This window comes from Leptonotus elevatus, chromosome 1 (assembly GCF_054856555.1).
Source record: "Leptonotus elevatus isolate MCC_2025b chromosome 1, RoL_Lele_1.0, whole genome shotgun sequence".
Classification (NCBI taxonomy): domain Eukaryota; kingdom Metazoa; phylum Chordata; class Actinopteri; order Syngnathiformes; family Syngnathidae; genus Leptonotus; species Leptonotus elevatus.
The window spans coordinates 29,673,796-29,948,795 of record NC_141239.1 but is presented as its reverse complement, the minus strand read 5'-3'; the positions used below and the strand labels follow the sequence as shown (position 1 = coordinate 29,948,795).

General features: G+C 41.7%; 18 protein-coding genes, 1 long non-coding RNA gene and 1 pseudogene across 33 annotated transcripts in view; 12 read left to right on the top strand and 8 right to left on the bottom strand.

Annotated features, from left to right (window-relative positions):
- LOC147181614 (splicing factor U2AF 50 kDa subunit-like) overlaps window positions 1–5,906 on the bottom strand; it is an 8,301-nt gene extending 2,395 nt beyond the window's left edge. Inside the window, exons 1-10 of one of the 3 annotated variants that reach the window (XM_086075720.1) lie at window positions 5,718–5,906; window positions 4,641–4,803; window positions 3,895–4,001; window positions 3,578–3,741; window positions 3,386–3,502; window positions 2,108–2,246; window positions 1,962–2,041; window positions 481–606; window positions 327–413; window positions 1–228 (exon numbers count right to left, since the gene is read on the bottom strand). The exon at window positions 1–228 is cut by the window's left edge and continues 18 nt beyond it. In XM_086075720.1, the coding sequence (XP_085931846.1) occupies window positions 1–228; window positions 327–413; window positions 481–606; window positions 1,962–2,041; window positions 2,108–2,246; window positions 3,386–3,502; window positions 3,578–3,741; window positions 3,895–4,001; window positions 4,641–4,803; window positions 5,718–5,766 (1,260 nt within the window). In that variant the 5' untranslated portion in view covers window positions 5,767–5,906. Of the gene's footprint in view, window positions 229–326; window positions 414–480; window positions 607–1,961; window positions 2,247–3,385; window positions 3,503–3,577; window positions 3,742–3,894; window positions 4,002–4,640; window positions 4,804–5,717 lie in introns of all 3 variants that reach the window. The other 2 variants (XM_086075726.1, XM_086075717.1) reach the window with 2 other exon arrangements.
- Window positions 5,907–8,423: 2,517 nt separating this feature from the next.
- LOC147181613 (dehydrogenase/reductase SDR family member 7C-B-like) lies at window positions 8,424–13,974 on the top strand. 2 transcript variants are annotated; one of them, XM_086079989.1, is made up of 8 exons: window positions 8,424–8,497; window positions 8,939–9,012; window positions 9,597–9,774; window positions 10,828–10,940; window positions 11,345–11,555; window positions 11,634–11,726; window positions 13,220–13,375; window positions 13,458–13,974. In XM_086079989.1, exons 2-8 carry the CDS (start codon window positions 8,977–8,979, stop codon window positions 13,658–13,660), a joined length of 990 nt encoding a protein of 329 aa, XP_085936115.1. In that variant the 5' UTR covers window positions 8,424–8,497; window positions 8,939–8,976; the 3' UTR covers window positions 13,661–13,974. The 2 variants fall into 2 exon arrangements, with proteins under 2 accessions (XP_085936115.1, XP_085936123.1); XM_086079997.1 differs by having other exon boundaries at window positions 11,634–11,746; window positions 13,458–13,636.
- Window positions 13,975–14,086: 112 nt separating this feature from the next.
- Window positions 14,087–15,484, top strand: LOC147181612 (protein NATD1-like). Its single transcript, XM_086074973.1, has 3 exons — window positions 14,087–14,273; window positions 14,922–15,040; window positions 15,150–15,484. The coding sequence occupies exons 1-3, from the start codon at window positions 14,120–14,122 to the stop codon at window positions 15,264–15,266; spliced, it is 390 nt and encodes a 129-aa protein (XP_085931099.1). The 5' UTR covers window positions 14,087–14,119; the 3' UTR covers window positions 15,267–15,484.
- A 532-nt stretch (window positions 15,485–16,016) lies between these two features.
- Window positions 16,017–24,502, bottom strand: LOC147181611 (germ cell-specific gene 1-like protein). The gene is made up of 5 exons (XM_086074972.1): window positions 23,986–24,502; window positions 21,711–21,758; window positions 21,209–21,361; window positions 19,476–19,587; window positions 16,017–18,931 (listed from the first exon to the last, which is right to left on the bottom strand). The coding sequence occupies exons 1-5, from the start codon at window positions 24,287–24,289 to the stop codon at window positions 18,643–18,645; spliced, it is 906 nt and encodes a 301-aa protein (XP_085931098.1). The 5' UTR covers window positions 24,290–24,502; the 3' UTR covers window positions 16,017–18,642.
- A 2,251-nt stretch (window positions 24,503–26,753) lies between these two features.
- On the top strand, window positions 26,754–29,480 carry rcvrna (recoverin a). Of its 2 annotated transcripts, none has more exons than XM_086090464.1 (3): window positions 26,754–27,220; window positions 27,853–27,933; window positions 28,029–29,480. In XM_086090464.1, the coding sequence occupies exons 1-3, from the start codon at window positions 26,840–26,842 to the stop codon at window positions 28,062–28,064; spliced, it is 498 nt and encodes a 165-aa protein (XP_085946590.1). In that variant the 5' UTR covers window positions 26,754–26,839; the 3' UTR covers window positions 28,065–29,480. The 2 variants fall into 2 exon arrangements, with proteins under 2 accessions (XP_085946590.1, XP_085946582.1); XM_086090456.1 differs by having other exon boundaries at window positions 26,759–27,220; window positions 27,853–27,964.
- A 1,654-nt stretch (window positions 29,481–31,134) lies between these two features.
- On the bottom strand, window positions 31,135–46,544 carry gas7a (growth arrest-specific 7a). The gene is made up of 10 exons (XM_086090442.1): window positions 46,069–46,544; window positions 41,862–41,951; window positions 41,504–41,619; window positions 35,486–35,560; window positions 34,941–35,019; window positions 34,137–34,268; window positions 33,928–34,051; window positions 33,634–33,713; window positions 33,389–33,487; window positions 31,135–32,433 (listed from the first exon to the last, which is right to left on the bottom strand). Exons 1-10 carry the CDS (start codon window positions 46,189–46,191, stop codon window positions 32,320–32,322), a joined length of 1,032 nt encoding a protein of 343 aa, XP_085946568.1. The 5' UTR covers window positions 46,192–46,544; the 3' UTR covers window positions 31,135–32,319.
- A 7,154-nt stretch (window positions 46,545–53,698) lies between these two features.
- Window positions 53,699–68,849, top strand: LOC147181608 (myosin-1-like). Its single transcript, XM_086090403.1, has 39 exons — window positions 53,699–53,926; window positions 54,542–54,685; window positions 54,848–55,004; window positions 55,081–55,108; window positions 55,234–55,342; window positions 55,404–55,496; window positions 55,580–55,643; window positions 55,723–55,821; window positions 55,895–55,998; window positions 56,070–56,208; window positions 56,551–56,669; window positions 57,580–57,729; window positions 58,177–58,347; window positions 58,417–58,723; window positions 58,800–58,876; window positions 59,333–59,420; window positions 59,514–59,631; window positions 59,718–59,841; window positions 60,135–60,271; window positions 60,353–60,608; window positions 60,824–61,066; window positions 61,134–61,310; window positions 61,379–61,524; window positions 61,704–61,794; window positions 61,884–62,273; window positions 62,349–62,475; window positions 62,999–63,117; window positions 63,193–63,389; window positions 63,667–63,850; window positions 63,931–64,096; window positions 64,664–64,788; window positions 64,862–65,170; window positions 65,247–65,450; window positions 65,508–65,633; window positions 65,711–65,881; window positions 66,141–66,245; window positions 66,866–66,961; window positions 67,037–67,168; window positions 67,800–68,849. The coding sequence occupies exons 1-39, from the start codon at window positions 53,723–53,725 to the stop codon at window positions 67,818–67,820; spliced, it is 5,817 nt and encodes a 1,938-aa protein (XP_085946529.1). The 5' UTR covers window positions 53,699–53,722; the 3' UTR covers window positions 67,821–68,849.
- A 149-nt stretch (window positions 68,850–68,998) lies between these two features.
- LOC147181607 (myosin heavy chain, skeletal muscle, adult-like) lies at window positions 68,999–83,876 on the bottom strand. The gene is made up of 40 exons (XM_086090347.1): window positions 83,829–83,876; window positions 82,407–82,618; window positions 81,988–82,131; window positions 81,749–81,905; window positions 81,631–81,658; window positions 81,431–81,545; window positions 81,273–81,365; window positions 80,980–81,043; window positions 80,808–80,906; window positions 80,621–80,724; window positions 80,406–80,544; window positions 80,207–80,325; window positions 79,826–79,975; window positions 79,580–79,750; window positions 79,198–79,507; window positions 79,037–79,116; window positions 78,860–78,947; window positions 78,659–78,776; window positions 78,462–78,585; window positions 78,256–78,392; window positions 77,920–78,175; window positions 77,612–77,854; window positions 77,350–77,526; window positions 77,131–77,276; window positions 76,972–77,062; window positions 76,504–76,893; window positions 76,302–76,428; window positions 76,110–76,228; window positions 75,514–75,710; window positions 75,265–75,448; window positions 75,012–75,177; window positions 74,822–74,946; window positions 74,434–74,742; window positions 74,148–74,351; window positions 73,944–74,069; window positions 72,242–72,412; window positions 72,054–72,158; window positions 71,880–71,975; window positions 71,607–71,741; window positions 68,999–70,604 (listed from the first exon to the last, which is right to left on the bottom strand). The coding sequence occupies exons 2-40, from the start codon at window positions 82,608–82,610 to the stop codon at window positions 70,581–70,583; spliced, it is 5,835 nt and encodes a 1,944-aa protein (XP_085946473.1). The 5' UTR covers window positions 82,611–82,618; window positions 83,829–83,876; the 3' UTR covers window positions 68,999–70,580.
- On the top strand, window positions 70,216–129,370 carry LOC147181605 (homeodomain-interacting protein kinase 2-like). Of its 5 annotated transcripts, XM_086090370.1 has the most exons (5): window positions 70,216–70,334; window positions 72,284–72,361; window positions 118,679–118,771; window positions 119,432–119,670; window positions 119,752–121,807. In XM_086090370.1, exons 3-5 carry the CDS (start codon window positions 118,741–118,743, stop codon window positions 121,192–121,194), a joined length of 1,713 nt encoding a protein of 570 aa, XP_085946496.1. In that variant the 5' UTR covers window positions 70,216–70,334; window positions 72,284–72,361; window positions 118,679–118,740; the 3' UTR covers window positions 121,195–121,807. The 5 variants fall into 5 exon arrangements, 3 of the variants coding, with proteins under 3 accessions (XP_085946496.1, XP_085946480.1, XP_085946488.1); XM_086090354.1 differs by having other exon boundaries at window positions 119,432–121,807; XR_015096612.1 differs by lacking the exons at window positions 118,679–118,771; window positions 119,432–119,670; window positions 119,752–121,807 and adding an exon at window positions 126,528–129,370.
- On the bottom strand, window positions 89,792–112,483 carry LOC147181606 (myosin-8-like; annotated as a pseudogene). The gene is made up of 39 exons (XR_015096858.1): window positions 112,332–112,483; window positions 110,809–111,026; window positions 110,473–110,616; window positions 110,135–110,291; window positions 108,944–108,971; window positions 108,736–108,850; window positions 108,567–108,659; window positions 107,267–107,330; window positions 106,727–106,825; window positions 106,547–106,650; window positions 106,313–106,451; window positions 106,109–106,227; window positions 105,884–106,033; window positions 104,163–104,333; window positions 103,544–103,850; window positions 103,394–103,461; window positions 102,654–102,741; window positions 102,477–102,594; window positions 101,878–102,001; window positions 101,677–101,813; window positions 101,199–101,454; window positions 100,540–100,782; window positions 100,280–100,456; window positions 100,066–100,211; window positions 99,688–99,778; window positions 99,035–99,424; window positions 98,839–98,965; window positions 98,440–98,558; window positions 97,997–98,193; window positions 97,259–97,442; window positions 96,402–96,567; window positions 96,200–96,324; window positions 95,787–96,095; window positions 92,378–92,581; window positions 91,676–91,801; window positions 91,437–91,607; window positions 91,155–91,259; window positions 90,994–91,089; window positions 89,792–90,001 (listed from the first exon to the last, which is right to left on the bottom strand). The product of XR_015096858.1 is annotated as a myosin-8-like (transcript).
- sco1 (synthesis of cytochrome C oxidase 1) lies at window positions 122,729–129,674 on the bottom strand. Its single transcript, XM_086090391.1, has 7 exons — window positions 129,446–129,674; window positions 128,978–129,094; window positions 127,488–127,578; window positions 127,142–127,339; window positions 126,554–126,646; window positions 124,983–125,098; window positions 122,729–123,426 (listed from the first exon to the last, which is right to left on the bottom strand). The coding sequence occupies exons 1-7, from the start codon at window positions 129,599–129,601 to the stop codon at window positions 123,292–123,294; spliced, it is 906 nt and encodes a 301-aa protein (XP_085946517.1). The 5' UTR covers window positions 129,602–129,674; the 3' UTR covers window positions 122,729–123,291.
- A 255-nt stretch (window positions 129,675–129,929) lies between these two features.
- Window positions 129,930–133,770, bottom strand: tmem220 (transmembrane protein 220). 2 transcript variants are annotated; one of them, XM_086090341.1, is made up of 6 exons: window positions 133,249–133,770; window positions 133,132–133,161; window positions 132,970–133,030; window positions 132,580–132,703; window positions 130,514–130,573; window positions 129,934–130,445 (listed from the first exon to the last, which is right to left on the bottom strand). In XM_086090341.1, the coding sequence occupies exons 1-6, from the start codon at window positions 133,477–133,479 to the stop codon at window positions 130,313–130,315; spliced, it is 639 nt and encodes a 212-aa protein (XP_085946467.1). In that variant the 5' UTR covers window positions 133,480–133,770; the 3' UTR covers window positions 129,934–130,312. The 2 variants fall into 2 exon arrangements, with proteins under 2 accessions (XP_085946468.1, XP_085946467.1); XM_086090342.1 differs by lacking the exon at window positions 130,514–130,573 and having other exon boundaries at window positions 129,930–130,445.
- A 515-nt stretch (window positions 133,771–134,285) lies between these two features.
- map2k4a (mitogen-activated protein kinase kinase 4a) lies at window positions 134,286–149,738 on the top strand. 3 transcript variants are annotated; one of them, XM_086090338.1, is made up of 13 exons: window positions 134,286–134,760; window positions 136,370–136,405; window positions 137,593–137,625; window positions 140,691–140,793; window positions 141,105–141,279; window positions 141,361–141,480; window positions 144,635–144,754; window positions 144,842–144,893; window positions 145,117–145,244; window positions 147,759–147,836; window positions 147,913–148,061; window positions 149,072–149,117; window positions 149,199–149,738. In XM_086090338.1, exons 1-13 carry the CDS (start codon window positions 134,625–134,627, stop codon window positions 149,310–149,312), a joined length of 1,290 nt encoding a protein of 429 aa, XP_085946464.1. In that variant the 5' UTR covers window positions 134,286–134,624; the 3' UTR covers window positions 149,313–149,738. The 3 variants fall into 3 exon arrangements, with proteins under 3 accessions (XP_085946464.1, XP_085946466.1, XP_085946465.1); XM_086090340.1 differs by lacking the exon at window positions 137,593–137,625 and having other exon boundaries at window positions 134,288–134,760; window positions 140,703–140,793; XM_086090339.1 differs by lacking the exon at window positions 137,593–137,625 and having other exon boundaries at window positions 134,289–134,760.
- A 951-nt stretch (window positions 149,739–150,689) lies between these two features.
- Window positions 150,690–163,911, top strand: elac2 (elaC ribonuclease Z 2). Of its 2 annotated transcripts, XM_086095482.1 has the most exons (24): window positions 150,690–150,769; window positions 150,892–151,165; window positions 151,234–151,284; window positions 151,428–151,563; window positions 151,770–151,827; window positions 151,908–151,976; window positions 152,159–152,254; window positions 152,334–152,380; window positions 152,458–152,516; window positions 152,964–153,036; window positions 153,294–153,406; window positions 156,361–156,459; window positions 156,574–156,712; window positions 156,796–156,881; window positions 157,349–157,461; window positions 158,206–158,293; window positions 158,502–158,640; window positions 158,720–158,758; window positions 158,898–159,007; window positions 159,204–159,300; window positions 159,954–160,074; window positions 160,214–160,292; window positions 162,332–162,476; window positions 162,634–163,911. In XM_086095482.1, the coding sequence occupies exons 2-24, from the start codon at window positions 150,960–150,962 to the stop codon at window positions 162,823–162,825; spliced, it is 2,355 nt and encodes a 784-aa protein (XP_085951608.1). In that variant the 5' UTR covers window positions 150,690–150,769; window positions 150,892–150,959; the 3' UTR covers window positions 162,826–163,911. The 2 variants fall into 2 exon arrangements, with proteins under 2 accessions (XP_085951608.1, XP_085951599.1); XM_086095473.1 differs by having other exon boundaries at window positions 150,696–151,165.
- A 14,023-nt stretch (window positions 163,912–177,934) lies between these two features.
- Window positions 177,935–184,678, bottom strand: LOC147181600 (uncharacterized). Its single transcript, XR_015097329.1, has 3 exons — window positions 184,617–184,678; window positions 181,054–181,208; window positions 177,935–178,046 (listed from the first exon to the last, which is right to left on the bottom strand). It is a non-coding gene; the product is annotated as an uncharacterized LOC147181600 (long non-coding RNA).
- A 31,563-nt stretch (window positions 184,679–216,241) lies between these two features.
- On the top strand, window positions 216,242–249,057 carry shisa6a (shisa family member 6a). Of its 2 annotated transcripts, XM_086059376.1 has the most exons (9): window positions 216,242–216,327; window positions 217,345–218,072; window positions 226,000–226,160; window positions 227,874–227,963; window positions 229,304–229,372; window positions 245,158–245,226; window positions 245,538–245,558; window positions 246,482–246,610; window positions 246,776–249,057. In XM_086059376.1, the coding sequence occupies exons 2-9, from the start codon at window positions 217,516–217,518 to the stop codon at window positions 247,438–247,440; spliced, it is 1,761 nt and encodes a 586-aa protein (XP_085915502.1). In that variant the 5' UTR covers window positions 216,242–216,327; window positions 217,345–217,515; the 3' UTR covers window positions 247,441–249,057. The 2 variants fall into 2 exon arrangements, with proteins under 2 accessions (XP_085915502.1, XP_085915512.1); XM_086059386.1 differs by lacking the exon at window positions 245,538–245,558.
- A 2,778-nt stretch (window positions 249,058–251,835) lies between these two features.
- Window positions 251,836–254,983, top strand: pirt (phosphoinositide interacting regulator of transient receptor potential channels). The gene is made up of 2 exons (XM_086066993.1): window positions 251,836–251,986; window positions 253,655–254,983. Exon 2 carries the CDS (start codon window positions 253,658–253,660, stop codon window positions 254,063–254,065), a length of 408 nt encoding a protein of 135 aa, XP_085923119.1. The 5' UTR covers window positions 251,836–251,986; window positions 253,655–253,657; the 3' UTR covers window positions 254,066–254,983.
- A 39-nt stretch (window positions 254,984–255,022) lies between these two features.
- LOC147181597 (uncharacterized) lies at window positions 255,023–257,094 on the top strand. The gene has a single exon (XM_086066981.1). The coding sequence runs from the start codon at window positions 255,144–255,146 to the stop codon at window positions 255,825–255,827; it is 684 nt and encodes a 227-aa protein (XP_085923107.1). The 5' UTR covers window positions 255,023–255,143; the 3' UTR covers window positions 255,828–257,094.
- Window positions 257,095–257,811: 717 nt separating this feature from the next.
- On the top strand, window positions 257,812–259,403 carry LOC147181596 (transmembrane protein 238-like). The gene has a single exon (XM_086080701.1). It carries the CDS (start codon window positions 257,926–257,928, stop codon window positions 258,157–258,159), a length of 234 nt encoding a protein of 77 aa, XP_085936827.1. The 5' UTR covers window positions 257,812–257,925; the 3' UTR covers window positions 258,160–259,403.
- A 3,310-nt stretch (window positions 259,404–262,713) lies between these two features.
- Window positions 262,714–275,000, top strand: part of foxk2b (forkhead box K2b) — a 13,934-nt gene continuing 1,647 nt past the window's right edge. The window contains exons 1-9 of the mRNA XM_086090333.1: window positions 262,714–263,183; window positions 268,765–268,959; window positions 269,106–269,259; window positions 269,562–269,708; window positions 269,776–269,969; window positions 271,886–272,094; window positions 272,190–272,435; window positions 272,543–272,719; window positions 272,809–275,000. The exon at window positions 272,809–275,000 is cut by the window's right edge and continues 1,647 nt beyond it. Coding sequence (XP_085946459.1) covers window positions 262,888–263,183; window positions 268,765–268,959; window positions 269,106–269,259; window positions 269,562–269,708; window positions 269,776–269,969; window positions 271,886–272,094; window positions 272,190–272,435; window positions 272,543–272,719; window positions 272,809–272,984 — 1,794 coding nt within the window. The 5' untranslated portion in view covers window positions 262,714–262,887 and the 3' untranslated portion in view covers window positions 272,985–275,000. The remainder of the gene's footprint in view (window positions 263,184–268,764; window positions 268,960–269,105; window positions 269,260–269,561; window positions 269,709–269,775; window positions 269,970–271,885; window positions 272,095–272,189; window positions 272,436–272,542; window positions 272,720–272,808) is intronic.

The window sequence follows — 275,000 nt, the reverse complement described above, 5'->3', positions numbered from 1 at the left end:
ATCAGCGTTGTGAAGGGGCCGGGGTATCTGGATGGAGCGGACGCTGCCGTATTTGCAGCACTCCTCGCGGATGTCGTCCAGGATTTTCTGGTAGTCGTCGTCGTCCGTCAGCTCATCGGGCACGACCATGTTGAGCAGACACAGAACCTGGGTGGCCACCCCACCGCAACTCTGCACGCGCTGCAGACCTGGCACTTGGAGCATCACCGGCTCCTCGGTGATGGAGGGCTGCCGGGGACGCAAGGACAGAAACCACATGCTGGAGCTCGCATGAGGAGAATGCATGAATGTAAAGTGAGACAATGGACGGAATCAAAATCACTTACCAGGTTGGCGTTTTTGGCTCCCACGCTGGCTCTTTGCACGATGAGCTTCTTGTCTCCCAGCTGCATGCCGTTGAGTCCGGACACCGCCTGGCGAGGAGAACACGAGTGGCATCGTGCACAGTCGAGTCGAGTCGAGTCGGCTTTCTATGCTTACCTGGTCCGTGGCGCCCACGTCCACATACTCGCAGAAGGCATAACCTTTGGACAGCGAGGTGGCGCTGTCCTTCACCAGGTTGAAGGCCTTAAGCGGACCGAACGACGTCAGCAGCTCCTTCACCTGCTGACAACAAATGCTGCGTCATCATTACTTCTAAATATATATATATATATATATATATATATATATATATATATATATCAAACTGTGAGGTGTGGTTGCTTTCAGTGACAGTTCGAAAACAGCATATGGCCTTAAATCAATAGCCTACATGCTTTTTAATTACACAAGGATATTTGCTATTTGTAGGCTGCCCAGGTCCCTATCACCCGCAAGTAGCAGGGGCACAATCTATAGAATATATATTGTGGTGATATTTATTTTTTATTTTGTCTTCATGAGCATACTCAATATTGGAGTAATGCAAAAGTAATCCAGTTACATCACTTTAATATTATGGTACTTAATTACGTTACCAACTACATTTTTTAGCAGGTAACTTGTAACTGTAACGGATTACATTTTAAAAGTAACCCTCCCAACTCTGTATGTGTATATATATATATATATATATATAGTCTCATTAATAGGGCACAATTCAACACTTCACTTCTCATTTAGTGTCTGAGGAGCCCCAAAAATAAGATGGCGAGGAGCTACAAACAACTGGAGCTTACTTTGATGATGATGAGTATGAGGATGATGATGCGGATGAGGATGAGGATGATAGTCAACAAAATATAACTGCTGACTTAAAGATGTTACGGGAGTCTCGCTGGGGGATCAAACAGAAACAAGAATGAGTTCGTTTGGATGCAGTTAAACACACAACAACATGGGCACTAAGAAGCTTCACAGTACAAACTACACTTTGCATTTCCAAACTTTTTTACAATTGTGAAGCTCAAAACTACAAACAAAATACTGTTAAAAAAAAAAGAAAGAAAGAAAGAAAAAGTACTGTATTGACTATATTGAATAAATAAAATATTTGTCAATAAGCTAGCAGTGCAATGCCCAGCTTCTTTGATGCACATTGTATCTTTATTTCTTATAGTGCATTGTATATTTTATAGAAAATCTGTGTTCTTGGTCTTACAAGCTTACGATTTCCAGTAGCGGGCAGCATATTCATCTGTTATGCAGTGAAGTAACAACATATTTATAGTGGGATATTTTTAAACGCAAACATGAGCATTTAACAAGTCATTTTAATTAAGTTAAAACAAAAAGTCCTCCAAATTATGAATTGTGCGGCAAGAAAACTCTGAAGTTGGGTCACTCTATAATTGTCAAGGCACCATCGTAATTGACTTAGATTAAACATTTGTTATTTTACTTTTGTACAAAAATAATTACACAGTCTATGCATTTTTTTACTTTTACTTGAGTACAGGAGTTGAGTATGTATATCTACATTTACCAGAGTCTTCGTATCTGCACTTGTAGAGAGTTTGAGAACTTTTTGCCACCTGTACCTGGTCGTCATTCAGGTAGTTGGGCAGACCTCCGATGAAGAGCTTGTGAGGAGAATCGGGAACCACTGTGGACACGACGCCTAAACCCAACACAACAACAAAGTCAACAAACCTCATAATCACGTGTGTCGTCCAGCGCGACCCACCTGGCATGTGGAAGGCAGGCTGCTCCGAGAGGCCAGGTAGCGGACGGTAGTCATGAGGCCGGCGAATCTTCAAGGACTGACCTTGAAAAATAATCCCGTCGAACGCCATGGCCTGCGTGGTCTCATCCACCGAGCGGAACTGCAACACAAAGCAAAAAGGTTTGCATCTGCCGTACGTTAAGCTATGCTAACATAACAGTCATGTTATAAATGTAAACTCCTCATTCAGAAGCCAGTCGAACATAATTTATTCTATGCTGATGGTTGATGTTTTTCCCCTAAAATATAAATTTGGAGTGTCAAAATTAGTGTGTTAATTTTGAGTTAATTTAAAGTTCCTTTAACGCCACTAATTGTTTTCAATGCGTGATTAATGACCGCCCCTTACTTGGAAAGCCTGTCCTGGGGGAATTCCAGTCGCAATGCAGCAGACACGTCCATGCCAAAATGTTGCAGTAATAAATGTTGTTCAATTTATTGACCTTTACATGCCACACCTCAAGGGGGCAGTGCTACTTATTTTATGCCAAGTGGGCTCTTGGGGGAGAGCGAGTGTTGGACTGTGGGGGTAACGGTGGTGGGAGCGAAGTGCAGCGGAATAAAGTGGTCTGAGTTCTTATTCCATCTATCAATAAACTTAAGAATAATGCATATATATGTAGAGATTGGGGCAAAGTTGTATTTTACAATTTAAAAAATTTGCTGAATTTCACAAGTTACTTCATGTTAAAGATTAGATAGTTCTTAATATGAAAAGAAAAATGCACTTAGCTGTCACCAATGTCTTACAAATGCAATTATGTCATCTAGTGGCAGAAAAATGACCTCAACACAAATCAATATCACGCTTGTTCTTTACAGTACAGTACATCTTTTTAATTGTAACTAAATTTTATGAATTACTATGAAATTACTGTATCAATGACTAAAAGATGCAGCCATATTTGTATTAGTTTAACTTTTTTTCCCCTCACTTTTATGTTAACAATAGTATGAAAACCTAGAGGAAAAATTTTTTTTTTGTAAATTTTATTGTACATTTAGAACTGATACAAAATGTGTGATTAATCGTGAGTTAACTATTGCTGGTAACTATTGCTGGTAACTATTGCATGCGATTAAAAAAATTTATAGCCTGACACCCCTAATATAAACACATTTCATTTGTTCTAATATGTGGATGTAGTTGACACTTTAACAAGTAAAATATTCATGTCACAAACTCAGGTCATATTCACATCACGCACTCACCCACGCATAACCAGAGTACACATGTACCTCTAGGAAGGCAAAGTTCTTGTCCTGGTTGATCTGCACGACAAGGACAGGATTGGTGGGGGTCTGTGAGAGGCCAGCGAGTCTCATCTGAGAATTGAAGAAGTTGGCCATGGACTCCTGCTCGGCAACAAAAGCCACAATCAAGACGAGGGTCAATGAAATGATTCGTCTGAACGGGAAGAGCGCAGTGACCTCGGTGACCCCGAAGGGAATGTTCCCCACGTAGAGGCGGCGGGCTTGTCTGGTCATCTGGTTTCCTACCGCGGCCACCGGAAGCGGCGCAGCGGTCACGCCAGGCACTGCGGCGGCGGCATGGGTAGTTGCCAGCAGGGCTGTGTTTGAGATGTGACCGGCAGCTGCAAAACAAGAAAAATGCAAGGATGTTAACTAATCACCGCCAAACTTTGGCGCTCGAGGGCAGCCGTATTTCACCCACAACTAATTTGCATATTTCCACAGCCATTTATGAATATGCATGCATGTGATGTCATCAGCAAGATGGCACCTGCCTTGCATGGCTTTGTACTGCAGAGGAGTGACATGCTGAAAGCCCGGAGGAGCCACGTCCCAGTACTTGCGCGGCTTTTTCTTCCTGGTCTTCCTTGGAGAAGAATGACTGCCCAAAGGACCATCCGTGTCAGAGTCTTTTCCACTTTTTTTAAGCTTTTGATTGTCTCAAAGGGTCTTTCAGTGCATAAGGACTAATAGGCTCAAATTAGTGCTAAGCAATTCATCTAGGGGTTTTTTTTCATTTATTTGTGACTATTTGTTTGGATAATTATTCGACATATTATAAGCTTCTCCTGTCATCAAAAAATGCAGCCACACTTAATGTGCACTGCTTAAACAAACAACACGGCTGTGGATAAAGACGTGCTAGTGAACTTGGCCATTTTAGCCACTTTTCCAAGCACTCTCGCCACTATTTTTCAAAAATTAAAACTCCTGCCTTGAATGGGCTCTTTGCACAAATCCACTACTTCCTGAATTCAGTACCTCTCCTTCATTTCCTGTCTTTCATGATTGGACAAATTGATTAATCCAGGTGTGTCTGGCCATTGTCGTCGTGGTTACTGATACTGAGGTCAGGCACACCTGGATTAATCAGTACTGAGTTCAGGAAGTAGTGGATTTGTGCAAAGAGCCCATTCCTGCTAAGAAACAGACAAGATGAGATTAATGATTTTCACATTGTTTTGTGATAAGAACGGAGTCCGGTGGAAAGCAATCACACTAAACATGTCCAAGTTGAAACCTGCGCTTCTTGTGGTCTCGCGAGGAGCTGCGCCGGTCCCGACTCTTTCGGTCTGGGCTGTGACTCAGTTTGTCCCGCCGGTCTTTGCTCCAGCCGCCATGTTTGTCGCCGCGACCAGTCGAGCCGCTACGACTCCTCTTTTTGTGTCTTTCTCGTTCCCTCTCTGGAAAAACAAAATATTGCTTGCATTATGTGATCAGACTTGTGCATCTCAAATTGCCATACAAATCATAACTGAACTGTTGACATTTGAAAGTTTAAAGTAGCTAGTTTTTCTATAGATTGGCACCTTGTTTTTGTAGCATACAAGTCGTATACTCTCAATTTAATTATATTGTTAAAATCAATTTGAAGACAAGGCAATCCAAAATTATGTTGTGTTTTGTGTCAAAATAGCAGCTGTCACAGAGCAGGGAATTTTTTTTTAAACAGAGCTCTCTTTTTTCTGAGATTGATGTCTCATTTAGTAGCAAGTGAATGCTTGGTGACCGCTGTGTATTCTGAATTGTAATTCATTATTGGTACTAAATGAAGTTAGAACTCAAGGCAGTTTACATTTTTAATCGGTTTTGTCTCGATGTCACCAGACACGACGATATGAGTTGACAATGTTTAACAGCTGCTTTTCTAAGTGCTTGGTAGTTAGAATGAATGTTCAAAGTCACCTCTGAATTGTACTACATTGAGCCGAAATGAAGATGGGCCCCTACGCAGTCTGAAACAATGTTAGGTTTTGACTAAACATCAGCCGTCACTGTGAGAAGAGGAGAACATTTTAAAAAGAGCACGTTTTATCTACGTAGCTTGGCGACTCGCGCAGGTGAGTCGAGGGGCTGCGACGCGTTGCTTTCAAGTGCAGAGATCACTTGACGGCATTGGCGGATTGACACGTCTAAAAGGAGTCAAAAATGTCGCCAACAAAGCTGACTGACAACTCACCCTGTCTAATTCCGGCCAACCCACCATGTGAACTAATGAAATAAAGCAGTTGGCGGAAAGCGTTGCTACCTTATTGACCCCACAAAAAAATGAAACAGCAAGCGGCAGACACACGCCTGTGACATTCTTTTTCTTTACCTTGACGGTTCTCGCTTAGCTGCTTCTCAAATTCTTCAAAATCCGACATTTTCCCAGGACATCAGGTACTTGACTTGCAGGGCTCGTCGGAGGAGGGCTAACATTAATGACAGCCGGAACCGTAAAATAAAGATAAATCCATCAACTCTTTCCTCCAGGTAACCACTACCAGGCAGCACGTATAGGCAGTTTGGGCACATAACTTCCGGTCGTATACTTCAAAATAAAAATAGACCAACGCAAACCAAAGACAGATTTGTTCATCATGCAATCATACACAATTACAGTACTTCTATGACACAGAACGTTGCACATTTTATTCAGAAAATACTCATGTTAGGGCTTTAATGAACTTTATTTCCTTTTTCTTTTTGTTTTGTTCAAACGTTTCAGACATTTATAGTGGGGGGGAGGGGGAATATTTAATTGTGTGAAAGTGATTTTAATGTCTGTTTTATATCGGGAGAGCCTTTCCCCCAAAGCCAAAGCTAAGCAGAGCTGCAATGTTGGGATATACAGTATTTTTTTTAAACCATTTATTGAACAGAAAAAAAGAATACAGAGATCAGTCAATCCAATTTGCATGAATCACATAAAAAAATTAAATAAACTAAAAAGAAAGAAAAAGAAAAACATTTAAATATCTCCAAGAGGCATTTAAAAAATACATATATTTCTGCAAGGATATTATTTATCAAATGACATTTCTTATTTGTTACCAATTTAAGATCAACAGACGCTTCTTTTTATTTATTTATTTATTTTTCTATTTATTTATTTTATTGAAACTCTGCTTCTAACAACCACAGCATTGGGACATCAGACATCAATTCAAAACTTCCATCTTTGCTTATTAACATTCACAATTATTGAAAAAAAAAATCAAACAACAATTCGATATATGACAAACAAACAACAATTCGACATAAAAGACAAACCCCAAAACTAAACAATAAAGATAAGGAGGAATAACCTAAGGCACAAAAAAATATATAAAAAATTTCAATTGAGGTCAGCTAAAGATAGATAATCTATTGAGAATTTTCATGGGATGTACAAGTTTCTTTTTTTTTTGGGTGCACTCACACACACATATATATGGTCTCACTGGCGGGAAGTGAACTCACGCCAACCTGCACCAAAAGCAAGTGACAGTAACCACTCTGCCACCCAGAACCCTGGGATATATAGTATGGACTCTATGCACAAATAGCCGTGACGTATTTCCGGGAAAATCTCATCACGCACCGCCATTTCCGGTAATGCCATCAATGTTTGTTTTCTTTCAGAGAACCTCGACCAGTTTTGGAGTATTTTTTTCGTCATTTTTTAAATGAGTGTGGTTGCGTGCATTTGTCAAGGCATCAAAGAAGAGGAGAGATGACAGTACGCCGAGTGATCATTGCTGTGGCCCACATAGACAGGTTATAACTCTACCTTGTTTTTTTTATCTCTTATGCTGACCACCGCAGACAGTTTGTTGTAACTTGTTAACATTCGCACGGATAACTGTAGTTGTCGACCACACAGGGGCGCCGTTTGTTAACAACAGAGCTGTATTTTGAAGCTTAAACTTTGATGTGTTTTTACTCTGTTTACACAATTATCTAATGTTTCTGCATTTCTGGCGTTTTAACATGTGTGTATATTATTCATATGCTGCCATTTTATTGTATTAAAAAACATGAAAATATGTATATGAGTCATTCTTGCACCGCTGACAACGCTTAAGTATTTCCAAAGCAACCACTTTTTAGCAAGACATTAAGAGTACTAATAACTACTAATTAGTAGTTTTTAAATTCTGATAGACATAGTGTTAAAGCAAGGAGTGACTCCTGTTCTTTTTCAATGGGTTAAATATTTAGGCTTAGAGTTTTACATCACATCAACAGTGTGTTCCGCTGAAGTCTCAACGCACCGGAAGGTTGGGTGCACTCATACGTCGAATGCGGAAGTGATTTGTGCATATAGCTCATTTGCATTACCTAACAGTGTCATCCACATTAGCTTCTGGTAATAAAGCTTGAATGTTTTACTTGTGAAGGTCCAGGGTGCTTATATTTGTCTTTGTAACATACATTAATCAAATAGTACCGTCCGTGCTTCTCTTAATATATATATATATATATATATATATACTAAGTTACAGCTCGAAAAAAATATTAAACTCTCCATCCTCTCATCCTCCAAATTAATAACAACGCAATGGAATCACTGTGGGCGCTCACTTTTTTTTTTTAATGAGATAACAGCATTAGCACTTGATTGTTTGGTGGTGAGGTCTAACCAACCAATCAGAGCATGGGGAAAAAATGTAATTGTTGTGCGTGATATGTGAGGGGAATTTAAAATCTGATTGGTTAAACTTTCAAGAACTCCCCCATTGTTCATATAAGTAAATGTCCATGGGCCAGCACTTCTGATTACAAGGGGCCGATTGACATGGTAACGCACAGAAGCTGAACTCTTATTGGACAAAACAATCTTTACATGTACCAAATAAATAGAATTTCATGGGACAAATATTATAATTATTATTTATTTTTTTCGAGTGCAAGCGACGGACATAATATCTGTTAACTGTGCGTTGAGAATTATTGAGCATGGAGGGCATAGCCAGTGGGGAGACTCTGACTGGTCCTTCTAAACATAACAAGTTGACAACACGTGCGGAAATAAAGTGTCAGCTGTGCTGCTATTAAAAGAGTGAGGCAGCAACAGCAGCAGGAGGTTAGCAGCAGGCAAGCAGATCACTGAAGCGTCGCGGAAGAGCTGAGGTGAGTGCATCGGGATTCCACGCACACACACACACACACACACACACACACAGACACACGACGAGTGTGAGTAATCAGTTTGTTCTCTTTGGTTGAAAGTCGCGTTGATGTGCTTCCGGTTTCAGCTTCCAAACAACTGCTCTGCTTCTTCTACTATGTGTCACTTTGTTGACTTTGTTTCAAGGACACTTGATGTTTACAAGGTCATCTCAACGAAGATGGACCAAAAAAAAGCACTTTTAATGAAAAGAAAACAAGAGTTATAATTTGTCTATGGCTTGTTTTTAACCATAAATCAGTTAATCAGGTTTATTTAAAACGTGGGCCAGTCAAAGAGTGAGTATACACAATTTGTATAGGGGCTTAGAATGACATTTGAATATTATTTTTTTTCGTGGAAAACAAAACCCCTGTTGGAATGTTTTTGTGTTTGTTTTCCAGCCGAGGTTGGAATATAAATTGTTCGGGGGGAAAAAACAATGGATGCCAATGTAACAGAGGTGGACAACGGTTGGGTAGGAAAGCTTTGGAGTCCTTCATTGTCCTTACCCAATCTGCACACTCAACCAAATCTGCTTTTCTAAGACAATTCATTTGTGACAGTCAACATTGTCCATTGCTTGTCTCCATGTATTTTGTTTTACCATGAATAGCTTGACATGCACTTTGGGTAACGTCAGCCATCCCATCTCCACGTTCATGAACGTGACATCCCTGTGGAAAGGATGTGGAGTCATGCTTTCACGTTTCATATCATGACGAACTTCTCGGCTCAGAAGCAGCTTGATCGCTAGCCGGTAGAAGCTAACATTTAGCGTATAGCCTCCATGTCAGTGATTCCCAACCACCTTTTATCTATGCCAGTGATGGATAGCGAGAGGAAGAACTTGCATGTTCAGCTGTTGCAATTCATACGACGGGATAACAGCAAAGCAAAATAGCCTGGTTATGAGACGAATTGAACTTATAAGTCAAGAGAACTTTTTTTTTCGTGGGGTGCCATATTAGGTTAATAAAGGTTGGGAAGCACTGCTCCATGTCATCCATTCATTCCAAGTCACTCATCATTTCACACAATCAAAACAGCACATTTGTTTAGACGTTCCTGAAGGTGATGGATACCGGATGGAGCACCACGATTTTGTTGGTTCCGTGTGCGGTGGTGCTGGCAGCCGGATTGTTGCACGTGTACTCTCTGGTGTCAGGCCTGCTGTCCAAAAGCTGTGTGCGCAACAAGGTGCTGCTGGTCAGCGACGCTTTGTCCGCGCTTGGGAAAGGTAATAACAACTCAGTCATGACTTGAATTGCTTGATTATTTTTCCACAGGTTATTATAGTTGATGTAAACCCCCCCCCCCCCCCCAAAAATGGTAACTAAATAAAATGAAAAAACTTTTTAAAAAACCCACTTACGTTCACGCTTTATTAATTTTCATCTTTGACAATTAACATCATACAGAGTTAATTTTAAGTCTTATTATTTCGGTATTGCATGAAAGAGTTGTTGCTGGCTCGCCACTTGGCCTACCCCTTTCTTAAACGCTACAATATGTTCTCCCATATATTCATGGACAGTGCAGGTAGCAGCCGAAAAGGACGATGTCATGAACGCGGGGCGGTAGCCACACAGGGAGAGGCGGGGTTTGAGTGAACTGGGCGTCTTACTTCGTTAGAAAGGTAGCTACCAAAATCACTCGTATTTCATAAGAAATTACATCGCAAGTGGGCCAAAGGTAAGTTGGAATCATATATATGCCTCGAGTTAACTGTGGAAGGGCTTAAAATACCGTGATATAGGTCCTTTAATTTAATCTTGCACACGACAAACCATATATTAAAAAATGAATACTAAATTAAGCATTTTTTCGTGAGAAAATAATAAAACTAATAAAAACTAGCAACCTTGCTTTAAAAACGAATTAAAAGTAGATGAATGTGAAAAACAGAAATAAAAATGAAAAGACAAAACTATTATAACCCTGCGCATGACCTGCACATATGTAACTTTTCATTTGTGTTTTTGGTTGCGTCTAATGCAGTGCGTCTCAATAATTTTTTGTTACACCCCCATGAAGAAGAAAATATTTTGCATCCCCCACCCCAAATTCTCCTCAACAACTATAAATAGCATAATTTGTCTATAAAATTGCTGTAAGGAGCTAATACTTTGCACACACTCTAACGCCACTGCCACCTATTGTAGTGGATGTGCAATTACACTTTATTCTAGTATGGCAAAACAAAAAAAAGGTCACACGCGACCGCCTTTATTTTAGGAGGGACTTTTCTAATGTGACATCTGTGCTCATGTCCACTTTTGTCGGTCCAAAGAATGCGCCAGCATCTTCCACAAGGGCGGCGCCAGGTTGATCCTGTGCGGCAAAAGCTGGGAGAAACTCCGGGAGCTCTCGGATGACTTACTCGACGCCTCCGACCCGAGCTTGGTGAGGAGTGGACGACAGTATGGAAAGACATTTCAGCATTTAATCCAGATCTTTGAAGAACGACTGACTTACTAGTCATGGTTTTTCCACTACTCGTGCAAATTTTGGCCTTAGTAGGTTTATGACATATCTCAAGGCAATTTGAGCCTTTATTCCATGTCATTGATATTCAGAATAATGTCCATGTACTAGGACACGGTTTGTCCTTCCTGTCCTTGTAAAGTAAAGAATATTGAATAAAAGCCCAAACCAGTTCACTGCCTTGCTAATTGCTGTTTGAGCATTTATTTGATATCCAGCTTAGGTCCATGCACGAGTGCGTTCTTCGTTGGCTGTCCCGTGTCTCCTTTTTTTCATCTTCTCTGGTGGTCACGTCACACAGTTGAACCCCTGTTCATCGGCAGACGTTCCCTCCTAAACTGGTGCTTCTTGATTTCGGGGACATGGAGTCCCTTCCCGAGGCAATATCGGAGATCATGGAGTGTTACGGCTGCCTGGACGTGCTCATCCTCAACAGCAGCATGAAGCTCAAAGCTCCCGCGCACACTTTGTCTCTGGAAATGGACAAGCTACTCATGGACAACAATTATTTCGGCCCAGTCACGCTGGCTAAAGGTAACTATATGAAAACACGTCACACAAACATTTAAAAAAAGAGTGTGCATTATTTTGACTGAGGTTTGTGCGTTCCAGGTGTGCTGCCCTCCATGATGTCCCGGCGCTCCGGTCACCTCCTGGTGGTCAACAGCATTCAGGGAAAACTGGCTGTGCCCTTTCGCACTTCCTGTGAGCTGACATCTGTTCTGGTTGAGCAATTATTCCGTGTTCTTGACAAGCAGCTAACACCATGTTGACGTTGGCAAATAAACAAATTTGGAGTTTGGCCTAACAGTTTCAAGCAATGCTAAGACTAACCACTAACCAGAAACATTCAACTCATTCACTGCCATTGACGGCTATAGACGTCAAAAATTCATTTGAACTATTTCTATTAGTTTAACTTTTTTCCCCCACACTTTTGTTATGTATGAAAACCTAGAATTTTTTTGGGGTACATTTAGAACAGATATAAAATTTGTGATCAATCGTGAGTTAACTAGTGAAGTCATGCAATAAATTATGACAATTTTTAATCGCCCGACGCCCCTAATTTTTAATTCTAATTCTCTTCGTCTTAAAAAAAAGAAGAAAGAAAAAGATTATTGAAAATTAGGGGCGTCAGGCAATTAAATGTTTTAATCATAATTATTCGCATGACTTCACAAGTTAACTCACGACTAATCAAAAATGTTATATCTATTTTGAATGTACAATAAAAAAAAATCTAGGTTTTCATACTCTTGTTAACAAAAATGGGAACAAATGTTAAACTAATAGAAATAGTTCAAATACATTTTTTACGTCTTTAGCCGTCAATGGCAGTGAATGAGTTGCACACTAAAAAACATCTCACACTTACCAGATAAACTCTCACATTCAACAACAAAAAACCTTGTACAATCCCTAAATAACTCTTTTAATCAGCAAAAAACAACTCATACTCAACCAATAAACCGCTCTCAAACGGCAAATAACTTCTTACACTCACTAAAAAAAAGCCTCACACTCACCGACTATCCTCTCACACACTCAAAGAAAAAAATTCTACCCTTTTGTAGAAAAATAATCTCTCACACTATCAAAAAAAGGAAAAACCTCAACCCCAAAAAAAACATTTTACAGTCGCCAATAAACTTCTCACAAACCCCCCAAAAACGCTTGCAACCACCCAAAAAAAAAACCCATGCACTCTTACAACAAACCTCTCACATTCACCCAAAAAACACTTACACCCCCCCCCCCCCAAAAAAAACAACAACTCACAAACTAAAAACTTTCAACACCCAAGAAAAATGTCTCACACTTACCAAAAATGTCTCAAATAACATGAATAACTCGCGCTCCTAAAAAAAAAGAAGCTCTCCAACTAAAAAAATTCCCCAAAAATTGCACACACCTAAAAATTGTCACAGGAAACTAAACGCATACAAAAACAGTTTTTCTTATGAAAATACTAAATAATATTGTATTTTTTAATATTTTTTTGTCAATTAGAATCTAAAATGTTGCATGTTTCTCAAAAGTGTAAACATAAGGTGTGTGTATGTGTGAGAGAGAAGGTTTTTTGGTAAGTGTGAGAGTTTTTATGGGGGAGGGGATTATGAAGGAGGGTTTTGTGTGTGTGAAGGAACATTTTTATTTTTGGCCTAATCTGCACCTCATCCAATCACGCCTGGCAGACGCTGCCTCCAAGCACGCGGTCCAGGCCTTCTTTGACTGCCTTCGTTCTGAGGTGGAAGAGTCGGGCGTCTCCGTCAGCACCATCAACGTCACCTTCATCAGCTCACACGCGTCTGGGAAGCAGAAAGACACGGCGACCAAGTCATTCTGGTCATGTGAGTCTTGAAAAAGAACACAGTATTATAGCAGTTCATTGGTCAAAAACGTGACTATTCTACAATTTCAATAATTGCACAGATTTGTACACAAAGAAGCCACTAGGCGTTTCTCCACGCGAGGCAGCCAGTGAGGTGGCCAAAACTTTGAGCAACAAGAGGAAGGAGGTTCTGATGGCCCCCTCGCTTCCGAAGGTGGCGCTTTACGCACGCTCCTTCTTCCCCAACTTCTTTTTCGCTGTCATGGCAGCAGGCGTGAAGGATGCCACCAACACAAAAATGTAGCCCTGTTTTATTTTGTATAATGTTTCCAATTGTAGGCTGAGTTTTAAATGTTAAACCTTAAAACGGTTTTGTTATTATTACGTGTGTTCGTAGTGTGTTTAACTTAAATTGAAGTTACCCATTTACTTTTAGTAGGCAATGGTTCTCATTGCATGTTGTCCCTGTGCTCAAGTGTGTTTTTCCTCCCATATTCCAAAAACATGTTGGCTTTCTTGAAGACTCTAAATTGTCCATTAGTGTGAATGGTTGTTTGTCTAATAGTGCCCTGATATTGACTGGTGACCGGTCCATTGTTTGTCTGGATGGACTTACATTTAAATATACAGTAAATAAAGTATTTGTGGAAGAAAAGCACTAGTCTTTTTTTTGCTGTTTATTGTATGTGTGCTAGCTGGCTTTTGGCGTCCTCTAGTGGTGACTCGAGAACTACACGTCCGGTGGCCAGTATCTCCGACAATAATGTCGCTTAAAATATTATCCAGGCTCACAGAAGTAATACCTGTGAGGGTGACTTTAAATCAGACGGCCTGCTGGCTGAGTTCTAACGGCGGGCTGACGGTGGAACACGACCGGCAGAACCGGCGCTTCACCGTTTCCACGTGCAGCGGGACCGGTAAGTGCTGATGCCGTGTTCGAAGCTTCGTTGTGCGGTTGGGTCAAGTACGCGAGCCCGGCGTCGGGTTGCGAGGTCTCCCGTGAGATCACGAGCAAGCTTTCATTTGGAATACAGTCATTTAATGAGCCTTGCGATAATCAAATACGGACGAGTCTCATATGAATACGTTTTAGAAAACATAATTGTGTCGCATTATTTAATATTTCGGCTTGGGCTTTATTCATCAAAGTTCAAGATTTTCATACATATTTGCCCAAATAAGCTCATATCTGATGGCAGGAGATACGGAAATGTTTGGATGGAAACCAGCACTTTTCTTAAAGAGCTTTGGTTTGGTCTTTTTGTGGTTTCGGCTCAAAACACAGCTGTTTTGACAGACGTCCACAAGATTGTACGAAAACAGTCATTTCAAGTGACATTGAGTAAATATATATGATATGAATTATCTTTGGTTAATTTGGAGACATTTATAAGTTTGGCAAATTATTAATTATGCAGATTTTCACATTTATTTGTCTAAATAAGCACGTAAAATCTGCTCATGAACATGTTACTTGAGAAACTTTATTTGTTCAAACTAGTTATTGAACTTTTAATGCATTTATTCATGGTCTTTTGTTGTCTTGATGTGCACTTTGACCTCAGGAGTCAGCGAGAATGCGATACTCATCTACAGATTCACGGCGGCCGACGAGGTGGATCTCGTGTCCACCTTTGTCCCGGAGGCTTGTAGGGGTCAAGGAGTGGCTGCGCTGCTGTCAAAGGTCACGCAGCCTCACTCAGTAGTCACTAACAGAAGTTTCCATTTTAATTGACGGAGAAACACGAAGGAATCATGAAAGTATAAGAAAGAACTTCTATTTTTGTTGACAGGCCGCCATTGACTTTGTGCTGGAGGAGAAGCTGAAGGCTCGCGTGTCCTGTTGGTACATCAAAAAGTACATGGAGGAACACCCTTGTCACGATTATAAAGAGATTCTAATCAGATGACACTCCGGTCTAATTGTCATGAGACACAGAGGAAGAAAATTCAAGTTTTATTTGAATGGATGAATATGTGAGTAAATGTACAGAACATAATTGTTTATATGTAATTAGATTTATTGATTGTCTTTCTACAATGTATTTTTCATGTGTATACATTTTCACAAAATCCCAGAACAGTGTTGTGTAATGCATTATTTTAATAAATGTTGATGTTCATCGTTTCATAGTTATTTTATTGATATTATCTATCTACTTTTCAATGTATTTCCCTGTTGTTAAGCTCCTTCCGGTGCAGGTTTGTGCTTTCATCCAATCAGATTCCAGCTCATTGCTGTCAGGTCAAATGAAATCTGCCATTGTGTCAAGGCCACCTTGAGGTCAATTCATGTCCACGGGTTGCAGGACGGTGACCATTATGTTGTTAGTAACGATCACAACTTATTTACTAAATATAGTTTTTAGAAGACCACATTTTGTTTGAACTGAAAGATGCAGGAGTTTGTTATATTTGAGACTATAATCAGACTTACCAGTGAGTAACAAGCAGAACCTGCTGCTACTACTTTGCAAACTCAACGGAAGTACTTCATATACATTTCTGTTGTTTGAGATGTTTGTACTTCTATGTTATTAATATTGAAAACACATTTCAAATAAATGTACCCTTCATGGAACTATGAATGGCTGGCGACCAGTCAGCGGATGAACTGAAGCAACAGACTACTAAACTGTGGAAAATGCATGGCTGGTTTATTGTATGTGTTGCCATCTTGATCATTAGTGACAAAGTGTGCACAATCAACCTGTGACTTACATACATCAAATTCTAGATCAGGGATGAGCCAAGTATGGCCAAATTGCATTTATAATATCGAAAATGCACTATTTTTTGTTTTTGCAAAATGTTATCATTAAAATGTATTTGTTCATTTTTACTTACTATTCATGTCATGTAAGTAATGGATTTATTGTAAATCGGAAAGTTGAGAGAATAGTAGTGTTGTTCCGATACCGATACTGGTATCGGCAGAGGCCCAGATACTGCATTACAACAGTGGTATCGGTGAGTACTAACAAGTACGATTAATTCTGACGCTAATATAGGATTTTGGATGCAGCCTCTTGTGTCTTGCTCATGCACAACATTCACTGATGTGTGACATGTTCCCCGCAAGCCGAGCTAAAATATACTATCGGCCCTTGAATGCTTTGAACCGATACCAGGACGGCCGATACTACAAAGCTGGGTATTGGAATCGGTATCGGGGGCCAAAAAACGGTATCGGAACAACACGAAAAAATTGTAAATATTTTTTCTTCCTTTTTACAAATATAAATTAAATGTGAATTTATTATTATAAATATAATTAATATTAGCAAAATAATTTTAAATATGCATGCTATATTTTTTTTTAATTAGATAAGAGGCTTGATAATTTGTCATGGGCTTTAAAATAAAAATAAAATGTAAAATAAACTTTGAAATAAAACATTTTTCAGTGAATTATAATAGCCCACTTTAAATAAGCATGAATTAATTCATTGGTAAAAAAAATCTATTTTACATTTGTTGGCCTCAGACCAAAACATTGTACCTCCAAAATATCCAATCTCTTTTCAGGGGATCCCAAAAGGTATGTTTGTTAATTCCATAATTCCATTAACATTACATCATCAGAGGCAGCAAGCCATTTTCAACGCTTAAGATGGGTCAATAATATGTAACAAAGAACACCCACACATGTAGACTGAGCATAAGTTTTTAAAAAAAAATATTAATTAATTAATATTAAAACACCTGAGGCATCTGAATCTTTAAAAAACAAACAAATGTGGCGTCTGTCTCAAAAGTTTGCCCATCCCTGTTCTAGAAAGTGAACGCTCTGCATAATACAAGAACAAAAATAGAAATTATGAGCAGCAATCATATTTCTTGTATTATGCACATGATGTCACATTGTCCTTCATGTGTTATCTTTGACATTTTAGCTGCAGAATGAACTGGAAAATCATCTTCAGTGTAAGAGGCAGCATGTTGTCGTTCCCTTAAAACGTTATTCAGTCTCAACGTCCATCATCATCATCATCATCATCATCATCATCATCATCATCATCATCATCATCATCATCATCATCAACATCATCATCATCATCATCATCATCATCATCATCATCGCTGTCTAGCACATGTGGATGTAGCCGCATAGTCTTGTGCAGCAAGCGAGGTGAAAGAAGCAGCATGCTGGAGCTGAGCATGAAGACACCGCTGGCCTTTCCTCCTCCCGCCTCTTACGCGATCACATGATCACATGGGCAAGATTTGATGAGATGCATGTTGCCTCAAAGCCGAGCGGGTTACATTATTCTCACAAGGATATACACACATACACACACACACTCAAATATTTCCCTGTATTGGATTTTTAAATCCAACAGTCAACTGGGGTCGAGGAAAGCCGCCCATCAAAAAGTGTTCCAGTGGGCCACCGGGTCAGCTACAGGTGGGAGGAAGTCATCACTGTGTCGAAGTCATAAATCAAGTCCAAACCTTCAACTTGTCCCAGAAATAGCAGTTTTTTTTTTAATGAATCCAAAACAGGCTCAGATTTGGTTGTTTATCTTGCATGTTGCCATTCTCCTTTTCACGATTTGAAGGGAAAGTAATCGCTGAATTCAAATGTAATCATCTTCAACGCTCCCTCCATGTTTCATGATTTGGCCTCTGCACTCAGTGTCATAGCATACAAGTGGCTTTTTATCCTTTCATGAAGGTGACAAAGCACTACTTTAGTCTAAATGTAACTACTGAACTCACTTCAGAAAAGCTTATTGGCACCAAGATACCACAAGACGGCAGTAAAGAGCTACTTTTGACTAAAGGAAACTTCTAAAAATGCTTCATCATAATTTCTTGACACCAAGATGTCACCAAATCGACACCAAAGCACTACTTTTATATTAGACAGGGTTTTGGCCCAGGCACAAAACAACACATAAGCTAATTATTCTCTATATTGCACCATTACATAACAAATATTTTAAGTTTCAGCGGAATTATTTGATATTCAGGACGATTCAAATTCACGAGCTGTGGCGTGAAAATATCTTTAATATAATTACAAAAACAACACATCACAACACGGATGGATGCAAAGTGCTTCGTTAGGATTCAATTTGTAAAATGCACTAATTTTAAAACAATTTCATGTTATTATAATGGTCTATTTGTCCATATTTATTGCAGAAGGTCCACCAGCTGATGTTGATCCAATACGCTGTAATCATGCAAAGCAATGACGTAAAAATTGGCGCTCGAGTAGTGTTCCTAAAGCAAGTCCTAAAGTTGTCGACTTAAGTCTGAGTCCTCCCACCTCTGTTTCTAGCAGTAGGCTTCACTTTGCGTCTCAACAACGTGGTCCACTTCCAGGGCGTATGTGGCCCCCGTGGGCGGCTTGTGGCCGTTTAGCGGCAGTTCTAGCGGCGCCTCTGCGTCGGCCGTCAAGTACCACATGTGATCGGGGAGGTCCAGCTCCAGCAGCTTCTGCTTGACAAGCAGACTCTTCTCGATGTTCCTTCGCTTGAACTTGAACTCGATGATGGTCTTAGTGTATCGGTTGAGCGCCGTCACCGCCGAACCCATGCAGGTGCCGAACGACCCCCACGCTAGGCTGAAAGGAGGGCAAAGGACAGGTTAGCGATATTGAGGCTAGCTCTGAATTCTTGGGTTGTAATTGCCTATTGATGATACAAGATGAGGGTGATGCACTTAAAATGGAGAGGATCTTGAGGGTTGTACGATTTCCGTGTTAAAATGGTTGGATTGATTTAGTTTCTGTGGTCTGTAACAATACAAAGAATAATCATCAAAGTATCAGCACAATCAATCTAGCATGTATACAATCATGAATGCTTAAGCTACTGTATTTAGTAGTTAAACTATTCAACATAAGCCACCTTCGCATGAGGCTATTAGCATTAGCTATCATTCTAACCCAAATAACTCTCAAATTAGGATACTAAAACAATTTAATATCATTTCAACACTTGCCTTAAAACTAAATGGCTTCGAGATCTTTTTATTTTGAAAAAGGTGACTATGGGTGGGGGTTCGCTGTACAGTAGACGTTAGCAATCATATATGCAGCTGATGCTACCATTAAGGTAAGCTACACAAGAACACAACGCCACACAAAAGAACTTGAGTTGTCTTACACATAAGACCAGCTGTAGTCCCACGACTTGGGCCTCCAATCTTCTGGACCCATGGCCACAGCCAGCTGGAAAATGGTGGTGAACATCATATGGGCCACCATCCCACAAAGGCCTGAAACAAGAGAGGAAGTGACTACAACAAAAGATTTTCTCAGGGATTTGAGTATCCCCGGTAATGTTGGACGTAGCAAGCTAATCGGCGAATTTGAATGAAAGCTACGTCCATACCAGAGACATTTGAAACGACACTGACTGGTAAGCAGTAAAATGTTTGTCTACATGGGCCCTGACGCTGACTGGAGGCCAGCCCACTGTATGTCTACGGGTACATTGACTGGCGACCAATATGTTGTTTGCCTACGTGTGTCCTGTCACTGACTGGTCACTGGTCTGTTGTTTGTCTATCTGTCCCCAGACAGTGACTGGCAATCAGTCACTAATCCGAACCCTGCTTCTCGCCCATAGAAAACTGGGATAGACACTCTTGTATAGAAATGGATGGGTGGTTGTAACTCAAATAAGGCAATTACATAATATTTAGTTTCAAAGTGAACACACCAGAGAATAAAATCATTTTCGTAATTTTGTCTGTTTTGGAGTGAGCACCGCTGAACCTCAGAGTGGTCTGGCGGTCTCGGCCTCCCAGTGGAACTCAGCTGGCCTTTCCTCTCATATGGAGGTCTGCCTCACAGCAGCTTTACTGGAGGATTAACAACAGTGCAGCAGGGAGGGGCGGGGGGCAGCGTGGGGGTGTCTCTCCTCTGGGCAGGTCTTGGTCACGGCCCAAAAAGAGCTGCCCGCCTCCAATCGGATTATCGCACAAACCGGCAAGCAAATCCTCAGCAAGTCAGCCGGTGTCTTCATCTAGTATCTAGTCCAAAAGTCATACTCAAGTAACGAATCCGAAAGTTATACTCGAGTAACGAGTCTGAGAGCCACAATCGAGTAACGAGTCAGAAAGTCAGTCAATAACTACCACGAAAGTCATAGCCTTGTATCTAGGCTGAAAGTCAGTCAATAACTAGTCCTGAAGTCATACGCCAGTGACTAGTCCTGAAGTCATAGTTTAGAAAATAGTCACAAAGCCACAGTCTCATAAAGTAGCTACAAAACATAGCCTTGTACCTAGTCGTGAAGTCATGGACTAGTGAAGAGTCTAGTGAAGAGTCTGAAAGTCATACTTGAGTAATAAGTTTCATAGTCTAGTAACCAGTCCTAAAGCTAGACTCTATCTAGTCTTTAAGTCATTGATTTGCAAGTACTGTACTTCTAAAGTCATTGTCCAATAACTAGTCCTAAAGTTATAGTCTTGTAACTAGTCCTGAAGTCATAGTCTAGTAAGCCTTAAAGTCATTGGCAAGTAATTAGTCTAAAGTCAAACTTGCGAAACAACTCAAAAAGTCATAGTGTAGTAACAAGTCTTATAGTCACAAGCTAGTAACTTGACCTAAAGTCATACTCTTGTCACTAGTCTTAAAGTCATAGTTTTTTGCCCATTAACTAATCTTGTAGTCTTGCAACTAGTCCACTCCTGAAGTCGTAGTCTATAGTAACAAGTATGAAAGTCATTGGCTCGTAAGTAGTCCTAAAGTTCTACTTTTGCAACTAGTCCTAAAGTCAAAAGTATGGTTAGCTTGTCCCAAACTCAAAGTCTCATTACTAGTCTGAAATATAAATAGTCTCGTAATGTCGCTACTTTTCATTACCTCCCCCAAGGAGCTTCCATTCCTCACCTGACAGTGCGGTGCACAAGGCAGCGAAGGCACTCAGCTTGAGTTTGTTCATGACACTGAAGCAAGCACACTGCTCCAAGGTCATCAGGGCGCCGCCCGCAAACAGCAGCGTTAAGTACAAGGTCTCGGCCACGATGCACAGCCACAGCACCCCTGTGCACACACAGCATGAAATCATCATGAGACAAAAAAATAAGAAGGAGCTCCCACAATTCAGAAAAATATCAGATAAGCAACCATGCTGATGATGGTTAAAGACACAAAGTCACTCCAAACAGTCCTTTTTAAGTGGTACTTGATTATGTACCTTTTGCCATCTAGTGGAACAGCATTGAATTGCTCTGCCTGTCACTATACATCATTAACATAGATAGATGAACAAAGATACATTATTTGTAGTAAATAAATGATAATTGTTGGACCAGTAAAGTTTTTTGGACAATTTTTCATCAATTGTTGTAAAAAAATAAAAAATAAAAAATAAAAATAAAAGTGTACCGACCTCTTTCGTGTTCCGGTGCGATCTCCCAGAAGTCCCGACATTCAAAGCCTGCAATTGAATTACAACAATTACAACTTTTTATGCACAACATTTTTAGTGAGACAACAAAATAAAGTGTAGTTGTCTATGGGTACGTGGGTTCGTGTTTTACAACAAAGATCCGTAATCCATATTTGTGGTCAAGTGAGAATTCAACGTGGTCTATATCACTAACCTACGATAATGCGGTCAAAAAGTCATAATTATAGATATTTGTATGAAAGTAAATATAAAATAATTAAAAGCAAAAAGTAGGTACAGCTAACTGAATGTGTCTTCTGGCACCACGTGGCAACGTATTGTTCCGTTGGCCGGCAAACAAGTTCATTACACACATTTGCAACCTTGAAGCGCATACATCAAAAAACGTGGTTCTCCAAGGGCCTCCTTTGCCTTAAATGTTATGTAAGCACTAGCTCAGGTTGAGGGTGACTTCATGGGGTGGGAACCTCTGGGTACCTCACCATACGATACGACATGCGATTTAAGGCTCACAATAACGATTATCTCACGATTTGACTATACTGCGATTAGCGATATATTGGTCAGGTAATAAATCCACGATAATCTACGATAAAACTACTCAAGACATAAATTGATGTTTTTTCAATGAGAAAATAGTTTATTTTTGTACCATAACTGAAACAAAATATTAAAACTGGTGTCTTTATTTATTTATTTTTATAAATACAAATGTCTTAACAGAGACAAATTTGTGTCTTTCTTAAACACTATTATCATGTCAGTCATTTACATAGTGAATTGTTTCATTTTATAAACGGTGACGATTTCTTTGTGTAACATTGCAAAAGTAAATAAATAAAATTACTTAAATATTAAATCCAATTAAATCAATATTAATATTCCTCAGAAATTGTGTGCTTCAAAAAGTCAAACCATAAAATATGTTTTAAAATGTTAAGTATGCAAAACTGAGTCAGTAGCTGTACAGATAATAAATGTCTTACACAAGTAAAAGTAAGCTCATGAGTCTTCTTCGCCTGAAGACTTCCATACATTTCCCCGCCACTCTTATGAGGCGCTCCCCCTAGCGGGCTGCTAAGTAATTGCTCAATAAGTAATGAACATTGGAGCCGTTATAGTGGCTGTATATTAACTACAAATATTGCGATACTTGCGTAGGCGTATCGATAATCTATCGGGAGACAAAGTATCACGATTTATCACGATATCGATATATCGTCACACTCCTACTCAAAACCCTTGAGAAGAAAAATAACCTGCTACTGTATTCGCTCCTAGTCTTAATTTCAGAGTCTAGTAATTAATAATAATGCATCAGATTTACATAGCGCTTTTCTTGACACTCAAAGACGCTTTACTGTGGAATGGGTACATTATTCATGCACTCAAACATTCACACTGGGGAAGGCTGACGAAAGCGTGGCTGTCAGTGTGCGCCTACGGCCCCTCCGACCACCTCCAAAGATTCGCACCTTCCATACACCAGTGTGAGTAGCACTGGAGGCAATGTGTGTGAAGTGCCTTGCCCAAGGACACAACGACACATGACTTGGGGAGAGCGGGGATGGAACAGCCGACCTTCTGGTTACTGAACGACCGTCCCTACACCCTGAGCCACGGTGAAGTCACAGTGTAGTAACAAGTCCTTAAATCATAGTCTAGTAACTCATCCTAAAGTCATAATCTTGTGACTAGTCCTAAAGTAACTCAAATACCTCATCCTAGTCATAGTCCAGTAACTAGACTTAAATTCATAGTGTAGTAACTCATGTTAAAGTCATAGTCTAGTGACTAGTCCTAAAGTTGTAGTCCAGTAACTAGTCCTAATGTTATTGTGTAATAATTAGTTAAAAAAATACATAGCCTAGTAAGAAGTCCCAAAGACAGTCTAATAACTAGTTCTATATCACAATATAATTGCTTGTCCTTAAGTTACACTCCAGTGACTCGTCCAAAAGTCAGTCCAGTAACTAGTTCTACACTCACAACCTAGCAGTAACTAGTCCTATAGTTATATTCAAGTATCACGTCCTGGCATCATACTAACAGTGTTTGAAAACCAGACTGGAGACCTCCACACCTACAACATAGTTGAAATACCAGACGGGATGACAAAAAAGTGCTAGATGAGACAAAAGCTCAGGATCACAACCAGTTCCTCGTCTACTCTCTCTCTCTAATGACTTCTGTCTTGTTTCAGGTGTGGCAATTCCCCTGGGTCCGCAGGTTCCCCTGAATCCCGCCTTCTTACCGTTCATGTCGGCGGCCTGTTCGCAGGAGAAAAAGATCCCGGTATGGAACTTTTTGAGCAAGAACTTTTCTTCTCCGGTCTCAAAGATGTACTGCACCAGGCGGCTGTCGTTGATGTTGGTGCTGTTGAAGCGGATGCAGAAGAACTGCTTGACCTTGACTGGCGGCCCGGTGCAGAAGGGCTTGGCCACCTTCCGGGTGCCCTCACACCAGTAGCTGGTGGTGATGGCAGACAGGGCGAAGACGAACGCCACGAAGTTGAGGGTCAACGCAAGAGAAGCCCGCCGTCCCCGCTCCAGCCTCATGGTCCAGGCCGGAAACCGACAAGGGGGACTAATCCCGTTTTTTGACGCACGGCCACTGTCTTTCGCCTCCCGGCAGATGCGTCAAATCTTCATAATCTCGTCAGCGTGGAGGCTCCGCGGCCGTCAAGAAATGCGAGCCGCCACTGTTTCCGAGCTTCCTTTAGGGATTCATCCCGTCGTCCTGCCCTTGCCGCCTCGACGTCGCTCCTCCCCTTGCCCGCCGTATCGTCCGTCACAAATGGCAAATTATTTGATAGTCTTCCTTTCAGCATATTCATAAAGGACAGATTACAGCCATCTGACATTATAATCCACAGCAAGGTTCTTACACGCTGCCTGCCAGCAGCCACAAGATCAACCAATCGCTTTAGACCTAAACATGGAAACCCCCCACATCAACCATCCATTTTTTTTACGCAGATTGATCATTTGTTCAACCCTACTAGCTGGCGACCAGTCCATTGTTTGTCTTTATGTACCCTGCTATTGACTGGTGACCAGTCCAGGGTGACTCTAAACTGGGAAATGTATGGCAAGATGTTTGAGTGTTTATTCAGGCTTCCCCAATCCTTAATTCTGCCATTCAACACGCCTGATTCTCAAGATCAGGATCATTATCAGGCTTCAGATCTTGCTGATGAGCTGATGATATGGACTCTGGCCCTTGACGATCAAATTCTACTAGTTAACATTGAGCACTCCACTATTAGTAGCTTCACTAGCATCATTTTGCCTCATTTTGACTTGATGTGGATCCATTGTCAAGGTGTCTTTGACCCAGGCTAACTTGGACTCTACTTATATTTCTATGACAACATTGCCAGCGAATGTTCGTGCTTTGACTGAAGGAAGGCGAAATGAGTTCAGGTGGTTAAACTTAATGTCCGTTTACGTCAGAGTATATTCGACAAGCAGCGTCCACCTGTCACTGGACTCTCATTTTCTGACAAAAGAATCGGAGCGTAATGTGATTACGTAAAAAGTACATGATGGCATTTGGACGTCTAAAGATTAAATTAATCTGGTTTGGTGAAAGTAGGCAGGATGAACAAGTAGGATTACACTGCACAAAAAACAATTTCAAAGATGGAGGTTGTTTTTTTGTTTTTTATCATCCATCCACTCCGACAACCGTCTTATTATCATTTCAACAAAGAAACAAAGATTTATCTGGACTGGCAGACAAAAGCATTTTTTTGCTGCATTCCTATGTTTATTAAGAGTTAATTAATTAAGTACTAATGATAAAACAGTTAATTAGTTGTTGTCAGTATAATCAACTCATTCCCTAATTAACTTGACACCAGCAGATGGTCTGCTAATCTAGTTTGAGACTTACTTCTCCACATAATCTCTTCTCTTTGTGTTCGCGTTAAGGAACAAACCACCGATTGTAGGGGGAAGTTCATGTGCCGTCAGAGAGGAGGCCAACACACATAGACTAAACTCTAAACAATTTTAATAGTCTATGTTTTGTGTGAAATCACAGGTGCTTCCTAAAAAAAAAAATTGGATTTACTACAGCTCTTGATCACCATCTACCAGAAACTCTGTCAGGCTTCCCCAATCCTGGTCCCCGGGGGCCGTATAATCAGATCATCAGCAAGCTCTGCAGAAGCCTGATAACAATCCTAATTTTTAGAATCAGGTGTGTTGGAGGACAGAAACATCTAAAACCTGCGGCCCTCGAGGAGCAGGACTGGGGAAGCCTGCTCTGTGTGAAAGAGGTTGTAGATGAAAGAAAAAGGACCAGGAGCACTTGAGGGCAGGGTCCTGGTGACCATTCATCAGTATCGAGGCGGCCACAACAGGGCACTAGCACTTCTATTTACTTTTGAGGAGAGCGAGAACCTCGAGGAGGTTCAAATGAGATGGGCAAGCTCAGGTTTAATGTCATATGTGGACCTGCTGGCTGGAGAGAACGACTAGAACTGAGTCAAACCCATGGTGCAGAAGCTTTCATTTGTGAAACAGACTGGACCATGAACTTCCAAATAATCCATCCATCTATTAATTTTGGTTCTTATCCTCATTTAGGTTAGATGTGACCAGAGCTGGTCATCAGCTAAGTGGAAGGAATACCAACAATCATTTCACATTATCATTCAGGAGCACTTAGAGTCTTCAGTTACGCGATTTACCCAGAAAAAACCCACTCGAGATCGCGGAGGCTGGAGCTCCAATTCAAATGACAAAGATCAGAACTGTGAGACAGAGGTGCTAGCATTTACCCCACTGTGCTGACCTCCAACACCCCTTAAATCCACAAAGGAAGTGTGAAGTCTAGAGTACAGTATTTTCTGGTTCTTTAGTTCTGCAGTGGTTTGTTGTTTCTCCAATGAGTCTCCAAAGCCTAGCAGGTGTTTAGCACCTGCTGTGTTTTAATCCTCCACTAACACCCCGGTATCTTTACGAAGGTGTCATAGCGCAGTGACGTGTCCACCTTCTAAATCTGACACGGAGCTGTCTGGATTTAGGCTACCATGACCATAATCTGCTCTGCTACCTTGAAAGCAGGCCAGTGTGAACACGAGCCAAGAATACGCAGCAATGGGGAACACCAAGAGCAGCACGCTGTCCAAGGAACTCCTGGACGAGCTGAAATCCAACACCAAGTACTCAGAGGCTGAGCTGTGCACTTGGTATCAGTCCTTCCTGCAAGAATGTCCCGGCGGGAAAATTAGCAAGGAGCAGTTTGAAGGCATTTATGCCAGTTTCTTCCCGGATGCCGACCCGACCGCCTACGCCCGCCATGTCTTCCGGAGCTTTGACACCAATGCCGACGGCACCCTGGATTTTAAGGAGTACATCGTGGCACTTCACCTGACCTCAGGTGGGAAGACCCGCCAGAAGCTGGAGTGGGCCTTTGCACTCTATGACGTGGATGGCAACGGCACCATCAGCAAGAACGAGATCCTGGAGATCGTCAGGGTACGAACAACTTCAATGCCACCTGACATCTTGTTAGCAGAATGACTAAAGAAAGTCCGAAGAATCTTCAAAGGTTCAACTACACCTACTTAGTCATTAATAGACTTGTGGACATAAATACTAAATGGTCATTAAGTGGCATCTGTGCCTTATGTACCTTGTGAGTGCAACTTGGTAAATCACACCCGCAACTTACAGTACATATTTTTGGTCACATCTGCGCATTTCGCATCTCGTGAGTGTATCTTCATAAGTCACACTTGTGTCTTACGAACCTCTTGAGGACAATTCAGTAAGTTCTATATTGTACCCCACGAGCGCCACAGAACAAAATCCTGATGTAGATCCTTCAATGGTTCTGCTATTACTACTTGTTGATCGAGGTCAGGCGTAGACAACCCTCTTCCTCAAGAGCCGCAGTCATGCGTGTTTTAGATGTCTCCCTCCTCCAACGCTGGTGGTTCAAATGATCAACTCATCAGCAAACTCTGGGGAAGCCTGATAACGATCACCACCTGTGTTGGAGGAGGGAGACATCTAAAACACGCAGGAATGCGGCCCTCGAGGATCAAGGTTGCCTACCCCTGATCTAAGTGTTCAAAAAAAGCAAGTGACATGTTACTTCCATGCAGTCCATCTTCAACATGATCCCAGCAGAGGTCCAGGAGAACCTTTCCGAAGACGAGAATACGCCAGAGAAGAGAGCGGAGAAGGTCTGGTGCTTCTTCGGGAAAAAGGAGAATGGTAATTCACCACCAACAAGACATATTGGTTTTTAGATTTATATACTGTTTCTTTTTTTTGTCAGAGAAAATCTCGGAGGGTGAGTTCATCCAGGGCGTGATGGACAATAAGGACATCTTGCGCCTCATCCAATATGACGAACCTCAGAAGATTAAAGACAAACTGAAGGAGAAGAAACAGTAGTGTCAGTGAGCAGACTCTTTTTTTTCCTTTTTCTTTTTTGCCATGGCGACCACACAGGAAGTGTCTTTCAACAACTCATTTTGGACAAACACTAATCAAGAATGTCATCAATATGTGGTTTGGCATTCAAGAAGCAACCTATCCTCAATTACTCATTTTAGCTCCGTCTGGTGGCATCTTGGGCTCAAGGAACTATGTTGAAGGGAGTTGAAGACTTTCATTCAGACAAAACAGCATTTGACTGATACAGTAAGTCAAGTAGATATAAAAAAAAAAAACACCTTGATGCTGATTAGGGAATGAGTGAATGATTCCGAACGCAGCAACTTTGTTTGGAATCGTTCACTCATTTCACACACTAATTTTATATGGACTTTTAGTCTTCATTATGTAGAAATCACTATATAAAATTGATGTAAGCTATAGGCTACTGATGACGAGCGAGTAAGAAATGAGTGAATGATTGTAAAAAAAGAAAAAAAGCGTAAATGAATTGAGCTCAAGGCATGCTGTTAGCTCATGCTAAGGAAGTTAGCGTCGCCTTGGGTTCTCGCTTCTGTGCTGCCCCGGCAGGTCTGGAGTGCAGCAATAATAAGAATAATTAGCAGCACGCTAACGCTAAGCTGTTTGAATGTGTTTACACACACTGTTGATTAAGTGCAGGAGGAACCTGGGATGTAGGGGGGTTGGTAGAGGCTCAGGTTAAGCGTGTTAACCACGAGCTGAAGGTCGATGCCAACTGACCCAATTAACAATCCAATCACGTTAACTGCGCCTTTAACCCAAGCACATTGAGTTGCATTTTGGGACAATCTTTGTCAGCAAACAACATTAATACAGGTCAAATAGTTTACAGCGAACCCTCGTTTTTCACTGACCATGACAAAGAAAGACCATATAAAGAATAATTTGGAAAATAGTTTTACCACACGTTGTATTTATGGCTTTGAAAAAAGTAAAATTGAAAAGCTTTGTTTTATTCTTTAAAACTACTGACAATATAAAACTTACACATCAAAATATTTTCTTTTTAGAGCATGTGCTTGCACAAAATGAAAAATAATAAAAATACCAAAAACTGTGCAGTGTTTTGTTTTGTGTATGGTTTTGTCCAGATCGTATGAGTAGTATGGAATTCAGTTCAACATAGTTCCTTGGCTGCAAAACGGCAAAAAACAACAACAACAACAACAACAACAACAAGTATACGACGTTCCTCATTTTGTAAAAAGAAGACATGTATTGATGATGCTCTTTCTTAAAATGAGAAGACTCAATCTGTCGATGTTTAGTTTTGAATGCTATTAAATGTTTCTGTTTACACTAAAGTCAAGCAGGTTTTTTTCTTTTGCATTTTGTGACATTACTGTATCAAATTTGAAACTGAACTGTCGACTTAAAACTAACGTACATAGCCAAACTGTGATTTTTGGCCTCCTGTTGCACCCTTAGCCCCGTGGGCAAGTATACCTATTGTTAGTGGCAAAAATTTCAGAGGCCAACGATTTGGTTTCTGAGTCACTGTTGTAGGTTTATTATAGCAGAAGAAATTATTTAAGAGTAATTCCAAATACAACCTAAAGGAGGGGATTCAATTCAGTGGTTCTCAAATTGTGCTACACGTGCCCCCTCTAGTCCAGGGGTCAGCAACTGTCAAAAGAGCCATTTTGGGCAAAAATAAATAACAAAAAAAATCTGTCTGGAGCCGCAAAACATTTTAATATTGTGATGAACGAAACTGTGTGCTAGTGTTAATAAGTCTAATGAGAACCCACGAGCTAATTAAAGCTGCACGTTAACAGAAAAATATGCAATATACAATTCATAGAGATTCAATTTCTTTTTTGTCTTTTTGTATTTTATTTTCAGGTGATTTTTCATCTTTCATTTTCATACATTTATAGACTTTTCTGACATTTTTGGCACTTTTATGGACATAAATTTTCTTCCTCTCTTCTTTTTTGGACATTTTCTGGCTTTACTTGTACTTTTTTCTGCCTTTTTCGCTATCAATTTTCTGACATTTTTGGCAATTTTGTGGATATTTTATGGTAGTTTTCAGAAATTCTTCTTTTGTTTATGGACATTTTATAGTGACTTCTTGGATGTTTTCTCTCTTTTTTTAAAATAGATTTTTGAACATTTCCTTTTTTATTATTCAATTCTGACATTTTCGGCAATTTCATGGACATTTTATTGTAATTTTTTGCTTTTCTTCTTCCTTTTTGGACATTTTATTATCACTTGTTGGACATTTTAAGCTAACTTTTAAAACTTTTTCATTTACCTTTCGTCTCTTTTTCTGACAATGTTCAAATTTAGACTCTAACATTTTAAAACAATTTAATTATTCCTTTTTTAAATTTAATCATCAATTAATTAAAAGAATATTTAATCTAAAAAAATAATAATAAAAAAAAAGGATTAATTTCTACTAATGTTTGAGAGATCCACAGGTTGCAGACCCCTGCTCGAGTCATACTCGGCGTGTGATATGTGGTAAAGATCGCTCAATAATTGTATGGAACAATCACATATGCACCACTTTAGAACCAACACAGCACCCCATATCCTTCAAAACTGTTAAGTTTACATTTAGGTAGGCTACAATTGTTATTTCCCTTTTGTGTGGAATACATTTTAATAGAATCATTTACAGTTTTTTTTGTTCAAGTTTAAAACACAATTTATTCTGCATGCCTGCCTTGCCTTGTTGTTTACCACTGGAATTGTAAATTTCCCTTGTGCATGAATAAAGTAACTACAAACTGAAAATCAGATTATCCATCACAATGTCAAATTTAACCTCAGTTATCCTCTTTGAGGATTTTTTATGCTTCATAAATACTTATCTGTTTTTTTGTGTTATATGAAGCTGTACCTGCATCACTGTCCTTGCCAGCATGCTCTCTGGACAAAAAAGGTCAGATTTCCCCAGAAGGTTGTTCCTCTCTCATGTTGCGCTTACATAACCAAGAGTACAAGTGGACTTTTCCAAGAGGAGCTTTATTCTTCTTTTGATAATTATTTATGATTAATCTGACAGACAGGATGCATTCCACATTTTGCTCGCCAAAAACATTCCCAAAAAAGATGAGACGGACAGCACACGAGGGCAGCAAACTTGGAACATCGAATACAACAAACGACAACAAAACACGAGTGATCAGAAAAGACCACAAAATTGAATTGAAATGAAACATACAAACAAAATGTACACACTCACACACACGTACAAAAACATACTGCACATGCAGTAAGGGGGCGCCATCTGTGTACACATAGCAAAAATAAGACAATGGAACTGTTAGCGAACAAGGAACCCGGAAGAGACAACATGAACATGTTCTTTAAAAAACAAAACAAAAAAACACACACCCAATAATAAAATATTTGTTTATATTTATAACTAACTCATATGTAAGTCATTTGTGGAATTTGGCTCTTACCTATTTCATGAGCACAGCTCAGTAAGTCGCACCTGCACTTTATGCATCTGCCGTGTGTAAATTACTAAATCACGTGTGCTCTAAATGAGTGGTCCCCAACCAACGGTCCGCGGGCCATTTGGTACCAGGCCACAATGATAGACTGAACAAAAAAAAAAGTTGTAGTAGAGTATATATGTCCTGATCAGGAATATACATCAGCACCCTCGGCCCTCGGACCAATCACGTTGCGCTTTATAAATCTCGTGCAAATTAGTAAGTGCGTTATGTACCCTATGTATCAACTTTCTCAGTTGCACCCTCACCTTGCATACTTGCTTATGTATCTGGCGAGTGCACGGAACAAGTATGACACGACATGAAGAGTAAAATGTGGCCATGTGGTCTCCGGGGTTCCTTACAAACACTTGAGGCACAAGAAGGTTTTCTGCTGTGACACCGTCCAACTTTTTCCCGCCTACCATCTAGGTTTTCGTATGCGGAGAAGAAGCATGCGTGTCCAGCAGCCATCTTTGAAAATAGGAAAATATTCCAACACGAGTTTCTCTTGATATCCAAAAATAAATGAGAATCATATCAAGACTTTTTTTTTCTTTTTTTTTAAACGAGACACCAAAACGTTGAAGAAAACTTGAGTGACGTAACTACAGCAGAAGAAGAAGAAGCGAGCAGGGTTCACATGTACTAGGAACATGCTGGTTGTGGTTCTGGCTGCCCCTAACTTCAAATGTCCAAGTCCACGGGCCTGACGTGGCCTGTCTTGTTGTCTTGGACCCAAAGCTCTCGGTCTTTGCCTGGGTCCACCTTCTGCAGCAGCTGGTCCACCGGCTCCACCGTCTGGACACAAGAAGGTATTGCAGCCTTATTATTTCTCACCTGTTTGTTTTGTTAATATGTTTTATATGATGTCTGCACTTCATCCATACACAGATTTGTTCATGCATTATTATTAGTGCTGTCAAAGTTAAAGCGTTAATTAATTAATTAATCAAAAAAATTATCGCATTAATCATGTATTAAACAGATGATCCTTAGGCTTGACAACAGATGGCTACGTTAAAGGTAGCACAGGTTGTGTTTGAGCAATAAACGTAACTACATGCATTAAAGTAAATTATATTATTATATAAATATTCATTCATGTCAAAAATATTGGGGTCATTCCCCCCCCATTTTTAATTATGCAAGTAATTAACTGATTAGAGAAAGTGTGCAGTGGATGAAAAAATGTTGAAGTCATAACATTAAATGTCGAAATAATTAACGCATAACAGGTCCTCTTAATATTTGGCAAGCAAAAAATGTTGATTAAAAAAGCCTTTTTAATTAAGCGATTAATCGTGATTAATCAAAAATCTAAGATGTGATTAATCTGCTTAAAAATTGTAATCATTTGACAGCTCTAATTTTTATTGTTATTTTGTAGATTCAAGCACATTTCTTTTTTGATGTGTATGTTAATGTATATGTTTTTTGTTTCAACAGTATAGACAAGTTTAGTCTAAAAACAAACATTCTGGTTGACATTCCCCCTTTAATTTTTTTTCTTCCCAGGAAATCAGATGTCATTGATATTTGCACTATTAATATTTATACACACTGCCTAATTTATCAAATGAAGGACAATTAATTTTCTGTGGTGTGTTGCTTTAAATAATAATAATAATAATAATAATAATAATACATTTTATTTGTAACACATAAAATATTGTGTCCCATATAAATTGATTAGTCCCCCTCGGACCCCATAACTCCGAGTCTGTATTGTGACCAAATGTTGGTTTCGACTCACGCCTTGGTTGAACATGTCGGTCTCGTGCCTCAGCGTCGTGTACTGACGCAGATGTTGCTGGATCCACTCGATGCGATCCACCTCCAGCTTCTCCAGCTCCTGATTGGGCGCCAGACAACATCGTGTGTCATAAACAACAGCATACAGAAAATCATTGATCCTTTTTATCTATGTTATAGTTGAACCTTCTTCTAATGAAAGAAGCATTTTTTCCCCATTAAAAGGAGTCATTGTTCTTAATTTACCATGCTGGTGGTCACCATCTCCTCAAACCACTTGGACTGAGCCTGGTTGTAAAGGTCCACACAGCGCATCAGGTCGTCTCCTGAAGAATGCACACACACAAACGCGGACATAAAATTATATATACAAAAAAAAATTGCTTTTTTCCAATAGCCACCAGATGACAATCAAGAGTGAGTTCATGAAAAATGACATCCCTTAATTCTCTGATGAAACATACATCCATGGACACGGCTAGACAAAGAATGGACTGGCCACTAGGAACACGATGTTCTAATTTTGTTGCGTGGCGTAACCTGCTTGTGTGGATTTCCTCCGAGCCTTCTTGATATCTTCTTCCGTCTTGTTGCTAAGTTTGATTTCTAGCTGCTGCGTCTTGACTTCAAGATCTTTCTGACGCTCGGCCAGGGCTTTACGGGCCTGAAAAAAAAGCATGTTGCAGAAGATGTCCTGAAGGGGGCGCCACTGTGCAAAAGGCGGTATGAAGAATAAATATGACGGGTACCTTCTCGACACCGGCATATCGGCTGGCGAGCTGTTTCCTGAGGTCTGCGATGTGATGGTCGTACTTCTTCAGGTCCTTCTTGAAGTTGTCGGCTCGGAATGTCAGCAGAGGCTTCTCAACCTCGGAGTGAAGCTAAACACAACAATGTCATCCTACCAGGATGGAATGCATTATGTTTTCAAAATAAAAGCCATAGCAGAGTCAAGCTTTCATGTTGAAGACAAGACGCAGATGAATGTGTGTCTCGATTTAATTAAACAAACTATATAAACGAGTGTTTGTGTCACTAATCAACAAATCATGCTACTAAGTAGCGGACCTACCAGCCAATTAACTCATTCACTGCCATTGCCGGCTATAGACGTCAAAAATTATTTTTAACTATTTCTATTAGTTTGATACTTTTGTTAATAAGAGTATGAACCCCCCACCCCAATTTTGTTATTGTACATTTTGAACAGATATAAAATTTGTGATTAACCGTAAGTTAATTACTGAAGTCATGTGATTAATTATAATTTAAAAAAATTAATCGCCTTGCGATTTAAAAAGGAAAAGGAAGATTATTAAAAATTAGGGGCGTCAGGCGATTAAAATTTTCAATTGTAATTAATCGCATGACTTCACTAGCTAACTCACGATTAATTTTATATCTGTTCTAAATGTACAATAAAAAAAAAGGTTTTCACACTCTTGTTAACAAAAGAGGGAACATTTTTTAAACTAATAGAAAGAGTTCAAATGAATTTTTGACGTCTATAGCCGTCAATGGCAGTGAATGAGTTAAACTAATGAAAACGTTACCTTGTTGGAGAACTTGAGGTGGACTTCGGCTTCGTCATGTAGACTTTTCTTCAGCTGAGTCCAAGCTTCTCCCAGGGTCCTGAACACAAACAACAAACACTTCATTAAGTACACCAGCTCATCAAGTCATTTAATCAAGTACACTAGTCACTCAATTACTTTGTAATGGCAACATGTTTATTGTGTGTGCGACACTGCATGAGAATTAACTTTCATTTGAATGACATCATGTAAATGCTGTACAACTTGAAAAGACAGTAAACTTCCTTTGACATTTGATTTACTTGTTTTCTCCTAGGTTGTTATTTTATGTTGAAAGGTCAGTCAGGCTAATCCGAAACTGATTCAAATTGATCTGAATCTGCTATTAACCCAATTTGAATGTTATTTGGACCTAATGTTAACCTAATTTGAACCTGATCTGAGCCTGATTTGAATTTGATCTGAACCTGATGTGAGCCTGATATGAACCTAATTAGAATTTTGAGCCTGACCTGCAACTGATTTGAACCAAACCAAAAATCCAAAAGCTGCCACCCTCTCACCCTTCTTCCTGTGCTGCCAGAGTGCTGAGAGAAAGTTTGGACAAGTTCTTGGCATATTCCTCTTCAATCTTGATCCTGGAACACAAACAAAATCAGGCATGAAAACGGGTCAGGGGTGTAAAAGGTGAAAAGGGCTAGGACCAAAATTTTGGCCAGTAATATCAAACCGGGGTGGTGGTGGGGAGTCTTGGCGGTGGGTGTCAGGGATGGGAGTTTTAATGTTAAAGATTTTATGGCGTCAAGAAACACAGTTTGCGAAAATGCGAACGTCTTTGCTCCATGTATCGGACCGTGGATGGATGTTGAAAAAACAGCATTTGCTGCATTCAAGTAGGGATAGGTACCTTTCACATTTGAACCGATTTGGTTCCAATTGTCGGTGCTGGGGTATCAATACCGGCACTGAACAATACCAATATTCGGTACTTTTGTTCTGTTGCTTGTGGTAATGAATGTTAATTTATTTTACAATAAAAAACTTTTTTTTTAATAACATTCACTTTAACAGTCATTTTTCATCAAATAAAATCAAAGTCAGATTCATGATTTTTTACTATATGTCAGATTTTCTGACAAGTAATAAAACATAATGAATTTAAAACACATTAGCCAGAGAGGATGGAGTAATAAAAAAAAATCAATATATAACACTAATAAAGTATAAATAATAGCATAAATTAATATGACAAATAACAAAGTGAGAAGCAAATTACTTTACAATGAACAACATAAAGAACAAAATTAAGCAGTAATATAACAACAGACGATAAGTAATTGTATTAGTGTTATTTTGGTTCCTTGTGCAGTTGTTTTTCAAGAACGTGCATGCGCACGTAGCACGATGAATTCGAGCCCAACTTGGAGTGAAAGCTCGTAAAAAATGACAGTTGGAAGAGGACATGAACGACAATGAAGAGAATAATTGGGACTCGGGAGCAAACTCAATGTAGAGTGAATCCAACGCGGTACGTAATGTTTGCTAGTGCTACAGGTTGGCCACAAGATTTTGCAGTTCTATTTGGTCCCTCCGGACCGCCAGGTGGCGGTTCTGAGACAGCACGGAAATCCCCCATGCGCATGCGTCACTCGAGAAAGAATTAAGAATTTCCAGGGTTCCGGCTGACGTGATCCTCATGTATAAAAGTGGATCATAACCGAAACCCAGCCTCTTTGACCTACTCGCATGGTCAATCACGGCGTTTACTGCCGTTCTTCGTCGCCGTCGCTGGTGGCCAGTGATCTTGTGGATTGGGGTAGCGAGGTTCCCTGCCCCCCTTGGCTGCGACGGTTCGGTGTATTTTTTTTACTTTTGAAATATATGAACGGACGTTGGAGTTCCCCTTCCATTTTTCCATGATCTCCGCGCCTCATCGCTGAGTGCGGCTTCAAGTTCATGAGTACATATTATGTATGTCAGCAACTGTTGCCGTCTTGCCTACTGTTGCTTTGACTTGTTTTGAATACAACTAGCTACTAGTGGTGGTACGGTTATTTTGTATCCTTTCCTAGCTTGTATTGCCTCGCATCTTATGCAGCTCCGTCTGTGGGTCGCTAGCTGCCTGTTTGATGGCTTTGATATTGTCTGTCATGACTTCTGCTAGTTTATGACGACACTAACGACCGCTTACTGTTGCTGTGAGCACTTGGTGAAGAGGCCGGTTTTCGCTTCCGAAGATAGCAGCCTGTTGACTTGCGCACACTCATTGTGCGTCGATTGGTGGCTGCTATGGATGACGCCGCTCGCTGTAAGCACTGTGGCTGTTCCTTCTTGCCCAAAGAGGGACGCACTGACTGCTGTCTTGACTGTCGCGCAGTAGCGACCGCTGCAGCGGCGGTCCACGCTCTGGTGAACACAACTGATGTTGCGCCTTACCAGGACGCAGCTGCTACCCAGGGGCGGTCATCGGCGGCGGTGGCAATGCCCCCCCCTTGGGCAAAATGCAGGTCTGCTTCTCCTACTGCCCCTGACCATCGGAGTAAGAAGAGTCGGACTGACTCTCAGATTGCCTTGCAGTTGAGCCGTTTGGAGGCAAGTGTGATGGCTATACAGGCTCAGTTGGGTAATCAAAACCCACTGATTGTCAGGCCTCTGCAGTGGTGTTGCCCTATGCAGAGGTGGACATGCCAGATTCAACACTCCAATTGCCCTCCCAAGCAAACAAAGTAGCAGAGGATGCCGTCTCCATCCGGAATTCTGAGGCATATTCAGGAATGGACTCTGTTTCCACTGCCCCGTCTTCTCCTCCTTCTGAACGTTTTTCAGCTGAAGTGGAATTGGTGCGCATGGTTATGCTTAGCACTTTCCAACGTTTAAACTTGGACACGTCTGGCTTTTCTCAGCCTCCTACTGAGTATGGCCTCTCTCCGATGGACTACTCAACTGGGGTCCTTTTGGATCCCGGAATCTCCGGGGGGTTTTTGACAGCCCTTCATTAATGCTGGTACAATTCTAGTGTTTATCCTCAGCTCCTAGCAGACGGCCGTGCCCTAGCAAACATGCAGTTTCTTAATCCTATTGGTTTGGACCGTAAGCCTAATGTAGAGTTTTCTGTGGCTTTATATCCCTTAGAGAGGCTGTGAGATGCCCAAGCCCTCAGTGGTGCTTGATGGACGAGCTGGTCACTAAGTCGTACAACGAGGCGACGGTGGTAGCACGCCTGGCCATCTCCTACTTGCTTTCTCCGCAGCTTTTGAGGTACAACAAAGTAGATGAGGCTACATCTTTCTCTAACATGGCACGGAGGGACTTATCCCTCCTTTCGAGGGAGCATGGCCGTAGTATGTCTTTTCTCATCCAGGCGCGTCGTCAGGTCTGGTTGGCTCAATCTCCCTTGCAAAAGCCCTGGTTCTGGGTTAAGTTTTCGGTTCCGCCCCTCTGTCACGTACTGTGCACTCCTTTCGGTCTACAGGGGCATAAGGACCTCGCCGCCCCTCACGGGGACATGTCACGGACTCCCCTGAGGTTCGTCGATCTGGCCGAGGGCCCCATAGTCAGCCCCGAGCTTCACACACCACGTAAGATTTAGGGGGGCAGGGATTGAGCCCGAGGGACCGGCAGTCTTTTCCTGTCGCCAGCTCACTTACTGGGCTGCCCTCGCTTCGGACCCATGAGTGCTTTCAACCTTGTCTCATGGGTACAGGATTCAGTTCCGGCGCCAGCCTCCTCTCTCCAACCAGGTCAGCGTGACTGTCATCAGCGATTCGGAAAAGGCACTAGCTCAAGAGGTAGCGACCCTCCTCGCCAAGTCCACTATCAAAGCAGTGGATCCCTTGGCTCCTCCAGGGGGATTCTACCCCCCCCCCCCCCCCCTATTTCCTCATTGCAAAGAAGACAGGTGGATTACGCCCTATCTTGGATCTGTGAGGTCTCAATCGTTACCTCAGGGTGTTGCCTTTGCGCATGCTGACTGCGTCGGCCGTGTTGAGGACGATCGCCCAAGGGGAATGCTTACTTCCACGTCCCTATTGCTCCTCAGCACAGGAGGTTTCTCCGCGTTGCCTACAGGGGTTGCCACTGGCAATTCAGAGTACTCCCATTCGGGCTGTCACTCCCTCCCAGAGTGTTCACACGTGTAGTGAAGGCGGCCCTTGCACCCCTGCAGTCAAGGGGCATGAAGGTGCTCCCTTACTTGGAGGACTGGCTGACATGCGCACCATCCAGGGATCAGGCAGAGTCACATCTACGCTTCTACAGCATGTGTCACGACTTGGTCTCAAGGTCAACCTGGAGAAGTCCTCTTTTGTTCCCTCTAAGCAGACTCATTCATCAGAATGTCATTGGACGCCACCTCCATGACTGCTCGACCATCCCCACAGAGGGCAGATGATATGCTACGCCTCATCTCTCTCTTCCGTGCCAAAGGGATGTCCAGTCGGTTCATGGGTGCTCTCGCACCTTGGGGTCGCCGGTCTGTTCTATAAGCGGGTGTCCCGTTGGGGGTGGTACCCACTCGTCACGAACTTGTCACCAACAATGCCAGCCTGAGAGGATGGGGTGCAGTTTGGCAACAGGACTACTCAAGGTCGGTGGTCTGCAGGGGACAGGTCGCTGCACATCAATGTGCTTTAGCTGCGGGCTGTGCATCTGGCCCTAATGTATTTTCTGCCCTTTGTGGCAGGGTGCCATGTCCTGGTACGATCGGACAAAACCTCCACTGTGTATCACATCAATCATCAGGGCGGGACTAGATCTGCCCAGTTGCTACGGGCCTCATGGAGGCTTCTCGGATGTCTTGGCATGGCAGCCTGCGGGCTATGTTTCTCCCGGGCATTGTCCACCAGTCAGCGGATTCCTTCTCCCGCTATCGTCCAAATCCAGGGGGATTGGCAAGCAAGTTTCCAAGCAACGCCTCTCCTATTGGATCGGGGAGATGATTTGGCAGTCGTACCGGGTCTCTTGTCATCCCTCTCCTCCTGGGGTGCAAGGTCACTCCACCAGGAGTGTGTCTACGTCATAGGCAGTTCTGAAAGGACTGTCCTTGGAGGACTTCTGTGCGGCTGCTTCCTGGTCATCGCCTTGCACGTTCTCCAGATTCTATGGTTTGAATGTCACCTCTCCTCATCCACTGGATGTGGTTCGCGGTCCTGCGGAGGCCAATCTGTGAGGTACAATTTCTCGGGTCTTTGTGACATTGCTGGTATTCGGCGTTCCGTGTTGTTTCAGCACCGCCACCTGGCGGTCGGGAGGGACGAAATAGAACGACAGTTACGTATGTAACTACGGTTCTATGAGTCCCGAACGACCGCCAGCATTGCTTGTCACTCAGAGCCCTGGTGTTGATTTGCGCTAGAAGGTTCTGAGAGGCTGGATTCCGGTTACGATCCGCTTTTATACATGAGGATCACGTCAGCCGGAACCCGGGAAAGGTCCTTTTATGAATTCTTTCTCGAGTGACGCATGCTCGTGGGGGATTTTCGTGCTGTTTCAGCTCCGCCACATGGCGGTCGTTCGGGACTCATAGACCTGTAGTTACATACGTAACTCTCGTTTTATCGTTACCCATAAAATTATAAATATGGTACAAGTAATATATTATAACGATGGTAAAGCCACACACCTTATAACATGATTAAAATCGGTGGGTGAAGACGGACATCTACTATGTCCACGTTGTGGTCCGTGTCGAGGAGAGGCAGGCGTTGCGGCGGTGCTACCCGCGAAGCGTCACTCTTGTTTGGCTTGCTGGCGGTCATATCTCGCTTGCTTATTAACTCAAATCCCAAACCCGGAAATGCATTTTAGCGTAGAGTGAATGAAATCTAGCATGAGTGGGTGACGTCAGTACGCTGGTTGTGCGTACACTGGTGCGTTCAAGTGCGCCATAGAAAATTACCAACACATCCCGGACAGTCACAACTTAAGACGCGCTTCAGATGCCACCGTTTGATTTAACGTGAATCGGTGGCGTCTTCCGTACCCATACCACCCGGAGTTCATTGATGCACTGACTCTCTGGTTATTCCCCCCCTTCCTCCCTTGAAATATTTTCTCATCGGATTATTTTCTCATCGGATATGCACGATTCACGTAACGTGACCTATTTTGGATTCAAAACGGCAAATTTTGCCTGCAGAATGAAGACAATGAGCTGTGGTGGGAATCCATTCGGGCATTTTGTGGTTTTGTTGGAATGTGTAGTGACAGTAGGTTGTCTTTTGCTTTTCCAAAACTAGCAGATCTTTTTTATTAAGATTGATTAATTTCAATGTATTTATTCATTTTATAACTTTACTTTGCACTGATTTATCACATTATTTTATTCATTGTTTGAGTTAAAATAAAAATAATTTTATGAGAAACAATGAACATTTTATCAAATCATTGTTGGTTAACTATAATTATGACATTAATTGTGGCTAATACAATTTTAAATGTGTTTATTTATTAGAGTTTATTATTAGAATGAAATTTAATATTTTCTATATATTAAATTCACATTTTCAATTCTCTATTAAAGAATGAGCTTGTCCCATTTGTCCTCTTGAAAAAAAAATACTTTTGTGAGATGGCATTTGTACCTCTCATGGACAAACTCGGCCATCTCCTTCTGCATCTGTTTGCCCTTCAGTTGCTTCTGCAGCAGAACCTCAAAGCCGCCCACCGACGTGGCCCCCTGGGGGTCTTTCTTGTCCGTCTGCAAGACAGGAAGTCCAGCTTATACACAGGAAGTCCACTTTTCAAATTTGGTTGAACATTTTGGTGTTTAAATGTTTAAATAAACAATGTTGAATTCTATTTTGTTTTATTTGTCAATTTACAGTAAACTTCAACTTAGTGTCAAATGAAACCATAAAAAAAAAAAAAATCACATTTGGCGAGTGGGTGTTTACTGTACGTGCATTTGAGGCTTCAGAGTGACATTTTTGTAGAACTGACCCAGAAGTAATCGCAGTAGCTCCATTCGTTGGGTTTGAGCAGTTGCTGCTCAGGCCCTTCTCCGGGAAGAGGAAATGTCACGCCATTGATCTGCACACAGTCGGAACCAAAGTCCAAACAAACACAGGAGGTCAGAGCAGGTACATACAGGAAGTCACATCAGGAGCACATCAGACAGGAAGTCAGAGTAGGAAGAAGGAAAGTGTAGAAAACATTTATGATGTAAAGCAGCGGTGTCATTGTGGAAGAGGAAAAAGGTCAAGCAGCCAATATAAAAGCTCAGTTGCCACGACGACATGGAAGCCTTCAGGGAGGATGGGGGAGGAAAAGGCTAACATGGTCAGTGTGGTCCGTGTCAAGACTCCAGCGTACGTCTCTAATTAGTCTCACGGTTAAAATTACGTAACACACACACACCATCTGTATCATCACCACACACACACACACACGCACGCACGCACGCACACACACACACACACACACACACACACACACACACACACACACACACACACACACACACACACACACACACACACACACACACACACACACACACACACACACACACACACACACACACACACACACACACACACACACACACACACACACACACACAGTGGTGATTCCCTCTGTGTTGGATCAACTGTCATCACTCGACCAGAGCGCACACGCATAAAAATCAGGGCAGGTACAGATCAGCTGACATACTGTATTACGCAGCAAGCCGCAATTGGCAATGGTTGAGTGGTTAGTACGTCTGCTTCACAGTTATGAGGTTCAGGGTTCAAATCTGCCATTCCTATGTGAAGTTTTCATGTACTCTGACATTGTCTAGCAACAATTCCATTGTTTGTGAATAGGAAGGCCCGACCATTCTGTTAACCGTCCATATGTACCCTGCCACTGACTGGCGACCAGTCTAGGGTGTAACACGCCTCTAGCCCAATGTTAGCTAGGATAGGCTCCAGCTCACCCCAGCTCGGGACCAATGAAAAGTACAGATTTGGTTGCCATGACAACCGGGGGTGGAGCTAGGAATTGGCACTAGGCAAAATGGCTTAAAAACAAAAATTTTGCATTTTTTTGGGGTGGCTGGAATAGATTAACAGCATTTTAATTGGGGAACATTTAGTTGATATGAGTAAATTGAGTTAAGAGCTTGGTCACGGAACAAATTACACTCATGAATCAAGGTGCAACTGTCCTGTGGTGGGAGTATTTTGTCTGCGATGAATGCGAGCCTTTGTATGAAGCAATGTGACAATGTGAGGCTTAATCAGCACTGTTTCACTCTGACCAACATCAAGCCTCCATCCCATAATGTCCCAGTGGACCACAGGCAGATGACTAACACAACCGGCTTACATAATTACGCGCATGTACGTGCACACGCGCGCACACACAATTGGCTTCGGGACACGTCGCGAAAAAGTGGCCAATTTAGCGAGCGTCACTTTGTTAATTTTCCGGCTGTTAGATCAAAGTGACAGTTGCCTTGACAACGGTTGCCATGCAGACGCCCGCCGTCCGACACGTTTATCACACCGCGGCACTGGTAAGGGCCTGGTCGATCATGATACGGCAATGTAAGATGATATGATCTGCTGGCATGCTCGATTCGGCTGTTGCTAGGCAACACATGACTTGCCCTCTCAACACATTTTCCACCCCGAAAAAAACAATCTGTTGCCTCCGCTTACATTTTTCATCGCCAGATCCGCACAAAATGTTTTCCACAACCAGGGTCTAAATGACCCACCTCCCTCAAACAAGTCACAGTGACGGTGAACCCAAGGTTATGGCTCCATCTTCAAGCTGAGGGTCAACCATGCGTGTGTGTGTGTGTCTCCATGACAACGGTGTGTGCCCGAGTGTAATGTGAGCCGCACAAAAACACCTGACGTCACATTGACGAATGAATTTGTGTGTGTGAAAAGCCGTTTGAGCAGTCCATATCCAGCTTAAGATCTATGTACTAGTACACTTTTGTCCTCACTAGTAAGACAATTCAGTGCACTAGGAAAATGACTGTATTACTACAAATGTTTTTTCCACTACTAGTGAGACTTTTTGGGATACTAGTATGGCTTTAAAACCAGTCATTCATTATCTTCCGCTTATCTGAGGCTATCCAACTTTAGTTCTACGTATGAGTATGCTCCATTTCCCCACTACACAGTAAATTCTGCAGAGTAAATTTGACTCTATTTAGAGTAAATCTTACTCTATTTAGAGTGGGATCGAATAGACTTACACTTGGAAGGGAGTAAAATAAAGAATTGGGGAAAAAAAGTCCCTCAAGGGTTCAGGAACGAACTCACGACCTTCAACTTGGGGGACTGCCACACTACCACCTGAGCTATGCCACTCCTACTGTTTGCTTATATCCAAGAGAAGACCAAAAACATCAAGCGATATAGGAGTTGCGTGGCTCAGAGAGTAGACCGACTGTCTCCCAAGCTGAAGGTTCCTCAACCCCTGAGTGACTTTTATTTTATTTTTTCAGTTCTTTATTTTACTCTCTTCCAAGTGTTAATATTACTCTAAAACGGAGCTTATTTGGTCCCACACTGAATAGGGTCAAATTTACACTGCAGAATTTACTGTGTAGTCTTGAACAACTTAAAGTATGTTACTAGTAACAAAAAACTGTGCACTTGTTGACCAATGTGTGTTACTAGTACTACTAGTAAAGCACTAGATGTTAACTAGTAGAATTTCATAATATCACTAGTAGCAAATACCGTAGCTCAGTTTGGCGTAAAACTAACAAGGCACTACTACATTGAATTGTCTTAATAGTGAGGCCAAAGGATGTACTAGTAGTGCCTACTAGTAGCACCATAGGCTGCATATCAAAGATTTCGAACAAAAACACTAACGGCTTAGTAGCAGGCAAAGTAGTCCACCACAGAAGTTTTCGTTTAAGGTTTATTTGTGTACTGCTAATAGGCCAGAGCTGGCAATACTAGTGCTACACTAGTTGTGGAAAAATGTTACTATAGTGTATCTGTGACTCCTGTCACTCTAGTGTTAGTGTGCAAAATGATCTCACTAGTGAGGGCAAAGTGCATACTAGTGAACATTCTAATTGAACCAATCACTCCAACTAAGAACAGCCATGCACAAAACACACAAAACAGAACCACTTGCTTTAATTAAACACTCAATTATTTTTTTTTTTGAATAACTGCTTTGGCCCCATGGCATTCTCTAAGAGCATGTAGGGACTGGGACAGACAGTGGCTCACACAGTGGTGGACCATTTGGTCAATCCCGGGGTCCCTCTATGAGCTTTTTAGATACACTATTGGAGCTGTATGTACTGCGTCTGCTTGCTCTATAATGGTGTGGATTAATTCCGATTATGGGAGCTCAGAGTTCTGCTGTGTTCTTTTTCGTTACGAGATCTCGGGTCGTGCCTTTTTATGCCTTTCTTGGTTGTGGAAGGCATTTCTCAAGGCTCGTTTTCCAGAATTATGTCCACCTGCTGTCCTTTATTATTGGCTGATTCTTCTCTGTATGTGGAGGCTCAAAACCTAATACAGGTTTCAGGTTGCAGTTTTCCATTGTATTGTGTTGGTACCAACCATCATTTTTTCACAATAGTCCATTTCAGTGATAAATGCTAAATGTTCAGTTGTTTACCCCATAGTGTTGTTTGCCTGATTGAGTTGCCAGAATAAAAGCAGTTTTTTGCATCTTTTTCTAACATTATTTCAGCATTGATGTCAGCCTTCTGTAGCCATGGTAACTGGACCTGCTGCATCTCAGCCGCGGGTCACAAAACCTGCGCTTCAGCCTCCCATGTCTCCACGCATCATTAACAGACAAAGTAAAAACAGCTACGAACGTAGTGACTTAAACGAACAGCACGAGAAGATGAGGACCAAGAAGAAGGAATTCAGCATCTTCTTTATTTATTTATTTATTTAATGAGTGGTTGTATGTGTGGGTTTTCTCCGGGTATTCCGGCTTCTCCCTACATTCCAAAAACATGCATGTTAGGTGCATGAGAGTTATTTTTTAAATATCTGACAAGACATTGACTGGCGACCAATCCGTTGTTTGTCGGTCAGGTGGGAGACTCCTGCTCACCCTAACCCTAATGCAGATCAGCGCCATAGAAAATGGATGGATTGTTTACAGATGGGAATCCAAACACACAGTCAGGCTGAAGATGGATAAAGAAGTCACTTACCGTGGTTTTGGTTTCCTTAACCTCATGGACTCGCCTCCTTGCGGGTGACACAGATCCGGGCGGCTGCGGGGCGAGACACGACGGGTCATCAAAACTCTCCTCGGTGTCAAAGCTGCCCTCCATGCTGCTCCCACGCGCCTACTCCTACTCCTTCTTCTTCCCTTGCCTGAGCCTTCAGTCGCCAGGCTGGGATGTGAGTGTAGAGGAAGGGGGTGGGGGGTTCGGGCAGGTTGAATGTCGTTGGATGTAAGAGGGAGGGGGTGCGGGGGTGGGGGGTGGGTGACAGCAAGTGTAATCTCAGGTTATTCAGCCGCCCTGTGAGGGTGAAGGCGGCGAGGAGAGGAAGGGGGGCGCAGACTGTAAGAATCAGCAACGTGCCGCCTCACCTCGCCTCACGACGACGTGTGAAGGGAAGGGAAAACGAGCAGCAGGAGGAGGAGGGATGGACGGTGGGAACAAGGGAGGGAGGAGGAGCGCTTATTTACACCCCCTTCCCGAGAGAGAGGCGGTGGGGGCTCTGATGCATGATGGTCTTTAAAAGCCTCATTACAACAACAGGCGGGAGGGAACGGTGAGTGAGAGGAGGCAGCCAATGAGAGACAGCCTCCGCTTGGAAAGGTGACGAAGATGAACTGAGACCAAGCAAGCAAAATTTGGGCTCGTCACTACCAATCTACTATATAGTGCCCTATATAATTAGATATTTTGCAGTGTCGTAACTATAGGGTTTCCTCTATATAGTGCCGTCAATGCAGAGGTGGGTAGAGTTAGTAGCCAAAACTCGTACTCAAGATAGAATACTATTGCTTTAGAATAACATGACTCACGTGAAAGTAAAAAGCAGTCCTCCAAATAATTACCGGTACTTGAGTAATTGAGCAAGTGGGGGCTGCAGATGGGGTGATCCAGTTGCAGAGGTGGGCATCGAGGGCCGGAGTCCTGCAGGTTTTGCATGTTGTCCTTCTCCAACACAGCTGATATATGATCAGCAAGCTCTGCATAAGCCTGATAACGATCCTGTTGATTGGAATCAGCTTGCGTTGGAAGTGAGAAACCTGCAAAACCTGCAGGACTGCGTCCCTCCAGGACCGAGATTGCCCACCTCTGAGTTAGAGAGTGAATATTTTTCTTCCTTTCAATCACCAGATTTGACTGTTTCCAATATTGCATATCCTGTGTAATGCAGAAATAAAGTAAGTAAGTAAGTAAGTAAGTAAGTAAGTAAGTAAGTAAGTAAGTAAGTAAGTAAGTAAGTAAGTAAGTAAGTAAGTAAGTAAGTAAGTAAGTAAGTAAATTTGATTAGTTACAAATTTGTAGTAAATCTACTTCATTACTCCCCACCTCTGCATCAATACATGAAAAGCAGTGAACAGCAATATTGATTTGTATCCTTAACAAATAACTCTGTAGCTTCAGTGACAGCGGCAATTTGTTGTTATTTCCTTGACAATCGCACCATGTCATTTGTGGTTCAATAAAATTCCCGATAAGAACAACATAGCTCATTGCTTTTCCATTGCTGCGATTGGTAGGTGTGTGAGGCTGAGGCTGCAATTTGAGATTGTCCAGTTCAATCTAGTTCAGCCACATCGCTTTAAAAGACATCTGGAAGGAGGATATTGCGACCTAAGTGAAAACACAGTCAAATTGCCGTAGAAGAATGCCTACTGACAGCAATTAGGCCCCGAAAACTGTCTTTGCGCGCGAAGGAAACGAGGATGTCCGCCCACTCTCGATTGGTTAATGTTGTCTCTCATAACACATGCTCGCCCGCCCTCACACCTTCCTCCCAGCATACGCCTGCACATCCCGACACAGGTCACGCATAAACTCACCTTGGCGGCACACAACATGGCGTCCGAGACATAAGGGGTCGTGTCAAACCTGGACGGTCCATATGTGCCAACATGGGCGGCTGTCGTCTGACTCATTTGGTTCACGTGGTTTGGCACGGCAGCCACCGTATTGGCACCAGTTAGCGGATGCCGGCAGTGCGGCCGTGCTGCTGCTGGGCGGAGCCTTAATGTATTTTGGTCTGTCGTACACTTCAGCTTGTTTTGTTTGGACTTTGGACCCTTGGCTAACCAAGGGAAAAGTTTTACAGGCGCCAGAGGAATCTTAGCAGAAGTCTCCATTGGACCAAAGCATTAATGCTGCATTCAGGGAAGGTGGGAAGTCGGGCATTTCCGACTTAATACGAGGGCCTATGCACGGGAACGAACTTTTAAACTCGGAAATCCGAGTTGCGAAGTAAAAAAAAAGCAAAGGACCCTGAATTCAGCGAGCAGTTTAAATCTGACGTCACTCGACAATGGCAAACCCCGTAGAGACAAAGACCATGAATGGCAAAAAAAATGTTTCATACAAGATATATAAACATATTTATCTATTTATTTATTACAACATTAATTTTAGTTATTCAAAAAAAGTAACTTGACGTAACCCAACAGGATTTGACTGAATGTTAACCAGAACAACAAACAATTAATCAAAATCAGCCATCTTTGTTGTTTACATTGGCTTTGAACGCTTTGAGTTTGGAACTGGGACATTCCAAGTGGGATATGTCCAACTTCCCATCTTCCTCGAATGCAGCATAAGAACAGCAGCATCGTCACAGAAAGTGAATCAATAAAGTGAATTAACAATCAATCACTTCCTTTGAAAGAGTGGAAAATGTCCTTCTTGGGGACAGTTTCAAATCAATAGACATTGTGATACAAACAAAATGTGAAGTAATCAGCAACCAACCTGATTATTGACGCCTGTTTTCCTCATCAGGACCTTGGTGGAGTCTGTCAATATTGGCATCCGTCATCAAATTACATGGTAGCTGAGAAGATTTACAGCTACAATCAGACACCATTCAGACTTCATTTGAGGTTCTGACATCTCATTTTCTTTGGTCTGGAGGGTAACAATTGAGAACAAGGTATGGGTACCATAGCGATCAAGGTGGGGTTACCACGGTGATCAAGCTGTGAGTCCAAGTACAGCTGCACTTCCTACATTCGACAATGTTCCGAGTCTGCTTTGGAGCTTAAAATGTTGTAATTAGTCACACATGCTATAAGTGGAAAGTGACTACTACTACTACTACCACAGCCAGAACATAACTCAATGAATAACAGGAAAGCCATTGAATGTCAAATGTCACTGTTACGGAATCGTTTTCAAGTATTCACTGTGCGTGGAGCGCAACCCTGACTCGACTGGAGCGACATCATCAGTCTGGCTGAGCGGTTCCGTCTGCCCTTCTTTCTGGCTGTTCTTCTTCCTCACCGCCGTTGAATTATGAGCTGTCCGCTCACTGCAAATCACATCAGCACGTCTGCTGCCAACCACGAGAATTATACAAGAAAATATTTGAAGCCGGAGCACAGTGAACCAACCCCAAGGCTCCCAACGCTGTACAAGCACGGCTGGAAAAACACCAAATACGGCAAATTGCTTGCAGCCGGAAAAATCACAACCTCTGACCTGCTGTTAAAACATTGCTTATCGAGTTTTGTAGTTCCAATCAATAAAGAAATGTATACACTGTATTAATACATATAGCATCTAAATAACTTTTAACATGCTAGCTATTATCTATGTTACAAGATTAAGCTAGATTTAATTATGCTACTCTTAGCATTTGGAGTTTGTAATTCCAGAAACTGACAAATTAATTTATTCCCTTTGTCCCATTGTCAGCCAAGAAAAACGCTACAAAATGAAGAGAACAGACTGTTGTGAATATTAATACATTTCTTGAAGCAAAGGTTGTAAATGTAGGTCAGTGCTACAGATTGTGTTTAAAACAGCAGAGAATATTTTGTGTCCCAATACTTGCCATGAAAATTTAAAGTCAGTGCGGCCGGCGGCCCACACCTTTTTTGTTTGTTTGTTTGTCGACATTGGGTGAGTTAAAGTGTTTGGGCTTCTCATCCAGTTGTTTAGCAAAGAAGAGAAAAATAGGAAGAGAAAGGGGAAAACCCTTGTAGTTGGGCTGAAAGCTGACAAAGTAGCCCTAAGCATCTCAGCAGCTTCGGGCCTGAAGCCAGCCCACCATCTGCTTGGTGCTCACGCGTTAGCCTGCATCAAAACACAAGCAGCTACATGAACACAACACAATACAGCATAACGAAACAAGACGATGCAACTCAAAATAACATGATGTAACAGAAAACAATACTGCAATGCAACCCAACATAAGCGAATACACCACACAAAGCAACTCAATAGGATAGCCCAGAGGAAAATGTTATTACCTCAAAGCTTGCTTGTCGTTGTCTCGTGAAACAAATTTGAGAATCTCACCAGTTTCATTTGACTCTCTCTTTTGTCTCAAACGTTTCTCATTTGTTTCTCCTAAAATTCACTAGGAGAAATAAGGGAGACATAGAAATTAAAGAGGGAGTCATACCTGAGATGGAGATAATTTTGAGATCTCCAAGGAGAAAATGAGCAATATTGAGATACTATTGAGCAAAATCTTAGATTTTTTTTTCTTCATGACATCACTGAAGAATGTACACACTACACTATGATCCACATGGGCCATATGTTCAATAAAAATACAAGCAATTGTAATGTTGCACTTTTACATGCCTTTATTGATTAAAAGACACATTTTGGATTTCTGGAACTAATATAGTTATTTTGGCCAGTTAAAATATACAATATGATTCAATTGCTAATAAAATTATTAATATATATATATATATATATATATATATATATATATATATATATATATATATATATATATATATATATATATATATATATATATATATATATATATATATATATATATATTTAAAATCAACCTCAAAGGCAAATTAATTAAATTAATTGCCAAAGACAAAATACAAGGACACTTTTGCTTCACTTATAATTTTGAGAGCTTAAATTGTAGTTGCAGATAGTTGTTGTTTTTTTAAAAGCATTTTTGTTGTTTTATTTTGTTAATGAAAATGCTTTTTTCAATTTTTGTTTTACTAAAACAACCTAGGAAAGAACGGAGAGCAGTGATTTTGCTTTATAATTCCATAGAAATTGACAGATGAGCTGACAGACAAATGCATTTCCCTTTTGGGATGAATAAAGTGATCTGGATTCTTTATTGAATTCAACAAAACACTGTACAAAAATAACTTGAAAAGGTCCCATTTTATATACAATTACTGTAACTGAAATTATTATTATACAAACACAACAATTAACTAACTATTATGGCATTAAAACAATAACTACTGAGAAAAATTCTAGATAACCACAAACAGCAATGTCTGTGTCAAATTGACAAGACTAAAATGTATATCAAGCTATAAAATATCAAATGTAAAACCAAAGGGAAAAAAATATCTGACTGCTGTTCACCTTTGAAGAACTTCTTAGTGGCACGTGACATGCATATACTTTGCACATTTGAGTACAATAAATACAAAGACTGATTGTTTGAGCAGAAACTATTGATTTGACCTGAAAAGAAAAGAACATAAAACTAACACTGTCAAATAGCAATAGTATTTGTACTAGTAGTCGTGTAAAAACAAACAAAAAACAAACAACACTCCTCTAGAAGAAGTTAAAAGTGAAACTATATCACACGACTAATAATTGATTACCTTTTTCTGGATTAGGTTAAACTGTATTTTCATGATATGCAATTGCGAGTAGTGCAGTTCTGATTCAGCAGAGCCATCCACATATTGTTGTTTCCCAGAAACAAGTGGTTTTTTTTTACTTTCTTTTTTACTTTCTTTAAAATATTGTTTTGCACTGTACATTATGTAAGTAATATACAGTATAATAAATAAGATATACAAAATAAATATGATGTATATATATATGTACATATATATATATAAGTTAGCGTTGCATAGTATAACTATAGGACTAATAGTACAAACAAATTGACGAGACGACCCGGACAAGACACAAGCGGCGAACTGAGAAACACTGAGAAATATGTGAGACCTTATTGAGATATCATCTAAAACTCCCAAAAAGATGAGACACAGGAGCAACACACCTTCGTCTCTTAATCTCATTGTTGTCTAGGAGAAGTAAATGAGACATGTCTCATTTGTCCGTTTCATTTCCTCTGGGAGAACACAACACTACACAACATGATTACACAATACAGCACAACATAACACAATGCATCATATCACTGCAAAACACCACCAAAAACACAATGAACAAATGAATCTAGCTTGCAATTCAATTTATTTATTAAATAAAAAAATTCTGACCTGTGTGTGGTTGGTGAGGGGTGACTGTCCTTGACTAAAGAGCGTCAAGGTGAAAGTCGCTTTTTTCCTGGCCAGCAGACAACAGGCCGGGCGTCCGTCTGCCGTCACAATCGACTTTGGATGGCCGCCTCCTGAATCCTACTCTGGCTTTGATTTTTGCCCTTTGTTTCCTGACCAGCTGCTGCTGCTAATCCTCACCAGGAACATCTTCCATCCTCTTCAGATCGTCAGCTGTTAGCCTGATCCAAAGAAACAACTGGAGTGACACCTCCCCGCTATGGGATAATTAGAGGAAGTGTTAGTTTCGACTTTTTAAATCTCACTGGATTTCACGTGCTTCAATTTATACAATCACAATACCACAACGTGTCTCTTTAATCCTCTGCTAGCCATTTGTGTTCACCTCACTTCCCTTTTCCAAACATTTTAGTTCTGTGAAGGCAAGCATAATGAAACATCCCCACAGTGGTCATTTTTGTCTGCATTGTCATTTCCAACTGCAGCTCATCAAAGACCCTCTCAAGTGCAAATAAACATGTCTTGTTAATTTAACAGTGCGTTAATTTGACAGAGTGTTGTTCACAACCCTGTCAATTTTGAATGATTAAAAACATTGGCTGCAAGGCAACAACAAGGCACTTAAAAGTGGCCACATTAGCCTGAAGCGCCCAGTCCATATGATAGCTGTCAAGTCAACCCCCCCCCCCCCCCTACACACACACAGACACCTAATTTCCCCTCTTCCTCTACGCAACCCCTGTCAGTGTGTAGAAATGGTTGCTTTGAAGTGCACATTGGAAGTGCGACGAATAACCCTGGAAAGGGTGCTCATTCCGTACTCCAAAAGGTCATCACTCGACATCGGTTTTTAATTTTCATGCAAAATATTCACTGTAATTACGACTTCAGCTCGTGTTGGATGGCGCGTTCTGATCTGAGATGAATGAATGAAGGATTATGGTTGCCATGAGAGAACTAACGCATGGACAATCCCAAGAAGAATACTGTAGAGAAAGAATGTGATATACTACTTCAAAAAAGTTAGGGGTATTCATGTTGAAATTTAGGGAAGATCCTAAAATTCACTAAAAGCTTTAAAGGTTTAACTTTATTTGACCTTCTGTAAACTCACCCGTAAAGCATTTTAAATTAATACGGAAATTTCATCCCAAAGCCCAAAATCCCAAACTTTTTTGAGTTCTGTATTTGCTGCTAAATACAAACAACAACTGTGATCCGCCCTCATCCAGGAGGAGCAGCGGGTTCCGGAGACTAAAGCTGGCACACAATAGAGGACGCCACCCCCACCCCACCAAGGACGATGCTGAAGTATAAAAGTCTCCGTCTGACTGATGTGACGCTACAACTTCCTCAATCAGGTCTACGCAAGGAGACTTTCTGTAGTGACCATGAGCAGCGACGGCGAGATGTCGATCTTTGGGCCAGCCTCCCAGTACCTCCGAAAGTCTGAACGGGAAAGGACAGAGGCGCAGGCCCGGCCTTTTGACAGCAAAACGGCCTGTTTTGCCAGTGAGGACAAGGAGGTGTACGTCAAGGCCACCATCCAGGACAAGGCGGATGGAAAAGTCAACGTCAAGACGGAAGACGACAGGGTGTGTGGACATTTTCTGTTTTCATCTTCAGCTCTCCAATTTTCGGCATCGATATATATCAATTAAGGCACTTTGGCGCCGTTCCGTTGAAGCTTAGTGCCAAGGTTGGCACTATGTTGAAGTGAGTTGAGGAGCTTTATTTAGACAAAAGTAGTGCTTTGCTGAAACCTTGTAGCATCTATAGGTATTTATAAAAGATTGGAGGGCTTCAATTAATCATATATTTTTGCTATTCACAGCAGAGCCTGGTCCCTCTCCTATCTATGGAACACTGTTATTTATTTATTTATTTTTACATTTTAGTTTCATTAATTGAAAAAAACCAACAACCACAGCGATAATAAAAGTACAAAAATACAATGAATCCAATGTCACTTTCTTAATAAAAAGCTAGCATATGTAACTTTTCACTTATTTGGGTTGCCGATGAGCTGCAATTGGGCGAGAAGACCATGTTCTGGTCGCCAACAATCAAAGGACACATTTATTAGACAAAAAAATAATACATTTATACTCTCATTGGCACTTATGGTCACTTTAGAGTCTTCAATAATAAACTGTTGTAATTACTATGGTGTCATTCATGTTGAATTCTGGTGTGACTTTTGTCCACAGAAGTTGACTGTGCAGGAGGATCAAGTGTTCCCCATGAATCCTCCCAAATTCGACAAGATTGAGGACATGGTCATGATGACGCACCTCCATGAGCCGGCCGTACTCTTCAACCTGAAGGAGCGCTACGCCGCCTGGATGATATACGTAGGTCTCGAAAGCGGGGTTTCTCAAACTTTCCGGGTCAATGTTGAGATTTTGCCCAACTCATAATTCTAACAGCAATTAATTAATTGCGATACTAGTATATGGACCTTTAAGATGGATATCAAGGATACGGAATAAATGCTCAAACGGCTTTCTATACAGACGTACTCTGGTCTTTTCTGTGTGACCGTCAACCCTTACAAATGGTTGCCGGTCTACAACCCCGAAGTGGTCCAGGCCTACCGAGGAAAGAAGAGAATGGAGGTGCCGCCTCACATCTTCGCCCTGTCCGATAACGCCTACCAGTTCATGCTGACAGGTAAGCCAGGACTACAATGGTACTCTTCAGGACTTGCGTCAATGATTTGGTCACCTGACTGTCTTTTTTCCCACAGATCGTGAAAACCAGTCTATCCTCATCACGTAAGCAGAGAACCTTTTTTGTTTTCTTCAAATTAACAACTCACAAAGTTTGGCATTTTGGTTTACCCTGAAATGTCAACACAGAAGCATCTGTCAGGAGATGCTAATACGTTTGTTGCTTCCAGCGGTGAATCTGGAGCAGGAAAGACAGTCAACACCAAGCGGGTCATTCAGTACTTTGCCACCATTGCTGTGTCTGCAGACAAGAAGAAGGAAACCAACAACAAAATGAAGGTTGGTCATCAATGATTCATGGAGAACCAGATGTGTGGTTGACCAATTTGCTTGTCCAAAGGGAACCCTAGAGGACCAGATCATCCAGGCCAACCCTCTGCTAGAAGCTTTTGGGAATGCCAAAACTATGAGGAATGACAATTCTTCTCGCTTTGTGAGTCGCTTTTGGTTTTGATAAAAAAGCAACCGTCTGGTTGTTGATGCTATTCCACCTTGACACCAAGTTCCATCTTTCAGGGTAAATTCATCCGAATACACTTTGGCGCAACTGGCAAACTAGCATCAGCAGATATCGAAACATGTACGTTTTCCAAGATGCTCTTATCATATTAAAGAGATCAATACAACCAAAAGTCACGTTTCATTTTCCCTCCTGAAAGATCTGTTGGAAAAGTCCAGGGTGTCGTTCCAGCTGGGGTCCGAGAGGAGTTATCACATCTTCTATCAGCTGACCTGCAACAAGAAGCCGGAACTCATCGGTAAAATTGAGCTCACAGCTCAATGTCCTCTCAAAAACATTTCCCCAAAATATGTCATCCTGTTCATCTCTAGACCTGCTCCTCATCACAACCAACCCTTACGACTTTGCGTTCATTAGCCATGGTGAGATCAGCGTGAAAAGCATAGATGATGCTGAGGAGTTGATGGCCACAGACGTGAGTGTGCTCACAATTAGTTTGTGTAGAGGATGCACTGTGCAACATTGCTCATCTCATTTGTACTTCAGGAGGCCTTCGACATTCTGGGTTTCACCCAAGAGGAAAAGATGTCCATCTACAAGCTGACAGGGGCTGTGATGCATTATGGGAACATGAAGTTCAAGCAGAAACAGCGAGAAGAACAGGCGGAACCAGATTGCACTGAAGGTAAGGACATCCCGCAAACTCAAACATTTAAGAATGAGATATGTCCTAAGTAACCAGGCCATGGACCTGTACCAATCTGTAGACCATTTGGAACGAGGTCACAACAAAAATATTTTATTGCTCAACACAGTCAACCTGTCAAAATATTATTTTACATCAGCCCTGCTCTTGTTTGTATAATGGCATAAAATTACTTTTATCCATTCTACTCCAAAATGTATCTAACGTCTGGGACATTTAGAAATGAAAGATTTTTTTTGTTCATTCTGGGTGTGACCGCTGATTTACATCATACCTCTTTTAAACAAACAGAGTTTGATTAAACTTTGCTTAAAACTACAGAGGCTGACAAGGCAGCGTATCTGATGGGTCTGAACTCTGCTGACCTTCTGAAGAATATTTGTTACCCACGCGTCAAGGTGGGCAACGAGTATGTCACCAAGGGACAAAATATGCAGCAGGTACGATCACTATCTGTCAACATATGCTGTAAGTGAGCAAGTGCATCTTTATTGTTTTTTTAAATGTATTTTCTTTAAGAGCTCAGTATTGTTCATTCGGTAATTTTACCGATTTGACATGCCATCATCATTGCTCTCTTCTTTTTTTTTAATGTATTATTAATTTTTTAATGTGGGTGAGTATGTGTATGTGCGTGTGTGCGTGTGTGCGTGTGTGTGAGTGTATGTGTATTCTTTAATACCCCAAAAACCTATTAAAAAATCCCATACCGTTCACCTAAACCGAACACCGCCGTCAGGAGACCCGAGGAAGGACCAAAGAAAAGAAAGGAAAGTGAAATCCAGCACCGACCAGACACCACCCACCACCCACCAGGCCACCAACCAGAGTCCTTCACCAACCCCAGAAACATCTAAATTCCAACAAATCAGGGAGACCTCAAGAGACCAAAGGAGAGACTGAGGAAAGGAAGGAAGGACAGACGAAGCAGAGTGAGATCCACAGACACCAGCCTCCACCGATTCAATGACCTGAGGAAGAAGCAGATTGTGTCTGAGTTTCGATAGATGCTGGTGTGGTGGATCTGGCATGCATGAAAATCTCCACCAAAGAGGGGAGCCGTCGACCCATGCCAGGACAGAGCAAGCGCAACACCTCAGGGCCCCCCAGGCCGCGGCAGCGCCAAAGGACGACCCCCGGGCCCCGCCGGGGCCACCGGCCGGAGAGCAAACCCAGGAGCAGGAGCGCCCCCCACCCCAACACGGCCCGCGCCCCCAACCCAACGCAGCAGGACGGGGCACTGCAGGCCCGCCAGGCACCCCACCGGTCCACAGCCCCCCCCCCCCCCCCCCCGATTCCGCAATACCACAAATCCATTTGGTTCTTCTAACATTATTGTCCTTCTGTCAGGTCTACAATGCAATAGGCGCATTGGCCAAATCTGTCTATGAGAAGATGTTCCTGTGGATGGTGCAGCGCATCAACCAGCAGCTGGACACCAAGCAGCCCAGACAACACTTCATTGGTGTTCTCGACATTGCTGGATTCGAAATTTTTGATGTAGGTTATTCCATTTCATAAAAACAGGATTATTATCTCGGGTACTTGCAACAAAGCCAAGCAGTTGAAGACAGCTAAAAATAATTTGTACAAGTTTCTTTTCCTCTAATGATCTACAAACGTTTGTGGATTATTGTTCCAAAAACCCTATAGAACAATTCACTATAATATCACACGTTCGTCCAGTTGGCAAAAGGCAAAGCATTTTCCAATGTCGCCACTAATCCTTTCCTTTAGAAGCCTTTTGGCAATGCGAGCCCAAACACCAGTTCAGATCAGCAGATATCACACATGGTCTGCCACCTGGAAGTATCCCGGTGCTTATTGTTTACAAACATTCTGAATTGATCAGTTAATATTAACTTTATAAATATTGGATCCAATATGCTTGAGACAGCTGGCTTCATATCAGTGGTTGATGTCTTCCCATTCAAATCTGCTCTGAAGTTCAACAGCATGGAGCAGCTCTGCATCAACTTTACCAACGAGAAGCTGCAGCAGTTCTTCAACCACCACATGTTTGTCCTGGAGCAAGAAGAGTACAAGAAGGAAGGCATCGACTGGGAGTTCATCGACTTTGGCATGGACTTGGCGGCTTGCATTGAGCTCATTGAGAAGGTACATGATCCATTTTTAGGTGTAGGAATATCAACACGTGATGTCAACTGTGCTGTTTTTATTTACTAGCCGATGGGCATCTTCTCGATCCTGGAGGAGGAGTGTATGTTCCCAAAGTCGACCGACGTATCCTTCAAGAACAAACTTTACGACCAACATCTGGGCAAAAATAGCTGCTTCCTGAAGCCCAAAGTGGTCAAAGGCAAGCCAGAAGCTCACTTTTCACTGATGCACTACGCCGGCATGGTGGATTACAACATCAGCGGCTGGTTGGAGAAGAACAAAGACCCGTTGAACGAGTCCGTGATACAGCTGTACCAAAAGTCATCGGTCAAGATCCTAGCAATGTTTTACGTCACGTTCTCTGGAGCAGATGGTAATTTTTTCACTGTGTCTCCTTTTGTCGTGAAGAATCTGTGATAAAGAAGCAGCGCCATACTTTGTTTATTCAGATGCACCAGCTGGAGGAGGCAAGAAAGTGTCCAAGAAGAAGGGAGCATCTTTCCAAACAGTGTCAGCGTTGTTCAGGGTAGGAACAAGTGAAGAGCTTTTTTTTTTATCAGGTTGCAATGCAGCTTGGTGGGGTGATTATGGCATCTGCCTCACAGTTCTGAGGGTTTGGGTTGGACTCTCAGCTCCAGTCTTCTGTGTGAAGATTGCATGTGCTTCCCTTGCTTGAGAGAGTTGTCTGAGTACTTGAACTCTTTCTCTCATCCAAACATGCTTGTTGGGTAAACTGAAGACGCTAAATTGTCCGTAGGTGTGCTTGTGAGTCTGAATTTATCTTTGTGTCTTGTGATTGGGTGGCAACCAGTCCAGGGTATACCTGACTTCTTGCCCAAAGTCAGCTGGCAAAGACCCCAGCTCACCCATGACTCTAGTGAGGGTAATCATATAGTAAATGATAGGTTTTAACTCTTTAGATTAATTGTAAAATGGCATGTTAACTTGTCATATTTCAGAGTAACTATACTAATTATTGCAGGAGAACCTCGGGAAGCTCATGACGAACCTAAGGACCACTCATCCTCACTTTGTGAGATGCATCATTCCAAATGAGACAAAAACTCCAGGTAGACTTCCTAATTTTTGAGTTACAATGTAACAGGCTTGTTGTTTTGATGTTTTCTTGGTTTAGTTAACGCATGAATGAATGTGTTGCATAGGCATCATGGAGAACAGCCTGGTCCTTCACCAGCTGCGCTGCAACGGTGTGCTGGAAGGCATCCGCATCTGCAGGAAAGGATTTCCTAGCAGGATTCTGTACGGAGACTTTAAGCAAAGGTAAACAAATGTTCAGGTGAACTTTCCCAATGTATAATAAAGCATTTACATGAATTACTTATGGACATATGGTGTTGCTTTTGCAGATACAGGATCCTTAATGCCAGTGCTGTTCCAGAAGGACAATTCATGGATAACAAGAAGGCAGCAGAGAAGCTTCTGGGCTCCATCGATGTAGACCACACACAGTACAAGTTTGGACACACAAAGGTTCTGACAGTTTAAGTGTTTCAGAGTTAAAATTAATGATCTGGCTACAAAGCTGTTATCATTTACCAGGGAGATGATCTTGTCTGATTTAATCTTTTAATAAAAAAATAAAATAAATCAATATCAACCCCGCCCCCAACACCACTATAAACATACTCAATACTTTCATCAGTCATTAAGTCTGTATTAATCAAATCACGTGTGAGACATATGGACATTAATCTGTGATTGTTTCAATTTTCCATCAATACAAGTGCGGAGTTGGAAAGGAATGATGGTGACGTCACTTTCAGGTATTCTTTAAAGCTGGCCTGCTGGGCGCTCTAGAGGAAATGAGAGATGAGCGGTTAGCTCATGTTGTGAAGTCCACTCAGGCACTCTGTCGTGGATTTCTGATCCGGCTGCAGTACCAGAAGATGATGGCCAGGAAGTAATTATGCTTACAGTATAATCACAATCTCTATATTGTAAGGAATCTCGTCATAGGGCCAACATGTTTTGTTGTTGACAGGGAGGCCATTTATACCATCCAGTACAATTTCCGTTCTTTCATGAACGTCAAACACTGGCCGTGGATGAAGCTGTACTTTAAACTGAAGCCACTGCTCAAGAGCGCAGAGGCCGAGAAGGAAATGGCCCAAATGAAGGTGGACTTCACGAAGCTCAAAGAAGATTTGGCCAAGTCAGAAAACCGGCGGCGAGAATTTGAAGAGAAGATGGTCTCTGTTGTACAAGAACGTAACGATCTTCTTCTCCAAGTCCAGGCGGTAAGTTTTGAATCGATTCATGGTTGATCGCACCCAAGGTCCATCAAGTTCCCACCAGCTTCTTCTTGTGTTAGAGTTATTACTGAAATATTATCTAAGAATGTACAAACCTTCATTTATGATCGTTTACATGTCATTTTCCATCATTTGAGCATGAGAAATTAGGGTGAAGGTAGGAAGAATATTTCCTAAATGTTTACTGTGTACTTTATCAGGAGTCGGACAACCTGCTGGATGCTGAAGAGCGCTGTGAAGGACTCATCAAGAGCAAGATCCAACTGGAGGCCAAGCTGAATGAAGTGATGGAGCGAATGGAGGATGAGGAGGAGATGAACGCTGAGCTGACGGCAAAGAAGCGAAAGCTTGAAGATGAGAGCTCAGAGCTGAAGAGGGACATTGATGACCTCGAACTGACCTTAGCCAAAGTAGAGAAGGAGAAACATGCAGTGGAAAATAAGGTGAGTGGACGCAAACATTCTGCTTAAAATCGTAACATCTAACGTTACATCTTACTATCTGTTAAAGGTGAAAAACATGACAGAGGAGATCATGAGTCAGGATGATACCAATACCAAACTGTCAAAGGAGAAAAAAGCCTTGCAAGAGGCCCATCAGCAGACACTGGATGACCTGCAGGCAGAGGAGGAGAAGGTCAACATCCTTAGCAAGGCCAAAGCAAAGTTAGAGCAGCAGGTTGATGAGGTGAGTTGCCGCTCATGTGCAAATACGATGACACAACTGACATACGCTGCAATCACGTAATGTTGTAGTTGGAAGGCTCGCTAGAGCACGAGAAGAAGATCCGGATGGAGCAGGAAAGAGCCAAGCGGAAGTTGGAGGGTGATCTCAAACTTTCCCTGGAGTCTATCATGGATCTAGAAAATGAGAAACAGCAGCTTGATGAGAAGATTAGAAAGTATGTTTTCCCATGGTTGAAGTCACCTGTAACAGTTACAGTGCGTTTTAGGTTCATTCTAAAATGTCACCTAAAATCCAAATTACCTACACTTTTTATGAAGAGCAACATTCTAAAAAAAATCAAATAGAATACATGTGGCATTGACTGTCATGTTGTTTCTGAACTTTCTCCGACAGGAAAGACTTTGAGGCTTCACAGCTGCAGACAAAGGTTGAAGATGAACAAGCTCTCGGTTCACAGCTGCAGAAAAAAATCAAAGAGATTCAGGTGCTAAGTTTTGGTTAAGAAGAATTTGACCAGTCACATGAACTTCATTGGACTTGACTATGATTTTTTTTTCCATTTCTCATTTGCAGGCCCGATCTGAGGAGTTAGAGGAGGAAATGGAGGCTGAACGTGCTGCACGAGCCAAAGTGGAGAAGCAGAGGTCAGATATGTCCCGGGAGCTGGAGGACATCACTGAGAGGCTGGAGGAGGCTCGAGCATCCACCACAACACAGTTGGAGGCCAACAAGAAGCAGGAGGTTGAGTTCCTCAAGCTGCGCAGAGAGCTGGAGGAGCGGTCACTGCAGCACGAGGCCACGACCGCCGCCCTGCGCAAGAAGCATGCAGACACCGTAGTCGAGTTGGGGGAGCAACTGGACAACATTCAAAGGGTCCGGCAGAAGCTAGACAAGGAGAAAAGTGAGCTAAGACTAGAGATGGACGACCTGTCTAGCAATCTGGAGAGTGTGGCCAAAGCCAAGGTCAGGCAGGGTCAAGTCCAGTCACAAGCAGTGAGATTCCTGGTTTCAAACAAGGGATTGTCTTTTTCTGAGTAGATTAATCTGGAGAAAATGTGCCGCTCACTTGAAGATCAACTAAATGAGGTCAAAGCTAAAGAGGAGGAGCAGCAGAGGCTACTGAATGATGTCTCCAACCAAAACGCTCGACTGCAGACAGAAAATGGTGAGCAAGATCTGAACATGCATTGAATGCATTAAAGTTGAAATTAATTATATAATCGATGCATCGGCAACACAGCTGTAGACCATAACTGAAATTAACGCACAGTAATGACATTGCTTGTTCATTTTGGACCCACGGCATTCCGATTTTTGTAGTGTCTATGTCTATGCTGGGTGTTAATGATAATCTAACTGACATCCTTTGTTGCGCACCTGAATGTGAATGAAAAATTAAATATGTCACAAACGCCAATAACTTAAGGAATCATGCGAGTTGTTTCCACCACAAGTTTTTAACTAAATTGGCCAAGGCAAACACAGCCAGCGTATCAATGAGCTACCATGAGTCAACCATCCCTACTAACTCGAACAAAATGAAAAAAAAAAAAACTGTGGCTGTGAGAGCCTTTACAGCCAAGGATTTACAGCCAAATCATTGACACGATAATCGTAATCAAATCAAACCATGAGGCTAGTGAACGTTCACAACTCTACTGCTTATAACAGTTTTTTTTATTGCGTAGTTGAAATGTCTCGGCAGCTGGAGGAGAAAGCCGTGCTTCTGTCTCAGCTCACCCGGGGAAAGCAAGGATTCCTCCAGCAGATTGATGAGCTAAAAAGACTCAATGAGGAGGAGGTGAAGGTGAGCGTGGACGAGCGACGCGTATAGCACAAAAGCAATGACAAGCTGCTGATACGCTGCTCATTTGTTGTGAAGGCCAAGAATGCCCTGGCTCATGGCTTGCAGTCCACGCAGCATGACTGTGAGCTTCTGAGAGAGCAGTATGAGGAGGAGCAGGAAGCCAAGGCCGAGCTCCATCGCTGTCTCTCCAAGGCCAACAGCGATGTGGCTCAGTGGAGAAACAAATACGAGACGGATGCTATTCAGCGCAATGAGGAGCTGGAGGAAGCCAAGTAAGAAACACAAAATCAACGGAGAGCAGAACCTCATGGTTTTTTACTACTGTTGGGCGGATAGGGCAAGGCCTTCCTTATTGGCCAAACCATCAACAGAAGCACGGACCTACATTCCCATTACTTTACGGGGATATTATCTTAGGGGAGAGCTAGGTCATTAAGACATATTTTGGCAGCAACAGCACATAAAGCACAAGACATATGACAATAGCATCAGTGTAACACACTGTCTAAGTCATCCTTGATATAGTGTACATGTTTTTCTTTCTGGCAGGAAGAAGCTGGCGCTGCGGCTACAGGAAGCAGAAGAAGCTGTGGAGGCCATCAACTCCAAGTGTTCATCTCTGGAGAAGACAAAACAGCGGCTTCAGGGAGAAGTGGAGGACCTGATGATGGACATGGAGAGGTCCAACGCTGCTGCCACCATCGTGGACAAGAAGCAGAGGACCTTTGATAAGGTTACTCTTCTAAGACCTTCCTTGATACATGATGAAGATTCATATTTCATACCATCAAGCTGTGCAAAATGTTCCTGCAGGTTCTAGCTGAGTGGAAGCAGAAGTATGAGGAGGGTCAGACAGAACTGGAGTCAGCGCTCAAAGAAGTACGATCTTTAGGCACTGAGAACTTCAGGATTAAGAATGCTTTTGAAGAATGCCTGGAACAGCTGGAGACTTTCAAGCGGGAAAATAAGAACCTTCAACGTATGCCTTCAATGTAGATTCTCAGTCATGCAGGTCATGGTAATGTTGAATTGAGGCAACTTGACTCTTCTTGTTAGTTGACGAAGTCTCACCTTCAGTCCATTGGAAAATATTTTGGGAGTACATTAAGTTCCAAATTCTGGACAGAGAGGACTGACATTTTGTAAGAGATGTGAGAGAAGCCATTTATGCCAAACTAAAAAAGTCCTCTCTAAACAGAGGAGGTTTACAATATCTGTTATCGCCTAACGTCCTAACATCTCCTCCCGAAAGACTGCTACCTAGGGCAGGTCACTGCTACGCCTTCCCATGTTGGTCCTGAATGTCAAGTGTCGTATCCTTGATGGCCTTGATGACCGAGGTCCTGGGCAATAATCCTGACTCTTAATCTGCAGTGCTTGGTGTAGATGTCCTGCAGTTCTAGGTTGGGAGTGGAGGGGCGTAAAGACTTTTGTTGCCTCAATTCAAACTTTGTGGTTCAACGTATTTCCTTTATTTTGCCATATTTTGTGCAAGCCCTTATTAAAGTTGTACCTATTTGAAGCAAGGTCAACTTTCTCATTCCAGAGGAGATAGTGGATCTCACTGAGCAGCTGGGAGAAATGGGAAAAAACATCCATGAGTTGGAAAAATCCAAGAAACAAGCTGAGCAGGAAAAGTTGGAAGCCCAGACATCTCTGGAGGAAGCTGAGGTATTGACAGCAAGCTGCAACTCAGTATTGTAGTCAATCTCTGTTCCTTGTGACCACCCTTGTGTCCATGTAGGCCTCCCTGGAACATGAGGAGTCCAAGATTTTGCGAGTCCAACTCGAGCTCAACCAGGTGAAGAGTGAAGTGGACAAGAAGGTAGCTGAGAAGGACGAAGAGCTCGATCAGATGAAGAGAAACAGCCAACGAATTATTGACTCCATTCAAAGCAACCTGGAAGCTGAGGTGAGGAGCAGAAATGATGCACTGAGAGTTAAGAAGAAAATGGAAGGAGACCTTAACGAGATGGAAATCCAGCTGTGCCATGCCAACAGGCAGGCGGCCGAGGCTCAGAAACAGCTGAGGAACGTGCAAGTTCAGCTGAAAGTGAGCAACATCTGTGAAATGTGCACAAACATCAACGCGTCAACGCGCTCAATGTGATCTTTGCATCCCCCATCAGGATATCCAGATTCAGCTGGATGATGTCCTGAGGAGTAATGAGGACATGAAGGACCAGGTCACTATGGCCGAACGCAGGAGCAACCTGATGCAGGCAGAAATGGAGGAAGTCCGGGCTGCCCTGGAACAAACAGAGCGGAGCCGCAAATTGGCCGAGCAGGAGCTGCTGGACGCTGGCGAGAGAGTTCAGCTGCTTCACTCTCAGGTTTGAACATCTAAACATCTGCTGGCTTTGGACAAGTAACACATCTTTCTTTTACAGAACACCAGTCTGCTCAATAGCCGCAAAAAATTGGAGGCCGACCTGTCTCAGATTCAAGGCGAGATGGACGATAGCGTCCAAACAGCCAGAAATGCCGAAGACAAGGCCAAGAAGGCCATCACTGATGTACGTTCAACACCAGCTTCAAACTTTGCCAATGAAGGCATCGATGATGTAACATGCAGCATGGTTTCATTGCGCAGGCCGCCATCATGGCTGAAGAGCTGAAGAAGGAGCAGGACACCAGCGCTCACCTGGAGAGGATGAAAAAGAACCTGGAGACCACCGTCAAGGACCTGCAGCAGCGTCTGGACGAGGCAGAGAGTCTCGCCATGAAGGGTGGGAAGAAGCAGCTCCAAAAACTTGAAGCCAGGGTGAGCAAATTTCTGTTAACCTGCTGAAAGAAATAATTGTGGGAGTCAGTCTTTGTAGATTGTCAGTCATCCAGGTTTAAAAAAAAAAAAAATACATGGATAAGAGGATTCCGCTCTAAAGATTTAGACCTGAAGAAGCCTTTTGGATTTGGACAACCAGGAAGATTTACGTTGCCAATTTGCCACCATTCAACTGTTGCGGACTTTCTATTATCAGTTTCAGAGAAATATTCTCATGACTCCTTTGGCAAACTTTCAGGTGCGAGAGCTGGAAAATGAGCTGGAAGCGGAGCAAAGACACAGCTCAGACACTGTGAAAGGGGCACGGAAGCTGGAACGCAAGATTAAAGAACTCACCTATCAGGTTAAGTCGAAGGGATAACATACTGTGACCCCTCGGTATTCACAGCAATTAGGGACACGCTACAAACGGCAAAAAGCTGTGAGTCACGGACGTCCCACCCCACCCTCCCCTCAAAATATATATTTATTTTTTATGATTGCCTACATTAAATAAATAAATAAATTATAAGAAACACACTTCAATACCATTTCCAACTCATCTTACATCAACAAATAAATGACGTACAGGTGATTTTATTGAGATAAAATGCACTAGAAGTGTATGTCACAATCGCAGTCCATAAAACTAAGAATTGGAAAGCAAAAACGAGATTTCTCATTTCGTTAGCTTTTTAATAGCCACTAAGCATAGCAAAAACGTACACATGCAGTCAAGACTCTGCAACATCCACTACCAACACAGGCCAATCATATTTTTGCCGACACAGTGACAGAATGAAGACAAAAATACACCGATAGTAGAGATAAGAAGTTTTTCAGCCAATGACTGTCACGAATGATAAACCGCACTACAGTTGAATTTGTTCATAACGACTGGCGAATAGGTGGGTAGCCTAAATCACCATACTATAACATATTTCTCTTCAAGGAACTAATCTAACGTGTCATACCTCCTCACAGACTGATGAGGAAAAGAAAACGGCCTTGAGGCTACAGGAGTTGGTGGATAAACTCCAGATGAAGGTCAAAGTGTACAAGCGGCAGGCTGAAGAAGCGGTGAGTACTTGGTCTCTCACCACGCCAGCCAAGTTCTTGGTCTGGTTGGTGACTTGCTCTCTTGATGTTGCACAGGAGGAGCAAGCCAACGCCCACATGACCAAACTGAGGAAGGTGCAGCATGAGTTGGAGGAGGCCGAGGAGAGAGCTGACATCGCAGAGTCCCAGGTCAACAAGATGAAAGTCAAGAGTCGGGACATGGCCAAGGTGTGACAATTGTGGTGTTCTCGTTGTTACCACAAAAGGTTCTTAAACTCTTTGGGTCCAAGAAAAACTTCATAGGAGATAATTTGATCCAAGGATCCCCTCATGAACCTAGTCCAATGAAACTACCATATGTACCTGTAAAGGTTGCAAGAAGTATAAAATGCCTATTTACGAAAAGAAAAAAAGATTAAATAATAAAAAAAAAAAAAAAACTTTTTCACAAAAAAACGTCAATTTTTTCCGAGACAAAATTTTTTTGTCTTATGTTTTTGTTTTCTCAAGGAAAATACCTGTTATCTTTTCCAGAATATGAACAAAGGAATATTTTGTTGTGATAAAATGTTGTAATCTTACATGAATAAAAACGGGCTTTTTTTCAAGAACAAAAGTCATAATCTTTGCTAGCACAAAGTCATATTTTGTCGCAATATTATGACGCCTAAATGCCATGTGAATCAAATATTAATTCTATGTTAAACATAAAGAAACTTAACCAAATTTAGTTGAATTGAACTAAATACTAGTGATGATAGGTCACAATTTTTTTTATTTTTTTTTTCCGGGTCCCTGATTTACAGTAGCGGGACTGTCCGTGTTAGTGACTAGCTGACAGTTCTTTGTTTTTTCACAGAGCAAAGACAGCGGGGAGTAATCATCTCTGACAACCATCTTGAAGGCATGTGCTGGGCCTGTGAACCACTATAATAGCCTGCGGCATATTCTTAAAATAATATTTACGTAGATAGATACACATTTGAAGCCGCTGTGTGCAAAAGTCTTCTACATTTAATCAGTTAAAATTGGGACTTCATCTAAAACACAAATATAACAATGCAGTGAATTTAAAAAAATGATTATTATCATCCATCCTTCCATCCATCTTCTTAACCGCTTGTCCTCACAAGGGGCGCGGGGCGCTGGAGCCTATCCCAGCTGGCTTCGGGTAGTAGGCGGGGTACACCCTGAACTGGTTGCCAGCCAATCGCAGGGCACACAGAGACGAACAACCATCCACACTCACAATCACACCTATGGGCAATTTGGATTGTTCAATTAACCTGACATGCATGTCTTTGGAATGTGGAAGAAAACCAGAGTACCCGGAGAAAACCCACGCAAGCACAGGGAGAACATGCAAACTCCACCCAGGAAGGCCGAAGCCCGGACTCGATCTCACGTCCTCTGCACTGGGAGGCTGACGTTCCAACCAGACAGCCACCGTGTCGCCCACTATTATTATTATTATTATTATTATTATTATACATGCCAGTGATAACTACCATGTGATTAAATGCCAAAGAAACAGTTCGTTTTTGGAATGTTTCAACCTAGATATTCATTATGTTTCACCAACTAGAAATGCTGTTGAGATATCAGATTTATGTGATGATACACTATGTGCCCATCAAATCAAAAGATCCACCTTGGTTCAGAAAGATCCTACTGACTCTGAGGTACTTAGAAAGGCCCCGGGGAATCTGCAGACCTAATTATTTTTGGTGCAAACAATGGGCCAACTCAAGTTCCCACAGTAAATGGAAAAGTTCTTCAAAATGTTGCTGCTCCGGGTGATTAGCTTCCTGCTATTTTGAACACTAGGATGGAAACTTAAGGTTCCGATTCCTCAAAGAATGAATTTAAATACAATGCTTTAATTCTGTAGTGGATGGATGTTGCTCTAATTGCAATAAAGTATTTGTGCAAAAATACATATAAGCCTATTATTTCCCTGCTAAATAAACTCCAATCTGTTATATAAGGGAACAAATTTGAGTACAGCCAGTAACTACAGTGTGGGGATCATGGCACAACAGAGGGACAAAAACAACAAAAGTTCTACAATATTTATTTTTCTAAACGTGCACAAAAAGCAACTATATGAAGGAACAATTACAGATAAATTACAAATAAATATGAGATATATGTGAACATGGTTCCGTAGCGGGGGCTACTCCGCCGGGTGGGCTGGCCTTGGTGAGCGCTCAGTATCAAGAGTATCAAGATCTAGGCATCATCGGATGCTGGCAACAGTGGTGGCTGAACTGACCAGAATGGAGTGAACATTGCTGTGGACGCAATGGGCAGAATGCAAGTCCATCATAGTCTTCTGGAAGCCACAACATGTGTGAAAGCTGATCCAAGGTCAGCGAAGACGCTACTGGTGAACGAGCATGCGCTCGCCTTGGCTGCTCGCCTGGTTGGGTGGGCCTGTTGGTGGCGTCCGGGAACCGATTTCCAAATTCCAAATGATTGGTACTAGCTGCAATTTACACACAGACGTTACTTAAGATGAACTGAGCAAGGAGTGTGCAGACTTAAGTCTGGGATTGATAACGATATGAATCAATGACTATCATAATCAATGTATATGACTAATGCGTATAGTAAGAATCGATGGGGACGGGTTACTAATAAGCCATGGCTTCTACCCGTCAGCCCTTCTTTCGGATGTCAATGTTGCAAATGATGTGATCGATGTAACCTGTAATAATGTGTCCGAAAGGAAAAAATTAATAAAACAATACCCCCCTTGGCTCAGTGCTAAAGACATTGTCGTCGTAGTCAGACATGTTATTGTGAGTTTTCAAAGTTATAATTGAGTCTGAGTTTTTTTATGTGCAGTTTTGTGATGCAAATGTATCACTCTTTTGAACACTAATTGTTTTTAGAAGAAAAACGCTTTATTTCCGTGACCCCAGCCAACTTTCGGCCGGACTACTTTCGTCTCGGCCAAAACTGGACCGGGTCTCGGCTCACAGGACGCTGTCAGTGGTAAGTCAGTGCTGATTGCACACCACTTTACGTGAGGATGCCATACAGATTCATGTCGAAAAACCTGAACTATCTCTTTAAGGCAAGCTACCGTAGAAGTGTTAGCCAATCAGAAGTAAGCACTGTGTTGTTAGGTCATACGAAATCTGCCCAATAAACGATAATTTGACCAATCAGATTTGGAGCTGATGACATCAGTTGCCGGTGTCGATGACGTATAACTTTTCGCGCCTTCTGATTGGATGATTATCGTGCCTTACTTTCAAGTTAGCATCGCACAGTGATAAAAAAACAACAACCCAAAACTTGTTGGAAGTGAGGCATACGCTACAACAGTCTTTTGGGGCTCTTAAGGTGGGGGATCTGAAGGAAAGGTTCAAATACAACAGATTTTGTGAGTATTAAATGTTTATAATTTAATACATAATTACTGTATATAGTTGTTTTTTTTAAGTTTCTACTGTTGCTTCTGTCGTATGTGTGAGCGCGCGTGCTTGTGTGTGCGTGTGTTAAATGTGTGACAGTGTTTGGGATTTTGTTTTTATTATTAATTCACCATTTTAATTCACTATTAACTGACTAAGCATGCAACAATGTGATAACGTGGCGGCAGCGGGGTGGGCATCTGGGTCCAATTCAGTTACTCTCCTTGTACTTCAGGTGGCTGAAACAACAATATTAGAAGGAGAAATGTTAATCCAACTTACTGTGGTGGGGGGGGACAGAGCCAGCAAGGCCTTCTCTGCTGTCTTAAACTATCATCAGAAGCAGTGAGATACATTTAGAACCGAAATTCTGATATTTTGTTCCATAAAATTGCCTAATTTACTCTCTAGCCTCTTCACTTTGCAAACCATGTCAATCTAATCTGCTCATGTTTTTTACATTATAAATTGTGCTGGCCCATGTAATTTCATATATATTGCTGCCGTTGAGCCAAAAATCGAATCACCGCAGTTGTCACTTTTCAGGCGACCCCAAGAACAGCATGTTTGTTCAACCATCAACATTGCATCATCAAAGCGAGTAAGCCATTTTCAACCATTTAGATTGGTCAATAATTCGTAAAAATTATACCAACACCACATGTGTGAACTGACTTAAAGTATAGATTTTTTTTTAAATATGAAATTTGCCAAATTGTGACTTACGAGATTTCAGCCCGACGCCAGCAATATATTCTCTGTTCGGCATTTGCGAATTTGACTTTTTTGTGCTCAGGCCAAAGCCATTTATAATATAAAAATATTGTTTGCTACATTTAGCAACTGTTTGCCTATCAGATCGTATTTACAGGGCCATAGATGGCCCTGACAACTTCCACATTTTTTATGAACTCTGATTGGTTGTTCAGAGCAAAACTTGTTATAGCCAACTTTGACTCAAAAAATGATTGAACCCTGCAGCGATCTCCATTCAATACATTTTACAACAAGCATCTTTGGAGTATGATTTAATAACTGTTTTAATTGTGAACTGCTCTGGATGGTATAAATTGTACAGATGCATCCTGCTATATTGTGTGTGTGTTTTACAACATGATAGTGGTGGTATTAAGTCGGGCAAGCCTCTACTAATGTCCTAGGTACCAAATACATAGCCCACCACTGCCAGTTTATGAAAAATTATGAAGTGATGGTGTTGGATTATCAAACATGTCTGCTACCTTCACCCCAATGTCACGGGTCTTGGCTCGCATCTTGTTGGTAAGTGATTCGGCCACATCAGCTCTTTCTTCGGCCTCTTCCAAGTCGTGCTGAGACTTTCTGAACCTGGCCATGTGCATGTTGCCCTGCTCCTCCTGGTGGACGTATGAAAAGACAAGAGAGCAAAAGCAAGGTAGTAAAGTGGTACCTTGAATAATGAGAAAAAAAATAGAATGCCATTGTTGAAAAAATTGTTACTTGTGATGGCTAAACTGAGATGGCGTTGTACTTACAGCTTCTTCTGCGTGACGTTTGTAGGCTTTCATTTTGATTTGCAGCTTGTCCACCAAGTCCTGCAGTCGAGTGTTGGTTTTCTTGTCCTCTTCAGCCTAAAAGAGACGTTTCATTCAGCAAAGACCTTCTATGAGCAGAATAAAGCCACTAGAATTTGTAAAGTTTCGGTGTACCTGATAGCTTATCTCTTTGACCTTCCTCTCATATTTGCGGACTCCCTTGATAAACTCACTCGAACGCTTTTGCTCGGCTTCCAGTTCTGTCTCCAACTCACGTACCTGATTAAGCACATTTTAGTGAAGACAAATAAGCTAAACTGATCAAATAAACTGTCCGGTTGATTTGATACACTTGGTTGTACCCTGGCCTCCAGCTTCTGCATCTGTTTCTTTCCGCCTTTCAGGGCTAAGTTCTCCGCCTCATCCAGACGGTGCTGCAGGTCTTTGACCGACACCTCCAGGTTCTTCTTCATCCTCTCCAGGTGGGCGCTGGTGTCTTGCTCCTTCCTCAACTCCTCAGCCATCATGGCGGCCTGCAAGTACCACAGCAGCAGTGTTCTAATTTCAAGCATGAAGCCCTACAGCATCCTTTAAGGTTGGATCTCACTGAGCGGCAAATGGTAGCGAAAGTTGGATTTGTCAACTATTCGAATAAATGTTGGCGAAAATCAGGGGGTTGTCCCTGTCATTAGTGACATTTAACAACTTTTAGCAATGCTTAGAGTCAACACGCGAAATGACTGGGTAAGTGTTTGCGAAAGAAAGATGGTGACTATTGGGACTGCTTGCCACTTTGCCACAGTTTTGGCACTACTGGGGTCTATTTCACAAAGCAGGTTTAGTGAGAACCCTGAAATGTGGGAAACTGCGTTTTCCGTTTCAGAAAGGGAGGTAATTGAAACCAGAGAAAAAGAGGTAACTCTAGCCTGTTTCATAAAAAGAGGTCATTTAAGTTCTCGATCAGTTACCGTAGTAACATGTTCCATGAACCAAACCTGGTCGGTTGCAGGTTTTCCACAATGAACCTCGAGGTTTTCTCTGTCCCCGCCTCCTTTCAGCCACATTTCCTCGTTCATAAAGTCCGCTGCGACGAGCGTAAAGTCAATTTTACATGGCATGTACTTTTGACAATGACCCTATTGATGAAGGTGCTGCATTATTGCGCAGGGAATTAAATATTCGTTGTGAGATTGTTATCAGACCGCGCGTAGATATGCTGGCATTTCCGGACAGTTATCTTTTTGAGCGGTACCGTTTCACATCACAGTCCATCATCTACATACATAACTTAATCCGTCCTTACATATGCAACATTACTGGCGCCGTAGTCATGCGCTTACTTCACAGCATATATTGTGTTGCGCTCTGTTTTTTTTCTCTTATAACCGTTTGAATAGTGTTTTTATATTTCATTTTGCTTCTCCTCTTTATAAAGACATGTTCAAATTCGCCATATGATCGCATTAAGATTTTAAGTTGAGAGGGGGGAAAAAAACGGAAGCAGAGGGCGCTGCCGCGCTCTGTGCTTCCTCGTTGCCATGGTGACTCGACGAATCGGGGCTCCATTGATGTGGTCTTTTTAGTGTAGTGACAACGCCAGGTGAAACTACTCTGCGTTGATATAACTTCCTCAAATCAGCTGTCCTGGAACCAAAACTGCAGAGTTTCCACTCTCAGGGCATGTCAACTCGCTGTTCAGGGTAAGTCTTGGTGTTTGTTGAACATAACAAAATAAAAAATAAAAATTTCGTTGCGACAAGAAAAAATGTTGCGGCAACTTTACTGTACCCTGACAAAACCAAAACTCATTGCATTGTTTCTGTTTTAGTTTAGTTTGTGGTTTACTTTTCAGATGCAATTTTAGTTTGGCTTTTATTCTCATTAGCAAATCTTTAGACATGCTGTAGTGGTCGTTGTTTACATCTCTCCTCATGCCACAGTGGAAGCAGCATGTCACTAAACTACAAATACAGCACCCTGAAGCTTGGTTTTATTTTCTGAGTACTTAAAATCACGTCAAAATGAAATGAATATCCCTTGTGGATAAATAATCTATTTACTTACATCGGTGATGGCTTTCTTGGCCTTCTCTTCCGCATTCCTGGCCTCCTGACTTGCTTCCTCGATCTCACCATGAAGCTGGGAAACATCCGTCTCCAGCTTCTTCTTGGTGTTCAGGAGACTGGTGTTCTGTTGAAGCCAAGCTGGTTGTGAAAATACTCATAGGAGACTATATTTGAGTGATTCAAGACTTGGTATGAAAAACACCTGAGAATGAAGTAGTCCTGCACGCTCGCTGGCATCAATCAGTTCCTGTTCGGCCAATTTACGGCTCCGCTCCGTCTGATCCACGACTGCTCGAAGCTCCTCAATCTCAGCCTGCATCAAGCTCGTCCTGCGCTCCATCATTGCCACCTGCTCCTTCATGTCATCTTGAACTCGAAGGGAGTCATCTAGGTGGATTTGGGCATCCTGACGACACATTGGAGTTTTTGATCAGAATGGTATTACCTCAGCCTAAATTTGGGCCAGGAAACTCCCTGTATTATCAAACCTTCAGTTGCGTTTGCAGGTTCCTCAGTTGTTTCAGGGCTTCAGAAGCCTGCCTGTTAGCATGGCCCAGTTGGATCTCCATTTCGTTCAGGTCTCCATCCATTTTCTTCTTCACTCTCAGGGCATCGTTCCTGCTACGGATCTCGGCGTCCAGAGTGGACTGCATGGATTCTATCACTCGTTGATGGTTCTTCCTCAGCTGGTCAATCTCCTCATCTTTCTCCGTCACCTTCCGGTCCACATCGGCTTTGAGTTGGTTGAGCTCCATTTGGATGCAGAGTATCTTGGATTCCTCTTGTTCCAGGGAGGCCTGAGCAAGTGATCATTGTCATAATACTTTGTAGATTGTCTTGTTTCAAACATTTGATGACATTATGGATAATGCTCACCTCCGCTTCTTCCAGCGCAGTTTGCATGTCATATTTTTCAGTTTCCACATTCTTCTTGAATTTCTCCATTTCATGGATGGTTTTCCCGTTTTCTCCTAGCTGTTCTGTCAGGTCTGTGATCTCCTCTGTTTGACAGTAGACAAGAATCATTAAGTGATCTCAAATGTTGATTCTTATTTAATAGGCTTACGATGCAAGTTCTTGTTTTCTCTCTTCATTGTCTCCAGGTGATCAAGGGCCTCCTCGTACAAGTTCTTCAGCTTGAAGAGCTCCGTGCTCAACGATCGAGATTCCTTCTGAGCACCTTCCAGCTCAGCCTGAGACTCTTCATACTTTTGCTTCCACTCTGCTAGAATCTGAACTCAACAAAACATGATCATCCTCTTCAATAGTGATAAGAAATGTAGACATTGACCTCCACCTTATGATCCACATAGTAATACCTTGTCAAAGTTTCTCTGCTTCTTGTCCAGTGTGGCTGCTACGCTGTTGGACTTTTCCACGTCCACCATTAGATCCTCCATTTCATTGTGAAGTCGCTGTTTAGTTTTCTCCAGCGAGGCACACTTTGAGTTCACCGCCTCAATTTGTTCCTCTGCCTCTTGGAGACGCTGCGCCAGTTTTTTCCTGTGGAAGACAACATTGTCGATGCTCAGTTAGCTGAATCATTCCAAGCGTGAGTCTGAGCTTACTTGGCCTCCTCCAGCTCTTCAGTGCGTTGGATGGCATCCGTCTCATATTTGTTCCTCCAAAGAGCAACATCAGTGTTGGCTTTGGACAAAGCACGCTGCAGCTCTGCCTTGGCCTCCTGCTCCTCCTCGTATTGTTCGCGGAGGAGGTCGCAGTCATGACGGGATGATTGCAGGCTGTGTGCCAGAGCATTCTTGGCCTGTGGAGGTATATATAGGACAATTCACCATGGTGTCACACATTCTTCTGAGTAGCAAAAGGAGATTGCACCACGACAAAACAAACCCTTTCTATATAATTTGACCAAGGCAGAGCCATTGAGAGAACAGAGGAAATGGGTTTAATGAGTTATTTTCTTCTTGTGGGGTGGTATGTAAAGTCTCATATTCAGAAGAGAACACGCCTCTGATTAGCAAGCCTTCTTCGCTAAAGCAGTAACTTCAATGTGTAAAGTGTCAGTCAGAAGAAGAAAAAAATGCTACCAGAGGTAGGTTGGAAGATAGACTAAACAATGTAAACATGGGTCATATATATGTATATTCGAACAGTAAAGTTGATTTAAACATAGACATGGACAGCAGTTGTGATCTTTAATCACCTTTGTTTCCTCCTCCATGAGTCTTTTAAGATCATCAATTTGTGAGGTGAATCCCTGCTTTCCTCTGGTCAGCTGAGATATGACGCTCTCTCGCTCTTCCAGATGTCGGGATAACTCAGCTACAAAAGACAACGATTTTGAATTAGTTTGGCAATATGCAGTTCATTTGGCTGCTGAGTGGAGTTCATGTACCATTCTCATTTTGAAAACGCGCCCTTTGATTGGTGAGATCTGCAATGTTCCGACTGTTTTCATCATTCTTGGTCTTAAACTCTACTAGCTGATCTTCAAGAGAGCGGCAGTTCTTTTCCAGGTTGACCTGTTCCAAGTGCAATTAACAACACATCAGGATACAATGTGGCCTCAAGATTCTGATATCTTACACGTCTCTAACCTTGGTTTTAGCCACAGATTCCATGTTGGTGGCCAAATCGTCAATCTCCATCTTCATCTCACTTTTCTCCTTCTCAAGTTTCTGCTTGATTCTCTGCAGGTTGTCAATCTGCTCCCCGAGCTCAGCCATGCTGTCCGCGTGCTTCTTGCGCAATGCAGCGGATGTGGCCTCGTGATGCAGTGTGGTCTCCTCCAGATCGCGTCTGATTTTCAGGAACTCCGTCTCGCGTTTCTTATTCATTTCAATCTGAGAGGCGGTGGCTCCTCCAGCCTCCTCCAGTCTCTCGCTGACCTCCTCGATCTCCCGGGAAAGGTCGGACCTCTGCTTCTCCACCTTGGCCCTCATCGATCGCTCAGCTTCCGCTTCTTCCTCCAGTTCTTCAATTCGAGCCTTGAAACAGGAAGAGATGGAGGCATGACGGAGGAGTCACTGTTAGTATGATTCATGTGTGACTTAAAGCGACTTTACATGGAGTTCCTTAAGCTTCTTCTGGAGCTGGTTGTTGATTGTTTGCTCGTCCGCAATCTTGCCAACCAGCTGGGTGTTTTCAAACTCTTTTCTAGAGTGACGAGAAAATGTCAGGTGTTGGGTGCAAACTCTCCCTCGTCCCCTCCTACATCCACTTACTTCTTCATCCTCTCCTCTGACTGCTGTTTATCATTTTCTGCATCCATCAGGGATTCTTGTGTAAGTTTAATGTCTGCCTCGAACTTGCGCTTCATCCTTTCCAGGTCCATGCGGCTCTTCTTTTCTTGCTCAAGGGAACCTTCAAGCTGTAGAGCAGTCAGACGGATCAGACCAGTTTGTTTGGGAGCACTTGAACATTAACATTTAGCCACCACTCACATCATCCACTTGCTGCTCCAGCTTTGACTTGGCCTTCGTCAACGAGTTGACTTTGTCTTCCTCGGCTTGAAGGTCGTCCATGGTCTGCTGGTGGGCTTCTTGAAGGGCCTTCTTCTCTTTGCTCAGCTTGCTGATGCTTTCCTCCTGGCCTGCCAGCTCCTCTACCAGATTTTTAACCTGCAAAATGGATCACTTGCAGCTTTGTTCTGAGCATAGTTTGAATGACCTTGTCATAACACATCATGCAGTGCAATGTCAAAACCTTGTTTTCAGTGGCATGCTTCTCTTTCTCCACTTTAGCCAAAGTGATCTCAAGGTCGTCAATGTCCTTCTTAAGCTCGGAGCATTCATCCTCAAGCTTTCTCTTCTTGGCGGTTAAATCGCCATTGATTTCCTCCTCATCCTCCAGCCTCTCTGTCACCTCTTTGAGTTTGGCCTCCAGCTGGATTTTGCTTTTAATCAAACCCTCGCATCGTTCCTCTGCATCGCAGAGGTTCTCCGAGTCCTGAGGAGGAGAGAATTCAGTAAATAGCAACGGTTTCATTAGATTCGGTCTACAGCGAAACTCACAGCTTGCACTTGAAGTTGAAGGTTATTCTTCTCCTGCAGCAGAGAAACCATTTTCTCCTCCAGCTCCTTCCTTTTGGACTCTGACTTGGCCAGGTCCTCCTTGCATTTGATGAAGTCTTCTTTCATGTTGGTCATCTCCTTTTCTGTCTCTGCGCTCTTGAGTAGAGGCTTTATCTTGAAGAAGAGCTTCATCCATGGCCAGTGTTTGACATTCATGAAGGAGCGTAGGTTGTATTGTAGAATCCACACACAATCTCTGTCAGAAATGCATATCACACATTTTGGTCCATGTTCAATCAGTTCATTTTCTTACTGAAAAGGGATTTATCATTATACTTTTGGGCAATTAAGTTGGAATATTCCTTCCTCATGAGATAACCTCGACAAACAGCTTGTGTCTGCGTCACAAGAGAAGCTAGTTTTTCATCTCGCAGCTCCTCCAGATTTCCCAGTAGACCAGCTTTGAAAAAGACCTGCAAAAAAACATGTTATATAACAAATACATGTTAGAAACGATAACTCGAATAAGCCAGTATTCTTACTTTTGTAGAGCCAAAGCGATATTGAGTGTGATCAACATCAATGGAACCTAGAAGTTTCTCAGAAGCTTTCTTGCCATCGATGAACTGTCCCTCTGGAATGGCGCTGGCATTCAAGATTCGGTATCTGCTCGTGTTGGATGGAGACCATTACAAGCTGCAGTGATTTAACATGACACAAATTTTGTCTCATTAGTAACCTCTGCTTGAAATCAGCATAGATTATCCTGCTGGGGAATCCCTTTCTACAGATGCGGATCCCCTCCAGCACACCGTTACAGCGCAGCTGATGGATGACCAAGAAATTGTCCATGATACCTGCAGGAAAGAATTGTTAACCTAACGGCTAAATGAATTATGAATGTATTTTATTTTAATCCTTAATTGCATATGAATGATACCTGGTGTTTTGACCTCATTGGGAATCAGACAACGTACAAAGTGAGGGTGGGTGCTCCTCAAATTAGTCATCAGCTTTCCTAGATTTTCCTGAAAATAGTAGGGTACACATCCTCTTAATGGCAGTGGGCCATGTAATATATATTGTGGCCTGTTATGCTAATATATATAATTGGTACCCTGAAAACTGCAGAAACTGTCTGGAAAGAGCCACCCTTCTTCTTTCCCCCTTTTTTCCCACCTTTGTCACCACCGGAGTCTAGAAGACAGAAATTAAGTGTTCTGTTTTGTTTTAAGGACACTCAGCTGGAACATGCATGTCACTGAACAGGTTTTGTACCTGCATCACCCCCAGCAAAGGAGGCATAGAGGAAAGACAGTAATTTCATAGAGGACTTCTGGTATAGTTGCACCACAGACTCATTCAGTGGGTCCTTGTTTTTCTCCAGCCAGCCACCAATGTTGTAGTCCACCGTTCCGGCATAGTGCACCAGGGAAAAGTGAGCCTCTGGCTTGCCTTTGACCACTTTGGGCTTTTGGAAAGCATTGTTTTTCCCAAGATGTTGGTCATAGAGTTTGTTCTTGAAGGAGGTGTCTGACGCCTTGGGGAACATACACTCTTCTTCAAGGATGGAGAAGATGCCCATCGGCTGATGATTGGAGAAAGAATTGGAATGCTGCTTAACAGAAGCCATTTATTTCACTTAGCATATGCATCCCACCTTTTCAATAAGCTCTATGCAAGCTGCCAGATCCATGCCAAAGTCGATGAACTCCCAGTCTATGCCTTCTTTCTTGTACTCTTCTTGCTCCAGCACAAACATGTGGTGGTTGAAAAACTGCTGCAACTTCTCATTGGTGAAGTTGATGCACAGCTGCTCCATGCTGTTGAACTGCATGAGCAGGTTAACATGAGCATAGGAGCCACAACATTAATAGATCAAAATCAGCTTAGAATCCCAACTCACGTCAAAGATTTCAAATCCTGCGATGTCCAACACTCCGATGTAGAACTGCCGTGGCTGCTTGGTGTCCAGCATCTCATTGATGCGTATCACCATCCACATGAACATCTTCTCATAGACCGACTTGGCCAGGGCACCAACTGAATTGGCCACCTCAGGTAAGAATTGCTTATTTCAGTACTTTAACCAGATTCAGCAGTTTGTAGCTATTTTTGTTCTTAACAAAATCAGATAGAAGCATTAAGATCAGATGTGATCAACAGGGGACATAGCATTTGCTCTGGTGAGGCAACTTGTCCCCAATAACGTTGACTGAACAGTTAACTGACTGGTTAGTTGGCATTCAATATGAGAATCATTCATCTGAGATGACACAAGCGGTACCTGGGGGAGTGTCTGGCCCTTTGTAACGTACTCGTTCCCCACTTTGACACGGGGGTAGCAGAGGCCTTTCAGCAGGTCAGCGGAATTCATCCCCATGAGGAAGGCCACCTTGTCAGCCACTGAATGGCAAAACAACAAACAGCAACCGTGTGTCTATCTGTGTTGCTTCACTGTTAAAGCAAAGATCATGCAGCCTTACCCTCAGTGCCATCGGGCTCCGCCTGTTCCTCTCGCTGCTTCTGCTTAAACTTCATATTCCCGTAATGCAGCACAGCTCCAGTCAGTTTGTAGATGGACATTTTCTCTTCATTAGAAAAGCCCAGGATATCAATGGCAGTCTAATTGTATACAAAATGGAGTTCAGAGGGGATGGTGAAAGGCATTTGTGCACCATTGAATGGAGAGCTAGCTCACATCTGTCGCCATGAGCTCTTCTTTGTCGTCAATGCTGGCCACAGTGATTTGCCCCTGACTTATCATGGGGAAGTCGTACGGGTTCGTAGATATAAGCAACATTTCTGCAGAGACAAAAGAAGAGAATTACATTTTTTTTTAAATATCATTCTTCATCATTGCCATACTCATCATCACTATCATTCACCTATGAGCTCTGCTTTGTGCCCAGTCATTATCTGGTAGAAGATGTGGTAGCTTCTTTCTTGCAACAACTGGAACGTCACTCTCGACTTCTCCAGCAAATCTGGACCGAAGAACATGTGAGACTTGATAACGCCGCATGGGATGAACATTTCGGTTAGGAAAGATAAACTTACATGTTTCAATATCAGCTGAAGCCAGTTTCCCCGTTGTTCCAAAATGAATTCTGATGAATTTACCCTGAAAAATTAAGAGTCTTCTAACAATAGATAAAAAATACACTAGCAATATACCAATACAACTACATTGTGTTGTCCCAGTGAAGCACTGACACGGAAGATAGACAGATGAAGACCATTCTCTGAACACGCTGTACATATACTGTAGGAACATCATTGCTCATTCAGGGCTACAGTATCTAACTGTGGTTGTTTTTGACGCGACATTTATAGTTCAGTAAAATACTTACAAAACGTGAGGAGTTGTCATTTCTCATGGTCTTTGCATTCCCAAATGCCTCCAGCAAAGGGTTCGCTGAGATGATTTGATCCTCCAGAGTTCCCTAGAAAACGCAGGCATCAGATCCTCAACTTTTCTCCCCGACGTTGATGAGTTTGACTCTCGTACCTGTATCTTTCCAGATGTCTGTTCCTTCTTTTCACTGCCGCCAGACACTGCGATTGTCGCAAAGTACTGGATGACACGCTTGGTGTTGACAGTCTTGCCTGCACCAGATTCTCCGCTGTAGAAACAGAGCGACACATTTATGCACAAAGGGCTCTCCAGATGCCCAAGAGCTCAAATTGGAGTTCATGCAAGTGACTCACGTGATCAGGACAGACTGGTTCTCACGATCTGGCAGGACACGAGACAGTTTCAGTCAGTCCACAAAGCATACAGTGCCGTGAAAATGTACTTGCCCTCATCCTGATTCTGAACATTCACCTGTGAGCATGTTCTGATAAGCGTTATCAGACACCGAGAAGATGTGAGGAGGAGCCTCCATACGCTTCTTGCCCCTGTAGGCCGACACCACTTGCGGGTCATACACCGGCAGCCACTTGTACGGATTTACCGTCACGCAGAAGAGTCCAGAATACGTCTGTGCAGGGTGACAAGGTGTTTTAATTTAGAGGCAATTGCTGGAAATTCTACAAAGACTTCAGGCCTGGTTACAAACTCACGTATATCATCCACGCTGCATAACGATCACTGAGGTTAAACAGCACAGACGGCTCGTTGAGGTGCGTCATCATGACCATGTCCTCGATCTTGTCGTACTTTGGAGGGTTCATGGGGTGGCAATCTTCTTCTGTGACGGTTACCGTCTACAATGAGTAAAATACAATGACTAAATAAAACATTCTGGATATTGGGCTTTGGGGTGAAATTTTAGGTTGAACCCAAATTGGTGAACTTAATATCTAACAGTTCAGTTTCAATACTTTTTGCACAACTTGCTGTTCTCTAAAAGTAGCTGGATGGAAAATTTCTCAACAGGTGTTGGATACAGGAATGTTTACTTTTCAGTAATAATGAATTGGTTGTATATAGAACATTTCTGGATGTCTTTCAAACAGAATCATTTGTCCTTTCTCCTCACCTCATTTGCGGCCGTCTTCACAGTGGCTTTGCCACCTTCTTTCTTCTGGACAACACCTCGGATGTACAGGTCTTTGGTGTCCGGCACATAGCAGGCTGTCTTGGCGTCAAAGGGCCGGTTCTGCGCCTCGATGCGCTCCTTCTCAGGTTTGCGTAGAAAGATGGAGGCCGGCCCATACTGGGCCATCTCGACATCACTGCTCATGACGACACCTGCAGATAAAAACGTCGGGGTGTCAAAAGACAAAAGCATATCACAGCACAGAAATAAACAGTAAAGTTTTGCATAGGTGACAAAAACTCACATTCTATACTTTAACTAGGAGTATAAATTAATTTGTTAAAAGAATACTCTGCTGTAAGTACTGATTCAACTTTTATTTTAACATAAAAGTTTTAAAACGGTACAGACTCTGAAGTAATAATGAATGCATTGATGATACAATTGCCTGTATAGAAAGGATGGCACAATGAAAAAAGAAAACTTTGTTCTTTATTAACTGAGGCTTTTATGCTATCAAAATGGGTTCCTATTGCTTTGCTAATGCTGTGAACTGATTACTTTTAGGCTGGCAAAAAAGCCGAGCGCATTCCGCAGCAATCAAACATCCATTCATCCACCCATCCATCCATCCATTTTCTTAACCACTTGTCCTCACAAGGGTCGCGGGGGGCGCCGGAGCCTATCCCAGCTGGCTTCGGGCAGTCAAACAATTCTCTTAAATAAGGCCATGGTTTTGAAATGTCTTGCTTTTCTGAACTTGTTGCGTCTTGGTCGTTAATCTTCTCTAGTTAACATTCCTTCATGTTGCTGCTGTTTTTTTCACAAGACCCCAAGATCTCAGCCAATTAAACAACATTTTAACCTTGTTTGACTTTAATCCGTGTATCATTCATTCTTTCCATTTTCCATGTGGAAAAACTAAAAGTGGAACAATGACTTAAATCCAACACCCCCAAAAATCAAACAATTGGCAGATTGTTCTTATTTCATCCATATGGCTAAAAAATGGGCCACAGGATTGATTTAGATTGTAGTATTCAGTTTGTTGTGTTTGTTAACAAACATCAGTAGTTATGTTATTTAAAAAACTGAAAACAAGCAATTTTTCTTGTTTTTGGTTAGATTTAAAAACAAGTTACAAAATAATGAGTCACTTTCTTATTTTTCAATTGCTAATTGAAAACGGAAAGAAAGAACTAACATGGGTTACATGGATGTTACGTGGATTGACTTAACCTCTCTCAGTTTACATCTTTTACGTCTTGTTCGTAAAAGTAGCCTAGTTGACAAAATAAGCCGGAGTACAAAGTACTCATGTTTGTTTTGAAGAGTAAGTAAAAATAAAAAGTCGTCAGAAAAATAAATAACCAAGTCAAATACAGATGGATTTCCCCGCACTGAGGTTTTCAATCAACTCACCTAAGAGTCCGGGTGGTGTGCTTTGGGTCAATGGTCTGAATGAGAAGCTTCAGCGTGAGTCAATGAGCAGACAGCAGGAGCTTTCTTTTATCAGCATCATGTGCTGGACCCGCAAAGCAGACATTCCAAATTAGGCAATGTGACTTTTCTAATGTCAATCCGCCCGCATTATCGATCTTCGCTGTCTTAAAATGGCTCTTCTGGGGTCTTAACGGCAAGATGTCTTTGGCGACAGGCGATGATCCTTCAACTCTATTTTTATGTCCACTCATAGTAACCCATGGTTGGTCAAAACAAAATGGCAGTGAAATGCATTACTGGTTGGTAAAACACACATCACGACCACTCCTACGGAGGATAATAAACAACAATCAATGTTAATGATAAACAAAATCAAAACATACTATAAAATCCTGTAAATAACACTTTTTTAATGTTTCCAAATCAAGAAAGGGTATTATACAGGGGCTGAATGAGAAATGAAAATTGTTCACATATTTTAGACATTAACCAGTACGTATAGGCAGTACCTAGGTTGTGTAAAAAATGAAATAGAATCACTGATTCATAGCACATTTCATAGACAATTTACTTAACATACTGTAATTAAAAGTACATTTAAAAGCACTTACTGAGTAAAATATATTTAAACGCAAAATAAAGAAATAACAAATAGATTACTAAAATTATTAAAAGTGTACAGTGCAAGAACAATATATTTTTTGTTTTAAAACATACTTTGAAAGACCTTAATTGTAGGTATGGGGAAATTGCATAGTTTTTAACCTGGATTTAAAAGTATTTATACTTAATTGGTAGATTTTTAATCTTTATTTATTCATATTATTCACTCTGATAAGGAAGGATACCGGGAAATCAGGGGGCCGTATTATTGGTAGTGCTCAAATGTTTGACTTTGTGGTGTTAGTTTTGGGAGGACACATCATTGATGTTGTGACCGTTGCCGGAAGCTAAGGCCTCTAAATCCAAGAAAGGTGCCTTGAAGGAGACGAAGCAGGTGGTTCTTGAATCCAGGGCAAAAACCAAGGTCAGGGGCATTTCGAGACCCCCTGGCGGCCCCAGGCAAGAAGGATGATGGCCGCCTAAAAAAACAAACAGGATGTTGGATAAGCTAAGATATCCTTAATTAAATATTGTTGCTGCCCGCTTGATTGCATTTGCTTTTTTGTTGCGAGTCAAAATTTGAATAATGAGTGAGTTTCAGATGGAGAGTCACAAGAGATGCTCTGGGCCACAACTCACATTAAGACTAGTCGGTCAGTCAGACTCCAGTTTTTAATGTTACTCATTAGGCCACACCCTTAAAGGCACACATTCAACACACTAATAATACATATCATCTATAGTAATTACAATTTATTAAACCAGTTTAGTTCTTTACATTCTCTTTTATAATGTTTCTTTAAGATGTTTAAACAACATAGTGCTGTACCTTTATTTCTTAAAAAAACAAAACCTTTTTTTTTTGTGGAGGGTCTGGAATGGATTAACAGCACTTTGATGTATTACAATGGGAAAATTTGATTTGATATACGCTGATAAACTGCCAGTAAGTGTTTTCCATGAACAATGAAGGTTGGCTCCCCACTTTCAGAAAAAAAAATACAAATTTTAAATATTGTAACCTTCGAATATACTTCTTGTTTGTTTTTTTTATTTTATATTATGTTGTTGAATTCTTCCTATGACAAATAGGCTTTGGATTAATAACGTTTGGGGAAACATTTCATTAGTCCACTTGAAAGACTTATTGCAGCAACCCTGAGCCAAAGTTAGCGGCCCACCTTGTTTCCAAGTTAGAGGACGACACCGTGTCGGCTGGGAACACATGCAGGCCGCATTTAGCCAGGGGAAACTTGTGTGTGGGCAATTTAAGATCCTGGCACAAGTAGCACAAGGTGCGGACCGTGAGTGTGAACAACAGTGGCAGCCCTACATTTGGTTCCTGGGATTTTAATGAGGATTTACTCACCTTAATCCAACTCTTAATAGCACCACCATCAGATCGCAATTACAGAAGCCACAATTGTTAAATGTGTTAAAGTGCACAACAGATGTGTTATTATAGTCAAAGTTGGATAGAACAAGTTTTGCTCTGATTAACTTATCAAAGGATGTAAAAAATGATTATGTCATTGAGGGCCAGCGCTCTGGCTCTGAGGACGAATCTGATGTCTGAAAGGTTCAAGAAACAGTCCCATTGCTAATATAGTTTTGACGTTCCATGGGCCAACACTACTGATTGTGAAGGCCCGGTGCAGATTAGATTAACATGGCAACACATTGTGGCTGAAAGACAGGAAAAAATCGACAACTTTCTTCTTCTATGTGTGCTTACTCTTGAGTTCACCAGGCCGGTCAGCCTGCTCTTGATCCTGGCCAGCCGATGCCAGCAAGCATGCTGACAGGTCGCCAGATGGCATTTGTCCTATACTAGACGTTAACAAACTTTGCCGCTCGCTCGTCAGCCCACTGCTGACAGACGCAGGTGCTCGGCCGTAACTTTAACTCTTCTTTTGGCATTCCTCACACGTTTTCACTTTGCTACTTGAGACGTAGTGTTAATGATGCTGTGATGGCACATATTCACAAATTCACCCAAAGTGAACCCCTTTTTTAAGCTACCGTTTGCTATGTATTATTGTACTCTCCGTTTGTATATGTTGCTATGTTCTATGTGTGTTAAAGTAGCAACCTGACAAGATTTCTCTAAAATGATAGTCAGTCAAAATGCTGTGTCTGGTTGGAATGGACATTTCAATCTGAGTTTAACACACCAATAATTTAGAAGATCGGATGATGGGTTCAAGAGGAATGGAGGGTTTTTGTTTGTTTTTACGTCAGAAAAAATATCATTATTAGGGGATGTTTCTTTGTGATATCGCCTATAGAAAATCTGGTAAAAATAAATAAAAGAAAATCAAACTTTAAAATGGCCCTTTTGTTTCGTCTACTATGGAGGACCAAAACTGCCAAAATTCAAATAAGTAAATGACTAAATAAATACATAAATGACTAAAAGTGAAAATAAAAACGGATATAATAAAATATAATTTGATTTGAATTTTATGTTAATGGCAATTAAAAACAGCTAAATATATATAGGGAGACCGGGGACTGTTGTAACAAAGGGATATATATATATATATATATATATATATATATATATATATATATATATATATATATATATATATATATATATATATATATATATATATATATATATATATATATATATATATATATATAAAGAGATAGATAGATAGATATGAGTTCTTCAAGTTGAGACATTAAAATTTCCGCAACGTTTCAAATGTTGTCACTTGGCCAAAAAACTCAACTGAAATAGCATAAATGCAATATTATTCATTAGACGAGTACTGCTCGCTTACTTTAGGCAACAATTATTTGTTAGTTTTTTCGTGAATGTATCTGTTTGTTGAAGATTTTAAAAGCATTTTAAGTCCTCATTATTTCATTTTTATTTTACCTTTTTTTTTTTTTTTTTACTATTTTTAGAAGATGCTGGCCACTTGTTCCATTGCTAGTTAAAGTAGCCATTGTTTAAAAGTTTATAATCACCGTAACAGCTATACTAATTTACATTAGCCTGTCTATGGTGTTTCACATTATGTTAGCATTAAGCTAGCGCATCTCACATTGGTGTTTAAAGCGCAACTCAACACTAAATCAACTTTTTTTGCTGATAAACTGTATAAACTGGTGTCTACAAATGCTGTCTATATGTCCTGGTCATTATTTTTGACATTTTAGTGCATGTTTGTGAGCTTGAATTTGGGGCAAAAACCGTGTGTTTGGCGCCATCTTAACTTTAACACACTACACACAACGCAATTAGGCAGTTTGTCCTCTTTTTTTTTGTTTTTGTTTTTAGAGAGAGCTCAGTATTGTTCATTCGCTAATCTTACCGATTCGACATGTCATCATCATTGCTCTCTCTCTCTTTTTCTTTTTTTTGTGTATGTGCGTGAGTATGTGCATGTGCGGGTGTGTGCGTGTGTGTGTGCTCATTAATTCACCTAAAACCTATTAAAAATCCCATACCGTTCACCTAAACCGAATACAGAATCCAGCTAGAGTCGTGAGGTTGTCAGGAAACCCGAGGAAGGATCAAAGTAAAGAAAGAAAAGTGAAATCCAGCACCGACCAGACATCACCTACTATACACCGGGTTCCCAACCAGAATCTTTCACCAACCCCAGAAACATCTAAATTCCAACAAATTAGGGAGACCTCAAGAGACCAAAGGAAAGACTGAGGAAAGGAAGGAAGGATAGATGAAGCAGAGTGAGATCCACAGAAATCAGCCACCACCGATTCAACGACCAGAGTAAGAACTAGATTGTGTTTGAATTTCGGTAGATGCTGGTGTGGTGGATCTGGCATGCATGAAAACCTCCACCAAAGAGGGGAGCCGTAGACCCGGCCAAGACAGAGCAAGCACAACCCCCCGGGGCCCCCCAAGCCACAGCAGCGCCAAGGCACCACCCCCGGGCCCCGCAGGGGCCACCGGCCGGAGAGCAAACCCAGGAGCCAGGAGCGGCCCCCACCCCAACACGGCCTGGGCCCCGAGTCCTACGCAGCAAAACGGGGCACGGCAGGTCCGCCAGGCACTCCACTGGCCCACAGCCCCTGCCAATCTGATTTCTGAACTAATACCAACTCGATACACAAACCAATACTTAACGGATACCAAACTGATATTGAAAAAACTGAACATTCTGAATACGAACGGGAACTTTGAGAGCATTTTAAACTGGAATGGACAGAGAAAAACATTGTACAAAAAAAAGAATATAAAAAAAAAACAGATTACTGTATATTAAATTGTAAACTGGTATTAAACTTGCACATCTTTTGTTCATAATTGGGTTTGAGAAAATTCTGTTAAAGGACTTTATTCACACTTTTTTTGCCCTCCCATACACATTATACATTTTCAACTGTTTGCTTGTCAGCGTGTCTTATTTCCATTGGAGGTTTCTCTTTACTCGAAGCAGTTTGCTGTCGCCAATCTCCTCGTAACCTAAGATAAATCAACCCTAAATTGAATAGATTTGAATAGTTTGATGCATCTGCAAGACATTGACTAATCTATTCTTACTTATTTTTTCTGATTACTTGTTAGTAGAAGGGTGACACATATGAGTAGCTACACTTTGGACATAGCATACTTGAGCCTGCCTCTTATTGGGAGAACTGGAGAGAACAATCTAGTAGTGGTTATATCAACATTCTTGGTACAGTACTTGGAAAGTCTTTATTGGAGATAAACATCAGCAAAATGTCTCCATCTTTGTGGAGCCTGTTCAGTGTGGATAGTACAAGGTTGGTGAACATGTTTGCGATTGTAGTTGTGAAGTTTCAAAGTACTGCAATAGAAACAAGTACAACACAGTACATGATTGTACACCACTGCAAACTATGATCACAACAAAACTGAACATGTTTATGATCATGAACATGTTTGACAATCTCTCCAAATTCTAACATCACAGGTTTACATAATCAATTCAGATATACAGTTTCAATATCAATGCCTTCAAGTAGACAAATGATGGAAAAGTGACTTTGTGTGTGAAAGTGTGAAAAATAAACAACCAAGTAAATATTTTGTGTCTGTGAGCAAACACTTAATAACAACACAGACGTATGATTTGAAGATCCATCATTTTCAAAGCACGGCCACCCTGTGTAACATTATCAAGTCATTCAATAAACGGCTAGCGGTGATCAGTGACTGTGGATCTCCTTGCCCACATGCGAGGGCATCACAGTAATTTTGCTGCCCCATTTATTTATTTTTGTCAACTAACTCATGCAGCGGTGTATCTGAAGCGCACTTACAACTCATATTTAAGCTTGCAACACAAAGCAAAAAAAGTTGACCAAGCTCCATCTTATAATTTACCACTGTATTACATGTCATTCTTGCTGTATGAACGCAACTTGTACTTGGGTGAAGTAGCGCACCAGGCATCTTTTTACTCAACTTTCCCCACAATGTCACGGCTCTTTGCTCGTAGTTTATTCAACTGGAACTCTGCGACGTCCGCTCGTTCCTCCGCTGCCTCCAGCTCATGTTGCACCTTCCGGAACTTGGCCTGATGGACGCTGGTTTGTTCCTCCTAAAGACCAGAGTTGTCAAAAGTGCTCACACTCTGTACTTAAAGGTGTATTGTGGAGTTGAAAATGTTATTGTTAAAACTTTTCTACATCATGCATACGCCACAAATGCCTAGATGAGTACGAAGAGGAATGACTTTTTAACAAAGACTGTGCCTATCAGCTTCTATCTTCCTTTCAGTGTGGAGTGTTCGCCCCCAACACACCACAGTTTCTTGAGGGAGGGGGGGAGTGGTGCGATGCACGAGCTTTACACAAAGGCTGTAGTTGCGCTTCATGCCAGAGGTGGCAGTCGTGAGTAAGAAAGTGACCAACTCCACAATGTTGCTTTAAGTAGAAGTACAGCTATTTGTCTAAGAGAAAACTAATACTGATTACTCCTGTACTTAAGTCAAAGCAAAAGAGCTTCGGCAATCCAGGTTGTTTTTTTACGTCCTTGCTGTGTCAGCCTGCGAATCCACCTCTGAGTCTGACCGTGGTCTTTTTTTAAGCTTCAAGCCAGGACAGCATTTTCATTTCATTTTCTTAACTCAAGAGCTATGGTTGTACACATGCCTTTGGGTCTGCTAGCATCGGGCTAGCATCACGTTTACAGCGGGCGGCTTGAATGACACGTGTGCTTCTCTCGTAAAGCACAGAGCTGTATGGGTACTGGAGTCTCGACAAGATGACGTAGTAAGTGTGCACTCGGTGATGTGATGAGCGCATGGACTTACATACTATGTATAAGTATAGTATTGAGCACACAGACTTACATACTATATGCAAGTCCGTGGATGAGCAGCGCTCGGCGGTACAATTTTTTGGGATTAAGACATGCATTGTCAAGTGTACGGGAACGCTGACAGTAAGTAAGTACGTTGAGAAGTATCTGAACGCTCAAGGGATTTTGTTAAGTGCCGGAGTTCCGTACCAGTGCGTTCTGGCCCACTTAAAACACTGTAGATATCTACTTAAGTGCAGCACGGAAGTATCTGTTGGGACCTGCACTCACCGCTTCCTCACTCTGCCGCTTGTATGCTTTGACTTTCAGCTGTAGCTTGTCTACCAGATCCTGAAGTCTGGCCACGTTCTTCTTCTCCTCTTCTCCCTGGAAAAGGAAGATTATTAGCATGATTATGTTTCCTTGATTCGACACCAGGATAACCTTCTGACCTGAAGAGTCAGCTCTTTAATCTTCCGCTCGTATTTGCGGACTCCTTTCATGGCCTCGCTGCCACGTTTCTGCTCCGCCTCCAATTCCTTTTCCAACTCGTGGACCTGAGGAAAAAGTTGTTGATCTGTTTTGCTTGGTTTTTTGGCTGTGAATAATGGGGGATTAGTTTCCCCCAAAAAACTAGCGAATAGGTAAATTTTACATGTCCAACAAGGAAAATGCAATCTGTTATATTTTTTTGTTTTATTCTGTTTATTTGTTTGTGGTATGCATATTCGTACCCGGGTGGCCATCTTTTGGAGCTCCTTCTTCCCACCCTTCATGGCGAGGCTTTCAGCCTCGTCAAGACGCTGCTGCAGGTCCTTGACGGTCACATCCAGGTTCTTCTTCATCTTCTCCAAGTGAGCGCTAGTTTCCTGCTCCTTCTTCAGGTCCTCAGCCATCATTGCGGCCTGCGTGAAGTGATTGCAAGCTGTAAATCATATTCTGCCGTGAATGACAGAAAGGTGGCGGCATTTACATCTGTTATGGCTTTCTTGGCCTTCTCGTCAACATCCTTCGCCTCCTGGACTGTGTCCTCCATCTCTGACTGCAGCTGAGCCAAGTCACTTTCCATCTTCCTTTTAGAGTTCAGGAGGCCTGCATTCTGCATCAAAACATTGATAAGACTTGTACTTGCACTACTCACAACAACTTATAGATGCTGGCTTGGAGGTGAAATTAAGTGGTTGTCCTTAGAAAAGTCTTGAAACAAGGGTCTTGTCCTTCTAAGAGAGATTCTAGTTTTGAGAGTATGGTCAAGTTCCAAGTGAAGTTTATAGTTCTTAATGATGAATTTTCATTCCAACAAAAGTTTTTTGTCCCAAGTAAAGTTTGTATCTCCAAAAGAACATAGTAGTCCGCAAGGACAGTTCTAGTCCCATCCCCAGATAAGGTTCCAGTCCCCAAGAGATGATTCCAGTCCAGAGGGAAGATTCTAGTCCAGAGACAAGGTACTTGTCCCAAGAGAAGTTTCTAGTCCCAAGGTAAGTAAAGGACAATCATTGGACCAATACATTTATTGAACAGTCTTCTTCTCTATTATGCTGTTCACATTTTGGCATCAGGACACACACACACACAATGGTTATCAGCACCTCAATAGGTTTTTGTGAGGAGTGCAGACACAAATTAAAATGCGACCACAAATGCAGTATTGAAGCTAAATGTCTGGTACCCTCACCTGCGAGTGTAGCAGCTGAGCCCTCTCGCTAGTTTCCATCAGTTCCTGCTCAGCCAGCTTGCGACTTCGCTCCGCCTGCTCCAAAGCTGCCCTCACCTCCTCCATCTCGGCTGTCATCAGACCATTACGGCGTTCTGTGATGGCCAGTTGCTCCTTGATGTCCTCTTGACTGCGTAGAGCTTCATCCAGGTGGACTTGTTTGTCCTTGAGTATACACAACAATTTACTCAGATGGGTGATTGAATGTGGCGGTACCTTGACTATTGGGCGCCCCCAACCTATGAGTTTTTCAAATAATCGCTTGGTCAATTTTTTTGCTTTGTGTTACAAGATAAAATTTCTGGGGAAAAAGTCAACCTTGAGTTACGGGTGGACTTTAAATAAGCGAAAGCTGTGTGGGTAGCGAAAAACAATTGAGCAATTAAGTTAGTATAATGCTCACATGTGGGCATGGAGAGCCGTAGCGTACATTAATTGAACGGAACAGTCAAAGACAAATACAAAATGAGACCACTCGCCAGGAGCTGTTGTAGGTAACAATTCATGACCAGAGATTAACTGGCCAACCCGACTCCAGCTCCTGTTGTCACTCAATAGGCCACACCCAACACACAATTGCTAGTACTGTACAGTAATTACACTTTATAAAAAATAATGTATTTTTTGCATTCGCTTATTGTATTTATAAGATAGACTTACCGGTATTTGACTACTTTTTTAGGGCAGCGGCAATTACATGCTTAGAAGTAAGGGTTCCAAAAGGGTTCTTCATGAAGGGCAGAGAGTCTACCCAGAATTATGGGCTTCTGAGGAACCTTTTTTTTTGGAGAAGAAATTCTTCAAGAGTTCTTTTGAGGCTAAGGGTTCCTGTAAGGACCGTTTCAATACAGATAACTATTTTTGTAAGAAAGTGATCTTCAAGGGCTGTTCAAAACATGGGTATTAAAAGATCCTTACCATCAAATATTAAAATGTTTAGCCATGATTTAGTATTCACTCAGAAATTGAATAATGCGAAGCCTTGAAAAGATGCACAGACTGAGAACCAGGTTTAGTTTTGGAAAGTTTCATTTTAGTCGTTTTGAGTTTTGTTTTTTTAAATGTAGTTAGTTTTAATGAGTTTTCAGGGTGATTCTGTTAGTTAAAAAAAAATGTTTTAGTTATTTCATAAATGATATATTATTTTATATATACATATATATATATATATATATATATATATATATTTTATTATTATAAAACACCATGGGAGCGACATCATCTGAAGGTGCTTTTGTATTGGCTGCTGCTGCTAGATGAAGTCCCTTTTGTGTGATACTCTTTCAAACGTCCTTATTCCGGTTAATATCAAAATAAATCTATTTAAAATCACATTTAAAATCATACCCAAGGGCTCATGCATTAAATTAATTGCCAGAGACTAAAACAAAAGACATTTTTGCTATAATTATAGTTAGTTTTGTAAACATAAAATGTAGTTTCAGTTAGTTTTCGTTTTTTTTAAAGCATTTTCGTTTTAATTATATTTTTGTTAACGAAATTGTTTTTGGAATGTTAGTTTTAGTTTTTTCGTTAGTTTTAGTTAACTAAAACAACCTTGCGAAGAACCGAGTGAAGCAGGATTACGTCTGTCGATCACGGTGACTACACATGGTCCTTCTCAATCCGTGTATTTTTGTAAGGCTTCGCATTATCAAGCATTTGCTGACAGTGCTGAATCACACGGCAAAAGGTGGGCACTTCCATCAATCATCAATTCTAGTGAATGACGACCACCTCGGTGATCACCTGTATATGAATTTGTATTACAAGCTGGATTGAAGTGAAACCTCCAGTGATCAAAAACCTCAAATAATCAAATGAAGTGGGGTGAAATTCATTCTCCATATTTGACCCATCCCCTGAGGGAGCAGTGAGTAGCAGCGGGGGCCGCATTTGGGAATAATTTGGTGATCTAACCCCCCAATTCCAACCCATAATGCTGAGTGTCAAGCAGGGAGGCAAATGGGCCCCAATTTTTTTTATAGTTTTTGGTTTGAACCGGCCAGGGATTGAACCCACAACCTCCCAGTCTCAGGGAAGACACTCTACCACTAGACCACTGAGCTGGCCACGTGATCTATCTAGACACACATTTCCATTTTTAAACACTATTATTTATCATATATTGTAATCAGGTAATAATTAATAAATACATTTATAATAAAATAAATTGAAACAATACATATATTTCCAAGTGATCTATCTAGACTTACTTTCTATTGTAACCAATTTCATTGGTTGTTTGGCAAACCAAAACAATTGGTATCTCCGTAATCACCCAGAATGGTCAACGTCTGACCAATCTATTGGTTAATCAATCCAATAGGAGCTTAACTGACTAGATTGGTAGTTTTTTTTAACCAATCAATTTTTAGAGTGCAGTCTGTTCCACTGTCACCATTATCATGTGCTGATAAATAAATAAATGCATACGCTGACTGCTCTCATTCCACCATGCATGGCTTTACTTTATTTTTTTTATTTATAGATGGCTTCATCTGGTGCAGTATTTATGCCTTCTATTGGTGCTACTGTCTTCTTTTTTTTGCCCTCCCTTTCTATGTCGCAATTCCTGGAGATGATATGAATCCACCTGCTGAGGACAGGTATGCATGGCTTGCGCTTGCGTGCGTCTAGCTGTCATGTTGCTGATTCCACTGGACCTCTGTTCACTTGTCCTGCCCTCCCTTCAGGACCTACATAATAGCTTTTCCTTAGACAGTCTGCTGTCCTTATGCTTGATTGTTCAAATATTTTTTTTAATAATAAAAACAAAATACTCATTAAATGTGTATGAATGTTTCACTTTGTTCAGTAGAATACAGTGATTCTTAATAAAAACTCTTATGAAAAACAAAACTCCTTGTGCAGGTTCTAGATAAAACCCTCGAAACACAAAAGGGTTCTTTCTGAAACTCGCTGTGAAGATTCTAGAATCTAGAATATAAAAGGGTTCTCAGTGAAACTTTCTGTGAAGGTTCTAGATCAGGGATAGGCAAGTTCGGTCCTAGAGAGACGCAGTCCTGCATGTTTTCGGTGTCTCCTGCCTGCAACCCAGGTGTTTCAAATCATCAGCTCATAATTACGTTCTGCAGGAGCTTCTCAGCTGTGTTCAAGGAGGGAGACATCAAAAACATGCAGGAGTGCGGCTCTCTAGGACCAAACTTGTCTACCCCTGTACTAGATGAAACCCTTGAAACATCACAGGGTTATCAGTGGAACGTCCTTGTCCCCTGCTGATAGTTTGAGATACAGTAAATGCGTTTCTGGGGAAAATTAGTTATGGCCTTGATCGTGGAACGGATTCAACTATTATATCAAGGTGCCAGTGTATTTGTGTTTCTCTGACCAAAACTGTCACACAAACCTTCAACTGGGTTTGCAGGTTCCTCATTTGCTTTGTGGCCTCAGAAGCTTGGCGGTTAGCATGGCCAAGCTGAATCTCCATCTCGTTTATGTCTCCCTCCATCTTCTTTTTCAACCTGATGGCATCGTTCCGACTCCGTGTCTCGGCTTCCAACGTACTCTGCAGGTTGTCCACGGTCCTCTGGTGGTTCTTCTTTAACTGGTCCATCTCTTCATCTTTCTCTACCATTTTTCTGTCAACTTCTGACTTGATCTGGTTTAGCTCCAGTTGGAGGTGAACAATTTTGGCCTCCTCGTGTTCCAGAGACGACTGCAGGAAAAATAGATAAAGTCGAAGAACAGATACTGACGTAAAAAAAAGACTGGTAAAAATGACTGATTCAACTTGAACAAGTAAAAAACGTGGCCACCTACCTCAACCTCTTCGAGTGTCGTCTGAGTGTCTTTCTTCTCTTGCTCAGCTAGCTTGGCGACTTTCTCCAGCTCGTGCATTATTTTAGTCGACTGTCCGATGTTCTCACTGATGTCTGAGATCTCCTCTGAGTGATAGAATAGGAGTAACGAGATCTCCACAACACAGGAGAACAAGATGATTTCGTGATTGTTTCACTCTTACGTTGAAGGTTTTTATTATCTCTCTTCATGCTCTCCAGGTGCTCTAAGGCTTCCTCGTATGAATTCTTGAGTTTGAAGAGTTCAGTGCTCAGAGCTCTGGACTCTCTCTGAGACACTTCCAAATCCGACTGACTCTCCTCACATTTCTGTTTCCAGTCAGACAGCACCTACAACAATAAAAAATAACCAGCTTTAACTACAAAGGTTGAATGGAGGCAACTGAACTCTTCTTGTTTGTTGAAGATGTTTCTCTTTTAAGCCGAAAGACTTTGTCAGTTCAAAATTTTAGATGTGTATGAGTCTCCCTGGGCGGCACGGTGGGTGACTAGTTAGCACGTCTGCCTCCCAGTCCAGAGGACGTGAGATCGAGTCTGGGCTTCGGCCTTCCTGGGTAGAGTTTGCAAGTTCTCCCCGTGCTTGCGTGGGTTTTCTCCGGGTGCTCCGGGTTCCTCCCACATTCCAAAGACATGCATGTCAGGTTAATTGAACACTCCAAATTGTCCATAGGTGTGATTGTGAGTGTGGATGATTGTTTGTCTCTGTGTGCCCTGCGGTTGGCTGGCAACCAGTTCAGGGTGCACCCCGCCTACTGCCCGAAGCCAGCTGGGATAGGCTCCAGCGCCCCCCCCCCCCCCCCCCCCGCCCCCACGACCCTTGAGAACAAGCGGTTAAGAAAATGGATGGATGGATGGATGAGTCTCTCTATTGCATATCATAAAGCAGGGACAATCTTTTGATGGCACCAATGTTAAGAGGACCACGAGCTTTAAATAGGCGTGAATCAAACAAGCCAGTTATGCCAAACTAGAGAGGAGAAAAAGCCTGTCAATTCCGTCGTCATCAGTTGTGAAGGCATACCTTGTCAAAGTTTCTCTGTTTTTTATCCATGGTAGCATTGGATGTATTTGCCCTTTCCAGCTCCACAATCAGGTCCTCCACCTCAACCTGTAGCCTCTGCTTGGTCTTCTCCAGGGACGCACTTTTTGCATTTGCCATCTCTGTCGACTCTTCGGACTCCTGCAGCCGCTGGACTAGCCTTTTCCTGTGGATCATACAGGAATAATTGGAGAATGACAACTGAGAGTTTTGCGTCCTCTTATCCAGGGTTAGAGAGCACCCAGACACCCTGCGGAAGGAAACTAATTTGAGCCGTTTGTGTCCGTGATCTTGTTTTTGTGGTTACAACCTGCAGCCCGTGACCATAGATGCGGGTGGGAACATAGATCGACTGGTAAAATCTTGTGAACAAAACTCCCAAATATCTCATCACCGACCTGGACAGGGCACTTCACCCTTTTTTGACCTTGGTTTCAGATTTGAAATTCATTCAGCTGCAAACCACTCCAGCGAGAGTTAAAGATTGTGGCTTGATAAAGCCAGCAAAAGTACATCATCTGCAAAAAAGCTGAGACTTCATACTGAGGCCATTAAACTGGACCCACCCAAATTCTGTCCATAAACATAATGATCAAAATTGTTGAGAAAGGGTAGCCTTGGCTGAATCCACTGACTGGAAACAAATCTGACTCACTGCAGACGATGCAGTATGTAAGTCAGAACTGAGTATGGTTAGGAAAAACAATGCTCAGTCCTTACTTGGCTTCTTCCAGTTCCTCGGCGCGTTGTATGGCATCTGTCTCGTATTTGGTTCTCCATTGGGCCACGTCATTGTTGGCCTTGGAGAGGTAGCGCTGCAGCTCTGCTTTGGCCTCCTGTTCCTCCTCATATTGTTCCCTCAGAAGCTCACAGTCATGACGGGAAGACTGACAACTGTGTGCTGAGGCATTTTTCTCCTAAAACAAACAAACAAATAAACAACGCAGTAGTGTATCTTCTCCAAAAGGACTACAGATGACAGTATGCAGTTCAGTTCAATTTTTTATATTGAGTGGTACCTTGACGCACTAGTTTTGAGTTGTTATGTGACCAAGCTCATAAGTCACTATACTCGTATATCAAATCAATTTTCCCCATTATTCTGGTTCAGCCCACCCCAAAAAATATAACTATGAACAACTGAACCACCGTATGGCACAGACTTTAATTTCTTCATCCAGAAGCCTCTTGAGCTCTTGGATCTGTTGACTGCTGGCTGCTTTGCTTCTGTTCATCTGGTTGAGTGCAGCATCCTTCTCCTCCAACAGCCGAGAAAGCTCACCTACCAAAACAACAAAAAATGTCACTTGTATTCTGTATTTCCTATATTTGAACACAGTTATAAGTACTTTCTACTCAGTCATTTCAAAAAGTCAAAATGGGCTTGCTACTTTGTTCATCCTCCATGGACACCCCCCAAAAGGTTTATAATTGCCTATAGATCCCACAATATGGCGGCAAAGCTAAATTAAACTCCTAATCTCTTTTCAACATAGTTCTTTGGCACCAATGTATCTGCACTTTTCTGAGTAGTATTTCTGTCCACCTGTGCATTAACTGACCATTCTCCGTCTGAAGACGTGCGTTGGTGGTGGCGTAGTCACTGAGTGCTCTCTGGGCTTCGTTTGCTTTGGTCTTGTACTCGCTACTTTGCTCTTCCATGTTGCGGCAGGTCTTTTCCATGTTGGACTGAAACGTTTTGACTTTGTAAGCATGTTCCAGTGCAAGAAACTTCTCACAGAAACCACCATCCCTTACCTTGCTCTTCACAACACTCTCTACATGGCTCGCCATGTCTTGAATCTCCATCTTCAGTTCGCTTTTGTCCTTCTCCAGTTTTTGCTTGATTCTCTGCAGATTGTCGATTTGTTCTCCAAGCTGTGCAACACTGTCCGCATGCTTCTTGCGCAAAGCAGCTGTGACGGCTTCATGCTGTAGAGTGGCCTCCTCCAGGTCACGTCGCAGCCTCTGGAACTCAGTCTCGCGCTTCTTGTTAATTTCCACCTGAGTGTTGGTGGCTCCTCCGGCCTCCTCTAGCCTCTCGCTGATCTCCTCCAGATCTGTGCAGAGATTTGACGTCTGCTTCTCTGCTTTGGCCCTGGTTGAACGTTCTAATTCTGTTTCTTCCTCCAGCTCCTCTATACGAGCCTGTGGAAAATATTCAAACAAGCAAACACTCTTGTGCACCGAAGATGATACACTACTCACGAAATGATATGGGAGTAATTTCAATTTGACCTTCTCTTAATTTTTGAATGATCAATGTTTCAGAGCTTGTTGCTCTTTAACGCACATTCAAAAGTCGGTCCAATTAAGCATAATTCATTTTAGTTTAGGGTCAACCCCAAATGTCACCTCAAATATCCCAAACCTTTTTCTGTGTGGTGTATGTGTACTGTCTGCAAGCAAACCTGAAGTTCTCTTATCTGCTTTTGCAGCTGAGTGGCGAGGGCTTGCTCATCCTCTACTTTGAACTGCAGGTTTCTGATTTCCAAATCTTTTCTGAAAAATAACATTCTTGTTGATTTTCCTCAGCTGAGAGCTGACTCGAGTTTGAATTTAGTTTATTTAGCGGACAATGTGCAGTAACATTAAAAAGATGGCTGCACCAGATTTAGCATTATGCTCATTTTCATCTGTAGTCAGTCTATGTCATGCCTTCTAGATAGAAGAATTTACAAAGAAATCTTGGGGGGGGGGGAGTAATTGTCAGATAACATCTATAATCTAATATTTTAAGGGGTTAGTCCTAATAATAAATAATTGACATATTGTATTAGACACTGTACTTATTGAGTCTGTCTTCATTCTGCTGCCTTTCATTCTCCAAGTCCATAACAGTCTCCTGACTCAGCTTTAGGTCTCCATCCAGCTTTCTTTTGGATCTCTCCAAGTCAGCTCTCACTTTCTTCTCCTGCTCCAGTGAGCCCTCCAGCTGATACAGACAAATCACTCTTCACCTCATCGAGACACTAACGAGGAACGAAATTGTGTGAAACTTACATCGTCAACTTGTTGCTCCAACTTAATCCTTGTCTTCATCAGAACGTTGACTTTATCCTCCTCAGTCTGGAGGTCATCACACATCCGCTCATGAACCTCCTGCAGGGCTTTGTATTCCTTGGAGGACTTCATCAGGTTTTCCTCCAGCATGGTTACCTCCTCCATTAAATTCTTGACCTACAGAACCAAAGAAATTGAAGAAGAAGAAATAACTGAGCTGCAAGCTTAATGGAAGATGGGTTTTCAGAGGGATTGGTAACCTTGTTTTCAGTAGCATGTTTTTCCTTCTCGACTTTGGTGATAATTAATTCCAGATCGTCAATGTCCCGTTTGAGCTCAGAACTTTCATCCTCCAGCTTTCGCCTCCTAGCTATAATGTCCGCACTGATCTCCTCTTCCTCTTCCAACCTCTCGGATAATTCTTTGACTTTAGCCTCCAGATTAATCTTGCTCTTGATCAGACCTTCAAATCTCTCCTCGGCATCGCACAGGTTCTCTCGTTCCTGCAGTGCAAGATTTAGTTGGAATTAATGTGTTACTCTCTACCAGAGGTGAGAGTAAGTCACATACAAAATACTGTCAAACTTAAGTAAGTTTTAAGCGAGTCCCAAGTTACTGTGGCAAACTAAAGCAATTCAAGATGAGATTACAATAAATGTCAAGCAAGTTGAGTGAAGTTATTACTTAAGTAAAGCAAGTCATACAGACTTGCTCAGTCGCAAATTCACAAATTAGCTACTGTACTTCGCAAACAGTATCTTCTGGCTATCAGGTTAAATTGAAGGCAGGTCTTGGCAACTTAAGTCTGACTTGAGTCAAGTTATGTGACCGGAGTCCTCTAGCTCTGCCGTCGACCTCCACCAGTTTCATGACTTACTCTTAAGATGTATCCCAAAATGATCCCCATGTGTTGACATACTGCTTGGATTTGAAGATGAAGGTCATTCTTTTCCTGGACGAGTCCCACAGTTTTCTCCTCCAGCTCCTTTCTGCGAGCCTCAGTCCTGGCCAGCTCCTCCTTTAAGCGCAAAAGCTCCTCTCTCACACTCTGCATCTCCTTCTCAGCCTCGGCGCACCGCAGCAGAGGTTTGATCTTGAAGAACAGCCTCATCCAAAGCCAGTTCTTCACGTTCATGAACGAGCGGATGTTGTACTGGATGATGAAAATGGAATCTCTGGAGAGCGCAAACCGTGAACATCATTATAGTAGCAAACTACTGCAATTTTTGACATGGATGGACATGAAAATTCACTGTTACATCAGTGAGGGTCACGGTTTATGTATTGTGGCCATTTGGGCCAGCAGTCACACATGGTTTCAGTTGAAGACACATTGCACTGCGACCATTATAGGATTACATTGTTCTGGATATGAAATGAGTGTGTCTCTCAAATACCTCTTCTTTCCCATCTCCTTGACTTTCAGCCTGGTGACGTAACCTCTGGCCACCGCCTGGATGCGGGTCATCAAAACCGCCAGACGCTCATCCCTCATCTCTTCAAGAAGACCCAGAAGGCCCGCTTTGAAGAAGACCTGTAGGGAGTTAAGAGCATCATCATTGGAGCAAAAGAACAACCACAAGCTTTCTAACAGATACCTTTGTGTGTCCAAATCTGTATTGAGCATGATCCACGTCAATAGAGGACAAGAGTTTCTCGGACGCCTTCTTGCTGTCCATGAACTGTCCTTCAGGGATAGCGCTGGCATTCAGAATCCTGTACCTGCCGTAAAAGTACAGTAACGCTTTATCAAAGCTTTTAATTTTTCGTGATTGTTTCTATTGTCTTTTTCAATACAGTCTTCATCCACTATTTGCAGTCAATGAATTGCAAAAATCCACAATGGCGATACCCCACTAAAAAGATGTATTCAAGGCCTTTTTATTGCCAGTGTTCTATTATCAGAGCGTTGGATCGATTGCAACTGGACTGATTTGGTTGCCTTAGAAGTTTCACCTCTCATCTGAGCAGGCTTCTTCAGTTCATGCAGCATTGATCGGACAGATCTAGCCTGTTGGCTGGTGGGAAAACCCAACTATTTATCCCCATATTAGAGGTACTGTTTTGAGAAGCAAAATGACAGGCATTAAGTATGTATTACAGCGAAGACTCTGCCCACCAAAAACAGTCCTATGTGTGGTGGGGTATTTCTCATGATAAACGGAGATTCACTGTATGATCATAACAGATTTACTACCTCTGTCTGAAGTCTCCATAGAGGATTCTACTGGGGAATCCCTTACGACAGATCCTGATTCCTTCTAGTACTCCATTACAACGAAGCTGATGCAGAACCAAATGGTGGTCCATTGCCCCTGTGAGGACATTCCTGGTATTAGCTTGTCTTCACACTGACAATCTTAATTGTCCTTACCAGGAGTCTTTGTCTCGTTGGGGATGATGCACCTGACAAAGTGTGGATGTGTGGACCTGAGGTTGGCCATCAGCTTGTTGAGGTTCTCCTGCAGGCAGGCAAAAACAAAGAAAGCATCTACGATGTGATTGTGTTAACAACATTGATTTATAATGAACATTTTTTAGTACAGCAGGTTGATAAACTGATTAGCAAATTACATTTGTACCTTGATTTACAAGTTTAATTCATTCTGTGACCAAGTTTGAACCCTGTTTAATAATAACCTGAAAGTGCATCAGTGACTTTGGCATTCCAGTGCCGTAAAGAGGAAGTCAAGTCCAAACTTTTCTTTACAATAATGTTGTATGTGGCTCCACTAGTCTAAACACCGCATTTTGATTAATATTCAATTTGGAATATGAATTACGCAAAAAAAATCACTTGGTTTTTTTCATCTCAGTGTGCTACCATTTTGCCACTTGTCAATTGAAAATGACATAACAGTGCCTAAGGGCTTAGGTAATTGACCTAACCTGTTTTCTGGGTTTAGCCATGTGACGTTTGTAACCTTTTATTCCAAGTTTCATTTTACTTCACTCGAGCAGCAGCCTATCTGAAGCTCACTCGTAACTCAAACGTGGGCTCACAACACAAAGCAAATTACCTAAACTACAGCTCGTAACTCGAAAAACTTAAGCCAAGGTACCACTGCATTAGGGTTTTCCACAAGATGTCACTTTCTCCTAAACTCTTATTACCCTGAAAAGTGCAGAGACCGTCTGGAAAGATGAAGCCTTTTTCTTGGAACTTTTCTTGCTTCCATCAGCTATGATGACAAATAAACACGTGATGACTTTAGAGTGTATTTTGGTTGGAATATTTTTGTAATTCACTGGCAGAGAACTGACCATCTGCTGAGGCGTATGTCGCAAAGAGCTGGGAGAGCAGCTTGACAGAGGCTTTTTGGTACAGCTGCACCACAGTGTCGTTCAGTGGGTCCTTGTTTTTCTCCAGCCAGCCACTGAGGTTGTAGTCCACCGTGCCGGCGTAGTGCATCAGTGAGAAGTGAGCCTCGGACTTTCCTTTGGAAGGTTTGGGCTTCTGGAAGATGCTGCTCTTGCTCTGGTGTTGGTCGTAAAGTTTGTTCTTGAAGGACATGACCGTGGCCTTTGGAAACATGCACTCCTCCTCCAGAATGGAGAAGATGCCCATTGGCTGCATGATGGAAAGTTGACAAGATTTATTGACATTTTGATATTATGTAGATGCAACAGGGTTACTGTAATACTTGAATGATTCTGTTTTAGATGGGATTTGGTTTATTTTGACAGTTCAATAGCATTCCCTCTCTTAAAATAGGCTACAAATAAGATCAGTGTTCTTGTACGCTCTTTGTCTTTATTAGTAAGACATTACAGTGTACAAGTAGAACAACTAAGTCTTAGTAAGTCAGGAAGTCAACAATGAAAAACTATTATGTGATGAGGGTTACAAATACAACTGATGGGACAACATGTGATGGTGGACCTTCTCAATGAGCTCAATGCAGGCTGCCAAGTCCAGGCCAAAGTCAATAAACTCCCATTCGATGCCTTCCTTCGTGTACTCTTCTTGTTCCAGCACAAACATGTGGTGATTGAAGAACTGCTGCAGCTTCTCATTGGTGAAGTTGATGCATAGCTGCTCCAGACTGTTCATCTGAATTCAACAGCAGTACTTCATCAACAGTGAGAATAGGCCAATTAATGATGTTCATAAACAGGGGTGGGGAATCCAGGTCCACAAAGTAAAAACCCTGCCACAGATTGGCTTTAGCTTTTGGCTGTAATATTATTGTGATTGCAAAGGACTACATTTAAATTTACGCATTGACCCAAGCAGCAACGTTCTCTCACACCGCCTTCCTCTATGGGAAGCCGCTGCGGTGTTGCACTTTTTTTCTAAAAACATGTTCAAATTTGCCATACGATCGCATTAAGATTTTCAGCTGAGAGGGGTAAAAAAATAAATAAACACGGAAGCAGAGGGCGGCGCCGCGCTCTGCGCTATGGTGACTCGACGAATCGGGCTTCCATTGATGTGGTCTTTTTAGTGTAGTGGCAACGCCAGGCGAAACTACTCTGCGTTGATATAACTATCTCAAATTAGCTGTCCTAGAACCGAAAACGCTGAGTCTCCGCTCTCGCTGTTCAGGGTTAGTCTTGGTGTTTGTTGTGAAATAGACCCCTGGATTTCCCAACCCTGTTTATAAATAATAGGCATAGATATACTTCCGGGTGGCAGAATGTGAGTTACTCAAGAATTCCAGACGGCTACTGTAGAGATCAGAGTCAAAAACTTTGTTGGTGATCTTAAACTGATCCCATGACAAAACGTGTTGTTTTGGGGGTTGCGTCACCAGATATACCCACCAGATATGGTTTCATCATCATGGTGATCCGCAAAAATTAATAGCGCCAACTAAACTCTTGTTTGTTTGTTGAAGACGTTTCACCTTTAAATCCAAAATATTTGTTCCGTTTGAATTCTTAAGTATGGAGTCGACTTGTGCCGAGCTCATACTATACTACTTTTTTTGTCGTTCATGACAGTCACTATGTCAGATAACCAGACATGGTGCCAAAATGCATTCTGTGTCTTGAATTCGTGGCTACAAGTTTGACCAAACCCCACCCAATCATCGCGCGCTGCCGCCAAGAGCACGGTTTGACGTCACAGATAGTCTGGAAAGCGGAACAAAAATAAATGAGTCCAGGCAGCAGGGAAAATGTCTGTGCGTTGTGTAGGATGGCGAGACACAAGTGCGGATTTGTGATGGAGTTTGGCTCCGCAGGACGAATGAGTGCAGAAAAGAGTGCTAGGTGTTTCACTCACTGTCAAATTATTGTATTGGTCAATGTTAAGGAACAAAATGTGGGGCCACGCAGAATATTTCACACTCTGCGGAAAACACACCTGTGACCCTCGTGAGGATAAGCGGATGGATTGATATTCAAATTATGATTGTAAACAAGAAGACTAGCAAACCAGAAAGGCTTGCCTTTGTATACACACGGTACCACCAAATAAATCATTTGTTCAAGTCATCCATTTTCTCTATGACTCAGCCTTGGTCAAATGACATGGTAGGGTTTGTTTATTGGTGGTGCCATCGGCAAACGCTTTGGTTTTTGCCACCCGGAAGAATGCCTGATATCATGGTGAATTGTGACATTAGATGTGTTACCTAGAGGATTTCATGTGCTTACCTCAAAAATCTCAAACCCGGCGATATCCAACACGCCAATAAAATGTTGCCTCGGGAGTTTGGTATCAAGTTGTTGGTTGATCCTGGTGACCATCCACAGGAAGAGCTTTTCATACACAGCCTTGGACAGGGCACCCATAGCGTTGTTCACCTGAGAACCATAGCAGGAAAGTAATCCAGGTGGGTTAGCAGTAGTTTGACATGGAGAGCATGTAAAAAAGTGTACCTGTTGAGGCGTCTGGCCTTTGGTGACATACTCATTGCCGACCTTCACTCTGGGATTGCACAGAGCCTTGAGCAGGTCGGCGGAGTTCAGCCCCATGAGGTAGGCAACTTTGTCAGCCACTGTTGGGATGTTAGATTACATGTAGTCCCGTGGTCATTTGCCATTCTTTTGATAGAAGAACATTAGAACAATGTCAGACTTTACCCTCAGTGCCATCGGGTTCAGCTTGTTCTTCACGCTGCTTCTGCTTGAACTTCATGTTCCCGTTGTGCATCACAGCTCCGGTCAGCTTGTAGATGCCAAGCTTCTCCTCGGCGTTGAAGCCCAAGATGTCAATGGCACTCTGGGGAAGATGACATCGAGTTAAGGCCATACAATTCTACCACTTAACATCTAGCACTTGTCTAAAAGTGCACGTGACGAAGATTCCAAACAGACATCTGTAGCCATCAGCTCATCCGCGTCGTTGATGCTCAGCACACTGATCTCGCCTTGGCTAATGAAGGGATAGTCAAAAGGATTGGATGTGATCAGCAGCATCTCTGAATTAGGGAACAAGAGCAACTTAATGTTCACGCAATCACAGCTCGTCATCCAAAGTGAGTGTTTACTGTTTACCAATGAGATCAGGCTTCTTGTTGGACATGATCTGGTAGAAGATGTGGTAGCTCCTCTCAGCCGGCAGCTGAAAGGTCACCCGGGATTTCTCCAAAAGATCTATATCAAGCAAACAACAAACTCACTTGGTGATCCTTTTGTACAGTGTTCATGTTCATGTTCTGTTTGTATGTGTGTTATAGCCGCAGTTGTTTGAGTTAGAATCACAATAACATATATGCTAATTTATGTTAGCCTTCCTTTGGGGTTTTGTGTTATATGTTAGCATTAAGCTAGCAATAACATATATGCTAATTTATGTTAGCCTTCCTTTTGTGTTTTGTGTTATATGTTAGCATTAAGATAGCAATAACATATATGCTAATTTATGTTAGCCTACCTTTTGGGTTCTGTGTTATATGTTATCATTAAGCTAGCAATAGCATATATGCTAATTTATGTTAGCCTTCCTTTGGGGTTTTGTGTTATATATTAGCATTAAGCTAGCAATGAAAGGGGATTCGCTGTGTTACACTTTATGGACAATAAGTACAAACGTACATGTTTCGATATCAGCTGATGCCAACTTGCCCTTCGTCCCAAAGTGGATGCGGATAAATTTCCCCTGCAGAAACATTAGAAATGGTCAATTAGCTTTGTTATAATTGCTGGTGTTGTTTGTGATTTATGGAAGCATATCTGTGCCACTTGATTTTGAATTGCAATTTACATTTTTAAACAGACTTTATTTTTCTTTATTTTTTTTTAGTTGGGGTGAGGGGATGTTGAATTTTTTTTAGAAGTTTATATTTTTTAGATAACACATACAAACATTTACATGGATTTTTTTTAGGCACTACAGTATACACTATATAGATATTTTTGGAGATATTTTTTACTAAACAGAGTTTTTACTGAACTGGAATTGTTTAAAGGTGCATTGTGGAGTTTAAAAAAAATTCTACATCATGCTTGTTCCACCAAGGGTCCTGAAGTTTTAACTGCAACTGCGCCTCTCAGCTTGCATCTTCCCTTCAGTATGTAGTATTTGGGGTGAACACTCCACAGTTTATTGGGGGTGTGGAAGGGTGGAGGGGCGGAGGGTGACGTCATGCTCGTTTCCTGCAGACATGTAGTGTTAGCGTACGGCACAATTGGGATGGAAACTGAAAAATACCAAGAGACCGGCTTCAAGCACAGCCCAAACTCCAGAGTTTATTCGAGCGCACATACGCGCACCATGCACAAGCTTGACACAGAGGCTGGAGTTACGGTTTAGGCCAGAGGTGGCATTCGTGAGTAAAAAAGTGACCTTTGAGATGATGTTGAGGTGTTTGAGATTTTTGTTAGATGTTGAATTTTTTTGGTTTGATTTATTTAATACGGAGATTATTTGAGATGTTGGCATTTTATTAGAATTGTTTTAGATGTTGAATTTTTTTGGATGTTACATTTAGAGATGTTTTTTTTTTTACATGTTGTGGGGGGATATTGCATTTTTTTAGTTACATTTTCTAGTGATGTTGAAATTTTTCGACAGATTTTTCAAATTAATTTTAAATGTTGATTATTTTTAGATCTAATTATTTTTTAGGACTATGATTTTTCAAACACAATTTTCATAAGGTGGTAAATTTTTGACATGTCCAGTGATTGTTTTTAAACCCTGAAGATTTGGTTGGTGAAAACAATGGTGTTGTAAATGCCAATTCAAACTCTAATGGAACAGATATGCTTCCATAGTATTGAGTATGTGTAGTGTAGATGAATGAATTTTTGCTCTTATAATAATAATAATTATTATAAGATTAGAGTCACATTCTGACATGATTCATATGAAACAGGTGGAGTCGAAGCTCACAAATCGAGAAGAGTTGTCATTCCTCACAGTCTTGGCATTCCCAAAAGCTTCCAGTAGAGGGTTGGCTTGGATGATTTGATCCTCTAGCGTTCCCTGGCAGTGAAGACATCAAACTCAGCCCACATTCTTGAACATGCTTTCTCTATTTGTAAACTTGAATGGGCTTCACCTGCACTTTGTCAGGAAGTTGCTCCTTTTTGCTGGAGTCTCCCACTGATGCGATTGTTGCAAAGTATTGGATCACTCGCTTAGTGTTGACTGTCTTGCCTGCGCCGGACTCGCCTCTAACACCATGAAGAGACAATGAGCATGCCACCAGAAGTGGGCAAATGGGACATTTTTAGAAAAGATGACTCATAAAGTTGTTCACAACTCACGTGATGAGAATGGATTGATTCTCTCGATCTGAAAAAAGAAATGACGTGATTACTAATTGAGGCATACTCACGCAGTCTGTTTCTTCCAGACAGAAGAGATTTTTAACTTAATCACAGTGGAAAAAGCTGCTTGATCATGCAGAGTTAATTTAGGTTTAATTAGATAGACACGTAGTTGATCTTCTGTTGTTCCGTTAAAAGATTTTTGGGTACAGTGACCTAAATTCCCTGCTAAGGATACACACATTTCAGACCCATCCTCATCCTTGTTTTCATTTTAATATAATTGTAGCCCTCCCACATGCTTTATTAAACACATTTACACTCAACATATTTCTTAGTGCTTGTTCTCATATTTGAAAGAACTAAAAGGATTCACTTGCAGTTGTTTTATATGTGGACAAAATACCTGCATGTGTGCAAAATATGTGCTCTTAAATAGATCTCATTTTTGATCATACATTTTTCAATCCACTATCTTAACCCAACAAAGGGCATAACACAAACAACAAAATAACCATATACTGCAATTTTCTTTCCAGTTCAAAGGACTATCTTGCATAAAAATTACCATTCAGGGATGACACACATCTATAAACAAGAAACCAACATTATGTGCAACATCTTATTTTGTACTTTTTTTTTTTATCAACTCACTCAAAATTTTATTATTGAGGTACTATGTTTGTCCATGCATATCATTCCAAATCCACAAAAAAAATATAAACAATATTAAAAAAAAAATATATATATATATATATATATATATAGGCATACTCATGTTGTAGTATAGGGCAGTATAAGACCCTGTATCTGCCTCAGCACAGCTCAAGACATGTCTGCTGTCTAGTGGTGATTGGTGATATTACAACTAAAACCTATGGTTGACCCTTAAATATTCGCAGTGCCGCATCCGCAGATTGCATATTCACATTTTCTTTTGTTTTTAATTTTTTTTTTCCCATATTGTGTTTTTTCAGTGTTTTTTTAAAGGGTTTTTCGGGGCACATAAAATAAATAAATCAATACAATTTAAATATATAAATATTAATAGTAATAATAATAATAATGTTTTAGTTTTTTTAATTGGGGAAGAATGAATCAAGGAGCCATTTGGCCCCATAGGCCACTAGTTGCCCATCACTGGTCCACAGTATGCCTTCTTCCTAAATGTGTTTTGATGGAGTTCACCTGTGAGCATGTACTGGTAAGTGTTGTCAGAGATGGAGAAGATGTGTGGGGGAGCCTCCTGACGCTTCATCCCACGATAAGCCGCCACGACTTCGGGGTTGTAGACGGGTAACCACTTGTACGGATTGACGGTCACGCAGAAAAGACCAGAGTATGTCTGCGGAAAAACGAGGACCAGACAAAACATGAGCACTCTGATAGCGGCTCATATGAGCATATATTTTATTTTCTTGATATCCACGGTCCATTACTAGTGAAGATAAAAGTGTGCGAGTACTAAGACTTTTCAGAATATTGACTAAATGCTCAAATGGCTTTCCCAAGGCATTTGTCCTCACATAAATCATCCAGGCGGCATATCGCTCCTTGAGGTTGAAGAGCACGGCCGGCTCGTGGAGGTGCGTCAGACGAGCCATGTCCTCTATCTTGTCAAACTTTGGCGGGTTCATGGGTCGGAGGTCGTCCTGGTGCACCGTGAGCACCTGAACACAACAACGTTGCACTCTTGAGATATTGCCAACGTTCAACTAGAACTTAACAACTGACTGGTCCCCTGTCAATGTCATGACACATATAAGACAAACAATGAAATGGTCGCCAGTCTATGTCACGGCACATAAAGACGAACAACGAACTGGTTAGTACTGAGTTAGAAAAACCCTTCATTCTCCCACCCTGCCGCCGTCCGTCTCCACGGTGACACTGCTGCCATTCTGGCTCTTGATCTTGCCCTTGGCGTACTCGTGCTTGGGATCGGGCACGAAGACGGCCACCTTGGCATCAAACGGCGTGTTCTGGGCCGCGATTCGTTCCCGCTCAGTTTTGCGAAGGTAGGGGGCGGCCACCCCGAATACTTCCATCTCTGCGTCGCTCATCTTCTCGCTCTAGATGCCTGTGGGTTCAACGTGAGGGTAAAACGTTAGACCCTATAATCACAAGATGAGGGATTTTGGGTGAAATTTAACAATGTCCCTCGTTTGTTGCGGAGGTTACATTCCAGAATCCCCAGATAGATGATTAATCCATGAAGTATTGACTAGATATTCATTTTATTATTTTTAGATACTGTATTTTAAATTGTATGCATCATACCAAGACAAAATATGAATGTCATGTGCAGTATTATCAACATCCTTGTGTCCTACACTGTAGCGTCTGTGACTTTGAATGTGTGTGTGCTTTAAAAGGCCGAGCTTGGTGAGTAACGCGGGAGTCGGCCAGTGAAATCTTGAAGTTGTCGGCTGGCTCACCGTTCTTGTTTTATATTTATTTTCTTACCATTTGTTCGGTTACAATCTAGTGGCGGTAGGCTATTTTAAACTGGCTAACAATGTTTACTGCAAACATGCAATTGTGTAAGACAGTTCTGCTTTGCAGTAGTCACGCTGCACTTTATTTTATTTTTTAACTCATTCACTCGCAGCCATTTTTACTGAAGCAACCCCCTTTGCTCCCGGCTGTTTTACTGGATTTTGACTGATTTTGCAAGCCCCACAGAATATTGTGTCCTATTGCTATAAAAACATGGAACATACCAAAATAAAGATTAGAGTCTCTTCTTTCATCAGGGGGGGAAAAAAGTATGTTTGTATCTGTTTCTGTTTTGCAGCAATTAGCATTAGAATACAGCTAAATTTCATCATTATTCACAAACCTTTTGAAAACACTGGGGAAAAGAGTTTGTTGCAACATGGCCCGGGTTGATCTCTTATACTCTGCTGCCACCTGCTGGCCGTTTTTCGTAATAACTACCATTGCTTTAAGCGATCGCTTCAGGTCAGAGGCTGCATCAAAGCCTTCTGAATGCTCTAGCATAATAATAAAAAACATAAAAAAACGTATAAATACATTTCTGGGACCATGGCAATATTTAAAATAGAACGTTTCTAGCTAGAACGAGCTAAGTGTGAAAAGATCCACACTGGATGTTCGGTCTTGCACTCTTTCCTCCTGGCTTGCGCTTAATTGGTGCCTGAGTCTGAAGTCACATTAATCCGTGTAGAAAAATAATCCCTGAAGAATCTACAATATAAAATTCTATATGTATGATTTAAGAATCTGCAATATGGTGAGATGGCAAAAAGTCAACGTGGATTTGGCAAGGAATGACCGTACATCCAAACGAGCCATTTCTTCCACATCATCAGGAAACTTGACTTCACTCCCAAGCATCTGAAGCAAATTATGTCATACTCACGCGAGTGCTGTCTGAAGAAGTCCTTACGAAGTCGTGAAGGTTGTAACCACAATCTGTCGACAGTCGCCAGCTCATCAGACACCGGGTCGCTTTTATACTGGATCCTCGCCTCTTTGTCATCCTTCCTCTGCTATATTTGGAGCACAACTATGTGCATTTTCTCTATGTTTAGCCGGCGTGTGTCACTTTTAAGCACTTTAACCCTCTGCACCCTGCATTAAAAAGCAATGAACACTCCAGGGCCCCGGCTTACAGGCCTCATTTGTGGGGGGCTCACGAAAGATTAGGGCATCGTTCGGGGCGTCACTGTCAAAGCCAGACGGAGCGGCTCGGCTGGTGGTCGGCAGTTATTCACTGATTGCTCATGGCGGTGGCTTCTGATTGGCCTAAGCTGCCCAAAGACGAGCGTCTGAACATGTTGGTCATCTGCGTCAAGTCAAACGCACACATGAACAATCACCAACCGGTCGTCCAGGAGAGGTCCTAAACAGATGCTGATTGTTATCAGTTCGCTATTATTAGTGCTACACTTATTATTAGTGTCTAGACTTACGAGTTGAATGCGTTCCATACCTGAGGTCATAACTCAGTTTAATGGTACAGTATATCAAATGAATTTAGGCCTCTTAAATTGAATCGGAATTCCATTCATCCGTTGCAGCCCTCCCAAAATAGAATTTTCTGTTATGTGTTCTTAATAAAGAAAATAGCTCTATTTTATATAAAAACAAAAAACTTTTTTTTCTTTCTCAACATGTCCTGTTATTTGCTAAAAACACACCAATGTGTGTGTGTTCGAACCAAAGCAATAAAAGCACGAGTTTGGCAGAGGATGAAACTGTTGATTTGAGTTGAGCAGCTTGATTTCGACAAAAGTAGTGATTTTCTGACATTTGGTGTCAAGGAGCTACAGTATGTTGGAGTGAGTTGAGGAGCTTTATATAAAGGAAATTAGCACATTGGTGCCACCGTGTGCACCCTTTGTGCAAAACAACTATGTTGAAGTCAATTGAGGTGCTTCATTTGGACAAAAGCAGTGCTTTGGTGCCATTTTGTTACCAAGGAACGTTAAGTGAGTCGAGTGTTGAATGACATTAGATAGTATGACATTAAATGACAGGATGCTGGAAAACCATCTTAAATATCATTATAGACAACAGGATGAAAATTAAAATACAACCGACGATGTTAATGTAGATCTGTCACCATGTTGTTTGTCACCATTTCAGGTGGCATGATCCTCAATGACATGAAATGACATGGCATGATGTAAAGTGACATGATGTTGTGTAAGGAGGGGAGTCATAGACACTAAGTGGCTGTCATTCAACTGGTCACTAATGTCACTTGAAGGTCTGATGACAGCTGCAATGATTGTGTCGCTCTCAGGCAAGAACTACCCCCCCCCCAACCCCCGCCCCCCCAAAAAACACCACATCCACACAACAGTCTGCTGCCTGATCATACACTTCACCTCGAAGTGAACCTCATTGGTCATCTTTAGACAATGAAGCGTTTCAAAACAGAAACAAAACATTCCTGAAAGTCGCAGGTACAGATTTGAAAGCAAAAATGGACCAAGTAATAGCTCTTAACAAATTAAAGTCAAAATACAAGTGGCAGTTTCCCCTTTATTAAGGCAACCAACATTTTGAAAATTCCGGGTTTATTCCCATAAAATTCCATTGATTTAATTTCATTCAAGTTCATAAATGTGAATGTTGCTGGAATTTTGCAGCCCTAGTAAAAGGTTGTTTGAAAAATAGTCAAAAAAAGTACAGATGAAATGGACTTAAGTACAGCAACAAAGTTGGCTCACAAGAGAAAACAAAAAGGCCCGTAACTCAAAACTTGTTACTCAATGCATGAAATCTCGTAAGCTTATTCTCTACACTATTGTGTTTTAATAGCCAATCTTAAAATGTGTAACTTCACATTAATTTGCATGGAATAACAACAAATACATGGAAGAATTGGTCGTCCCCAAAATAAAGGACAGATGCTTGAAAAATAGACGTAAGTACAGTACCAAAGTAGTTGTACTTGGTTACTTCCCAGCCATACTGCAAGTGAGTGGCATGTGAACCCATTGAGTCGTCTGTTCTAATGACTGAAGCAACTTAGATGCGGAATGCCCGGCAGACAGTGAGAATGACTTTTTGAAAGGCGGTGATTAGTTCAGAAGTTGAGGCGCTCCGTGTCTGGTCACGGCCGAAAAAGAGAATGTTTGCCTTACTAATCCGCCTTCCAGAAGAGGAACGTAGCAGCTGTGCAACCCGTCAGGTTATTTTAATACTTCAACAGTGGAACAGTAACAGAACTGAAAACGTTCTTGTTTTGTTTGTTTTTACATCAGAATTCCTGGCAGACAGGATTTTAAAAACTATGACATCACCTTCACTTTTCAGACTTTTAGAAGCAAACCATGTCCAGTTGCTTTCAACTCTGCAATGTGCATTTTACAACTACATCATAATTACTTTTCCAACACGCACGCATGCACGCACGCACACACACACACACGTTTATTTTGCTATCTTTGTGGGGCCATCTCATTGACATAATGCATTTCCTAGCCCCTAACCCCAAACATCACAAATGATTCCCTTCCCCTATTCCTTACCCTAACCTCAACCATAACTCAATAGAAACCTAAATTCTAAAACCAGGTCTTGACCCTCAAAAAGAAGGTTAAACTTGTGGGGCCCAGCAAAATGGCCCCACATGGACGGGTGGGAAATCCCGAAATTTTGGCAGGAGAGAACGCAAAAGAGAAGGCAAGTGAGGAGTTAAGAGGAGTGTGTGAGTGTGCAGCAGGTGCACACCTTCACGTGCAAAAATCTGACATTTTATCCCACTACCAAAATTCCATAGCAAATTGCCACTGAAATGCAAACCGATTTGCTGCTGAAATTGGATGGAATAAAGCTGTAGTTAACAATGTCAGAATAAGACACACTTGGCCAAACCTTCCCCGCCAAAAAAATTAGCCTTGGACAGCATGTATGGGTCGATTCCTCCACAAAGAGTAACTTTCTGCTGGTATTGTTGTTTTAGATCAGTTGGCACATCCGCCAAATACTTTAGATTTCATAATAATACACGTTAATGATCGATGTTAACAGCTGTGTGTGTGCGCAAATATAGCAACCACCCAATCTGGCAGCCGTAGACAATCTGACTTCCCAGGATGTCTTAGCATGTAGCAACCTACAGGCAAATATGAACCATTTTCAGGGGGTGCGTCAGTTACTCACAGACGGTTCCGTCCCCATCCTCTGTGAATAAATCTGAATTGTTTATCCATCCATCATCTATTATCCGGGGTCGAGTCGCCGGGGCAGCAGCTTTAACAGGGAAGCCCAGATTTCCCTCTCCCCAGCCACTTCAACCAGCTCCTCCGGCGAGATCCCAAGGTGTTCCCAGGCCAGCCGAGAGACATAGTCTCCCCAGTGTGTCCTGGGTCATCCCTGGGGCCTTCCGCCAGTGGACCATGCCCGGAACACCTCTCCAGGGAGGCGTCCAGGAAGAATCTGCCCGAGCCACCTCAACTCGTTCCTTTCAACGCGGAGGAGTAGCGGCTCGACACTGAGTCCCTCCCGGATGACAGAGCTTCTCACCCTATCTCTAAGGGAGAACCCAGACACCCAGCGGAGGAAACTCATTTCGGCCGCTTGTATCCGGATCTTGTTCTTTCAGTCACAACCCACAGCTCGTGACCATAGGTGAGGGTAGGAACGTAGATCGACCGGTAAATCGAGAGCTTTGCCTTTAGACTCAGCTTCTTCCTCACCACAATAGACCGATACACAGTCCGCATCACTGCAACGATCCGCCTGTCGATCTCCTGCTCTATCCTACCCTCACTCATGAACAAGACCCCAAGATACTTGAACTCCTCCACTTGGAGCAGCATCTCCTCCCCGACCCGGAGAGAGCACACCACCCTTTTCCGACTGAGGACCATGGTCTCGGATTTGGAGGTGCTGATTTTCATCCCAACTGTTTCACACTCGTCTGCGAAACGCTCTATTGGCTTGAAGAAGCCAACAGCACCACATCATCCGCAAAAAGCAGAGATGCAATGTTGAGGCCACCAAACCGGACCCCCTCATCGCCTCGGCTGCACCTAGAAATTCTGTCTATAAAAGTTATGAACAGAATCTGTGACAAAGGGCAACCTTGGCGGAGTCCAACCCTCAATGGAAACTAATTTGACTTACTGCCGGTAATGTGGACCAAACACTGACATCGGTCATACAGGGACCAAACAGCCCATATCAGGGGGCTCGGTACCCCATACTCCCAAAGCACCCCCCACAGGACTCCTCGAGGGACACGGTCAAACGCCTTCTCCAAGTCCACAAAACACATGTGGACTGGTTGGGCAAACTCCCATGCACCCTCGAGGATCCTGCCAAGGGTATAGAGCTGGTCCACTGTTCCCCGGCCGGGATGAAAACCACACTGCTCCTCCTGAAGCTGAGATTCGACTTCCTGATGGACCCACCTCTCCAGCACCCCTGAATAGACCTTACTAATAGAGGCTGAGGAGTGTGATCCCTCTTTAGGTGGAACACACCCTCCGGTCCCCCACCCCTGTCTGCCAATCCAAAGGCACTGTCCCCAATGTCCACGTGATGTTCTGAGGCGTGTCAACCACGACAGCCCCACAACATCCAGAGCCTTTAAGAACTCCGGGCGGATCTCATCCACCCCCCTGCCCTGCCACCGAGGAGTTTTCCAACCACCTCAGTGACTTTGACCCCAGAGATAGGAGAGCCCACCTCAGAGTCCCCAGACTCTGCTTCCTCAAAGGAAGACGTGTCGGTGGGATTGAGGGGTCTTCGAAGTATTCTCCCCACTAACTCACGACGTCCCGAGTCGAGGTCAGCAACACCCCATCTCCACTATACAACTGTGTTGATGGTGCACTGCTTTCCTCTCCTGAGACGCCGGATGGTGGACCAGAATTTCCTCGAAGCCGTCCGGAAGTCGTTTTCCATGGTCTCACCGAACTCCTCCTCCCCTCAGCGACCACCAAAGCCACGTTCGGCTTGACGGCATCCCTTACCGCTGGTATCCACCAGCGGGTTCAGAGATTGCCACCACAACAGGCACCGACCACCTTACGGCCACAGCTCCGATCAGCCACCTCAACAATGTGGGAGCGGAACATAGTCCACTCGGACTCAATGTCCCCCACCTCGGACAAGGGAGAAGTTCTGCCGTTGGTGGGTGTTCAAACTCAATCTGACAGGGGATTCTGCCAGACATTCCCAGCAGACCCTCACAATACGTTTGGGTCTGCCAGGTCGGATCAGCATCTTCCCCCGTCATCTGATCCAAGTTGACAGCTCCGCCCCTCTCTTCCCCCGTGTGTCCAACACATGCAGCCACAAATCCGATGACACAACTGCAAAGTCGATCATCGAACTGTGGCCTAGGGTGTCCTGGTGCCAAGTGCACATATGAACACCTTTGTGTTTGAACATGGTGTTCGTTATAGACGGTCAGTGGCGAGCACAGAATTCCAATAACAGAACACCGCTCAGGGTCTGATCAGGGGGCCATTCCTCCCAATCACGCCCCTCCAGGTCTCACTGTCATTGCACACGTGAGCGTTGAAGTCCCCCAGCAGAAAGAGGGAGTGCCCAGAGAGAGCGCTCTCCAGCACACCCTCTAAGGACTCCAGAAAGGGTGGGTACTCTGAGCTGCTGTTAGGTGCATAAGCCCAAACAACAGGCAAGACCCGTCTCCCTACCCAAAGGAGGGAGGCTATCCTCTCGTCCACCGGTATACAGGCGCCAAGCTGGGGGATAATAAGTATGCCCACACCTGCTCTGCCCCTCTCACTGTGGGCAACTCAAGATTGGAAGAGAGTCCAACCCCTCGAGAGGATTGGTACCAGAACCCAAGCTGTGTATGGAGGCGAGTCCGACTATATGTAGTCGGAACTTCTCGGCCTTGCACACCTGCTTGGGCTCCTTTCCTGCTAGAGGTGATATTCCACATCCCCAGAGCTAGCTTCAGTAGCCGGGGGTCGGACCGCCAAGGTCCCCGCCTTTGGCTGCCGCCCAGCTCACTGCGCACCCGACCCCTTTGGCCTCTCCCACTGGTGGTGAGCCCATAGGAAGGGGGACCCACGTTGCCTTTTTGGGCTGTGCCCAGCCGGGCCCCATGGGTATAGGCCCGGCCACCAGATGCTTGCCTTCGAGCCCCGCCTCCAGGCCTGGCTCCAGAAGAGGCCCCGGTGGCTTGCGTCCGGACAAGGGAAACCGCAATCCAAAATTGACATTCATCATAGGGTTCTTTTTGAGCCATGCTTTGTCTGGTCCCTCACCTAGGACCTGTTTGCCGTGGGTGACCTTGCCAGGAGATTGAAGCCCCAGACAACATAGCTCCTAGGATGATTGGGACACGCAAACCCTTACACCACGGTAAGGTGATGACTCACGGAGGAAATTAATTGTTTAGTAAATTATAAAGTAAGAATGTAAATAAAATGGTTTATAAAGGGTAGTTACTGTATGTACCGTAGTATTCGTAGTATATCCATATTGATAGTATTTGTGTTGGATGTGTGCCTTGTAGAGGGAGGCTGGAATTAAAGTTGTTCCTTGCGAGTGCTCTCATTTTGCATTTAGTGGCGCTTGTAAGTCAAGGCACCACTGTCAGAGAGAAAAGAGTTTCAAATGTGTTGTATTCTTCCAGAAAGTCGAGAGTTGACCAGTTAAAAAAAATTAAAATAAAAATCCTGAACGGGGGTGCAGTGGATCCGACGCGTACATGCAATAGGACATTTGGCAAATAACTTTTTTGGCATTGTAATTGAATTTGAGAAAATAAAGGTAATGAAGTACTAGACCTGCAGTTGGCTACGGAGCCCACCCTTGTGATGAGGTCATCACATCACGCAAGCAGTCCGTGACATCAGTGCTTCAAGGGTCAAAGCCAAACAGATTGGTCATGTGACCGCTGTTGTCGCACATTAAAGAGGTTGCGCATCATTAATAAAGGGGTTGTGTCTGTTTGGGCGCATGCTTCCTGCACTTGTTACCTCAAATAAACTCTGATTTTTTTGTTGTCATGTTTGTAAGGCAGAAAAAGAGAAACTTCTGCCAAAATGTCAGCCTTGGCTGCAGAACACAAAGACTGCAACTGTCTTCAGCGGGTTTATGATGAAGTCTTCTCCAGCAAGTGCTACAGCTACAAGCTTCTGAGCATCCTAGGAGAAGGACGCTTCGGAATCGTGGCCAAGTGCTTCAACCTGAACACGTCGGATCGTGTGGCCGTCAAGCTCTTGAAAAGATGCAACATGAACAACTTCCATCAGGAGGTACAGGCGCTGCAGAAGATACGCTTCTTGGATAAGAACAGGAACAGCTTGGTGAAGTTCATTGAACACTTCATATTCCAGGACTTTCCTTGTCTGGTTTTCGAGATGCTGGACAAGAGCCTGGAGGACCTGATGACAGAGAGAAACATGACACCGCTCAATCTCCACCAAATACGACCGGTAATGTCGCAGCTCCTAATGGCATTTGAGGCCCTGCAGGCCTTAGGAGTCACTCACACGGACTTGAAACCAGACAATGTCATGCTCGTAGACCACAAGAATCTGCCCTTCCGAGTCAAGCTCATTGATTTTGGCTTGGCGCGACCAATCATGTCGGTGCACGTGGGTATGACTCTGCAGGCCGAGGCCTACCGAGCCCCAGAGGTGATCCTGGGACTGCCCCTGTCCGAGGCCATCGACATGTGGTCTCTGGGCTGTACCGTCGCATACCTCTTCTTTGGATTTGACCTCTTCGATTGCTCGTCTCTTCGAGGGACTATGGAGACAATTTGTCGTCTTCTTGGTCAGCCTGTGGATCATCTTCTCAATGAGGCCAAGTACAGCAGCGAATACTTCACAGTGGACGATGACGAACACTGGACGGTCATGTCGGCAGGCACCAAGCTGGCTATATCTCGATTTAATCTGGACTTGGAGGCCTCATTTGAAGACCTGGCCATGATGTTCCTGCAGAGCAGCTCCACGACGGAGTACGACGACTGGCTCAAGTTTGTGTGCCTTCTTAAGTGGTTCCTGAGTGTGGATGCTGGAAGCAGAGCCACGCCCAGACAAGGCCTCAACCACACTTTCGTGACCATGACTCACCTGACGGACCACAACGACTACAAGGAGACCACTCTCGCCTGCATGGCCGTCGCGCCCATCGACGACTACATCACCGTCAGAGGCAGTGATGAAGGTTACGGAGACGAGGAGCCCGACGGCGTGCAGGACCTCTATGGTGAAGACCAACCTAGCGAGGCCGTGGATGGCCGATGGGTTGATGCTCAGGATGTGGCGCTTCTAGATGGTAAAAAAAGCCATAGAGGCGTTGAAGACAAACTTGGTGAGGCTGGGCACTTTGATGGTGAAGAGGAGCTCGGATGGGCAGACGCTGATCATCTAGTGCTTTCTGGCAGTGAACAAGACCAAAGAGTTGTACACTCTGATGGTGGTGTGGTGAAAAAAAGTGGTAAAGAAGGCCCTGTTGGGTTGGTGGATGTCTGTGGTATGATAAATCTCAATGGTAACCCAGGTGAAGGGGTGGCTATCGACGGTGGTATAACAGCTCTCTGCGGTGTGCCAGGTGGGCTGGTTGAAGCTAAACATGCAGTGTTAGGTAACAATGAATCAGCAGATGATGAGGATGGAGAAGTTGATGACACCACTCAATGTTTGATGGAGAAAAAGGAAGCTTCACGTCGTGACCGACAGACTGGAAGCGATTCCAAATTCAAAGTCAAATCCAGGTCTCGGAATCAGGAGAGCTCCAAGAGCGTCTTTTCCAACTGCTTACAGATGTGATCTTCTCTATCAGAATCACCTGATATGAACGTGGACCTTCCTGATGTAATTTTGGGACAAATTGCTCGTCTGATGGAACTCGGTGTCGCATGGAACACCAGTCCAAGCAAACTAGGAGGGAGAACCTGGTGTTCTTTTGTTTTTAAATGACATTGCCTTCATAGTTGTTATTTTAAAACGTATTGTATAACAATGATTACATTTTCCAAGTGCTGGTCATATGGTTTAGATGAGAAAAATGACCTGGACTTAAACTTTTATAAGATTTCCAACTTAGGAATCATCACTTGGACAAATGTTTTTGCTTTGTCTTGCGATGTTGCGAGTCAATGACTGGATTCGGATCGACTGAGTTTGATTACGATTCAACTGGATATGGTGTGGTTGTTTTCATCACGTTTCTGAACATGTGATAACGTGACAGCTCTCCGAAAGCTCAAACTAGTTCATTCAATTCCAAGAAACAACTCCTCAGCAATATCAAACTGATTTATACCTCGGGTTAGGCATGGGCGACTACTGGTTTGACGCTTTACCATTTAAAAAAATTTAAAGGAACCCCGACTGTAATGCCAAGTTTGCTCTATATTATTTATTTGGTTGTTACTAACATAACTATGAGATTCATTGTTCAAAAATCATTTCCAGTTTATTACATTTTGTAGAAACTTTATTTGGACGTACGCCGCCATTTTTATTAACGTCGCAACGCATTCAGTGCAGTGATTTAGAATGTCGGCAGGCTCTCTGCCGAGCAATGCGAAACGCATATGAAGAAAGCAAGGTAAGTCTCCGTTGCGTTCCTAAAGGGTCGATCAAAACTCTTAAATGAGTCTGGTGAATGACGAGAGCACGGCATGGGGGAGGGTGACTCTCCCATCGCATGTTGTTTCTTTAGGAACGCTACGAGGCTTACCTTGCTTTCTTTATAGGCTTTTCACATTGCTCGGCAGAGCCTGCCGCCATTCTACGTCACTACGCACTGAATGCGTTGCGATGTAAATAACAATGGCGGCGTACGTCCAAATTAAGTTTCTACAAAATGTATTAAACTGGAAATGATTTTTGAAAAATTAATTTCGTGGTTATGTTAGTAACAACAAAATTCATATAGAGCAAACTTGTCATTACAGTCGGGGTTCCTTTTAAGGTTTCAATAACAGCTCAAACTATTTATCACCGATAATGCCCTCCTCTTTTCTTTTTTAGAGTGTGTTTATAAGCAGGGCATATGACTGGCTGCTTGCAGTGACTGCTAAATGAGCCACCTCTTTGAAGTCAAAGATGAAAGGCCAGGGGCTTCCCCCTGCTCCTCAGCTGATCAGAAAGGAGAGGTGAGCAGTTATGCACACAGAAGGGAGGGAGACAGACGAGAGAGAGCAACTGGACTCTCAGAAAATTTAACACACATGCCTTTTTGCTGACAATTAATGTGCATTGACCTAAAAAACAAAAAACATGGTGCCAGCAGGTACTAGTTAGCCCCAAGGACAACATGTGTCGCTAAAAATAGCTCACCAGTGATGGGCCAGTGTTAGAAGAATGTTAATGTTTATTTTATTCATGTATTTATTTAACATGGCACATTTCTTAATGTAACAAAAATTCTATATTTTGTATAAAAATAGATTGTGTTCAATTGAAAAAAAATGCTGTTTTTATTTACCCAAATATTTCCCAAAACATTTTAGAGCTGTAATTTACCATATTTTTTTCACTGTTATCATATCGTCAAAATCTAAAATTGGTCCATGCCTACCTGATGCACATCTGACATAAAAGATCATTTGATGCGCATCTCGATACAAGGTGGGGCGCAATACGATTCAAGGTGGGTACATTTTAAAATACGATTGGATTTAGCAAAATCAAAATCGATTTTCCTATTTCAGATGGCTTTTCGTTCCACCCCTATTTAAGATTTAGCAAAGGATTGACTCGAACATCCCCAAAAACATTGCGCCAGACGTCAGAACAAAAGACGAGTAGTCAAAGAGTCTGCTTGGAATGTTATAAATAACATTTTAAATTTTCAGACCAACAACAAAGCCACTTTTGATTCAAGTTCATCGGGTGTTTGTCCAGTCTGGCGTCCAATCATTTCGCTGTCTTGTACTTCCTCATGTGAGCCGCGATGGTATTGGAGATATCCACATTGCTTTTGTTCTGACCAAAATACTCCAAAAATTTTCCGTCAGGTCCCACCAGGTACATGATGATGGTGTGGTCCACCTGACAAACACCACAAACAACAAACATGACAACATGACCGGATACAGAAAAACAACAGAATGTTCCAACTCAACAGCATTGGGGAAGCCCTTTTGAGTATTTAATCATTGATATGATTGATATCCATCATGTAAAAGTACATTCTTCGTCCTCGCTAGTAAGACAATTCATAGCACTAGTACAATAACTAGGGCACACTAGTATTGTTTTTCCACAACTAGTGTCACTTTTGGCCTAATAGTATGGAACTAATTAGTAAACTAAAGAAAACTATTTAATGCATGTCTTTTTTTAGGCTTAAGGTCCATGTACTAGTATGAAGCACACTAGTAGAACGAATAAGGTGCACTAGTGTCTTACTAGTAATGTTTTTTCCACTACTACTGCCACTTTTGAACTACTTGTATGCAATTAAACCTCACTAGTAAATTACTGTGCTGCACAAATAACACACATTAGTAACACAACTATATTAACTCATTCAGCCATTTTCACTGAAGCAACCCCCTTCCCGGCTGTTTTACTGGATTTTGACTGATTTTGCAAGGCCCACAGAATATTGTGTTCTATTGCTATAAAAACATTGAACCTACAAAAAGAAGGAGTCTTCTTTCATCAGGAAATTGTTTTATTTTCTTTGTTTTGCAGCAATTAGCATTAGAATATAGCTAAGTTTCATCACAAAACTGGGGGAAAGAGCTTTTTGCAACAAGGCCCTGGTTGATCTCTTATACTCTGCTGCCACCTGCTGGCCATTTTTGTAATAACTACCTTTGCTTTAACCGTTCTCTTCAGTTCAGAGGCTGCATCAAACATAACAAAAAAACATGGCAATATTGAAAATAGAACGTTTTTATATGCTTTTGGGAGCAAATTAGTTAAATACATACTGAAATCGGGTCTATGCAGTTGGTCCTCACTAAAAAGACAACTCCTTCTTAGTATTTTTTCTCTCCACTATACTGTCTTCCACTAGTGCATGTATATTTCTGCGCACTAGTAGGACTAGTAATATGTAAATGCATGTTAGTAGTAACATGTTACTAGTTGGGCAAAACTGTGCAAATTTGTATTATATTTGTACTATTAGTAAAGTGCGAGAGATTAACGAACACAATTTTATGTCACCACGAGTAGTACAAGTAAGACAGTTGTCAACACGCATACACAGCCATTCTACTAGTGCACACTAATCATATTTGGCATACTAGTAGGACAACTAACTAACTACATGTATAACTAGTGTATGAGAAAAAACTGCACAAGTTGACACCTGCATGCTACTAATGCTACTATTGACAATTTGACATCATAAAATCCTTCTAGTTAACATCTTGTGCTTCACTGGTACTAGTAGCATGCAGTTTTCAACCAGTGCAATTTTTACGCTTGTGCAGAACGTCATACAGTGAGTAGAAGAAGGCAGTGGTAGGAAAAGTGTAATTATTTTACTAGAGGGCTGAATTGTCTTACAAGTGAAATAAAGAGTGTACATTGACCTTCATCTGATAAATCAATGCTAAACGGGTTTTCTGTGATTGTTTACGGTGACTCACGATGTAGTCGTTGTCTTCATCTTTGGGTCCTTGGCTGTAGTAAACTCTGTAAGCTCTTGACGCTTGCTCCACTTGAGCTGTTGTCCCTGTCAGGCCTATTAACTTAGGAGAAAACTCTAGAAAAACATGGGGGGGAGGGGAAATTATGACAATCCAAAAAGCCACCTTTCACATTGGTATTATTTTACAATAAATAAAATTGATCCAAGAATTTGAAATGTTTCAAGGGCTAGCTGAATCGTAACGTTCTATTCAAACCAGCAGACTGAGCTACATCTCACCTTACGAGTTTCCTGAGTTACGAGGTGTTGCCGTTTGTTGTAAACCAAAATTTGTGAATTTAGGATACAGTGCCGCTTGAGGAATGCCACAACAGCAGACCAGCACCCCGCATCTCATTTACAATTTCAGATAGGAGTAAACTGCATTACAAGATCAGTCATGGAATGGATTCATAACTCCTAAGTCAAGGTATTACTGTACTTTGCAACCTGAAAAAAAATACTTGTTCTTCACTGCTGAAATGTCCTAAACACGCAGTGCAGCCCAATTACAGTGGTATCTTGACTTCAGAGTTTAATCCATTTTGTGACCAAGCTCACAACTCAGTTTACTCCTATATCAAATCAATGAGCCCCATTAGAATGAAGTGAAAATAAATGTCATTAATAAGTTCTAGCCCCCCTGAAAATACCTTTTGTTTTGTTAGATGTTTTTAATATATTTTTTAATAACTTTTATAATAACTAGGGCTCGACTGATTAATCAGCCAGCCAATTTAATCGGCTGATATGAGCTCTTTTAATATCAGGGGGGGAAAAGTACTGTATTGTAAAGCAGGCAAATGTGCTTGTAATTCATATCTTTGTTGTTGTGTTCAGGGACCATAAAAAGGTATTTGACTATTCTGATCTTTTTTAATTCATCATTAATTGGTTTTCAGAATTTTATTCTGCCAAGTACTGCAATAGGCATCAGCCTGGCCCCAAAAAAAATCCACATTGGTCGTGTCCTAATAGTAACATAAAAGAGAATGTCAAGAAATAAACTGGTTTCATAAAGTTTAATTACTGGTACTATAATATTGCATCTGTGCCTTTAAGAGGCGTGGCCTAGTAAAGTGAAGTCAGGAATGGACGTCAGGTTTACCGGTTTGTCTGCATGTGAGCATATGAATGTTAGTTGTGGCCTACAGCAGCTCCTTGTGAGTGCTGTCATTTTATGTGTGTGTGTGTTTGTTCAATAAACGACACTGGCTCTCCTTGCCCACATGCCTGGGCATAAAGGTACCTCCATGCTACATTGTTTTCCATTTCCTATCTGAAGATCACTCATTACTCAAAGCAAAATAAATAAATAAAATGGACCAAGTGATGGCTCGTCACTGGAAAAACTCTTAAATTAAGGTTCCACTAGACATTTCCTTTAAGCTTTAAATGCTTCTTTGTTGACTATAAGCAGCCATTTGTAATGTTTCAACTTCCAGCTTTTAACAGTGAGCATCATGTTGCATCTTCTTCACTTCAGTTTGTTTCTCTGTCACAGGTCACGTTTCTCACGCTATGCTGTACCTTTGACATAGGCTCTCATGGCCTCTGGGGTGTCCCTGTCAGGATCAATGGTGATGAGGATGGGCGTCAGGTCGGGCAGAGACTTGATTTGGTCTGGATTAACACACACACAAAGTACACATTAAGTGATCAGATGAGAAGCGACTGCAACCACTCTTCAAGCATAAGTACAGTGAACCCTGACAATAGTTTATTTTTAAGCAACTGTTCATGGGTTTTTACGGTGGGAATTTTAAGTTGTGTACATTCAGTGTAGTACTATGTTGCGCCACTGCCACAACATACCAAGCAGCACTGAGCTCTACTGGAAGAGATACAGCTTGATAAAGAGCAAGAAGAAGAGGCAGAAATGATTCATTACTGTTACATCTGTGCTAATTTCTATTTACTAGTCTATGGCATTTTACATTATATGTTAGCATTACGCTAGCAGTCTTTCATTAGACAAAATAATATGGTTTGGTTAAACATTTTGATATTTAAATATAAAATGTCTAACAAACATCTCAGATGGAGGATGCGTCTTGAATGTAACCCCCACCGTGATAAATGAGGTTCACTGTATGTTGGAGTTTGTTTGTTTTTTACCGATTTTATCCACCACTTCCATCATCTTCTCCAGCTCGTCGGGGCAGATGTCAGGACAGTGCGTGAAGCCGAAGTAGATGAGCACCCATTGGCCCAGGAAGTCGTCACTGCTCACCGACTTCCCGTTGTGGTCCACCAGCGAGAACGGTCCGCCCAGCGCCGGTCTTCCCATCGACTTGTTGCGCTCTTTTTCCATCACTGCGACACATCGCATCGTTACGGACACATAAGTGTGAGGCTTCAGTGCTCGTCTTTAATACAGTGCTGCCTTGACTTATGAGTTTAATTTGTTATGTGAGTATGCTCATAAGTCAATGTACAGGTAAACGTGTACTTTGCAGCTTACTTTCTTCCTTTTCGCTCTTTAAGTATTTCATCCCACCAAGCATAGCTCCCCCGATGGCGAAGGTTACTGCTAAAGATTTCCATGTGACGGGCTTTACAAGAAACATTCACACCATTATTTCAACATTTTCAGGCTTCTATTTCAATCATTAGTGTGTAAACAAAGACAGTAAACCCCGCTTCATCATGTTTTGTTTTTCAGAACGTAGCAGCTTTTTATGTTAACATCAAAACTGTATATTGCGTATTGGAAAAAAATGCAATAAAATGTCAATATTATGACGTCGTATTAGGGCCACGTATAAATATATTTTTTTTAGAGGGCAGGGGGCAATATTCCGAGAAAAAAACTAAAGTGTCAGATTAGTGGGGGGAGGGGGACTCAGAAAGTTACGAGAACTACACATAGTGTACTACTCAACTGTTTGTGCCAATACTTTCCAAAAAAGGAGATAGTAATTGCTTTAGCAGAGATTAACCATATGATGTTAAGCATTCGTTCTTTGAAGCGTTGTGTACGGCCACTGGCCAGCAACAAAGACGCCTCACTTTGCGGAGGTCCACACCCGGACGATCAAGCGTTTAAGTTAATTTGTTAAAATGTGTATTATACATTTATGTTTCCAGAATTATTATTTAGACGTTCATACATTTATTATTATTTTTTGTACAAGTATCTAAGTTGATGTGTCGAATCTGCTGCTCTCCGTCATTCACTAGCGTTTACCTGAAGAATGCTAGCATCTGATTGGTTAGTGTTAGTCAGCTGATAGGGGATCAGGAAGTGTTGTCGCTCTGGCTGCGGTGAATGACGAGTAAAGTTTAAATTTAAAAATGAATCCGTCTCGATCCTGCCTTTTCATTGTATAAACAGTGTCCCATTAACCACCAACGAATCCTCACATGATTAGACTTTAGCTACGCTATGTGTTTTTTTTCTAGCAAATCTGCCCCTTTATAAACTCACAAATTTGCCACTTTATAAAGTGGCAAATTTAGTGGCACATTTGCAAGTTTTTTTCTCGGAATATTGCCCCCACCCTCTAAAAAAATTATATATATATACACATACAGTATATACATGGCCCTAATACGCTGTCATACAATATAACCTATGCAGTCTCACTGGATTTTCATTCTCTTGGGCTCTGATTGGCTACTGATAAATACATTCATTATCATTATTATCATCATTATTATCACTCATTCTTGGATAGAACCATTTCTGTTTAATTTTTAGCCCTACAATGGCCCCAAATCATGCAACCTCAAAAATGTGAAAATTTAAACATTTTAAGCATGTAGAAAAGTATAAAAAATTTGTTGTTTTGTTATATGGTCTCTCTATACCACAGATTTTCACTCATTGTGGGTAGTCTATAATTTAGAGCCCAAGATAAATGGGGGTTCACTGAACACATTTTGTAGAAATAACACCTGAATGATGGAAGGTGACTTAAGTAAACAAATTTTACGAACGAATCGACTCACCCCTAACTTCGATTTTTTCTGCGATGAAGGCGGTGGAGAAAGCGTGGAAAACCGCTTGGCACTTTGCGGATGTGGACATCGTGTTCCTGGGCAGGTGTGCCATTCTCTCACATTCTCCTGTCAATTGTGGATGAGTGAGCATGATGGATTGTCTAACTAATTCACCTGACAATCAAATGACTATTTGCGAATTGATAGATAGATTGATATGGAATTTTACAGCTTCAGCACGTACTGGGCTAGTTATATTTTCAATTTACTGTCAACACTAAACCTAAGGATGCTTAGGCATTCACTGACAATATAATAAACAGCTCAACATTATGCCGAAAAGTTGTAGAAGCAAGCACAGTAATAGATATGGTGTTCCATGAATAACACTCTGCGTCAATCTAGTGCAGATGGCATGCTTATCGTTAAATTGACGTTTATCTGAACTGACTTTGGTGGTGAAAGTGAATGACCTACTCGGCAGCAGACGCTTGTCTGTGGCGGTGACAGCGTGCGCGTTGGTCCGATGTCTCGCTGTATGAGGCGGTGGATAAATCTGACGCTTCGTAAGACTTTAAAATCACCGCCAAACCGCCTGCAGCCCAGACGGTAAAACAAAACATTTAGCGACATCTTTCACTGAACCTGTAAGTTTACAAAATGTGACGTAAGGAAACCGGAACTAGCCTTTAATCGTTGCTGCTCTCAGATCAGCTCCATGAACCGTAAACGGTCAAATACATTCGATCAGTGGATACATTTGGCAGATGGCTGCTCTCAGATCAGCTTGCGTAAAAACCGGAAGTAGTGTCTTCGTCGTCAGTCATTTGTTTAACTTTCTGTGCTGCCGACTACAGGATGCAAAAATAATTACCGTTAATAATAAATGCACTATGAAGTCAGAAAGTCACGATGCAAAATTACTGACGCAAAATAGAAGAATGGATCAAATCAAACCAATTTATTTATATAGAATCTTTCATACAGTCAAAAGCACTTACATTTCTTTAAGGTGAAAATAAAAATAAAAAAGACTGAAAGGTGAAATCTGTACAGAAGAAAAAGACAGAATAAATGTTACTGTCAATTTTACAAAATATTCATTTTAAACAACAGAAAAAAATAGCTTAACTCTCATTTACTTATGAAATCACTGGATAATTACATTACAGTTACAAAATATTTGTATCTCACAGATTCACACAAATGGTTTTATAAAATTAAATAACATGAAATTGCACATTAAGCAATTCTAGTACAAAATGGCACATCTTGCTTCATCAAACACGATTATTGGTCCATCATTTTCAATCATGCTCCAAATAGAAGGTTCTTTTGTTGCTGTTAAAGTGCAGTTTTGCAGTGCGACGGCCAGTTGGCACGCAGCTCCTCGTGGATGTGGAAGTAAAACCAGCACACAAACGGAAAGAGAGTGACGAAGACAGCGGCCGAAACTCTCAGCTTGCCCACCGCCGACCTGCAGGACGACAAAGCGTGGATGTTACTTCAATCAAACTTCTATATAATGTATTGAGTTGACTGCACCTTCCGGAGTGACGACACAACAGAAGCCACAAAACGGTCAGCACCACACCACCAAATTCTCTAAAAAAAATAAAAATAAAAGAAAGGGGGAAAAAAAGAACAATTAAAATAATAGTAAAAAAAAACTGAATACAAGTGTGTACATTTTCTCTACGTGTTTTCATTTTATTACTATATGATTCAACAGAGGTGAGAACCAGATGCAATTCTAGAGTCGGGAGGATCAAACCATTTTCAATCAAATAGGGGTGTACTGTATTTTTGTTGTTTAAATATTATTTTAAACTTTATGGTTTATCCATCCATCATCTACCGCTTATCCGAGGTTGGGTCGCGGGGGCAGCAGCTTTAGCAGGGAAGTCCAGACTTCCCCCTCCCCAGCCACTTCAACCAGCTCCTTCGACGGGATCCCAAGGCGTTCCCAGACCAGCTGAGAGACAGTCTCTCCAGCGTGTCCTGGGTCGTCCCCGGGGCCTCCCGCCGGTGGGACATGCCTGGAACACCTCTCCAGGGAGCCGTCCAGGAGGCATCCTAACCAGATGCCCGAGCCACCTCAACTGGTTCCGCTCAACGCGGAGGAGTAGCGGCTCGACACAGAGTCCCTCCCGGATGACCGAGCTTCTCACCCTATCTCTAAGGGAGAGCCCGGATACCCTGCATAGGAAACTCGTTTCGGCCGCTTGTATCCGGGATGTTGTTCCCACAGCTCGTGACCATAGGTGAGGGTAGGAACGTAGATGTCCGATGTTCACGCGATGTTGTAGAGGCGTGTCAACCACGACAGCCCCACAACATCCAGAGGCTTTAGGAACTCTGGGCGGATCTTATCCACCCCCGGGGCTTTGCCACCGAGGAGCTTTCCAACCACCTCAGTGACTTCAACCCCAGAGATAAGGGAGCCCACCTCAGAGTCCCCAGACCCTGCTTCGTCAAAGGAAGACGTGTCGGTGGAATTGAGGAGGTCTTCGAAGTATTCTTCCCACCGATTCACGACGTCCCGAGTCGAGGTCAGCAGCACCCCATCCCCACTATACACAATGTTAATAGCGCACTGCTTTCCTCTCCTGAGACGCCGGATGGTGGACCAGAATGTCTTTGAAGCCGCCCGGAAGTCGTTTTCCATGGCCTCACCAAACTCCTCCCATGTCCGAGTTTTTGCCTCAGCGACCGCCGAAGCTGCATTCCACTTGGCCTCCGGAGTCCCACCGGTCAAAAAGCCCCAATAGGACTCCTTCTTCAGCACGACGGCATCCCTTACCGCTGGTACTTTATGGTATGTTATATATATATATTAGAGCTGTCAATATATTGATTAATCACTATTAATCGCTTAATTAAAAAGGCTTTTTTATCAACATATTTTCTCCGCCAAATTTGAAGAGCACCGGTTATGTGTTAATATTTTGACATTTAATGTTATGAGGACGTCTTCAATATTTTTTTATCCACTGCACATGCTCATCTTCCTCTTTTTCTAATCAGTTAATTACTTGCATGATATAAAATAGGAAAAAAATGACCCCAATATTTTGACATAATATTCTATATGTGGTACGCAAACATTCATTAAATGCTTTACTTGAATGCATGTAATTATGTTTATTGCTCAAACATAACCTGTGATACCTTAAAGGTAGCCATCCGCTGTCACGCTAAAGGATAATCTATGGTCAAAATTAATAGTGTGATTAATCTGCGTTAATTCATGATTAATGCGATAATTTTTTGCGATTAATTAATCAGTTAATGGTTTAACTTTGACAGCACTAAACATGCTTGGCTTGTTTGATGCTTTAAAATTATTTTAAAAATGTAATGTAATCTTATGACTTTGATGGGTAAAATTATCTAAAATAAATTTAAAAAATTATTTTTCAACCAGTTCAGGGTGTACCCCGCCTACTACCCGAAGCCAGGTGGGATAGGCTCCAGCACCCCGCGACTGTTGTGAGGAATAAGCGGTTATGAAAATGGATGGATGTTTTATTATTATCTGGTCACTCTAAAACATGGATGTTCACACATTCTTAGGGTTCACATAGTCTTGGGGTATTCTCTTCACTTACCTGGCCTCCTCTTCTTGGAAGACACCTGTCGTGTTCTGGCCGTAAAGCTTCCATCCAATGATCAGGAGCATACCAGTGCACAACATTATGTGCAAGTCAGCTACACGTCTCCATGGTAACATTTCTGCAAAAACAGCAACAATAGCACAGAGCAATCATGTTGACTGTCACGGAGTTGAGATGTCATGAACTTAAACATTTAGCCTACTTTTTTGTTGTGTTTGCTATTTGGCGATTATAACATAATTTTGCATACAGAAACTGTAGAGTCAATCTATTTTCTTGCGTTAATTGACAAGGCAGACATAACATGCCACGTCTAACATGGCGGGCGCGTCGACGTGTTGCAGGAACGGGCCATTCACAACGAGGCATCTATGGTTTGCATACCTGTCACGTGGGGTTTGAGCCCAATGAACGCACAGAGGAGGGCAGGAACACCGTAACCAAACTAGAACAGGGGGGGAAATGCACAAAGCTCGATTATTATTCACCAAAGTCGGCTTGAAGGCGTCATATTTATGTTTTTTCCCCCGTGTGTTTATTATTTACCATCCACAAGGCGGCATCCGGGTCGTTGATCTGCCCAACACAGTCCAAACATCAGGGTGGTTGTGGTGTTCATTAACTACGAGTAGAACTTTGTTGTGTAAAAGTTTGAAAGCTCACCTGTACATACGTCGCCAAGCCAAAGAATAAAGACATCATCCCATTGCATGCTCGCCAAACAACAAGCATCCAGGTGGTCGCCGTGTACGCGTTGATTTGGAACGCCATCCTAATCTCCGACCGCCCACACGAGACGTCCAGGCGTCCTTTTTCAAGCGTCCCCGCCGAGTCCTTGGTTGGGATCTGACTGTAATCCGCCTTTTCGCCGCATTTCATGTTCGTTTGGTTCATTTACCGCGAGCGCTCAACTTTACTGACCTCGTTTGTACAATACTGTTTTCAGTCTCAGTTAGGTTAATTTAAAAAAAAAATCACGGCAATGACGTAATCTAAGATTTACACATCCAGTTTGAGCGGAAATTAGCGGAGACTAATTTGTGATAGTGGTGGAATTAACACACATTCAAAATAAGACAGTAAAAAGAACAAATAATAATTTTCTTTAAAAAAAATAACTTAAAAAAATACAAACTCCCGCTCTCAAGTTAAGAAATGAAGAAGCCGAGGTCTAAAGTGCAAAGTTTATTTTTAGCCTCACTTCCGGGTTTTGGGGGCTTGTGAGTTTGTGGTTGGCTCGTGTGGTGGGGGTGGGGGAGTTGACATGTCATGTGTGTGACATGACACGGCGTTGACTTGCTTTGTCTGTCAATCAACTAAAGTCAGTGTAAAAAAAAAAACTTTACCTGTGTGAAAATCTTTTTTTTTAGACTTACGTAAGGGATGGTTTTCGCGAGCAAGTGCGCGTACTCAGGTCAATGGAAAAAAAACTTTACATGTGAAGAATAAACAAAGACAAATCAAAATATGTAAAACGTGGAAAAATACTGCTGCAGTGGCAAAATAAATAATACATGTCAGTATAAATAAATACGTCATAAATAAATAAATGAGGACTTTCAGTTAGAAGGAAAAAAATATTTGTTTGTTGTGGCTTCATATGTTTGTAGGTGTGGGGGGGAGAAGAGAGAGAGAGAGAGAGAGAGAGAGAGAGAGAGAGAGAGAGAGAGAGAGAGAGAGAGAGACAGAGAGAGAGAGAGAGAGAGACAGAGACAGAGAGACAGAGAGACAGAGAGAGAGAGATATGTCAGAGTCACTTGGTCAGCTGATCGCTGCTAGCTTTCTCGCTCGCTTAGCTTAGCCTCGCTGATGTTGTGAGTGCCACCTTTCTTCACAGGTAGCTAGCTTCCTCACAAGCTGTTTTTCAACCCCAATCTCTCAACTTTTACCGGCCTCCATACCCGCCGACAGCCTCTCGGGGCCTACATGGTGCTGCATTATTGATCGTGGGCCGAGCAGGAGAAGCGTCTGAGCTCGTCGCAGGCAGCCCGCCCGCTCGACAGCCAGCCCGACAGCCAGCCCGACAGCCGCCGCCGCTGATGGAATTTAAACACACAACAATGGCGAGTCCCGGTCCCAACAAGACCTCTGCGGCCAGCAGTAACAACGGCGGCACGGTGAACGCTGCCCACCACCAGCCTTTGCAGCACATTAGCAGCGTGAGCAGCCTGCAGGGTGAGTGTGAGCGAAGGCACGGATGGATAAATCCCAGCGAAGGTGAACTCTATCTAGCTCGGGTGTTAGCCGCTGGGGGCTTCGGCCGGCGGGTTACTTTCCTGGACGACGAACACCCCCCAGGGGCACGTAACACGGAGCTATCAATAGGCGAGGAGATATCAAATACCAATAATAAATATGAACAATATTTCTACCTGAACGTTCAGTAGCGTTGGCAGTTTAGGTGTGACCTGCTAAAGGACGGAAAGAACCAACACTACTAATTCCGTTCCAAAACTGCGCTTTGCAAAAGCAAAACCTTTGCCAAATATATTCTGAATTTCTGTTTAAAATCATATTTAGTTATTCTCTGTATCAACGCGAGGGTAGTCAATCGGCGTTGAGTCACCTCCGTTTAAAACGCAGCATCCTTAACATTATAGTGACTTCAATTTACGTCCGGGGTCATTTTCCGCTAATTTTTTAGGGGCATATCTGAAGTAATTTGCCCAAATGGCTGACTTTTTTTTGTCCTTGAGTTGTTTTCATGCATCCTGTCAGGATGTCCACCCAATGAGTTCTGTGTTGATCAGTTAAATTGGGGTTGGGAGCAATCTTTTTCTTGCTTTCCTGAAGCAAATTTCCCAGAAAATTACCAATTTCTTATTCAATTTTGGCTATGTAACCTTGAGACTTTCCACACATCCTGTTATGATAAACATGTCCACCTAAATTTTATGTGGTGAAAGTGTTGTCAGGAGTTCTGTTTTTCTAAAGTTCAAGGAGGCACCACTGAAAAAATTATGTTCAACTTTCTGTTGAACTTGGACAGACTTGAGACTTTTTCTTTTGTCTTATTATGATAGTCCTCCCCTATTCTTTATTGATCAGGGAAACCACTGTCGGGAGTTAGCTTGGGGGTTTGGCTACTCCCTGAACCACCAGGGTCACGTATCAAGGAGCAGTCGCTGGATCAAATATCACAAACAAATACATCATACTACCTGAATGTTTCTTTGAGTCATTAAACCTGTGACCAACTGTCTTGTTTCCTCTTGGTGGTGGAGTCAGGACAACCAAACAACATTCCATAAATGCACAATTTAAAAACAAACCCCTTGCAAAATGATTTCTGAACATATGTTTAAAATTATATTTATATATTTGCTACCAACATAAAGGTACTCAATCGATGTTGAGTCCTCCGATTAAACCACAACACCCTTGACATTCACGACTCGGGTTGTGTCTAAACTTGGCTTCATTCTTCATGTACTTGAACCCAATCAGTGGCGCTTGAGGACTTGACGTGGACAAGTCAATTTTGTACAAGCCAAACTCATCCAGAAACTCTCATAGCCTCACCAGTTAGCACGTCTTATGTAGTTATCAGATACTGTGAAGTGAGTGAGCCAGCTCTTAATTGAATTTGGCAGGTTTGAATTGCAATGAAAATGGAATGCTAAAGATTGTTAATCCATCCTTCTTGATGCAATGTAAAATGAATGAATTGATACTGAATGTCTCATTTTCACTTTTAGGTATGCAATTTGAAACTCTGTGAAACATGAATGAATATTCATACAATGTGAAATGAATGAACTGATGGAAAATGTTTCCTTTTCAGATGCCAACACCTGCTGGAGGTGTCAAAGTGAAACAGGTAAGACATATTTCATTGATTTGTCTACAAGTTTTAGATAACAAAAGATGAGCCCAGCTAATGACCAAGTTCTTCCCTGTGCTTGATTCCACATTATTACCACATCTGCTTGCAATATAAAATTGTGATAAATGATGGCCTTGTTGATTTGAATTGAAATATTATGTAGGATGTCTGTCAATATGAATCTTATCATTCAATGGCTGCCTCATCTCTTACACCAGTGGTTTATGACCACCGGTCCGCGGGCCCAAAATGTTTTTGGTATTTTTTGGGCGGAGTATGTACGCCAGCCCTACCACAACCCCCCCAATCCATCGATTACCTTCCAAAGGGCAATGCTCTATATAAAAGGCTGGGTCAGATTATATCATCAGGAATTATGATATTACGTTGAGCATCTGTGAGCATTCTTACTCAAGCAGACGTGGCAGAGAATGTGTTTGACAGCAGCCAATCAGAGTCAACCTTTACCATCTCTACTTTGGTTTGCAAGGTGAAGTAAACAGAAAGTAATAATAAGTAAACAACAACCAAGTGTGCATCTAAACATTCACGTTCAATTTGGGGCATGAGACTTTTTCATGCATCCCGTCATGACGGACGCATATGTCAAATTTCATGTTGATCAGTGAAAATGGTGTCAGGCTCATTTTATGTAACGTTTAGGGGACACTACAGAAATGGTTCATCCAAGATACAATTCAAACAAGAATGGCCAACTTCCTGTTGAAAAATGGATATGTGTCCTTGTGACTTTTGGTGCGTCAAGTGGCAATATAGGCATGTCCACCCAATTTCATGTTGATCTATGAAACTGATGTCGGGGGCAGTTGTTTTCCAAACAGGCGCTACTGAGTGATTGTGATGTTTTATTGAGAGAAGAGTTCTTCTAGTGTTCTTTTATGATGTGATGATTCCATGTTTTCTCTTCCTGCTCTGATTTTTTCCCCCCCTTCCACGCTGCTAACTAACGCTCGCTAACGCGGAACAACGGTGAGACTGCCCACAAGGAGACCACGCTCCCGTATCTTTTTATACATTATTTCTTATCATTTTTCACGTGTGTCCCCCTCCCCCACTTCACCCACATGCCTCAGTGTCAGCCATGTTGGATGTTGCACGTGCATGTCGGTCCAAACAGGAAATTGTTGAACAGGAAGTAAACGTTGTGTTCTCGCCTCCAGGCTTTCAGATAAACCTGTCTGGAGCCCCCCCAAGTAAGACCAAGCTCATTGTGTGTGTGCGCGCTCACAACTTCTAAAATTAGTGTGTGGATGTGTGTGTGTGTTTTGCTGCTCGTTGCTAATCCACGTCAAGAGCGGGCTTGTGCCGCTGGACCCGTCTACTTCTTGGCAGACTACAGGATAAAATGTCAATTAGATGTCAAATTGTTTATTTTAGTCAGCTCATTATCATGCCATTTCTATATTCTAATTCTATAAACTATAATTAATTAACCAACTATTTAGTAATATACAATTATTTAACTGCAGGGTTTTCTCCTGGCTCGTACCATTTTGATTCGCAGTGGTGTGTACGGCAGTTGCCCAATGGATAAAAAAAACTTTTTCTGTGGTGTATTTCCATGTACTTAATTGTTGTTTAACATTTTCTTCATCTTAAAAATCTTCCCTTGAAATAATACCAGACTATCACTTATTTTGCGATCAATTCTGGAAAAGCCAAAAATGTAAAGCGTAATGCTCTTTTTAGACCCCCCCCCCCTAACTGATGGCATACATTTGAAATTGTAGTTTAAAGCTGCTCTATATAGGAAATTGAATTTCGAATCGCTACTGCCACAAGTAGCCGAAACTGTGCAGTGCACGCTCCCTTCATAATGTGCACCCTGCACACACACATACGAGCACAACTTTATTACTGAAGACTTAGCACAGAGCATACTTGCAAACTCTCCTGAATTTCAACCACGTGGCTCCAGAGTCCAGATCAGTCATTTCTCCCACTTGACTTGACTTAATCTCCCGATTTTACAGCGAAGTAAACATTACATTGTGGGGAATATAAACGTTACATTGTGGGGTGGGGTGGACTGCAGCACGCAGCGTTACATCAGATTGATAGTGAAAGTGACGACCAGACATCATCAGGAATTCCGGTGGCTGGCCCCCCCCATCCCGTCGATAAATATTAATTGACGCACATTGCAGGCCAGCGTACACAGTTTCCATGGCGATGATTGACGAATAGTAATCGCTGGTCAATTCTTACCCAAAAAGCTTTCCCCCGAGAACATTTTATTACTGTTTATTTTCTGTAGGTCGGCACAAGTCCTAAGCTCAGACGCTCTTTGACTCTGACACTTTTCTACCTTTTCTCTTTATTTGCTGGGATGAAACATTTCCTACTTAAAAGCATTCAAAACTTCCTGAATGAAAGTTTTAACCAATAGCAATGATGGTGCCTGTACACTGTCCTTTCACTTTTCTTTAAGTATTGCTATTTTTTGCACTTAAACTACTGAAGAACACTCATAAACACACACACACGTACAATGGAATGTCACAACACATTCATCTGATGCGTTTGAGGGAAGTCTAGAATTTTCTATTTGATTCAAGCACGTAGCAGAGTTATTTATATTATTTTAGTATTTTTGAATGACTACAAATTCAGATTTATAATAATTTGTTCCTGCTTCCAAACTGTTGCCATCCTATGAACTTTGCAGGCAATGTTTTAAATATTTTCAACCGTAACAATTATTGTACCTGTGAAAGGGCTACATAAATAAAGTTGGGTTGAGTCACAAGCAGTACATTTAGAAGATAACCGCTTCAAAAATAAATGTGTTGAAAACAGTGAATTACTTTTGAAACTTAACGAGCAGTTAACATAATAAAATACGGTAACGCCTTTGTCAATCATCGCAAACAGTTGGTCAATCCCAGCCGCAGATTATTTACATCACTTTCTTTGTTCACTAGAAGGTAATGGCTATCAAGCCAATGGCAATCGGGAAGTACTGTATAAGCCAATCAAAATAAAGCTGTAACAGTACTTGACTATGATTGGACCACATGACTACGGTCTTATCGTCACTAATCATCACACACAAACAGTATTTTGATGCCAGTCTAGGGCTTTCTGTTTTAAAGGAGACTTTGTGTATTGTTTATGCAATTCCAAACAGTTGTCACGTGTTAATAACATGTCTGTGGTATTTTTTTTGTCAAAATACCTCAAGGATTAGGAATATTTACCTTTTTTTCTAGAGTATAATGTATTTTTCTTGCCATTGGGAAATTGTTTTGTTTTTGGGCTGTGTATTTCCAGGAATGAATAAACATGCCGGTGGTAGAGCAAATTTTACAGTTTTTAATTGAACAAAAGGAGCATGTAAGCGTGAATAAAAAAAACAAGGTTGGCGTGTAAAGTGAACCAAAATTGCTAAGATAGGTGGATGGAGTGCCATGTGAGGATGATACTAAACGAAACACAAAACTAAAATACGTACACAAGTAAAAGGCAAAATCAACAACAGAAGATCATAGTAGTACTTAGTGGAAACAAACAGAAGACGAGAAGCACGACTTGCATGTAGTAGGGAACTATGGCCACAAGCACGAGAGTAAACGAAACGCAATGTTTCAGCAATCTTCCTTTCTGTGTGTCCTGTGTCAAAATGAATTACCTGCTGATTATTGCCAGCAGGTGAGGCGCAGGACACTCCGCCCACTGACACATTCCAAGGAAAAATGATGGACAGAGGGCAGCACAAATGTTTTGTCTAAAATAGAAACATTTAGAGTTGCTCGTCCTCGGAAGCATTTCCAGAAGTTGTCAGATAACAAAAGATTTAATTTCACAGTTGACACAGCCGGACACACAACTATCTATTTACAGCACATTAAGAAGTTAATTTAACATCAAATGTTCCCTCTAGTGTGTAAAAAAAAAAAAAACATAAACTACCTGTCCATATTCTTCTCCAAAGCTGAAGAAAGCCAAACACACACTGGCAGAGTTAACCCTTTGATATGAGGTCTCTTGAGATGGTTTTACTTTATTTTGGGACTGTTGGAACCTGAACGCAGTTTGACTTGCTGTTTCCTGCAGCCTCTAGATGGCGCTCATTTACTCTTGCATGTATCAGCGCGTTCCAAAATGAAGATGTTGTGTGGTTACTAACGTAACGTGGTGTCTGTGTGGCATGGAGCATCTCCTCACTCATCCTTTTTTTGCCTCATATTCTTCGCGTTCAAGGATCGTCTTAACAGTCGGTGACTTTACTCCTCGTTGTTGTTTTTATGTTGGTCAGGTAAACGTAAAGCCCTCAAGCTGAACTTCGCCAACCCGCCCATCAAACCCACCACCAGATTCACACTGAACACGGGCGGACAACCCTTCCAGAACCCGCACATGTGAGCCACCTCCATCACTACCATTTTGTTCCGTTTACATCAGTCATCCTGTAAAACGCTCATTCATCAGGCACACCAAACAATAACAATTTAAAACTTGCAAGTTGCAACAGCATATAACTTGGAGTAACCTAAAAATTACAACTCTCAATAACAACAACCTACAATTTAAATCTACAACAATTTACAACTTTGAACAGTTCATATACAACAAAAAGTCTTCAACAAACAAGAAGAGTCCAGTTGCCTTCATTCAACTTGCTTATTTTGTCCTGTTAAATGTGTGTAACATGTTATTTTTCCCGGCTTAGCGAGAGGCTGAGAACGCACAGCATCGAGTCGTCCGGGAAGCTGAAGCTGTCACCCGAGCAGCTTTGGGACTTCACGGCCGAGGACCTGAAGGATTTGGGCGAGATCGGCCGCGGGGCGTACGGCTCCGTCAGCAAGATGGTGCACAAGCCCAGCAACCAGATCATGGCGGTCAAGGTGAACGCACCCGCCCACACTCTTTCACACGGCCCAAAAATATGGTAAGTTATTGTTCTTACATAATCACTGATTTTCCAGCGGATCCGCTCAACTGTGGACGAGAAGGAGCAGAAGCAGCTCCTCATGGACTTAGACGTGGTAATGCGCAGCAGCGACTGTCCCTACATCGTGCAGTTCTACGGAGCTCTTTTCAGAGAGGTCGGTATCATAGACGTATATGTAGACCCCCACCTTGAGCACTGAATCGTACGTCGGCACAGCCTCTACATTGGATGTGGCAAAGTGGAGACGATGTCTCGTTCATTCATGTGCTGGTTTGGAGTTGAAGCCACCTTCAAATACTCAAAACCACATCTCATGGGATGTAGACTGAAGAATGTATTTTCATTGTATTTGGTCATCATAACTTGAAACTAGTACCTTCTCTCAGGACTAGAACCATCAATTGCAGCATGGTCACCCTAAAACGGGGATTTTCCCCGTATAGTGTTTTTGTCTTGACTTAAACCTTTTATTGGGATGAGCACTTTCGTTTGAGACTAGTACTTTCTCATTAAGCGCTCCCCCTGGGGACTCCTTTGTTCTGCTGGGGGACTTCAACGCTCACATGGGTAGTGACAGTGAGACCTGGAGGGGCGTGATTGGGAGGAACGGCCCCCCCCCGATCAAAACCCGAGCGGTGTTTTGTTGTTGGACTTCTCTGCTTGCCACGGACTGACTATAACGAACACCATGTTCAAGCACAAGGGTGTCCATATGTGCACTTGGCACCTGGACACCCTAGGCCGCAGTTCGATGATCGACTTTGTAGTCGTGTCATCGGGTTTGCGGCCGTATGTGTTGGACACTCGGGTTAAGAGAGGGGCAGAGCACTCAACTGATCACCACCTGGTGGTGTGTTGGCTCCGATGGCGGGGTAAGATGCTGGTCCGACCAGGCAGGCCCAAACGTATTGTGAGAGTCTGCTGGGAACGTCTGGCAGAATCCCCTGTCAGAAAGAGTTTCAACGCCCACCTCCGGCAGAGCTTCTCCATTGTCCCGGGGGAGGCGGGGGACGTTGAGTCCGAGTGGACCATGTTCCGCGCTTCCATTGTTGAAGCGGCCGATCGGAGCTGTGGCCGTAAGGTGGTTGGTGCCTGTCGGGGCGGCAATCCTTGAACCCGCTGGTGGACACCAGCGGTAAGGGATGCCGTCAAGCTGAAGAAGGAGTCCTATTGGGCCTTTTTGGCCTGTGGGACTCCGGAGGCTGCTGACAGGTACCGGCTGGCCAAGCGGAATGCAGCTTCGGTGGTCGCTGAGGCAAAAACTCGGACATGGGAGGAGATCGGTGAGGCCATGGAGAACGACTTCCGGACGGCTTCGAGGAAATTCTGGTCCACCATCCGACGTCTCAGGAGAGGAAAGCAGTGCACCATTAACACTGTGTATAGTGGAGATGGGGTGCTGTTGACCTCGACTCAGGACGTCGTGAATCGGTGGGGAGAATACTTCGAAGACCTCCTCAATTCCACCGACACGCCTTCCTTTGAGGAAGCAGGGTCTGGTGACTCTGAGGTGGGCCCCCCTATCTCTAGGGTCGAAGTCACTGAAGTGGTTGGAAAGCTTCTCGGTGGCAGGGCCTCTGGGGTGGATGAGGTTCGCCCGGAGTTCCTAAAGGCTCTGGATGTTGTGGGGCTGTCATGGTTGACACGTCTCTACAACATCGCGTGGACATCAGGAACAGTGCCTCTGGATTGGCAGACCGGGGTGGTGGTTCCCCTTTTTAAGAAGGGGGACTGGAGGGTGTGTTACAACTTTAAAGGGATCATACTCCTCAGCCTCCCAGGTAAGGTCTATTCGGGGGTGCTGGAGAGGAGGGTCCTTCGGGAAGTTGAATCTCGGATCCAGGAGGAGCAGTGTGGTTTTCGTCCCGGCCGTGGAACAGTGGACCAGCTCTACACACTCAGCAGGATCCTCGAGGGTCCGTGGGAGTTCGCCCAACCAGTCCACATGTGCTTTGTGGACTTGGAGAAGGCGTTTGACCGTGTCCCTCGGGGAGTCCTGTAGGGGGTGCTTCGGGAGTATGGGGTACCGGGCCCCCTGATACGGGCTATTCGGTCCCTGTACGACCGATGTCAGAGTTTGGTCCGCATTGCTGGCAGTAAGTCAAATTCGTTTCCTGTGAGGGTTGGACTCCGCCAAGGTTGCCCTTTGTCACCGATTCTGTTCATAACTTTTATGGACAGAATTTCTAGGTGCAGCCGGAATGTTGAGGGGGTCCGGTTTGGTGGCCTTAACATTGCATCTCTGCTTTTTGCAGATGATGTGGTGCTGTTGGCTTCTTCAAGCCGTGATCTCCAGCTCTCGCTGGAGCAGATCGCAGCCGAGTGTGAAGTGGTTGGGATGAGGATCAGCACCTCCAAATCCGAGACCATGGACATCAGTCGGAAAAGGGTGGAGTGCCCTCTACGGGTCGGGGATGAGATCCTGCCCCAAGTGGAGGAGTTCAAGTATCTTGGGGTCTTGTTCACGAGTGAGGGGTAGGTTAGAGTGGGAGATCGACAGACGGATCGGTGCAGCGTCTGCAGTGATGCGGACGCTGTATCGGTCCGTTGTGGTGAAGAAGGAGCTGAGCCGAAAGGCAAAGCTCTCGATTTACCAGTCGATCTACGTTCCTGCCCTCACCTATGGTCACGAGCTGTGGGTCGTGACCGAAAGAACAAGATCCCGGATACAAGCGGCCGAAATGAGTTTCCTGCGCAGGGTAGCCAGGCTCTCCCTTAGAGATAGGATGAGAAGCTCGGTCATCCGGGAGGGACTCAGCGTCGAGCCGCTACTCCTCCATGTTGAGAGGAACCAGTTGAGGTAACTCGGGCATCTGGTTCGGATGCCTCCTGGGCGCCTCCCTGGGGAGGTGTTCCGGGCATGTCCTACCGGCGGGAGGCCCCGGGGACGACCCAGGACACGTTGGAGAGACTACGTCTCACGGCTGGCTTGGGAATGCCTTGGGATCCCGTCGGAGGAGCTGGCTGAAGTTGCTGGGGAGAGGGAAGTCTGGGCTTCCCTGCTAAAGCTGCTACCCCCGCGACCCGACCCCGGATAAGCGGAATTGAAGACGGAACGGAACGGAACTTTCTCATTACTAGAACCTTGGTTTGGGGCGTGAGTCTTGGGACTAGAACTTGCAATTAGTTTAAGACTCAGGACCTTTTTCTTGGGACATGTACTGTGGCAAAATGGGCCAACTAACTCAATAAGGTCTCACAATTATGTCTATGCCTAAGTATATACATCTGTGTCTGGGATGATCCAAGGTGTGTCTGATGTTCCGGAATATTCCCGACTAAAAAAATTGTTTGTATGCGTGTTGCAGGGCGACTGTTGGATCTGCATGGAACTCATGGCTACCTCCTTAGACAAGTTCTACAAGTTTGTGTATTGCTCACTAGATGATGTCATTCCTGAGGAAATCTTGGGGAAAATTACTTTAGCTGTGAGTTTTTACCTCGCCATCATTATCATCATCATTTACTACCTCTCAAGTCTTCCCATCTAACGTTTAACTTCTTCCTACTTTTAGACTGTGAAAGCACTCAACCACCTAAAAGAAAACTTGAAAATAATCCACAGAGGTAAGACACCTTATTACGATGATATTATGCTTTTGATTATTACCGTATTTTCACACCAAGCAGTATGAAAGCCCTCTTATTTTATTTATTATTTGTTGAAATTTAGATTTTATTCCGATGTATTAATGTCCATTGTGGAGGCTTCAACATGCCCAAAGACGACTAAATTGGAGAGCTAGTCAAGGTCTTGCAGCGCTAATGTTTATTTGATGTGTTTATTCAGACATCAAGCCGTCAAACATTCTCCTGGACCGAAACGGAAACATCAAACTGTGCGACTTTGGTATCAGCGGCCAGTTGGTTGACTCCATCGCCAAAACACGCGATGCCGGATGCCGGCCCTACATGGCCGTAAGTCTCACACCAGTTCCTGAATGATGTAGGATTGATGCGTTGCTCTATGCTGGCTTCTTCCTGCTCTCGTCTCGTCTCGTCACGTTCATTGCCTTGCTTTGTTGGATCATTAGTTGAGCTCGTGTGTGAAATTGAGTTTGACAATATTCGATGTTTCATGGGTACTAGGATGGTGTTTGCTCCATCAAAGGAGATGTAAGTCCACTAACCTGTAGGGCCAGCCTTAGGCAAGGTGCAGGAACCACTTAAGCCTCTTCGGATTCTACTTTTTGCTTAGGTAATTTTCTTTCCTATCCTTTCCTGTCCCCATAAGTACTTGGAGGATAGGAGCTTTCGAATGCTTATGCTTCGGAAAGGTACCCGTATGCCACCTTTAGCAAAGGTTTCTCCTGAGCAACCATTACGAAAGGATGTTACCCACAATTCTTTACGGTGGCATAAGTCAAAAGCCCCCCCCCCCCTTTTTTTTTTTACAATAATATATTCTATGCAGCCCCACTAGTCTAAATATGGTATTCTGGTTAATATTGCGTTAGTGGAACATGAGTTAAGCAGCAAAATCCATCTCAGGGGGTGGACATTTTGCCACTTGCTGTCTACTGAAGATGACATCAATGTTGCTCAGGTCTCAGGCAACAACCAATCACAACTCAGCTTCAGAAAACAGATGAGCTCTGATTGCTTGTTCCCTGAGCAACATTGACGTCATCTTCAATCGACAGCAAGTGGCAAAATGGCCGCCTGGATTTTGCTTCATAACTCATATTCCACAAATATAATATTAATCAGAATGTCATGTTTAGACTAGTGAAGTCACATATAGCATATTATTGTCAAGAAATGTTTAAGGTTGATTTCCACTCTAAAGCAACAGTGCACCAACGTATTTGACAGATTATGCCAGGTGTCACCAACATGGCCACCAGGTAACGCCCAAACTCAGTGGTTTAATGGTGACCTAATCAAAGCTATCGTGGATAAAAGGTAGGGGCACAACTACGTTGAAATGATCCCTTATAATTTGTCCAAATTTGTGACTTCAGAAGTGTGTTTCAAACTGGTAGCCCTTCGTATTAATCAGTACCTAAGAAGAAGTAGCACTCACTTTCAAAAAGTTTGCTGACCCCTGGACTACATAAAGATGCTTGAGTTTCACGCTCAAGACTAAAATAAATTATGCTTAAACAAAACACTCATTTAATAAATTTCTAATAAAGCTTTTTGTTACAAGTGGATAATTAGTGAAACTAAGAAATATATATGGCAGTGGTGTGGTTCCAGTATGCCACATTGTAAGACATTTCCCACAAACCACTAACTCGAACATTCAAATCATTTTGTATTTCCACCCTCCACAGTATTTTTTTAACTTATTGTAGACTAACTTATTTTATATTTTATTTATTTATTTTTGGTGTTTTGAGTATGTTGACTTTGGCCAGAGTTGTGATGATGTTGGTTATTTCGTGTTTTGGGGGTTACGTTTACATCAGCAACCAACACCATCCCCCCCAACCCCCCACCCCCACCCCCACCCCCCAAGCAGTTTTCCACTCTAAATTTGGCGACCTCCGTGCACACACACGCATGCACACGATTGCAGTCATGTTAGGGTACACTCGAGAAATGATTTGAGGCGATGTGGCACTTCAGTGTGTGGAATTTATCGCGTTTGTGGTCATGTGACACGCTTCACAGACCAGCGTTGACAAGGCGGTGGCGTTTGGGCGTGCAAACACGCCTGTTGTGCTCAGACCAGCGTCTCACACACAAATGCATGCAAACGCGTCCAGTCTTCATTGATTGGTCCTCTTCAGGGCTCATATCTGAAACAAAATCTTACTCCATGATGCCTTCCAACACCAATTTGGAACTCAAACCCTGGCTTCAGTGGCTTGCAACCGTAATTTGAAACCCTACCTTAAGCTTCAAACCGTAATTTGAAAAAACCCATACTGTGTTTGAATTCCCAGTTAGACACCATAACACTTTCCAAACACTTTTTTTTTTAAACCCTACTTTGTAACCGTAACCCTTTACTTGAAACCATAACTCTTTCTTAAAATCCCAGTTTGAAACGCTAGCAATGTCGTGACATTCACATTTTAAATGCTAACCCCAATTTGAAACCCTAACCTAAATATTGAACCCCAAACTTGAAACATCAAAGCTTGTTTACATTTCTAATTTCACACCCTAACACAGGTTTGAAAAGATTTATCCTTTGAAACACTATTTTGAAATCATAACAACACTGCCTTGAAACTGTAACCCTGTTTTAAAGCCTTGACTTGAAACCCTAACCTAAAGCCTTGTTTGAAGTTCTAATCCAAGCCAAATTTGAAACCCTTGACTTAAACCCAAATTCAAAACTGTTTGAAACCGTAATCCAAGTTTCAGACCCTAATTTATAACCCAAGTTTGAAGCCCTAATTTGAAACGTTATCACAGTACTGCAACAGCGTGTGTGTGTCTGTGTGTAATTGTTTTTGTGTGTGTTTGTTTTTCCAGCCGGAGCGAATTGACCCCTGCGCGTCGCGGCAAGGTTACGACGTGCGCTCAGACGTTTGGAGTTTGGGAATCACATTGGTGAGCTTCCACTCTTGACTGATGATTGGTATCTTGAAATATTTCTTCTTGCTAAATGTGTGTGGCCACGTTCCAGTACGAGCTGGCGACGGGGCGCTTCCCGTACCCGAAATGGAACAGCGTGTTCGATCAGCTGACTCAGGTGGTCCGGGGAGACCCACCGCAGCTTAGCAACTCTGACGAAAGACGCTTCTCGCCCAAATTCATCTCTTTCGTCAATGTGTGGTAAGAACACATTCTTCAGTATTTTTATTTGGGCTCCACGCTACCAAGGAAAATAAATGCATTGCTTGTTGCCATGGTGAAAGATGACATTTCTGTATTGTTTTGATGAAAAAAAACAAGAAAACATCAATTTCCGTATATGATCATTAACTGCTAGATCTCCCAAAACATGTGGGTAAATGGGTTAAGTCTAATTTTGGTAAAATTTGGACACTACTGAAAAAACTATGCTTAGTCCAAAACAGGGATTCAAACAAATTTTTTGTCACAGGCCACATTGTAATTATATTTTCACTCAGAGGACTGTTGATTGACATTTATACAATAATATATTAAATTAAAATAGCATCCCCGCAAAAGACCATTCAGTCTGGGGGGGGGAAAACATTTTATGTCAAGGGGAAAGAAAAAAACCCTAGAATGATTCTTATATTTTTCCAGGTACAAAGATGGATTTTTATCAGTAATCTTTTTCCCCCAAGAAGAAAAAGGCATATATTTTTTCAGGAATTTTAATTTGACAAATTATTATTATTTTTTTTTTAATTATAAATGCAGTCTATTATACCATGAATAGTTGTTTCCCCTTTTTTCTTATTTTTTTATTGTAAAAATGATTGGTGTTTTGTCCAGAATTGTTTTTGCCTCAACAAAATCATCATCATGAATTATAATTATATTCCCCACACATCAGTTTTCTAGAAAAAGGGGTATTTTATTTCAAGGGAAAAAAGTATTTATTTATTTATTTTAATTATATTTCAATAATCTTTTTCCCTAGAGAGAAAGCCAAATCTATTCAAGACTTTTTTCCCCTGCTGAAACATCATTCTTTTGAAAACAAAAACAAAAAACAATTCTTACTTAGGACTGTAGTATTGATTCTTGCGTTACAAAAATAAAGCATGTCCTTTAGTGGACAGAATGCTAAAGTGCACTTTGTATGGTTTGTTTTTAAACCGTTTAACAATTACAATAATAGTCATTATAACTTTCTCTTGTCACTGAAGCCTTACCAAGGACGAATCCAAAAGGCCAAAGTATAAAGAGCTGCTGGTGAGTTGATTTTGTCATCAGCATGTGACAATATCTTACACCACATTTTTAACATCATGTTTTTTGCGTGTGCTCTTCCAGAAAGATCCATTTATTCAGATGTACGAGGAGCGTCCGGTGGACGTGGCCGCATATGTATGCAGACTTCTGGATCAGATGCCGGCTTCTCCTAGCTCGCCTTCGTACATGGACTGATTGCCATTAGCAAAATAAATACACACATATCCGTTCATTCATCTAACTGCTACAATGAATACTTCAAGCCAGACACAAAACAAGCAAAATTATGAGCAAATAGCACGTCCATCTTCTTCATGTCACACTCACAAACGCACACACACAGCCGTCATGATGAGTGTGTGTCTCAGCGATATCATGACTACATCCAGATGAATGCTAATTATTATTATTATTATTATGGAGAAATAGGAAATGTTGCCTCCTGCTGGAAACATGCTGAGTGCGCGCGTGTGTGTGAATTGAAAGCATCTTGTTGTGTTTGGTCTCCTCTCAAACTTGTCATGTCAAAAGTGAGTAAAAAGTCAGAAGTGAGAGGTTAAAGTTGTTTATGATGTAAGCCAGGATATGCTGAGAGAATCTAAATAAAGACCAGAATAATATTCAAAACAATGTGTGTGTGTCATGCCTTGACTTTTTGAAATCATTTCTGTCTTGATTAGAATGGACAAAAAATAATGAATAGAGTAAGTACAATCAATTAAACCCCACAAAATATGTGCATGACACTCAAACACAGGGCTGAACTGACTTTCTGGCTACAGGGCAGATGCCCAGTGGGCCGGTGTCTTTTGGGACCATTCGGTGCTACTTAATTATTATTTTGCTAAATTTTAAGCGACCAGCCCACAAATTAGAGGGTGCTTACACATAATAAGACAAGAAACTTTTGAGGAGGAAATAGTAAACAACTAAATCTACCATTAATCTGAGCGTGAGGGAGGAGGGGATTAGTATATGGTGATTAAGGAAGTCTTAATATGACATTTATGTACAATAAGTACAAAGTGGGAAGGATATAATTGACGAATATACACATACAATATGTGCAATATAAAAAATAATTATGTTCTCTTGATTTTTATTATGCATGCATAATGTACATGTACCGGTAGGCTACTGTAATTTTTGCACATTCACGTTAAGTCATTAAAAAAAAATGTTTTAACCAGAGGACAGATAATTTATTCGTTAATGTACTATTCACTTTTTTATTCTACTTGACTTGAATAGATGAATAAAGTATTGATCGAGCAGACGAGCACCATGATGGGGAATCAAATTTGAATATTCATACAAATTCTTTCAGACATACAGGCGAAGCTACGGTTATTAAAAACAAATAGTTGAGTAATAAGTAATAGTTTGTCACTGTTTATGTTAATTTAATAATATTATTTTTAAATGAAGCCAAAACAGGCTTTCTGTTGGTCAGGTTACATTCTGAGTGACTTGCTAGAGTCAAACCGCGCCCCCTCGCCTCGGATTGGGCCAGAGCGCAATGAAAGCCTCGGCAGCCATTGGCTCTAGTTTCTACTGACGTCATCAACAAATGCCGGATGTGTTGTGTCTCACATGTGTGTACACAGAACTCGCAAACAACAACCTTTCCCCCACCCGGCAAGATTGTTGAGGTAATTTGACTCTTAACGGTGGCTATAAAATGACACCCACGTGACTAAGTTTTTTGATTGACGCTTTTTAAATAAATAAATGAACGTCCTGAGCGCCGTCACGTTGTGCGTGTCCGCCACAGTTCGTCCTCTGCTCCTCGCCCCTTGTCGTTGTCTTCTTCTGCGGCCTGCCTGGCAGCCACGTCGTGCCATGGCCGACATCAACAACAACAAGCACAAGATGGAGCAGAAGAAGCTCGCCAAGCAGAAGGCGAAACCGCTGCGTTGGCTGAAGACCAAAGAAAGCCGCAACAAAAGCTACGAAGTGCACAGCCCCTCCACCGTGTACGTGGAGGTTGTCGGTGCCGGAAGTCGAGACAACGCCGCATCACTTTACGTCTTCTCCGACTCAAACAGGTGCGTGCTTTACGTGCGTCGACACGACCACACTTCATGACGTAACTTTGGCCCGGTCTCTTCTGCAGGTACTTGTTCAACTGTGGCGAAGGGACGCAGAGGCTCATGCAGGAACACAAGTAAGATAAACCTCTACATTATGATAATTAATTTGATAATCTATTAGTTGTCGATTAATCTTATCACCCCTAATGACATTGTCATGTTTTGCTTGTCTTGATGTAACAATCTAATTTCTGAGCGATTGGTCCCGCCTTTCCAGGCTGCGAGCGTCCCGACTGGACAATATATTCTTGACCCGGATGAGCTGGGAGAATGTCGGCGGTCTTTCCGGAATGATCCTCACCTTGAAAGACACCGGAGTACCCAACTGCGTCCTCTCGGGACCCCCTCAGCTGGTGAGACCCTTAAACAGATATTGGGACACAAACAGGATGTCATGAAAATGTGGAATTGCGCAAACAGCCAAATAGTGACGTTTGGACAGAAGTATTGGTGTATATCTAGAGTTTTCACAAAAGTTTTGGGACACCCTTTGAAGTGAAAATAATTTGGGTGAAGTGAAATGTGAAGAAAATGTGAAATTGCCTTCCCTTGTTTGCAGGAGAGCTACGTGCAAGCCATCAAGACTTTCTCAGGGCCGCTGGACAACATCAATCTTTGTACGTCTTCCGCCTCTGCTCATCACAACTTCTTTCTCCTTTCACTTCCGCTTTTAGTTTTGCGTTGTCTTTCCCATCAGCTGTTTGTCCATACACGGACCAAGCATACACGGATAACACCATGACTGTTTTGCAAGTTCCAATCTTTGGTGAGTTGGAAACATCTCATTGGCGTGATCGTCTTTGGGACCACGTGAACTTTCTTACCTTACTTGTGGTTTGATTAGGGGATGTCGTTGATATTTGTCAACTGCGGGTATGTGAAGCCCTTTGGGACTCTTGCGTGATTAAGGGCTATATAAATAACTTGACTTGACTTCTTTGTCTGTAGCCTCACCACGGAATAGCCAGCACTCTCCAAGAAATAGCCGCTCCGCAAGTCCGACCTCCCCCAAGAGAGTTGGCGGTCACCCCTCTAACAATTCAGGTGGCTTCCTGTTGAAATGTGTCTTTGTGTGCACATTTGACATCGTTAATGAATAATGAGTACCTTATTTTTCTTTTAGGAGACAAAAGACGAGACTCGTCGCTGGTGGTCGCATTCATATGCAAAGTAGGGTAACCTCAAATGTGCCTGTGTTTATGTGTGTGACCTTTTGAAGTCAAGTGCCATTTTGTGTAATGTGTCAGATTCATCCCAGGAAAGGAAACTTCTTGGTGCTCAAAGCCAAGGAATTTGGACTTCCTGTGTGAGTAATTTTAAGACCTCCTCGAGTTTTTGTTTATTATTTGTATTAATCATTAGTGGGGGGGTTTGGGGGTTCCCCCCATTTTTATTTGTTTTTGTGTAACTTCCTGTCTACATTTTTGGAAGTATCAACCTGGATTACCCTTTTCTTTGTGACAGTAGATACATTTGTACTTAATTATTTTGGTTAGTTACTTTGTATTCTGTTTGAACATAACATGTTGTGTTTACACTGAGTCAGAAGCTGTAAACCAAATTTGATTCAGATTAAAATGAATAAGCGAAAGCCTTTTTCACATTTTCCCCTCACAAATATGATTTTCACAAAATATAAGATGTTGTGTAATTGGGCAGTGCTTTGATGTGTATTTGAGGTTGCTAATTAGGTGTTGATCCATGATTTTGTTGCTGATGTAAATGAAATAAAACCGTCTTGTTCATCCTATAGCGGCACATCGTCAATCGGCCCACTCATCATAGCTCTGAAGAGTGGGAAAAGCATCATGTATGATGGCAAAGAGGTGCGTGTTGCTCATTTCATAATTGGGATTTTGCCACATTCGACTGCGTTCACCGTGTAAAATTTATTTTCTAGTGATTAGGGAGTTGGGAATGTGAACTTTGTTTGGATTCATTTCCACGTTCCCTAATCACTACAAAGGAATGAATATATGATAATAATAATAATAGTGGACTCATGCCTGAAACAATGAACCGAATGCCCCCAATTCACTATGTTGGGATTTGAAGTTGACTCTTGAGTCATTGTGTCCGTCAGATCCGACCGGAGCAGGTGTGCACACCCAGTGATCCGGGACCGGTGTTTATCATTGTGGAGTGTCCGTCCCAGGAGTTTGTCACGCCTCTCTGCGACAGTCAGTCCATCTCAAGGTCAGCCCAAGGTCACAAACACTTAGGGTTGCAAGCAACTAACGATTATTTTGATAATCAATTAATCGGTCGATTATTTATTTTTTTTGCTTCAGAATTTTGCCTTTTTTCTGTTGGTTACATTCTTGCCAAAAATATACCTGGAGTAGTGTTTTGTTCAATTTTGCACATGCCCACATCAAGAGTTCCCTTCAATTTCACCATGCCAGTATTGCACCTTCTCCATTAATAAGATATTTTCAAATTGGCTTTTTAACTATAATAAAAACTGTCCAGAGAAAAAAATACCATTCCAAATATCATTGTATGGAAAAAAAAATGTTCAAGGAACATACATACACTGTTTTTGTGTTGTTTACATTCATGCTAATGGCTCAACCTGTGCCGCCGTAAATGCTTATTTGCGGAAGATGCTATACCCTTGCATATACAGTAGCTCACACGTTCTTTAGTGTGACGCTGAGCACGGAGCTAGCACATGAACTCATTCACTCCCAGCCATTTTCACTGAAGCAATCCCCTTCACTCCGGGCTGTTTTACTGGATTTTGACAGATTTTGCAAGGCCACGGAATATTGTGTTGTCACGATACAAACATTTTGACTTCGATACTATACCTGCCTAAAATACCTTGATACCGGTACTGAAACGGTACCTCGACAAAACTCTAAAACAAATTATATTTATTTATTATTAATTCAAAATATTAGTATGTATACATGTTAGTTTATGTACATACTGCATATATTTATACTGTATGTGCTTTAACATTGCATGCCATATTCTTGAAGTACTGTATTTGACTGCATTTGATGTCTTCCGTTTTAAATATTGGCAATGCAGTGGCACTCCAATGACTCAATGTAACGTTGCTTGAGTGTGCGTGCATGTCTCTGCTCTTCTTCATTTCGCTCCCAATTAGTCGAATGCGTCATCAAATACTACAAACTGGAACAAAATAATTCACACTCCACTTATTTTTAAGGGAAGTGTCAAAAATGCGTCGCAACCTGTGTCTGTTGCTCTGTAGGTCGTCTGAGATTTTTCTATTTACAACTGTGACTTCCTACTGTGTGCCTGTTCATTGAACGCACCTTGAGTCCACTGCAGGAATGATTGCTGCTTTTTCTTTTGCTTCTCCGCGAAAAACATTTGCTCTGGTTACAAAACGTTTCTAAAACTGAAAATTGAAAACCACACGTGTGTTCTTCTTAATGTGTTTATTGAAAACATGCGTAGGCAATGCCAATGCTGTCGCGTGGCTTCCATTCTGCTTGTGCGCTCCCATGGAGCCTTAATTAGCGCGTCATACTTCTCAACAAGGAGTGCACGTCCAGCGAGCGCTTCAGTGCGTGAAGCCTTCTTCCTGCGCCCTCTCGTACACACACTGAAAGAGGCGTGTCGCTTACTTAAGGCGTTTTCCACATATCGGAATTGCAATTAGCATTAGAATATAGCAACATTTCGTCATTATTCACAAATCTATTTAGAAATGTGAGTAAATTAGCTTTTTTTCAACATGGCCCTGGTTGATCTCTTTTGCTCTGCTGGCCATTTCTTCAACCGATCTTTACAGTTGAGAGGCTGTATCAAAACCTTCTGTATGCTCTAGTCTAACATAAACATAAAAACATATAACTTAAAACATTTCAAATAGAAAATATTTACACGTTTTTGGGAGCAAATGAGTTAGTCGGGTAAGGGAACTTCTGCATCACACATCCATTTGGAGGTGTTAATTTGCACAATTTAATCTTAATGCAAGCGTTGCGCTGAAGCGACTGCTCATTATTTGAGTTATGTCACACTTAATACTCATAGTTCTGAGTTCTTAACGCGCTATAGATTTTTAGATTTTATCTTAATAAACTCACGGCGCTGGGTCGCCGTCCTTCGTTTCAATGCACACATGTTTACGCTTGATGTGCTCCCGCAGAGAAGTCGTGCTGCCATGCCAAGCCAGCTCCTTCTTGCATATTTTGCATGTTGTTTTGGAAGATTTAGTGAAAAATGCCCCCATACTTTAGAAGACTCTTCTTCTTCTTTTTTTTGCGAATTTTTGCTATACCACCATCCGTTGTCATCTTGCTTAATGCAGTGAGTGTTCCGCCAAATCCCGTGATACAAAATAAGGTAACCTGGCAATAGATTGATAATTGTGATTCCCTCAAGGGAGTTCTTCACATTATCAATCTGGGATTTGCTCGTGAAAGGAGGGCATTCTGTACAATACTTCGAGCTGATTGGACAATGCGGCATCTTGTAAACATTTGTTTTGACTAATAATGGCAACGGATGAAAATGTCGTCTTCGGTCTCGTCTTGGGGGGGGGGGGGGGCACACGAACATGTTTACCTGATAAAAATGCACGACGCGCCTCACGCCGTTCGACATTCAACAAAGAAACGGTGATTAATTCTGCAAGAGCAGAATTAATTGTTCGTCCATGTTAGGTTTGTTTGTTTACCCCGGCGTCTGCGCTTCCTGGTTTTCTCACAGCTGCATGTCCCACTCTAAACAACGCCTGATTGGTCCGCCCCAAAAAAGGTCAGTTGCGAACGGATCAGCGGGATACCGCAATAATTTAAAATAAGGCTTACTATTTATTGGCTGTTAACCACTTCTCCTGCCATACTGGTTGCCCACAACCAAATGTGACTCATTACTGCTACACAGTGGCTTGTGCTAATGCATAATAAATCTAAACGCTGAAAAACAGACCGCTGCGGTAAAAAACTGTTATTTACCAACTAATCGGTGACTGAATTAGTTGGCAGCTATTTTAATAATCTATCTTAATCGATTAGTTGTTTCACCTCTACACACACTAGTGATAGACGGATATGCTTTTTCGGGTTGTTAGTAGTAGTATTTACTGATTATTTGTCAAGAGGCCTATAACTAGTGATCTGTGAACAAGTGATAAAATGGATGAAACAGGACCTTTCCTGCAGGCATCATAGTGGTGGGGAGGAGGACGCCCCCGCTCTGGTGGTGCACATAACTCCGGAGGCGCTGCTGAAAACTGATCAGTACCAAGACTGGATGAAAAGGTTTGTTTTCTGCTTTCCTGTCTTCTTTCACCTTCTTTGACTTATAGTCCACCAAATTGAAATCCTTTTATAGTGGTTAGTGAGTCGGGAATGAATGAATGGTCTCCGACACAGATTCCCGGCCAGCACCGAGCACCTGATCCTCAATGAGCACGCTGTCACCTCCCACAACGTCCGCAGTTACCAAATCCAAGCGCAGCTCAACATGATCCACCCCGACATTTTCCCGCACCTCACCACCTATACGGCAAAAGTAACACTCGGGGCTCTTTGCTGGACATTTGTGCTAGTTTTATGCAAATTGTGGTTTAAAGGTTGTTGTTGTTGTGCTGACAGGACCCACGGGCAAATCTTGAGGTGTCTACAGTACGAGCTGAGTGTCTGCTCAAGTTCCAGCTGCGACCAGTCGCCGAGTGGCAAAGGTCAGTGGGCGCACTCTTCGTCTTGGATGAGGTGGCAAATCCAGGTCCAGAAAGTAAAAACCCTGCTACAAAGCCAACTTTCAAGTGTTAACTACCTGCTCGTTTACCTGCTAGTGAGCTAGCTAGCTAGCATCAGGGGCTAAAGCCAAATTGTGGCAGGCTTTTTACTCTCAGGTGCTCGCTAGCTAGCATCAGAGGCTAAACCAAAGCCAAATGTTTTTTCTTTTTCTTTTTTGGGCCAAACTGTGTCAGGGTTTTTACCCCCTGGACCTGGATTTGCCACCTCTGGCCTTGGATGAGGAACAACGGCCATGTGAAAGGGAAAATTGGAATGCCGCGACAGTGGAGTATGCCACTCGCTTGTTGTTGTGAATTTTAACTATTGACAAGCTAAAGGCAAGAATGATTTTTATTTTTTTGTGTGATGTCTGTGTGAAAAGGGCTCTTCTTGTGTGTCCTTCATTTAGAGACGCAATCCCCCCCTGCAACTATGAGGAGTTTGTCAATGACGTCCCCGACTTCTTGAAAGAAGTGGAAAAATGTCAGCAGCTGCGCTCAAGCGGCTCCTCAGCCCCTCCTGGTGAGTTTAAATCAAATCAAATAGTGTAGTAAATATATAACACAGTTAATCCTTTGCACGCATGTTACATTTTTTTTGGGTGTGCAGGCTTTCACACTATATATGCAAGTGCAGATTTACCAGTAGAATTGCATGCCTTCAGTGTATTACCGCATTGTGCCACAGCTGGTTGGGCAGCACTGACCACTATGCAAAGCATAAATAAAAGCAAGAAGAAGAATGACCTGCAATCTTTTTTTTGTTTTTTTTTGGAATGTGTTGTTGCTCCTTGCGGGTTAAAGTTGCAGTTATTTAAAGGCTTATAGAATAATGTCAATGCTATTTCAGTTAGCCTAGTCTATGGTGTTTTGTATTGAATGCTAGTATTAAGCCAGTTGACTTTTATTATGGTTTGGTTGACATTTGGTGTTAAAATATCTAGTGTCTTTTGTTTTATGTGTGAGTTCTTCAGTAAACTACAACTAGGAGGGACAAAAAACACATTGCCTTTTGTTTTGGACAACTGTGCAAATGTAAAGAATACAATACTTTAAAACGTATTGCTCGCATTAAATATTTATTAACACAATGAAGGAATATTTTTAAAAGTGGATTTTAATGTGGCAGGGGTAAAATTATTTCAAAAATGCTTTTCACGCGGTCTCTCTACATCACTGATCACATACTGTCATTTATTTATTTTTATTAGATTATTATTGTATTTATATTATTTCTGTATTTTTTTGTGTATTTGTGCCGGACAAGCGGAATATCCTGAATTTGTTTTCCTGGGAACTGGCTCGGCTCTGCCCATGAAAATCCGAAACGTCAGCAGCACTTTAGTCAACATCAGGTTGGTGGGAACAAGCACACAAGCCACAAAGTGACGCTAATATGCGACTGTTTTAATTTTGTGTATTGATGCATGCGAGGCCATCATATTATTCTTTTAGTTACCGTCACATGGAAATGAACCAGAATAATTCTGAAAATGCTCTGCTTGTTTACAACCATCAACATGTCTGGAGTCATTTTAATACTAAGTGTTTGGTTGTGTTTAGCGCGGGCCGCTCGCTGCTGTTGGACTGCGGCGAGGGGACCTTCGGGCAGCTGTGCAGACACTACGGCGACGGCGTGGACGAGGTTCTGTCCAACATCTCGGCTGTGTTTGTGTCGCATATGCACGCCGACCATCACACGGTGAGGTGACGCCATCGCACATCATGAAACAAAGCAAAAACGTATTGTGAGCATACATTTGTTTTGGCCTTGTTGTCAGGGTCTGCTCAAGCTGCTGTACGAAAGACAACGTGCCCTGGTATGTAAAAAAAATACATTGAATATTTTATTGCTTTCATTTCGTTGCCATATTACTCTGTGAGACAAATTTATGGAACTTTTTTTGGGGCCCATGCATTTTGCTGGCAATGTGACGGCGCCCCCTATTGGTGTTTTAGGCGACTTTAGGGAAGGCCTGGAGTCCCATGTTGCTGCTGGCCCCCAGGGACATGATGAGCTGGCTGCAGCTGTATCACGACGGCTGCGAGGAGATCCTGCATCACATCAAGTAGGTCGCCAAACGCATCTTTGCCTATAAACATTTTCATTCTCAACATGACGTTGTGGGGTATTTGCGAGTGCTAGAAGACGTCGGCGGTAGTCGGTCACATTCTGCCACCCAGAATTACCCTGGCGCCTGTCGTTGACACACATTATGAAAAACTCCGTCTCCCGGACCTCATCTTACCTCTCATCTCTTTCAGCTTCATCCCGAATGGCGTCCTGTGCCACAAAGAAGTAGCTCCTAAGCGGACGCAAGCGTTTATCAAAGCACTACTGACAAACAACGCCTTGGAAAAGGTTTCAACTACATCGACTTTCTCCACCCATCCTAGGGCGGGGTGGGGGGTAATTACTGAATGAGCAAGCCACCCCCCCACCCCCCACCCCCCACCCCCCATATTGTTCGATGTAGCTCACTAGTCTAAACATGGTATCTAATAAATATTGTGTTTGTAGAATTGATTAAAGCAGCAAAATTCACCCCTTTATCCATCTGAGGGGGCGGCCATTTTGTCACTTGCTGTTGACTGAAAATGACATTACTTCACCTAAGGGCTCAGGTTATGATCAATCACGACTCTGCCTACAAATGTCACATGACCAAGCTCAGAAAACAGGTGAGCCATCATTGGTTGTTGCGGAAACCCTGGGAAACTATGATGTCATTTTCAATCAACAGCAAGTGCCAAAATGGCCGCCCTCCGAACAGGATAAAAACAAGTGGATTTTGTCGCCTAATTCATATTTCACACATGCAATATTAATCAGAATGCCGTGTTTAGACTAGTAAGAGTGCAAACAACACACACCATTATTTTTAAGAAAGTTGTTGGGTTGATTTCCCTTTAAAATCAGAATTTTGGGGCGTAAAAACATTCTACGGTTTTATTATAAACTGCTGCTTTTAACATTTACATATTTTTACACCCGAATTTGTTTTTTGTTGTCAGTTTGAGACGTGCACAGTTCATCACTGTAAGAACGCCTTCGCCTGCAGCCTGACTCACCAGTCGGGCTGGAAGGTGGTCTTCTCTGGAGACACCATGCCCTGTGACGCCCTGGTGCACATGGGTGAGTCACTCGCACCACCTGAACATAAACATTCCTTCTTCAGTCACAGCACAAAAATCTCAGATCCGTCTCATGCCTCAGTGGTCACCGTTGATAAAATGGCGATTGACTGTTTTTTTGTTTGTTTTTTGCCTTCCAGGGAAGCACGCCACCCTGCTAATCCACGAGGCCACACTGGAGGACGGCTTGGAGGAGGAAGCTGTGGACAAACGGCACAGGTCGGGACAAACGGCACGCACATCATCAATAAACAACAAATGTAACGACCCAAAAGACAAAACCAATCGAAATGCACACTTAAGTCCCAGAATTGCTATATTGCTAATAGAACCGACATTCCGCCACCTTTGCCTTTCACACAGAAACCCGGACAAATATTAGCTCAAAGCACAGGAATCTTGCCAATAGCTATAATTTCACAATATGACGTCACACTAGCGCAGGGGTCTGTAACCCAAGTTGCTTTTGTCCCTCTGCTGCAGCTGGTTTTGGAAGTTAACTAATGAGTATTTCAGATATTTATTTATTTTTATCTTGGTACTTAAAATGTTATGAGGTTCTAGAGCAAAAATCACATTAACCAGATCTAATAAATGTTTTAATTGGCTGTTATTTTTGCAAGTTGTGTTGTGTCCCCCCCACACACACACACTTACGCATAACTTAAAGGGAAGTCAGACCCCAAAAAATGTCTTTACAATATGTTCAATCCGCTCCCATTAGTCAAAACACGGCATTCAGATTAATATTGCGATTGTGGAATATGAATTAAGAAGCAAAAACCGCCTGGTTTTTATCCATCTTTGGGGAGCCATCTTGTCACTTGCTGTCAGCTGAAAATGACATGACCAATCACGTCTCCTGTTTTCTGAAGCTGAGCATTTTCAACATGAACCAAACTGTAATTGTCAGTCCGTCATTTTATTTGAACCACATTTCTCTCATCACTTCGTGGCATTCTGTCAGTCCGTTATTTATCAATGTCTGTCAGTGACGGGCCGAGAGGTTGGTACTTGAGCCCGTTCGAGACGATCGGACTGAGAGACAAAAACCCACTTCCGTTTTTTTTTTTTAAATAAAGTTTTTCGTTATTCAGAAAAACGGGACTATAATGGAACAATCCAAAACTATTATACCGGTAACCCTGGTGGGGAAACGGTACAAGTGACTCTTTTGAGTATTTAAGGTTGCCTGCCTGCTCTAATATCCCACCACCAGGCTTGAAATAACGTTTTGTTTGAATAGTAATCAATGGCTTCATTTGAGGAGCAACTTTCTTTTGAGGTGCAGTTTTTTGCTGCCTGAAGGAAGAGTTTTATTAAACAATAAAAATTAACAATATAACAACTGAACAGTTGGCTTACTTTTTCAATATATACAGTAATCAACTTTTTTTTTTGATTTCTTAAAGTCGTATTTTGAATGGCAGCAAGAAACATTTCTCGCATAGTTTTCAGTTTAAACTCACTATTGCTGAATGGGTGATTATGGTCCTTTAGTAAAGCAAAATTATTATTATTTTTTTTATCTATTGTAATGTAATTTTTAGTACATTTATTGTGCTCCAAAGCCAAAATCAAAATGTAGGTCTCTGTTGTAACAATTAACATTAGTGATAATTATAAATCTTCAGTGTACTACAGTAATATATTTTTTAACCTTTTAGGCCTGCCACTTCTCCCAGCTGGTGTACTCCATAATGTATTTTTTTTGTGTATAATTTTCTCTCCAGACACTTATTAAATGTCTGCTGTTTTGTTTAGTTTTTTTCACAATTGGAAACCCTCTGCTTTAGCATGGTTCCAGCTAGATGTCTGTGCAAAGTGCACTTCATCACCCGAGCACTTATTTCCGGTGATGGATTACATTTCACTCTTGGGTTAGCTTAGCAATTAGCATTGCTTCTGCTTCTTTACTCATTGTCCCTTCATGAGAACGAGACCTGACAGAAGGTTTGGCTTATTCGCTACCATAGAGACTATGATTACTGACTTAGGAGCGACTCCATAAGCCAGCAGAAGCTGGTTGCTAGCTGGCTGGTGTGGCCTGAGTAGCAACGAGCTTGCTTGAACTTCCTACTACTACTTCCCAGTGTAGGTGATGCTATGCAGAGAAGCTTTTTTTTTGGGGGGGGGGGGGGGGCTGTCAGAAAATCTCTGATTCTCAGTTGCTATTCTGTGTTTGAATGAAAGTGTGAATTTTGACTGATGTCATGGTGCTTACGTGACTCTTCCCCCCCCTCACCCCACCCGGACAGCACAACATCGCAGGCTATCGACGTGGGCATGAGGATGCAGGCGGACTTCATCATGCTGAATCATTTCAGCCAACGCTACGCCAAGATCCCGCTCTTCAGCGACGACTTCACCGAGCGAGTGGGCATCTCTTTCGACCACATGCGGGTGAGGCAACTGATCGCACCCTTGATTTTGTCTTTAAAAGGCTTGATTTGTGAGTTTAAATGATGTGACCACACTTAACTTTTACGGGTGGGTACCTCATGAAAAAAGGGAGTTCACTGTAAGAATGCAGTAACGAGGTCCTTCTTGTGTCTGCCAGGTGCGTCTGGGAGACCTGAAAGTCCTCCCGACTCTGATCCCGGCACTCAAGAAGCTCTTTGCAGAGGAGCTGGAGGAAATGGATCAGAGACGAGAGCGACGGGAGCTAAAGCAGAAATGGACGGCCAGCGACGCCGACCAAGAGGACAATGACTCTGCCGTCCTCCACACCAAGAGACTCAAGAGCAGCTGATGATTTTGAGTTACACTGAACCCTCGCTATTTGCCATTGGAAAGTAGCCGACAATAACGGCAAAGTACTGTTTTTGTCAAAATAAGATTCCTCAACTCGTACATACTTTCTTTGTCACCAAGACACCACTTCACCATAGTTTCTTGGCATGTGGACAGCAACACAACTGTTGTCTAGATACAACTTTTCACCTCACTTCAAAAAATAGTTCCTTGGCACCAAAGATGGTGGCAAATCATGACTTTGGATTAAACTCCTCAATTCACCTAGACATTGCTTCATGTTAAGATACCTCAAGGTAAGCACCAACGCACTACTTTTGCCTACATTTCAACTCCCTTCCGTAACGCCAAGATAGCGCGATAATAATATTTTTATTTTGAGTTGGTGAGATTCTGTGAATTGGTATATTCGCGAATGCCGGAGTGCAAATATGTGGAGGCTCACTGCATTTCATCCAAGCTGAGAAATTTCATTTTTATTTGAATGCAGTGTTTGTTTGCTTTTCTTGAACCCTCCTGGTGCCCTTTTCGTTTCCTAACCTTTTATCTTTGAATGAGTGACAATTTTTTTCCATGTAGAATACCTTTTTAATGGGGACAATTGAAAAAAATGAATAGTAGTGAATTAACATGACAAAATGTTTCCGTCTGTGGTCTGCTGTTAAATAATCACAAACAGTTTCTTGCGTGTCAGTTAGTTTGCATATTTAGACAACCTTGGTCCAAACTGACCTGAAGCAGCACCAATGCGTTCAACCATGATGTGCACAAAGCAGACTGAACTATATTCTCTGCTAAATTGTCTCCTTTAAATGATGTAACATTAAATGTGGTCAAATTGACCCCAAAGTTAATAGGAGGTTTAAATAGACGAAAGCGGCGTTACACAGTCTGGACATAACATTTTGTAAAGGTGAAAGGTTACTATATTTTTGTGACTTTTGGCCACATCTATTGTCTTAGTTTTGTGGGGGGTTGTCATCCATGGATGCAAAGCACACCAATAATGAAGAACAAATTGCACTGAAAGTGTTCATGTCATCATTTGAAATCACCGTATAAAGGAACTTATTTGAACACTTAACACTGGCTTCTTGTCTGGTTTTGGTTCTATTGAACAATATTTGTATTGCATTACCACAAATCTGTACTGTAAAGCCAATGCGAACATCAGAGGAGGGAAGTAACAAAGTACAAATCCTTTAATATTGTAGTCACTACAGTGTAGTGTATCAAATGGACAATTCCGAACGTCTGGGCATCTATATTTCCCCAATGCAACACAATGCAAATGCTTTTAATACGGTGAAAACAAACAGTGTATTGTATTGCTTTTGCCTGTGGCTATTACACAAACCAAGCAGATTGTATAGTATGACCAAATGATAAAATTTTGAAATCAAAATAATCCTCACATCAAATTACAATGATCTAAAGTCCAATGCTTTTCAATGAGCGGAGAGCGTCATTTTATCGAGATGACCGCCATTTTGACTAATGACGTAATCTCTTGTCAATATCCTTTTTAATTGATAAATTAATTTAAGCAAACGCTGGGCACCGATTGTGACCAGCCCTATTATGGTCCTCGCTAGTTGCTAGCTATGGTTGTGTTAGAAATCATTTCTTTGATTTCCTGCGTGTTCAAAATAAAACTCAAAGTTGAGATCTCGTGAAGAAGTTCTGGCCAGCTTTTATTATTCAGAAATTTCCGAAGCCACTTTGGATCCTTGCTCAATCAGCGGTGACCGCAAAGTGTGCCTCTCGCTCTCTGCTCTTGCACACTTATACAAAAACAGTGTTTAGAAAGAATACCCCCCCCCCCCCCCCCCTGTCATCTTGTCCTGTCAGCAGAGTGAAATACACAACTTAGAATCCTACTCCAGTTCTTATCTCAGTCCACTCCAGATGTGGGTAAACAATTGGTCCCCGCCTTGCACCAGGAAATTTATGGACAGACCTCTGCTTGCACTTTCAAACATCCCCTCATTTAGAAAACTCAGAAACCTTACTAGACATTTCTTTCCCAGGGAGAAGAACAAAGGACTATAGATTGACTAACATTTGAATTAACTGTTGTCTTATTATTACACAGCTCTAACTAATATCAAAAAACGGTTAAAATATAAATTGAAACAGAAAAACAATGTTAATAATCTAACAGTTGCTAGTAATGCTAATCATGTCCAGTTGGTGTTTGTGGAATTGTGGTATGTTTTAGGTGAGTAATTTGGACTCAGTGATGTTCTAAAAGTAGCAACAAGAAGTAGGCTGTAAAAAAAGTGTCATAGATTAAGAGGTAATTACTAGTTGTAAAATGTGAGGTTTGTGACAAGCGAATGATTGCCATTTAAGGAAAAAGAACGGTTTGACTAATGCACTTGCTAATTGCATGGTTGTAAATTTAAAAAAGGACTAAAACGTGGGAACACAAATTTTATTAGCGTAATTTAATTCTTCCTATAAACGCAAAAACTTGCAGTGTTTTTAATGTTTCCTGTTTTAAGATTCCCCAAATGCACTTCACTTTCCGTCCACTTGGGGGCGTCCAAGCACCATTTTAGCTCCCGTCCTGCAGCTACTGATGCTGAAGAGAAGGAACATTCCTGCAACTGCAAATAGTAGTAAGTAACGTCAATGTATATCGTGTTTTATATGGTTAAATACAGAGTCAAATGGTTATTGTAAGCCAGTAATGCTTTGAAAGATAGTCAGTTAAGTGCCATGGACATATTTGGGAACAGAATCAGTGAATGGTTATGAACGCCGCAACTGCGTAAAAATACTTGGATATGAGAACACTGATAGCGCGTCACAGCCTGTTTGTCAAACAGTTTGTCAAATCTAATGTAAAAATGTCAGTTGCAACAAGTTGTTGCTCTAAAAGGTGTTCTTTTTCAGCGAAATGTATGCCGTATTAAACAGAAGTCGGTGTTTTGAACAATGTTTGGTTAAAATAAAACACATTGTCATCACAATTGCAAGACCCAGGGTTACCACGTGTCATCACTTATTATCGACAAGTAATCAAATGTAAGTACTTGCACTCTGACTGAAAGAAGTGGTTATGGGTGGTGCATTCTTATGTTATTTTTTTATAGCTATGGGATTTTTTAGGGGGGTCGCTTGCAGTTTGTTAGGCTTAGGCAACTTCAGTGTTCTACTTAGTTCTTTATTGCTTGGAATGTTTTATAAATCAACCCCTTTCAGCTCTTGCAGCGTTATTTCTTTTTTTGTTTGTGTATTATACTCACTTTAATTCCTTAATGGAAAATTCAACAATGAATGATTAATAATCAATATTATTGGTAGATCTAGAGGGCCCTGAAATCAGATTTTGATTCTGGCCTCATGGAGGCCCTGCAAACCAAAATCTCTATCATAAAAGAAATATCTCCTTTAATATATTCAATTTATTGGCTTCGGCATCTTGTTTGTTACTCCATCATGTACTCTGCATTTTTTCGGGCCATCACACACAGCCTCTCCACAAAAACGCTGCTGATGTAAATGCGACGTTTCCGAGATGAGCTGTTTTCCGAGGCGTGACGCCGTCAGATACTCGTGCTCCGAGACTTTTCAAGCGCTCGACAAAGGTCGCCTGAATGATAATAAGAGGCTTTCGATAGGCCTCAGCATCCCGGCATTAGGCACTAGGCAGAGCTAAGTATGTGTGAGTGTGTGTGTAAGTAGGTGTTGTGCGCATGTGTGTGTGTTTATGGTACGTGTAGACAAGCAGGCGTGACTTGGCTGCTCAATGCTAAACCTGATGGATGTGTTACGACACATGTTGTGTTTGTCAACGTTGCAAGTGAACTTGTCTTATTATACTAATCTTATGTATGGACTTCTGGGAAAATGTATTACATAATTAGGACCCGGTGACCAGGCGGAATTGCTCTTTTGAATGTTGTGTCCACTGATGAATGAATCTTCTTTTTGAGGGCTTTTAAACATTATTAATTTAAAACACACTTAAACTTAAGACACTTTTTCCGAGTGTTCCTTTGGGCCTGTTCTCACTCTCTTGCTGTCAAGAAATGGTGGAAGAAGACAAATAACATTTGAGGAAGTGAAAAGATTATTGCTCTACAGTTCTAGAAAAGGCAAAGCTGTTATTGTCACTCTAAGCTGTATTTTACTGTAAAAGTGAACCAAAGAGTTACAAATTGGAGACTTGACTCAATTCACTGCCACTGACAAAATATATTTGTCAAATATGTTTTTCAGCGAGTAGTCGTGGAAGAGGACGATGCCAAGCTTGCATGTGATATTCCCATTAGGAGTTGGGCACAACTTGAGCCACAACCACAACAGATGGGCCAACGTGGCATGTCTATTATTATCGGAGGATTTCTTTATTATCTGGTTTATCTGTATGATGTCAAATTGGTCGATGACTGCCGATAATTATCGGCCACCGATATTATCGTGCATCCCTAGTTAATTATGTTGCACATCTTCTAATAGAGCTCAGTGCTGCCCGGCATGTTGTGGCACAACGTGGTAAAGCGCACCACTATCACTTTGGACTTGCCTGTATACTGTAAGAACCCATAAAATGATTGTTTAAAAATCTATGATCTGCTGGGGAATGCTATTTTGCTTTTCTGAGTCAGTCGATTATGGGCAAGCATTAAGAGATGACATCACAAAAGACGTGAGCGCCTGCGTTTGTCTTTGTTTATTCAGCATGGAATGAAAGCAGTTCGCAAGCGCCACCGCTTGGACATGCCCCCCACACCTGAATCCAAAGTCAATTATGCGGCGCCCTCGCCTCCTGCCGCGTTCCGCACCTCGCTTCTGCAGCGGCGAGATTCAAAGCGGGAGCTAATCCGAGCCGACTGGAGGTCACGGTCACACGGAGAGCCGGGTAATTGTGAGCGGCCCGATCTGGCGAGGACCACGAGTTTACTGTCAGTCAGCCGTCGGCTCGCATCTTCATCCTTGGTCGCGTCAATCCATATGCGGACCACCTTGAACGTCGTTGAGATGAAAACATACCAAGAGCCACAAAACATCTCAAATTACTTGAAGGAAAAAAGTGACTTCAGTAGTCATGGCGATTCAGTGACACTAAAGTCAGCCCGTATATGGAAGCTAATGTCTGCAAAATCAGATTTGGACTTTGTGTTTATGATGTTTTTATATGTTGATATTTTTTATAATGAAAAAAATACCAAAATAAATGGTGCTATTTTTGGGACGGCTGTAGCGGGTTCATGGCATTTCACTTCATTACAATGGGAAAAATGTATTACATATACAAAGTAGATTGAGTTATGAACTTAGTCACGGAACAATTAATTAAACATGTAAGGCAAGGTTTAAACATACAGTACATCAAAGTAAACGCAAAAAGTAGTACTGCAGACTATTTTGATATCATTTCAATCTCATCTCACGTCGCTCCTTGTAATCTGAAAATCAATCAAAAGGATCCGAATTGAAATGTAATGCACCTAAAAGTCAAACAAACATTGTATGTTGTTGATAAATGTTTAAAAATAAATAGTGCTCAAAGATTAAATGCAAATGCGCTCGACTTTAAAGTTAAATACAATTGAGCTATCCTTGGACTGTGATTCTTTCATGTACCACTAGAGGGAGCCTGCTGCTCCCATTTTGAGAACGGCTGATCTGAAAAGATGGTTGTGTTTGTACGTGCTGCATGCTAGATGCTCATTCCAGCTTTTAAATTGCAACCTGTGTGAACGTAGCCTAGAAGTCCTCGTGTTGACGTTCACAAACGATGAGTGCAAAATAATTCATCCAAATAATAGCCATGTGGTGAAATATGCCATCTTTAAGGGCATGAAATTGGAGGCAACTGTTGCAGATTTTTTTGTTTGTTTGCCATTAAAGCTGCACAATTTGTTCTTATTGCGCGTTATTAGCTTGACAAATGTGCCACCGTTGCTTTGTTGGCTCGAGCACAAATAAGCCACGTGGGAGACGGATAAACATTTCTTCTTCTGTGCTCACATTTCATACACGCCACGGAGGCTCACATGTTTATGTGTGTATGTGTGTGAGGCTCTGAAGTGAACCTGCTCAACAGGGAGACTCAAAGGAGATAGAATACCTTTTTTTTCACAATTTAAAAGAGTTCCCAGACGTCTTAATAATTTGCCAGTGGCATTCCGTTGTGAAAATACACCAAGGAGCAACAATTAGAGACATTTTCACGGCCTATTTCTTGCCAGGGTACACCTGTTTTGCTTTAAAGGCCGATCTGTCTCGTGCAGCGATCCCGCCCCACACGCTGCTGAGCCAATGGCGAGCCAGGCTACCATTTGATTACTGGCCAGTGGGCTGGGTCTTGAATGTGGACAAGCGAGCACATTTTTGTGCCACATGGACATCACGCCCCGTTGATATCGTAGCAGTTATGCCATTAAAGCAATTGATATTTGAACACAAGCAATGCCGCAACACATGTAGACAGACAATATAACAACCCTCAACAATCTAATAATACTGCCGCTTACCAAGCAGTTGTGACTGGCTTCTCCATTGCCAGTCCTATATCTGTATTATTGTCTGTAAAAATCTCATTTATACCAAATAAATGCCATCGAGAAGTCAACAAAGTGATCAATTCACACGTATAATGTCAAATGATCCATGTTGTTTTACTTTTTGTTTTTGTTCCTATTGTTAATATATGTCTTACTTCATTTTTACTGTGTCAATTGTAGGCTTTATGTATATTAATATCTGTATATTATGTTGTATTCTGTTCTGTTTCCTGGTGGCCAAAGCGCACACACCTCAAGGGGCCGCACTATGACTTCATCATGACAAATTAATTATTTTAAGTTTATTTATTGATTAAATTATGCTGTTAATGTTTGTTTTTATGAAGTACATTGCTATGAAGTAGAGTTGTCAAAAGTAATTGATTAATCAACAACTAAATGATTATCAAAATACTCAACAACTACTGTAATTGAATATACAAGTAATTGTTTTAGAGCCATTGTTTAACTTAAAACTTGTCAGTCAGTAATTATTCTGATTTCTGTAGTCCTTCATGAAAGCAGACTCAATTGTTTTGTGTTGAATCAAAATAAGACATTTGCAAACATTTGCTTTTACTTTGGAAAGCAATGACTGAACCAGTAACTGAATCCGTTTCAAACACTTTGGTGAGCACAACATCAATTCATCGTGTGATACTGCAAAATTTGTGTGGAGTTGTTTTTTAATCACAAAACAATGCCAACTCAACAACAATAACTAGTTCATAAAAAGCAATGGGGGTGGGGGAGGAATTGTTTTCTAATATACTTGAATGCAAAATAAAATTGCCTCAGATTATTTGATTAATCGATAGAATAATGATAGAATGATCAATTCTAAAAGTATTTGATAGCGACATGCTTATGAAGTACTGTTTTTATTGAAACGCATTACAAACATTTTGTTGTATTTTCGGAGGGAGGTGGAACGGATTGTCATTCATTTCAATTGTGAAAGAAATCGCATCTGAGCAAAACTGTATACCGTAACAACCCATATAGTGAGCGCGTGAACGACGAACCGCGATATACCCGGGCTCCCCTTTAAATACGACAAACGCGCGTGTCGCGTGGGCGAAGCAACAGCTGTGCAACTTCAGCCGACGTGAGGGCGCTTCAAGCCATTGCCAGCGATGTGACATGAAATGAACCAAGAGCAGATGTTCTCATCAGTAGGTTTGCTGATCACCGGCGCACGACCTTTGTTCACGGACGCCGTTCAAGGTCATCACGCTAATCATCCGCCTCGTTAGAGCAGCACAAAAAAACTGCCACCAGCGCCTCCTTCAGGCCGACCGCTTGCGACTTCCTGCGTGTCCTTTTTTTGTTCTAAAGTGGACGCGAAAGTGTCTTGTAGGCACGTTTCATACACAAGGCAAATGTGCGTCACGCCAACTGTCACTAAAGCACTTGGATTTGGCGCCAATGTTTCAAATCCCAAGGCGAGGTCGAGGCGGATGGACGTGAGCACTCGAGCAATGTAGCCCGAGGATGCACATTTTGGAAAAGAATAATCGGAGCCAGTGCAGATAAACATCATCCGCTCCCCGAGAGAAGCCGGCCGGCAGACAAAGACTGATCGGCCTTATCGTCCTGAACGGCAAACACGCGTGACAGCTTGATTTAAGAAGTCCTGAGATAATTAACACCTCGGCCTCCGCGGTGGGCCGACAGTAGAGGACGAATCCCTCATCGAATCGTGACGGCGGCCGGCTGCGCCAGCACGGCAACAAAAGTGCACAAAGACCTCGTTTTACCCTATTGTTTTCATTTCAAGGCTGCGTTTCAATGCCTTTAAATTGTTATGCTGCTGCTACGCACACTCGGTAGTTCCTATTGTCTCTGTCCAATTACGTGTGCTTCATAGCTAAATATTTCATTATAAAAAAAATGTGGATATAGACAGCTTCAGCGTGTACAGTTCTGTCACTCTATCAAACCAATTTTCCACATTAAAATGTATTCCAGCTCCCCCACACAAAAAACAGTAACATTTTTTGCCAGGTTTTAAAAAAAGAAATTTGTAGATGAATGGTTTTATAAAGTGTCCACCAGGACACAACAACTATAATGTTGGATGTGTGCCTTTTGAGTGGCTCAGCCACTTGGCCGGTTCGTTTAAGTGTGAGTCGCTGGGCGTGAGTTGTGGCCTACATGAGTTTCTTGTGAGTGCTGGCATTTTGTATTTGTGTGTTTGATTGGTTTTTCCTGTTTAATAAACAGCTAGAAGAGCAGCAATGACGCTGGCTCTCCTTGCTCCCATGTGAGGACATTACAGTAACTTCGTTGTTCCATTTTTTTTACCACCAGACTCGAGTGTCATATCTAAAGCTTGCTCATGACTCAAATTTTGCAAAACAATGCCAAAAACGATCGAGCAATTGCTCTTAAATCAAGCTGGGAAGCTCGTTATTCAAGCCAGGTTAATAGTGGATTCCATTCAACCGTCCACTAATACAGCACAAAGAAAGTGGTAAAAAAAAAAATAAAAAAAAATTGAAATGTCCTTCTTTTAAGTAGACAACTACTATACAGAATGCATTTTGGAAGGAAGCAGAAAGTAAGTTAACAAAAAGGAAGCAAGGACAAAGGACATCTCAGTAAGGCAAGAAAGAATAGGAAGTAGGCACAGCACGATGGGTGATTGGTTAGAACGTCTGCCTCACGTTGCAGGTTCTGGGTTCTAATCCCTGCTCAGGAAGCAAGAAATAAAGTCGCGAGGAAGAGAAGGAAGGTAACTCATAGGGCAAGAAAGGAATAAGGAAGAAGTAACTTAGAAGGGAAAAAAGTAATGTATATTTTATAAAAATAATAATAATAATAATAATGCATTTTATTTATAATCAGGGTTGGGAGGGTTACTTTTAAAATGTAATCCAATACAGTTACAAGTTGCCTGCTAAAAAATGTAGTTAGTAACGTAATCCAAGTACCATAATATTAAAGTAATGTAACTGGATTACATTTGGATTACTCCAATATTGAGTATGCTCATGAAGACAAAATAAAAATAAATATCACCACAATATATATTCTATACAATGTGCCCCTGCTATTTGCGCGTGATAGGGACCTGGGCAGCCTACAAATAGCAAAAATCCAAGTGTAATTAAAAAGCATGTAGGCTATTGATTGATTGATTGATTGAAAGCCATATGTTGTTTTCGAAACAGAAAGCAACCACACCTCTCAGTTAGATAGATTGATGGATAGATAGATAGATAGTCATCCAATGAGGATGACGATGTGTGACATCAATTGCAAAATTAACTTTTATCCCAGTCACAAGTTTAGCCGTGTATATGTTGTGTATGATGTTTAAATAGTGAATTGGTGGGAGGAAGATTTGTTTGGAAGGTGTTACTCACATTATGGTTGTAGGCTAGCGGGCTTTGTTCCCACCTCCCCCGACATGTAGCAACGGTCCCACAAGGACCACATTCTCTCTCTCTCTCTCTCTCTCTCTCTCTCTCTCTCTCTCTCATCGTACAAATTGGAATCCCTCGAAGTAATCCCTATTTTTAATAAATGTACCTGTAATCTAATTACATGTTTTTTCCTGTAACTAATGGAATACAGTTTAAAAAAAATTGCAATCTAATTACGTAACGGCGGTACATGTATTCTGTTACTCCCCAAGCCTTTACATCTCAAGATCTCAAAGGGCAACAAGTACAGAAGAAAACGGCATGCATTTCTTAGTTATTAAAAAAAACATTTAAGAGGAGGGACCATAGGTTCTGCTAAAAAGAAATGTCTAAAGAGTTCTTTTAAAACAGTCAATAGATTGGGGTACCGTTAGTGTGTCAGGGAGGGCGTTCCACAGCAGTGTGGGGCAGCAGCACAGAAGGCCGTATCTCCCATGGTCCTCAATTTAGTCCTGGGTGTGTGGAGGAGGTTTAAGTGGGTAGAGCGGTGGGAACGTGTTGTGTTTTGTGGACTGAGGAGTTCTTTGAGGTAGAGGGGGGGCATGACCATAGAGGCATTGGTGTGTGAGGAGGGAAACCTTGTATTCAATCCTGGTGGAGACGGGAAGCCAGTGGAGTGAGCGCAGGATTTTTGACTGAGGCAAATTGAATACTTCTGATGGGGATCACATGAAAAAAAAAAAAGGGTTTGAAATAAAAAAATATATTTTTCGACAAACGGATGGAGGTGTAACAATTTAGTATGTCCAAATAATCTTTTTTCCAGTGCGGAGAGGCTCATTAGAAACGTGTCATGATAAGACGGAATGAATCTTTGTTTCTTTGCCTTTTTCAGCAAACATCTTCGTGTTCTTGCCAAGTCTTGCATTTTTGCAGTAATTCCAAATGGCGGAGCTGCTGCTTTTGCTTCCTGAAAGAAACTCTGTGCTACAATTGCATGAATGAAGCATCTCCACTTGCTTCTGTTGGGAAGTTCCTTCATCACAGGCCGATGAGACCAGAAGATAACGCCGACGAGAAAGAAAAGAAAAGAAGAAGCAAGCAGACTTTTGCTGAGCTCAGGCTTCTGGTTGTCGTGATGAATTGGCGGCGACTTATTACGGCGTGGTGATATAATCTCGGAAATCCCCCACCCCCACTCCATAAATCGCCGGCTGCGTCCTTGTTTTAAATTTATTACACGCTACAAAAAACTTTTAGTGCTGCCTCGGACACTCGCTGATGTTTATTCAGGGGCAGGCCATCATTTACAAGTTTGCTCATTGTTGTGCCGCTAATTGGATTCCGGGTGGCTCGGGGCTCCTCGCAGGTCCAGGTGAGCGCCAATTATTACATTGGTGGCTCCTTCATGCTGACCCTCCAGCAGAAACATTACTTGTGTGATTACACTTCATCTTCGCCGGAGCCCGGCTACTGCACAGCTCGTCTCCTCGCAATAACATCTTGCTCTTGCCGGTCCGCTGTAATAACGGGCTCTTGGAGGACCTTTGACACCCGAGGAAACTGCGGATAATCACGACTATGAACATGAAAGGAAACACAAAGAAATGGAGACTTTCAGCTGTGAAAAACTTTTGATTCAGATATCAAGAGTTTTCAGACGCACACATGTGTTGGTGGGTTGACTTGTTGTCAGCTTCTCTTAGTTCCAGATGACTGCAGATTTCCATGAGGCAAGTTCATAAGAACAGAATTTGGATGAACACATTTTGGCGAGATCAGATAGGAAGGACATTTGTCTGCAATGAGATGTGGATTTTTTACTTATTGTTGTATCACAGCTTTCTGATGTGAACATCTGCTCTTTGCGATTCAAATTTGCAAAATTGGGGCTATATAAAAAACATACCAAAAAAAAGCATTTAAACCTCTTAAAATATACTTAATAAAATGAACTTTTAAAATATTCCTTAGCGACTTTAAGGAAACAAAGGGAAGAAGAGTCTCGCTCAAACAGTTCTTCACATATGAAGCATAGTGCGCTTGCTTCACTTCCAGTCAGTTTCCTGTAAGACTAAAGGAAAAAAAATACCATTGGAAATGTAATCAAGAGAATCTTCAAACAAACAATTTCATTTAATCTCAGAGAAGTCTACCATCTTAATGCTAGCATATAATTGGAAATGCCATATACAGGCTAATAGCATCAATATTATGATATTAATTGAAACGCTTCGCTTAGACAACAGCAGTGCTTTTCCAGCATCTTGTGGTCAAGGAGCAATGTTGAAGTGAGTCGAGGAGTTTCATTTTGACAAAAAATAGCGCTTTGCTGACACCTTGTAGGGGTTTACTGTAATTTCGTCAAATGAAAATCCGCTACCTTAATGCCAACATATAATGTGAAACGCCATACACGGGTTGAAATTAGCATCAATGTGACGTCGTTGAAATAACTACTACTTTAACACGCACGGAGCAGCAACACATACAAACGAGGGATACGGCAATATTGATAGGCATGTTTTCTCACTGTAGAATATCACTGGAAGTGGTTTGTTTTTTCTTTTTGCTCTTCTTCTTTTATAACTCTGCTTACCTTCCATTGGAGGTCAGTGCTGCCTGGCATGTTGTCGCACTACACGGTACTACATGGAAGGGGCATTATTTTGGTAATAATTGAAATCATGATTAGGGTGATCATTTATTATTTTGGTACTAAACAAGAAAACGTTGAAATGTAAAAAATATTGCATAAAAAATATGCATAAATTAGCTCTGGTTTCCTGGAATGTGTGTGTATAAAAATACATCTTATTATTATTAGCGACCATGCACCAGTCTTCCTCACCCTAAAAATTGATTATACATTTAAACCACCCCCGACATGGCGTTTTAACATTTCACTGCTAAATGATGCAGAGTTTGACAAAATTATAAGAAAAGAGTGGGCAGACTTTCTGAAAGTAAATGACTCTCCAAACTTATTTCCATCTCTTCTCTGGGAAGCTGGGAAAGCGGTAATTCGAGGTAAAATTATATCATATTCATCTCATAAAAAGAAACAGGACCAAAAATTTGAAAAAGTCTTGGAAGATAAAATTAAACAACTGACAGATGAGTACGCAATAAACCCAAATAACCAAATATGGACTGACTTACAAAATACAAAAATACAGTTAGACAATATGTTATCCAAAAAGACAGAGTTTACAATCCAACAATTGAGATACAACAACTTTGAATGTAAAAACAAATCAGGTAAATTTCTTGCAAACCAACTTCAACGCAATCTCTTAAAAAAATCTCTTATCGCAACATATACTAAGAAACTAACAAGCCTAACCCTGAGCATATTGAGGCATTTCTCAGTAGCTTAAATATGCCTCAGTTATCTACTGAATATAAAGATATCTTAGATGCGCCACTGACTATAAAACGAGCTGTATAGTGCTCTAGATAGTATGCCTAATGGCAGAGCACCTGGCCCGGATAGTTATCCAGCCATATTTTTTAAGCACTTTGGTTAATGCTTGCTCCATTATTTTTTTAAGAGTAGTAACATAAATGAAAACTAATGGTTGCATACGTCCACACATTTATACAGCAGCAATTAAACTTTTATTAAAGCCAGAAAAAGACCCCACCCTTCCGTCAAGTTACCGTCCGATATTACTAATTAATACTGACATTAAAATTAATCGCTAAGGCCTTCACACCTAGACTAGAAACAATAATCTCGACAATCATTCATAGCGACCAAACAGGCTTTCTTAAAGGTCGTCATTCTACTTACAATATTAAGAGACTCTTTAACCTTATTAGTATGTCACAGTGACATGATAAAAAGGCAGTTATTATATTGTTGGAGGCAAACAAAAAGCCTTCGACAAAGTTACCTGGTCCTTCCTCTTTGCTGTTTTAAATACATTTGGCTTTGGGAAGTCATTTATGCATTGGGTGTCAGTATTATATGATTCTTCTAAAGCTACAGTTACTACTAATGGGATTATATCTCAGAGTTTTACTCTACAGAGAGGCACAAGACAGGGATGCCCACTGTCCCCTTTATTATTTGCGATATTTATTGAGCCGCTTGCATTAGCCATACGCCAGGAAAGAAGGATCCAAGGAATTCACTCTCTGGTAACAGAACCTAAATTTAATCTATATGCCGATGATATTTTATTTTATTTAGAAGAACCTGCTTTCTCGTTAGGGGAAGTATCTAACTTAATAACTTCATTCTCACATTTATCAGATTATTCTATTAACTGGACAAAATCAACACTACCACCTATTACAGAAAATTCATGGAACCCTGCAAGCCAGGACCCACACTACTCTTTTCCTATAGGTAATTTAAAATACTTAAGCATAAAAATATCACCTAAATTAACTGATTTAATTCATTTAAACTTCACTCCACTTCTGGATAGCATTCACAGTGACCTGGAGCGCTGGAATAATCCTCCTATTACTCTAATAAAACGAATAGCCACCATTAAAATGAAAGTTTTACCCAAAATAAATTATTTTTTCTCAATGATTCCATTCAAACCTACGTCTAACTGGTTTCAGTCGCTGGAGTCGTCGTCCGTTACAAAATTATACTGGAATAAAAAACATTTTTTAAAAAGCAAAGATTAATCTATCTACTCTTCAGAAAAGAAAATCCAAAGGTCTAGAGGCACTAAATTTTATGCACTACTATATAGCTAACCAGCTACAATATATCATTCTATGGGCACAACCCTACAGACCTGCCGTGCACCGTTCTGCTGCGTTGGGCTGGGGACTCGGGCCGTGTTGGGGCGGGGGGCGCTCCGGGCTCCTGGGTTTGCTCTCCGGCCGGTGGCCCCCGCGGGGCCCGGGGGTTGTGCCCTGGCGCGGCCAAGGCCTGGGGGGGCCTGGGGGGGCCTGGGGGGTTGTGCTTGCCCTGTCCTGGCCGGAGTCGATGACTTCCCTTTTGTGGATGCTTTGGTGGAGGTTTTTCACCAATGCCAAATCCACCACAACAGCCTCGACCGAAATTCAAACACAACCTGCTTCTTCCTCTGGTCGCTGAATCGGTAGAGTCTGATGTCTGTGGATCTCACTCTGCTTCATCTATCCTTCCTTCCTTTCTTTAGTCTTTCCTTTGGTCTCTTGAGGTCTCTCTAGTTTGTTGGAATTTAGATGCTTCTGGGGTTGGTGAAGGGTTCTGGTTTGTAAACCTGTGTGTAGTAGGTGGTGTCTGGTGGGCGCTGGATTTCACTTTTCTCTCTTTGCTTTGATCCTTCCTCGGGTCTCCTGACAACTTCACGACTCTAGCGGGATTCTGAAGTCTTCGGTTTAGGTGAAGGGTATGGAATTTTTAATAGGTTTCAGGTGAATTAATGAGCACAAACTCACATGCACGCACATATGCACACACGCACGCACGCACACACACACAAAAGAGAGAAAGAGAGAAAATGATGTTGAATCGGTAAAAAAAGAAATGTAAAAAATATTAAGACAAAAAAATATTTGTAACACTATAATTGTTCAAGTTACTTTAAGACCACACAAAATTGATTAAATTAGTTATTTTATATTATTTATTTAAAAAAAGGTGCAAATGTCTAAATATGAACAACTCAAAATTATTATTTTTATTATTATTATTTTACGATTATGCTGATTTTGTAATTGTGGAGTGTAATAATTGAAATAGTAATTGAATTTCGATTAATTGCACAGCCCTAGCCTGTAAACGGTAAAAACCCATTAAAACCCATCACTAAAACATCTGCTTTATAACAGGGAAGCAAAAGTTGAACCGTGATGTAGCGGAGTTCACTGTACTGTACACGTTAAATTGAGAATTGAGAACAAACGGTTAAATCCCAAATTTTGTCATATTATTCTAACTTGTAAAACTGCGTTTTAAAAATAAGTGACTCGGTCTCCTTCTGCACAGCTGCTCCCTTCTCGGTTGAATTGTTTTGCAAGCAGGCGAGCCAGAGAAAAGATTGCAGCATAATTTTTCACCTCTTTTCAAATCCGACAGCTTTTATTAGCCTCGCACCACACAAGAGTGAGGAAGAGAAGGCGAGGAAGGGCTTCCGAGAAGAAGTCCATTACTGACTCTGCGTATCATTTCCTATCTCCAATAACGGCCTCTTTCTCCTGTGTCCTAATTTGCCGTGTTGGGGGGATTGCTTGTTTTCTCGGCGTAATAGGCCATGCGGACGAGTAATGGCCGCATTGCTGCATAGTTGCATTCTTTCTCATCTCATTATTCTTTGCTGCCGCGTGCCAGGCCACGTCCGCGCTTCACGCTGGTCAAATGGCTGCCGCCGCCGCCGCTTCCTCCTGGCGGGAGTCAGGGATGAATGCCTCATCTCCGGGGAGACGGAATCTAGACCAAAGCCCTCCTCTGCGCCGACCTCCTCGTTAAATTGGCACATTAAATCTCTCATTTGTGCAGTCTTTCATGAATATTCATCTGATTTGCTTTAGTTTGACCTCGTCAAACCTCTCGCAGGCCCCTTTGTGGCGTGCAGTCCACCTTTCAACCCGCAAAGCAACACCGGAGTGACCCGTAGGAGCTGCTTTCCAGTTAATTTTTTCTTCGACAATTGTCATCTAAATAGTCCCAATTGAAGATACCAGAGTGAAGACACTTACTTAAAGTCTCAGTCTGCATGGGTGTGAACTTTGGTGCAGTCCGAGTCACTTGAAGTGGGAATGCTGAAAACTTGGACCAAGGCCGTCACTCCGACTGGTTCATGTTTCCTTCATGTTTTCTCCATCAAGACCAAATTGTGCACCATAACTTGCATGTTGCCCTGTGACATGGTGCAGTTTCCATGGCGACAATGTTGCAAAGTACACGCCCAACGCTCGTTCCGGTCCCGCAAGCACGCCGACGCAGTCGCTGTGACCTTGCCGCTCGGTCTAAATGACACCAATTGGCCCTAAGTGAGATTTGCCAGGGTAATTTTAGGCCAAACGGGCTGAAATGATGCGACTCTCCACACTTCATTGATGCGCCGCATTCCCATGTGCTGCTACTGCTGCTTGTTAGCCGATCCCGGAGGAAGTGCGTTATTCAAGGGAAAATCATGTTTGGCGCTACCTTGCTGGCTGACGTCTTCATAATGGATCTTGCGCTCACCATCCATGCGGCGGGGAAGCGGGAAAGTGCGGTAATCCGGTGTTCCCACATAAATCACACAAACTCTGCTCAACTCACAGCTAAATGAATCATTTATCAGCTCTGCTATACTCGCTGCTGTGTGTTTCCGTGTGTTCAAAATGAGGGTTTCAAGCCTAAGGTAGGGTGTTAAGCCAGTTTCAGGCTTTCTCAGTAGGGTTATAAGAATAAATTAGGGCTTCAAATGAGGGTTTCAAGTCTGAGTTTTCTGTTGTGATTACAAGACAGAGTTATGGTTTCAAAGTAGCATTTCAAGGTAAATGCATGGTTTCAAACCAGAGCTATTTAGGGTTTAAAGTCTGGATAATTATTTCAAAATGAGGTTTGAAGTTAATTTTAGGGTTTCAAATGAGCGTTTCATGTCAGGTTTAGGATTTCAACGTGGGATTAGGGTTATAATCTACGGTTAGGTTTTCAATTTAGGGCTTCAAGACAAAATAAGATTTCATTACAAAGTCGACTTTGTCTTTTGGTCTTCAGCAAAGGTTGGGGTTCTTACATTAGGGTTTCAAAACCACTTAAGTATTTGAAAGTAGTGTTTCAAGATAGGATTATCGTTTTAATTTAGGGCTTCAAAGTAGGGTCTAATTTCAGAGTTTGGGATTGAACAGGATGTTAGGTTTCTCAAAATAGAGTTTGAAGACAGGGTTTAATGTTTCAAGTTAGGGTTTCAAGAAAACAATAGGGATTCAAATTAATGTTGAAACATTGGGTTAGGGTTTCAAATAACAGTTTAGATGAAGGGCTAGGACTTAAAAGTGAGATTTCTAGCTAGGGTTACGGTTTCAAAATATAGAGTTTAATGCCAGGGTTAGGGTTTTTAATTAGGGGCTCAAGCAATGTTAAGCATTTCAAAAAAAGATTAGGGTTTCAACTCAAGGGTATGGTTTCAAAATAAGAAATCAGGATTTCCAAATTGGATTAGGGTCCAAGGCAAGGATTTCAAAGTATGGTTTGTAGTTGTGGTTAGTGTTCCAAGCCTGGGTCCGGGTAGATGGACTACTGTAATTGCAGACTTTCACACTGTGATTTATTCGTTCTCAGGTTGCCTGGCTGAGAAAGTGTGACAGGAGCTAAATGGGCACATCACATGGCGTGTCGCTTTCACAGTCATTGTGCAAATGTAAAACGTGTCACCGTGCCAAACTCACGCTCGCTTGCCTTCGCTTTCGTCTTCTGTGCTCAGGCGGATCGGCCCGAGGCCGGACGGGATGCCGCGTAAGCTCCTGACGACGCCTTCAAGGACATTGGCGGGTAACCTGGGAGCCCCCTGTCCAGTCGTTCTGCTTCAAAGCGATGCCCACGCCTGCCGAAAGACGAACACAGCCTCGGTCCCGGTTGCTAGGCGGCCAGCAAAGCTGTTCAAAAGGTTTTTCATACTGGTGACAAGTGTCGAGCTTAAATTAGAGACCCGTCGCATAAAACTTGAATGGCTTGTAACCATCACACGCGGCAGAATTGGGTCACTTTGCCACCAAATGTTGGCGGATCGAAAACACGGCTGCTCTTTGCTAATATCTGGGATGGCTGATGGGAAGCCGATTCAAAAATATTATCAAAACAGCAGCAAAGAAGGAATGCCTAATGATGAAGTGCAGCAGTGCCTCTCAAACTTTTTACATCAAGCACCACCTCCAAAAATACATGGCTCAATTAAGTGCCACCGTAATGACCAACATTCCAATACAGTTGCATTAGAGGACCGAGGGTTCATTCACAATGTGAACAGCTCCAATACTTCTTCACCGTTCACTAAAATACTGTTAAATGTAATGAAATACTCCCTAAAGGTAGCCTAAATATTCCTAGATGCACTCAAATACTTCTTGGATGTTGTGGAAATTCTCTTGCATAATGACGTCAAAATCCTGCAATGTGCACAATTTTTCAAGTGTTGCCCTTGAAATTCCACAGACACGAGTGCACAAATGATTGTAACTACTCGTTAAAGCCATTTACACTCTTGTCTTTATACAATCGTGATAACGGTAAAATCATGTCATAGTTGATACATATTTCAGATATAATACCATTTATTTTGCTTTGCGTTATGGTGTGAATGCAAAACGGCTGCCTCATCATGGCATTTTAACTCACAGATCCCTCTGGTGTACTGCAACAACATAATGAGGCTCCCTCAGTGGCATTAACGGTAAAGGCAGCTTGAGTGAAAAGATGGACCATTTGTAAAAGAAGCAAAAGAGGAATTTTGAAGAAAATTTAACTTCATTTGGGACGTTTTGCCACTAAAAGTCTGAAACTTACTTAAGAGTATTTTTGTTTTCCTTAGAAACAATGATGTGTTTTAGAATGATCAAAAACGGCCACTGACTTATGTCAGTAAAATGAATTGCTTTTCAAAAGGAGATTCAGTGGGTTATGTCTTTACCGTTATTGATCAATTTATGCAAATGGGGCATGATATACATTGATGGCAGCAAACCGTTGGCCTCCATTTGCCCAAAATAAACATCCACACTTTGAAAAAGAGTGGCGAGAACACGATTAGTGTTTTAAACGAGTAGGTCAAGTGCAGTTGCACGTTTCCCATCAATAAAACCAATGAACATCTGAAATGCACTTGTTTCCCGTTTCATCCTAAAACAAACTAAGCGAGCAACCGACATGCCGGCCGCGTTTTATGAGGAGCTTCAACTCAGCTCATCACGTTCGACTGCTGGCTTATCATTTATTACGGCGCTCGCTCGCGGCGGCTGAGCGAGTTCGACGACGGTGCGATCAATAGCCAATCAGGTGCATTGGCTTCTCCTCCACTTGCTGATTGCCTCCTTTTAATGTTCTCGCACTGCAGTGCCCACACAACACGCAGCGCAAGCGCTCATTTGGCGGCTTTGTTGTCCACGCGTGCGCACCGGAACATTTCCTCTCGACCGCAGTTTGCCATTTGAACATGCCACCAAAATCTTGGGAGTTCAAAGGGTTGTTGTCACGCGTGAGATCAATTCAACAAGGATTAACTCGGTCTGCTTTTTCTTTGGCTTTTGCATGACAAAGAAGAGGTTTCCCTCATTCAAATGTAGGAATAAATAGGATATTACATTGATTTCATATTGATATACAGTACATTTACTTTTACACTAGAATCATAATTAATACTACATGAAATGTTGCATTATTTCTATATTTCATTCCGTTTTAAATCTAGATGGAATTATGATTTACTTACCATAAATTGAATGTATATATTTATATAGTGGATTTACCAAATTTGCATTAATTCCAGTGGAAAAAGCCTTCTCCATCTCTCCACCATAACGTACTCGCCTCTCATTAGCGCCTGTGCAGAATTCAAGGAAAAAAAGCGTCATGACATATGCGGGCATCCTCGTGGCATCTTTAACCCCCGACTGAACCTCCCCCCGGGTGCGAGCGCATCTGCTGAGCCTCCTTCACAAGGTCGCGCCTTCTTCACGCCACTTTCAAACATTTACATTTCTTTCAAACACAACATTCTAAAAGTGAAGTGCTGTGAATACTTTCTAGATTCTGTGTACGTGTTTGCGTGCGTGCGTGTTCGCGTGCGTGGGTGTGTGTGTGTGTACGCAACAGGTGAAATGAACCGAGCCTTTGCTAGCAGAGGGAATGAGGTGAAGGACAAACTGGAGGATGATTCACTTTTACTCTTGCAAGCCTGCTGGCCTACTTTGAATGCTGCCTTGAGGGTGCACACGCGCACGCGCACGCGCACGCACGCACGCACACAATACACTCGGTTAAATTGTTTTAACTGGCACCTTTAATGCTTTGTTTGCTTCTTTGACAAAAAGAGCAGCACGTTTACTTGTCAACATCTGTATGTTTGTGTGTGCGTGTGAGAAAGACAGAGGACTCTTGGTCAGGTCAGGGGACTGAGGGGGCGGAGCCAGACACAATGCACAATGCAGCGTGCTGTTTGTTTTCTCGTCTGGTACTCGAGAAGTAATATCTTGTCCATATTTGTGTGTGTTTTTTTTTTAATCGTTGCAGAGGTAAGAAGAGAAGCGTCCACCTCTGCAGATTTGTCCTTTCTGTTTCCCTGACGTAGCATGAATGCTAATGCTACAATGCTAATGCCATAATGCTATCACAACAATGCAGCGATTGCCTGACATTTACACTTTGCATGGTTTTAAATTAGAGAAGGTAGTTAGTGTGAGAACAAAGTGAAGATTTGTAGAAGAGGCTGAACAACTTGCTATTCAACTAAGGAACATGTCACCCTGGGGAAAGCCTGTCGTCTTCACAAGAAATAGCGCTCCTAATTAAGTCAAGGCCTACTGCCCATAAAGCTGGACTACAAAATAAAGGCTTCTGCCGGGAAGGCACTTTGCTTTTATGCCGCGTCGCAGTGTTGGACACCTAACATGGGTGAGGTGCACAAGCGTAATACTTAAGTACTCGTTAACTGTACTTAAAGGGGAACTGAACTGATGTGAATGATTGTTTGAACAATATTTTAGCGGTCCATACCGTTGGGGTTCAAACCGTCATGTCATCAACCTGCAGTTATGCTAGTTATCGCATAATACACTGGAAGTCTGCTAGACTATTTTCTTGGTTTCCTGGTGATAGCGCAATTGCGAAAGCGTTAATTTGGGTCGAGTTGCCGCGTTTTGCGCCATCTTCCTGTTACGGATGCCCAAAGGACAACTTTGCGAACCTAATTAGCCCTGATGGTACTTGCATCTGACGCAACGGTTCGACCGCCGCTTACCTTCCTTAGCTGGGGCCTGCAGGTAGTCGTCGCTGTCATGTCTTGTGCCGGCAGGCTCTGCTCTCAGACTATGGTTTTGTTTTGCAGCTACAGCTTGACCAGCGGGTGGCGCACAAGGCACACACACACCTGAAATCAATCTGTCATCAGCTAGCAACGGCATTTAAGTAGCAGCTCGGGTGTGACACACTTGCTTTTTGTTACAGCCCAAGTATAGCCTGCCTCGCTCCTTGTAAATTTTGATCTTCTTGTTTGAACTTTGTACTTGCTACCGTTTCCCTGGTGCAAGCTTTTCCGCATTTGACGTGCGCTTTTTGTCACCTTATCTCTTGCCTGTTGCAAGCTCCCTCAGTTGTACATTTTGTATTGTGTGCTTTGTGGATTACATTTTGTACGCCTTACTGGTTGTCTGCGTTTTTTGGGATCCACCACTGCGGAAACGCAACAGTCGCTGCGTCCCGTGATTCAGGTTCCTGTCGCTTGTCACCTTCTGCTTTGCTCTCGCAAGCTTTTACTAGCTTTTTTTTTTTTTAACTTACTTCTCCCGCTAGCCGCTCTTGTTAGCCACTCCAGCCTATGGCTCCGACCAACCCCCACTTAGCTGCTCCGGCTAAATCCGGCTAGCTCGTTCTTTCGGCATCACTCAATGCGCTTCACACCGGCCGCCAAGTCACTGTCACTTACGGAGTGTGGTCTCTCTGAGCCACCGTAGTGTGCTGCATTCTGTGATATAGCAACATCTAGTAGTCACTTATTACACACTATGCCTTTAAGTAAAAATACAGTCTGAAAAGAAATGTACTACTTAAATACAAAAGTAAAAAAAATAATTTTTGCAATCAATTATACACGATACCCATTTGATAACTACAACAACAAATAGAAATGTTATTTACGAGAGTTAGTCGCGTTGTCTTGCCTTCTATCCCATCAAAATGTGTTCACATAGCTTTGCTAAAGTTAGGAACTGATTAACAAAAAGATGCTTAAGTAGCTAATTCTCTCTGAGAAAATAGATTACGCTTCTTCCAATCTGTTTCATTGTGGTTGTTAATACTTCCTGTTTCATGTTCCGCCATATGTTGATGTCCTTGTTTTTTCCACCTTATACAGTAAGACCCCAATATCAATTTACGTATTTTTTTTACGTTGTCTCGTTGAAGTTGGAAAAAGTAACAAGCCTATTTCAACTAAGAAGTAGAAAGTACAGATACAGTGGTGCCTTAAAAGTGCTTTGACATGAGTTTTTGGGGATATGACAATTTGTTTTTTATATGAGATGTGAGCAAAATTTGAGATCCGAGTGCACTTCAGACACCCACCACTAGATGTTGACAGCAAGCTTCCTAATATCTGGCCCCCATCAGTTGACATTGGTTTCCTTGCAGTGAAATGGACAATTTCAATTGGTGGTGCTAATGCACCATTAAGCCGGCTTGCCTGTAAAAGCCAAAAAACCTCAGAACATTGTCACGGAAGGAATTAAACAAGGCACCACTGTATCTGTTTTGGAATGCACGGCATAAACATCTATAGTCATGAGAAAAATAAATGCTCAAGTAGTGTGCAGAAACCCAGGAAATCCTTTTAAGTACAGTAACTAATAGTATCTGTACTTTTTTTTTTTTTTTTTTTTTACCAGCACTGTCGCAGTGTGGGGTTTGGGGGGTGCGCTTGCAGCTGCTTAGCTCTGAAATGAAGACTCATTAAGGTTCACTTCAGATCATCACGCCAGCGCTTGTTGATGAAAATTCAAAGTGACACGTCTGTAATTGTCGCACATTTCTCAATTGGCGTGATGGTCGCCTGTTGAAACCTGGTTCATGACACCGACACATCAAGTAGCCCCTTTCACACAGCCAGTCAAAGCCTAAATTTTACCACATTTGCCCCACACGGAATGAGAGGTGTCATGCCTTGATTTACGAGTTGCCCCGACCTATGGGTTTTGAGTTACGAGCATCCTGTAGTTCATTTTTATTCTTGTTTTTAGCACTTTTTATGTGTTGGAAATTGTTTTGTTTTAGTGTACTTTTTATTAGAATTAGATTAATCTTTTAAAAAAATATATATATTGGCTATTTCTTGTGTGCAAGATTAAAAAGCATTAAGGGATGTACAGACAGTTAGACAGAGCCGATCCATAGTAAAAACTTTTAAAAGTTCATGTTTGAAATGAATTCACAAAGATGAAAACAGGTCTTTTTGTCAGTAATTATAGTTTTATTTGGTTTTGTGAACTTGAAATGTAGTCAGTTTTATTTATATATATATATATATATATATATATATATATATATATATATATTTTTTTTTTTTAAACACAGCTTGCTTTTATTTTATTTTCGTAACGAAATGTTTTTTTTTCATTTTTGGTAATTTTTGTTAACCGTAATAACCTTGGTTACGAGCCATCGCTTATTTATTTATTTATTTATCTATTTAGGAAGTTCACTGTAAATGCCAGCCCTCCTCTTACAGCAGTTTTGTGTGATGGAGGCTGTTGTCGGTATCCGGCCAAGCGTGGAAGGTCGTCCATGCGGCGTTGACAAGTGAGTTAGACGGTAGGAGACCTCTCCAAGCCTCTCCCGCCTCCTTCCCCTCCCGCCCGGCACTCCCGTGACCTTGTCATCGGCCGGCGTCCCTCGGCGCGCCGCCATGTCCCACTTTCACGCCACGCGTCATTTAGCACTTTGCCGCCGTCGAGGCTATTTATTTCCACACTCGGACGGCTGGCAGATTGAGAGCCCAATGCGTGGATCTGGGTTCCCTCCACTGAGGATCACGTCCTCTACGGCCAAATGGTGTGTTTGCGCATGTGTGTGTGTGTGTGTGTGCACGCGTGTGCATCTGATCACTGAAGTGCAAACACAAGTTGAAAATGAAAAGGCACCACGAGGAGATCCAAATGTCATCTTTGATTTTTTCGACATCTTTGGCCTCCTGGTGTCACTTGATCGGTCCTGGTATCTCCTAGTGATTCATGACGCCTCATGATGCTTCCTGGTGTCTTCCAAAGCCTCCCCTTATCTGCTGATGTCTCCTGGTGCCATTTGACATCTTGTGAAGGCACCTCTGTTGTCTCCGCATCCCAGTGCATTGACTGTCTTTTGACTCCTCTGGAGGCTACCCGATGTGCAACGTGCAGCTACCTTGTGTAAAGAGGTATGTCTTTTTTTTCTTTCTTTTTTTGAGAGAGCTCAGAATTGTTCATTCTGTAATCTTACCGATTCGACATGTCATTCATCATTGCTCTCTCTTTTTGTGTGTGTGTGCGTGCGTGTGTGTGTGTGTGCGTGTAAGTGTGTGCTCCTTAATACCTAAAACATTTTAAAAATCCCATACCGTTCACCTAAACCGAATACTTCAGAATCCAGTGAAGTTGTCAGGAGACCCGAGGAAAGATTAAAGAAAAGAAAGAAAAGTGAAATCCAGCACTGACCAGACATCACCTACTACCCACCGGGTTACCAACCAGAATCTTTCACCAATCCCAGAAACATATAAATTCCAACAAATTAGGGAGACCTCAAGAGACCAAATGAAAGACTGAGGAAAGGAAGGAAGGATAGATGAAGCAGAGTGAGATCCACAGACATCAGCCTCCACCGATTCAATGACCAGAGGGAAAAAAATAAATTGGGACCCCCCGTGCCGGAGAGGGGCCGGACAGCGGAGCGGCGAGGTATGTCTCATAATAAAACTCATCTGTACATCCTGCACATAATAAAGAACCTGCAAGCCATTTTGGTTCTGGGCCTCAGAGCAGAACTTTGGTGAAATTTGTGGGTGTTGTCGTGAATATGGGTCAGGACTGATTGGTTCAGTGAGATTCAGAGAAAAATAAAATAAAAAACCGTGACATCATTCATCATCCTCGCCTGCTTATCGCTGATGATAACTCTTTCAGTGAGTCCATCATAGCCAACAGTAAAGTTGCTTGGAGTCTATGATGATGTCACCAGAATGATGAAGTGCTCAGCGGTATTAAGCCACATTTTCTTTTCACTTTCCATCTGACGCTTTGAGTGCGGCGCATCATACGTCTACTTTCGGCTACATTTGATCGGTTTCTTCTGTCTGCTGTTGTGGAATTTCCGGAGTAGAGAAATAGTTTCTTGAGCTTACAGTCTGTCTTTTGTTGGCTTTATTCAAGGAGCAAAGTGCAGCAATATTTCTTTTCTAATTGGGACTCTGTGAGACTCCCATCTGGAACATGTGGCAATTATGGGAACTTTGAGGTTGGAACAACAGCAAATGAACTAACGTGTAAAGGATAATATTGTAAATTGTGCATTTCCTATTACATCTGCCATTTTAAGCCACACCCCCTCATCTCCTCACTGGCCGGCTGTGTTGTTTGTTCTCTAAATTTGTGGCTTCCATTCCTGTTTCTGCAGCATTTGTTTGGTCTTTTAGCATCCTTCATTCCTGACTTTGATTGCTCTTGTCTGAGTTGCGCTAGCGGTGTGTCTCAGGTAACTTGCCGCACCACCTTTATTATTAATTCATTTATCTATTCAGCTTCATCTTTTCTTCAATGCGCTTAATTCTGTCGAGAACACTGGCGCGTTAAAAAGTGAGTAAAAATTCATTAGAGTCAATTTTATTCATCCAACACTACACATTCTTTTTCAAATCAAAACATCAAGATAAATAAATCAAATGAATTTGAGACTGGTTAAAATGGGAATGCAGTTCAGCAGAGATAGAATCACAGTTCACCGGAACCACAAGTTGACTTCGTTCAACACAGAAGAGAAGCAGCTGCTGCAAATGGTGATTACATGACCAACCCTTTACAAATGCAACCCTCATGTTGTGTTTCTTTGTTAATTTGCATGGGTCAATATGACCCACTGTGACGATTAAAAACAATTTTTTTTCAAACTTTGTTTATTACATTTAAATTGACCCACTGTGAAGATTAATCATTAGAAAATATCACGTAATGCAAAGCAATAAATTGCAATTTAATAAACAACATTGAAAAATGTTTAAGTTTAATCGTTTAATTAATTCTAGATTTTGCAAATGGGTCAATTCGACCCGCATCAGAACAGGAGGTAAGCGTAGAAAAAAATATCCTTGAGCATTTTGTTTCCATTTGATATATGAATTAAAACTCATGCGATACAACGACATCCGCTTGAATATCATCACCCTAGCGTTGACTGGGTGATAAATGAAGTAAAAATAAAGTCTGACTTCCGAGCCAGTATATAGCCCGAGGTTTTGCGCTGGCATGGAAAAGCCCCGTGGCAACCCGGTGGGATATATTACAGCCACAGCTCAAACTTGTAGGGATGTGTAGGCAGAGGAAGCATTCAGATGAAGTAGTATCCATTTTTAACAGGTTGTATTTGATTGACCGGCGACATTTTGATTTGAATTGACATCTACTTCCTTACTTTCCTCTTATTTGCTGAGTTACTAGTTAGTCATGTAAACACCGTTTCCGCCATCTGTGCTGCATGGAGTCGTCATAACCTGCTTTTGTAACCCAATACCGTTGGGCTACATTCCCCAATTCCTCCTATGTTTTTTTCTTTCTAAATGTGTTCTTCAGTGCGTGCGTGTTCTTGTTTTTGCCTGCCGAGTGCACAAAGCAAACGCGTTATTCGAGCTCATCCATTGCGACATAATGAAACCATGAAACCTCTTTTTGCTGCCATTTTCTCTCCCGGGATGGAGTGACGGTCCACATCATCACTGTGAAATCTGGCCTGCAGGAATTATTGATCACACACAGAAGAGCCAATCAGTGTCTAGCGTGTGTGTGTGTGTGCGTTTGTGTGAGCTGCTTTGTGCTTATTGAACATAATCACGCTGGAACATCGGTAGCAGGGCTGAAAGGCACTGAAAGCTTTTCCCACACCTGTAATGGAGCACATTTGCCATATGGTTATTTAAAATCTGCAGGCGCAAAATGCAAACATTATGAATTTGCTGTATAAAATATTCGGTCTTATCTCTGAAGTATACCCAGCATCAGATCATTCTCTAAATTAGATTCAAAATACATTATTAAAATTACATCTTAATCCCCTGGTGGGAAGCAGCCAAGTGCAAATACTTTGTTACTGTACAGTCGATTTTTAAAATGTATCTGTCAGGGTTTTTCCTGGCTCGAATTGAGGCGCAGGTAGTACCATCCTGACTGGGGATGGGCGAATACCGATACCAGGTGCAGATACAAGTCTTATTTCAAGGTATTGGTACTCGTGGCGGTGGCTAATACCACTAACGACCGCCCTCTTGTGGCCGTTTTATGATCAGGAACTATATATATATATATATATATATATATATATATAGGGTTAGGTTACCTGTGAAAAAATTGGAATTGAGCTGCAGTATGACCGCAGCCTGAGATTTGGCAGAGGCATCTCTTGTTGAGTTACAGTTATAATTCTTGAATACAAGTATGCAGGTTTCCTCCTGTAAACATCATTCGGCATATAATTTATATAGGTATTTAAGTTGTAAAATGTCTGAAGTCTTCTTGTTTCTGTTTAACAAATTTAAAACATCACAAATCATGCTGTTTCTACTAAGCACTGTCTCAAATGTTCTCCTTTTTCGATACTGTAAATATATTGGATCGTATGCTGAGAAAAGTTTCTTGGGCGGCCTCGCGGCTGCCAAAGTCTTGGCCTATCGGCTATCCAGTCGTAAATTCTGATCAGTGTGTGCAACGGAGTTGTTCCGTGATCAGTTTCTTCTTTGGTTGTTGCTTCAGGTCTTTCCGGTGCACTGTTGTTGATATAGCGCCTCCATAATGGTGCAACGCTGCCACTGCAGTTAAAATAGTTTGCTGCCGAATTCAATCAACACAGCTGCAGCGCTGTGGCTGGAGGCGGCCGCCTCAGAATTTTGAACGCAGGAAAAACCCAGATTTTTTTTTGACAACTTGTGACTTTTCCCGACATTTGAAAACATACGTCTGTACATTCTATGCCTTACTTTGCTTGTATCTTCTTTCAACCTGTGTGAATGATGATACAAAGACGTAAATAGAGATCGGGAAAGTCAAGTACACTTGAGATCTTGATTGACTGAGATCTTCTTATAAGGTGGAAAAATCAAGTACAGTATAGCAACATGGAGGAACGTTAATTAACTAAGGAGTATTAAAACCTTTGGAGAGATAGCATATTTCCCATGTGCGGCTTAATATAAAGACCCTTTAAAGGGATAGTCCGGGTTTTTGAACATGAATCCTCCTGGCATCCTCACCGAAAGTGGTGTGCAATCAGCACTGACTTAGCGCTGACAGCGTCCTGTGACACGAGATCTGGTCCGGTTTTGGTCGAGATGAAAGTAGTCCGGCAAGTTGGCTGAAAAAAGTCAGACTCCGTTACCACCGGGCTCTATTTTTCTGTTCGTATAACTGCCCGGCGCACTGCATCCAGCTGACAGACGCGCACAAACCAAGTTGTTTGGAAGTGTTTACCTGACGCGAGAGAGCTAGTTTTCGTTCGCACGCAACGGGGGCAATTGCGCTATTTATTGTGCGTCGTTATGGGATGGAAAGTAGCGGAGTCCCGGCTAATCGTAGCTGCTCCCTTTATTTGCATTAAAATCAGGGTGGTTGAAGCGCACGCCGAGCTTGGTGTCATGACCTATTGGAAAGTGTGTTTATACATTTGCCACCCTCTGCTTGAATCACAGCTATTACCATTTTTTTTTTTTTTTGTTTCAATGGCATTTTACCAGACTCACAATTCATTGTTTATTATTGTTATAAAAGGTGAATTGAACTAGAACGTAAAAGTGACCTGTACTCATAAATATTCACCCGGTCCTTGAAGGTGGTGACCCGGATCAAATCTCATCCATGTGGAGTGTGTCCGAGGGGAAGATTAAATCTTTCTGAGGCGTAGTAATGACTGACTTATTCATGAGAGTCTTCCTCCGAGGACGCTTTGCTCCTTTCCATTTCACATCGTACGAGGAACTGAGAGGAATTGTGATGATGGGAAAAGAAGAGTTACAATTGTGCGCACAATAGGAATGACGCTACATGTCATCTTACTGTCTTTTATTGAATCTCATGATTGGATTTTGGAGGTGTTCCTGATGAAGTGTGTGCGGAGAGTTATCCAACCGCATGGCTAAAAGTAGGACTGGGTATCAGATTGGTTTTTTGGGGATGATTTTTGTTTTTTGTAGCTTTCTTCCATAATTCAAATGGTGATATGCTAATCCTGCACGGAGGCATGATAGACTCGGTGTTTGGTAATTTTGCAGACGAGCACAAGCCGGCAAATCCAAATAAAGGAGGGCTGCACCAGTGTGGGAATGTTCACAGGCAACTTCAAACAATGGCCAATCAAGCGTCTCCTCGCATTCCCTTTAAAAATGTATCATGCTCGTCACGCACTGTGACGAGGACACTTGGAGATCACACCCCACTCTTTCACACCCCCCCACCCAAAAAATTATTATTATAATAATGACGCGTTTGATTTCTTAATTAAATTCTACATTGACATCAGAGGGTTTGATGCCCGCTGTTCACATATTTATGAATAAATGACAGCAGCTGTCTAGCGCCGCTGGCACTTCGTTGTAATCTGAGCAGGTGAAAGGTTTACCTCAACTTTCTGCCGCCAAATTGTTACTTGCACAGGCGCATCTTCAACGACATTCCTTCTACTGCACCATATTGGCACACTCTTAAGTGATCAGGATCTACTGGTATTTGCGCCACGCCTCAGATGCGCCGTCTATGAAAATTGAGCCCATTAGAGTCAACTATATAGTCCATTACATAAAAAATCTCTAGGATCTAGAGTTATTTGATTAATGGTTTCAGACCTAGAGTCCACAAAGTAGTACAAATCATTCTGAAGTGATTAAGGAATGGCAAATGAGTCATTCGCTTGTTCCCTAATTGAGATTTTTAGTGGACGTTTAGGGATCTATAAAGGTCCACTATATGAAACCCCATACATAGTACAGGGGAAGAATCTTGTCATTTGATATCATTGGAGAAGCTGTAAAGAACCTTTGAACCTGCCCCAGATAACGGCTAAAAACAAAAAAAAGATTGAATGTTCCCCTGTGGTCATGTCAACCATTAGGAGCAAGATTTTTTTTTTGTATCGTTTGTGTCTTTACTTTTGTCACAAGAAGACAAACGAGTAGACGGTACAAGTTCACTTCTTGCACCGAGCAGGACACATTTTTCGTTGTGTTCCGTCGGTAGACTCCCCGCTTGACTTTGCTCCGGCGAACGCTACAAAGACGGATGGCCGCGTTCGGGCCGCTGACGTTTTTCATAAGTCAGGCGACAACAGCCTGACAAGAAGAAGATGACTTTACAAACGTCACTATCGGGTCTGCAGCTTTCATCGGGCGTCAGCCCGGACAGGAAATCAATGACGACAGTCCGTTTTTTTCATGTAACAAATAATGGAAATACAATCAATCTTGACTTACGAGTTGAATTTGTCTAGTGAGCACGCCGGATTCACTGTTTTTGAAGTCGACTGTCAAACTTACCCCAAAACGATTGTTTGTTGATCATTGTTGTCGCTGCAGTTGGAAACCTTTAAACAACAGATATTTGAACAGAAAAAAGTGCAACAACAAATGTATAAAATAAAATGAACACTATTCCACCAATTCTAAAAATCTAAAATCTGATCATTCATCTAAAAATACAGTGGACCCCCGCAGCCGCGGATTTGCATATTTGCATCCGCCCCGCCCCCCAAATCAAACATTTAAAAGTATTCATCATCTCTAAATATTATGTTTAAAAACTCAACATTCACCCACATTTTTTAAAATACATTTTCAACATCATACAATTATTAACCTCCCAAAAAATCTGTCAAAGAAAATCTCAAAGGATTGTCGACTAGGAAAACGTATGTTGACAAATATTGCACATAAGAAAATAGTTTCAAATATATCAACATGTGACAACGTATCCTCGATATGTTCTATTGGCCAGATGAAGAAAAGATGCCAGATGTTTTTGTAATCGCAATTTTTTTTAATCTAAAGCCTGGAAAAGAAGACAAGACATGCTGTTCTTGACATAAATTGTTGTTGCTTCTCGTCGTTTTTGGTCCTGGTGCCAATTAGTCATTACTGTATGCATGACACAATAATAAATAAAAAAAAATGTCATTCTGTAAAAATCTGTCTACAAAAAAAGGAACAGTAAAAAATATGTACATCAAATTCTGTCTCATGCTAACATATAATGCAAAACCCCATAGACAGGTCGTCGGAAATTAGCGTCAACGTTAAAGTGACCTACAGAACTCGGTCATCATAGACGTTGATATTGCAGGAAGAGCTGCAAGTGCGATGCCTTTGAAGGTTTCCGTGTCAACGTTCCGTCATCGCCACAGCGTAAATAAACTCATCTCCGCCACGGAATTCTTTGTTATTCATGAATTCAGTGACACGGACAACTAATCAGGCCAGCGTTGGCGCCTCCTGCAGGCCTCTCCGGTGGTGTCAGGCCCCCGAGCGTCACACTCGCCCAATTATCACTCACTGGTGCTGATTTTGATTTGTGTTATCCTGATTTATGCGCCGAACAGCAAGGCAGGGAAGTGATTAACGTTCCACGGAGCAGCAAACAACAGAATGCAGCATTTATGTTTCATAAGCGATATTAAGCAGCCGCGCTTTGTTTACGCGCCGCCGTTTAATTTGATCAACGTGCAAAGTTTATGTGTGCGACTTTCACAAGGCGCCACACACAGAAACACACGCACACACGTGCACAAAAACACACACATACGCGCATGGTTTGATTGCTGATGGGCAAAGTCAATTTTTATCATTGCTAAAATGGTAAATGGACTGCACTTTGTCTACACCTTAACATGGTGCCCAAAGCAAATCATTTCCACGTCAAAATGTTTTGCTCCGTCAGGATGTATAAGGAACTAGTACATTTACATTTGCTAAATGTACGCATTTTATTGTATTTAAATATTGGCATCCTCCTTCCACATTTCTCAACTAATTCACCCCAATGTAACTTCAAAATGATCCGCTCATTCACGATATATTTGGAACCGTTTTTCGTATTTTACTCATTTCAGCATTTTTCAGTATTCCACATTTCTCATGACAGATGTCACCAAAAAAGTGCAGATATTTTTTATTTTTAATCCCTCTGTCCACATTTCTCAACCAATTCAAACCAAGCCAACGTAAACTGTTCAGCTCATTCAGAACACCTCGAACAGCTGTTCACCTTGCCCAAAATGTATGCATATTTTCAATATTCTACATTTTCCATGGCAACATTCCCAAATTCTTGTTGACATTATCCATTTAGAACTCCTCCTTCTACTTTCCTTGACCAATTCAAGATGATAAAAGGAATGTGTGTTTGCTCATCCTGGTTTCCATGGCAACCATTGAGCCCAATCTTTGCAGCAATTACCTTTCGTGTCATTTCAGCTGCATTGCTTGCTTGTGGATTCCGTAGACCACTTCCTGTCTTCTTGGGTCACATAACACCAGCAGAGGCGTCGCCATTAGAAGGCAATCACATGCCTGGCAGTATACGCACACACACACACACACACGTTTGTCTTTGTATTGTAGTGGGGACGTATTGCATTTCCTAGCCCCTTACCCTAACCTTAACCAAAACCCAATTCAAACCTAAACTCTAAAACCAAGTCTTGACCCTCAAAAGGAGGTCTGAACTTGTGAGGACCACCAAAATGTTAAACCAGGAAAAACATGTGTGTATGGGCCCCATAATGTAGCAAAGACAAAGGCACACACACACACAAAATTTCTTGTTAAGTTAAACAATGACAACGAAACACTGTCACTAAGCAGAACTTTTTGTATTGGGATTATGATATTGATCTTGATAATGATGAGATTGTTAATAATGATGTTTAGCAACAGATGGATGACGGAGGGGGGGTCATCGCTAACGCTAAATGCTACATGCTATCTTGGTTGACAGTTCAACAGCGCTACAAAGTCTATGCACTCACCATTGTCCAACGTTTGTTTTGCTCCGTCCCAACAGCTATTGGAAGCTGGCTGCGCCGTTAACCTCGCGCCGGTCACACATTGTAGCACTGGAAATACACCACTTGAAAGCCCAGCTTGAATGGCAATGCAAACTTGAATTTGGAAGTAAATGCGATTTTACTGTTCAGTTCCCTCATATTGGGTTTTATTGCATGAATCGCTAAGACAACTGTGTGATTGACATACACAACATGGCAAAAAAAAAAAAGCGGGAGGGTGGGACGGGACCTGGGCAATATTGGGATAAACTCGAAAACAGGCCTATCGGCCCAAACGGGACGTCTGGTCAACCTTTATGTAAGACTGTGAAATCCTGCTAACCAAAAGTTAAAAACATGAATAAAACAAAAATAAAATTCATGATTGATTAGTGTGTTGTAATATTCGCACCATGCACTGTATGGAGTGAATAAGACATTTGTGGATGTTGAAAGTAAATTGCAAAATTGTGCTAAGTGCTAAGAAGCTAAGAAGTTTTGTTGACGTGTGAACAAAATGAAGTGGTTAGGATTGATTGGGTGTTGATTAGTGGTTTACGACGCTAAGCTCTTCTTGTCATCTTGTCAGACAGAATATATTCTGCCAGTGCGCAGCACACTAAATGTATCATTTAGAATCATGCAGGTAAGAATGTTTGTCTGTTGTTTATGTGTGCGCACGTGTTATAATTATTTGAACATTTGCCTCAGGCTTTATCTTAAATGAAAAACAACCAGCAACATCAGGGATAGGGTAGAAACTCTCTTCTCCTTTAAGGCTAATTTGAATTGGTATTCAAGTCCGGTGTTTAAGTTGGCTGTCTATTGATTGGTGTAAATCTCACCTTTGACACCAAGGTGATGTCATTTACTTTGAAATATTAGGTCATTCGCTGGCTATTTTTCTCATCCAAAAGTAAAGTTCAGCAAAACCCCGCCTCTCCCCGTGTGGCTGCCACGCCCCTCCTCTCGTCCTACCGCCCACAAAACTCTGGAGCTCTCTGGAAACGGCCGACCTAGCGGGTAGATGGCTACGAGCCAGCGCACCAATGCCGCCAAGATGCCCCGCAATCAAGAAATTTCGTATCCTATCCTAGTGAGATGACCCGGAAGTACTTGGAAGATTCGAATTCTACAAATGCTTAGGAAAGGTACCGGCATGCCACTTTTAAGACACCTTTAGCAAAGATTACTTCTGACCAACCTTTATGAAATATTACCCACAAATCTTTACAGCAGCAAGATTTAAAGCAACACGGCACCAACGTAGGGACAGAAATAAAACTATAGCCACCTTCCCATGATTTGACTTTCCAAAGAGGCCCCCGGATTTGCTGCCTCTGGTCATAGGTTAGTTGTTGAAGTCAAGTGTTTAACTCGGTTGTTGAAGTCAGATGTCTTATGCTGCATTCATGGAAGGTCGGAAGTCGGACTTATCCCAGTTGGGTTTTCCCAGTTCCGACCTGAAAGTGTTCGTGGCGAAAGTAAACAACCAAAACGGCGGATAGTGATAAATAGTTTTTTCATTTTGGTCCTCAAAACTTCTTGCTATTTTGCTTCATTGATTGTTTTTATCTTATTTCATTAGTTCGCTGTATAGTTTCATGCAGCGAGATAGCGGTGCGCTTTTGTTTGTGCATGTGAGTCACGTCATGGGCACGTTACGTTCACATTAGAAGTCACATTTGTCTTTGTAATGTGAAAGAGTACATAAAAAGATCAGGTTTACCCAAAAAAATCTAAATTGGGCAACACGCCCTGCAGTGTGAACGTAAAAGTGTTAAAGTTAGTTACCTAAGTCAGGAGTCTACTTCACAAAGCAGATTTTGACAATGACCCTATTGATGAAGGTGCCGCAATATTGCGCAGGGAAGTAAATATTCGTCGCAAGATTGTTATCAGACCGCGCATAGATATGCTGGCATTTCCGGACAGTTATCTTTTTGAGCGGTACCGTTTCACATCACAGTCCATCATCTACATACACAACTTAATCCGTCCTTACATTTGCAACATTACCAGCCGTAGTCATATGCGCTCACGTCACAGCATATATTGTGTTGCGCTCCGTTTTTTTTTTTCTTATAACCGTTTGAATAATGTTTATATATTTCATCTTAAGTCAAGTGCGCTTCTCCCCCGCAGGATTGCACCGAAATGAAATGAATTAATGAGCTACAATTCAACAGGTTTCCCCTGTAATATTATTGTGATTGCAAAGGACTGCATTTAAATGTATGCATTGACCCAACTAGCAACGTTCTCTCACACCGCCTTCCTCTTTGGGAAGCCACTGCGGTGTTGCACTTTTTTTTCTTCTAAAGACATGTTCAAATTCGGCATATGATCGCATTAAGATTTTAGAGGGGTAACAAACATAACGCGGAAGCAGAGGGCAGTGCTGCACACTGCGCTTCCCCGCTGCCATGGTGACATGACGAATCTGGACTTTTTAGTGTAGTGACAATGCCAGGTGAAACAACTCTGCGTTGATATAACGACCTCAAATCAGCTCTCAGTGTATGTCAACTCGCTGTTCATGGTTAGTCTCGGTGTTTGTTGAACATGCTTTGTGAAATGGACCCCAGGTGTTGAAGTCTTATGTTAGCTGGTGCCAAGTTCCCACATGCTACACAAAAAAATACAATTTCTCTCACAAACAAAAACAAATCGTGCCCTATGTAAAAAAAATATATATATATATATAATTAAATGCAGATTTACAGCTATAAATCATCAAGACTTGGCCAGTCAAAATCAAAATCAGGCTGTCTCAAGTTTTCACCAATCCGGTCCCAAATCCTAAAATTGGTGACTTCAGTCTACATGGAGCCCCCCCATATCATTTTCATCATTTATATTGTTCCGTCTGTCGATGTGTTTGCAGACAAAGTGAAGAAGAACAAGCGTGATGTAGAAAATGTCTGTCCAGATATGATAAGCGGCCGTGTTGTTGTTCTTGTTCAGTTTGAGTCAATGAAGTTGCGTAGCCATCAATTGTTTGGCGTGCATGCTGAGCCACCGCAGAGCTCTCTGATAGATTTACACCAACAACACAGCCAGGTGTGTTGTTCATCACCTGATAAGAAGCACACACACACACAATGAGCCGAGTAAATGAAGAGACAACATTGTCTCACCTCAGCAAGCTGTAAATCAGGTCTTTATGTGAGGATTTAAATGGATTTGTTTAACAGCCATTAAAAATTCAAAGCATTCAAATAAGATTGGATAAATGTTCCTGTTGATTAAATGTTCTTACGGTGACATGTTCATGTTTTCGTCCAGAAAACCAGAACTAGCTCCATGAGCATTCCATATATCTCTCTACTATATTTGCTTTTCGTGATGAATCTGTTCCAAAAACTCGGACTTAAACCGAATTGTATGAAAACCAAAGCAATGTTTCCAACAAGAAATAATTAAAATCAAATCTATCCGTTCCAGAAACACAAAAATATTAACAAAAATACTTTAACAGAGAATAACTATAATTTAACATAAAAAAAAAGTGGAATAAATATAAAATGACAAATGAAACAGATAAATGAACATTAAACATGACTTTTACTTTCATTAAACATCAGCCGGTCGCCACCAACGTATACGTCTACATTTTCATTTCACTTCACGACCTCACCAACAGATTTTAACCCACTTAAGATCCAAATAAATCAAAGCACCAAATGTTTTTGTCCTATCAAGTCAACCACAATAGGACACAAACAGGAAGGAAAACCCCATCAAAATAAAAATGGCCACAAAGTGGACAAAAGGAAGCAAAAGCCGCCTTCAAAAAGGATGAAAAAGTCAAACAAATTTTGTGCGTTGCTGCTTTCGTTCGCTGCCCGGCTCGCGTGTCGTGTGTGTGTGTGTGTGTGTGCTTGTTATGTATTTACATTCTTACATTCGATTCCATTTTGTCTTGGAGGCGAGCCAACGAGCCTTAATTCAATTTCAAAACAATAAGGGAAAAAAAAGACTGTAGGCCGCCAGCAATAAAAGTCATAAACGCAGAAGACAACTTCGTGTGATGACTGATTAGCTTCATCGTTGCGGCAGCAAAATCATCGTGTTTACTCGCTTCTTACTCCCATCCAGTTCACGGACGTTCCTCCTCTTGTCTGCTTAGGCTTATTCTGAAGTATTTTTATATGAAACTTTGGACAAGAAACACACTAAAACACTACAAGACATCATCAAACAACACAAGAGGTGACAAGGTGTCTTTTGTCTCTTGCCAAGTTGCCGATGGTAGAGTTGATCACACATTAAAACACCTCAACAAAATTCAGCTTCTTAAAAAGGCCCTTTTCAAAATAATCATAATCAGCTGGAATTTTTAAGTTATTTAATTACATTAAACATTGACCTACTGCATTCTTCTTGTTTTCTCATAAAACGGTAAATGCTGTTCAGTGTTCGAGTCACTCAGAATGATGTCCTTGCACCGTTGGGCCACTAGATGGAGCTCTGACTCCATTCACGGCAATAGCGTTCATCTCGAATGACGTCACATCGATGTTATGTTTGCTCATTAACTCATTCACTGCCATTGACGGCTATAGATGTCAAAAATTCATTTGAACTATTTCTACTAGTTTCACATTTTTTCCCACTTTTGTTAACAAGAGTATGAAAACCTAGAAAAAAATATTGTACATTTAGAACAGATATAACATTTGTGATTAATCGTGAGTTAACTACTGAAGTCATGCGATTAATTACGATAAAAAAATTTAACCGCCTGATGCCCTTAATTCTTTATATATATTTTTGTAATCGTGTCAGGCGATTATTAAACACTTTTTTTTTTATTAATCGCTTAATTTTAATAGTTAACTCACGATTAATCCCAAAAATGTATATCTGTTGTAAATGTATAATATTTTTTTTCTAGGTTTTCATACTCTTGTTAACAAAAGTGGAGAAATTTTTTTAACTAATAGAAATAGTTCAAATGAATTTTTCACGTCAATGCCCGTCAATGGCAGTCATTGAGTTAATATGCAGCATAAGGTCCGAACCTTCGGACAAACATTTAGACTAGCGACACCCGCGTACACATCATTTCGGAAGAGGATGATGTCCCAGGTGTGAAATTTCAGCTCGGATCAATCGACAAACACAGTGTGAAACAGCTTAAACGGTGGTTGACATGCAGAGACCTCAAAGCGGACGGAAAGAAAATCATTTTAGTAGGAAGGAAGTGTTTTAAGTGGGCCGGAACGCACCGGTACAGAGCTCCGGCACTTCTTAAAATCTCCCTTGAGCGTCCAGGTAGTTCTCAACGTGCAAAGAACGTCGTGTCAGCGTTCCCGCACGCTTGACAATGCATGTTTTCTGATCCCAAAAAGCTGTTCTGGTGAGCGTCGCTAATCCACGGATTTACATATAGTACGGAAATCCTGCGCTCATCACATCACCATGCGCACGCTTAATCCAGTTACTGTATATATCTGTGCTTGATGAGAGAAGCGCGCATGCGTCATTCAAGTCGGTTGCTGTAAACGTGATGCTACCGGCTAGCCCAATGCTAGCAAACCCGGACGCGTGTGTACAACCATAACTCTTGAGTTAAGAAAGTGAAATAGAAACGCTACCATGCCGTCCTGGCTCTAAGCTTCAAAAAGACCACGGAGTCTGGGGTGGATTGGCAGACTGATACAGCACGGATATAAATAATAAATAAATAAATAACCTGTGCTACTCATGCTTAAGCAGGGAAGTGAAGCCGGCAGCGGCCATCTTGCGTTGCCACTTTGATCTGTAAGAATATGAATGGAAATTTTCTCTCATAAGTTTTTTTCCCAAGTGCTACTCAAAGATTGGTCTGCATCATGTAATCAGAAATGAAAGCAAAGCCACACGAAAAAAAAAACAATCGTTGTGAAATGTAAACCTAAACCCTTCTGCAAGATTTATTGTACGATCATAGCTAGCAGCTAGCACTCCGGTGCAGTCAAGCTAGCTAATCTTGTGTTGCTAAAACAAAACACATTGAAGTCATGATTTTCATCATTTGAAGATTTGAAGCCTACCTTTCCTCTGTTACCTTCTGTCCATAATCAGTGGTGTAGTCCAGGGTATATGCGGGTATACGGCGTAAACCCACTACTTTTTCAGTCAGTTTTGCGCCAACCCACTTGCGCCAACCCAAATGAATAGTACATACTGTACATACAATGAAAACATCATTCACAGTTAAGTTTTAAAGTTGTTTCCAAATAAATCATTGTTTTAACGTGGCAGTGTCACTGTAAAGAGGAGGTTTTTGTCGCCAATACTTTGTAGTTAAACTGTGCGTTTCGGCTAGGCTAATGTTATGAAATGTAACATTAGCCTAATGTTAGCTAGATTAGGATCATTTAGGGCAGTGGTTCTCAACCATTTTTCAGTGATGCACCCACTGTAAAATATTTTTTCAGCCTAGTACCTCCAACCAGTGCAAAGCATTTTGGATGAATAAAACAAAACAAAACAAAACAAAACAGTGCTGTGCCATCTTGGGTCTGGTTCTAATTTGGGAAATGGTTTTAACTTCAGTTAACTTGAAATAAAAGCAGAAACTGAAAAAAAGCCCAGATGGTTTCTTGCATTTATGCTACTTTTTAAATATATTTTAAAATCCCATGTGCCCCCTGATGTGTTTCCACGTAGCCGCAGGGGTACGCGTACCCCGATTTGAGAACCACTGATGTAGGGAACCCCCGTAATTGTTTCAGTAATTGTTTAATTAACCCAGTTTGCAAAGACTGTTATGCCAGACTGCAATCTTAGATGAATGAATGTAATAAATGCCAGGACCAGAGATGATCTCAGTGTCTATGAAGCCCCCCCTTACCTTATTTTTAGGTCTAAGTAATGTTAACCAAGTTATTGTATACTGTATACAAGTAATATAGCTAATATCTTTAAAAACTACCAGTATACTGCACTTGAACTTACATATATTAAACTCAACACCCTTTCATAAGATGTTAGTTAATGATTTTATATTTGCAGTTTTTATTTTAAAATCCTATACAGTACATCCCCTTGTGTTGTCAAAGCAAATTTTCTAGTGAAATTCAAATGAACTTTCTTACCAATTGCAAACATAGCCATTAGGCTTCAATATAATACCGAAGCCAAATAAAAATGCAAATGGCAACATTTATGAACAATGTCTGTGCTATCTATGTCGATCAGTAATAAGTATTACTTAGCAGTATTTGCAATTAAAAATAAAAAAACGCAAAAAAGCATGCAGTCAATCAAAAGCTACTAATTAACGAGGTGGCACATGGTATGACATCAAACTTGCATCAAAGCGGCGGTCAAGTCCAGCAAATGAGGTTCCTGTTCTGAGACAATTGTAATTACTTTTGACCAGAAAATAAAGAAATGATGCTTACTTTACGTCTTCCGATTTTGAGTTTTAAATAGCAAGAGAGTACAATTTAATCCATATTGAGTTACTTGAAATATTCAAAGCAAATAACATGTATCGTTCAATAAACAAGATTGTGCATTTGAAATGTTTTATTTGATGGAAGGTCCATAAGGGCTGTTGCTGCATCCATCGCTGTGGTTGTGTCGACGTTGATTCGAAGGTCAGCTGTTTCTCGGCTGCGAGATCGGCTTAATGATGGAGAGTGATGTAATGGGCAGGGTTGTTAATGTTAGTCAAATCTTCTTTCTGCCTGTAAATCCTGTGTTTGTGGTTGGAAGTGCTAAGAGAGCAAACAAGTTATATTATTCATTCATATTCGTTGTCACATATCGGAATCTGCATTGGCCTCAAAACGTCCATATGGGTTGGGCCCTAGGTCCAATCATTGTGGGGGGAAAAATGTCAGGGAACATTTTCATCCCAAGATTCAATCATTGTGGAAAAAAATGTGGTGTTGCGTCGTTATCATCCCCGCCACTCAGCTGCACACATTTTGTATTCAGAGAAAGGAGCAGCTTGTTTTCCACCTTTTTTTTGCTTTCTTCCTCATGTCGACAAGATGCCACCGCACCATTTATTGATTGGTCGTCAGGGGGAGACAGACCGGACTTTGTCAGAGGCGACTGGCCGCGGGTTGCGTTTTTCTGCTGCGAGGTGGAACAACAAGCACAACAAGAGCGAGTGACGAGCGCTCACCAACCTGCCAGGACGCCGCGGGCCAAACAACAAATAATGGCTAAACACACTTAATGAGGACAAACGGAGCGGTGTGCGTGATGCGACCTCCGGTCGGCACAGCTGCTAACACGCTAGCGTCTAATTGGTCGCCTTGAAAGGCGTCATTAGCAAACACTGTTCATCAGGCTGAAAGAAACAAATGACAAAATGCTCTCATCCCGTTGATCATTCAATTAAGTCATTTATTTCTTTATATAGCCATTTTTGTAAAAATGTCTGGTAATAAATGACAACCACGGAAACACTTGAACATGGGTCAAATAAAACGTCAAAATAAGACTTAAGGTTAAAGAATAAACATGGACTAAAATGAATAAATGCCTATATAAATACAGTGAACTCAATTTCATCACTGGAAATTCATTCCGGACAAAATATCTGCAATATAGAGAGGCTCAGCTCCTCCTCGTGCAGGCACTAATATTAGTCATTCTATGCAAGGGATAAAGAATAGATGACTATGAGTACTTTAATATTCTTTCTACACGTGCTGCTGTTCAATCCATTGCTTTAAAGGTTATAGCACCGCAACATAGGCGCTATTTAGCATTAGCATACAGCTTAAAAGCAAAGCTCTGTGGTTGTTTCAAATGCAGAAGGTGTTGCGTAAACTTCAGTTAGGAGTGGCAATAAACCGCTTGAAACCTCTTTTTTTTTTTATTAATGTTGATTATCTGCATAACTGCAACTTGTCAATGGGGTACCGCAAGATATACGTCACCACACTTAATTCATATTCATGAGTCTAGCAAGGGGGTCAAACTCGGCCGGCCAGTCATACTAAACGCATGTAAACAGTCTACCAGCCAGATGTCTTCTGCGCTAAATCCACTAATTCTGTCTAATTCTGATATCCCTGGTGCTAAATTCACCGGTATATACGTCAAAGAACATACTAATGTTCAGTTGAAGAGATGGCTTGAGTGTATAGGGCTGAAAAAGAGTTGACCTGATCCAGAGGTCAAGTTGTTTTTTTCTCCCCCTCCAAAACATCGTCCTATGCAACTGTCACTGACATTCTCCAGTTTCAACTAGCTATCCTTCCTTTACCACCATATGCCCTGTCTGTCATCTCTGGTTGTCTCACGTCTTTGATAGTTACATATTACATATATAATATTGCTTTTTTGTGCGTGTAGCAATCGCAATTCTACTTGGAAATTCTTGGGCACAACCAACAAAACTCGCTATACCTCAATTCTTTCAATTATTAAATATATATTATAAACCTGTTTCCTTAATTCAGAAAAGGCCCTTCAGATAAATTTGCATACGTGTCACAGCTGCACGTAAGGCAAAAAAATAAATAAATCAGGCGGGAAGCAAGACAGGTCCAAACAACAGTGGCAATGCCATTTTAGCATTTTTCTCGGCATTCATTATTGTCGTCCGGCAGTTGGGGTAGTGCCAAACGGCAAAAAATAAAAATAATATAAAGACAATCGCTTACCTCTTTGGGACGGCGGTGGCCGGCAAGAGCAGGATTGTCATCGTTTACTACGTATAAAGGTGAAAGGCTTCACTTCGCTGGCGTTAAACTGCTCTTTTCGAGGTCCGCACAAGTTGATCCACGTTCACATTCATCCTTCTGAAGTTTTGGCTTCGGGAAAAGACGACATCCTTCATATGAGGACGGTTGTCGTGTCTGGAGTCGTTTCTGCAAGTTCCATAACAGCTGCGTTTACTCGGCATGTTTTTTTTTCCGGAGATAAAGGACAACAAAACAAGCCGGCTTCATTTTTGACCTCCTTTCGGTTTAAGCTGCTGAAGTCACGTGACCTTGCGGTCTAAAATTCTTGCGCTACCCCATTGAGCTGAGTTCACTGCCACCGTCTTGGAAATGAGCCCACAAGCAGAAACTTATTTGTCAATCCCATGAAGTGTACTGTAGAACTCACACATATAACGAAAGACTGGCACACAAAAGTCCGCTAGCTTAATGCTAACATATAATGTGAAACACCATAGACTGGCTCCCAGAAATTAGCATCAGCATCTGGGTAATTCCAAACCTTCAATCAACTGCTCTTTCAAAAGGGAAGTCAACCTTACACATTTCTTGACAATAGTATGTTGTATGTGACCTCAGCAGTCTAAACATGACATCCTGATTAATATTACATTTGTGGAATATGAGTTATGTAGCCAAATCCTGCCATTTTGATCCATCCCAGGGGGCGGCCATTTTGCCACATGCCGTCGACTGAAGATGACATCACAGTTGCTCGGGGCTCAGGCAACGACCAATCACAGCTCACCTGGTTTCTGAAGCTGAGCTGCGCTTGATTGTTACCTGAGACCCGAGCAACTGTGATGTCATTTTCACTCGACAGCAAGTGGCAAAATGGCCGCCTTCTGATCATGATAAAAACGGCGGTATTTTGCTGCTTAACCCATTTTCCACTAACACAAGATGTGTTTTGGGGTTGACTTCCCCTTTTGCACACATGGAGCAGCAACACATACAAACAATATAACAATACGTCTGCTGCTGCTGCTGCTTCTTGTCTTCCAGTAGAGCTCAGTGCTGCCCGGCATACTGTGACACAATGTGGGACTACATTGAAAATGCGCAACTCCAAATTGAGACTAGCCTCTATGCTGTTAAAACCCATAGGGGAACACTCTGGCCGATTAGTGTGTCACCATTTTGACAACATTGTCATCCGTGCTTCAAAGAAAGCCTTCATCTACATCCACAAATGCTTGCCAATTAAAACTTTTATCACCGAGCATTATTGTAAAAGGCCTGCTGTCACAGACACGCGCGCGCGCACACGCACCGTCGTTGTTGTGTTGATCGTGGCTGCCGTCCCAGTAGGTTTTTGTTCCATCGCCGAGTGGGTCCTCCTGTGCTTTTGTGTGCGGCGTTTCATCAAAGTGGAGTTTTAATTTCCCCCGGCCGCACTTTGCATGCGTAACAATTGATTATTGCACACTTTTATTCATTTGTGCTGCACTCACACACTTTGGCACTCACGAGGACTTTCACGGTCTCCTTGTTGCACTCCAGAGTGGGAAGTAAAAGAATCCTGACAGGGTTCCACACTGCCAAAAGTCTCTCTTTGCTCTTATTAGTCAAAATCAAAACAAGACAAAGTAATTGTTTCTATGTTGACTCACCTCGGATCAGATTCTAATGAACAAAAACACTTCATTATTGCACTTTTTAACTCACTTTCTAACTCTCTTACGAGAGTAATCCAGTTCTTCTCAAATAGGGGGGCGGGGCCCCCAGGTGCTTCGCGTGGGGGGGGGGGGGGTAATCTCAGTGAACATGTTTTACAATTTTTTGGGGGTTTAGGTTTTTTCTGTACTACAATAATGTGTAATTGTTATGGTTGTGCTCTCATTGCGTTGTGTTTTTTGTTTTTTTTGTCTCTGATTGAGTAGAGGGGCGTGTCCTCCTGCGCCACACCTGTTTCTCATTCACAAATCAACGCTTTATAAGGACTGGAACTGGAGTGGTATCGCGACCATTCCTACTAAAATGTTAGATAGACATTTACTAACCTGCATGTGGCTTTAAACCGAGTGTTAATTGTTTCTGACATCATTCGATGCATTTCTACAGAAATGTTGTAGGATTTGTGTAAATCTTGTAAATGTATTTATTTATTCCATCAACAAAAAAACAAACAGAATGAGTCTCATCAAAATGTCAAAACGCTTTGCATGCGTGAAGAGTCATGGCTCATTTGCATAATGTTTGACTAAATAATTAATGCGCAGGAAGCCGAGCTCACCGACAGGTGAGACAGACGGACATTATATCCGCGCACGCAAGAAATAGTGTCAACAAAAAAAAAAGGCTGCTTAATTTAATGCACTTAGACAAATGTGACTTCAGTTCTGATTAATCGAGCAGAGAAATGAAAATCACACAGCAAAGATACATGTTTTTAAAGGCCCATAGGAAGAAAAAAATCAAGGACTGCACATTATCCACAGGGTAAAAAAAAATAGTCCTATTTGTGCGCAGAAATATTATACAGCAAGCCGTGTCAGCATTGATTCATCATGACTAGTACACTCTAGTTTTTCTGACTAGTTAATTAAGACAAGTCAGCACACTAGTAGAATGACAGCATCTTGCTGATGCCATTTTCACCTTTTTGCATTACTTGACATCGGCGCATAGCTGATACTACTAGTGAAGCACTAAATGTTAACTAGTAGAATTTTAGAACGTCAATAAAAGTGCTAGTAGCTTGCAGATATCAACTAGTGCGCAGTTTTGCCTCATTGGTAACATTTAGCAGTTCTAGTGAAATAGGGGGAAATTGGCGACGATTAAGCATACTAGTAGGGATTGAATACATTCTTAAATTGCTTTCAAGATCACCATAATTATAGAATGTCTAGGGAGTACTAGTAGACAGTGTCTTACTAGTAACGCTTTTTCCGTTACTGCATTGATCCCACTGTATGGCATTTCTGTCACTAATAGAAAAAAAATGGCATACTAGTACAACAACTACATGTTACCAGTGAGGCAAAATTGTGTACTAGTTGACATCTGGGTGCTAATTTCTTGCAGTACTCGAGAAGTGCTAGATGTTAACAAGTAGAATTTTACAATATGAGTAGTAGTACATGTAGTGCACAGTTTTGCCTCACTAGTCACATGTATGGTAAAGATGTGTTCCAAGCTGAAATGTAGTGAAGGCAGTCATTCTACTAGTATGTGTTGAATTATCTTAATATTGAGAACAAAAAGGGTACAATTACTTGTACATGGACCAAGTTGGATTTCAAGGGTATTGAAATGGTTTGAGCTTCTTCTTTTTTTTATTGATAGTCAGACTACTGTCATAGGCACAATGTGACACTATTAGTGGAAGAAACATACCTACTATGACACATGGTTGGATCTACTAGTGCTGTGAATTTTTTGGCTAGTGAGGTCAAAGGGCAGGCGAGTACATGGCCCTTAAACTGGATATCGAAGGTGTTGAATAAATGCTCAGATGGTGGAAGGCAAGCATGGGAAAAACATTACTAGTAAGTCGCACTAGTGCATTAAATACTCTTCTTAATCGTAAGGACAAAAAGTGTACTAGTGCATGGACCATAAGCTGATGTTGAACAAATGCTTAAAGGACTTTCCATAGCGGCTCGTCCTCTGGAGCGAGCGAGAGCCGGCTCAATTAATCTCGTCGCCGCTTCCCGCCAGACGCGAAGATAACAAACAACGTGAATGAGTGGCCTTCCACGTGAAGATAAAAGCGCGTGTGGGCTCAAGCGCTCTTGGCGACCATACAAAAGGCTTTTAAAGCACATAAAGTGCAATGACGCCATCTATGTAGTCACCTGCGAGAAAAAGATAAAGATAAACTCAACCTCAATGCATCGCTTACCTAGTTAATGGATCATGATGTCACAAACTAATGCAATGCATCGCATACCAAATTGATGGATCATGACATCAGAAAACTAAAACAATTGCCTCATTGACTGCATCATGAGATCACAGAATAACTTATTTGAGTCATAAACTAACTCAAAGCATCATGTATCTATCTATATCTATATCTATATCTATATATATATATATCCATTCTTCATGTACTTAAAGCCTCATGTCCCGTTTCAGTGTCAGTAGGTTAGCTTAATCGCATATTAGCAACATAGCACACATACAGGACCGAGCTCTCATTGCCAATAGACCGTTAGCATTAGAAACTTAGCTTCAACATTTAGGATCATTTGTTACAATTTCTTCACTCAAACCATCTCCAAAGACCACATATACAGTATGATTTTTGGGCCTTGACCCTTACACACAGAGATTGTTCCAGATTCTCGGAATCTTTGGATGACGTTATGCACTGTCGATGATGATGACTTCAACCTTTTTGCCATTTTTCGCTGGTAAACACCTTTCTGATATTTCGGCACTATTTTTCTGCGCAACATTGGAGGAATTGGTGATTCTCTCCCCGTCTTCGCTTCTGAGAGACACTGCCACTCCGAGAAGCTCTTTTTATACTCCAATCAAGTTGCCAATGGACCTCATTAGTGGTAATTGGTCTTCCAGCTGTTTTTTGTGTAATTGTGTAAGTGCAATTGACTTTTCCAGCCTCTCTACCTGTTCCAATTTTTTTTTTCAGCCTCTCTACCTGTTCCAACTTCTTTTTTTTTTTGGCACCATTAAATTTACAATCAACATATTTTTCCCTTAAAATTATACATTTTCTCAGTTTAAATTTTTGACCTGTCATCTAAGTTCTATTCTGAACAAAATATTGAAATTTGACACTTCCACATAATTGCATTCAGTTTTTATTCACAATTGTATAGTATATAGTATATAGTATGTATAGTATACCAACTTTTTTAGAATTGGGTTTGTACTAGATCTTGAAAAAATTAAAATAAATGAGATGAAATTGTAATTATATATTATATATATATATATTAGCATTAGCGAGTCAGACTGGAGTAGATCATTACGATTCCTTGCACATCTATAAATTGAAGCAAAAATCATTGTCAATCAAATCATTTTGAATCAAAAATCGTTCATAATTGAAAATCGATTCTGAATCAAATCGCAGACCCAAAAATCGGAATCGAATCGAATCGTGAGACATTCAAAGATTATGATCTAGTGCAGTGGTTCTTAACCTTGTTGGAGGCACCGAACCCCACCAGTTTCATATGCTCATTCACCGAACCCTTCTTTAGTAAAAAATAAAATATGATTTTTTTTTTACTGGTGCACGAAATGAATTGTGCATTCATATCACCTTGTTCAAATAACAAAACCAACACAGTGCATGAACTCAAAACAACTTACCTCAGTGTGACTTCTGCTGTTGCCTTTGAGAGACCAGTTCAGATATGCGTGGCTTCACCTTGGAAAGTGCCAGTCTCATGTCATTTTCACAGCAAAGTCTGTTCCTTTTCTTAGTTTTTATGTCCAGCATCCTCGAAAACGATTGCTCACAAAGATATGTTGTAACAAATGGTACAAAAAAATCCAGGGCTTTCTTAGCAACAACTGGATACTTTTCCATTTGTTGGCACCAAAACGTTGAGAGCGTTGTTGTTCTGAAGAGTTGCTGTTGAACCTCGCTCTGCTGAAGTTCAATGATTTCGTCGAGGTATTCATCATTGACATCTGCTGTCTCAATAGCAAACGTGAACGGCTGTCTCACCCATGCTGGATATGATGCTCTTGTAGGGAAGTATCCATCGAGAGACTTCGCAAGCTCATCTAAGTGCGTGGCAATTGTTTGCTTCAGTTCCATGGGTACAGATAAGTCTCCAAGTTCACACGCATCTTCGATCTTACTTACACAGTCGTCCAGAAGGGGGAAGTTTGCGAAGTTGTTGTTCTCTGCTCGTCGTTTCCATAACGGTAACTTTTTTTGAAAAGCCTTCAGGTTTTCTTCTGCTTCCATTATGTTAACTCCACCACCCTGCATCTGCTGATTTAGATGATTGAGAGCTGCAAATATATCAGCCATGTATGCTAAAATGAGAGTGAACTCAGAATCTTTGAAGCAATCTGCATGACAATGTTGGTGCTCTTGCAAAAACTGGGCTAATTCCACACGCATGGCAAAAACACGATTCAGCACCTGTCCCCGGGATAACCACCGAACATTCGAATGGTAAAGAAGTACCTCGAATTCAGAGCCCATTTCTTTACACAGCTCACTGAAGATGCGGTGCCTCAGAGCACTATTTCGCACATAGTTCACACATTCCACTACAATTTTTAATACTTCTGCCAGTTTGGGCGGCAAGGTTTTTGTTGCCAACGCATGCCTGTGCAGAATGCAATGCGTAACAATGATGTGCGGTGCATCGGCTTTTACTAGCGCACCAAAACCAGACTTTCTTCCCAGCATCACTGGAGATCCGTCCGTACAAACTGCAGAAACCATATCCCATGAAAGGTTGTTGTCTCTGAAGAAGTCATCCACAAGCTTCTTCACATCGGCTGCCTTAGTTGTTGTTGTAAGAGGCTTACAAAATAAAAACTCTTCTTTTATCATGTCGTCTTTCACATAGCGCACAAAAACGGCAAGCTGGCTTAGATTGGAAACGTCGGTGGTCTCGTCGAGTTGAAGGCTGAATTTTGCCGGGCTTGAAATCAGATCCGCGACTACTTGAGCCAAGATGTCTTTACTCATGCACTCTATTCTGTCGCTGATGGTGTCATTTGAAAGAGGAATTTGGGATAATTTACCTTCAGCCGCTGTTCCGAGTATCAGATTCGCCATCTTTAACGCAGCTGGTTTTACGAGTGTTTCGCCAATGGTGTGCGGTTTGCCCTGCTTTGCGATCAGATAAGCAACTTCGTACGATGCTGTGAGGATCGGTTTGTTGATGGGTACAAATCCAAGAGCGGGCAGAGTGGCCTTTTCGTCGAATCTGGCTCTCTTCACCTTGAATTCAGCAAGTGTTGTGTTCTTGCATTCCCCATCTCCATGCAGCTTCAAGAAGTGTTCCTTCAGTTTTGCAGGTGCGAGACTAGAGTTGCTCAACTTGGCATTGCAAATCATGCAGATGGGACGCTGACTCCCGTCACGTTCCGTGATACATGTAAATCCATGTTTTACATATTCGTCCGACCTCTTTCTTTTTTTGCCCGACATAGTTAGCATGGATTAAAATATTCTGTAAGAAATCACACGACACACAGACAGTCACACGTTGTGGCGGTTGGAGGTGGACGTGGGGTCGGCGTCACTAACAGCCCTCTCTAAGCGGTCTAATAGGGAGGTCTCACTCTGCTGCATAAACCAGCGACCTCAAAGCGGACCGGTAGGAAATCTCAGAGCAGGACGCTTTCAATGACTGTGCCCACTAACTGCAGACTAGACTGAGGGGTGGACCTCTGCGGCGGAGTCTCCACCGAACCCCTGAGACCGACTCACCGAACCCCTATGGTTCGATCGAACCCAGGTTAAGAACCACTGATCTAGTGTATGATCTAGTGTGCATAAAACAAACACACCAGGAGCATGTAATGGCATAAAACCAAAACACTCATCCGGAAGAAGTTGAAAGTGAAACTATACCACATGGCTAACAATTGACGACCTTTTTCTGAAGTTGGGTAAACTGTATGTTCATGATATGCAATTGTGAGTAGCTCAGGTTTGTGCTGGCACAAATAAACGGTTTATGCTCATTATAAGATAATAATAGAAACCCAACATTTTAAAATGAGTAAATAACCGTTAAAACAAGGTAAGTTTCTAAATTTAAGATTTTAAATCTTGGCAAGTGCAAGACCTTACCGGTGAGGCTAAGGAGTGAGGGGAGTGTGTTGTTGTAAATCCTCTTCTTTTTAAAAAGGGGGACCACCATCCTGGACTGCCAATCCAGAGGCACTGTCCCTGATGTCCACGCGATATTGTAGTGGTGTGTCAACCAGGACAGTCCCACAACATTCAGAACCTTTAGGAACTCTCAGCGGATACCATCCAGCCCCGGGGCTTTTCCACGAGGAGCTTTTTAACCACCTTGGGAACTTCAACCCCAGACATAGGAGAGCTCACCTCAGAGTTTAAAGACTCATGGGTGGGCGTGTCAGTGGAATTGAGGAAATTGTGATGAATTTTTCCCACGACTCACAACGTCCCTAGTTCAGTTCACTAGTACCCCAAAGCGTCCACTTGTTTTCCATGGCCTCGCCGAGTTTTTGCCTCAGTGACTGTCATTGCTGCCTGGGGTGGGAATCTTTGAATGTCTCACGATTTTTGGGTCAGAATCGATTTTCGATTAAGAACAATTATTGATTAAAAATGATTTGATTGATAATGATTTTTGCTTCAATCTATAGATGTGCAAGGAATTGTAATGATCTACTTCAGTCTGACTCGCTAATGCTAATTAGCGCGCTACTGGCGGCAATTTTATCATTCAAAAGAACGGCTCCATGCTGCAAAAAAACAACTTTTATTGGAATAACTTGATTGTGACTTTTTCCTTCTTTTCTCTAATGTGGCTACAACTTAACAGTGTATTAGACCGCGTGGAACCACACTGCCCCTCAGTGGCCAAGCCGGGTACAATATGAACAGCGCTCCAAATAAAGGCAAGACAGTACAAAATAATTTAAATAAAATTGATTTTGGGACATTTAAAATAGATTCTGAATTCTTATGACAATCGATTTTTGGGCACTCCCCTAATGGCAGCGCTAGTTTCTGGAGTTCCACAGACCAAAAAATGCCAGATAAGACTCCTTCTTCAACTTAATGGAATCCCTTAATGCTTGCCGCCATGACAGGTACCTCCACAATGGATGTGCGGAACATGCTCCACTCTGACTTAATGTCTCCTCGCTCTCCTTGAATGGAGTTCTGCTGGAAGTAGGACTTCTGACTCTTTCTTGGGTTCTGCTAGATGTTTCCCGCAGACCCTCACAATATGTTGTGTTTGCCAAGTCAGATCGGCATCTTGCCCCACCATCGGAGCAAACACACCCAAGTAGCCCTGGATGCAGAGTGCAGTTCGAGGCGTGCCGCCACGTTTGACTCCGCCCACACAGATTTTTCAAAATAGTTGAAACTTTTTTTTCCCCAACAAAGTTGTCAGATTTACTGATGCGCCGTCTTATGACGTAAAGTTATTTTTTTAAGCACATGGAGCATCGAAAATTACACTCTCAACCCTCAGTCAGCCGGGGCGGCGCTAACTAAACGGTGTGAGGAAGAGGCCGAAGTGCAGTACTACATGTCCCCAGCAGATAGCGCATCCCTGGACAGTTGAGGTTAGTATTTGGGTTTCGGTCAGTTTTTTGTTTTCGTCGTTCAATAAAGTGTTCAAACAATATGTGGTAGGGTTAGAGTTAGGGTTAGGTTTAAGTGCAACAACAAAGAAAGAAAGAAGAAGGTGCTTCGAGGTCGGAAATCCGTGTGGGCGGAGTCAAACATTTAGCTCCACCTGACGTGGCGGCATTCCTCGAACTGTGTTCTGCATCCGGGGCTTACTCAACACACCACCGGGTGTTGATTAGTTGACAGCTCGACCACTCTCTCCGCCCCCGTGTTCATTTTGTCCAAGACATGCGGCTGCAAGTTTGATGAGCCGACCACAAAGTCTGTCATTGAACTGCAGCCTCGGGTGCCCTCGGGGCCAAGTGCACGTACAAACAGCCGTCTTTTTGGACATTGTGTTCATTCTGGACACTCCATGACAAGCACAGAACTCCAATAAACGAACAGCGCGATAAGGTGACGGCGCAGTGAGGGGGACGTCGCTAACATCTGTATGTTCTTGTCTGTCCCGCGTGCGCGCGCGCGTGCGCGTAAACAGGCTTGGGCGCCAGCAGCATCGCCATTTGTCTTCTCTGCGCCCAGTCTGGAGGTGCGAGAGCGAGAGGAGCGCTCGGCACACGGCCAAGGGAGGAGAGAGGGAAGAGGCACCACCTGAATGATGACGTTGGGGAGCGAGCGAGAGAGAGAGAGGGAGGGAGGGGGAGGGAGGGAGGGAGGTACGGGTCTCGTCTCTCCTTCACTCCTCATTCAGTTTGATCATCAGAGCAGTCAAGCCGCTGGTAAGTTCTTCTTCTTCTTCTTCATCATCTTCTTTTCGGATTCTTTTAAGGCGGGCAAAGTGACGTCATAATTTATCACCATCAACTTGTTTGCACGAGAAAGGCAATTCAGCGCACTAGTCGAACGACTGTCTTACTACTGTGATGGGTTTTTTTCCACTCCAGCCTTTCTCTACTATTGTATGTCATTTTTTGCGCACTAGTAGAACCACTATATCTTACGAGTAGCATTTTCCCCCCACTACTTCCTTCCACGACTACCCCTACTGTATGGCATTTTTGCACCACTGGTAGAATAACTACATTGTCTTGCTTGTAATGTTTTGTCCACTACTGCTTTCCGCTAATAGTACTACTCTTGCTGTACAACATTGCTACACAGAACGACGAAGGCAGCAGAACAACTATGTCGTCTTACTAGTGACGCTTTTCCTACTAGTACTACATATTGGTAGAACACCGAGAGAGCACTAGTAAACAACTACAGCTTTCTACTCGTGACATTTTGACCACTATTGTATATTATTTCAAATTGTACAGGATAACCCTGACTTATATCATTTCGGCACACTAGTTCAATGACTAGTAGAACAACTGTTATGCTAGTGTCATTTTGTGTGTTTTTACACTGCTGCCTTCCACCACTGTATTTTATAGTAGAAGGACCTTGTGCACTCGTAAAACAATTGTCTTCTTAATAGTAACATTTTCTCCTGTATTGTATGACATTTCACTGCACTAGTAGAACCACTGTCTCACTACTAGTAAAGTTTTTTCCCCCACCACTTTCCTTCTGTGCAGTATATAGTAGTATCACTTACCTGTGATCTTTTTTGCAGCTACTGTTTGACTTTTCTGCACACTAGTAGAACAACTGTCCCACTAGTGATGTTTTTTTCACGACTATGTGACATTTCTGCTCACTAGTAGAATCAGGGCGTGCTAGTTAAATGACTAGGGTGTGGTGTTTAATGTTAAAGTGATCATTGATTCAAGTGTTTGTGTTCTCGTGTGAAGGACTTTCTCAGAGCCAGGAACCTGATCCCTAGTGCACGTACGTGTCAGAGGATGCGGCGGTGCACGTCCGGAGGTTCCGGCGCGGCGCGCGTGCTCGGACCCGCAGTCAAGACGTCCGTGAGGATCTCCCGGGTGTGAGTCTACTCCGGGGAAGTTGCAGGGAGGGGCAGCATGAAGCCCCTCCTGCCGTTTCTGCCGCTCCTGCTCCTGCTTGGCCCGGACGTGCGCTGCGCCCCCGCCAACAAGCGGCTCCCCAAAGGCGGCGCGGGCCCCCCGGGAGCCAGGACCTCCGCCAAGCCCAAGTGGGCGAGCGGGAGCACGGCCGTACCGGCGTCGGGTGCAGTCACGCAGCTGCGGGCCCCCGCCCTCCAACACGACACGTGCCTGGGCTACTACGACGTAAGCGGCCAGTTAGACAAAGAGTTCGGCTGCAACAACACGGACCACCGCTTCTGCTGCGGGAGCTGCTTCCTGCGCTTCTGCTGCGCCGACCGGGGAAAGCGCCTGGAGCAGACGGTCTGCACCAACTACAACACGCCCGACTGGATCAAGACACAGCCGCCCTCGCCCGCGCCCACCGGGGACGCCTACGACCCCGAGCTGGACCGCACCAACACCACCGTGTACATCAGTTGCGGCGTGGTGGCGCTGGTGGTCGCCGTCGGGATCTCCGCCAAGGTGGCCTACGACAAGGCCACCAAGACCCCCCAGGAGATGAACGTGCACAGGTGAGCCAGCGCGAATGCGCGGGGACGCTCGCGTAAATAACTCACGAGATTTTCCCACTGAAACATGAAACACTTGAAATCGGTTTTAGCAAAAGTTAAAGTTAAAATGAAGAGCAAATTATAAAACTGAGACCATATTTACTCGTTCACTCCCAGCCATTTTTACTGAAGCAACCCCGGCTGTTTTCCTGGATTTCGACTGATTTTGCAAGGCCCACAGAATATTGTGTTTTATTGCTATAAAAACATGGAACCTGCCAAAAGAAAGATTAGAGTCTCTTCTTTCATCAGGTAAAAAGTATTTTTAAGTAATTCGTTTTGTAGCAATTAGCATTAGAGCATAGCTAAGTTTCATCATTATTCACAAATCTGTTTAAAACAGTGGGGAAAAGAGCTTTTTGCAACATGGCCCTGGTTGAACTCTTATACTCTGCTGCTACCTGTTAGCCATTTTTGTAATAACTACAATTGTTTCAACCATTCTCTTCAGTTTAGAGGCTGCATCAAAGCCTTCTGTATGCTCTAGCATAAAAAAACATAAAAAACTTATAAATTTGTCTTTGGGAGGACGGAAATATTTAAAATAGAATGTATTTATACATTTTTTGAGAGCAAATTAGTTAATTGTAGGGCTGGGTTTCGATTCTAATTTCCTCAATCGATTCACATGAGTTCAGTTTGATTCAATCTCGATTTTTTCCGATTCGATTCATTTCAATTCAATCCCATATCCATTAATTATAGCACATCAATTATTTTTAAATGTAAATTACATGATAAAAATATTAAACTCCAAATAAATTTTGCGGAGGCAGTAACTGGTTTCGTGAAACTGATTTAGTTTTTTTAATGTAAGTAACATGTTATAATCACTTAAGTGGTACACAAACATTGATATCAGCAAGGATAAGATGAAAATATTTGATATCTAATTAAATAATTTTAAATATGAATGAAAAAGATTCTCAATTGTCTTACAGTGCATTGTCAGGTCTTTCGTAAATGTAAAAAAATACTTTTAAATTCATTTGAACAGTAAATTTCAAGAAAACTGTCAAATAAAATTTTAAAAATTGGCCTTTAATTTTTTTTAAAGAAATTATAGGAAAAAGTGATATATAAAATAATCGATTCATGTTTTTATGAATTCCAATCAGGCTTGAAACGGAAAATTTATTCGATATTGATTCTAAGATTTTTTTTTAAACCCAGCCCTAATTCATTGTCATAAAGTGTGTCATCATGTGACCATACCCACAATTGATCAAGCTTAGCGACTAATTTCCTCAGCAACATCTTGAGAAAGGAAAAACTACAATCAAATAACAAAACGTCTGAAATGAAATGAATCTAACATAATATAATAATTATAAAGCCGATCGAATTTAGAGACGGAATATGGAAATCGACAACATACGATTAAACCGTCTCATGACAACATCCAGATCAGTTCCAGCATATATTCCCAATCATCCACACACTTTGATGACATAAAACGTGATGAAAACGAGGATGTAAAAATGCGATGATGAGGCCTACGTCTCTTGCGCTCACACCCTTTGTGCATGTGTGTGCATGTGCGTGCGTGCGCGCATGTCCAGAGGCATGGGGAACGCAAAATGTCACCGATAGTGTTGCTGCTGCTGATGTTTGCATAATGGCAGCATGTTGAGTCCTCAGGCTGCCTGATTTTCTTCCCGAGCGCAAACATAAAAACATACAAGACGCAATGACCACGCCGCCCCGGGATGGCGCACACACACTTTGAACAACACAACACGCACACACTATTTGTCGTCAATGTCGGGGGTTTTTTTGTGCCAAAGAAGAACACCAAAGACGACTTTGTTTTGTTTTGTTGTGGTTGGAAAACAAAGTCATTTAAGTCACATTTTGGTTGATTGTTGCTGTGAAGAAAAGGACTTAGTTTAGCTTTGTTTCATTCCAGTGAAGAAAACATGCTGAAGAAAACTGCTTGCTCGTGTTTGGTTTCATTGTTTCCATGAAGTTAGTTCGTTTCAATGAAGATGACTTGCTTTTGTTTCTTTATTGTCAGGGAATCAAATGACTTAGTCGTGTTTTTACATGATTGTTCTGACAAAGAAGACAACATGGTCATGCTTAGTTTCATTGTTGTTGGGGAGGAAAAGGAAAATGTGGTGTTTTGTGCTACAGAACATGATTTAGTCTTAGTTTGATTGTTGTAGTGGGGAAAAAATAAATAAAATAAGGTTAAGATAAGATTAGGGGTGTAACAAACCGGCTTGAATCGGAAAATCACTGTTTGATGTAAAAGATGCGAGTACATCAAATCGATTTTTTTCACTTTGCAACATATCGAGATACAGTACATGATGAATCGTATATTATTGGAGAGATCTATTTTAGAAGGAAATGGCACAATTACAGAGACCAACTGTCATTTTGTTGGCCGCCTGCTGTTCCACCAGCAGCCTGTTGGTGGCTTCAAGGTGAAAAAAGTATAATGACTGACTTAGTTATACCGTATTTTCACGACTATAAGGCGCACTTTAAAGTCTTGAATTTAAAAAAATCGTGAGGTGGCCTTGAAAGTGCAAAACGCAAAAAAAAAAAAGTGAACAGGACTGCAAACCAAAAAACACAAACTAAATAAAAAACACAAAAACAAAACACAACAGCAAATTAGTTTTTTAAATCGCTAACACAAAAACATAATCGCAAAAAAACACGTACACAAAAACAAAAAAAACAAAAAAACGTAATCGCAAACAAATAAAAAAACAAACACAAAATATGAACCAAAAAAAACTAAAGTAATCGCAAAGACAAATTAAAAGAAAAACACGAGCACAAAAAGGTAAGCACACAAACACAAAACCCCGAAACACATTAACAAATGACGAAACACACAACAACATTTCGGAACAGTTTACATGTGCTTAAAATATTTCAAAATAATAGATATTACAGTTCGATAGTAGCGTAAGCCGTTTCATTTAGTGAGATAGTTGGAGAGAAGAGACGTGGCAGATGTATTAGAAATCATAAGATGGTATATCTTTTATAGGGTGGCTGGACAGCGGAAGTCCAGTATAGTATTAAACCACGCAACTTCCCAAGCAATGTTCATTTTGCAAGTGGGTTCGACCCTCGCTTTTAGCAACCAAATGTTCTCTTTTTATTTACCTTGCCTACAAATTTTAAAACAACTCTTAGTTTTACAAATTATTTTTGGGTACAAATATTACCTTAAAATAAAATAAATCATATTAAGTGCCAGAAAATATTTGTTTTCTCCAACTATCTCACTAAATTAAACGCTATACTATAAAACTGTAATATCTATTATTTCTATATATTTTAAGCACATGTAAACTGTGCTTAACTGTGCTAACAGTAGGGAGGTACTTCTGTCCAATCACATTGCTCGGATCCCCCCTGCCCTCCCCTCACGGAAACAGCACTTCTGTTAGCAAAATGTTGTGTCTCATCATTTGTGTTTGTTTGTGGTGTATTTTTCGATATTTTTGTTTGTTTGTTTTATATCCCAATCGTGATTTGTTGTGTTCAAACTTGCGCCATGGCACTAAAGCATGCATTTTCAGTGAGCATGTGTGCTCCCTTTTTTCTTTTTTCAGATCTTAACGCGCCACTTACAAGTTAATTGTTCGATTGACATCTCCCTCCAAAACAGAGCGGTCTGCTCGCTCAGGAAGTGAGGGAGATGGAACATACCAAATGCAAAGGGGTGTCCGGGCTTAACTACTACATACAGTAGTGTGTTGTTTCCTTTTTTTCCTTTCTTTTTTAAATGCTTTATTGAACAACGGGCACTTACAGCAACAGACATCGCAAAAGTCACTTTGAACTTGTGCAAATCTACACAGTGTAGCTAAACTGATCACACCACATACTAAAGACACCAGATTGGTTTTGCCCCACGCATCACCTTTCCTTCCTTATTATCTCCGTGACTTAAATGCGCACATCTCTCAGCCGCTGTGAAAAATAAAGTTCGGCAAATGAATGCAGAGCTTGCTATCATTCCGGGAGTCTGGCGAACACAGCTTTACCAAGTGTGGGAGGCAGCACCGTGCAAGTTATGCCACAATTTGTCAATGGATCGTGAATGCTTGGGCGAACGCAAAAGCCGGCATCATTTCCGAGGACACGACGAGACTGACTCTGACAATGAGACAGCGGTGGCCGGAAACGGAAAACCCGGAAGTCCGGGGCATCTACACCTTATGGTTGTGAAAAGACGTACTTTTTTTTCATTGTTTTGGACAACAAAACAACTTTGGTATGTTTTCTTTTGTTGTTGTTGTTGTTGTTGTTAAAATATTTTAGTAGTATTTGGTAAATAAAAAACAACAACATGTCTTAGTCATTGCTGACTCATGCCCGGCCAGCAATTTGAGCAGCAAATACATGACACTTGATATCCCTCCCATGATGCATCCCTGCTAAATGACTTGCTAACACAAGTTCATCTGAGTCACTTGCTGTGACCAAACGTTAAAGGCGCTCACACTTACACACAACTTACACCACGTGTACATTTTGAAAGTCACTACAACACATTTCACTCCACCTGGAAGACCTTGAGGAAATTGTCCTTTGATTCAATTGTCCAAACTCTGATTGATTGATTGGTAAGTGTGTGTCCCAATACTTTTGTCCATATGACGTTACAATGCCTCCAGAAAATATTCAATTCACACATTTTAACCTTATTTCAAGATGCTGTAAATTAATTTAGTTTTTTCTCAAAATTTTACACCTCATCGTGACAAGTAAAAGTTAATTTTTTATTTTTAAGATTTGTAGATTTCGTATTAGGGGTGTGAATTGCCTAGTACCTGGCGATTTGATTCATATCGCGATTCATAGGTCACGATTTGATTCGATACCGATTAATCCCAATATGAATCTAAATTGATTATTGCAAAAAAAAATTAAACTCAAATTTAGAAAATACTAATCAGTAAACTTGTACATGTACACTGTAAGATTTGTATGAAAATATTTATTTATCTGAAAATTCAGGCAACTGAGCCACTGCATTTAACAAACAGGTTGCGGTCTGTTTCATGTTCGAACAGCACTGAAATAAAATATTAAGGCTTAATGTTCCATTAATATAACAATCTTCCATGCTTAATGTGTGAATCCTAACCCTAAGACAATTTGTTAAATATTCCCATAAAACAATTGATGTTTAAAAATTGATTCGGCCGCATGTCGAATCGATCAAGAATTACGCGCTGTAATATCGGGATATATTGCCGAATCGACTTTTTCTAACATTCCTATTTCGTATCCATATTTATTCTAAGCTAACAAGAAACAGCTGTGAATACATTTTTGGTTCAAATTTCACAGTGTTAGTGGCAACATCCTTATTCACAAAATGGGTTCAATGTGAGTTATTATAGTTTTTCAAGGAATTAAAAACTTGCTCACTGTGGAGTGTTGTGGGCAGAATTTGTAAAGTGAAATGAATTTAATCTTTATTCATTAGTTTTTTTTGGGTGTGTGTTTTTTGTTTTTAGTAAATGCACAAAAAAATCACCTTTGTGATTATCTGGTGTTGTGTGTAGAATTTCATAGCAGAAATCCTGTATACAGCGCTATATGATGTCATATATGAAGAAGAAAAGAAGCTGTTTTTGCAAATTCATAAAAACCTCAAATGAAGAAATCACATTTGATCCGTGTTGTAAATTAATACTGTGCACCAAGAAAGAATTCCCATCGCTTCACTCTCAGATACAAATTCACATCCAAAAAGTCGACTTTGCTGCTAGCTGCTGCTACCAAAGCAAATGAGTCAAATGTCTTTAATTGTGTTCCGTCCTCTCACTGAGTGATTGTGCGAGTGAGAGAGCGAGCAGCTGAGCAGAATGTTGAGTCGCTGGCAGACCTTTTGCTTTGTGTGACCTTCAACGCACGACTAAACCGCTGAATTCTCTCATTATTGATCAGCTTTTTGTACCCAGCATAGAGAGAGAGAGAGAGATGCATTGCCTGCCTGGCTGAGTGCATGCTGTGTGTGCGTGTGTGTGTGCGCGCGCATGTGCCTTCTCATGTTGCACTCACGTCACGGGCCAGACGGGCCCAATTTGGCCAAAATAGAAGCAGGAGAAGCACAAGATGTGATCACATGTCTATCGGACACTTGATTAGGTACACCATCTATTGACATTCAATACAAAAATAAATTGGCTTCCCTATCTACATCGAGTGCACTCAATGTATCCCACATTGCATCTCATAATGTAGTGAACACCCAATGGTCAGTACAGTATAAGCAATATATCCCATAATGCATTGCGTAAAATAGCTTCGGGGCCTTTTACTTTCCTCAACTGAGATGCAAGCATTTCCCAGGTCAAGTGCGTTTTTCAACGGGTAGGCACGGAAGACGGTCTCACCCAGCTCGTCTGTAAAATTCAGCTTTGTGAACCTCTGTAATGACCAACAAATGTCACTAGATGGCGGCGTTACATCACTTCGACTTCGAGGGCAGCACAATGTTTGAGTAGAAGATAAAGATAGGGGGTGAACCTTTCTCGATTCCGAGTGAGAGAGATGCCAACATGTTGGCAGTCCAACAGATTTAGGCACAGTGTACAGTATGTATATGCACAGTCGATTTGAGCGTATGTTGTGGTAGGTCATAGAAAGTGTGTAGCGATTGTGAGGAAAGATGACGTGAATGGCAATGACATGTCGAAAAGCTGCTGATCAACTCAAGAGATTTGATGAGTCAGCGTGTTTTATAGTTGTAGATCTTTAAAGAATTGATCATTTTGCCATCAAACGTATTCTCAGTCTTGTTTTTGTTGTTTTAAAGTTGGAGGAGTCACAAAAACAAAAATAAAACAAAAAAATACCGGCGTCAGTCACTATACATTATGTCTAGAATCTTTGACTCATGATTCGATTCCGATTTTTGCGTCTGCGATTCAATTCAGAATCGATTTTTGATTCAGAACGATTTTTGATTGAAAATTATTTGAATGACAATGATTTCTGCTTCAATTTATAAATGTGCAAAGAATCGTCATGATCTACTCCTGTCTGACTCGCTAATGCTAAACAGCGAGCTACTCACGGCACTTTATCAGTCAAAAGAACAGCTATTCATACAAAACCTTTCAGGAATGTATACAAAGAAGCTACAGCCGTCAATGGCAATGAATAAGTTCATAGTGAGTAAGCACACACATGAACAGTTTTTGTATTTGGCGTTCAAGGAACATCAAAGCAGACTTGTGGTGTTCCTCAGGGCTCACTTGTTTGCCCATTGCATTTCACATGTATCAACTGACTGTCGTGTAGATTTACATTTGGACCATCAGATGATCCCAACACACAATATTTGAAGCTTTTTGTATCTTCTCCTCAACACCTTTTGCCAATCTCTCGCCTCGCTCAACATTGCACGCAAGTGGGATGCGACGAATCGGGCTGCCAGTGTTGGCGATAGCGTACTGAGCTAAAGTGATGTCCTCCTGCAAGGGAATCGCTATTAATACTCACAGAGGCTCCCAAAGTCACACACGCTCGTGGAAAAGTGGAGTACGTATTGGCTTTAGGTCCACATTGACACACTTTCACAAAACATGCTGGTAATGACTTACACTCATGTCAACACTTTAGCACAATGTTTCACAATTTTTATTAAGACAAGGCACATGTTTGACATGAGAAACATGCAGTCAGGCCATGTATTTGCAACAGTTATTTGAGCAAAAACTGTGCATGTGCATCTATTCTTTATCCTCTGCAAGGAACGACAGCTGTTACTGCATAGATAGATAAACATAGACACATTACTCGCAGTTGATGAATAATCATTTTAGGACCAGTTAAAAGTGAAACTGGATCATTTTCCTAGCAGCAGTCGAAGGTGCTAACCGTCGGCGTTTGATTTCAGAGCGCTGGCGGACATCTTGAGGCAGCAGGGCCCAGTTCCCATTTCCCAGTACGAGCACGACAACATGGACGCCATGATGGATGGGTCGCCCAAAGACGACACGCCCGTTCGGACCGCCAAGAACAACTACACGCCCGTGCACGCCAAGTCCTCCAACCACGGTAACTCGGCCGTTTGTTTGTCACATGTTACTAGTGAGACAAAAGAGCATATAGAAGCCCTACTAGTTTGACAAAGTTGTCTTAATAGTTATACACGAGATTTAAGTCCAACTTTGAATCGTGCTCAGAGTGAACCGTGAAACTGGGGTGCGAATGGTCTTCTCTTTCAACTAAAACTACTTTTTCCGTCAGCGCTCCGGGCATCAGCTCTCGCCCGCTCACTAAGTGTCCCACTAATGCGTCCCAGATTCAACGGTGTCACCTCCCTGGAACGTGACACTTTGATCACCACGTGCCAGCTAAAAGGCTAACGCGCTAACGTCACCGCTCGATGACTTCGCTTTTGTAAGTGAAAACAACACTTGGGTGACTCAGCAAAGAAAGTCGTCATCTCTACACTGGTGGAGTAAACAAAATGCTAATAGCAGTGTTACCATTTTGACAAAAAAAAAGAATATTCAGGTTCATAATTATGCTAGTAAAAATAGATAATGGTGTGACTTTTTAATTTATTGAACAACCAAGTCTGACTTGACTGACTTGTGATTTCAGAAATATGCCTTCTCAATTTTTCCGATAAAGTGGTACCTTGACATACGATGCCATGCGCACACTCACATCTCAACTCTTTCCCCCCCAATTAAATTAATCCAATCACCATTCATCTGTTCCAGCCTCTAAAAAAAAAAAAATTGTGATGTGTTTCTCATTAAGAAAAATAGCAAAACAGATCAAATCTTTTTTGACACATTTTGCTTCACTTCAATGTGCATTCTCCTTCTGATGTTCGCACTTTGGCCACCGGGGGCAGTCTGGACCGTCATGTCACAATGACCGCAAGTCTCTGATATCGCCACGAAAAAGTGGCTACATTTCGTTGTCTGTTTGAGAAATATTCGCTAGAGCGGTTGTAAATGTTGACTAGTTGGCAACATTGATTCACTCTCACTTCATCACAACACCCTAACTCCTCCCCAAATTGTCATGGTAGCAAAAATGTGGCTAAATTGACAACACCAAATAGCCCTCGCTGCATCGTAACGCCACACACCCGTCGTCATGGAAACGACAGCCAGACTCAAACATACTCACAAAACCGAGCGATTTCGAGCCAAGTGTGACAAGAGGATGAATTAAGTTACGCTTCCATTCTTGATCCTTTGTGGATTTGTGACCCGGGAATGTCAAAGACACACCTGAGAATTATTTTTAAATTGCAAAGAAATTGGCATAATATATCTCCTTTAACCTTCCTGGCCTAGCTGATCTTTTGTGAAAGAAGACAGAATATGAATTCAATGTTTGAAGGAAAAGCCTTGGCTCATTTGCATAAAATCTTCTCTCTGGCCTCGCTCAACCACAGTCACGCTCGCATACGTGCGTTTGTGCGTGTGCGCGTGTGTATGTGTGGTATTGATTAGTGCTGACTTGGTAGAAGTCAAGTGTGTGTTTGGGGGTGTAATTGGTGCGCGCCCCCACACAGCATGTCTTTGATTGTCCGGTCACTCGGCCTCTCAATGGCGAAAAGGTGGAAGGCTTCCAAAGTGACTCATTTCCTTCATTAAAAAGCACAAAAAGTAAGACGCCTCCTCCGCACTGTGAACGCTCCTGTTGTGCAGGTGTACCTAATGAAGTGATGGCATCATCGTGTTGCTATGGTTACCAGCTCATGCGTGCAAGTGTTTTCATGCGTGTGTATGTGTGCGTCCGCAGGGCATTATGGGATGGAAACCATTCACAGTGGAGGCGCAGACATGCTCATCTCGTCAGGCTTTGTCACACTCGGAAGAGGACACCTCAAAGGTAACAATGTACTTAAAAATATAAATATTATTATTATTACTTACTGAAAATACTCAAACTTTCATTCTTTGTCCACATTGAACAGTGTACATAAAATTAAAAAAATGTAAAAGCTTGGCAAATTAACCTCACCCATCTGTGTTCTGATTGGGGCCCATTTGGGAAAATTCTATAGTTTGTCAAAATACTGCACAAACCTTGAAAATAGCCCAAAATGGCTACTTCAAACAAAGATGGCTGACTGCCTGTTTAATTTCAGGCAAGTCCTGTTAAAGTGGAAGTCAACCGTAAACATTTCTTGTCAATAATATGTTATATGTGACCTCATTATTCTAAACATGACATTCTGATTAATATTACCTTTGTGAAATATGAATTATGAAGCAAAATCCAGCCATTTTTATTTATCTCAGAGGGCGGCCATTTGCTGTCAACTGAAGATGACATCACAGTTGCTCAGGTCTCAGGTAACAACCAATCACAGCTCGGCTTCAGAAAACAGGTGAGCTGTGATTGGACGTTGCCTGAGGCTGAAACCTGAGCAACATTGCTGTCATCTTCGGTTGACAGCAAGTGGCAAAATGGCCGCCCTCTGAGATGGATAAAAATGGCTGGATTTTGATGCTTAACTCATATTCCACAAACAAAATATTAACCAGAATACCATATTTAGACCAGTGGGGCTGCATAGAACATATTATTGTCAAAAAATGTCGACGTCTCCACTAGTTTTTATTCCGTAAAACTGCTGTGAGGTACTATTTTTTCAAACTTTTCAAGGGGGTGCTAATGATAGAATTTTCCCAAAATGACCCCTTCAAACCAAAGTGACTGGCTGCCAGCTCAATATTATTCATGGGTACTTGAGACTTTTTTGTTTTTGCGTCCTGTTTTGATTGACATGTCCAGCCAAATTCATATCGATCAGTGTTTTATTTTTTTCTAAATGTAGACAATGCTGCTGAATGAATTTGTCCAAAATGTCCCCCCCTTCTAACCTAAATTGCTTTTTGGTGCATCCATATCAATCGGGCTTATTTTTTTAAATGTGTCAAATCTCATAAATTTGATTCTGATTCTGATTGAAGTCATGGGAGTAAAATAGTTATATATGTATGTATTGAGTGTATTTTATGCATATGATTGTATGCAACATTTTACACATTTGTGAGTGATGTCTGAGAGCAAAAGTGGCTTGAAGTGGCATTTTGCATGTGACAAAGTGACACTTCCTCAGCGGCTAGTGTGAACGCATCACGGTGGGCGCCATTGTTCTCTGGTCTGATTCATCAGCTTCTCATCCACACTTCTTCTTCTTCATCTCGTGTTTGTTGTTACAGCGCAGCACTCCATCGACGAGTCGGCGCAGATGTCCTGGCAGAACGAGCTGGACCTCCCCGTCTCGTACGGTACGTCCAAGAATTGTTCCCTCAAACGTTCCTCCGCGGTGCTGGGGCGCCTTGCTCATTAAATTGGTTGTTTGAATTAGGCATGTATTTCAAACAATCGCATAGCTTTGCCTCTGGAAAGTCCGCTTAGCTTAATGCTCACAAACAATACAAAACACCATAGATGAGCTTATCAAGTTAGCATTGAGGTTGTGGTGTTGTAACCCTTTTAGCAGCGGCAGAGTGACGGATAATATAACAATCCTCACGGGCGTATATTCTTGATTCTCTGTGACCGAGTAGTGACGGCTACCTCCATGTATATCCATATGTAAGCATTATACTGCCCCCGGGTGGCCAAAGTGCACACACCAGAAGGAACAGCACAATGTCTATGGAAGTGAAAGAAAAAGTGACAAAAACTGTTGTAGTCTTCATATTCTTGTTAATTATAATATCTTCTCTGCATTTTTGACACAAAATTTTTGGGGGGACGGCCGGAACAGATTGATAACATTTTCATTCATTTCAAAGGGGAAAGTGAGTCAATATTCAGTACTACTGTGCTGTGGGTGTTTTTATTTTCATATTGTGTGGTTGAGTCCACTTGGATTGTCTTGTACTTGACTTCCCATTTAAAAGTCCAATTATTAACTTCAAATATTGTACACAACATAATAGAGTTGGGACCTTATACTTATTTTTCTCTGTCCATTTAATTATCATGATCAAATGAAGTTGTTTGGAAAATACATTTAAAATTAGCACACAAAAAAGTGACCTTATAGCCCAAAACATGTTCTGCCTAATAAACTATACAAATTATTTTCCATCAATAATTGGCATAGCACCATTACTTTGTCTCAACTAACAAATGAAATTAGCATTTGGAAAGGCCACACACACACACACACACACACACACACACACACACACACACACACACACACACACACACACACACACACACACACACACACACACACACACACACACACACAAATATATATGAAAATGTCAAAGCTGCTGCTTAGTGAGAGTAAATCATGTGACATTTGAAAACAATTAAATCACGTTTAATAAATCAAGTTGATGTTTGGGGTAACTGCAATTGTGCTGGTTGGTTGTGCTGTTCCGCTGGAGGTTCTCGCTCTGGTTCTGATTCCGTTCAGGCCCGTCCCCACATTAGAATCCATGTTCACTTGACATCAGAATCCTCTTTCTTAGTTTCTTAGCCAAGTTTGTGAGGAGGAAGTGTACCGTTGACATGTTTAACGTTCATATTTTTTGCTTAAACAACTCAAACAAGACTGAGGAAGGTCTTGCGATAGCAAAACAAATGTTCACATGTACAACTAGGAAACGTAGTGTGAGTGATGCTGACTCACCCAATGGTTCGAGTTGAACATTAGAGGCTTTTTTACATGGTGTTGAACTGCATCAAACGATCATAATCAATGCGAGAGCCGAGATTCACCACTTGTACTTAAACGCTGGCTTTATCCAAATCCAAAAGTGATGCAACGCTGCCATCTACTGGCATCTGTTTGTCATTACAATGATGTAGAAGCTTGATTTTCACAGACAAGCTGGGCCTCATCCACGCCTATTCATTGAAAAGCATTCTTGACAAATATATTCGCTGTTGGCATAAATTGGATTTGAGTTGATGAATTTGACGTGATTGTCTATATCCATTCATGAATTACAAAATATGTTTACAGCCTGTCTGACATTAATAAATAGGTGATTACTCTACTATGATTTTTTTTTAAATAACTATGTATGATAAGCTCATTCTTAAGATGTTTTACTCTTTAACTGGATGGACATTCACCCGTGACCTGTCAAAGGTCAACAGGTGCATGTTACAACAGCAGTTCTTGCACTTGATGGCTCCGTGGCCAAATATGGTCGGCTTCCGTGTGCTTCCTGCTGAAGGGCTTTTTCTCAAGATGCTCCCGAGGGGATTGCTACCCAACACCCACCACCTTAAACTCCTTTTTTCCTTCTTGCTCGCCCTCTTCCTCATCCACTTGCGATGACCTTGCTGCAGTTTGTTCCATGTGTCATCACCACCACCACCATCGTATCATCAACACTTTTGGTGTTTGTGAGTGATCGACCCAAGAAAAAAGGTGGCCATTCTTTTCTTGGACACAGCTTGTTATTTTGTCCTTATTACCTCTACCAAGCACAAATACATAAGTTGGGTATTTGTTTGTTTGTTTTTTTGATTGATTTAATTAAATGTATTGAGCGTGGCCAAGTAGGAAGCAATTTTGCTGAGGATCTAGAAGATAATAGTATTTTTATTTTTTTTATTATTTGTAAATGTTATTACAGTTGTTACAAAAAAAATGTGTGTGTGGGAAGGGGGGGGGGTGTCCATAGCGCTTGCTTTCTCTTCAATATGTGATAAAAATGAGTTTATAATGTACTAAAAGTGTATTTCAAGATCTTAAAAAAGGAAATGTTATAAATGCATTAAAAACATGCTGAGGGTGTATTCAAGTCTATATGATGGAGTTTACTTTTTGCAGGGTTGTTCTGGAACGTAACTCCCACGATAGAGGTGCTAGGAGCAGTCGTAGTTGTCGTTGTGGGATCTGTTGATCATAAATATTGAACCGGTTTAACATTTACGATAGTCGGACGGTGACCATTTTCTGATCAGGTCATAGAGTGAAAAGACCCTTAAGACAAGCCACAGGATCATAACTCAGGATCATATTTGGAGGCATCCCATAATCAGATTCATAATTAGCTGAAGTGGATCACATTTTGTGTTGGTGTGTTTTGTGTGGTGTTGCAGGAGAAGCAGATGTAGATGTCATCGTGTAGAAGCTTCCAGACTCTTTTTGTGTGTGTGTGTATTTGTGTGGACTCGCGTGCAAACTGTTAGCATGAATCATAATGTAAACATGTTGCCACGGCGACGCCATCTAGGCCTCCACATAACATGTATGTGCATTCATCTCATCTAATGTTAAGCTGGAACAAAGTGCGGCGTGGTTTGCTCACCGTTGCCATCCAAAGTGAGCAATGACTGAATGTCACGTTTGACTCCTGTTAGCGTGTGCATTAGCATCACATCAATAGCCACGATGAGAGACACCAACACACGCACATGCACTGTATGTATACAATTACACACTTATGTATTGTTATACTATACATTTTGTGACAAAAGTATTAGGACATTGGCAGGAAGCGAAAATGAGGAATTCAGACAAAAGCATAGGGATGCCTGCGTTGGATTGAAGCATTAGGACAAGTGAAAATATGGAGTTTGCACAAAGGTTTTCAGGCACCTTGAAGAAATGTGACATTTGGACAATAGTATTGGGACACCAATTGGGAAAGTGTTGAGACTCCTGACAAAAATATTTGGGCACCTTGAGGAAGCAAAGAAAATGCAAGTTTTGGAGAAAAGTTCTGAAGTGAAAATATAGTTCAGGAAGTGATATAAATGTTTAGTTTGGACAAATGTATTGACGACACCTGCCGGAAGTAAAGAAAACAATTCAATTGTGCATCAAAATCCCCCCCCCCCCGCCAAACTGCAGCCATAAAAGAGGCGGAAAAAAATGCCGTAACAGGGGTGTGAAGTTTGATTTGTCACATCAGACGGCGGAGCCGATGTCATTATCTGAAGAGCCGACTTCGAGGTGAACGGCAAAGGCCAATAAATGCATCATCTTCTGTTCTGTCTTTGATGCACCAATTTCGCACAAAGGGGCTATTGTCAGTGGGTGTATGGCTGCAATCAGACTCCTCACACACACACACACACACACACACACACAAAGGATGTGCACACAAAGAATGCTGATGATTGCGTCCGAAGTTAAAGTCACCAGCAGGTTGGCGTCATTAGTCATGTTTGCTGTGAATGAAGGAAGGCGATGCCCACTCGCTTCCTGTGACCCTTCATCCCACACATACACACAGAGAGATACACACAGCGCCATGCTCCATTCATCTCAGCAGAACCAGAAGGAACATGACTGCATACTGTAGGTACATACTCGTTTTTTTTTTCTTCTTCACTCATGTTTTTTTAATGAGCAATGAAAAAACATGAGTCACGCCGTCGACTGTGGAATGCACTTTTGTTATCGGCCATCCCCAGATTATTTTCACAATATTATCTGTCTGTCTCTTATGCACACATTATATTCCATAGCGATCTGTCAAAATTGTAGCTTTTCTTTGAAGGATGTCTGGAAATAGTCCAAAGACTTCCTGTTTCCTCTAAGTGGCATGACTTCTTGAGATTTTAAAGTCAAACTGGTTTCAGGGGGCCGAATCTGTCTGAACAAACAAATTGATCCTAAATGTCCACATCCAGGCAAAATGGTGGACTCTCTGTGTCTTACGTTTTCAGGCATGGCTTCTTGAGACTTTTTTGTGGGTCTTACTCATGATACAAAATGTCATATAGAAGTCAAACTGGCTCCGGGGTCTGAACTTTGCACGAATTTCTTTCGTGCTGGGCTTCACGTGGCATAAGTACAATAACACAGACACAAGCTGCACCCATAAATCAGTGCTGGTGCCACTGACTGTGAAATTAATTGAAGTTGCGATCTGGGGGCTTCAGAGTGTCGTCAACATCATCATCGTCAGCCCGAGGAGACCAGCAAGATGAACCCATGACAACAACAACAAAAATAACAGCACTGATTGCATTTGCGCTGATTTTGGAGCAGCTTCACTGGACGTGAAGAAACTCAGCGCTTATGGGGGATTTTTTTTACAATTTTTCATTCATTGTTAGTTAGCAGGATTACGGCAATTAATTTTGGTGTTGTTGTTATTTACATTCATGCATTGCGTGGAAAGTGAAGCTGCATTTCAAGCCCTGAATTTCAAAAAGTGTTTTTTTTTTATGTTTTGGGGGGTTTGACATGAGTTTGTCTCCCATGCAGTGAAGCTCTATTTGAGCCTGTGGTGTCCCTGAAGCACACAATCTGTGCTGGCCCACATGAGGACGCTTTCCTTTCCTTTTGCTTTCCCACTGTTGCTTCCTTTTTTGGGTCACACTGCAGCAGCAGCAGCGGCAGCAGCATGAGTCCTACTTCAACTGTACTTGTGTTAATGTCATTAGTGTACCATTCTGCTGTAGCCTGTACAGTAGTCCCTCCTTTATGTATGGCTTTTAACTGGCTAATCCGGTAGCTAGTTAGCAGGTTGACTAACCTGTGTTCGTGTGTCATCTTGTGGATTTTGTTACAATTTGTGGAGGAATTTTATTTCATTCTAACTAGCATTGAGGCTATATGAAGTGAGCAAAGTTAGCTAACTAAGTTTACTTTAGGGTAGACGTGCAGTTGCGTAAGATAGTTCTGCTTTGCTGTAAACACGTTGCACTTAACTCATTCACTGCCATTGACGGCTATAGACGTCAAAAATTCATTTGAACTATATTAGTTTCACATTTTTTCCCACTTTTGTTAACAAGTGTATAAAAACCTACATGTATTGTACATTTAGAACAGATACTCTTGAGTTAACTAGTTTAGGGGCGTCAGACGATTAAATTTTTTTAATTATAATTAATCGCATGACTTCAATAGTTAACTCACGATTAATCACACATTTTATATCTGTTCTAAATAAACAATATTTTTTTTCCTAGGTTTTCATACTCTTGTTAACAAAAGTGGGAAAAAATGTGAAACTAATAGCAATAGTTCAAATGAATTTTTTACGTCTATTACCGTCAATGGCAGTTAATGAGTTTTAAAGGGGAAGTAACCCCCCCGCAAAAAAAAATCTTGACAATAATATGTTCTATGCAGCCCCACTACTAATAATATTACATTAATGGAATACGAGTTAAGCAGCAAAATCCAGCCGTTTTTTATCCATCTCAAGGGGCGGCCATTTTGCCACTTGCTGTCGATTGAAGATGACATCACATTTGCTCAGGTCTCAGGCAGCAACCAATCACAGCTCTGCTTCAGAAAACAGGTCATATTAATTAGAATGTCATGTTTAGACTAGTGAGGTCCCATATAACACATTCTTGTCAAGAAATATTTAAGAATGACTTTAATCCCCTGCGAGCTGTGATAGAGCGAAGCATCAACGAAATAAAAAAATCCACAACACCGTAAAAAGTGAACCTTCAATATGACAAAGGACATCTGTATCCGCAAACGTTTTCTTCATGGTTTCTACATTGTCAACATGGAACAAGAGTTGAAAATGCTGCGATGCGTTTCTGTGTATGTATATCACATGCACGTATTTATTGAAACCATCACGTGGGTCGTGCCAGTTCTTGCTTGATTGTGCGCTAACAACAATATTCATGTTGGATGTTTTTTACCTTGTCGGTGATCTGGGATTTTGTTGTACCTCGTTCCCCGTCGCCAGTCTCACTTCGCATTCCCCGACATTGGAGTATGCTCATTTACGTTGCACGGGATTCTTATTCCATTTTTAAGTGACTTCTTGTGGCAGCATGACAGCGCCCCTTCAGGCCTGGCACTGTAGTGTTGACATTTGTTTAAACAATTCAGTTTGTACGGTATTTTTATTTTTTTTAAAGGAACAAGAAATTGTGGACATTGTTTACATCAAAAGGACGTTATAAAAAAAAGGGAGAGAGTAGAGGGATGAACACACGGGTAGTGTGAATGGGGCTCCAGTTGTAGTGTACACAAGCACATAGTTCGAAGCAGTCAAACGTGTAAACAAGCAGCAGGAAGGCGAGATCAAAGTGAGCATTTATTTTTTTGACTTGATCCAAAATCTTGTTTTTCTCGTATCCATTTTTTTCCGGTTTGATAAGCGAATTGACTCACAATTAATTTACGTCACAACACTTGGCTAAACAGCTCCAATTGTGTCAAGATGAGAATGAATATGCATGCAAAGATCAAGCTGGTGTTAAATCAAATTCATTACAAACTTGACAGTTCTCCTTTGAGAGGCGAGTCAAAGCTAATTTGAAAATATAAAGAAATATTAACGGGTTAATCACAAGGCTGTGAGTCCTCTCTCGTGAAAAACAAACAAGTCTGCCCATCCGTCTTGCATTTGCAAATGTAATATTCAATAAAGTCATATTTCATCATGCCAACGGCCTAACGTGACCTTGGGAATCAATTCAACTTGAAGCCTTTTAAGCTCTTCACGTCTGTGAGATGCATGCTAACCATCTCATTAGCGTTAGCGTCGGCGCTAATGCAACCTGACGCGCACGTAATGTACGAGCACATAATATACATGCACACTTTTGCGGGGAAAAATCCGCGCGTTAACATTGTGTCATCTTCAAAGACACGGAGCCCTTTTCAACTCTTCCTTGGTCAATCATTTGTACAACTAACACGCGCGCCGCCACTGACCAATTGCATCAATCTGTGGAAAAATATTAAATTGACCAAATTGCACATATGTGAATTTTTTTATTTGAAAAATTAAATAATAATGTATTATTCATATGTTTTATATTTAATTTGATTAGCATGAATACAGATATAATAAAATGTCAAATACTTTATTTTATTAATCTTGATGTAAGAAAAACAATAAACCAATTATTTAATCAAATGGAAAATGCTAAACCTATATACACAGTTGTTTATTTTTGTAATATCTTGACTTTTACAATGATTCATTAAAAATATTTTTATTTCCTTTATTCTTGTTTTATTCGCAATAAATCAAGTATGCAATTGTTGATAAATAAATAAATTTCCATGTAAAATAAATCAATTAACCAATTATTTAAACAAATAAAGTTAGTGTGTGTTTATTTTATTAATGTTCTTATTTGTTAAATTGCAATAATCAATTCAACAATTATTCAATAGAATGTCAAAAGTTAATTATACAAATACTGTATGTAATAAACCAATGAACCAATAATTCATTCATTCATAATAATAATTTTTTTTTTTTTTTTTTTACCAAATATTCAATCAAATAAAAATGTGTATTTGACTAATATTGGAATATGTATTACAATAAATAAATTCATGTATGTTTTGTGGGACAAATTTGGCAGAGAACATTTGATTAAATGCTTGCGCATTTTTATTGTCACCTTTCGAGCAGCCTGCATCTTCTTTTTTTTATGTGCTTTGTTGCCAGCAGTTGATTGAACACGGGGTAAGGTCTCTTCTTTCAAAAGGCCAACACATTTGCTCTTCACACACTTACTCGCATACAGGCACACCTTGAACAAGCTCTTTTCTTCTTCTGTGGTTGTTGTCAAAGCTGTCGAAGGTCTCCCTGCATCATGACAAGCGCGTGAAAAGCACCACGTGACCGCCAAATGTTTTCAAAGCACCTTCACCTCTGCCGCTTCTTCCATCGATTATCATTCAACAAGTCGACAAACGTAATCGTTAAAGGCGTATTCTTTGGGCTCGCGGGCGCTTAGTTTCCTGAAGGACGGACAGATGGACAAAAGCTTTTAACGAATTCAGTCAAGAGGAAGCGAGTGAGAACAATCTCGAAGAAAGCCAAGAAATTTAGAATTTTGGTTTGAAAAAAATTAACTCATTCCCTGCCATTGACGGCTATAGACGTCAAAAATTAATTTGAACTATTTCTATTAGTTTAACATTTTTTCCACTTTTGTTAACAAGAGTATGAAAACCTAGATGTTTTTTTATTGTATTAGAACAGATGTAAAATTTGTGATTAATCGTGAGTTAACTAGTGAAGTAATGCGATTAATCACGATTAAAAATGGTAATCGCCCGGCGCCCCTAATTTTTAATAATCTTTTCTTTAAAAAAAAAAAAAGATTACAAATTGGAAAAAAATTATTACAATTTATTTTATTTATTAAAAATGATGGGAGTCAGGTGATAATTTTTTTTTTTATCGTAATTAATCGCATCAGTTCACGAGTTAACTCACGATTAGTCACAAATGTTATATCTGTTCTAAATGAACAAAAAAAAAAAAAGGTTTTCATACTCTTGTTAACAAAAGTGCGAGAAATGTTAAACTAATAGAAATAGTTCAAATTAATTTATGACGTCTATAGCTGTCAATGGCAGTGAATGAGTTAAAGAAGAATAGAGCTAGTGTCAAAAACTTCTCGCCATCCAATAGGGCTATAAATCTGGGCTACAGTGTTATAAAATGACCCTTGTGTACATTAAAATCAGGGTTTCACTACCACTTTAATATTTGACGAATGCCCCTAATGAAAATAATTCCATAAAACGCGCTAAAGCAATCCAATGTAGACCTGTCAAACTGCTACTCAGATAAATAGATTTAATTAAAAAATAAGTTGTGCTTTAAGTGTATGATCCTGTGATTTGATTTATGACTCTTTTATGACAGCCCCAATCCCAAGGATTACACGAATGTCATAAAACCCAGATTTTGATGCTCACTTGTAATATTTTATGACATTTTTAATTCACTGTTTTGATATTAGAGACATTTATGGCTATTTTGGAGGGCTGGGCTGTCAGTCAAGGGTCAGAAATCAATCAATTCATTTGGATGGATGGATGGATGAAAAAAATGCCCACCTGCGATCATTAAAAGTGGAGATTTATGACATTACTAAAGTACCACTGGGAGAAGTAAGTTTTATGGCTTTATTAGAGAATTGAGCCACCAATCATAAATCAATTAAATCAACGTTTGTTTGTTTTTTAAACAAAACATGAACAGCTCTGAACATTATAAATCTGGGCTTTATAAAATTATTAATACAGTGGCTTAATTAGACCGTGGGGCCGACAAAAAAAAAGTGTCATAAATCAGTAAAATCTTTAAACAATACAAAACGCACACTTGTGAGCATTGGAATTTGGATTTCATGACATTATTAATACCTTAATGTACTTGGAAATGCGTGATCTCTGGCGTATAGCAGGGGATGCCAGTTGAGGGTCATAAATCCAAGTCAACTGTTTAGTTTTGGATTGCTTTTGTTCTGTCCATAAAAAGTGGAGTTTGACATAATGGCCAGGAAGTGTGCCTGCCACTCGATGAATGGTGTCATTCTTCTTCTTGTTTCGCCTGTCGGTAAAAATGTCACACAGAGAAGAAGCAAAAGAAGAAGACGTGAGAAGGGAGGAAGAGGGCACGCTGCAGGGAGAGTGCAAAGCAAATTAAATTCCCCATAAGAGCACTTGACCTCCTTACCGGAAGGGAGGGGCAGGGGGGGGAGGGGGGTTTGGGGTGCTTTGGCAGCCGCAAAACTGCATCTTTGCCCCTCGTCGACTCCTGGCCCACTTTGACACACCGAACTCGACTTCTTCTGCTACTTGGGTCCAACTCTACTTCCTGGGTTGTCCACCATTACTTCTTTGTGTTTTGTTGTCACTACATTTGTTGTTCCTGTGGCACTAAACTTCCTGGTTTCTCCTCCTCTTGCGCATTTCTGCATTCCCTTGGCGTGAACGGATGCGGTGTTCTTGCTTTCTGATTAACGTACTGTTTTAGCTAGTGTTAGATTATTAACATTGTTTTTCTGTAGGAAATCAAAGATTTGATTTCTAACACTAGGTAGTGCAGTTATGCTAGCATTATGCTAACCGCTGTGATGTTGGGATAGGAAATGTGATGTCACTTGCACTGACTGTCAATCCATGATGTTTAGCCATCTTCTGCTGTAGTTTATCTACAGTATGTCTGATTAGCTGCTAACTGCGAACAACAACAAGTGGACATTTCAGATTGAGTTAATGTGCTTGTAACCGTCAAGAAAGGGAAGAAGTGAACATAAATGGAAGTGTGCGTAGATCTCGGTGTCCTCCTCCTTGATTTGAGTCACCAGAGATGAGCAGCACACTAAAAAAGAAGAAAAAGAAAAAAAACGAGGTGATTGGGTGCACACTATTTGGGTCGTTGCGTCCTCTCTGCAGAACAAAGTGCATGTGCTCCACTTCTGTGTGGCTTGGTCCTAATTTTTGCTTTTCAGCACATAAGCAGCTCCTCGCATGCTTTACTCACTTTACTGTTGCATTACTGAAAATTCACTGGAGCCTTTTTGGTACAGGCTGAGGTGGCAAGAGAACTCACATTCTGTACTTAAGTGGAACTACGGATACTTGCTACAATGTGAAGCAGTCCGTTTGCAGCTTGTATCAACGTGTAGATTGTTGGCTCCTCAAAATAACTCAACACTTAGCCATTACCGTCTAAAACGCTGGCAACAAAAGTGAGTACACCCCTAAGATGAAATTGTCCAAATTGGGCCCAATTATCCTCTTTGTCTTCCAGGTCTCATGTGACTCGTTTGTGTGGAAAATAATGTGGGCAACACTCAATATTGACATTTTGTCATTGTCATTTTGCACACTTCTACTTCCTGTTTTTCCGTTTCTATTTTTTATTTTCCTAGCACATTTCCTCGACACAAACGCTTGACAACAAAATACTTGTATTTTGCTTTCCATAACTTACACAGAGATCACAGAAGATCTGGTGTTTGTTGGCTTCGATTATTATTATTTTTTTTTTAAACAGAACCCAACTAAAGATGAATATTGCAGTGCAGCCGAGTGGCCTCTAGTAGGCGCTGTGCTTGTTGACAAGTTGACCAAATGATGAGCAAATGTGGACATCAGGTGACTTGTTCTTTTCTATGTCGCACACGCTCAGTGCCGCCACGTGCACGTCCACGTGCACTGCCCCACTTACTCAAAGTATTTTAAGATGTCCTGGGAGCTTTTTATCAACGCTTTTTCATCACGTCTTTGCTTCATCATCATCATCACCTCATCACTTCTTTATCCACCTCACTCAACTTCACTTGTTTCCTTCCTATTTTATTGTCTCCTTGCACATTAGTACTTCTTGTAACATCATCATTTAGAACATTTACACTTCCTGTTTTCCAATTGCACATTCTCGTGATGTTTTGCTGTCACCTTGAACATTTCGACTTCTTGGGTTTTTTCCTTGAACATTTCGATTTCCTTTTTTTCTTCTTCATTGCACATTGACGCTTCATATTTCTACTGCCTGTTTTGTTGTGTTTTTGCAAATTTCCACTTCCTTTGAGACTTTCTGGCATATTTCTACTTCCTTTTTTTACACCCTTATTTTTATTATTTCTACAGTGCTTTGTTGTTTTCTAGCATATTTCCATTTCCTGTGTTGCCTTCTAACCAGGGTTATTATAGTTTGGGAATTTTTATTTGAGTTAGTTTTTATTTTGTTTTAAATTTTGTTGTTTTGAATTTAGTTAGTTTTGATTAGTTTTCAAGGCAGTTCTGTTATTTTTATACATTTTAGTTATTTTTAAAATGCTTAGTTTTAGTTTAGTTTGAGTTAATTTTATTTATTTAATAAAGATCTTGGTAAAATGAAAAACGTAACTCATTTCTTACCGAGCGTTGCATTTCGTAGGCGAGCCAAGTCTTTGGAGCCAAAAGTCAAGGACACCAAATTGTCGTCTAGGAGCGATGTCATCTGAATGTGCTTTTTTATTGGCTACTGCTAGATGACATCACTTCTGTGTGACACACTTTCAAACGTAAATACATTTAAAATCAACCCCAAAGATTCACAAATTAAATTAATGACCAGAGACTAAAACAAAGGACATTTTTCGCGATAATAGTTTTAGTTAGCTTTGTAAACATAAAATGTAGTTTCAGTTAGTTTCGTTTTTAATTTATTTCATTAAGGAAAATGTTTAGAATTTTTGTTTTAGGTATTTCGTTCGTTTTAGTTACCTAAAATAACCTTGCTTCTAACACATTCGCACTTCTTAGTTCCACCTCCTGTTTTGCTCTATCCATATTTCTACTGAGCTTTGTTGTGTTCTTCACATTTCCACTGCCTTTGTTGCATCCTAGCAATTTCCTGTGGTGAATGCAAATCCCTCTTGTGTGTTTTTGCTTATTGATTTACTTTCTCACTGCTGCGTTCCCTTCAGGCTAAAGGCTGTTTGCATTAGTGCTAGCGGCCCCATGCCAGCGGCTCGGACGTTTAAACAGGAAACGGGGTACTCACTTTTCAGGTTGAAGTTAACGAGCTGGAGCACATTGAAAGTGCCGAACTTTGACGTGGAGGACTTTTTCTTTGACTTCCTGCCGTGCGAGTGCGCGCCAAAAGCAGAACTCACAGAATGATGATGATTATTATTATGTGAGGGATTGTTCCAGGCTGCGAAGATGTCTTTGATAAATATTCCAACCGATAGTCTAATATTTTACAACCGGAGAAGCTACTTCCCGCTTGACGGCAGCGGATAACAAAGGTTGTGTAGGACATTTGATTGATTCTTATGTTAATAATAAATCAACTTTTGATCTTTAACAAGAGTGGAAGCCGTGTGGCACCGAGGGCTCATTAGCTCATCACTTGGTCCATTAACTCCCTTGCACCTTTGATTCCCCCTGCGTACGTGTGTGCGTGTGTCTGGCCTCCTCTCAGGCTCCATGATGTATTTTACATGAAAAAATGTTGCTGAGGAGCTAGCGAGCGTCTAATTAGCAGCAAGGCGGAAGACGGACAAACGGGAACAACATGAAAGTGAAAACGGGATGTTCAATGACAGCAGGAGTCTTCGCATCAAAGACATACCCGAGCGCATTCATATTCGACTTGTTTTCACTTACAACAAGGCATCAACCTGACATTTCTTGCCTCGTTTCGTGTACATGTAATGTGTACAAGTAATGTGTACCTTGAAGCTCGTGTTTTTGGACATAAACGGACTCAAAATTGGACTCATAAATGATGTGCCGTGTAACACTCCTGCTGGGTTACATCACTCAGTCAAAGAAATTCAACCAAAATGGCATTCAGAATTCCTGTTCATTTTCTGGTGTTGGTTCTGAAGACTTTTTTTGTGCACCCTGCCATGATAGACGTGGCCTACCAATTTGGTGATGGTCATTAAAACTACTACAGTTTCTAGTTTGGGTCCTTGAGACTTTTTTGTGCATCCAATCATAGAGAGCCATTTTTTTCCCCAGCATATTGTCTCAGCTGTAATGTTTTTGATGTGACGACTGGTCGCTGTTGGTGAGTAACAATTGCTCAAAGGATGATCACCGAAAGGAAATAAAACCAAAAAATTGTTCGAAGAAAGTATTCATCGGGCATGCTAACAAAAGCGGTATGATGAAGCAAATTAACGAGGTGGAGGTTCAATTAGCATCTGCCGCTAGGGATTCGGTCCAATTGATTGGACGTCGTCAAATGGGTTGTAGCGCACCACTTGCACATCGGTGATAATGTCAACGATTGGGCGCAGCGGGATGGCCGCAAATGTCAACACGGACCCAAATGGTGACACAGTGTTGCCGCACAAATGTCACAAGACTCATTTTCATCAGCGCGCAAAAGCCAAACGCCTGATTGGCTGTCAGCAGGACACCGGGTGAGGCGGGACTTCCTGGCAATGTCAGGAGAACTCTGATTGGTTTACTGGCAAGATTGATGGACACATGCCTGGTGTGAGCTGAGAATGTTGGAAAAATGTCTACTTCCTGTCTGACATTTTTACTTCCTGTGTCATCATGCCATTGTTCATTCCATTATGTTGTAAATGTAGACTTCCTGTTGCACATTTTAGACTTCCTACGGCATTGCCATATTTCTACATTTGAAACTTTTTGTCGTACTTTACAAGTTACTGTTGCACATTTTACCCCATGATAGTGATGCTAACATAGAAATCAACTCCCTGCAGCACAATTTATACTCCCGCCATCGTCTTTCCAGTTTACATTGCAACTTCCTGCATTACTCATTCCAGTGTGCATTTTTACTTCCTGTTAATGTTGTCCCGCAACTTGTTACTTTATTTGTCAAACTTGATTGCTTACGGCAAGGTTCCGTGAGCTCCCTGGGATCAGCGCATGCGATGGACTTGTGGAGGCGTGGCTGCATAGTCACATGACCCTCGGCAAGGATAGCGGCAGCTTTGTGTGATGTTCCTTCTGACATAAGAAAGAAGACATCAGATAAATCTGTGATTATCCTTGCTGGACGCTCCGCCACTCCCGGGAGCGCAGACCTCAACTTCCTGTCTTGTCCAAATAAGGAAGTGAGCACTTGAATGGAAATAATAATTGAAAATATATATATACTTCCTGTTTTCATTTTTTATTTTTGTCATATTGCACATTTCTAATTCTTGTTTTGCCTCATAGCACTGCAAGTGATCACCTAAATTAACAATAGTAAATACCACAACACTTCTACATACTGTTTTGCCATCTCTCACCACAACTTCCTGTTTTGACTAAATAAGGAATTGACCACTTGAATGAAATTCTTTTTTTTTAACAAACAAATACATTAATTAATTAATTAATTAATTAATTAATAATAATAATTATGTGGCATTACTAGATGATTGTAGCACATTTCTACTTCCTGTGTTGTACTCTCTGTTGTACATTTTACTTTTTGTATCATTGTTATTTCATTATATTTCAACTTCCTGTATAATTAGCACATTGTACATTTCAACTTCCTCTACTGTCATTTTATAAGAACATTTATTTCATTAAAACAGTACATAAGAGCACACATATCAAATTGTGTTTTTCCATTTCCTGTTGCACAGTTTAACTTCCTGTATCATCATACTGCTATACATCACACCTGACTGTCTCGCATTTTTCCTGTCTGTGTCATCATTCTGTTGCACATATATACTTCCTGTGTTGTCATCCCATTGTACATTTCATCCACCAGCTTCAAATTTTCATCGTGAACAGTAAACACCAACAGCTTATCAACTCATTGTGTCGCTGACATCACTGTCACACATCTGGATTGTTGTGTTTGATGCAAGAATTTATTTTATTTTAAAAATGTGTGTGTGTGATTTGCGCCCACAGGAAACCACCACCATCATCATGACTACCAGCACAGCCACGTGGATCTCACCGCTCTCACGCCGAAGCTGGGTAAGAAAGCTATTCCTTTTTCTTTTTTTTTTATGTACTTCTATGTCAAATTCATACAAAACGTGATTTAGTGTCCAATCAGATTGCCCCAAGGTCATCAACTATGCTTCTCCTTGCCACTAGGGGCACTACTGGTGTCTTGTGTTTGCCATAATGTGCTATGATTGTTTAAAAAGTAAACGCAATGATGTCATGGCATCATCACACGATCATAGCGCTTAGCTTAGCATCCAATCAGATTGCATCTGCTTGGTATGATAGGCTGCCATGTATTATGTGTACCTTGATGCTTCTTCTTTGGCTTTTGTCAGCAAACAGACACGTGCGACACGGTGAGTCCACCTCGTCGCCGCCACTGCCACTATTTTGTCTTTGTATGTCCTTGTCACTTGCAGGCCCCACCAACCAGCCCCGAAACCGACAGATCATTGCATGAAAATGAGATTAACAAATTGCATGCTTGAGTTAAGCTTTTTATATTTCAACCTTGCATTTAGCATGAAAGGGAACTGAAAAACTGCCGTCATATTTCAAAATGGCTGATTAATTTATTCAAAAATAATCACATTTTAAAAATAGTAACAAAAATGCATAATATGACATTTATTTATTTAAAAATTGTTATTCTAAGGCAGAAGCTTGACACCCTAATTTGAAGAAGTTAGAAAAAACTAAAATTAAAGCACAAAAAAAGCCAATAATAATTACATAAAATAAAACAAACATACAAATAATAAACAAAAGTTGAAACCAATTCTCTGGCTTGAAACCCTACTTTAAAACCTTAACTGAAACATATGGTTCAGGTATAGTTTCATTGTTATAATGAAATTAATTAACAGGCAAAAGCTTGAAGCCCTAACAATCTATCTTTGTATTTGTCTTAATTTTTTAATAATCTATTTTGTATCTATCTTTTTTCATGTACCTCTTCAGCCCCGTTATGTTCTTATCGAGTTCCTCGCTAACTTGTCAAAGCATGGAAAAGAAACACAAAACAAAGTATCACGTTTCCGACAATTTTATGCATTTACGCTATTTAAATGAATTTTTTTTTTTACTTTTTTTTTCTCAGCAATTTGATGAAACTGGAGGTGTTGGTTTAAGCTGTCCTGCCGTTTGTCAACGTTTTACAATGTTTTCAGCACTGTTTAATTTCTTTTAGTGGCATTGTGAAACCAATAATGACAATTGGTTGTTATGATAATCATGTTATGAAATGTTGCATTTTTTTCTGCATCCTGGTCTCCCGCAGAGCGAGCGCCGCGGAGCAACAACATCCTGACGGCGGCCACCGAGCCGTACGACCTGTCGTTGTCCAGGTCCTTCCAGAATCTCAGCCACCTGCCGCCCTCCTACGAGCTAGCGCTCTCCACTGACCTGAGTAAATTCACCGCACACACATCATCATCAAAATGCTAATGCTAATGCTACATGCTTTTTCTTTCTTTCTCTTTTTACATTGCTGGAAGTCTGTGAAAAATGTTCCTCATATTTATTATTATGTCATTATGATTATGATTTTGACGCCAATGTTTTTGGGCACCAGGTGACAAGGAAGTGGACGACTTCTACACTAGGAAGCATCACCACGCGGACTTCAGCAGCCGAGGCCACGCCCACATGGCCAAACTGAACGCTGACCCGCCGCCATCGCATCATTATCATCATCATCATCAACAGCATCAGCATCAGCATCAGCATCAGCATCAGCATCAGCATCAGCATCAGCATCAGCATCAGCGTCAGCGTCCTCGCCGCGTCCAGCGCGCTATGTCCCAGGACCACGTCCTCTCCCCACCCCGGACGCCTCGCCGCGGGGACTACGGTCTCCCCTCGTACAGCAACACCGCCACCGCCGCCGCCTACGGGGGCGGTCGCCACCCGTCGGAGGAACTGCTGCTGTCGGCCGAGCGCCTGCGCTCCCAGGATCCTTTGCTGTCTCCCGCCATGCGCCGCGACAAATTCCGGCAGAAAGCCATGGCCCGCGCCATGTCCCACGCCGACATGCTGATGCCCACCACGCCCGTCCACGAGCGCCACCGCATGGGCAAAATGCTGTCCGAGCCCGGCGACGGCTACAACACGCTCAGCGTCAACACGCACGGCAGTGCCACCAAGAGGCAGGCCTTTGCCTCACGCCGGACACACACCGTGGACCACCTGCAGTTCAGCGCGGGACATCATCACGCGACCAACGAGGTTACCGTTTGACTGCGGAGGGACCACTTCCTGTTCCTGCTCGTCCACTTCCTGTCGCCTTCTGGCGTAGCGGCGAACAGCACCACAAGGGCTTCGCCGTGGCGACCGATCCTCCAATTTGTGACATTCACGCAACCGCGCAGAGACGACATCACGATCGCGTTCACAAGGCCACGCAAATGCTAGCGATGATGTCATCATTACCTAAACTGCTAATGCTAAAGGCTAAAATGGCATCATCTTTACTATGTTATTCTTAGCATTCCTGCATTCAGAGAAATGCTAGTGATGATGTCATCATTGGCTAAAATGCTCATTCAAAATGATGCAATTTTGCCATTATTTTCACGCCCACAGCACACAAACGCTAGCAATGATGTCATCATTCACTAAAATGCTAAATGCTGAAATGACACAGCAGCCACGCTAATGCTACTGATGATGTCACCGTTAGCTAATATGCTAATTCCAAACCTACATGATGTTATTTTAGTTCCTGCAGCACACATATACTAGTGATGATGTCACCATTTGCAAATAAGCAAATGCTAAATGATCTTGTTATGACATTATTGTTATTGTGCTTGCTGTCTGCTAATGCTAGCAACGATGTCATCATTAGCTAAAATGCAAAAATCAAAAATATGTAGCGATTTTGCAGTTATTATTAGCATTCCGCAGTCACGCAAATGCTCGCGATGATGTCATTGTTAGCTAAAGTGACAAGTGCTAAAGACGCCATCTTTGCAAATGTGATGTTATTGTTAGTGGTCATGCAAATCCTAGCATGACAGCATCATTAGCTGAAATTCTGAATGCTAGTGCAAATGCTGTCTTAGCGACATGATTCTTAGCATTATTATTACATTCCCCGCTACCACACAAATGCTAGCGATGATGTCATTGTTACCTAAAATGCTAAAATAATGCCAACTTTGTGACATTATTGTTAGCCCTCCTCATGCAGCCACACAAAGTCAAACTTAAGTTAGCGTTCGCACAGCCAACCCGATGCTAGTTCTGTTATTAGCGTACTAGAATAAATGTTTTTGCTCACATTCACATTAATACAACTTCATGCCAGTGTTGACATTATCATTAACGTCATCAAGGTGACATCATCATTAGCATTCACGCGGTTACACTGAAATATTGTATATAAGCTTCTGTAAACGCTCTTCTTCTCTCTAACTTTCTTTCTTTAACGTAGACTTTTGAACATAGATAAAGCTCACGTTTACGTCACATGTTCATCGTTTATTAACAACACTGGGGTCATTCCGCGTCCATGGGTTTGCGGAAACAATCAGACAGATGCCGGCCAATCAGGCTCCTTGGCAATGTCCACTGTTTCCCGTCTCGTTTGTGTCAAACTACATCTGATCGGACGGGAGCGATTCTGACAGCAAGCACGTGTTAAATGTTTGCTTTGTTTTTATACTTACAGTGTGTATGTGTGTGTGTGTGCGTGTGCGTGTGCGTGTGCGTATGTGAGAGGCTCTTAAGCCCCGTCCCTTCCTATTGTTTCCAGCCAATCAGCCACTAGAATGTCCTCCGTTTTCATATTGCCCCTCTCTTGATCTTAATTCTTCTCTAACAAACTTCAATAAAAACCAACTTATTACGTTTGATGAGTGTTGGATTGATTGACTGGCAACTGGCACTTGTTTTTGTTATGATAAAACTTAAAAGTCATGTTAAGTACGGATTTATTGGCTATTTATTTGTACTAGCAATCTCTTTGACCTCACTAGTTCAGTGCACTAATAGAAGAACGGTTTCTAGTGAAGTAAAACTGCACTAGCTGACATCTATCCATGACTTGTCTTGTACTACAATGAACCACTACAGTAGATGCTATCTAATAGAATTTCACAATGTCGTTTGTAGTACTAATAACATGCAGTTGTCAACTACTGAACAGTTTTGTCTCACTAGTAGCATAGTTGTCCTATTACTGCACAGAAATATCTCAATTGTCTGAGCTGAATTGTCTTACTAATGAGGACTAGAGTGTTCTAGTACATAGAAAATTCACCACACTAGTAGGATATCAAATAATGGCATTCCATACACAACACAATGGTAAAATGTCTGTCTTACGAGTAGATTTATTCACTATTAGTGTCACTAGTATGCAAATAAACCTGACTAGTAAACTACTGTGCTGCACTAATAACACTTTTAGGCCCAACTCATATGTGTCAAGTACCTGAAGCCTCTTGGGCCGTACTAGTATCACCAAAATGCTCAACAGTAGTTTTGCCTCACTAGTAATCTAGTTGTCGGGCTACTATGCCAAAGTTGTCCCACTAGTGTGGAAAAATATACAGCAGTGGAAAAAAATATTACTAGTAAGACAAAGTTGTTCTACTAGTACTCTGCTCTCAATATGGAAAGCCATTTCAGAATGTATTCAACCAGTAGGGGCCTAATACATGGACATCAAGTATACGGAATGACTAGAGTGGACTTTCACATTCAGCAGGTCAGAAGAATTGCAAAGGTTGTGTGAATGTGGCTGCGGATCCTCATCCTGCGTCGGGGAATTGTTTGACGCTTTTAGGTAAAAGATAGAAGAAGAAAAGGACAAGTGTGAACTTTCAGCACATTGTTGTCAGACAGGAAGTAATTCCCGATGGAGCTTAGTTGATAAACAAAGTGCAGCTGATGGGCTTTTGTTTTTTTGTTTTTGTATCAAGCGCAGCTGTCTAAGTATTAGCGCAGGTAGCGTAGCATGACTTGGTTGTATTTGACCCAGGTGCAGGCAGACAGATGTGTGATGGATGTCATCATGTGTCATTCATAAATATGACGCCAGTGTGTATCAAAACCTGTGAATCACTGCAGAAATCAATTCATTGAGCACATTAGTATTATTCCAAAATAAATGAAAATGATTTACGCCACAAAACATGACATGAAAACTTCGTTTTAGGTTTTTGCTAATGCACTAAAAAGTGAAAAGCAAAGAAATCACATGAACAGTGGATCTCTGCCATTTATTTGTGAATCGCTATTCGCAAGATCGTGACCGGGATCGAGCCAGGCCATGATTGGCCAATTTTACGAATTCACAATAGCTACTTCACTTTTGAAAACTTTTAAAATTTTGTCGAGGCAGTGTTATTAGCATTTAGCCGGGAGGCACTGAAGACACCAAGGTGACCAGTGGTTGCCACGACATTGTAAGTGAGCTGTGTCCTGGGTGATCAATAGCATTGATCACTAGCTGAAAAATTAGCAAGTGAAGTTAATGAAGGGGCCAAGCGGGATGTTCTCTGAATCCGATAGCGTGCTAACACGCTAGCCTGAGGCTGTGCAGCCTGGTTGTCATGGAAACCTTATGAACTTCCCAATCATACATAAACATTACAGCATTGTTATGAGATACTAATCTTAAACTATGCTGCAGCTCTGCCTACCTGTCAGTTATTTGACTCTGCAACTTGTTTCAGGCTTTCTGATCATGTCATTGGCTGAGAAGTTCTGATGGATTGACAATTTAGACACATGACATGCTATTTGCATGCAACATAGTTTCAAAATTATTATTTTTTCTTCATATGTCCCATTCAAAATATCTTCTGCTAAATTGTGTCTGTTCAGCCGACTTTATTCTCATTCATAATACCATACGATATGGACCGTGCTGCAATATTTTTGAAGGCCACTGCTGCCCTCTGCTGGACCAGAAGACATCACACAAAATTGGCTTTACATACAACTCTGAACCACTGATTTCAACTGTGCATGTGTGTGTGTTACTTCATAGCGGATGTAAATTTGATGTTGTTAAAATATAAAAATACAATATAAAAATAATACAAAAACTGTAACTTTATATTTATGCATAGAATAATTTTTTTAAATACTGCAATACAATACCAAAAGTGCAAAATATTAACAGTATAGAAAATATATATATGGTAAATGTGTGGATGTTAATGCATAAAAAAATACATTACAAAAAGCACATAAAATATTGATAGTGTAAAAATATAAATAGTGTGTGTGTGTGTGTGTGTGTGTGTGTGTGTGTTAATACATTTAAAAAGTAAACAATAAAGTATGGATGTTGTGTTTTGTTGTTTATATAAATATTTATTTATTTATTTATTTATAATAGTATAGCTGTTGTATACTATATGAATGTCAGTGTGTGACTGCAAAGTGTGTCAGCGTCATAGTGTGATGATGCCACACGCACACACACGTATTGACAATGGCTGAAGGCTGTCTGAGTATCAATAATCTAACAAACAAATAATGTCATTGTCAATAACACGCTGCCATTCCCACAGTTGACGCCTTGGCGAGTTGCGTCCATGGACCTCCTCGAGGGATCCAAGTGCCAGAAGCTCTCGGCCCGGCTGGAAGGGAGGAAGAGGAGGAAGAGGAGGAGGAGGAGATGAAGGAGGGAGGAGTGCGGGATGCTGCCGTAACAGGAAACCTTCCGGCTCTTTCCAGTGCGTTCCGCCTCTCACAAACATCGTGGAGATTTTCTGATGCTCCGTGAAGACTCGCTGAGACGCTCGAAAGAAACTTTTATTCAAAGGTAACATGATTTTATTCCTCCGCATAGAGCGCTAAACTGGGATACGCTGCCAATGCTAAGTGATGCTAAGTGAGGATGATGATGATGATGATGATGATGATGATCGTGATGATGTCATGAGGGGATGTTTGGAACTTCTGCATTCTAGAAAACTTTGACTTGATTTTCAATTAACTTTTATATCATTTGCGACATTTTAAGTTAATTGTGTTCATTTTCATGCATCATACTCGTAGCAAAGTGATTCTTCATTCTCCCTCTACTGCTACATGCAAACATTTACGATTTCATTTAAATTGCGGTATATTTTTATTTATTATTTTCTTTAATAAAAATTCTTGAACAAGGGGGATTAAATGCCAATGCATAAAACATTGAAGTTGCCCCCCCCCACCCCCCAAAAAAATTGTTAAGTATTGCGTGAGTGAGTCAACTGGATTTTCATATATTCTAATTCAAAAAGTGAAATACAATGAATCAGAGTAAATGAATTTACGAAGCATAGTTCTCAAAAGTGTGCTACGAGTGCCACCAGTGCTGCGTGATCGCCCTCTAGTGGTACACAAAACAATCACTGTAGTGCCTGAGTAAAAAGGTTTGTATATAAACATCTTTTTTTTTTAATTGAACATTTGAATTGCGTCATAATTGAACACATTCACTGCTGATAACGCACTGAGAGTTACAATTTATGTATTAAAAGCGCTGTTGGTCGTCAACTTGAATGCAACCGTTTATTGCCACTGACGAATATATTCGTCAAGTATGTTTCTCAGGGTCTTTCTGTGAAATTCTGCTTCTGCATAACTGTAATGACTAACAGATCCCTTTTGAGTAGAAAATAAAGAATTGGTGGTGAATCTCTGCTTGTCCCGTCAATTATGGGGGAAAGAACAGAGTATGTAAATGTATGGTCGACTTGAGCTATGCGGGGAGTCAGCGTCGCTGTTGTACAATAAGCGCCCGCATACTCGTGTTTCGGCACCCACGGATTTTCATACTCATGGCATTTTTCAATATTTTACTTTTTTTTTTTTTTTTTGGGCGTGGATTCAAACATGGAAAACACATTATTATAGTATTAAATGTTGTATATCATGACTTATTGACATTTTTTAATTACCTGTATTTTTATGCAATTATAATAGGTGTCAATTATTTGCGGATTTTTCCTAGTCATGGGATGACTCGGCCCCCCGTGAACAGTGCGGGTTCTGTAAATAAATTATTATTTTGCCATCAAAAGTCATTTCTGCTTGTTTTGTTGTTTTTAGCCATTTTTGGCATCAAGTCAAGATGCCCTTTCACAAAAACACTCTTCTTCTTCTTCTTTTCTGATTTTTGGTCAGAAAGTGGTGTTTTTTGTGAAAGCAAACATGGCTTCTACTTCTAATGACTAAAGAATGGGAAATACTAGAAAGTTGGTTTTTTTTGGGTGCGCTTGCTGCTTGTACTGTTCTAGAACACAATATTTTCGGAAGTTCTGGGAAAACGCTGTCAAACGGCTGACAATATGGAAAACTATGCTGTGAAAACGGCAATGAACTCAGTGATTCTTTCATCTACCACTAGGGGGAGACTGTGTATCACACTCTGAGAATGGACCACCTTGCTTCCCACCTATCAAAAACCCATTTTTATGTTGTTCTTTCATATTTCCACATGTAGGAAATGATGGCGGGCAGCCCCGAGAACATCGCCATGGGCGAGTGCACGCTTTCGCAGTCGCGCGACCAGCTGACACCGCCCAGCCGCACGGAGAGTACGGTGTTCAGCCTCTCCCGCAGCGACTCTCTGTGGACGGCCGAGACACCGCCGAGCCGCTGCGAGGTCTTCTGGTTCCCCATCCACTTCATGTCGACGGGTGGCGGCTTCCTGGCGTGCGGCGTCATCATCAGCGGTCTCTACTTCGCCGGCCACAGCCGCAAGGTCAGCAACATCCTGGGCCCCGCCCTGCTCTCCATCGGCCTCATGGTCTTCGTGGTGGGCGTGGTGCTCATCCCCATCACAAGGGAGAACAGGCAGCGAGCCCTGAAGAAGCCGCTCGCCTTTCACCGCCATCCTGCCTTCAACGTATGAAGACTCCATAGGGTTTTTATGTAGTGGACCTTAATAGTTCCTCCATTGAAAATCCCTTGAAGTGATCAGGAAGTAGGGAATGTGTCAGTGATTCCCCACTTTCTAAACACTTCAGAGACATTTTTATATAGCGCATACTATATAGCAGACTCTTGGGTTGAAACAATTAAATGCTTCTTTTTTTTTAATATAGTGCACTAAACTGTTGACTCAAGCGCTGAAAATGGCTCATTTGGGCCTGTTTGGACAGTTTCACTTAGGGGTGTGCTCACTTTTTTTGCTCTAGGCGAATGGACAAAGGCTATGGGTTGAGATATTTTAACAGGGACAGGAAGTGTCCATCCCGACTACTTGACATGGTAGCAAAGCGTCATTTCTTCAGTGTTGGCCCATGAAAATATATCATCAAATATTGACACAATTGGGAGGGGTGGACTAACTATTGTGAGCTCCGCTTTTCTTTTTTCTTTTTTTATGGCACATTGTGGACGAATGCCAGCAAGATACTCGGGAATGTTTCAGATGGCAAAGTGCACTTGAAGGCGGGACTAATGCGATGAGATCGACTGTATGAATTATTAAACGTTTCCTCTCAACTCTTTCGCGAGACTCAAGTAAGCGCCAACCGGCCGTCAACACACTTTCAAAGTGAATCAGACCACACCACACACACATTTACAAAAAAGAAGAGCAGAACACATTATTAGCACGAGTTACATAGTTCACCTTTAAATCGTTTCACAAATCACAACAAACACAATTCTTTGTTTCACAGATGTTTAATGGCATGCTGAATCATGTTAAACTTGCACACACCAAAGAGATATTTGACATTTAAATCCGTTTTTGAAGGCTAAAGGATTTGCATCAACTTTGTAGTGTACACACCAACACCCCCTTCACCGCGCTGACATCCGGGATAGTGGACACACCTTGCCGCTATTGACCGAGTGGGCGGCGTCTCCTTTGTGGCAGGTGAGCATCCTCCTCCTCCTCCTGCTTTTTCCTTTCCTCCTCGCCGTCCGTTATTTCGCTTTCTTTGCTGGCCTGTGATGTTCCGTCCTCCCTCGTCGTCGTCATGGACCTGAGGAGTTTTGTGGGCAAATGTTTACCGCTCTTGTTCGTCGGTTTGGCGCTGGACGTCGTCGGCCTGACGTTACTGCTGGTCGGCGTGTTCGCGAACGTGCACGCGTCCGACGGCCAATTTTATGGCGACTTCTTCATCTTCACGGGCGCGCTCGTCATCTTCGTCAGTCTGGGCTTTTGGGTCATGTGGTACGCGGGCAACGTGCGCGTCAGGCCGGGCGACGCGCGTGAGACCCGCGCGGACGGCCTGGCCGCGCGCATCGTGCGCAAGTTGTCCGAGAGGCTCAGCCGAAAGATGGCAACGGCGGCGGCCGGCGCGAGCACGCTTGATGACGCGCGCGCGCACGACGATCAGTCGGCGGGAGACTCGAGGCCTCACCAGGCCAGCAGGGTCACGTGGGGGAAGGCCACCGCCTACAACAACAAGGAAACGCTGCCACACAACTACAACAACAAGGAAACGCTGCCACACAACTACAACAACTATGAAGGATACCGCCAGGAAAACTACAATAATGGATACGATAACCAAGGGTACGACCATGAAATCGACGACAAGAAGGAAAAATATGATAAAGGATGCGATAGTGACGCTCACAGCCATGAAAACTCCAATGATGGAAAGTACAACCATTACAATAACAAAGAGGAAAGATATGACAGTAAAGAGTGTTGATGGAGGCATGGACTGTGACGTCAAAGATAAAGGTGAACAACTTTGACTTGTGTGCTCCACAACCATGAAAAACTACAACAAAGGCTGTGATAATGAAGGAAAACTACAAGAATGAATGATAAATCCATGAAAGCTACACGGAGGATGTGCAGGACAACAAAGATGGAGGTGAACACCTGTGACGCCACATGAATGTAAATGACAACCTTAAAAACTACTACACCACAAGCACAAACATTTTAATGATGAGGAAATACGGAAGGATACCTGGATACAAACTTGAAGGCTATAGTCGTGACCAACAAAGTTTTAATGGGAGCACGCACACGCACACGCGCAAACACACACACCTCCCCCCCAACCCAACCAAGTTTCCATGAAGAACCGCCGAGTCATGTTTGCTGTTTGATTTTCCGTCATAGTCATGTGACAGCCGGCCAACCGGTTTAGCCTTGTTGACTCGACAAACACCAAGATCCTGGCGCGCACGCAGAGTGACACGTGTGTTGTGAGGCAAAATTTGAGTTACGAGTGAACGACGCCGCTCAAGTGAAGGAAAAAAAATATTGTGCGACGAATGTAACGCCACAGTCGCAGATGCACTTTTAGACGTTTTTGAACGGGACAAACACAAAATCAAAATGAAAACTATGGAGAAAACGCTTGAAAGGAGCTTCTGTAGACCTTATTGACCAAGACTTTATTGTTTCATTTTGTTTGCTTACAATACGGCGCTATTTTATTTAATGAGGAGCTTAACCCCCCTTTTTTTTATAATTAGCAAATGTATGTGTTCCACCCATCTAAATAAAATGTATTAATACAGTATTGTGTTCGTGGAATAAGAATTAAACACATTTGTTCATCAATTTTCATCTGGCCGCCAAGTTGGGCAACATTGCCCTCTGCTGTCGACCACAATTAACGTCACGACTGCCCTCGCAAGCGTTGTAAATGTCACGTGACTAACCCGGCATACAAGTTCGCAAACTCCCCGTGAATGACTAGTATGGTTTGGAGTCGGACCCTAAAATTTTGTTGAAACCATCAAATTATTATGCTACACTGTGTGAAATTAAAGTTGACACTTAAAGAAAATAAACTCCTTTGGACAAAATTTTCTCTCTTAGTTTAAAATAATTTCACGTTTTTTCTTTTCAGTGTGACCCTGATATTTCTTCATTATAGATGCATGATAATTACACAATAAATGAAATACCAACCTTTGTGGCACATAAAAGTTAGTATTTCACTTATTTCTCTGCCTGTAAAGCTTTTATTGACATATGTTATTTTGCAGTCTTGCTACTTCATTTATTTTTTCCTACGTCTTGTGTGTATATATGGAGTAATTCCATACAGGAAGTATTACAAGTTCTTCCTAGTGTTTGCTGAAGATGATTGAATGAGAAATCCTCTTCAATTCTGCCTTTTACGCCTCCAGAAAGTGACTGGCCGGCTGTATGTTCATCAAGAATGTACATCTTTGGGCACGGTTATTGATGTATATTGAGAGGTAAGTTTGTTAGTTTGGGGGGGGGGGGGGGCGCATTTGTTTACTGTGGACACATAGAGGGAGGGATCGGTACAATGTTTGTAGAATATTTTTCTCTTATCCATTGTTCTTGATGTCTCCCAATAAGTGTTTAAATGGGTTTGTATTATTTAAAAATGTGTTTAAATACATTGAAAAAATGAAGTGCTGTAAATGCTATAAAAAAAATATTCCTACGAGTATTTAAATTGGCCATTTATATATCGTGGATTTCACAGATTGCGGGGGTGGTTTGGCTGGATTTGTGGGTGGTTTGGAAAGTAACCCCTGAGATGGAAAGAGAATGACTGTAACACGTTTTAAGGGTTCTGTTGACTGATTTTATGTTGATTGACGGCGCGATTGTCATGTAATACAAAAGTCAAAAGTCGTCAGGAAGCAGCGAAACAAGTCGGCCCAGCTCAGGAATGAAGATGGACTTCTTCATGAACCGGCCCAGGATTCCTCAGGAGTCGTGCGAGGAGAGCTGCCGGTGTCATAGCAGCCCGGTCGGCGTCCAGTCAACTCGGCATCCACTTGGCGTCCGCTCATCTCCGTCCGGCCATGGAGCGCAACAAATGCACGTCCTTCTTCCTGGCTTTGGCCGTGATCCTGGATGTGGTGGGCTTGCTGCTTTTCCTGGTGGGCATCTTCGCCCCGCTGAGGTACTGGGACTTCTTCGTGTTTTCAGGACCTTTGCTCATCTTCTTGAGCATCTTCCTGTGGATCTTCTGGTACATGGGCGGTCTGCTAGTGCCCGACGAGGAGCTCGACCTGCCCAAAACCAGCATCCTGTGAGCAACCGGACCACAAAACGAGATCCGAACACCATTTCCTGGCTTCATCCGTCGGCGGGTGAGATGGAAGCTTGGTCATGTGAGGATGTCATCTTGAACGTCCACAGGACAGGAAAAAAGGGAAAGGATGGATCCACAGAAAATATCTAGAAGGTTCCAAAACTTGGATTGAGGGAACACTTTTGATGGCTCTCCCATTGATGTTAATCACACTTGACTTGTGAGCTGGAGCATTTCTAGATATTGTTCAAATAATTGACGTTGGTCGGGAAGGAAGCGCCCACTCATCGATCATTCTTAAGTTTGTTGCCTTCCAATGATTGGGTTTTCACTTGTTCTTCCTTGTCCAGGGTGTGTCAATTATTTTTGTCAACTGTGGACCTGTCAAGTCCTCAGACCTTTTTTTTTTTTAATTCAGTGACTCGATGTAAAGTGAATAACATAACTACCAACACTTAAAACAAACTTCACATAGAGTCTATAAAAGGAACTGAAATGTGTGAAATGTTCCAAATGATAAAAAAAAACACACATAACAAAGTAAAAGGGAAAAAAACTGAATGGAAAACATATATTGTCGTGTGGTCATCTCGTTTATTAGCTGATGTTGGTAGCAATGTGACAAGGTTTCCCAAAAGTGACTGGCAAAACGCTGAGTCATGTGGGAAGGTCACTTGTGCTATTATTTATAGAAAATGATCTTAACATTTCAAACTGTGTCCCCTGAAACTTGGCTTAAATGGCGCAAATGGAACATTATTGGTGAAGAACAGTCTGGCCACTCGGATAGGTCGTACTTTTTATGAATGTATTTGATCTAGAGGATTTTAGAGGCGTTTGAAGTGCTTATTCCAGTTCTTTTTATAGAATTCCACAAAGATGGCGACTGCTCGTCATGTAGCTAGCATTAGCTTAGAGAATGTTTGTGATGCTTGGTGGCTCTGGGACGGTGCCATGACTCTTCTCCCACATAACAGATAATCATTATCCCTTACCACCATCCCTGTTTTTCATTTTCATTTAATCCTCTTACCTTTTTCCTGACTTTTTGTGTACTCTGATAAATTGCCGTTAAGCTTGCCGTTAGGTTGATGGCCGTGTGAGTGAGATTCGTCAATCCTGACACATCATTGTCCCCTGCTGCGTCATCGTTTCCATTTGCATTTTTAACAATCTGAATTAGGAACGACACGTCATGAAAAATAGTGACACACTTGTACTGTCAGTAAAAAGTTCAGAAATGTTGCTATTTTGGTGCTGTTTTTTGTTTGTTTTTTGCCCAAAAATGAAAACAACAAATCATTTTTGCAAAAAAATATGACGTGAGCACCCTTGTTGGTTTAGTGGACCACAAAATGGGAACGTCAGTTTAAGTCATGTTGTTATTATTTACACGCTTCATGTCTGCTTTTGAAGGCTTTGCAGTTCTTTCTCATTTGTAACATCAAAACGTGTCAAACCGGCCATGCAGGCTTTTACAGGACGAACATCAACCCGCCCCGAAAAGAGGAAACACCAACCCACCACTTTACTCAAACCACATTAGAGGTCAAAGTGCTAAAATGACCCCCCACCCCCAACAATATTCCAGCTCCCATAGCATCATTGTGCATTCCAAGTGCCATGGCTTCATAAGGATTTAAGGATTTACAACTATCCTGAACGTGATCATGTAAAAAGTGTTCAGTTTGACTTCTGCATTGGGCAAAACAAAACCAAGCAAATCCTTCCACTTAAAGGGGAAGTCAACTTTAAACATTTCTTGACAATATGTTATATGTGACCTCACAAGTCTAAACATGACATTCTGATTAATATTACATTTGTGAAATTGGAGTTATGCAGCAAAACCCAGCCTTTTTTTTTGATCCATCTCAGGGGGCGGCCATTTTGCCACTTGCTTTTGACTGAAGATGACATCACAGTTGCTCAGGTCTCAGGCAACAACCAATCACAGCTCACCTGTTTTCTGAAGCTGTGATTGGTTGTTGCCTGAGACCTGAGCAACTGTGATGTCATTTTCACTCGACAGCAAGTGGCAAAATGGCCACCTTCTGATATGGATAAAAATGGCTGGATTCTTTCTCCTTATCTCATATTTCACTAACGTAACATTAACCAGAATATCACATTTAGAATAGTGGGACTGCATAAAACATATTATTCTCAAACATTTTGGGGGGGTTGACTTTCCCTTTAACACTTTTTTTGAGTGTTATAGAAGAGCAGCGTTGTTACATGGCTTAGGAACTTTGATTAGCTCAATGCAGGAGTCAAACTTAACACTGAAATTTATCACCAATGGTCAATTGGCCCTTAGAGGAAACACGCTAAACACGTGTTGACAAACACGCAGCCCAAAAGGACAACGAAAGCAAAATGCCTCGGCCACGCCTCAACAGACACGCACGGCGCCTGGACTTCTCCCAGACATGGTGAGGAGAATTATTAATGGTCTCCATTTGGAGAGGAAGCGGAGGAGTAATGGATCTCTCGCTCACATCTAACTACTGCTCGCTCATCATCCCTGAGGGACGCCAACGCCCCCTCCACACCCCTGTTGTGTTTGTAGGCCTGAATGGTCGCCATGGTGCCGATTATAATCGTCTTCCTCACATTTCAGATGACGATGATGATGATGATGATGGACGTGTGGTTTGTGAGAGCTTGGTGACGTGCATTAGCTCTAATGCTAAGTGTGCTGTCACCAGATGAACAGTAAAGAAAGAAAAAAACAGATGAAATACAAGCGAGTCTAACAGCGACAAAGTCATCATCTGCTTTAAGTCGGCCAGCGCCAGCAGGAGGTGAAAGGTCATTGATATAGGCCACTGATGTTTTACAGCCTATACGAGAACAGTTGATAGTGGAATAAGGAAATATGGCTTAACGACAAATGTTCATTAAGCTTTTATGTCATTCAATTCAATGCTGCTATTGACAAATTTGAAAAAAAGTGCCGTAATTCATAGATATTATTAATTATTATTAACCAAGTCATTAATCCTATTTAATATTATAAATATTAAAAAAAATATGTAATGATTTATTATTGTTTATTGTATTTTTAATTTTAATTTGTCACTAAGTTGTTGTTTTTTTATTCATAGCCATACTATTTAAAAATGACATAATTATAACAAAAGTATTACTGGCCATATAATTCTCTTAATTATTTTGTTATTTATTTTTAAATAGAGAATTAATTAATTATTGGTCCAGTCATTTTGTTTTTTTAATCAAATATATTGTAAAAATACTGTATTTGCAAAATTAATTCAAAACTTCTGACTGGTGGTCACTTCATAAGGTAGGCCTACATAAAAATTAAAAAACTCTAATAACGTTCAGTGTTTTGACTGACACTTTCAGAGATGTGTTAATAAAAAAAAAAACATGTTTAGTACAGTCGACGAATACGATAAATATGAGGAGTATAAATGCTTAGGAGGAAGTGATGTGTTATCGTTAACGCTCTGTTGGCAAAAAGTGGGCCAACAGGCATGACGTCAGCCCAAACAGCATGAGAAAGATGTGTGACGCCCTCTAGTGGATGCTGGAAGCAACCAGCCAACTTCCTAGCTCCATCCATCAGAAAATTATGTTAAAATATTTTTTCTGACAATAATTTTTACATATTTATTTTACTATAAAAAATTCATGTAAAATTAAAACTGTATTGTAATAAATACACATTTATACACCTCAGATGACATTCTATATCCAGGAAATTATGAACTTTTCCTAGTATTTTTTTCTCATAAAAATTCAACCCTTTCTCATCACATTTTAGCTTTTTACTCCTCATTATTGATAAAAATAAATAAATAAACGAAATTACAATCAACAATTAAAAATATATATTATTAATATTCTATTTTAAGTTTCCCTTTTCGGCTAACCCGATTGAAAATGATATCATCACCACTTAAAATGTTATTTGTATCGCACTTTTGGCAATTGTCAAAGAGCCATTGCAAATTTAGTGAGTAAAAGTCGTCAAAAAGAAAATAAATGTGTAAAACAACAACAACAACAACAGATACCTGTAGAAAATAATTACTTGCAGTAACATTTTTGGGGGACTTGGTCACTTTACCTCATTACTCGTTTGACAGAAAAATATTCAACGGACTTGAATGTAGAGACTAGGGGGTAAAAGGAAAAAAATCGTAAAAAAATTAATACTGTACACAGGTAAGTGCAGATAGCCGAAATATCTACTAAATTAGAGACGTAACTCCGTATTTGTATTGAGTTATTTCCTCCACTGCTGGTTTGACGATTGATGGCACGGGCATATCCAGATGGATTTTGGTGTTTTGTTTTTTTATGTTTTGGTGTTATACTGTGTCGCCATTCCTCTGTGCTGCCTCACGTCCTCCCATATGTGCAGATAGTGCCCCCCAACCGATCTTGAATGTGCACTCGGATTACTAATTTCCTGCGATTGGTCGATTCCTCAGGTCTGCATCGCCGTCCTCGCACACGATTGGCCGACGGCTCCGTCAATCTACCCACATTCACGCCCCCTCCTTGGCGTTAGGTAGCACGTCTCAACGCAAGCCTTTCTCTCGGCGGTGGGTCGGAGCCGCTGTCCCTGGCCTCGCATGCTCCCCTCCAAATTCCGCTTTAAAATTCGATGCCCCGTTTGTAGGTCGGCTCGCTTTCGGCCTCCACCGCGAACCCCCCACTCGTGTCTAGTTCATTTAGCCGACTCGCGTTCATCATGACTGCAGTGAGCAGCTCATCCGGGCCGGTTGCGCGGCTCGAGGGCCGCGAGTTCGAGTATCTGATGAAGAAGCGCACGGTGAGCATCGGCCGTAACTCGTCGCAGGGCTCCGTGGACGTCAGCATGGGTCACTCGAGCTTCATCTCGCGGCGGCACCTGGAGATCTTCACGGCCAGCGATGACGGCGCCGGCGGGGCGGGCGACTTCTACCTGCGCTGCCTGGGCAAGAACGGGGTGTTCGTGGACGGGGTGTTCCTCCGCCGGGGCGCCGCTCCGCTGCAGCTGCCGCCGATGTAAGTACAGCGCTTCGCCCCCTTCACCCTGCCTGGAACATGTGCATGCTAAGATAGTTAGCCACGCAGGCTAGCCGTGAAAATAAAGAAACAACCTTCTTGATGTGGGGGTTCGCTTTTTTTTTTAAGGTCGGGGGCAGCACGTGTTTTAGCTTGTTAGCCGTAATGTGTATCCTTCATGGTCTTTGTTGACATTCTTGTTAGCCACGTTAGCACTTAGCTGCTGCTTAGCTAGCCCGGCCTAGCTCACGCGTGTGTGGCTGGAGGCCTATGTTGGCTCAGGAGTGTTTATTAATCCACGTCAGATTATATTTTGGTAGCCGTGTTGTCGTTATTGTGTCAAATGTATCGACGGAGGCGCTAACCTGCCGTTAGCATTAGCTGGGTGGTGGTGTGTTTTTGTGAATGGAGCCGCTGGACGTAAACAAACCAAACGTCTCCGCCCCGGGTCACACAAACACGCGTGCACACTCACGCACTGGCCTTAATTATTACCATTATTTTTTTAAACATCCCTTCTATATAAACAAGTGTTTGTTAAGAAGGCATATCATTTAACATTTTTAATAGCGTTTGTCACAACTGCTTTGGCTTTCAGTGACTTCTATATCACTATGACTTTTTCATTCCTGTCTAATGTTCATAAAGAAGTTCCCACTCAAAGTGTATGTTTGAGCGTTGCAAAATAAAATCTTGATGAAAATAATGAATTGGCAGCTGCTTTCAACGAGTTTATGAAAAAGTAAATGCTAATCACATTTCTGTGCTGTAGTTTAACGAAAAACTGTCCAAATCCTCTTAATTCCAGCCTCTCAACAGCAGTAAATTTTCTCTGATTTCCAGAGTCCTCTATAAAAGAAGTCTGATTATTTTTTTGTTTAAGCATAATAAGACATTTGCACACACATGCTTTTCCTTTGTTTTTATTAGCTTTTGTCATGGCCTGGTTAATTTTTAGATTACAATAGCAATGCCACTAAAAATTGCTTGATTAATCGCTGGATTGTATGACATTGTTTTCATTTCCATCCCTTTATTTAAAAAATGGGACCACCACTGACTGGTCATTGCTATTGTGTGGTGTGTCTTGTTTCTACGTGGTGGCATTTTTAAGGGCAGGCGTGACGACATCTCTCCTGCTAATGCTAGTTTGCTGTGAACGGCTCTGATTGGTTAATCTCCACACCAAGTCATGACCTCTAACCTCTTCTGTGCGTTTTCACAAAGTTTTCATTTAGTTTTGCCACTGAAGATAGGCTGTTATCGACTTTACCAGCCTAACTATAATCTTCAGAGCATATAAACTGTTGTCAAGAAATTGTAGTTTAATTTGAAAAAAAGAAGTACAACTCGAGACAATGTCCCGTGACCCCGCGCCCTAACCATTATGCCACGAGGTAGAACGCATACACTGGCGCTGAATTTGCACTTGTCATTCTCGTGTGATTCACGGCAAAATAGCGCAAAGTGGCGAGTTGCCGGTCACGGTAAAATATCCACTTAGATTTTTAAGGGTCACTTTCAATTTCGCTGTGCCCGGGCCCGTGTGCAATGACAAATAAAATCTGATTCTATAAATTCCTACCTTAGGTGCATTTTTCATAACAAAACTCTTAAGCATCAGAATCAAAATAAGTTTCACGAACAATTAGCAAATATGTTGAATGATTCATCTCTGGTAATTTGGCCTCTTTGTTATATATTAAAAAAAGCCGGTAGACTGACATATGTGTCAATGTCTTAAATGAATGCTTTTTTCCATGTGTAGTAAAACTATGCACCACTGTAACCGCATTTTCCAGTGTGCTTGTTTGGGTGTATGCCATTGCACCATGGCTACTAGAAAGCATTACAAGATTTTGATGAGTTATGGAAAAGTAAGTGGAATCACTTGGAATTTGTGTTGTAATCTTTCTGAATGTCATCACCATGTTTGTTTCTTTAATGCACCAAAAATGTTCAAGCATAGTATGTGTTTGTCACTGCCTCTTTGGCTCGGTTGTTTTCTAGGTTACGATGAGCTTGAAATTCCTTCAATGAGTCAGAATGCAAAATATAAAACGTGCCCTAAATAAATGCCATTTTCCATGGATAGTCAAACTTTCTACTTGACTTCATCTGTTGGGATGAAGGCTTGTTTCAAACTATGACACAATCACGTCTGTTTGAAAGTAATATTTACTGTTGGTGATGGGTTTTATGGGAAAGCGAATAGAAAGGCCTACGGGTGGGCAAACTTGGTTTTAGAGCAGAGGTGTCAAACTCCGGTCCTGGAGGGCCGCAGTTCTGCAGGTTTTGGAGGTTTCCCTCTTGTGCTGATTCCCATCAATAGGATCGTTATCAGTCTTATGCAGAACTTGCTGATGAGCTGATCATATATCAGCTGTGTTGGCGAAGGGAAACATCCGAAACCTGCAGGACCGGAGTTTGATACCTATGTTTTAGAGGTTTCCCTCCTCCAACACAACTGATTCCAATCAACAGGATTATCAGGTTTATGCAGAGCTTGCTGATGAGTTGATCATATGAATCAGGTGTGTTGGAGAAGGGAACCTTCAAAAAACCAGTAGGGCTCTGGTCCTGGAGGATCAAGTTTGCCCACCCTTGGATCACAGTTCTACATGAGTTTGAACTGTCAGTGGGATTTAAAAACTAAGAGTGTTGATTGATTCCAGGGTAATTTTTTTCTTCCAGAATGAGCAATGCCTTTTGTTGCTATTGTATTTTATATTTCATCTTCACTGACACCCCCCCCCCAGTTTATAGTTTATTTCCAGAATATTCTTGCCAAATTTAATATATATCCAAAGATTGTGAAAATAAAATATCATCCAGGTCATATTTAGTTGTCACCAGTTGGCACAAATCGGCCTTAAGTCTTAAATGTGAGACTTGGGGAGGTTTCATTTTCTTGTCAGTTTTGTTGCTTTCGTATTGACAAACGTGAATGCGTACAGGCTCCAAAATGAAGTGTTTGTCGCATGATGCCTTATAAAATCTGCAACAATCCTCGTCCACGTTTACCCGCCGCGACTGGTGCGACCGGCCGTGTCCCGGAGCTCAGTTTGTATTGCCTAGATTCCACCATGCTGATGTAAACACCCAAGCATTCTTGTCCCACCCCCGCACATTCCCGCCTTCTAGTCTCTCCTGTCTTCTTTTGTTGATGTTCCGCAAACAAGTCGGGGGTGCCAATGATGACATTTGTGTCAATTTGACTTTTGAAAAGCAGAGGAGTTTGTCCATAATTGCTTCTGTGAAGAAGGAGGGACTCGTGTTTCGTATGTCAGGATGATTGGTCAAATAGAAATGTCTTCCATCGTGTTATTCAGGGGTGATGTAATCAAACGCGCATTAAAAAGGGGGAGTAAAACTCTTACAAATAACCGTTAACGCATTGGGAACACTGCACATTCTGTCAAATAAAAATACATCAAAGTTGCTTTTCTTTTATAGAAATGGACTAAAATACAACACAGCGTGCGGGTGTGATTAAAAATAGCAGTTGAGAAGAGAATACAGTCAGTCGACAAATATTGACATGAATAATTACCGTTTGTGACAAGTGCTTCTCTACGGTGTTGCATGGAGTCACTGGTGAAGTACTCTTCCTTCACGGTGGAATATTTTATTTGTTTTGATTTACTTATTAAAAAAAAATTTTTAACCCAAGAAGGCAATTGAGTGCCGATTCTCATTTGCAATGCCATTGTTTCTTTGGGGCAGCAAAAATATTGAAGAAGCCGTAGTCGGGTTTACATGCCATGTATTCCGATTAGAATGAGTCTAGATGACCAAACGGATTAAAAATGCAGAAAAAACCTGTATAATTTGCTTGTGAATAAATGCTGGAGACCTGATGTGAAACTGAAATTCTGAGTGATTGGTATAAACAGACAAAATGTTGAGTGCAAGCCAAAATAAAATAAATTGTGGTGCAACACTTTTTCCAATGATTACAGGAATGAGTCCACACAATCTCTGCTTCGAAACTTCACATTGATGCATCTATCGGCTCAGCAGAAGTAGAACTGGTTTACACAATTGCACCGTTGCTAACACAAGGTAACATTGTTAGTATAGCCTACCACTGCCAGTAAAGCGTATGGTAATGCCCCCGCAGGTGGTCAAGGATAGACACGGGAGCCGGTGCACTTTCAATTGTTTTATTGGGCAAACGGTGACAAAATAAATACGTAATGAGCACGGGCCCAACATGCTGACTGCCGAACCTCGGCTAACGACAGCCAAGCACACTTTCATGACACACGCATCACTCGCCAGGCCAGGCCTTTCCTTTTAACACCACACACATTCAAGGTCACACATACTACAGTAGAAAATTAGCGTGGCAACCCCAAATGGACTTTAAAGCTGCTCTTTGTAACAATTTGCACAAAAATATCTTTACAGTATCCTTTTTATTTGACCATTTATGACTCGGAAACGTCTGCTAATTACCGTATTTTCCCGACCATAAGGCACACCGTATTAAAAGGCACAGTCACAGTTATGGGGGCTTAAACATACGCTAGCTCAAAACATATGGTAACATGTAGTAGTTTTTAAAAAGGCAGCGGCGCAAAACTGAGTTTGGTTATACTTTATTGAAGTATTTAACAATGTACTCGAGTTACTTTTGATCCATCCTCATCCACAAATCCCTCAAAGTCCTCATCTCCTGGATCTGAAACGATCAGCTGGGCTAGTTCTCCATCAAACACGTCAGGTTCCCTCTCGTCATTGTCAGTCAGTCTTGCTACCGTGCGGCTCCTCAGAAATGATGCCGGCTCTTGCGAAAGCTCGATTAGTGCAAGCAGACACGTTTAGCCCAAACATGCACAATCCATTCACAAATTGTGGCGTAACTCACTCTAGCATTTCCATAAAGCGAAAGCAGTGAGCACCAACACGCCCAATTGTATCTTATATACAGGAAACCCGGCCCTGGTTGAAAACTGGCAGGCATGAGAAACCGAAAGACTCGTGTCATATTTCAGTTGAGTCTTTTGGGTTCTTATTCCTGCCAGTATTCAACCAGGGCTGGATTTCCTCTATTTAGGCAATGTGTGGGCAGAAATGCTCCCACACCACTGTGTCCCACACAGACAGTCAAGCGGGGCGCTTACTGATGTTGCACAACAACATTTACAGATTTTGGAACTCGGTGCACACAAAAGACGCACCTCACTATTAGGCGCATTGTCGATTTTTCAGAAAATTTAAGACTTAAGTGCGCTTTATAGTCATGAAAATACGGTAGTAGATTAACACCTTTGCTGTTCACAATGGGCACTCCTGCAAGCCTCCTGCCAATAGTTTTCAGACTGGATTCGGGTTCAAATTTCCCGCCCTCTGGCTGCGGTTGTGACGTCATGTGCGTATTGTGCATGTAAATAAAGGCTCAGTTTCATTTTTCGTCAACGCGTGGCAGTAGCATTTCGAAATGGAATTTTCTGCCTTCAGTAGCTTTAATAACGCTGGTACCTCACATGCATATTTTAGATTGGTATTAGTGCTAAAAAAAAGAAATCCAGTGGATCATGAATTGTAAAAATCTGTTCCTTTCCTGTCCGCTCAGGTGCACGTTCAGGTTCCCCAGCACCAACATCAAGATCACCTTCACGGCTCTGTCCAGCGGCAGGAAGACGAGGCGCGAGGCCCCCGAGTCTCCCGTCAAGCCGGTGCAGCCTCAATTTGCGCCGCTCACCATCAACATTCCCGACAACCTCGCCCACCTCATGAGTCCGCTGCCCTCGCCCACCGGAACCATCAGGTAACCGCCGCGCTACCCTGTGAATCCGTGATCCCCCGACATGCAACCACAAAGCACGTGTATAACATCACGTCATGTCACCTTGACTGCATGTGTCTGGATCGGATACCGTTTTCGACCGTTGTCTCTTGGTGTCTCTTTGTCAGCGCCGCAAATTCATGCCCGTCTAGCCCTCGGGGGGCCGGCTCGTCGGGGTACCGCATGGGGGGCCGCATGGTGAGCTCGGCGGAGCTGCAGTTGATCAATGACAACTCTCAGCCCGAGAACGACAAGGATGCGTCGGGCGAGGACAGTCCTAAGGTGAGTCCTCCTAAACGAGTGCAGCGAAACCCGACATATTCGCGTGTTTTTAACACATTTAACACACTTTGTCTTCTTGGCCATTTGTTGAAAAGCTTTTCTATTTTTGTGCGTGCTCTGTAACGCTTAGCCAGCTTGAAGGGCAAGAAAAGCCAGGCAGCCCGCCAGGCCTATAAAGCACTGGGGATAACAGTGGAGTAATTGCTGTCATGGAAGTATTGTTGACGTGGCACACGGCAACTGAGGGCCTTTGCCGCATCTGCTTGTACACGACTCTGAAATGGACGTTTTCCTTTGGTCAGGACGACTCCAAGCCGCCCTACTCGTACGCTCAGCTGATCGTTCAGGCCATCACGCTGGCGCAGGACAAGCAGCTGACGCTCAACGGGATCTACAACCACATCACCAAGAATTACCCCTATTACAGAACGGCAGACAAGGGCTGGCAGGTCAGTTTGATTGATGGCGTTCCAGTTGACCGATGGGCCCCGCTAATGCTCTTCTTTCCGCCGGCAGAACTCCATCCGCCACAACCTGTCGCTCAACCGCTACTTCATCAAGGTGGCACGCTCGCAGGAGGAGCCTGGCAAAGGTTCCTTCTGGAGGATAGACCCGTGCTCCGAGGGCAAGCTGATTGAGCAAGCTTTCAGGAAACGACGGCCCCGCGGCGTCCCCTGCTTCAGGACCCCGCATGGACCTCTCTCCTCCAGGTGAGACTGGCACTCGGAAGATCAAACGACACAAAAGGACATGCGTACCGTTGAAAAGATCCCCCCCTTGTACGTCTGTTTAAAAGTTATTTTTAAACCCTAACAAATTGTGGACCCTAGGACTGCCAAAATCTTGGCTAGGAAAACCAACTGACACAGTTGTTGGTACTGTTGGAAAGCTAACCCCTAAAAATTGTAACTTATTTGCTCCCAAAAACGTATAAAAACGTTCTATTTTAAACATTACCATGGTCCCAAAAACATATTTAGACGTTTTTTATGTTAGTTTTTTTTTTAATACTAGAGCATACAGAGGGCTTTGATGCAGCCTCTGAATTGAAGAGAACGCTTAAAGGGATACTTGATACCATTTTCAGCAGTAAAAAGTTGATATTTTGTCCAGAATGAATTTGATAACTTCGTTATTTTTCATGTACAATTAATACCTTTAAAAACAATTTTTTCCGTATGCTATTGACTGAGGATGACATCACCTGTGCTGAGAAAGTAGGTAACGACCAATCATGGCTAAGTTTGCTGACCAAACCCAGAAAAACAGGTGAGCTATGATTTGTCGTTACCTACTTCCTCAGCACAGGTGATGTCATCTTCAGTCGACAGCAAGCGGAAATATAATTTTTTTAAAGTATTAACTGTACATGAAAAATAATGACTTTATCATATTCATTCTGGAAAATATATTGACTTATTACTACTGAAAATGGCTCAATGAGTCAAGTATCCCTTTAAAACTGTCAAAAGAGCCTTTTTAGGCCAAATAAATAACCAAAAATCTACGTGGAGCCGCAAAACATGAAGGAAAGTGTTAGTCTAATGTGCTGAGGGCCCAAAAGCTAATTAAAGCTGCACACACAAATATGACAGCAACTTCCAATATTTTCTTCTACCTTTCTTCTTCTGTTTTTGGCAATTATTTTTGGCAATTTTTCGCATCGAAATTTTTTGTGCATTTTTTTCTGCCCGTTTTCTCAATTTTTGGACATTTTATAGCAAATTTGAGGCATTTTCAGAATTCTTCTGATTTTGGACTTTTTATGGTTATATTTTAAACATTTTCTTTTCTGTCTTTTTTATTCAATTCTATGACATTGTTGGCAATTGCATTTTAATTCTGCTTTTCCTCTTCATGTTTTGGACATTTTATGGTCACTTTTTGGACATTTAGGTATTTTAAAAACAACTTTTCCATCAACCTTTCGTCTGTCTTTATGACAACCTAAAAAATTGGACACTGACATTTTTGGGGAATACTTATTAATATATATTTTTTAATTTAATATTTTATTAAAAAAAAAAATTTTTTTTAAGAGATCCACAGGGAGTCACAGAAGAGGGAGTAAAGAGCCACATGTGGCTCTAGAGCCGCGGTTTGCAAACCCCTGCGTTAAAGCAATGATAGTTATTACAAAAACAGCCAGCAGAGTATAAGAGATCAACAGAGCCATGTTGCATAAAGGCCACTGTTTTAAACTGATTTGTGAATAATGATAAAACTCAGCAAAACAAAAAAAGATAGAAATACATATTTTTTTCCTGATGAAAGAAGAGTCTTTCTTTTGGTAGGTTCCATGTTTTTATAGCAATAGAACACAATATTCTGTGGGCCTTGCAAAATCCAGTATAACAGCCTGGCTGTTTTGACTGATTTTGCAAGGCCCACAGAAGAGGGGGTTGAAAAGGAGGGAGAGGGGTTGCTTCAGTGAAAATGGCTAGGAGTGAATGTGTTAAGACAAAAGTTTTACTGATCCTTGTATGACCTTCCATTCAAAAGTTACTTCCAAAAATAAGGATTTGTGAACAAGCAAAATGCTGTCATTACAAAAGGATGCGAGAAGTGCTTTTTTAGATTCTAGAAATTCTTTCTCTATCTTGATTGCATATTTCTTCTCCCCCAGGAGCGCCCCAGCCTCTCCCAACCACTCGGGGGTGCTGTCGGCTCACTCCAGTGGCGTGCAGACTCCTGACAGCTTGTCCCGAGAGGGCTCGCCCGTCCCCCTGGAGATGGACACCTCGTCCTCAGTAGCCCCCGCCGCCCCCACCACCACGGTGGTCCAACCCAAGCTGGCCGTGATCCAAGAAGCTCGCTTTGCACAGAACACACCTGGTTGGTTTCGATATTGTGTTTCATGGATGGGATCATCGGTAAAATCATGTTGAATCGCTGCCATCGTAATCTGTAATCCGACGACGCCATTCTAGGCTCTCCAGTCGGCAACCAGCCGGTGCTGATCGCGCTGCAGGGTCAGCTACCTCAAAGCATGAAGCCGGTCACCTACACCATGGCGTCGCCGGTCAGCACCAGCTCCTCTCAGCCGGTCCAAACAGTCCAGACGGTCCACGTGCTGCAGCAGATCCCCGCCGGCGCCACCGCCGTCATCACGCAGCCGGCTGCCGTTATCGGCAAGAGTGAACTGCAGGAGAACGGGGAACGTGCTGACGTCAAAGGTGGGTCAGGTGTGACGTGATGCAGCAATGGTACTCGACCGAAATTCTATTCTCTGGTCTTCAAACCAATCAGCCTTTAAAACGTGCGGGTATGTGTGTCCGCTCAGTGAAAGTGGAGGCGGTGCCCACCGTGACGGCTACGGGCGCGGTGGGACGCATCATCCAGACTTCGGCCGGATCCGGGCCGCTGCAGACCATCGCCATCTTGGGTCAGCACCAGCTGCCCATCAAGACCATCACGCAGAACGGAAACCACAGCATCACCACCGCCATACAGTGCAGCGGTCAGAACACGCGCACCACTTCGACTCGCTACGTTTAGTCACCTACGAAACGCGGAAAGTGGACTAAACGCTGGTTTGTCGCCGTTCAGGTCTGTCCGTGGCGAGCCCGCTTCACCTGCTTGCTGACCACGCCTCCGCCTCGGCGTCGCTGCCCACCGCCAAGCGGCAGAACGGTGACCAGCAGTCAGGCGCCGCCACACCGCCGGATGCCAAACGGGCCAAAACGGAGGACGAGGCAAGGCCAGCGGACAACGGTAACAACTAAGCTCCTTAACGGAAAAAGCCCACCGCACCCCCTCCCAGCACCGCAGAGCGCCCTTCCCCCAATCACCATCACCACGCGTAGTTTCTTTTACTTGTCTCTAGGGCTCCACAGGGGTGGAAAATTTCTGGAAGAGTTTCTGAAAATTTCTGGCAAAGTTCAGATACATTTCTGGAAATTTTTCGGGAATTTCTAGAAAATCCCTGGGTAAATTTTTTTTTTTTAAACATTTCTGGAATTTTTTTGTTGAATTCCTGGAAAGTTTTCGGTAAATTTCAAGAACCTTTTCAGTACATTTCCGGAAAGTTTTCGTTCCTTTTTGGAAATGTTATTATTATTATTATTATTTTAATTTCTGGAAAGTTTTGCGTAAATTTCCATGGGAAGCTTTCCTTACATTTCCTTTGGAAATTAATCTGGGAAATTAAGGAATTTTCAGAGTTGCAAACTTTTCATGGGAATTAACAGAGAATTGAGGATAATTAATAGCACACTATTGTATTCAAGCATAAATCTAAACACTTTGTCTTGTCAGACATCCATTCAAAATCGATAGCTCTCCTTGCCCACAGTGTCCTTCCCCTACGAACAGTAATGAAAATCGACAAGTAATTTAACCTTCCTCCCCCCCAAAAATCCTCATACTTGCTTATAAATTACTACATGAAGCTCCTCAACTCACTTCAACGTAGTTTCTTGGTAGCAACATGGTGCCAAAACAATAATTGAATATTTGTTTGGATTTGGGGGGGGGGGGGTGAATAATGTAGTATAGTTTCTAAAACAAAAAAAACAATTTACCGGTCGCAAATACACAGTGGTGGAACACAGTACCGTCATTGATCCGTTGTCTTGTTTTCACTTACTCGAGCAGCACTTAAGCTCGCATGTTCTTCCAATTGTGACTGGCAACATAAATCCAAAAAAGCCACCAAGCAGCAGCTCGTATCTGCAAAAAGTGCAAAGTCGCGTTCCTCATATGACAAGGTACCACCACACTTGTAAAATAATCTGCTTGTTTTAGTCAGGACTATGCTAAATTATATTTTCCCTGATTTGGAATAATCCAATTTGGGTACAATTTTAGGATGAACCGGAAAGACACAACAGTGCACCCCCGCCCGTGAATAGCAAAAATGCGCCAATAAATGGCAATTAGAATTGTCATGGAAAAAACAAATTCAGATTTAATAATTGATTCATCTGTCCATTATTCAATGAATTCGATTTTTTTTTTCATGCCTTTATTCAAAAATAGCAGAGAACGCACTAACAATTTTTTAAAATGATTTGGTTACTGGTTTGGTCCGTAACATTCCATGAAATAGGCAAAAAAAATGTGATCATTGTTTTCTAAAGTAAAAGCAGATGTTTGTAATAGTCTTATTTCCATTCAACACAGCGATTATAAATCTGCTTTCATAAACGGCTAAATAAATCTAAGAATATTTAATGTCCAGAGGCTAAAATTCTAAGAATTTGGACAAGAATGAATTTACCCATTATCAAAAATATGTATTGATTAATTTGATAACTGCAAATAACTATACATGCTGTTAGAACCTTTCCAGGCGAACTCCATTTGAGCTTCTGTAACTTTTTGAGTTGACAACAGCTGTTATAATCCTTGAATGGACCAATTAATTTCCGAGGACTTCCACTTGTATCCCTTTCTGTGACACTTCCACTCTCTCTGTTGCTGATGACATTACTGGAAAAGCTCATTGGCTGCTCTCCTCTTCGAACTTTTTGCTGCCATGTCAACGTTTCAAACAGGATGTTCTGAGATGGAAGCGGCCAATGAGCTTGGAGTGACATCAACAGGTTGCGACTGAAAGAGTCAAAGAAAGACGTGGACATCTGTGGAAATTTAAGTTCCTGTTAATTCCCACGGAAAGTTTAGAAAATTCTGGGAATTTTGCAACCCGACTTGTCTCGCCTGAGGTGCCAAACGATGAGCGAAGAGAAGAAAAATAAAAGAGCGGCGTCGAACGGACAGGCTGAACACAACCGCCTTAA

Excerpts from the sequence above, each read along its gene's own strand:
- LOC147181613 (XM_086079989.1), top strand. The coding sequence starts at position 8,977 with ATGGATGCCAATGTAACAGAGGTGGACAACGGTTGG. Across the intron at positions 10,941-11,344 it reads ACGCCTCCGACCCGAGCTTG|ACGTTCCCTCCTAAACTGGT; the intron begins GTGAGGAGTGGA and ends GTTCATCGGCAG. Across the intron at positions 11,556-11,633 it reads CCCAGTCACGCTGGCTAAAG|GTGTGCTGCCCTCCATGATG; the intron begins GTAACTATATGA and ends TGTGCGTTCCAG.
- LOC147181612 (XM_086074973.1), top strand. The coding sequence starts at position 14,120 with ATGTCGCTTAAAATATTATCCAGGCTCACAGAAGTAATACCTGTGAGG. Across the intron at positions 14,274-14,921 it reads TTCCACGTGCAGCGGGACCG|GAGTCAGCGAGAATGCGATA; the intron begins GTAAGTGCTGAT and ends CTTTGACCTCAG. Across the intron at positions 15,041-15,149 it reads TGGCTGCGCTGCTGTCAAAG|GCCGCCATTGACTTTGTGCT; the intron begins GTCACGCAGCCT and ends TTTTGTTGACAG.
- LOC147181611 (XM_086074972.1), bottom strand. The coding sequence starts at position 24,289 with ATGAGGCTGGAGCGGGGACGGCGGGCTTCTCTTGCGTTGACCCTCAAC. Across the intron at positions 21,362-21,710 it reads CGCACCGGAACACGAAAGAG|GGGTGCTGTGGCTGTGCATC; the intron begins GTCGGTACACTT and ends GTGTGTGCACAG. Across the intron at positions 18,932-19,475 it reads GACTACAGCTGGTCTTATGT|CCTAGCGTGGGGGTCGTTCG; the intron begins GTAAGACAACTC and ends CCCTCCTTTCAG.
- rcvrna (XM_086090456.1), top strand. The coding sequence starts at position 26,840 with ATGGGGAACACCAAGAGCAGCACGCTGTCCAAGGAACTCCTGGACGAG. Across the intron at positions 27,221-27,852 it reads AGATCCTGGAGATCGTCAGG|TCCATCTTCAACATGATCCC; the intron begins GTACGAACAACT and ends ACTTCCATGCAG. Across the intron at positions 27,965-28,028 it reads CTTCGGGAAAAAGGAGAATG|AGAAAATCTCGGAGGGTGAG; the intron begins GTAATTCACCAC and ends TTTTTTTGTCAG.
- gas7a (XM_086090442.1), bottom strand. The coding sequence starts at position 46,191 with ATGGAGGGCAGCTTTGACACCGAGGAGAGTTTTGATGACCCGTCGTGT. Across the intron at positions 33,714-33,927 it reads GAGGAAATCCACACAAGCAG|GAGACGACCTGATGCGCTGT; the intron begins GTTACGCCACGC and ends TGCATTCTTCAG. Across the intron at positions 32,434-33,388 it reads CCGACATGTTCAACCAAGGC|ACGGTGGAGCCGGTGGACCA; the intron begins GTGAGTCGAAAC and ends TCTTGTGTCCAG.
- LOC147181608 (XM_086090403.1), top strand. The coding sequence starts at position 53,723 with ATGAGCAGCGACGGCGAGATGTCGATCTTTGGGCCAGCCTCCCAGTAC. Across the intron at positions 55,343-55,403 it reads AAACCAACAACAAAATGAAG|GGAACCCTAGAGGACCAGAT; the intron begins GTTGGTCATCAA and ends GCTTGTCCAAAG. Across the intron at positions 61,525-61,703 it reads CTTGATGAGAAGATTAGAAA|GAAAGACTTTGAGGCTTCAC; the intron begins GTATGTTTTCCC and ends TTTCTCCGACAG.
- LOC147181607 (XM_086090347.1), bottom strand. The coding sequence starts at position 82,610 with ATGAGCAGTGATGTCGAGATGGCCCAGTATGGGCCGGCCTCCATCTTT. Across the intron at positions 79,508-79,579 it reads GCATAGAGCTTATTGAAAAG|CCGATGGGCATCTTCTCCAT; the intron begins GTGGGATGCATA and ends TCCAATCATCAG. Across the intron at positions 75,178-75,264 it reads AGCAGAGAAACTTTGACAAG|ATTCTAGCAGAGTGGAAGCA; the intron begins GTATTACTATGT and ends TGTTGAGTTCAG.
- LOC147181605 (XM_086090354.1), top strand. The coding sequence starts at position 118,741 with ATGATTGGGACACGCAAACCCTTACACCACG. Across the intron at positions 118,772-119,431 it reads ACGCAAACCCTTACACCACG|GCAGAAAAAGAGAAACTTCT; the intron begins GTAAGGTGATGA and ends CATGTTTGTAAG.
- sco1 (XM_086090391.1), bottom strand. The coding sequence starts at position 129,601 with ATGTCGCTAAATGTTTTGTTTTACCGTCTGGGCTGCAGGCGGTTTGGC. Across the intron at positions 129,095-129,445 it reads AGACAAGCGTCTGCTGCCGA|GAGAATGTGAGAGAATGGCA; the intron begins GTAGGTCATTCA and ends CACAATTGACAG. Across the intron at positions 125,099-126,553 it reads CATGAGAGCCTATGTCAAAG|AGTTTTCTCCTAAGTTAATA; the intron begins GTACAGCATAGC and ends ATGTTTTTCTAG.
- tmem220 (XM_086090341.1), bottom strand. The coding sequence starts at position 133,479 with ATGAACCAAACGAACATGAAATGCGGCGAAAAGGCGGATTACAGTCAG. Across the intron at positions 133,031-133,131 it reads CGGATGCCGCCTTGTGGATG|TTTGGTTACGGTGTTCCTGC; the intron begins GTAAATAATAAA and ends CCCCTGTTCTAG. Across the intron at positions 130,574-132,579 it reads TTCCAAGAAGAGGAGGCCAG|AGAATTTGGTGGTGTGGTGC; the intron begins GTAAGTGAAGAG and ends TATTTTTTTTAG.
- map2k4a (XM_086090338.1), top strand. The coding sequence starts at position 134,625 with ATGGAATTTAAACACACAACAATGGCGAGTCCCGGTCCCAACAAGACC. Across the intron at positions 141,280-141,360 it reads ACCAGATCATGGCGGTCAAG|CGGATCCGCTCAACTGTGGA; the intron begins GTGAACGCACCC and ends CTGATTTTCCAG. Across the intron at positions 144,894-145,116 it reads CTTGAAAATAATCCACAGAG|ACATCAAGCCGTCAAACATT; the intron begins GTAAGACACCTT and ends GTGTTTATTCAG.
- elac2 (XM_086095473.1), top strand. The coding sequence starts at position 150,849 with ATGAACGTCCTGAGCGCCGTCACGTTGTGCGTGTCCGCCACAGTTCGT. Across the intron at positions 151,828-151,907 it reads GCTGGACAACATCAATCTTT|CTGTTTGTCCATACACGGAC; the intron begins GTACGTCTTCCG and ends CTTTCCCATCAG. Across the intron at positions 152,517-152,963 it reads AAGGAATTTGGACTTCCTGT|CGGCACATCGTCAATCGGCC; the intron begins GTGAGTAATTTT and ends TTCATCCTATAG.
- shisa6a (XM_086059376.1), top strand. The coding sequence starts at position 217,516 with ATGAAGCCCCTCCTGCCGTTTCTGCCGCTCCTGCTCCTGCTTGGCCCG. Across the intron at positions 229,373-245,157 it reads GGACCTCCCCGTCTCGTACG|GAAACCACCACCATCATCAT; the intron begins GTACGTCCAAGA and ends TTGCGCCCACAG. Across the intron at positions 246,611-246,775 it reads AGCGCTCTCCACTGACCTGA|GTGACAAGGAAGTGGACGAC; the intron begins GTAAATTCACCG and ends TTTGGGCACCAG.
- pirt (XM_086066993.1), top strand. The coding sequence starts at position 253,658 with ATGATGGCGGGCAGCCCCGAGAACATCGCCATGGGCGAGTGCACGCTT.
- LOC147181597 (XM_086066981.1), top strand. The coding sequence starts at position 255,144 with ATGGACCTGAGGAGTTTTGTGGGCAAATGTTTACCGCTCTTGTTCGTC.
- LOC147181596 (XM_086080701.1), top strand. The coding sequence starts at position 257,926 with ATGGAGCGCAACAAATGCACGTCCTTCTTCCTGGCTTTGGCCGTGATC.